The following is a 287235-nucleotide window of genomic DNA, read 5'->3' on the forward strand; positions in this document are numbered from 1 at the left end:
CAAGAGTATGTGAACGAAACGGATGAAACAGGGATGCAAAACTGCATTAAATTGTTATTAGGGAATGTTATAAAATGAAACATTTATAGGAACCAGTCATAGGTGCAGCTTTGTTTTTTTAAATGGATGTCATCGCATCAGTCACCTGGCTCCATTCTACTCAGGATCCCTCTTTTTTTTCCCAAAAGTGACACACTGTGGCAACACGGCTATTTTTCCCCATCTAAACGAGTTTCCTTCCAAATATGATTCCGTAAACAATTTAGAATCCTTTTATATTATTCTAGAAGTGGTCAACATTGCTTCACTAAATACATTCTTGAACGTCAAACCTTTGCCGACTTTGAAGATAGTAGACACTGCCATCTTGTGGCGAGATCGGAGCATAGACAAGGTATTAAGCAAAAAGAAAAAAAAAAAACAAAAGAGGCTATTTTGTTGTCACAACATTTATTTCCAAGAATCAGTTTTGTTTATTCAACATGTATAAGTTGGCATAGATAAACCATACGGGCAGCCTCACATTAAGCAAAAAAAAAATAGAGTGTCAAACACAGCGGTCCACGAGGCAGATCAGTCCTGAAATGAGACAATAATGTTATAGAAGAAGCTTTAAAAAAATAAAATGAATAAAAAGAAAGGAAGAGAAAAGAAAGATCTGAGCTTCATAGCTGCCATCTTTATTTTAACGATCTATTCCAGTTGAGTCTGTTCAGGCCGACTAACAGAGTGGCTTGTTCCACAACCTCCCTTTTATGACTCCTGTTAAACTCTTTATCTCTCACCATCTCCCACTCAGGGCTGGGTTTTATTTTTTCCTCAAGCATGGGAGAAAAAAAAAAAAAAAAAACAAAAAAAAAAAAAAAGTATTTTGCAACGACTATCCAACAGTGTGACCGCTAGAGGTCCAAAGCCCATATATTGACAAAGAATCCTGAAACATAAAGTAGCTCTTACATCATTTTAGGAAGAAAAAAATAAAATCTTACAATTTCCCATATTCTAAGTTTTACCTCGGTAAGCTAAAAGGTTATTCACAAATCATCCTAGCCCTTAGAGCCGAGGAGGACTTTTAGCGAGCCTGAGAGTGTCTTAAGCAGGAAATATGGAGGAAACAGAGAGAGCTGATTGGCTGATCCACCGCCTAAACAATGGAGGAAATGAGGACAAACTGTTTTTAATAATCACACAATTATAATGTGTAGGTAAGAAACTTTATCATCCCCATGGAGGGAAATTAGTTTCAGAGGCCTGACGGGTAAAAGGTGCAGCTGTAGTAATGTCATTTTATTGAGGATAAATAAAGATTAGGAAAAATCTTGAATAATCATGGATAAAAAGTGGAGAAATATAAAAATATATTTAAAAAAAAAAAAAAAAGGAAAGGATTTTCTGCATTGCATAATGATGTCAGCGGCCTAAATGGTCATCTAGAAGTTTACTTGTGTGGCGCCATCTCCTCGCTTTTGATTCACATCCCAGGCCGGTGCGTAAAAGCACCAAGATGCGCAGACAATATTGATCTCTGGCAATACGCTTCAAAATCAGTTTATCTGATCCAGGGACCAATGTACCCTTCAACACTTCTCTATTCTCCCAGAAGTGTGTGGACATGCTGCTGTTCGTTTCTTTTTTTTTCCCCACATTATTTTGCTCCATTTTAAGTCAGCCGTTTTGCCAAATATGCTGATGCTGACAGGGGAGTGTCAGTGCGCATTGATATCAGATAAGGTAGTAAAATGACTGGTGAGGGAACACAACAATAAGCACAGCAAAAATAATATGCAAACATTTTGATGCTGTGTGACAATTCTGCTGAGTTTCATCATCGGGATACAGGCCTGTTAATCCAGTCTGATCAGTTAATTTGTCTCCTAGGAGCGCATTTGTGTGTTTGTATTATCAACCAATCACAGGGTCACACCTAGCCACGGCATCAACCACACCTGCTCACAAAGATAAAAAAATAATAATTCTGTCATCTCCTTTCTCAGCTGCTTTGAGTCACTTTTAACATAAGACTCCAAGGAAGGAATTTTTAGGCTAATATGGGCGCTCTGAGAGGACAGAGAGAGACTGAAATATAGATTCTGATCTATGAACAGAGCTAGCAACATAGACGACGGGGGCGTGGCCATGAGAAAACTTGCAGTGCTAGTAAGACCTGCTGTGGATGCTGTACAAACACACACCCTTACAAAAAGGCCATGATTCTGCAGTCAACCCTTGAACCGAGGCGTGACCGGTATGTTTCCCCGTTTGGCTGCATTTCATCGGCTTTTCTAGGTTTTCTACAAACGCCAGATATGAACAAGGAAACACAGAGATTAACCTGATAATCTGCCAGGGTTCTCTGTCAAAGCCAACAGAAATAGATGGTTATTAAAAATGGTGGATACTGTACCTCATTGCTGCTAGATGATGATGACGATGATGATGAACCGCTGTCTTTACCTTCGTCCCCTTCTTTCTTTTCCTTCTTTTCCTTCTTCTTTTTGCTACTGCCATCCTTGGACTTCTCTTTGTCCTTGTGGTCAGACTTGGACTTGTGGTCAGACTTGTTCTTGTCTTTGTCTTTTTCCTTGTGGTCAGACTTGTTCTTGTCTTTGTCTTTTTCCTTGTGGTCAGACTTGTCCTTGTCTTTGCTATCAGACTTGTCACCCTGAGAACAGGAAGAGTTTGGGCAGAATGAAACTCTGATGAGTGATGCCTGATAGGACAACTCGTACATCTAATGTAGAACCAGAACTGCACTGGCTCTTTGTTTTAAAATAAAAAAAATAAATAAAAAGCCTCTGGCAACATGCAACAGAGGTAGTATTTTCACATGAGCAACTCCCACAAGCCTTACACAAGCTTACACACATCAGCACCAAATCAGCATAGTTTATGTCTGACTTGCCTCCACTAAAAACGTCTTACAAAAGACCAAATGGTCTCCTACCTTCTTGTCTTTATCCTTGTTTTTGCTCCAAGGCCAGCTCAGCTCGTCCTTCTGTGCCTCCGTCTTCTTCACCTCCTCATCTTTTCCACCCAAAGCTGCAAACGGACAGTGGTTGAAGTGTTTGGGGGTTTAAAAAAAACAAAGAAGAATCACAAACTGATTCGTAAGGGAAAGCTTTTTTATTAATATTATTGCCCCCATTTCACAATCTGCTGCCAGGCGCTTTACTTAATAAATTCTCCTGCAACCACAGACGGATCCCTGTCAGGGTCAGTGTATGTTTTGGTCATTGGATTTTCGTTTCAGAAACAGGAATTGAAAAAACAAAAACAAATGGCCATTTGATTTTTGTTTTAAAATACAAAAAAGAAAATCGAAATACAAAGCTTTTATCTTTTTCATTGTCCATAAGCGAAAAGTGAAATTTGAAAAATTATTTGAAATTCATTTTCCATTTCGGGTAAGAAAAAACAAAAATGGTTTAAAACGTAAACGAAAAAGAGGCTCGTTTGTTCATATTCCGAGACCGGAAGTGGTCACTTCTGCATTGCAAAAGCACCACATTTTTCAGAATAAAATGTCTTAAGAACCTTACGCAGATTTGATTTTAGACACGACAAAACAAGGCTTGTCATCCATACAAATCTCAGCGCAGATATCCCAGGTGAGAGGGGGAGTAAGACGATATTTTCTAAGAAAAGTGAGGCGATTTTCCAATGAACATGGTTGAGTTTACTGCGGTCAAGCCAGCCGCCACTGTGGACACGGCAGTCATGCCAGCCCTCCCTTCATTTTGAAGGTCATGCGAACACCATGCATTACGGTAGCAATGCCTGAGACTACTTTCCAAAATAAAAGCAATGTGTTTGACGTGTATCAACCTATTCTATTCTTTGTTTTGTTACACATGTGGACTTCAGTTAGTTGAAATAATTTCTCACAGCTTTATGTAATACTTCTTTATTATTCAAGCCTGCTGGTGAATATGGAAATATATATTTTGGTCATAGTCACTGTTTAGCCTGAATAATTACTAAAAAAAAATAGCCAACAGCCTTAAACAGGCTTGCTGTTGCAATGACTCAGAAAAGTGAAAATTTGCACAGGGATATTAAAACAATTGGTTTTTCTAAGTGACTACTTTCACTTACAGATAACAGATTAGGATCTTGACATGTTACTCATCAAAATCCATATACATGATGTGGAATTTCTAAATTAAACCCCTCCAAAATCTCTACATTAAGTCAATTTCACATAAGTTTCTGGCAATGTTGTTACTAAACGGTACATTTTCAGGGGATACTGTCACTTCAGCCTGACAGTAGAACACCTCCAGATGTTGCGCAACAAATTTCATCCACATCTGATGTGGAATTTCAAAGTGAAAGCCCTTCAAAATCTCGCTATATATTCACTTTGACCTAAGTTACTGATAATGTTGCTACTAACCCTTATGTTTTAAGTGAAAATTTTTGAGTCAGAGTGACAGTAGAACATCTCCAGAGGCTGCTCAACAAAGCTCATTAAGATTTGATATGATGTTCCAACATGACTATATACACTATATTGCAAAAGTATTCGCTCCGCCATCCAAATTATTAGAATCAGGTGTTCCAATCACTTCCATGGTCACAGGTGTATAAAAACTACGCATGCAGACTGTTTTCACAAACATTTGTGAAAGAATGGGTTGCTCTCAGGAGCTCAGTGAATTCCAGCATGAAGCTGTGATAGGATGCCAGCAGGCAAAAAATCCAGTTGTCAACTTTCCTCGCTCCTAAATATTCTTGAGTCAACTGCTGTATCATGAGAAAATGGAAATGTTTGGGAACGACAGCAACTCAGCCACGAAGTGTTAGTCCACGTAAACTGTCGGAGCGGGTTCAGTGGATACTGAAGTGCATAGAGCGTAGAGGTTGCCAACTTTCTGCAAAGTCAATCACTACATGATTCCAAACTTCATGTGGCCTTAAGATTAGCTCAAGAACAGTGCAGAGAGCTTCATGGAATGGGTTTCCATGGCTGATCAGCTGCATCCAAGCCATACATCACCAAGTGCAATGCAAGGCATTGGAGACACGTTCTTCTGAGTGACAAATCACGCTTCTTCATCTGCAAATCTGATGGACGAGTCTGGGTTTGGCGGTTGCCAGGAGAATGGTGATTGTCTGACTTCATTGTGCCAAGTGTAAAGTTTGGCAGAGGGGGGATTATGGTGTGGGTTTGTTTTTCAGGAGCTGGGCTTGGCCCCTTAGTTCCAGTGAACGGAGCTCTGAGTGTTTCCACAGACTAGACATCTTGGACAATTCCATTTTCTCAACTTTGTGGGAACAGTTTGGAGCTGGCCCCTGCCTCCTCCAACATGACTGAGCACCAGAGCACAAAGCAAGGTCCATAAGGACATGGATGGAAGAGTTTGATGTGGATGAACTTCACTGGCCTATACAGAGCCCTGACCTCAACCCAACAGAACACCTTTGAGATTAAATATAGTGGAGACTGAGAGCCATGTCTTGTTGTACACCATCAGTATGTGACCTCACAAATGCATTTCTGTAAGAATGGTCAGAAATTCCCATAAACACACTCAACCTTGTGGACAGCCTTTCCAGAAGAGTCAAAGGCAGGTGAGTGAATACTTATACAATACAATATAGTAGGGCTGTGCATAAAAATCGATATAAAGATTAATATCGATATTTTTAAAAACGATTTAATATCGATATTCTGGCTTTCAATATCGATATACCTCCCAACCTCTAGGGGGCGTAATTTTTTTTTTTTTTTTTTTTTTTTTTTTTTTTTTCCAGTGTCCTGTCCAGCAATATGGCAATAGGAATTGATGTCTCAATGCCAAATAGAGCTCGACAGATTTTGCTTTTACAAGTGGAGCAAACGGCTTTCGCCATAGTGCTCCACTTGATTTATGCTTGTAAATAGCTTTATTATGATTCCTGCAAGGAGAATTTCAAATTATATGGACATAACAATGGGAGAGTAAAGGAAGAACAAAAAGTGAAAGAAAAGAAAAAAAAGAGTAGAGGTGAAAGAAAGAGGAGATAAAAGGGAGAGAATGATAAAACCTTCTTTGTCTGCTCCATCACCTGGAGACACAAAAAGAACAGCACAACCAACAGACATAAAGCAACAGATACACTCGAATAACACCTAGATGCCATTGCTAAATCATATATATTATTATGTAAGCTGACATGTGTAATGTGATATTTGAAAAAAGAAAGTGAAAGAACATAAATAAATAAATTACAAGATTACTGTATATAAGTGAACACTTAATACCTGGGACCCAGCACCTGTGGGAGATGTGAAAGTGCACTAGTTTAGGTGAACATTATCCAGAAATAGCTTGATAGTGATTGTGGAGAACCGAAGACCCTAGGGGGCGTTATTACAGCGCAACCATTACAGTTCACAGCGAAGGAGAGCGAGTGAGACGAATTTGTGGAACGGCCGACAGGATTTTAGAAGCTCCTTTGACCCTAAAATCAGATGTTTGGGCACATTTTTGGTTTCTGTGACACGTTAAATGCATTGAAGCAAATGCACTTTATTTTCCTGTTAATATGTCTGTGATCAATAAATAGAACATAAACATAATATTTGGCTGATTTTGGTGATTGAATCACTGAGCATTAATTCAAAGTAATAAATATCGATATTGGAATCAAATCAAGCTGAGCTATGTATCGAGAATCGTATCGTATCGTGAGCTGTGTATCGAGAATCGTATCGAATCGGCTCATCCTAGATGATACCCAGCCCTACAATATAGTGTATATTAGGTTTCTCAATGTATTGAAAACTAAATATTTTTTGTCATACACAGATAAAAATAATCATTAATATGAATTAAAAAAAATTACTAGCCAGTCTAAGAAGAAAGCACACAGAACATTTTTGTTGTGATCTTTCTATAATTTGGACAAAAGAGACTCTCAGTGGAACTTTGTCTTATTTGTTATTGGCTGAATGAATGTATCGCATAAAGCCTTGTTTTTCCGGGAAAGAAGGATGTCCAAGAATCAGCGAGAGTAAGTAGGCCTATGACTCTAAGATACAACAGTTAGATTCTGTCTCTTATTTTCAATATGAGAAGCCATATCACAAAGGATGACCAAAGTTTTATGAATATCGGGCTTGTTGAATTACAACATAAGAGCATCGTCCAGCTTTTTTGGACACACACACAAACACACATAATTTTGATAAACTTTACAGTTGTTTTATGTTTTTAATCCACTTTCACATTTTTAAAAGTAACAAATCTGTTATCAAAAGAAAAGTATTAATTGAACCTGAATGTTAAGGTGTGTTTTACATTGATCACATTCTTGTTCAACAATAGCTGCATGCTACCCTTTCAGAATATTAACAATGACAACATCAGATGTGGATGCAATTTGTTGAGCAACATCTGGAGGTGTTCTACTGTCATGTTGAAGTGACAGTATACACTAAAAACCATTCAATATTGACAGCAACTTAGGTCAAACTGACTTAACATAGAGATTTTGGAGGGCTTTTATTTTGGAATTTCACATCATGTAGATGGATTTCGATGAGTAACATCTTGAGATCTTAATCTGTCATCTGTAAGTGAAAGTAGTTACTTGGGCAAACCAATTGTTTTAATATCCCTGTGCAAATTTTCAGTTATCTGAGTCATTGCAACAGCAAGCCTGTTTAAGCTTGTATGCTATTGTTTTAGTAGTTATTTAGGCTAAACAGTGACTATGACCAGAACATATATTTCCATATTCATCAGCAGACCTCAATAATAAGGAATATTACACAAAACTGAAATAAATTATGTAAACTAACTGTAGTCGACATGTGTAAAAAAATAATAATAATAAAATACCCTGATGCACGTCAAACATATTGCTTTTATTTTGGAAAGTAGTCTCAGGCAGTAGGAACCACATCCGGTTTCCGGAGTATGAACAAACGAGCCGTTTTTCTGTTTCTGTTTAAAAGCTTTTTTGTTTTTTGTTACCCAAAATAGAAAATTAAATTCAAATAATTTTTCAAATTTTACTTTTCCCCTTTTGACAGTGAAAAAGATAAACGCTTTGTATTTCGATTTTCTTTTTTGTATTTTACAACAAAAATCAAATGGCCATTTGTTTTTGTTTTTTCAATTCCTGTTTCTGAAACGAAAATCCAATGACCAAAAGATACACGGACCCTGTCAGCGGGGGGAAACAAACCCCGCTGTCGCAGATTTAAACTTACCCGACGACAGATCAAGATCCATTCTGCTGATGCGTTTTCTTCGAGCCTGGCTGCCGCTGACAGTTCAACTCTCCCCACTTTCAGGAAGACTGACTGAGCCGCACCTAAAGCTCCTGCCCCGGTTAAGCCCCGCCCCCCGCCCAGGTGGAGCCACTGTCAGAACCATAGACATCATATACGTAGACGCGTCGTTGGGCGGAGGTTCGCACGTCAACGTCACCGCCATATTGTATGTGGCAGAAAAAAGTTAAGCTCTGTTGTAGTGAACGTGGATCAGAGAAGATTCCTGTGCTGCATGGAAATGTATTCGGGCTGATTTCACTACTTGTATCTGCCTTCTATAAACTAAGGCTGCACCATGTTGCAAAACTGACACAGTAAAGCTGCAGAGTGGTAACACTAGGAAAAAGCTGTGCAAGACCTATTCTTTTCAAGGTTTTTAGCTTGCATACAGTACAGACTAAAGTATTTAGACATAGATGTGCACATATAGATTTTCAAGTATTATAAATAAGACAAATAAATAGCTGTGGTGATTTTATATATAATATATATATATTATATATATATATATATATATATATATATAATATATATTATATATATGTATATATAATATGTATCTATATATATAGGTATATATATATATATATCTCTTATCTAATACTAGATCTATATATCTATTTAATATATATATATACTCATCCATCCTCCATCCATTTTCCAAACCGCTTAATCCCTCGTGGGGTCGCGGGGGTTGCTGGTGCCTATCTCCAGCGTTCACTGGGCGAGAGGCGGGTTACACCCTGGACAGGTTGCCAGTCTGTCGCAGGGCATATATATATATATATATATATATATATATATATATATATATATATATATATTTATATATATATATATATATATATATATCCATCCATCCATCCATCCATTTTCCAAACCGCTTAATCCCTCATGGGGTCGCGGGGGTTGCTGGTGCCTATCTCCAGCGTTCACTGGGCGAGAGGCGGGGTACACCCTGGACAGGTTGCCAGTCTGTCGCAGGGCATATATATATATATATATATATATATATATATATATATATATATATATATATATATATATATGTATGTATGTATGTATGTATGTATGTATGTATGTGTGTGTGTGTGTGTGTGTGTATGTATATATATGTATGTATATTTGTGTGTGTATGTGTTATAAATATAAGGATCAATTTGTTAAATCTAAACATTGTGGTCTTCATTATTTAATAAAACTGTGTCACATGTCAAACTTCAGGAACAGACTTTTTGGGGGAGTAAAAGACCTAGGACAATAAAGTAAAAAAAAAAAAAAACATAAAAGTGATAATGTTATGAGAAAAACGTCATATTTTTTTCATAACATTTCTCATGAGAATTAAGAGGGAACATTTCCAGAATAATCACAGTTTGCAGAAATATTTCACTCCTGGAGTAATAGGGCCAGGTTAGATTATTTTAATTATTTTTATTCTTTACGAGAATAAATTCAGGAGAATGAAATGAAAGGGATACGAAAATAAACTTGTAAAATTACAAAAACAAAAATACTACGAATACAAAGTATATTCTGAGATTAAAGTCCCTCTGATACTGTTTAAGTGACTGAGTAACTGCAGATTTGCCACGTTTAAGATGGCAGACACATAGCAGCATAGGCAGAACCCGCCCAACTACTCTTATATTATGTCTATGGTCAGAACAATGTCAGATTAGTTGTTTCAAGAAGATAAATAAACATGAAGATAAATAAAGACAATAGTGCATTTGAATCATGTAGCCTATTGAGTAATTGCAGAGCTGGAACATGTTTATATTGAAACTGAATGATTTGCAATTCATTTCGTATATGTGCATGTGTGTTTTTTTGAAGGTGAACTTTTAAACTGTTGCCAGACACACTGATGTTTCTGCAGAGTTGTGGTGCATGTTTTTTTGTGGTGTTTGTGCTGTCAAAGTACATTCAAGGTGTTGGGGGGGGGGGGGGGGTGAAAGGCAACAGCTTCCACAGTCCTCAGGGCCTTGAATTAAACTCATATTTATGGTAATGTTGTTGACCTCACACTGAAAATTTTAGGAAAGTTCAAACTTAGGTTGAAGATGAAAAGGTGGGCAAAGCCCACTGTTACTATAAGGTAGAGGAGATGTCGTGCTGTGGGTTTGTTTCTCCTCCAAAAGAGCTGGGGGGACTTTGTTGAAGTCCATGCTATCACAAACCAGGACATTTTTAATCAACACTTGATGATCCAAGAAAGCCCAGCAGAGGATGTACTTCCTGCGGCAGCTGAAGAAATTCAACCTGCCAAGGACAATGATGGTGCACTTCTAGTCCTCCAACAGTGGGTCCATCCTCACCTCCTCCATCACCATCTGGTACGCTGGTGCCACCGCTAAGGACAAAAGCAGACTGCAGCGTGTCATCAGGTCTGCAGAGAAGGTGATTGGCTGCAATCTTCCATCTCTCCAGGACTTGTATGCCTCCAGGACTTCTAATTGTGTCCATTGGATTTTGAACGGCCACTCCTGGACCGTTCAAACTACCTGTTTGAATAAAGTCTGATCAGCCCAACAAACCGTGTATCTTTTCCTTACAAGCTGTCCTTGCAACAACATGCATGTAGCAGTCAGTTTCATTGAGGTCGTATCTTATTCCATGTTCTCCTTTTGTGCCAGACTTAGACATCCTGTCTGTAAAAAGGAGCGCTACCGCAGGTCATTCATTCCTGCTGCCATCAGATTATACAATGCTGCACAATAGCTGTAACAATAACTGCAATTATAACTGTAACCACAACAGTTAATCGTAACTAATAACCTACGTGCAATGTCTAATGTGCAATTCTCTTCAAAACATTGTGCAATATTCCTGAAAGAAGTGACTTCTGCTGCTATTACACCTGAATATATGTCAATACACATGTATACACGTCACTGTGAAGGTGCATAAGATATCCTCTGCCTTATTTCTATTTTGTATTATTTATGCTTATATGAGGACACACTGTATATACCTCGCTACATATGAATCTGTTGGCCCACAGGAAGCTTCGAAGGCAACTCGTGATTTTGAGTCTTGCAATCTCTGCTGGCCCTCCAGATCCATTGAATGCTGTATGTGGAGTTTCATGAGCAGACAAGTCTCTCACTATGTGGTGGAACCACACGGTGCCACCTTTTGACTTCTCTGTGGATCTAGATGTTAAGCCCACATCAGCAACTTTTTGTTTTTTGCTACAATGGGGGGTTGATGTGTCTTCCTCATCTGATGTAGCCTCTGTTTTCGCTGATCTTTTTTGGCTGCAGCCATATATATATATATATATATATATATATATATATATATATATATATATATATATAAAAGATTGTTTTCTGCCTACAACATTTACAAAGTTTAGCAGGCCAGAGTTGCTGGCTGCTAAACTGACCTGCTAAACCAGATTATCCTGCGTGTGGGTGGGGTGGGGGTTGCTGGCACGGGCACGGCTCATTAATTCAACTTTTTACACGACAATGGGAAGCAGTTGCTCGAATGTTGGACTTATTCCAACATTCGAGCAACTCCCTTTACCTTCTAAAAAGTTTAGGAGGGCAAACGGAAATACGGAAACAGAAGTATCTGTTATGAACTAGAATCAGGCAAACCCAGTATTCAAACCAAACAAGTGAGGTGAAGGCAAAAAACAGGATTTAATAATAAAACAGGGACAGGCAAGGCTCAATGGTCAAAATGGCAGTCCAAAATCCGGTACACAAAAGGCAGTCCAAAATAGGCAGAGGTACAAACAGGGCAAAGCAAGCTCGGATAACCATGGGACAGAATCAGGTCGGTAAACCGGTAAATCAGTCAGACAGGGCAGACCGAGGCAGAACTATATAGTGGAGTACACAGGTGAAATGGAGTGAAAACTAATTACAGGGAAGGCAGGTGAAACTAATCAGGGCAAGAAAGCTGACAGATTGCTGATAAAGTGACAGGTGGAAAACAGGATACCTAAACAGAACAACATGTCTAAATCAAAACCAAACAAGACCCCAAAAGCAGAAACTTAACTAATAAATCTGATAACATAAACCAAGACAAAACCCAAATTGTGACAGTATCAGTGCAGGCCCATTTATACGGAAGAGGATTAGGGCCACTCAAAAAAAAAAAGTTTACTCAATTCTGACTTTTTTCTCAGAATTCTGACTTTTTTTCTCAGAATTCTGAGATTAAAGTCAGAATTCTGACTTTTTTTTAGAAAAAAGTCAGAATTCTGAGAAAAAAGTCAGAATTCTGACTTTAATCTCAGAAATCTGAGAAAAAAAGTCAGAATTCTGAAAAAAAAGTCAGAATTCTGAGAAAAAAGTTAGAATTCTGAGAAAAAAGTTAGAATTCTGAGAAAAAAAGTCAGAATTGAGTAGACTTTTTTTTTTTTTTTGAGTGGCCCTAATCCTCTTCCGTACATTTAGGTGGTGCAGTGCAATGTAATTTTTTTAGTAATCCAGACTATAAAATAAAACAAAAAGATGAGTGCTTGCTGCGTTATCAACACCCACAATCGTTCTCATCACCGGACGAGAAAATGTTTTGCAAATGTAGTGTGCGTTTTTTTTTTTTTTTCTTCAGCTTTCCAGCACGTGAGCAAGGCAATGGAGCAGTTAGCCAATCTAACAAGGAGGCGTCAGATGGCACCGGTAGCATCTGTGAGAGGAAAAACCTCCTCCTTCTCTAATATTTATCAGATTTTTATCAGATGTTCTAACCGTTTTCATGTCCTGATGTTTGTCTCTGCAAACTTCTGTGACACAAAAGGGAAAATCCCCATGTTTAATTTTCTGAATTTTGAACCAGACAAGTTCTGTAGGGAATATTTTAATTTGCTTGGTGTTTGGGTTTTATAAAAAAAATGTTATTTATGATATATTTTTCATTTTGAAGTTTGGTAAATAAGTGTTAACTTCACACAACTCTCATTATTTGTGGTTCAGACAAAAGGTAGATTCATGAAGTCCAAAGAATTCAAATTTATCAGTGAAGAATATTTAATGGGCTTAATGGCATGGATGATGAGTTGCTAGACAAATCAAATGTTTGATAATAGGAAACAAAATGTTCTTGGGTTGTTCTGTAATACAGAAAGAACCCAGAGCGCTATATCTAGTCTGAAATACAAAGTGTTACACTTTAATAAAAAGATCATCCACTATACCTTTACTGACAGAAGCCAGCAGTGTCACGAATAACTGAGCCACTAGTGACTTTGTAAAGATCGACAGTTTTTCTTCAATTAATTAATAGGAACTGGGGAGAAAAAAGTAGTTTTTCCAAAGTGAACACACAATGACGAATGATCAAAGTTTTATTACCCATAGCAAACATTTGCAATTTATCTTATGCAGTTGAAAATTTGTTCCAGAATTAGACATTTACTCCCATTTTAATGTTAAAAAAAAAACAACAGAAATTTCTGTATCAACTTCCGAGAAGCCAACAGAACAAAAGATGTGTTTTATCTGCCTGTGTTTTCAATGAATCCAGAACATAAAAAGCACCCAGAAGCATCCTTAGCGCTGACCTAATTTAATTCAATTGGCCGTGTTTATTTCCTCAACATTATTATCCGCGACGTCTTCTTCCCGTCATTTCATGGTGGGTATGGCTTGGGGCCCCTCAGGAGGTCGCTTGAGGACAGGGGGGTAGAGGTTCTGGTGGTTCCCTCTCCATACCTCCTGGGGCTCCCCATCAAGGACTCCATGGGGCTGACGGGCCTATGAGATGAAGGCCTGTCTCCGGCGCGCAGGTGGGAGTTGGTGTAGATCGACTTGTAGGTGGACGAAGGATTCGGAGGATCCGTCTTCACAGTGGAGGAGAGAGACACAATGGAGGAGGATCCGGTGTCGCTCTGAGCGGAGCCGCCACCGCCGGAGGTAGAAGACAACTTGTAGGTGGACGAAGGATTCGGAGGATCCGTCTTCACAGCGGAGGAGAGAGACACAACGAAGGAGGATCCGGTGCCGCTCTGAGCGGAGCCGCCACCGCTGGAGGCAGAAGGTGAGCCGACGCCTGAGCCTGAATCCTCTGGTTTAGGCTCGCCGCTTTGGTCGCGTTCAGGGCTTTCCTGGAATTCAAACGACACCACCTTCATGAAAAAGAACAGCGTGCACAGAAACACTTAGCGGAAAAGCAGAGCGTCATCCGTTGTTTCTTTGAAATGCTGAGACAAAACGATGACGCTTCCATTTTAGGACTCCATTTACCTTCTTGGCCTTCTCCTTATTCTCCTTGTCGCTGTCACTGGAGCGGTCGGATGACTTGGACGAGTTGGAACCGGAGTCCTGCTCAGACACAAAGCGACCAACACTCCATCATCTGGTCTTCAAATAAACTACAGCCATATATTTTTTCCCAATAGAATACCTCCTTCTTTTTCTTCTTTTTGTCTTTCTTCTTCTTCTTCTTCTTGTCATCATCACTGCTAGAGGAGTCTGAGTCCTTGAATGAGAACACATCATTTAAAAACTGCCCTTCAGCTTCCAATTTGTCTCACAGGCTTGGCTCTTAATTAACCTTTTTCTTGTCTTTCTTTTTCTTCTTCTTCTTGTCCTTTTTCTTCTTCTTTTTCTTCTTCTCGTCACCGCTAGAAGAATCACCGGACGAAGACGAGGAGGAGGATGAAGAATCCTGGATGGACGGAAAAAGATGTCACATTTTTAGGTATTTTAATGAAAGAAAAGAAAATGACACACATGCTTAAAACAAACAATCAACAACCTTCTTTTTCTTCTTCTTGTCCTTTTTCTTCTTCTTTTTCTTCTTCTACAACGAGAAATATTGTGGTTTAAAGGTCTTGTTTCACAGTTTGAGCAACCATGCAGCCGCAGCATCGTACCTTGCCGTCATCGCTGTCGGAGGAGGAAGATGAACTTTCATCAGAGGAGCTGGAGCCCTGAGGAGGATATCAGTCACATGGTTAGATTTACCAAACCTCTGCATGATGGACACAACGGGACTAAAAATAATTACTAATGAGAACAGGATCCAGAACATGTAAATATTATTGCTCCAACCGTTCCTGCATAGTGGTCATTACAGTATGTGTGTTGGTATATTTGCCTGTAGGCCACACTACTGCGTTGCCTAAAAATGTTCTGTCTGGCCTGTCCTTCTGTAGGACGAGACCTTTGCAGGTAAAAAGTGATCAAAGAAGAATTAAAAAATGAAATATTGCAATTAGTTCACCTGTTCATTAAAGTAGACCTCTTTGGACTATTACTCTGGCTGTACTCTTTCTGAACTGACATCAGTGAACATTTCCCCAGTGACCAAATACATTTGTTATTAGACAAACTTGTCGTTTTTGCAATAAAATCAATGTTTCTGGCGGATTAGTTCAATTTCAGCCACAGTTGGTGTCATTTTTTTTGGTTTTATAATGCTCGAGTAGGGCAGTGGAGCGAATAGAGAAGTCAAGTGAGGATGTTGACAGCGACGGTGTCTATCAAACGTATGAGGATAGACTAGATGTAGTGACGCCGGAGCTGAGGATGCAGAGGCAGGAGCAGAAGATTTGTCACCTGACAGAGCTCGAGGACAATGGAGATCTTCTTTTTCTTTGTTTGCTTCTTTTTCTTCTTTTCGTCCTCGCTATCCGAAGAAGATGACGACGAAGAGGATGAGCTTGAATCCTGCAGAAGCAAAGAAGTGATTATTTGAGCCTATTTTAAAAAGAACTAGCAACATCGTTCACGGAGGCTTTCCCAACCTTATCCTTCTTCTTTTTTCCCTTCTTATTTTTCTTTTTCTTCTTCTTCTTTTTCTTGTCATCCTCACTGTCAGAAGATGAGGAAGAGCTGGAATCCTGTGAAGGAAAAACTCCAGGAAATTAAATGTGGACCGGAACCTCTAAAGCATTAAACAACAGTGTTTCGATCACAAACCTTGTCCTTCTTCTTTTTTAATTTTTTCTTCTTCTTCTTCTTCTTTTTGTCATCTTCACTATCAGAGGAGGAAGAGGAGCTTGAATCCTGTAAAATAGGAAATCCAATGATATAAACACCAAACCCAGGACGGCTCCCCATGAAAAGCAAACAGAAGGTGCAACAGTGCAAACCTTATCTTTCTTTTTCTTCTTCTCATCCTCACTGTCTGAACAACTATCAGAAGACGAGGAGCCCTATGAGAAAAATAAATAAACAAATAAATAAAAAAATAAAATATATATATATATATATTAGGGCTGGGCAAGTTAACACGTTAATTTCGCGTTACCGCATTAGACTACTAGTACTTATACTACTAACACACACATATACATATATATATATATATATATATATATATATATATACATATATATATATATATATATATATATATATATATATATATATATATATATATATATATATATATATATATATATATATATATATACACACACACACATATATACACACACACACACATATATACACACACACACACATATATATATATATATATATATATATATATATATATATATATATATATATATATATATATATTCTATTGTAAATCCTAGTATATGTATTAGAAATTGTGAGTTTCTTGTAGTTTCTGAGTTTCTGGGTGTTATAAATACTATGCAGCTGGAAGAAAGGTTCTTCGCTTTGTACTGTTTTGCTGACAGCTAACTCACCTTTTTCTTCTTTAACTTCTTCTTTTTATCCTTCCCCTTCTCTTCTTCCCCCTCATCATCACTCAGGTGACCATCGTCAATGCCATCCGGGAACCGCTGTGCTCCCCCTGTTGGAAATAAATCGTCACAGCAAGCCCCAACGCCAACGCTTCTTAACGAAGCAGGTTAATACCCAGAGAGATAGACACTCACCGGTTAGTGTAGGGAAGTCTTTGCTTTCTGCTGTTGTTGTTGTAAGCTCTTTAGTCTGTCAGAAGAAGACAAAAATAGCGATGATCTTCACTGAATGAGCATTTGTAATATTTGGGATGTGGTGTGCAGGTGTGAGCTGGATTTCTCACCTTGTCAGCATCTTCACCTCCATCAGCGCTCGCTCCCGTCTCACCACCTGCAGCACGAAGCATAAGCTGGTTGAACACGCTGATGCTCTTAAATCAGTTTGGTTATTTTTTTCTTTGTTCTCGGTGTGTACATTTCTCACCTTCAGCTGAAAGAGGGTCCTTTTTCTCTTCATCCTGAGAAAAACACACAGTCGAGCTTCAGGACGGTTGCTTAACCTTAATTAAACTTCATCAGAATACAAGATTAGGCACTAAAAGAGCTCACTAAGGCATGTAAGGTACACATATAAAGACTGCTTCAGAGCTATTTGCTCAAATCACCTGTCAGTACCGAAAGAAGAACCACAAATTCGGTTGTTGCATCAACTTAGAGTTTTCAAGGATGTTGAACATGTTTTCTCTGTAGTCATTTCAAAAGCTGTTGGACAGATTCCTGGGTACAAATTAATTTTAATGAAGGTCAACAGCAGCTGTTCTTTAAATTTATGAAGTTGTTGATCTCTGTTTAAAATGAAACCAAACATTGTATTTTGTGGTTCTTAAACTTTCATTGTAAACTAAGGAAATGCTATAATGCTGTCATTTTGTTTCCTATCTTCCATGTATACTGGTACTGTATATTGAAAACCAAGTGTTATGTGGGTCTAAATGTGAGGAAGTAAAGCAGATTTTGTGCGCTCTGGTTCTGAATAGGACATGTGTACTAGGATCTGGAGAGTGGCATTTACAGGGTTCTCCTCTGTTGGGACCGGCTGGGCATGTTAAATTTCCCGTGACGCCATCAAATACTTGAATATATTTATTATTTTTTTATTATTATTTAAACAAAATACTGAAGATCTGCGGTTGAAATGTCAATTATCTGTTAGTGCTCCCAACTGGTCAGATGCAAATGAATCATAAAATATGTCAAGCTGTCACTTGCTGTTTCAAGCATCCTGCATCCTGAGGTGAGTCAGTCTTCAACAGGATTAAGTAATGCTATTAATGGGTCATTGCTACAATATCTGACACAGTTGTGTCAATCTTGTATGGTTTTACATTATAGTGTAAGTGGCACATAGGAGCTGCAAAGAACATCTGATGGATTTCTTTAGCAAACAAATCTAAGGCAGCAGGGCTCATTTGGTAATCAAATCGTGTACTAGGTGATGTAAAATATGTGTGGCAGTGACAGCGTATCATTTGCTCATGGCATTATTTTATCCAATGGCATTGAAATGAAAAGCAGACACACGCGGGACGGGTGTTCAACTGCAACTAAGCCGGATCTTAACCTTTTCAGTTTGTTGGGTTTTGTCATAAAAGTACAACAGCATTCTCATCCATTGTCACTGCTTCCCTGGTTGAAGGACAAATTGTGAATGTGCAGAAGAAAAAATAATCTATGTTTGAAGAGGAAAATAAACAGAAGGTGTAACCTAGATTTCCATGTGGGAAAGTGAGAGCTTTGCTAATAACCCTGACCTCAAAATCCAATATGGCTGCTGTGCATTTGAAACGTAGTAAAAGCTGCAGCAAAAGTGCATTTATTGGAACTTCTGACAATTTTTCTTTCAATATTGTAAATCAGTCCCATATACAACTCCTCTGTTGGTAACCGATGAAAACGGGACCCCTGACCGCATGAACAAACCACCTTTTATTTGGATGCTCAAGGGCGGTTCTAGAAAGGGGTCAATGAGCTCTAGTGCCCCTGTAGAACTGGTCCTGGCCCCTGTTATGGACTCTGTACTAAAGAGATAATATTAAAATAATTTCTTACTATGATATGCGCTGGCAAAAAAAAAAAAAAAAATTAAATACCCGATAGATCATTTTTGGTCATTTTTTTACCTTTACAGTTTTACCCGAACAATGATTTAAAAATTAAGCTGTTTAATTTTCGCTCCATGTCACGGTATTGAGATAGGATCACAGTTTTTATCTGCTAGATCAGGGGCCTGCAACCTCCAGTTCCAGAGCCACAAGTGGCTCTTTGGCTCTGTGACTCACTTAATATGTTAAGCAATGACATATTGCCCTGTTTTTGTTTCATTTGTTCTGTTCTGGGCCCCATGAGAAAACACTGGCCCCACCCTGGCTGCCCTGGTAAATTTGGTCTAGAACCGCCACTGTGGATGCTTGTTTGAAACTTACTCCAATGATAGATGCCACCTTAAAGATGGATACATATACCTGAATTTCTAAAAGACAAGCCTGTAAGTGTGTCATTAGGGACGGGTTAAAAAATACAATCTTGAGTGTTTGTGCTGTTGGAATTGCTAACGCTAATTTGCCGTGGTACTGCTCAGCAAACAAATCCCCAGAACAAAACTGATCACTTTCTTAAAGAGGCTAACATATGTGAACTGTTGTGGCATTCAGTTTCCCATTTACTCCAAAGAGAACTTCAACCTTTTGCATTATAAAAAGAGTCTTGCCTTTTTCTTATCCTTTTTCTTCTTCTTTTTCTTCTTGTCTTTCTCACTATCAGAAGAGGAAGAGGAAGAGCTGGAATCCTGCATGAATTACAAAAAAACAAAAACATACTTTACTCATTTGTTTAAAAAAGCAAAAAAAAAATCAAGAAACTTTCATATATTTGTCAAGTTGGAAAAGTGGCATCAACTTGTACAGATACGATTTGATCAGGCACGACATAAACGTAAAGAAGTCCATCGATTAGAGAGCAAAGAATTGTTGGTTGAACGAAAGCTGCAGGTTTGTAAAATGCTCAGCCGCAGGAACAAATCACAAAAAAGGGCTTCAACCGTTAAGTCATCTATTTGGCAATATGACGTGCTCAGAGGCTCGCCAGATTATTAAAAACAATGATCCACCCAGAAGTGCGTCACTGTTTTCAGAGAATATCCAGATCCTAAAAGCAAATAACTAGCAAAAAAGTCTCAGGTTCTGCTTTTCAAAAGTTAAGTTATTAACAACTAATTACCTTTTTGTCCTTCTTTTTCTTCTTCTTCTTGTTCTTTTTTTTCTTCTTCTTCTTTTTCTTGTCATCCTCACTATCAGAGGAAGAAGATGATGATGAAGAAGATGAGCTATCAGAAGAAGAACTGGAGTCCTATAAGAAAGGAGAGGCGAATTAATCCTGATTACACCTTTACATGAAGAATAAAATGACAAGATCTGACATCTTTCTACACTAAACCTTCTTCTTTTTCTTCTTCTTTTTCTTCTTCTTCTTTTTGTCTTCCTCACTGTCAGATGAAGAAGAGGAGGAGCTAGTTGTAGAAGATGAACTCGAATCCTGTAAAAATGTAAAAAAAAAAAAAATTACTAATTCGAATGTATTTTTCTACTGTAGAAAAAGACAAATTCAGGTTTAACAAGTCATGCCTTCTTCTTCTTCTTTTTCTTTTTCTTCTGCTTTTTTTTCTTTTTCTTCTTTTCATCTTCGCTGTCCGATGAGCTGTCCGATGAGGAGGAAGAGGAATCCTGGCACAGAAAAGGATTTTATTTGTTCTTATTTAATTAAGATGTAGGTTAGGAATTTGTTAAAGTTGAAAAACCAACTAGTTTTTTTGTGGACTATAATCAGAGCAATATTAGCTTTCTGACAGTACATACCTTCTTTTTCTTCTTCTTCTTCTTGTCCTTCTTCTTCTTTTTCTTCTTGTCGTCTGATGAGCTGTAATCCTGAATACATGATACGTACAGCATTACAGATAGCATTTTAAAATAAAACGTGTCAGATATTGAAGATTTCTTTTTTCTCACCAGCTTTACCTTCAGGTGTTCCTCAAGGCCCTCGGGACCTGAAAACACCCAGTGTATCAAATAGTGAGGACGTTTTTTCATAATGCGTATGTTGAATGCGTATGAACCGATCAGAGCCCACAGGTAGAAAATGGGGAACAGTTACCTTCCTGGCAGATGATAACGCTATGCCAGACATCTTTCTCCTTTTCCTTCTTCTTCTTCTTCTTTTTCTTCTTTTCATCCTGTAGCAAAAAGGTGAAACACGGTATTCTTTTTTTTTTACAATTATCTCGTTATTGTATGATTCATAAATAGATAAATAAAAATCAACACTTTTGAAGTTTGAGAGTAATGGTGCCATTGAACTATAAACATTGATGTATTTTATTTGGACTTTATGTGATTGACAAATCAAAGTAGAATTTTTATTTATTTTTTTACAAGCAAAACTGAGAAAACTGTGGAGTCCAGCCCTTTTCACTGTGATACCCCAAGGTATGATGTAGTGCAACAGTTTCGCCTTCAGAAGTCACCTACTGTTTTTATTTTTTTTAAATTGTAGTGTGTAGTTTAATGTCACAATAAATACAGATGTTCTGTGAAGGCCTCAGAAGTTTGCTAGAGATAATCAGCAAACAAACCAAGGAACACTGACAGAACAGGGATAAAGAGGTGAAGTTTCAAGCTGCGTCAGGATTACAAACAATATCCCAGCTTTGAGAAATTCACAGAGTCCTGCTCAATCCGTCATCCAGCTATGAGAACGAGTATGAGTGAACTGCTGATATACTAAGCCATGGCTCTTTACCTACACTGACTGACAGGCCAAGCAAGCATTATTCACCAAAACAGCTACAAGGCCTGCAGTAACGCTAAAGAAAAAGTAAAGATCCGCAGCTCAGGTAGGAAAACTGTTAGTTGTGCTCTCCATTAATTTGGCTTTAAGCTAAAGTGCTGACAATATTTGTTAACGGTCAAAAGGAAGTCCTGTTCGCAGTTTGCCACGAGCCATTGAGGAGGCAAAGCAAACATGTGGAAGGAGGAGCTCTGATCTGATGAGATCAAGCTCATCAGGCTTTTTGGACTATAGGCCTAACATCATGTGTCGTTTCATGCATGCTCAGTATGAGGGATTGCTGCAAAGCCATGGACGATGCAGACGACTCTCCCCTGTGGCTCTACGCTCTTTCAGGAGGAGTGAATGCTGCTTGTCAAGACTTTGATGCAATCTACTGGGTTTCCTTAGATAGGAATGTTTCACCAATCTGTATAACCTGATCCAATCTGTATAATCTGATCCAATCTGTATAATCTGATTGAATTTGACTTTGGAAAGTGCCTTGAGATGACATTCCAAAGAAAGTTAAAAAACAAAACAACTGGACTTTTTTTCGAAGTTTGAAGATGTTTCGCTTCCTATCCAGAAAGCTGCAGCAGTTTGAGATGACATGTATCATTGGCGCTATATAAATAAAATTGAATTGAAGAAAGCTGTAACAGTATGTCACCGTGAACACACAGTCCACAAGGTGAAACATGGCGGTGGCAGCATTATGCTGTGGGCATGCTTCTCTTCAGCAGGAAGTGGGTAGCTGCACAGAATACTTGGAAAGATGGATGGAACTAAATGCATGGAAGTCCAAGATGACAAGCTGCTGGAAGCCTGCAGAAGAATCAAGACTTGGACAGTGGTTTCGCTTCCAGCGGAGAAATGACCCTGACTCAAAAGCCTGAGCCACAATGGATTGGTTTAGATGAAAGAACATGAATGCATTAGAATGGTCAAAGCCCTGACCAACATCTACTTGGAAATCAGTGTCTATAGATGCTTTCTGTCTAATCTAACTGAGGCTGTTTTTTTTTTGTTGCAAAGCTGGATGGTCAACAATGTCTCAACGTTTGCCTCTAGATGTACAAAAGTGCATCTACAACTACAGACTTGCAGCTGTAGTTGTAGAGAAAGCTGGTTCTGCAAGTCAGAGATTCATCAGGTTTGAAGACATTTGCACACTTTATTTTGCCTAAAAAGAATAAAAAAAACTGTATTTTTCTTCCTTCCACACACAAACATGCACGACTTTATGTTAGCCTGACATAAAATCACAATAAAACAAATATGTGGTTGTGGCGCGACAAACCGTGACAAAGTTCAAGGTGTATGAATACTTTTGGACGCCTGTAAATGTACGCTTTTATGGCAGTCTGATATCTCCTGCCTCCGTGAGCAGGCTGCCAAATGGTTGCACATAACATAACAGGGCTTACATTTACAAATATAAATATTTTATGGTATCCGGGTCATGATCATCGCAATTAAAGCAGCAGAATCTCACTGTCCGGCCCCAAATGGCTGTGTTGGACACCGAAAGTGTTTCAAAACCCTGTGGCTGGGTGTGGTCCTGCCCTGGCTGATCCTGTGTAGGATATTAGACAGAAGACAAAAGGCCACTGCCTCGTTACGCAGGGTGGATCACACTGAAAGGCTTTCCACACCTTAAAACCAGAATGTCTTTTCCAACGTGAACTGAGGTGTGAACTTGATCTTATCTTATGAGCATCTTATCACGAGATAAGATGTTGCTAATGTAGACGGAAAAAATAAATAGTCCAGATGCGCTCTCTGTTGAGGAGTTAATTAAAGAGCAGAAACAGACGACTGAGATGTTGCCATGTGGACATAATAAATATAATCATTTTGAGGTTTCTGCATTCCACATAAGTATTCTTTCTCCTAATGCCTCTAAGGGGATTTGACAACCCCTCTGAGCAGCTGTTAAATTGTTTTCATGGCCAGAAGTCTTAATTGGACTTTTCTGATTGAATTTTGGTCAAAACAACTGGATTAAAGCAGAAATAGATTGTTTCTCTTCAAACATAAATGTTCCATCAACTGTAACCCTCGTTTGCAGAGCTGGCAGGAGAAAGAAACATTTATGTTTGAAGAGAATCGGATCATTTTAAGGTATCCAAAAGCCTATGTTCAGGCTAAAATTCACAGGTGTTTAGAGGCTAAAGATGTCGACTCGTGCTCCGTGGAACCACTGCTGTTAGAACTTAGCCTAAGGTATTGACAGGTATGTGGAAAAAATGCGTGGTTATGACATGTCAGAACATGACACAAATTACAAGGAGGGGGTTCTGTTAAGTTATGCAAGAACAATCCGACGGCCTCATCGCATTTATTTCCTGTTCTTTTCACCCATGGAGATGTTTGATCTTTTTTTTTTTAAACGGCCTTTGTAACAAATGTGTAACAGCAACTTTTGACACTCGGTTTGTTTGGGTTTTCCACAACCAGAACAGACAAAGATCGCTCGCGTAGATGTCCCAGCCGTTGTCAGGACCTTGGTAAGGAGAGACACGGGGTCTTTTTTTTGTCAATAAACCTGCTGAGTCAGGTGTTCTGTGGATGTCATCTATGTCTATGTGTCAGAATTAAAGGGGCTCTTCAAAGGACTACAGAAAAATAAATGAACAGGAACATTTTTATACCCTCCAAGTGATTCTGAATGAAATGTTCCACCACAGAGCCCATAATCGTCAATCAGTGTAGAACTCAACCACAGGTTAGCCCAGGAGATGGACCTTTGATGTGAAAGAAATTCACCTTTCAAAGTGCGTGCATCTTTGTTGAAAAGGCAGGATTTGATCTAAACAGGAGTTGCAGGTGTTGTGCCAGTTCAGACGTGACAGAAAGCGGTAACGGACTACGTTACCCATGATGCAATGTGGTCAAAATGGCCACCAACTCATGTGGTCAAAATGGCCACCAACTCCCATCACACAACACGGCAAAATGGCCGCCGATCAAGGAAACGGCATCAATTCGGGACGTAACGGACTGCGTTACCCATGATGCAATGTGGTCAAAATGGCCACCAACTCCCATCACGCAACACGGCAAAATGGCCGCCGATCAAGATAAGGTTGCTATAGTGATGGCTATAAAAGCCGATCACACACGATGAGCTTCCTTCTTCCCTGGCTTTTAGCCAACCCGAGAAGACACGCACAGCTGATTCCCACGCCACGTGTTCGATTGCTCGCTGGACCGAGATTTTTCGACGCAACGGTTATTCCCTGCTTTATAACAGGAGGTCGACTTAAATAAGTACTTTTAAATTCCCTCTGATCAAAAGACTGAGAGACGCCGCATCTCCCACTGATCGAAGAGGACCCCGCTTTTGTCTGGCCAACAAAGCGACTGTTGAACCCGGAGGAAGAAACGAAGCAGCTTCTCCCCCGTGCCGCTGCAGCCTGTGGACAACTGCGCTCGACGAAGCGCGTCCAGAAAGCCACACTCGGAGCGTTCCGGACCAGCCCGAGGCAACTCAAAGTAACGGGGTTTTTCCCCTTTCATTTCTGTTTCACCAACAGGGTGTTTAGAAGTGCCTGGGCAGGCGGTAGAACTTTGTAGGTGTTGGTTAATGCTTTTATTCCACAACGAAGTTGGAATTACTTTGCTGAACATTTTTTTTGTATGTGCATGTACTTTACAATTGATTCTGCTGTGTTGATTTGTGATCCATCAAGAACCCCGCCGTGGGTTACCGATTTATCTCTTTTCATCTTCTTCCCTGCTTCCCCCCTCTCTCTCTTTTCGCTCCTTATCAGTTTAATTTCTTTGTCCGAGCTCAAGTCGCGGGCTTTGCTTTAAACTCCTAGTTAGCCCCCCCCTCTCGAAACGAGGCATTGTCCCATCAGCGTAAGCGTGGTTACGTTATTAGGACCTCCCCTCATACGTCATCGTAGCAGCCATCTTGGGAGGGTCACGTGTATCAGGACTGTAGGTAGCTTAGCTGAACTAGCTTTGTGTAAGACATCAAAGCGTCCAGTGAGATTCCCGAAGCTGTTCTGTCTGTCAATGCTGATACGTGAAATGCCGATGTTTCGAGGGCGGTGTTAAACAACTTTGAGTTAAGTTAAGATCTGCTAACCGCTCATTTTAATCCATTGTTTATTTTTGTTTTGTTCTTTATTTCCACATATATATTTTGCATGTTTTAGTTTAGTAATGAGTAAGAATTCCAAAGTTGTTTGAATCAGAGAATTACTGTAACAGGGAATTGCTTTTGGTTCAATAAAACCAACCACTGCGGAATAGACATTGTTTTGTGTTCAGTCCAATTCACAGTTGCCTGGGTATTCAGAAATCAGAGCTAACCTCCTTTGGAGTTAACATCTGACATTAATACAGAGACAATATCATTGGATGGTGATAAGGAATAAGGATTTAAACTCTAATTGCAGTTACATTGGGGTTCTCACAGCCTGCTGGATAAACCTGGTCGGTTAACAGTCCGACCTGATCATTTATTCCAGCATAAATGAGTTCATAACAGAAAGTTAACTAATGCATTAGTGGTATAAATACTTATAAGCTTATAGCTAACATCACCACCATTTGAACTATATTTGTTATAGCGGAATTTTGAGTTGAATGATTTATTATTCAAATTATAATACCAAATTATAATTAATAATAATAATAAGCATATTCAACCAGCTTATGGCATAGCATAAATTGGCGTTTCCCTGTGTGGGCGAGTCTACTTATTGGCGTTCCTTTAGACTAAATCGAATAACCAGCAACTTATGAATTGAATGAACACAATCCATATTCCAGCATTTTGACTGCTCACCTTGCCAAAAGGACTATTCAGTCATAATTGATTAAGGAGGTATCATTACTAAATATATACGTGTTTGTGGTGGTTTGAGGTTGTTAACCTGAGGTTTGAATATTGATTTCTGGACTGGAAGTCAGCTAGATTGAAATATACAGCAGCCAGCGTCTGCTACTTGTCAATCAGAGTCTGTGTCGTGTTCTGCTTTGAAAAGAGAGACCTTGCCTCCATCTGGTGGCCAGGATAGGTAGTTGCAGTCACGGTTTTAAAGACAGCTTAGATCGCTCAGTGTCCCGGAGGGACAGTTTTGAAAGTCAGTTTCTTTAAACTTACCTTACGGTTACGCCCCTTTGTCTTTTTAATTTTATTTTATTCATTTTTTTTTCTTTCCTCCCTTATCCCCCTTCTGCTCATCATAAGTGGTCAAAATTGAGCTGTGATTTTGAAACTAAGGTTGCAATTTAGCGGTTTTTAACTGTCATTCTTTGCCACCTCTGAAGCTCCAAGACACTGCTATTTTCCACACATGTGTAGAGCACCTGTTCTGAAATAACTTACATCACAAACAAAGCCACAGCTTTATCACTTAATTACTGGCCGAAAGGTTAGTGGTCCATGTCACTCAAAGTTAATTTTCTCAAAGTTAAACAAGCATATTAACCGTTCCTAAAACTAAGGAGTTGTAAGTCGCAGGGTTGATTCTCCCCTGCGCAGCCTAATTAAACGCACGTATTTGAACCCACTTACTGCAGTTAAAGTGCCAGTCATAGTGCGTGTTTGCTGTTAACAGTTAAAGTGAAGCCACTTAACAGTTGTTGTTAGCAGTTGTTGTTTAGCGCTGAGCTAAATTAAAGTGTATGCGTTGTTACCTAGTGCTAAGCTAGAATACAGCGTTGTTATTTGTTGTCTGTTGTTTAGCGCTGAGCTAAACTACAGGTTGTTACCTGTTGTGTTGTTATCCATAGCTGACAAAGAATGGATAGTAGCGGTTCTTCAGTCAAAGGAGCTGAAGGTCCAAACCATTCCATTGGAATGGAGGCCCAGGATGTCATTAACTCACTGCTTAAAATGACACCGGACGAACAAACCCGTCTGAATCAGTTTAGCATAGAAGACTGTGAGAGGAGAATTCAGGAATTGGTGGAGGAGGTCCAGAGCAAGCCAAAGGGTAGGTTGGTAGCAGATGTTTTGGGTGAATTAACTGCGTTATACCACCGAAGGTTAACGCTAGAGACCGATCTGCGTAACAGAGAGGTTGAGAGGCGTGCTTTAGCTGAGGAAAGAATCAGGGAGCTAGAACAGAGAAGTGTTCAGGGCAGCTGTCATCTCACAGAGGAGCGAGAGGAGGATCGCATTAGCTTGCAGACAGAAGGATCTGAGTGTGAGAACTCCAAAGGAAAACATGGAGATCACACCTGGAGGACATTGGATGAACTGGGCCCTCAGACACCTTCTGAGCGAAGGGTAAGCGAAGGTCAGGACAGATATAGCAGTGTGATACGGAAAGAAATGCCTAAACAACTTAGGGTGGCAATCAGGACTGATCCACATGATGTAAATCATGGGAAAACACCTGCTTCCCACCTGACCCCTGACACGGCTCGCTATGATCTTTTCCCCCCACCAGGGCGACGAGAGCACCGTTCCTGGAACACAGGTGAACCCCACTCCTCTGAACTGCGTCCACAGACAAGAGTTCATGACAGGGGGGGTCCCCCTGCGTCCCACGAACGGCCGCCGATGCCAGGTAGGTGGTCAGAACTGGAGCCTCCCTCCCACCGTGGTTACCACAGGCAAGAGTCGTCAGGAGAGGACTCAGATGGACCAGCTCCGATCCCTGAACAGGGACTGCGGATGCGTCAACTTGAGTCCCTGGCCCGAGACATAGAGCGTTTTGATCCTAGCAATACAGAATCCACCATTGATGACTATCTCAGAGAGGTAGAGCGCTGTCTGCTAGACTTATATAGCCCCTCAGCTCGAGAAAAGTTGAAGCTTATCTGGAAAACCACGTCCAGAAGTGTCCATGTTTTCATAGAAAGCCTCCCTCCAGCTACACGTGACCGTTATTCAGCTCTTTGTCAGGCTTTAAGAGAAGAATATTCGGCGTTTACAGACCCAGCTTCGGCCACTCTTGGAGCTTTTGCAATTCAGCAAAAGAGAACTGAAGCACCAAAAGAGTACTACCGTCGCTTGCGGGCTGCTTACTTTCAGGGACGAAATGCTCCCGGCTTGGAGGAAGACCACACTTTCAAATCTTTGTTCCTCCATAATCTTCATGAAAGCGTGCGTTATGAGGTTACCATGCATTGTAGAACCAAGAAACTTACCATGCAGGAAATCAGGAAATACGCGCAGGTGGCATGGGAAACACGTGTCCGGCCCAACAAAGGAGCCGATAGTGATAAAAAGGTTCTGCAGATTCAAGCCGAACCAGAAAAGAGTTTAGGTCTGGAGGGACATGAGATGCCTCCCTTCAAACCTAAAACTAGATTTGGTCCTAAGAAGCAACATGGTTTTGAGCCGCAGCAGAAGAAAGCTTCCCAGGATAGGAGAGGTCAGCATGGCAGCATGGAAGGTGAGAGGTTTCAAAAATGGCACAGGCCGGATCCAGCCCGAGACGGTAAGCAAACTGACTGGCCAGAAAGGTCGAAAAGCACACATGACAACAAAGGCTGGAACCTGCGCATGGAGGAGTCAATGAGAAAGGAGATAGAGGAGACTTTTTGCAGGTTGCTAGCCGAAACAGTGCATCAGATCGCGCCGCAGCCGTCCCAGCCATCATCCAATCCTGCCGACCCTCCAGGTAAGCCAGGCCCAAAACCCCAGCCAGCATGACTAGGCGTGGAACAGGCTTCCCCTTCTAACAGAGTTTATCTGATTAAGGGGGGGGACCAACCGAAAAATCACCAACAACCTTCTAAGATCCCATCAGCAGGTGATCAGAAAGCCCCTTTTCTAAGGTTTCTAGGTGAGCTAAACCATCATGAAAATGCACACCGCTTATACTGCTCGACAGTTATCGGAGGATGTGTAACTGCAAATGCTCTTTTAGACACGGGTTCCGAGATCAGTCTAATGTGCTCAGATTTGTTTGATGAGGTGACCAGGGCTATGGTGTCTCTTGGGAAACCGTTCCAGGTGGAGACCTGTGACGTGGGCATCACCAGCTACACTCAGGATCAGTCATGCATCACCAAACGGGCGTGGTTAGACATCACTTTCCGTGACATGACCCTGGTGCACCCCATCTACATATGTACTTTGGACACAGAACCTTTTCTTGTGGGTCAGGACCTGTTGAACAGGTTAGCCCCACTCATTGACTGCTATCATGGTCATCTTTGGGCCCAAGTGGGGACTCCCAAGCCCCTCACTTCTGGAAGTGGACTGTCCGTCCCTATCAACCAGGTGACATGCTCTGAGGAGCCCAAAGAACTTTTAGCACCATTTCTGCCTTCCACAGAGCCGATTTCCAAATCCTCTGACACACCCCTGCTTGAGCTGAACAACCGCTCAGCTTACCTTTTAGTGGAGAATCCAACTCGCATGCCGATCCAAGTGGTGGCGAAGAAACCTCTTGGGGTGCTCATCGAAAGCTCTTTCCACGACTTTGAGCTGAGCATTCCCGTCATCGGAGACCTGCCCTTATCCTTGACCGGCAGACAGGACTCTCCAGACACCGTGTTTACTTTTCCTTCCAGCATGATCCAAATCAGGCGACATGAAGCTCGGCCTGCTGGATCCATTTGTGGTGCAACGCTTGAAGCTGAAGGAAATCTGTTGGTGTATGCGATAGCAACCAACCCAACAGAACCAGCACCAAATCAACCAGAGAATTGGGACTCACCCACTGAGCCCTGCCCTGGCTTCGAAACAGAAATCATGCAACAGCTGGAAAAAGCTGATGCACTGACCACTGAAACAGAGGAAACAGCACTTAAGGAGCTGTTTTATGAGTTTCAGCCCATTCAGCCCAAAGATTCAAACGAACTTGGGATCCCACTGACACACATCCATGACTCACCAGTAGGAGAACACAGAAGCTGCAAAGCTAATCTGAAAACTCTCCAACAGGTGGCGTCCCGGCCCTTAACGGCCCAGGACACCCAGGAGTATGTACAAGGCTGCTTAACCTGCAGCCAGTTACAACCCACACGGCCACTAGACCGAGCCCTGCTTCAGCAAAGGGGGGTTACATTTCCGTGGTCACATTTGCAGACTGACTGGATCGGTCCAGTCCCCAAATCGTCAAGAGGTAACAGATATCTTTTGACAATAACAGGCAGTTTCACAGAATGGGTCGAATGTCTGCCGGCACCGAATGACACCGCTGTCACCACAGCAGCCCTGCTGCTAAATCACGTTTTCAGCCGGTGGGGCCTTCCCCTGTCCATCGACTCGGACAGAGGAACGCATTTCACGTCAAACATCTTGACCGTGCTTTCTGACATGTTGAGCGTGGAAGTTAAATTCCACATCACCTACCGCCCACAGTCATCCGGACAGGTGGAGCGAATGAACTGCACCGTGGTCAGCATGTCAAAGGAACATGCCAGCAGCCATGGTAGGAACTGGGATACAAAGCTTCCCCTGGTCCTAATGCTAATCCGCTCTACCTCACCATGCTCCACAGGGATGACACTTTTCCAGATGATGACAGGAAGACAAAGGACACTTCCCCTGAATCTCATCTACCAGCCCGTAGACGTCAGTGTGACAACCGTCTACACTGCACACCAGTGCGTCACTGACTTAAAAGACCGTCTCCGAACGACTTTCGCGTGGCCTCGAAAGAACCTAGAAGCCAGCGTGCAAAGTCCAGAGTACACATGGGTTCATGCGAACCAAATTAAACCGTCCACCAAACTCTCCTCACAGGGAACGGAGCCTAACTCCGCCCCCGCCGAAGAGAACAATGCATAGCATTAAATAGGACAAGTGCATGTTCAATCAGGACACTTTAAACATGCACTAATAAAGCAAGTGTCCATACATAACTTCACGTCCATAATTTCACACTCAGCCATAACACCATGCATTGCTTTGGAAACGCTCACAGAAGTGGTAAAGAATGACATGATGTATACTCAGGTTGTTAGAGATTTAATGCAGGACCTCACTCGAGAGGTTAGCTCATCCATAAATAGCCTTGCTGAAGGACGGATTCCTCCGTACCTGGTACCAATAGATTTGGTCGAAAAGGTTCTCAAATCTGCCTCTAGTGAAACACTGCAACCACCACAAATACACCTGGCGTACAGCCTAGGTAGTGCAATTCCAATATTTGTAAATCCTGACAACTTGGAGATAGGATTTATGCTAAACCTTCCCATCATTGAAAGGGCTAATGTGTATAGGCTTAAATCAGTATTGAATGTCGGTTTTTGGCAAGGTGAGACCCACGTACACCTACAAACTCCCTCAATATTGGCCTATCATGATGCTGACCCCAAACTTTATTTAGTCCCTAATTTGGATTTGTGTACCAAAACCAAAGACATCCACTGGGTATGCCCAAGCAACCCATTTATCAGAGATTGAAATAATAGATGTCTTTAAGGGATACAATTTCAGCATTGATGTCTGCATTGAAAGACAGCTTTTACTCGCAGGCACGCAGCTGATTAAATTCAGTCTCACTCCATCAGAGTTGAGCTCGGTCCCTCTGCTTCGCTTCCCCAGAGCTACAGAGTCGACCGACACTCACATTATGACCATTATTGTGGTTCTCCTTGTATTTGGATGGGCCATCACTACTGCGATGGCGTATGCAGCATACAAGCAGATCAAACAGTTGCAAACCAGGGTTGACGCCCTCACCTTTGTCGCTCCCAGGTTCGTAGCACCAGCTCCTTGAAGGCCATAAGCTGATTAGACTACGAACCGCTGTCTCTTTCCTTTCCCCTTTTCCCTCTCTCCTTTTTTTGGTTCAAAGTTCAAACCTGATGACCAATGAATGTATTGACGATGGTGATTGTGAAGTTTGCATTTCTTTTTTTTTTATTACTTTATTGTTGCCTTATTAGCCAATAGAAATGACTAGCTATAGCTTAGTCCTGCCCAGGCTAGGTCACTGACCCAGGCACAATGAATGCTTCGTTTTTCCTCCTCTTGGATGATGAACTGAACTGCATGAATCCCAATGGACTACTAGAAAGACTATTAGGTTGTTCCACTCATGCACAACGGATTTTCGTCACGCCAGAATGGACTTGGTTGTAGCTTTAAAGACTGTGACCAGCATCCCACTCTTCAAAGCTAAAGGGGGGTATGTTGTGCCAGTTCAGACGTGACAGAAAGCGGTAACGGACTACGTTACCCATGATGCAATGTGGTCAAAATGGCCACCAACTCATGTGGTCAAAATGGCCACCAACTCCCATCACACAACACGGCAAAATGGCCGCCGATCAAGGAAACGGCATCAATTCGGGACGTAACGGACTGCGTTACCCATGATGCAATGTGGTCAAAATGGCCACCAACTCCCATCACGCAACACGGCAAAATGGCCGCCGATCAAGATAAGGTTGCTATAGTGATGGCTATAAAAGCCGATCACACACGATGAGCTTCCTTCTTCCCTGGCTTTTAGCCAACCCGAGAAGACACGCACAGCTGATTCCCACGCCACGTGTTCGATTGCTCGCTGGACCGAGATTTTTCGACGCAACGGTTATTCCCTGCTTTATAACAGGAGGTCGACTTAAATAAGTACTTTTAAATTCCCTCTGATCAAAAGACTGAGAGACGCCGCATCTCCCACTGATCGAAGAGGACCCCGCTTTTGTCTGGCCAACAAAGCGACTGTTGAACCCGGAGGAAGAAACGAAGCAGCTTCTCCCCCGTGCCGCTGCAGCCTGTGGACAACTGCGCTCGACGAAGCGCGTCCAGAAAGCCACACTCGGAGCGTTCCGGACCAGCCCGAGGCAACTCAAAGTAACGGGGTTTTTCCCCTTTCATTTCTGTTTCACCAACAGGGTGTTTAGAAGTGCCTGGGCAGGCGGTAGAACTTTGTAGGTGTTGGTTAATGCTTTTATTCCACAACGAAGTTGGAATTACTTTGCTGAACATTTTTTTTGTATGTGCATGTACTTTACAATTGATTCTGCTGTGTTGATTTGTGATCCATCAAGAACCCCGCCGTGGGTTACCGATTTATCTCTTTTCATCTTCTTCCCTGCTTCCCCCCTCTCTCTCTTTTCGCTCCTTATCAGTTTAATTTCTTTGTCCGAGCTCAAGTCGCGGGCTTTGCTTTAAACTCCTAGTTAGCCCCCCCCTCTCGAAACGAGGCATTGTCCCATCAGCGTAAGCGTGGTTACGTTATTAGGACCTCCCCTCATACGTCATCGTAGCAGCCATCTTGGGAGGGTCACGTGTATCAGGACTGTAGGTAGCTTAGCTGAACTAGCTTTGTGTAAGACATCAAAGCGTCCAGTGAGATTCCCGAAGCTGTTCTGTCTGTCAATGCTGATACGTGAAATGCCGATGTTTCGAGGGCGGTGTTAAACAACTTTGAGTTAAGTTAAGATCTGCTAACCGCTCATTTTAATCCATTGTTTATTTTTGTTTTGTTCTTTATTTCCACATATATATTTTGCATGTTTTAGTTTAGTAATGAGTAAGAATTCCAAAGTTGTTTGAATCAGAGAATTACTGTAACAGGGAATTGCTTTTGGTTCAATAAAACCAACCACTGCGGAATAGACATTGTTTTGTGTTCAGTCCAATTCACAGTTGCCTGGGTATTCAGAAATCAGAGCTAACCTCCTTTGGAGTTAACATCTGACATTAATACAGAGACAATATCATTGGATGGTGATAAGGAATAAGGATTTAAACTCTAATTGCAGTTACATTGGGGTTCTCACAGCCTGCTGGATAAACCTGGTCGGTTAACAGTCCGACCTGATCATTTATTCCAGCATAAATGAGTTCATAACAGAAAGTTAACTAATGCATTAGTGGTATAAATACTTATAAGCTTATAGCTAACATCACCACCATTTGAACTATATTTGTTATAGCGAAATTTTGAGTTGAATGATTTATTATTTAAATTATAATACCAAATTATAATTAATAATAATAATAAGCATATTCAACCAGCTTATGGCATAGCACAGGGAATCTCCATTAAACCAAAACTACTCTTCTGAACCAGCGTACTAAAAAATAAGGAGCTGGATGTTTGAGAAGGAGGTCCTAAAAAGGTTCATAGGCTGAGGAGGTCTGGGCTACAGTCAGCATTTTGCCCTCACTAAACACACTCTGAGCTGTGTAGCAGCGGTGAAGCATGGGGGTGGAGTTGTTATGGTTCAGGTTTCCCTGCCCAGAAGATCAGGCATGAATCAGCATCATGCAAGGGCGTGTATGAAGGCAATGAACCCAGAACTAAAATCTGTGGGCTCTGATCAAGAGGAGTCCTCACAGGCGGAGGGGACGGTGCTCGTCAAGATCTGGGTAAAAACACCCAGGTCACCGCAGGTGTTGTTTTGTTTTCTCCAAACACCCACATTAACTAAAAATGTCCTTTTCAGCTTAACTGTACAAGAGACACGTCACGCTAAAAGTAGAAACAAACTCACGTTTTTTCCTGATCTTGTCCGTTTAGATCACAGAAAACAGGTATTTCACTAAGGGTGTGTCCGTCCTCTGAGAGACGCTGTATTTGCGTGACAAATCTATCGTTTCTTATTTGAAGTTGCACAACAGAGACGCTGAGGCGACTGCGAGGGCTGCCTTCACCTGTCTAAGCAGAAGGGCCATCACTGGGGGAGGGTGTGGAGATGTGTGTGTGTGCGGTGTGCAGAAGAAAGATGCTTTAAAAAGTACGTTTTCTGTTTCGGCGTTGCCGTTGAGGTTTGCCCTTTCTTTCTTTTTAATGGGCCATCAAAAGCATCGCTCGTCTTCTTTTTACACAAACAGTAACCAAATGCTTGAGCGGCTTAAACCAGTGTGCAACTTACCTCACTGTCACTGTCTGAGGAGCTACTGGAGCAGCAGGAAGAGGAAGAGGATGAAGAGGAGGAAGACGAAGACGAGGATGAGCCTGAGTCCTGTTGAGAAAGGCGCAAGGAAGTTACTCCTTTTAATGTTTGGTTTTAAAAAAAAATACTCAAAACTTAGTAAAGAGACTGGAATGAGGCTGAGGCTGAGGCGGAGCAGGAATGTGAGGGTGTAGCTGCCGGCAGGCGGGTGGAGGCTCTACAAACACTCAGCTACACACAAAGGAAAGTTACACACACACACTGCTGCCACGCTGTGATCCAACCTGGCAGCTGATACACGGCGTGAGCTAAAACTTTCCACCAGCGTTCTCCCACAGATGGCTGAGTCTACATGGAGCTCCAAGCACAGGCCTACTTCCCCTTCTCTGTCAATGAATGATTCACACGTGTGGCTTCAGGTCGAGGCCACGCCCGAAACTGACCACAGGACCAGCTCTCGTGATTTCATCGTATTGGACACGAGCGGATTGGAAAACTTTGTGAGCGTCCACGGTGTTGGCTTCCTGGGATTCACGCCTACCTTCTTCTTCTTCTTCAGCTTCTTTTTCTTCTTTGCTTTCTTGTCGCTGTCCTCATCTTCACTGTCTGGAGAGCTGTCCATTGAGCATATATCCTGGAAAAACAAAAAGGCAAAAGTCCTTACCCTACTAGAAGTCCTGGACATTCAGGAAAAAAGGGGTGATACTAACACCCGGCTCCGCTCTGATTGAATAAAATGAATTCATCAATAGATGCACAACGCTTAGTTTAAAGGTGAATTTGTCCTTCCCACTTACCAGATCATCTTCAGTTACTGCCAGCCGTCCGGGCGGAAGCTCGCTCTGCTGCTTGCCGCTCAGGTCTGCGTCTCCTGTCGCCTGCAGACCACCCGAGGTGACCACTGCTGGCTGGTCGCCCCCGGGCTTTGCTCCACCTGGTTGACAGCAATAGAAATGTGTGAGCAGGTTCTGGAAAAAATCACTCTTTTTTTTTTTTTTTTACCCGGCTGCAAAAAAATAAAAAGGACGATCTAAGTCAAGTGGCATGCACAGACATAAAGAGGATGAGTGTTTTCAAAAAAAGTACTCTTCCCCTCGGTGTTTGAATGTAAGCCAGTGGGAGCTGTGTGTGGCTGCACTTCCCAACAACCCTACTTCCTGTAAAATTCACGACCAGGTAAGACAGAGCAAGTTCATTCAATCAAGGTTAGAATCTCTGCCACCTAACTCCTTAACCTCAACCCTGCGGATTATCTAGCAGTTACAGAAAGAAAAGTGCCACACTCACAATGGTAAAATAAAAGAATAGAGATTGCAACAAAGTTTTTGTACTTTTAACAAATCACAGCAGTCATGCACAGGCCTTGGTAATGCAGGGAAGTCGGAAACAACTTTTAGCAACATGTGTCAACTATAAGCACAAACCTTTGGAGAGGGAGGAATCCATCTCAGTCCAAGCTTCTGCTCATTCTCGAAGGACCAGGTTTCCTCTGACAGACTCACCTGTGAGGCAAGGTGCGCCTTTGTGAGGAGCTGTTGTGGGTGGGGAGGTGAAGTGGGTGTGTACTGAAAAAAAAAAAAAAATCTAGGAAGCTCTGCCAACAGGTTTCAAAGTAGAACAGTATAAAACAGGAAGCACCTGCCTTTAAAGGAGCCGGTGAGCTCTAGCAGTCAAGATCAGGTGGTTTTGAGAGAAATTTCCGCTCAGTTTCTCATGTTTTCCATACAGTACACACCTTACAATGTCTGTTTAGGCTACATTCTGAAAGAAACACACATACATTATATATACATACATAATTAAAAACATTTTTTACACTGTGTTTATCTTGTGGGCCGGGCACGGGTAGACAGGCTTATTGGGTTTGTGTCAACAGGTAATACAGGTTCCTCTGCTGCGCTCCACACTGACAGCATATGTCGCCACCGTTTGTGTCTAAATGGAGAAAGTCTGCTGAAAACGTTGTTACACTATTCAATTATTGTTTAACAAACACAAACCCAGAGTAACAAATCTGGTTTCTATTTAGAGCACAAATCAGAGCTTTAAGACAACACATGCCATATGTTTCACGGTATTACAATGTTATTTAACGCTATGTATGAATTTATAATGTCATTTATTAACAGCAGAAGGTACAAATCTATTTAAATTATGGAATATGTTGCTTCCGAGAGGATGATTGATCAATAGTAAACGCTTTTTACCCCCTTTTTACCCCTTGCGGCTTCCATAAATCAAGGAGATTAAAAAAAAATGTGTAAAGCTACCAGAAATGTAATTACCGGAAGTGGAGTCCTAAACCCCAAAAATAAGGATGCGTCTACTTTTGGGTTGGCAATATTCACAGTCACATTATTATATGTTATATTATATCATTATATTTCAGATGTCATTATAAAAGAAACAACTTTAGGTTTTATCTTTAGATTACGCTACTATAGATTAATTTAGCTCGTTTTTGGTTAAACAAGGTAAAAATAAATGTTCAACCACAGCAATGGGACTAGACCGGTAAAAGTTTGAATTTACATCAGCAGTGATGCGTCTAAAATGTCTGCAATGCTTTTACTCGATTTCAGTGCTGTGGAAGATACAGTTTATCACAACCTACCGAGTGATAAACTGACTCGAACAAGATTATGCAGTGTGCAGATTATGGAGTGTTACAACATATCTTACCAAGTGTATACTAATAATAACACGTTGCTTTATATTTCTGTGTCACCACGTGATTATTGTCCCTTACAGTTATTGACCATGTGTTGCCCATAATACTAGTGAGTGGGCTGACCAACATTTCCTCATTCTAAATGTAGATGAAACAGAAGTCATTGTTTTCCTTATCTTAAAAAATCAGAGATATTAGCTCTCTTCCAGGCTCACTGAGAGTAAAGACTGCAGGGAAGGCAAGAAAACTAGTTATTGACTCAGGCCTAACCTTTACTACTCACTAATATTCTATCACTAGATCAACTTTTCAACACCTTAACAAAATTATTATCGGGGAGCTGGAGCTCTGTCAAGATGCTACTGAGAACTGACCACATAACACTTAAATCACTTCTCTGGCTTCCTGATATAAAAGGAATTGTTTTTGTTTATAAAGCCCTGAATGTCTAGGCCTAAATATGTCAGATTAAAACCATGTAGAACCCTCAGGACGTAGCCTGTTTACTCTGTGTTTTTCCAGGACCAGAATTATAGGGAGGAAGCATTTTGAACCCACTACCTGGAAACCTAAAATATGCTGGAACATTTGGATCCTTTAAACCAGGAATGAAAACAATATCATTCTCTACACCAGCCCTGCACAAACCCAAGACTGATTTTATTAGTACATCTTAAGTCTACGTTATATGAGATAATCTTTATATGTATTTCTCACCTCGTCATTTCATTTCCCATAGTTTCTTTGTTTTACTGCTAACTGCCCTCTGTATGGATTTTGCTACTATTATTTATCTTGCATTTGTTCTTAACTTCTGTTAAGCAGTTTACATTTCACTAGATGAAAAGTGCTTTACAAGTAAAACGAGCCGGATTCCTGACAATCTCGTTCAAAATCCATCCAGAACGCCACGAGTGGATGAGTGACGCCTTTATTTTGAAAGGCAGGCGGAAGTAGCAGCTTTCAGCGACCGCGCGAGCTTCACTGAACACTGTGGTGGCCGTGTGGCGTTGTTATGGAGGAGGCAACGCTTTCCCTTTAAGCGCTCGCGAGGGTTTTATTTCACTTTGTCACTTTTTAAAAGTTTTACTCCGTGAAGGAAAACGACTTCAGACCAGCAGAGCCACCGGGAGGACGCGTTCCCTTTCCCTTCATCCGACCTTTACTCGTCCCAACAGCCGCCTTTTCTTGCGGTGTTTTATGCCTTTATATTACGGAAGGTCGAAGGTTTTCTCATTTATTCGCTCTTTTTTTCCCCTCCCTGCTGTCTCCTGTTAGAGGACAACGCGGACGCTATGGCCACCAGCTAAACGCGGGCTTTTTGTTGTTATTGTTGTTGTTGCCTAACATGAACGACTGAGTGGACGTCGCCATGCCGAGCCAAGCGAGCTCCCCGCCCCTAACAGCGGCTCTGCTGGCGGCGCTGTGGCTCGCCTTGGGTCGGTGCGGTGGCTCCGAGCCTCTGGGACCGGCATGTGACAACGGGAAGGTACGACTGGGCTTTTTTATTGGTTGGTTATTGAGCAGGGGTTACATTCAGCCATTGTTAACTCTCTCTCCCTCTCTCTGTCAGGCTCACTTGGACAGAGATCTGCCCTCAGCTGCAGCTCATTGGGGATGTTCAGACCGATCCCGGCCGGAGTCTGCCCAGGTAACCATGCTACTACACACGTCCCCGCCCTCATCTATTCCTCCTCATCCTCTGCTGATCATCAATAAAGATCATCAAATCGCCCCATGAATCTACGTGATGGCGCTCAGGTTGCCCTGTCTGCAGTCTAACATGCCTCTCTTGCTCCTCTCTGCAGAGACTTCCGGGCATCGACACCGTGCATGACCCCCAGGTGAGTGAATACTTCCCCTCTGATGCGTTTATTGACATCTTTTAAACGTGGATGCCCCTAAAAACCCAAAAGCTGGTTGGGCAGGGGAACACAGCTTAACAAGACGGGCTCCCAGACCTGAGCCTCTTAGTTGCTCCCTTCTTTTTTTCAGTCTATTACACTAGAAACAGGTGAGCTACAGATGTTGTTGGAGTTGTCTGATGGTGTATAACAGCTCCTTTGTTTCCTGCTGTGTCACAGCCAGCGAGGCGCGTGTGCATGGATCAGCCGATCGCCTACAACCACGCCATTCCCAACAGGTAGGTGTTCACACATGCAGCTTTTTCTGTTTTCAAAATGTTGTTCTCGCTGCGATTAGGCGGTGGACCGGTCAGCGCTGGATGATGAAGCGTGAGGAATCGGACGCATTGGTTTTAATATTTCCTGATGAAAATGTGGATTGTGCGGCGTGCTTCTGGAACCGACCCCGTTCACGTGGATGCCCGTAAATACAATCCACGCCGGCCAGTCGATGCGAAGGCAGCCGTGAGATCGCTCCGCCCACGCTGAGGCGACCCCTGACAGCAGAGAAGTTGTAATAACGGCGATAGTGAAGATCACAGCGTTACCAGAGGCATCCTACCAACATTAAGGCAAAGAAGACGGGGAAAAAATGTTAAGACCAGTTGTAAATGGCGCCTGTTAATTTATTTCTAGGACAAAGCGACGTTAAAGCCCAAGTTCAAATGTGTGTATATCTGGAGCATGTAACAAAAGTAATTTTCCTCTGGGATTATTAAAGTATGTCTGATTCTGATTCAAATACCCAGCTTAAACTATACATTAGTGGCTTAAAATAGTTCTTGCAGACTGCAGTAGATGTTTTTGTGCTGCCACGACAACATCTACAGTGAAAATCTGCATGCAGAAGAAAAAAAAGGAAAAAAAAAAGAAGAAAATTTGCATGCAGAGTGCAAATCTCATTTAACACTACCTATTAAGTGCTTTGTGCAAAGTCATAATCCTGCTAACCGATCATCACTGACAGAGACTTGACTTGTGCAACCACACATCCAACGTACGGAAAACGCAGCAGAACCAGCGATGAGCATTATTAGCCCTTAATTTATGCATCAAGCATACGGCGTCTGTGGACCAAAAACCTGCGTTACCTTCACAGACCGGCGTGCAGCGGTTCCCCGTCCATCACCGCTGTGTTCAGCCGCTCATGGCCGCATCCCTTTATCCAGCTTCCATGTTTTCCTAGTCTCTGTTGGGTTTTAGGAAAGGTATAAACCGTGTTCCTCCCTCTGAATGTTCGATAACGCGCGTCTGAAATGCACTTTTGCCGCTGACAACGTTGAGCCACTTTTACCAATGTTTTTTTTTTTTTTTTTTTTTTTTTTTTTTAACGAAATCCCTCTGGCCGCAATGTGTTTGTAAACGCAAACCGGAATATTGTCGCGGGGAAAGGGCGTTTCACTTTGGGACAAACCCCGATCAATGACTGGTCGGGTTCTGACGAGCCTCCAGGATAGACGGACAGCCGGCGTCACGTCGGTTTCCTTCAGAGGTCGCCTGACTTGGAAATCTAAAGTATCTGTGTGTAATTCAGCCTCGGCACAGATCCAGCTGTCCTGTTAACAGCGTAGAGGTTTGTTCCAAGAAGCTGATGAGAGGTTTAAAGCGGGGTGAGGTTAGAAAATGGCTTTGGACATCTCAGAGCTCTTTTCAGCTGATCGACCAAAGATAGAAACAAGAGGCGACCGCAAAATGTCCAAGGAGAGGGTTAATCAGAGCAAAGATGCTTACGGTGCCCTTGGAGGAGCTGCAGAAATCAACACCTCAGGTGAAAGAATCTATGGGCAGGACAACAAATAGTCATGGACCCTACAAATTTAGCCTTCTTAATAGGTGAACAGCTGGCAGAAAACGAGAAGATGTCTCATTTGCATTGCAGCAAAACGCGGTAAGGAAGGCGCTTTGCTCAGATCACACCGAGATGGAACCCCTTGCCCTGCATGTGTGGGTAAAACCTGTCCATGTGCATCCCGCTGAACACACCGTCCATCCTTTCATCAGCCGGGACAGGGGAGCTGCTAAGGAATCATAGGAAGATGGGCTCAGCTGAAGACAGGAGGATCCTGGAGGGAAACCTGTTAGAGACGGGGAAAGACTCACCGTCCAGCAGGACCATGACCCTGAACCCAGAGCTCAGCTACGTAGAACAGTTTCCATCAAGGCATGGTCTGCTGTCAGAGTGGCCTAAATCTAGTTGATCATTTCTAGCAAGACTTGGACATGGATGTTCAGAGATCAACGTTTCTCCTAGGAATTTTGTTGGGGAGGGGGGCATCAATCGCTAATAATTGAATCCAAGCCAGTCTGACTTAACCTGAGCTACTTTAAAATAAACAACGATGAAGGCCGTCTGTCTGTACATTTGCAAAGCTGGTAGAGACATTCTCCAAAATGCTCACAGTAAAAGGTAGGCTCACTAAATTCTGACTCAGTGGAGCTTAATAAAAACACATGCCGCACTTTTCAGATTTTCTTTAAAGACTGAATTTTCCTTCCACTTGGCAGCTCCTTGCTGCTTTGTTGTGATCTGCCACATAAAGTCTTAGTTAAATACAGCTGTGGGTTTTTTTTATGGGGGGGGGGGGTAACAGGAAAAAATGTGGAATAGGTCAAGGGGTGTGAATACTTTTGCAATGAATTGTTTAGAATTCAGAGTTGTTTAAATGCAGGGACCAGAATCACTGTCTCCTCTCTGTTTCCCTTTTAGCGGTGCATTCAGGCCGGTAATGGCGGAGAGCGGAGAGTACCGGTACTGTCCTCCTCAGCGGTGGCTCAACAACCTGCAGGTAAGTGTCCACATCTGGCATCTCCAAGTGCAGCTTCTGTCCCTGTCGCTCCTCCGTCACCTCGCAGGAGCCTCCAGCCGAGTGCTTTGAACGCGATCCTATAAAAAACTCCAGTAAGCTTTCTGTATATGTAGATGCATTAGAGCAGCTGTGGTAGGAGAAGTGTGGCTTATTGTCGTGTTTTATTCTAGATTGTAATGGAACTACAGATTTTAGGATGTATGAAGGAGGAATTTACAAATAAATCAGTATAATTGGAGGAAAAGTAAAAAAAAATTAATTGGTTATACTCTTGTTTTTCCAAATCACAACATTAATCACGGCAATATGTAACGCAAAGTAGACAATAATACCTAAGCGATATCTTGCTATGCGGTCTTGGCTCTCAGGCTGCTTCAGCACTACAAACACACTCAGATCTTAAGTTACAAAACGAGCCCTCAGACCCTTTGGGAACGTCTTCCCAGAGAAGTGGAAATAAGATCCAGCCAGAGTGTTGATGCTTAAGCTCCATATATTACCTTATACCCAGCTGGACGCTTTCTGCTGCCGAGGACAGATTTCCCTGGAAATCAGGAACTTAACAGGTAGTGACGGGATGTTTATGACCCAGTTTAGCTAAAAGGAAAACCAGTAATACGATAACATGGACCTGACCTGTAAGTTCAGCGTAGCCTGGAGGTCTTTGTGCTTCTGGACTAAAATTGTCCCTTAATGTTTTGGCAAGATAACATTTTGAACATCAGTTGCTGAAAAGTTAGTAATATCGTCTGTGCTGGAAGGCAAATTACTGAGACGGACACTAAGTTAAAACACCTCAGAGTTCATGTCAGTGGGTTATAGCTGCATGCTACCGAATATTAACACCCGCAGGAGAATTTCACCAACAACCTCTGTGTTTCTGTGTCTGTACGTCTGAGCTGATCTTTAGCTGGAGGCTCTCTGATGAGTCCAGGTATTGGATTGGATAAAACTGGATCGGTGCATCTCTAGTGTCCATAATGGCAGAGGTCAGAGCAGCTGGCCCGCGGTTACTTTTAGACAAATCGCCTCTGAAAACGTGCTGTAATGCATCCCAGGGTTGCTTTTCTGCATCAAATCCGAGGGAACCCTTAGGAGAACGTGAGGAATAACGGTCACACGTGTGTCTTTCCAGCAGGGCGCCACTGTTCTGCTCTACCATCCCTGTGCAGCGCTCCCCGAGCGTCGCCTCCTCTCCCGATTGGCTCGCTCCTGCCTGCCGGGCCACATCATCACTCCACACCCACAGCTCAGCAGAGACATGGTAGCTAAACCACGGCTTTGCCTTATGGTGTCGAACTGGACCTGCTGTTCTGTTTAATCCTCCGGTTGGGTTGGGTTGTAACGGGATGTTGGTTCTCCTCAGCCCATAGCCTTGGTGTCCTGGGGTCGCACTTTGGAACTGCCCACCATAGCCTCTTCTGACGTCTGCGATTGGCTGCAGACGACACGGACCGCCACAAATAAGGCTGATGGCAGGACTCGAACCCAGAGGTACAACTTCCTGTTGACCCGGCCAGCAGGCCTGCAGCATCTGGAACAATCAGCGGGGACCGAGGTCAGCAGATTTAATGGGGAAATTTCTACCTTTTCTCTTCATTTACATAAAACATTGTGACTAAAACGATCAAAAATGGCTGTTTTAGGCTTTGGTGTGGCACACGTACTACCAAGTAAATATTATGTTAAACCCATAGGATTCTGTGAGGCAGTGCTGTGAGGAGACCATTTCCTCTCTGCTGAGAGGACCCACTGGGGCGCTGCCTCGTGTGAAGGATGATTTGAAGCAGATTAAAGAGGGAAGGAAAATTAGGGCGATTCGAGCTGCAGTTGGAGAAAACCGGTACGCGCCTATGAGAGCTGAAAAAATGACGAACGACTCCAGTCACATCAACAAAAGCATCCCCCAAAGACCAGCAGATTCCCAGAATCACAGCAGCTCGCTTGGACCCGCTGTGGATCCACTTCCTGGACAGGGACCCCCCCTGGATCCCTCTCTGCCAACACAGACTCCTCAGTCTGAGGTGCAGAAGCAGCATCAGGCTTTTACATCACCGCCCACCCCTCAGGTGGCCTCACACAACCCAGAGAGTCCGCGTGACGTCAATTCCTCTCTACACGGAGGCGGAGACTCCGTCAGCGACGGCACGAAGGGGGGAGACGCCGGTACGAGTCCCGTGGCTCAGGGCAGCGTGAAGGATGGCGACGTGGTTGAGGTCCAGGAAAGGGAAGCGGGGCAGAACCAAAAGCACAGGGACAGGCCCCTTCCTGACAAAGCTGAGAACGCCAAGCTCAGGACGGCTTCCAGCTCGCCGGCACAGATCCACACGCAGCCCGGCCACAACTGCTCCGACTGCACCAAGTCCTCCGGAGCAGAGAGCCGCACCGCTGCGCTGAAAACGGGCCTGCCGAGGACCCCCAGGACGGACGAGGCGGCGTGGGCCGCCGCGGCGCTGGGCTTCCTGCTGGTGCTGCTCACGCTGTCCGTTCTTCACACTCGCCTGTACCGCCACTGGAGGACCACGCCCAGCCTGTACTGGCGCGACCCGCACGAGGACTACGACAGCGTGGCGGGTAGGTGGGCCGCACGCGAGCCCGAGTCCAGAGTCCGATGGGTGTGATGAGCTGCTGCACGGAGCGAGCGCTTACTGTGACGTGCTTGTCTTCCAGATGTGATACGCAGGAGGCTGAGGATCGCCAAGAGGAGGCGGAAACGAGGCCGGAGGAAGGAGTGCGCTCTCCTGCCGAGCTCCTCCAGCTCTGAAGAAAATCCGTAAAGCTCCATGACTTCCGTCAAGAACTCCTCCTGTCTGCATGCGGGTGAAGCTAAGACTGGACCCCACGTTATAGATCGGACCCGTCTCCTAATTCTCCCCGGTGTGGTTTACAGGTTCTGGGCCACAGGGGTGTGCTATAGAGCGGGGATGGTGCTGAATAAAACTGGTATTTGGGTGAGAGAGGAGCATTTTAAATGTTCAACCAGTTTGACCATCTCACCAGAATCACACAAGACGTAGTTACAGAATAAATCAGTGACGTTGGCTGCAGCATGTTTTCCACACGGACGGTTTGGGTTTAACAACATCCATGCAGTCAATATCAAACGCAGATCAAAAAACTTGATTAGTTGAAGGCGTTAGGTTAGTTAAATGGGACAGACTGTCAACTGCATCATCACTAGATACATGTCCACTTACTTCTCCTTGCAGGGTGGGGGCTGGATCCTTTCTCCAGCAGTGATTGGGCGAGGGGCGAGGTACCCTGTGTCCCTCACAGGATGCTGTGGGAGGAGTACCTGGTGAGAAACCATGCATGCACTAGGAGAACGTGCAAACTCCATGCAGAACGCTGTGATGCAGCATTAAGGATGTTAGAAACTGATGTTTAGCTGGCTTTGTTGCACACCCCTGAGCCTTGAAAACAGACCTACTGACCTGAGTGAAGTTGCCCCCCCCCCACCTTCAAATCAGACAAAATTGGTGTCAAACGTTTGTGCAGCAAAAATTTTCATTTGTGCCGCTATCATTTTTTTTCCCAGGCTAAAATTAAATTATTCATATTGGAGATAGGCACCAGCAACCCCATGAAGGGATTAAGCGGGTCAGAAAATGGATGGATGGATATTCATAGGTTAGCAACTTATAATTTATATGAAATTCACAGTTTCAGCATGAACAGATGTTCACTGACCTTTGATGACCTCTACAAATCATTAAAATGATAGCACAAAAATATATATTAAATATATTTATTTTAAATATTCTATATTTAAAATGTATACAATTATCTAAAATATTTTATATTTTAAATAAATATATATTTTAAAATGCATATTTTAAAATATATAACATTTTTGTACTGCTGTCATTTTAATGATAGTTTGTAGAGGTCATCAAAGGTCAGTGAACATCTGTTCATGCTGAAACTGTGAATTTCATATAAATTATAAGTTGCTAGAACTTAGTTTTAACCTGGGAAAAAAATGATAGCGGCACAAATGAAAATTTTTGTTTGACACCAATTTTGTTTGATTTGAAGGTGGGGTGCCAACTTCACTCAGGTGACCTACTCGGGTAGTTTGTCTAAAATGAGTGGGCAGTGAATGATTTAACGTAGAGACCACCACTCTACTGAAAGAGGAACTTTAAAGTAAGAAAACGGTGGCTGAAGGTTGTTGTTTTTTTTGTACTCTTAAATTCCTTTAGTTTTTTAAGTGGTTTGGTTTAATCTTTGCTTTGACCTGTAAGGCCTTGAAACGTACGTTGCTGTTGTAGGCAACGCTTCCGTAGTGTAATGTTTACAGCTGAATTTCTCTTGTTCTAGACAGGATGTAGTAGAACCTAGGCGGTGGGAATGGTACTCTGGCTCTGTTCGTAGCCACAGAATGTCCTTCTGGCAAAAATAAGAGGCTGAAGTCCTTTGAATCGTCTTGCTACTGAAAAGTGCTTTATAAATAAACGTACCTTTGTGGGTATTCGTGCCCCTTGAACTTGTTTCTGTTCTGTTGCTTTACAAGAACAAAAATTTGGTTTGTCTTATTGCCGTTCTTGTGGTAGACGAAGGACAACGGAGCAGCAATCGGGCTAAAATCGAAGGCAGTCGGCCTTCTTTTCTGAAGATGTTCTAGCATTCAAACACCCCTGAGTAAATACTTAAAAAGTTTCTTGCTCATCAAGACTGAAATAGTTATTCTTTGCAAAGTAACCACTGCTGTCAGATTGGATAAAGATCGTCTGTAAAAAAAATTTTTTAAGTCTTGCCACCGTTTCTTAGTTGGATTTAGGTCTGAACTTTGACTAGGCCACTCAAACCCATGAATATGTTCTTATTGTAGTTCTGGTTATTACGTTTAATCTTGTTTTTCTACTGGAAGCTTTTCTGTCCACGTCACAATGCTTCGTCCTCGCCTTTTTTAAAGTCGTGACTGAAACTAAACATTCAGCGCTAAAAGAAACAGCTACACATTAGGAAGGGCAATTAAATTGTTTTATTTTATTACAAATGTACAGCTTATGAGTTTCATTTATGATTGACCTTTTTTTCTCGTATTTCTCCATAAATCACCGTGTTTCCTCTACTTTATACAGTTTACGCCTTCAGTTAAAACAAAGCTCTCCCCCATCTGTGAAAGCCGGGTGCAGTCGAAAGAAAAAAAAAGTCGGGAACGAAAACAGTACAAACCGCAGCGCACCGGCGTGCTTCGGGAAACGAAAAACCTGCAAATCGAAAGTCTCTGTGCGTGGATTGGTCCACGCACAGAGGGCGTGGACCAATCCACGCCCTCTTTGGGGGCGTGTCTGAAATAGGAAATTAACAATACAGAAACACGTGTTGTATAAAGTCAAGCGACATCATGAGCTAATGGAAGCGTTGGACATTCAAACTAGAGGCACCCTAAAGTAGTGTCTACCAAGCGCGGGAAGGACTGGGGGGGCCGCGTGCAGTTCAGACCCCCTGCCCCGCCCTGTTGAGATGACGGTAGTGAGTTTTGGCCAAAAGTGCTCCTCGGACGAAACGAGCCCCGCGTGCCGAGACCTTTGGGAGAGTGCGGCGCGTAGCTCCAACTTCAACCAGCTGGTGTTTGAAAATAGTGCAACTCACGCTGAGCATCTCGCCCCCCCCACGCCCCCCTGCAGCTCCCAGCTGGACCGTGGGTCACGTGTCTGCGGTCTGAGGGGCGCCAGACACGTGCGTCAGGTGGAGCCGACTGAAGATATGGAGAGCGCGCGCAGCCCTTTAGGCCAACAACATAAATATCCCACAAAACAGAACCCTGACATGGAGCTTAATAGAAAATAGCATGAAAATATATGTTTATTTTTATATTTATATATTTATATATATATGGCTCTAGTCTAAAACATGGGCACTGATGATTGAAGGGGCACGTTTTTTTCTTCTTCTTCTTCTTCTGGCCCCCATTTTTGCTTGTCAGTCAAGTCAAAAACAACAACAACAAACATAAAAATTAAAAAAAATCACTAAAACTCAGTCAGTCGAACAGGAGATGATGAAGACGATGTGCAAAGGCGTTCGCTATCCAACCGTAGCTTGAGAAGAGATTCAGGTGGATGAGATTCAACTTTCCCTAAACAGTGTTCAGTCATGCGGGGGTTGGGTTGGGGGGGGCTGAGGGAGGGTCCGCCGCATCACAGGACAAATGGGGGGAATCAGGCAGACAAAGCGGCGCAGCTAAACGCGCTGTCCTGCTAAAAGGCAGCGGTGCCGTTTAACCTACAGGCAGGATGGAGAAAGGATCTCATCAGCATCCGTCCTTACGGAAACGAGCGAATTTGTTCGGCACAGTACGACGAGCTGGGACCGCTCAGTAGGGAAAGTGCACTAAATAAACATTAAAAAAACAAAACAAAAAGAGAGAAAAACACATTTGTTCCCAACGCTGTCTCCTGTTGGCAGAGTTCAGGAACGAAGACAACATCTGTGGCCCAGACCGGCAGGCCATCTGAGCTGGGAAACAGATCGTGTGCCTGATTGTGCTTGCCAGACAGTCCTGCTAGTGAAAAACAACACATGGCAAAGCGAATCAAGCCCCCCCATAAACGCAGGACATAAAATAAGGTTTTTTGCGCTGCAGGTGGCCACGTGTAGTGCTTTCTGCGGCTCTAGTAAAATCCCAATCATTACGTAGTGTTGAGTTTGCTAGCATGCATGCAGGTTAATGGCTGCCAGCTTCTCCCTCGTAAACAAACCGGACCAAATGTTGTTTTTTTATCATCATTATCTCACTTGGCACTGCGAATGATTCTGAGATGATTCCACTGGCTCTCTATAAATGAGATGGAGCCTTTTTCAGGACAAGTCGAGCACAAAAAAAAAAAAAAATCCAGTTGTGTGGACGATGCGGCGAAGGGGGGCCCCCTGCTTTGAAGGAAAATTAACTACGCTCTCCTTTGGCAACTGTTTTAACCCCTTGGCCACAAGACATAGTATGGAAAAAAAAAAAAGTGTTCATCTCCCTGTGGGGGGGCATGCTCCCAGCTGTCTCCCTGCTAAAATCACAATTTATTTTAACAATAAAATAAACTCAAAGTAGTTAAATCAAAATAACAGTAAAATTAGCAATAGAAAAAACAAAAAAACAACAGGCATGATAAATCATAATTATTCCAGTGTTTCTTAAGTCAGTCGACGAAGAAATAAAACAGTCTTTAGAGATGCAAATCGAGCTGATCTGCGGATTCAGAAAGAAAAAGAAAGAAAAGAAAAGAAAGAAAAACATGCCACATCATGCGGTGCACCACCAAGAACAAGACATCGATGGGTTGGAAGAAAAGCTCCTCGACGTGAGGAGGCGCGTCCTCCCCGGCACCTCCGGCTCGTCCTGCCCTGTCGGCGTGGCGACGCAGAAGGGGGGGGGAAGGAGGAGCGGGGAAAGGAGAGGACGAATGCCCTGACTCCTGGTGGGACGACGACGACGTCGTGCCGGAGGCGTGGCTCCGTCCGCTTTTATCTCTCTGTGGCAGGATTTCCTCCCTGCCTCCCTCCCAAGGTGGCTGAGCGCCAGAGGGACGGACAACGTGGGACAAAAAAATAAATAAAGCAGTATGGTCTCAGGATCCAGTTCACTGTACATCTCCCAACATCAGATTTAACGGACGCTCCCTCCTTGTCCTCCCCTACTTTCACTTCCACCCTTGTGGCGTTTCACCTTCTGCCGTTTGAGAACAACTTTGCTTCCTCCCGTCCGTCACGCCACCGGCCCCCTCCGTCTGCAGTCTCGTGTCGTTGCTCTCTCTCTCCTTTCCCCCTGAAAGCCCCCTCCCAATGCGGCCGTCTCTCTTGTCTCGGTCCCGTCCCTGCGTTCGCTCGGTCACTGTTTCTTCTCGCGCGTCGTGATGGTGACCAGTTGCTTGGCGGCCTTGGCGATGTCATAGGCGCACTGGATGACCTGCTGGGTGAGCAGCTGGTAGTCCACCGCCGGGGCGCCGGGCTCCGAGGGCGCCGCCTTGCGACACTCCACCTGCAGCCGCGAGGCGCTGGAGGCCAGCAGGCGCAGCGAGCAGTGGACCGCGTCCAGAGCCGGCCGCTGTGGAGAGACATTCAGGTGAAAGGTCAACTCGTGCTGTGGAGGCAAAGGCCGGCTGAAATCAGAGCGGGGAGCCTTACTTTGGGGAAGAGCGAGGCCATCTCAGTGACAGCCGAGTGGATCTTCTCCGAACATGGAACGAAGCTAATGGAAAGTGTCAGAGAGGAAACGTTCAGTTATTCGGTCGCTTTAAAAGGTACGTTCACAGCGAACGGGAGCAAGGCGAATTTGATCGACCCCCTGATCGACCCAAGCAATTCACGATGACAATACAGCCAATTTACCCCCAGCGCGCTGCACCACGTCATCAAATGGGAGGAGCGTCTGTCTGCTTGCCGGTTCCTCCTGTCTGTTTTTTTACTGACTGAGTCATGGTGCCGTATTTAATGTGGAAAGGCCCACCAGATCCTCCAAAAATGCTCCCGGTTTGGCAAATACCACCACCTGGAGCTAAGCCTGGAGGACGGTCTCTTCTAGCCGTACTTCCATTGGTCCAGGACCCACAGTATCGCGTCTGGGGTCGGACTTCCTCTAGGACATGAACTACAAGCGTCTTTGATCAGTAAATCTATCACTACTCAACAGAAATATAGCCTAACTGTACTTTCTTTGTAACAATGCTCAAATAAATGGACGAGGAGGACCCTTAATGCGACGCAAATTGACAGAAAATTCAGATTCTTGAACTCAGGTGAGATTCCTCTTCACTCTAGATGCGCGCCCACCGTGCCTGTTCGCAGTTTGGCTTCACTCTATTCGACCATTCGTGAAGCACGCGTCGCTCAAAACACGTAATTCGCATCACGGACCGTTTCCTTCGCTCCTGAACGCGCCTTTACATCGGGATAGCTTGGAAATCACTCGCTCCATTCGGCTTGTCGGCGTTCGTTGTAAACTTACATTAAGATTTATCTGAATAATTGCGTGTTCCTTTAAATACTTAAGCAGATGCTTCAATCATTTCATTTTATTAGATCAGGAATAAAGCAACACCCAGCAGGGGGAGTTTATACTTCACCTCTCGTGTTTGAACTCCTGAGCGGCCCTCAGCAGCTCCTGGATGTTCTTGGTCACCTGCTCCGTCTTCAAGATTACATCCTCTGTGCACGGTAGGGTGGGGTCCGGCTCGCCGGCCTCCCCGCCCCCTCCCTCCTCAGAGTCGCCACGGCCCTCTTCTTCGCTGCTCCGGCCGATGCTGGAGAAAAGAAACGGGACTGAGATTAACTCGTGCGTTTTAGGGAGGCGTCACGGTTTGCTTGACCTCGCTGACCTTTGTAAATGGTCGTGTGTGTTGTCATAGTCGCTGTCCGTGCCACTGCCGTGCTTCTCCGGTTTGGACACCTGGACAAAGTCACAGAGACGAGACTGAAAAGTCTTGGGAAAGAACTCACATGTACACATAGATAGATATAGGGGAGCAGCGAGGCCTTAATTCAATGCATAAGACATTAAACACAACCAATAGAGGGAATATTCCTACATTGAGCCAGCAAATAAATGTATTTCTGATTGATTAAATGTTTTTATGAATCAAAGTGTTGAAATTTTCATTGTATATTGAAAGTATGCAATTGTTTTACTGCTTTTTAGGTCACTTTGTAAATTTGCTTGCATCGTGTTTTTTATTTAACTAGCTATAGGTACATTTCAGATTATTTTATGATCCTCTGAGATATAAAATCATGATACAATCAGCTATGAATCAAAGACACGCAGGCGTCAGTGTAAAGATGTTGTTACTCTGGTGTCCTTTATTCACCAGTAGATCGACAGGAATGGGGGCAGCGCAGTAAATGGGTCAGGAACTGAACCTGGCACAGCTGCCTGCAGGACTATAGTCTCCATATGAGTTTTATTAAAACTATCACATGTATAAATACACCACAAGCTATTTGCTTTCAACTTTTGAGTCACTTTTATTTATTATTAATATATTCCTCTACAGAACAGACACCTGGGGTGTTTAAAACTTAAAATTGGAACCACCAAAACTACTGGCTGTCATAATCAGAAGGCGGAGCTAGAAAACCAACGGTGGCAGGTGTTTATGTATGGAAAGCTGTTTAGGACATAATATGTGTGCTTTACAGCACCAACCGGGGTATAATAAATGCTTTTAGAAGCGTTGGCTGTAGTTTATCTAGCTCTGCGACATGCTTAATAAATGCCGGCAGATGACTAACAGCGCCACCTGGAGCTCATAAAGTATAGTGCCACCAGGCATTGATCGAACCGGCTATTCTGGCTTGTTACAGTTTCTAAAGAAAACTCAAAGGACCAAAATCCATAGCTGCAGGTTATGGATTTACAAAAAGCTGACATGGGAAATCTATGGCAAATTTCTAAGTTATCTTCACCTCTTTAGTTCAAATGAGGAAACAAAATGTCTCTTTTTCATTTTTGTATCAGTTGAGTGCCGACCGGGGGGATCAGAGATCAGAGAAAAAAAGCACTGGCTCACCATGTATCTGCCCATCTCTGTGGATCCAGACACATGCTGGACTCCATACGGTGCTGGACCACTGATGCCACCCTTCCTTACCTGAAAGGACAGAGCGACACACGCACGGAGAGCAGGAGAGGGAAGGAGAAGCAGTTAAGACCAGAGTAAACCAGAGATCCACAGGTTAGCAGACGACAAGGAAAAGCAGACGGCAAGGAGAGAAATATAAACAGCAGAGAAACGAGACGTAAAAGAGCTTAAGCTTCATCCCATCGCAGCTACTGTATGCACTGTGTTCTCTTGTATTTCTAGAAAACCTGTACACTAGCAGGTTGAAAACTTCAAAATCACACCGGCCATATAAAACACAAACGATCGCTAGGAACACAGGGGTCGACTCCAGAAGGTATTCTAGGAGGTAAGTGAGAAACTCCTACAGTGAGGATGAGATGACATCGCAGTGACAGACAGAATGCTTACATCCGGAGGATGCTCGGCTGCACCGCAGTGAGCCAGGGGCAGGCGGTGAAGAGACAGACGGAAAGAAAAACACAGACAGGTCAAACTTGGTGGAAGGAGCTGGAGAACTGGACACCAACCCATCATTGGGAGGGGGGGGTTGTGCCGAGGCCGGGTGCAGAGCTGACTGCTGAACTGGTCACAGTTATCAGCGAGATCCGAATCCGAACCCGTATAATGCCTCAGTGAGAGACGCTTCCTTTTTGAAGTGTGTGTGCATGCACCGGAGAGCGATCTCCAGATCTAGCAGTGGCAGCCGGGCTACCCGGCAGGTTATAAAGGGTTGAGAAGGGTGCAGGCAAATAGAGCCGAGCATCAGAGGAACCGTCAGGCAAAAGAACGGAAACATTCCCGTTTCTACATCTTTCTCCTTAAGACCGTCCTTGTGCTCCACTTTATAAGCAATTTAACAACTATATTAGGTTATGCTATTTCTAAAAAGTAAAAAATAAAGTAGTCGTGCACAGTTGATCTTTTAAGGAGAAGGATCGGTTAATAAGATGCAGGGGGTAAAGAGGTGTGAAAGAGACACATATCAGGATGGGACTGCCACCCAGCACTGGCCAGCCGGCAGAGCTCTACGGGGCTCGCTAACTTACGCTGGGTGTGTTGAGGGGCTGCAGGCGGGCTGCGAGGGAGTCCAGGGCTGGGGGGCCGTGGGCCGCGGGCCCAGGGGCCGCCCCCGGCTCATACATTGAGATGGCTTGCCGTTCCCTGCGGTAGAGGTGGGGGTGAGGGTTGGCTGCGGGGGGCGCGGAGAGCCCCGTGGGGTCCGCTCCTGAACCGAACCCGCCCAAACCCCCGCCGACAACTCCTCCGAACGTCCCGCCACTTGCCCAGTGACCTCCCCCTCCTCCACCGGGGCCCCCGACCCCGTGGCCGGCTGCCCCCCCAGCCTGCTGGCCCCCCCGTAACGCACTGTTCTCTGTCTGCATCCGGGTGATCTAGGGGGAGAGCGGGAAGGGAGTAGGATGAAAGAGGATGGAGGGTGGGATGGAGGGAGGGAGGGAGGGAGGGAGGACAATGGGAAGGTAGTAGGGGAGAAGGGGGTATAAACTGAACAGTCAAAAAAAGGCACCCATTAAGACAAGTAAAAAAAAAAGAAAAACACTTCTCACAGTAACTCACTCTAAACATGGGGGAATGAAATATGTGATAAAACATGGAGCATGCTTTAAGACATCAGTGATCGCTTTGAATGAAGCAGCTGTTTTTCAGAAAAAACCTGAATCCTGATCAAACAAAGGAAATAAAACCTCACTTTGCTTTGTGGCAATTCTTCTGGTCTGAGGACCCTTAGCCTCTCAGACGGGCCTTTTTTTAACAGGTGCACAAGTTCAACGTTTGGAAATCGTCTCTCTTTGCTTAATCCTCCTTGCATGATGTTTTCAAAAATATCTCATCCAGCCAATCTTCTTGCTTTAGTGATGTGTTATGTTGAGATTGCATGCATACTTCCTTTTTACTGAAGCCAGGTCTTCAGAGTCACCTCTTAAAAACTGCCTCTTGAAATGTTTTGACCAAGCGGGCGAAACAACAAACAGGCTTTTGGGATCCTCTTTGTTTTTGCATTCGTTTCTTGAAGGAGTTTTGGAACCCTTTCCATCTTTTGCTTAGCTTGTAAAACCTGACAGATGTTGTCTTTTAAACAGCTGAAGCAGCACCATATTAGAGATGGGCAGTGACTTAAAATGCCTTTTTTTCAATGCGCATTGCTGATGCATAATGCTTTTTTTAAATCATTTGCATAATTCAACTGAGCAGATATTTGCTGTACGATTGCCAAACCAAGGCAAAAACTTCAATCTTCTACCAATGCAACCGTGGAGTGATATGTTGCTTTAAGCGGATCAGCAGAGGAACAAGAAACCTTTGCATCTTGAAACATTTCTCAGTTACAGTGCGCGTGTGCCTCGTGTGCTCCCGATAGTGTGGGTTGCTTCATATCTTCAATAGAACCGCAATAAAGACACACAGATGAATCATGGGGAAAAGAAATTAAAGCTAGCGGCCTCCGATGAACAAAACACAATGAGGATGACTGACAGGAAATCTAAAGAAGCCGCGATTGACAGGCAGGCGTTGTCAGAAATGCTCTAAAGAGAAAAGAGGACGTGTTCGCAGCAACTCAGCCGCCTTTAAGCGGGGAAGCTGAATTACTTCCTTGGCAACTTTAGAAGAATGCTCTGACTTGAAACCTTTAACTGGACGTTGAGAGAGAGAGAGAGAAAAGGAAACATGATCCTGCCCGACTATCTAAACACCACGCCATGCGTTTAAATGCCACTTTTCTTTATTACCTCTCTTGGTTTCCAGTTTGATCAAACAACACATTAAGTTTTGGGCATGTCAGGGTTTAGGTAGGCGTCACCAAATCAAATTTAAGGCCGTTTCAGACCTTTTTGAATGAAATTTATGATCTATACCCTAACTGTAGCCGTCGTCTATCTCCCAGCAGTCACAGCAGTAACGGTACTTTCTGACTTTCTGAAGGAGACTCCACCAGTCCCAGTTTTATGTTTTTTTTTTTGCACAAGCAGCAGCAGGCCTCTAAGTGGCTGTTTGAAGTGAACTTCGACCAAGCCTTAAACTGTTTCTTTTCATGCCAAATGTTGCTAAATCAGCATTTCCCCGTGACGACGGCAGCACTATTTCTGTTTCCACACACGGACCGTCGAGTGATGACTAAGCAATAATGTGAAAGCTGATTGGCTGGCTGCGTGTTATAGTTGGTAATACAATCAGGAAAGCAGAGTTCAGTGTTAAGGGAGCTTTAAGACTTGAACACGATAATTCAGTGGATTTTAGACATTTTAAGACCTTAAATTGTGATTTTATAATTTAAGACTTTTTAAGACCTCACATAAACCCTGAATGTTATCAGTAATAGTTTATCTACCCAGTTAATACTGCACCTTAAACTAACTAACGGACAACTATCTTTGCGCTGTATTAGGGGATTCCACTCTGACTTGCTGCTAGACTTCCAGCTTTCCGAGGACTTCTTCCCTTTTCTGCAAGCTCACTGCGATATGACATCTGTCCACTACAGGAAGGCAAGACATTACTGAGAATAACCGCTCTTCAAGAAGCCGGCACAATCCCTTTAATGCCCTTATTTGTTCAGCTGATTTCTGCTCCTCCCTCCGTACCTCCTTCTGCAGCCGCCGCACCTCCTCACTCAGGTTGTTGTTGACCTTCATCAGCTGCTGCACCTTGGCTTCTGAGGAGGCCAGGGCCTTCTTTACCTCCAGGTACTCCTGCAGGGTGATGGGACCATCTGACAGGTCGGACGAGTCCATGCTCTGGGTGGTAGAGAACCGGAGAGACGGAGAAACAGACTGGTGAGGAGTTTAAAACATAAATACCATCAGTTTTCTTTGGACAAATCGGTTAAATCTTCAAGCTTAAAAGAGTCTGTGATCCTTTGCGTTTTTATAATGGGAGAATGCATAATGAATTAATGTCTCCTTAAGCCAGTGGTATCCAAAACGTTTTTGCCACAGAAGCCAAAAATGTTAAATTGAATGTAATTGGGGAGCCACAACATTTTTAACAATAATAAAAAAAATAAATTCAGCAACAAGCGCAGGATATGGCTCATTCTCGCTTTATTTAGCCAAGTTTACTAAATGGGTGCTCCCAAGTTTACTCCTCACTGAAACCTGTTGGATGTTCCTGGTCCTGTTTACTGTCAAATTAAAAGAAAAGAAAAATAACATGGTGGATAAACAATAAGTAATTTGTGCTGCACCTTATATATTCATTTTGAGACTACTTTACTTTGTAAATCATCTTTTTCCAAAGCCCTCCCATCCATAAAAATTGCAACCTAACATAACATTAGCTATCCAAATGTAGGCCACTCTTGAGTTGTGGTCATATGGCAAGCCATTTTAACATAAATTCGGTTTCGTCTGACTATCCATAATTACATTCCAGATATCTAAAAATTCATTTTGACTAGACAAAACTACATTTTGACAATCCCGAATGGTAATTTAAGATATCTGTATTTACATTCTGACTAGGGAGAATAACAATTCAAGATATCTTCAATTACATTTTGACTAGTCAAAATTCCTTTCAAGATATCTAAAATTACGTCACCGGATTCGTCATTGAAAGCGTCACACATCCGTAATTATATTTTAAGATATCTTGAACGTAATTATGACTAGTCAGAATTACAATTTTAGATATCTGAAGTAAGACATTGCGTCTAAGCCCCTTATTGGCTGTAAGCTGTCCAAATAATTGCCTGAACATTCAATGGCACTTTTCGACAAAATTGTAAGAAAATGCCACAATATAGAAAGAGCTTTTTTTAGTATGGGATATGCGAAGAGCACGAAAATAGTATACTTGAAGAACGCTTGAGAAATTTGCAAAGAATTTCGGACTTACTTTCTGCCGACACACACAATGAACTGAAAATTGCCTTACACCCTGTGTGACAAAATGCTACGTAAATCTGTGACGTATATGGCAAGACGTTTTAAAATTCAAGATATCAGTAACGTAATTTTGACTAGTCTGAATGTTAATTTAAGATATCTTAAATGGAAAAGCTGAATAATTCAAGATATCTCTAATTCATTTAGAGATATCTTAAAATATATCTTTTAAAATTACAATTCAAGATATCTTTAACTTAGTTTTGTCTAGTCATTATTCGCTTTTAAGATATCTATAATTTAGTTTTCACTAGTCAAAACTGCACTCCTATCCAAAAATACATTTAAGATATCTTGAATTATGGTGGCATTTGAGATATATTTAATTAGAATTATGACTAGTCAAAACTAAAATAGAGATATCTTGGATTTACTTTATGTCGTAATTTAATTGTAGATATCTGAAATGTGTATTTTAGATAGTCAGTAATTCATTCTAGAAATCTTGAATTGACGTCTCCATACAACTTAATGGTAAATCTGACGTCATTTCGACTAGTCAGAATGTAATTAGAGATATCTTAAATCGCTAAAACGTCTAGTCATAAAACAATTTGTGATATCTGAAATGTAAGGGCAGTACAACCGAATTTATGTTGAAATGGCTTGCCTTATGGTCAATCTGAATCATTCCAAGGGCCCCAAATGGCCCCCGAGCCACACTGTGGACCCCCTGCTTTAAGCTATGCGTAAACAGAGCGTAGAGCTGTGTGGGAGGAAGTGGGCTGGCTTGCCGTCCACATCAGACACTAGAGTCTTAGTTCTAGCTCTCTGTCCACCATCCACCCCCACTTCCTGTGACCCTGCAGCACGCTCCTATTCAGCTTTCCTCCACTGCCCACCACTGAACCAGCGACAGCTTCCAAACACCACTATCTAACGCAGCTTCATAGCCACCAGTCTACCTACCCAGCCTCCTCACTTCCACCTGTATCCCAGCGATCTTCCCTCACCGCATTGCCTCCTCCTCCCCAACCCTGAAGTTACACTCAGCTCTCACTGCATGAACAATGCCTCAGTGACAAGGAGCCAGAATAGCTGATGATGTCACCCGGGAGGTATGACCCCGGTCCCGAGGGCGGCCGCTTCCCTCGAAGAGGACGTCGTACACCAGATGCTCCAGCCAGCCTCTGGTCCTAAAGAACCAGACACCAAGCGAGCGGCTGATTCCCTGGCTTATATCTCCAACCAAGCCGTGGTTCTCTGGTGTGTAAAAATGGTCAGGTCCTAAGATGACGCCACGCATAAGACTGGAAGGTTTGAGTTGGATGAATGAGATGAGCTCAGGAGAGTAAAAGCTAGAGCACACACCCTTAAACGCTCGTGATGACGGTATCAGCTGGACAGAGCTTTATGACAGAGGCTTCTCTTCATGACTTCAGGACAGAAACGCAGCCGTCGGTCTTTTCCTGAAGACACGTGAGCAGGCGGCGGTGCTTTCCGGTGCCCTACCTTTGCTCGGTTACTGCGTTGCGTGTTGTTGTTGTTCTGGGCGGTCAGCTCGCTGTCGGTGTCCTCGTCAGAAGCTACGTTGTCGTAGTCGTGCTCGTCATCGTCTATGCCCAGGTCCAGAGGGTCTGAGGAAAAGAGAGCAGCGATCAGTTCCTGACGATTTCCCCCGAACCGTCGAAGCAGGTTTGCCTTTCTGGGCAATATTGTTAATATATCGATAATAATATTATATTATTAATATTGATGATGTGCAGCACTATAGTTCTGCACATCATCGATCTGGGTCTGCTCCTATTGAACCCGTTGGGGGAAAGGAGGGACATTCAGCAGAACTCTCTGAGCTGATTGGGCGAAACGACACCTAGTGTCCGCCTACCAGAATTAGACTATAAGCTGCATGCATCATCAGAAACCACAAGAAGGTAAGCTACACTGCAAAAACGGAACTTAAAATAAGTAAAAATTTTCTTAAAATTAGTGTTTTTGTCCTAGATTAAAGCAGGTAAATAAGATTATCTGCCAATGGAACGAGTATTTTTACCCCTAAAATAAGATCATTAGATATACTGCACTTGAAATAAGTTGATGGAGATGAATTGTTCCTATTTTAAGTGCAAAAATCCTATTCTATTGGCAGATCATCTTATTTACCTGCTCAAATCAAGGAAAATACAATCATTTCAAGAACATTTTACTTATTTTAAGTTCCGTTTTTGCAGTGCAGTCTAGGCACTTCTTGCTGTTCCTGCTTCAAAGATAAAATCGTGGATTCTGACAACACAGATGGAACAGCAGCAGCTAGGCGTGGGTCCTCCTGTGCTGCCATGTTTATGATGGTTCGGCTGTGAGCTCAGCAGCTCTCGCTTTCATCACAGCTGGTATGTCCCGCCTTAAACCTCAACACTGAAACGTGATTGGCCCGAGCCGTTTTTAGTTCGGTCACAATCGGTTGAAGCCGGATCGGGAAAAGATGAAGTCTCGCGTGTTTGTGAACGCACAAATACTGCGAGTATTCATCTTTCAGGTGAGGTTAGAATAAGGTAAATAACAACATACATGACAAACAGCGCAAAGTGAACGGTTTTCTAACAATGAACAGTGATTATTGATTTTAATAATTATTCAAAGAGAGAGTTTGTGATTCTTTGTGCTTTTTCTAATACAAAATGAGAGACTTTACGATGAATTAATGTCTCTTCAAGCCAGTGGTCAGGGCCATAAATGTCAAAGAGAACGCACTGATTATTTCCATTGCTTTAGTCACAATAATGTCTGTCTCCATCCGTCAGGCCTTCACGTGTTCAACACCCGCGTGAGCTTTCCTCCCAGGCTCACCTGTCGGGCTGCTGAGTCCTTTCCCCTGCTGTCTCCGCTTGGCGTCGCTCAGGATGTCGATGATGAGCGTGGCGAACTCCCGAGCGTTGAAACGGGCCAGCTTCTGACGACCCTGAGGGGGAAACAGTCCGAGCTGAGAGCGCTGCGCAGTCACACACCAAAAAGATGCACATACAGCTATAGCGAGCTGTGTGGACCACGATCGCAGCGGCTCTGTGTCTGAGAGGCTCCTGTGGTCAGCGACCATGTGTTGTGGAAAAACACGGTCACACAACACACACACACACGGCATCATAACCAGGCTCACAGAGAAACAATTATGTGCAAAAAAGCATATAAAGCCTACAATTAGGTAAGCTTGCTGGCATTTTCAGGAGACAACGAGGACCGTTTGAAGCAACGTGTCCGAGTAAAGCCAAGATATGAAGGAGGCTTAAAAAAAAGAAACGGCACCAGACCACACAAGAAAGGTCATTTCATTTCCACGGACTAGGAAAAAAAACTAAAATCAGTGGGTTAGCAGACAAAGAACCCAAAAAGTGTATTTTTTTTTTTTTTATCCTCCGTCTGAGCACACTGCCCACATCACCTCAGATCCTCTAAGGCAGTGCGCAGGTTTTCCCCGGGGTTTCCCTTTCCTGAAACTTCCAGCGTGCGTGGAGGTGTGAGCGAGCCCGCTCCTTACCTGGTTTCGTGTGGCGGAGTATTCCGGGTTGACCGGCAGGAACGGCACCGCGCTCCGTTCGGTTACCAGAGTGCTGTGGTTCTGTGTCGTCAACCACACTGCAGGCCATAAAAAAAAAGAAAAAAAAAAGAAAATATACAAATAAGTGTGTGTGTGTTAAAGCAGCAAGGTCGACTCAGCTGACGCATGCGCAGCCACCCACATCAGGCTTGCAGTCCTGCCACCCACACAAACATGGAGGCAGAAACAGAATTCAGGGGAAAAACTGCACAGCAGAAAACTCGCTTTAATCCTGGCGAGCGTTTGTGTCTGAGGCACCTACCTGCAGCTCTTCTGTCACAACATCTTATTTCTGACCGTCACTGGAAGAAGAAGAAGCCCAAAGACGAAAAAGAGTGGCGCAGGAGGAGGAGGAGGAGGAGGAGAGACCACTTCCATGCTCCTACTCTCCTCCTGCCTTGGCCACATTTGGCCTTCCTCTTTAACGAGCACTTCTTTTCCGTCTTCCTCAGTCCCTCCTAAAAGCTCCCTCCCTGCTGCATCGAGGCTCATTTTCATTCTCCCCCCCCCCCCTCTCTCTGAACCACATTTCCTATGGAAGTTGACAAGCTGGAGGTATTTTATGCTCTCAGCTAGGAACGGGTGGGTCACGGCCATCCAGGCATGAACAGAGATTTTAAGAAGCAAAACAAAAACACGTTTTCAGTCACACCAGTCCTAAGGTTTCACGTTTCTTAGGATCCCAGAGAAAAAAAGCTGAAGGGATCAGTTTCCTTCAACTCTAACATGGGCTTACGTATGACTGTCCCCCCCCCTCCCCCACCCACTGCTGCTGTGCACTGCCAGTTAGCCGGCTGAAAGAAGGGCGCCATGTTTTTTTTTTTTTTATCCACCTCACCTGCATCGTTTTCCCTGCGGTCCACCTCGTCGTACACGTCCATGGCTAGTTCCTCAAACAACCGGTTGTTCAGCTGCAACACAGACAAACAATCTGTCTGTAAGATGCGTGAAGTCCATCCGCACATGTCTAAAGGAGAACATCGGGGCAGGATCTACGACCGCGAGCCTTCACTGACTGACCTCGACAGAAAAAAGGTTTTTACTCGCGGGAACCTCGTGAAAAGTCACTTTTCTTTTCCTCCGAGCAGAATCCTTTCTTTAATCCCAGGGGTAACCTTTAAACCCTGAGTGGTTTACATCAAATCAGGTTAAACGATTCCCATTTCAGGGAAAGGAGGATTACTAAAGATATTTCTATCAGCTAAATACCAGAAAAACCAAAGATAAGTATAAAGCTATTTTATTTCCACGACTCCTGTTGTGATGAACCTAAAGTGAATAGTTGTGGCTTTATTGACCCTTGGTACATGTAGGGGATACATAAGGAGTTCTGCAACGCAAAAGGTACAGGCGTGGGAGTATCAGGGTGTTTTGCTGCAGGAGGAGGTGATGCATTTTAAAATAGCAACTAAAATGGATACCAGGAGGAAATAACATAACGTGGAAACATTGAAGCAACATCTCAAGACATCACCCAGGAGGTTAAAGCATAAAGTCTAATAAGTTGCCCAGTGGTTTAAAGGAAGCAAAGTCAGCGTTTTGGAGGGCTCATCTTAAGGAAAAGAAGAAAAAAACGTATAGTGCTCCTTTGGGTAAATAGAAATACTTTTGGTCTGACTGGTCTAATTAAAGGAAAACTTTAGTTTCTTTAGTGTCAATGACAAAGAAAATAGTAAGTCTTTTGATAGACTTTATGTCTATATCTATTTTCAGCTGAAAATGTTTAAATACCAACATGAAAATTGCTCGACTTACCGCTTGCAGCTTCTTCTTGGCAGCCTTGGCAAGTTCAGAGAGATCAAGACTGGAGAGAAAAACCAAACCAGGCGACAGTCAAACAGCGTTCAGGAACACACGGGAAAATGAAACGACAAAGTAGGATGGGAGGAGGCGAACATGGAGATGGAGAGCAGGAGGAAAGGAGAAGGCACCGGTGTTTTCTTCTAAAGACAGGAGAGGGAGCAGGTGCGGTTTGGACGGGACGCACCGGATCTCACATGGAAACAGTCTGAGCTGAAGGAGACTTTAACATCTCAGGAGATATTTTCATTCACCCAGAATGAGGTTCACTCTTACAGTTTTTAGTGTCTGGTGGAAGAAGCCTGGGCTGCAGGTTCTGATCAGGCTCAGTGCTGTAAGCCTGTCGCTGGGCATCTGGGTTACAGACTTCTAGTGAAGCAGGGAAGGACGCGGCTCTCTAGCTGCCCTGTCGCGTTGATAAGAGCCGACCAGCAAAGACTCGCCATCGATCTGGCCGACGAGCACCAAACCTTAAATCGTTTCTCTGGCAGCAGCTTGATTACTCTGAGCTCCGTTTGAACAGCTCAGGGTCAGAAACTTAAAACGGGTCCAGTCCGGCTGGGTAATTCTGCCCCGAGCGGTGATTCTCTATCAGCAAAAACACTGGAAAAAAAGCGCTCTAATAAAGCTTTTTGGCATCATGTTATATCCATGATCACAGCCTTTTAAAAAGTAATGAACAAATAAAAACACTATTTACATAAAAAATAAAATCCTGTTCCACAAAGAAATCAAAACGCATCTTGACTGAAACCTGATTTCAGCTAAAGGCTTTTAGGCAATGACCTCTTCCATGAGGACGGTGGCCTAGATGGTCCAGAAACGGTGTCTGCACTGGATGCAAGCCTGAAGTGGGCGTGGCTTTTAGGAGCAGGCAGGGTGAGAGGTGCCTGAGCTTAAGGAACGTCAGGGATCGGTTTTCCCCAAACATATTTCAATTAAAAACCTGTCAGGGTGCAAAACCTTCAATATTTTAACATCTAGTTTTTTCTCCAGTTCAATCCCAAAAATGTATTTGTATTCTCATAGAAAGTTTTCAACTTTGATCTTTGCAGCCCTTTTTAGAAACACAGTTTATAAACCATCTGACAATTATTCTCTTGATGAGACCAAAAATCTGTTTTCAATCTTATTCCCATCAAACCCAACTCGTCATGTGAGCTGGATGCACCATTTCACTTTCAGGAGTCATGTATCCAAACTTAAATCCTTATGGAGTATTTCATGTTGTATAAGTTAAGAACCGACTCTGGTTCTGTTGAAACCGAAAGATGTGAGGGTTTAGCTGCAGATGGTAAATCATCCAGGGGGCTTATTTTTATCTATAAAACAAGCAGAAATGGTGGCTTTGCCAAACTTTATTGCACCGGGTAGATTAAAAGAGATTCAGGTGAAGAATGCAGACACACAAAAGACAGGAGGACGAGCTGTTAAGGAAAGTAAAGATACCTCTGTGTCGGGCACTTAGGACGAGCTCTGGCTCCACCAAGCGCAGCGAAAAGGGGAAGAGAACAGGAGACGAGTGAGAAAAGAAAGAAAGAGAGAGAAAGAAGGGGAAGAGAAGCCACGTCAGAACAGCTTTAATAGTCGTAATGAAGAACCGTCCACCAGAACAGAGCAGATGCCAGAGAAGGTTAGACGGCAGCTGGGAAACGAGCTTCACGTCAGTGAGACTGGACACGATGAGGTCCGGTCGTCGGCAACAGCAGAAAACATTCAGGTATTTAGGAATTAACTGGTTTAATAAAGCATCACATTTCTAATCTAATCTGAGGCTGCACGCTCGCTGCGGGGACACCGTGTGGTGGGAGCGATGAACTGCATCACGTCTGAGCGAAACAAGTGCAGCGAGGTCAGGCAGCAGCGATTCTTCACACCAACCAAACTATTTGGGCCAACAACATGGCAAACATTAACAAAAAAATAAATAACACAGTGGTCCTTACCTGTCCGCCATTTGTGGAATGATATAATGGCCATTTTTGTGATCTAAAAAAGAAAGGAGGAAGGGTTTTATTGATGGCTTTAAAGCTACAGCAGCATGTAGACAGGATCTCTAAAGTTCACGCATTCCTGTTAAAAAGAGCTTTCTATGCGATTCAACTAAAAAATCTAAACCGTTTAAAAGAAAAAAACAGCAGATCCAAAATGTGCAATGGCTGAGCTGCATGAGTGCACACACTTGAACTAACTTTGTTAAAAGCACTTTTGATTTAACTCCAGCTGCCTTCGGTAGACTCCATCATCACCCCACAGCTGGATCCGTCAACATCTGGTCACCGTTATCTTTCCAAACATGTCCGCGTCGCTCAGATCGGGAGGACGTCTCAGATTGTTGTCCATCTCTACCCTGTCATGGTCCAGGTATAATTGCTGGGGATGTTTTTGTTTCCCCACTCTTTCCCCTGACAGACACCTTTGTCTGATGAGAACCTTTCTATCCTTCGTGGCCTCGCTGCAAACTGAGGTTTTAGCTAAAGGATGCAAATGATACCAGAAAAACCCCGCCAGGACTGCTGAATTTTACCTTATCAATAATCAGATGACCACAAGGAGACTGACTGATGAAACTAAACCAAAAAGTATCAACGTCGGCGTTTAAGCAACCAGGTTATTGCGGCTTTTTAAGATCATTTTTCTCTTGAAATAAATCTGCCGTTTACCTGAACGGTTCATGATCCACGACATCGTACGTGGGAAAAGTTTGAAACGATCTATGAAAGTGGCCTTTGGACGGGAGCGTAGCAGCCGTGAGGTCCACCGTAAGAAAGAGAAGCTCACCTGGCCGCCGGCCGCACAGGTAGAAGGCGAGTCTGTCCGTCAGCTCGTACTGACACTCTACCAGACGCTCTGCTAGCTCGACGTGGCCGGCCTGCCTGGAAACAGAACAAAAAACACACGAATCATTGCTTTAGAGAACTCAACACTTCTACTTATGCTGGTTCCCATCAAGATTTGACTGAAATGGCATTTGTGTTTCCCGCCGTACCTGGCATAGTCCATGGGCGTGCGGCGGTTGATGTCGGGAGCTCCGGGGTCGGCGCCGTACACGACCAGCAGCTCCGCCTGCAGGATCTGCCCTGCCTTCGCTGCCACGTGAAGCGGGGTGGTGCCTTTCTCCTGCAGCGACGGCGGGGGGTGGGGGGGGGGGATAAGAGCACACAAAAGTCACGTTGATGGGTCTAGCATAGCGAGGATCGGTGAACAGAGCCGCTGGCTGCTGCCGGCGGGGGGCAGATGTGCGGTTTCCTGACCGGGTGGAAGAAGTTGGCCTGGGCGCCGAGGGACAGGAGGCGAAGACACGTCTCTAAACTCCCGGTCCGCACACTCGAGTGAAGTTGCTGGCGGACAAAAGGGAGAGGAGACAGGAAGTGAGCAGACAGAGCAGAGACGGGCAGCGGCCTTTTATCAACCTGCTGGAGCGCCTCAGCAGCGGGGATCGTTACGCTTCCTGCTGTGTCATCCAGAACACACCCTGCTGGGGGGGGTAATAAGCCAGGCTGCGCGTGTTTGTGTGTGTGCTCTCGTTCTCGGCTATGTGAGGGGGGACAAAAGCGGCGTATGTGCTCGGGCATGCTGTCTCCCCGCCATGAATGGCTCCATCTTTGCTAATTGGCCTGAACTTTTCAGAATCAGCTGGAGACGAGGCGCTGCAGACAGACTCCGACGGACTGGGACAGAGACAAGCTTTGTTATTTACCCTGAAATACACCAAGGTTCAGAAAAAAAAAAGAAAGAAAAAAAAAAAACGCTTCCAGCGCCAACTCCCAGAGTTAATCTGGAGGATTTATGGCGCGTTAATGAGAAGATCCTCGTTTTTTTTAAGAGATCGATTAAAGGAAAACCCGTTAGGCCGACATGTGTGGGCAAATTCATTTTGTTTTCCTTCAGCCAAAAAGCACAAAGCAGAAGGCAGAGGAGAAAAAAAAAAAAAAGGTCTGGAGTTCACTCAAAGGGGTCCGATTTGCATCTGAAGGCCGCCCCCAGTGAAACCACTAAATAGAATCAAAGGAGCTCTCAGTGCGAGCAGAATAGGCTCCTCTTGGTTCAGAAAACCAGACAGATCCACGACTCAGCGGCTCACATAAACACCCTCAGCAGCGGCGTAGCATTTTCAAGACCGCCACTTCTCAAGTTAAATAAAACCACCGATTGAGGCTGAAAACATTTGAAATAATCCCTACCCTCCCCACCATCTCAGATGTTTGCTTCGTTCTTTCTTATTTTGTACCAAAGCTGAATCTACAGATCATGGTCACGCGTGTCCACGGACTCGCTGGTCGGAAGCAGTCCGTTCTCATAAATCTCAGGTTTTCACTCATTTAATGACAGTAAAAGCAAAGGAAACATAAATTTTGAAGTGAAGGTTATGGAGCCTAAGATGAAGCAGGCGGGAGTGTTTCCAACTTCTCTAGAATCCCACGTTACAATCTTCCTTACAGTGTGATGATGGATTAAAACATGTTGTTGTTCGTCTTCTGCTCATCAGAGACTGGGTTGCTGGGGCAACAGGTCCAGGAGACATCTCCCTCTCCAGCCTAACTCAGGGGGATCCTAAGGCGTTCCCAGGCCAGAGGAGATCTATACAGCAGTCCCTCCAGTAGGTTCTGACTCTTCCCACTCCTCACAGTGGGATGTGGCAGGAAATGTGTGTCTGAACACCTCAACAAACTCTTTTCCCGCTCATGATCATACATCATGATTATAAGTGAGGGCCGGATCGCAGACTGACCAGTAAATGGAGAGCTTTGCTTTTTGGCTCAGCTCTTTCTCCCCCGCCCGGATTACTGCAGAGGAAGAACCCAGTCGCTCTACCCATCTCCTGCTCCATCCTCTCACCTCATGAGCAAGACACCAAAAGACGGTGAAACTTCCCCGCTTGAGGCAGAGACTGACCCCCAAACCCAACATGGAAGATCTTAAGACTTGAAGGAGGGTGTGTTTACTTTGTGGCTGTAGCAGTAGTGAACAAACGTGTTGCACGAGTAAACGCGCCGTTCTAAAAAGGAAGCGGAGGCAATTTTCTGCAGTGAAGATGGTTGTCGATTAAATTTATTATATTCTAAATTACAAAAGGCCCTCCTGCAGAGGAGCTGCACTTGAAATGATTTATTCTTCCAATGTGGATGAGAATCTGTTTAAACTGAAGCCCATAACAGCAACGATAAAACGTTAAGGAGACCATCCAAAAGAAGACTACGGTAACTATTCTCAGCATAAAATATGCATGCTAAATATTTGAATTTTGAGTTTGGAAAGAAGCGAGCAGCAGTGGAACACCGAGCTTTTACCTTGCTGAGATCCTTCGTAGTGACGCCGTCATCGTCCCGACAAGGAAGCTTGTGCACGAATGCCAGCATCTGGTATTTGGCCCTGATGAACTCTGACTTAGTGGTGCTGAACAGGAGAAGAACAAGATTAGCAAAGTGGCAGTTCTACCAGAAACAAGTTCACGTGAACATCAAGAATGACCAAAAAGACTGAATAATAATTCACTAATTGATCGGCTGGTAACCAAAATTGGCTAATTTGACCTTGATTTACTCTGCCTATCGACTGGCAGGCTTATAAAATGTAATAAAACTGGAAAAAAAAAACAATTTTTACTACCAAAAAAAATGCCAGATTTCTTGATGCACTTTTGTTTTGAGTTTAGTAAAAATCAGCTAAAGTTTAAGGTGACATGATCCTATGAATAAATGCAAATGATGCGATCCCTTCCGTTTCTTGTTGGATTGAAACCTACAACTATCACCGAACATGCAGCGCATTGCTGAATTAAACAAACAGGGTTGTGTTAGACGCCTTAGAATATCCAAAGCAGCCACAATCAGTATCGGCAGGTCCGACCAGAAAGAAAACTGGAAATGGATTCGGCCACGAAAGCCTGATAAGTGAATCTTTACCACCTCTGGCCTCGTCCACACGGAGACCAACAGCAAGTTTTCATAAATGATTGAGAAAAAAAACACGGGCACCCTGGTAGGCATGCCTGCTGCAGTGTTTTCTGTGGGTATAACTCGTGAAGTAAAGGTACAAACACGGAGCGGGGGAGTTCAGCGTGGTCTGTTTGTGGGAAGGAGGGGGACACGCCGTGTAGAGAGGAAGAGTCCGAGGACGCTACTGGCAGCCAAAACCAAGCAGATATCTGTCTCAACAGAACATGACATCAAAACGCGCCATATTTGTTGCCGTTTGGATGAGAGAGGCAAAGCTACGACGTCATCGTTTCAGAAAAGATGCAGATTGTATGTTCACACGGGAAGACGAAACAGGCATTTTGAAATGTAGCTGGTCTGGGATCCGGTTTAAAAAATGATCTGCACCTAATCTCGTCTCAGCGTGGATTGGGGCTCTATACAATAAAAAAAGAACATCCTAGATTCATCTGGCAGCAAAATGTCATTGAGATCTACAAGTAGGGGCAAAGACAAAAGACTTTTGTTATATAAAGCTGCCTATAAGAATAAAATGATTGTCCTTTGACCACACCTTCCGGTTAGGTTAAGACAAGAAGTAAAGCCTGAATACTACAGATTCTCCTCCCAGAAGCAGCTAAATGGTTCCTGTAATCAACCAGAGCTGATGGGATACAACCGTTCCCCTACTTCTCCCACAGATCTCTAATGAAAGACGTCTTAGAAAGTTAAAGCAACAATACGTCTAGAGATACAAAAACTGAAAGAAATGGGAAAATACCAAGCGCTGTTGTTCTGAACCGCCCACCAACATATTTCAACATGAAGAGAACCTGAAAACGTACTGAAAGGTGTGTTTGTGAGCGGCGTAAGGAAGGAGACCCATAAATAAAAACCAAAACCACAGTTTGCAGGGTTTTCATGTCACAACTTGGTGCTCTTGGTCACTTAAAACATCACTTATGTTCACGGAGGGCCCATAACTGGAGCGTTTAACCAGGATACTTACTGGACCTTGTCCTGAGGGTTGGGTTTCCTCCGTCCGCTCTGCACCTGTGCGGGGTCCAGCAGACTGTGCTCCCATATGGAGTTGGCTCCGTTACTGGCCAAAGTCTGGACCATCTGAAACCAAAACACAAAGAGGGGATCCAATCAAAGAGTCTCCCTCACAAATCCAGGGCGGGTCCGGCTCCCTCTCGCCGTACCTGCAGTAGTGTCGGAGGCCATCCGCTGTGCCTCAGGTGCTTGACTATGGAAATGTGGCGGCCGAGGCTGCGGTGGACGGAGCAGCACTCATCGCAGATCAGGACCCCTCGGTTGATGCTGGCCCAGCCGGGGTCTGCCGGACAAACACAGAGAGATGCGCGGTACAATCACAGGATGTGCGTGACGGTCCTCCCAGCTGTCTGCGGCTGCTTCCTGGTACTAGGAGCAGCTAGTGAAGCAGTGTATGTAGTTTTTCTACAATTTGTAAATCTGCTTAATAAATTATGCAGTAACACATAAATAAATAAAAAAAAAAAAAAAAAAAGCTGTTCCTAAATCCACAAAGTAAACGTAAATGGATCCTGATGTGGAGACAACGAGCTGATTAGAGGTAAACTGCAGCGACAGTCCCCCTGGGGGCCGTTTAACCAGAACAAAACAAAAGGGATCTGGGTCGCCACGGGATGATGTCACAATAACCAAACCCTTAAAACAATGGCAGCGGGGATAAATCTGCTTTCTGACAGTTTGATCCAGCTTTTCGTTCGGGATAATTAAAACCAATGTGAGGGGGGGGAGGCAAAATGAACAATTACAAGCTTAGTCGCTCTTCCTGCAGAGCTGCAATTCAGACTCCGTTTACAGTCAAATCCAACATTTACGTTTTATTTCACCTATAAACACAAACGAAGGGCTGCAGTCAGCTCTGACCTTTCGGTGCATTTCAGAACGACTGCAGTACTGTTCACTTGCTTTTAGGCTCTGGAAGTTTCTGGTACGAGACTGACTTTTTAATTACACAAAACGGATAACAACAATAATGATGTGAATAAACCCCAACCAGCTAAATCTGACTACAAGTACGGATCGTCTAGCCCAGGGATGTCAAACTCATTTCTATATAGGGCCACTTTGGCGTCATGAAGTCATTAAAAGGGCCGGTTGCACGTGTATAGACGATACTTTTCATTTCATAATTTCATTCCAGTTCACATAGAAGTATAAAAAATGCACAGTAACATAAAAGTAGCAACCTTAGGCCCCGTTTATACAGTTTATCTGCAAAAAAAGTTGATATTGGGGTGAGTTACACTTACAGGAGGCACAGTTTTAGCCACTTTATACACTTTAAAAGGATATGTGCCTCTACTTTATGACATGATGCCATTTTTTTTTGGCTCTTGAGGGCCAGATTATTTACCTTGATGGGCTGGATTCGGCCCACGGGCCTTGAGTTTGACACCTGTGGTCTAGCCTAATCTCTTATTCATTGAAGCATAGCTGTTCCTTCTAAAAGGTATTAGTTTGCTGTCAGGACTGTTCCTATACGCAGGTGCTGCAACATAGCAGACATATAAAGTGCCTAGAAAAAGTGCTCCGGCCCTTTAAATTACACTTTTTGTTTGATTACAAGCTGATTTCTTCACTTGAACTTCATGCGACCGCAGAGCAGAGTGCCGCATTGTGAAGCTGAACCAAAGGATTCAAGGCGTATTCTGAACAGTGCGGCTTGCATTTGCGCTCATCGGTTTGTGGATATCTCTTCAAAAAGTAGTTTTAGCGGCAAGCTAATGCTGGGCAATATATTGAGATTTCTAAAAAAAAAAAAAAAAAAAAAAAAAAAAAAAAGAAATGGAGGTGGTCTATGTTGCGTTAGAATCATACTTTTCTGTATTCCAGTAGGTTATTTTTCAGTCGCTTCCCATATTTATCTACAGCTGTTATAGAAAAACATGTGTAGATAAATATAGTTCCCATGCGTACACCTTTGCATCTGGGCCAAAAAAGTTCAGCTTTAGCGTATTCTGACCAGAGTCCCAATGGAATCTCGCTTATTCTTTTCCAAATCCCACTTACACCACATTTATTAACCCCAAAAGTGTAAAATTATGCAGCGAATGAAAAATAATTCCCATTTAATAACTTCTTCCACAAACAAAGAGCTAACTATGGCTCAGCAGACCACAGAGTTCCTTTGCAACGTATCGAAAGACGTTTCATTCTTTCAAGAACAAAATGTTTATTAGGCGCAAAGAGGAAGGTCACGTATTTCACTCTTATTTTTTATTTTTTTAAATCTTCCTTTTAAAAATTCTTTAGAGTCAAACTGAAGACCAAAATATGCCTGAAAGAAACACCAACCCTCGCATTGTGAGCCGTGTTCGTTTTCAGTTCTTCCGTCGATCACAGAAGTCTCCGTCCAACACCAGGACTGCCTGTGTTAGTTTTTGTGTTTAGATCCTGAGCTCTGGCAGCACCACACCACGACCACATTATGATTTTCTCCCCACTGGTGAAAGTCAGCCAGGTGCCGTTCTGTCCAAAACTTTGCGCCGGACTTCAAGAAATTGGGGATTTCTTTTTTGGACCTCAGCGTTTCAGCGAGATTTCACAATGACTGACCTGTTTTTTTCCCCCCCTTATGCTGAGGGGAGAGCGGACCTCCCAGCCGATAACGACAGGTACGGGTGGCTGCAGCGGCCAATATGCTTCAGACGCCAGTATAGGTCTTTGCCTCCTCGGTGACATGAGCAAATACTTTTGAGATTCTGGGATTTCATGGACTCCAGTTAGTTTATCAAGTTCCCGTGTTCTCCACATGGCGGCCATCATAGCGCCCCAGCAGCCTCTGGGGATCTCACTGAGGAGCTGTATTTACGGCTTAAAACCCACAAAGGCTGAGTTTCCTACTAAGAAATGTTAAAAATCATTTAAATTCATATTTATTTGTGTAAAGAGCCTCAAAATACAGTAGCTACACCAAAGCAGGAAAGAAAAAAAAAGTGCAAAAATTGGCCATTCACAGCCAAATGACACCGAGAGACTAATTATCGAGTCTGGATCACATTCACGCCACTGGAACCCTGATGATGTGGTGAGCAGCGCGCCAACGTGCTGCATTAACTATCTGCATTAACTACTGTCAAAGTGGGATAAAAGCGTCCCTGTTTAAAGGTATCAGTGGAGCTGAAGAGGTCCATCATCTGACAAACCACCAGGCTGGGGCTGTTCATGGGGCAGAAAAAGCAGCAGCACATGCAGAACAGCTCGGAGGAATACCATTTACCTCCTTGGGAATAACAGAACTCCAGAGGGAAGCAATTTAATTACTTAATCTTTAAAATAAATATAAAAATCCCAGGCTAGCCACTCTGCACCCCCCCACCCCAATCAATGTGATGGCTACGCACCATTACGCTATTAGAGGCGCCTGGACTATTAGCGCTGCTTTATTGGCCAAAGCTGCTGAATGACACGATTTTCCCTAAACCTGCCCTGGTTTTTTCCGACGCAGAACTGACAGTTGTTTAGCAAAGAGTCGGCAAAGCCTGCCGAAGGCGGCCAAAACAACGAGGATTCCTGGTGAATAACAGGAGCGGAAAAAACAAACGCGCGTCTCTGCCACCCGATCCAAAGAAGAGGGTCTCCGTTTCAGAAACGCTCAACGTTCAAACCAAGGGGGCTTACGGCTAAAGTGTGATTCACGGCCGCTGTAAAAGGGGCATTTACAAACATGGAAGCTATGATTGAATAGATAAAAAAAAAAAAAACAGTCATGGTTAGTTCATCTATCGGCCCAGGGGTAAAGACAACTGAGCAGCAAAAGGTAAGGCAAACAAGGACAACATAATGATTGGTCAATTAGTGTCAGGTAACCGTTACTGCACTGCAGTGAGAGTCGTTACCAAGGAGTCCCGGATGAAAGATTTAGCTTCAAGAGTTTTGAGGAATGGAGTCGTAACAATAGACACATCTAAAAAACACAGCACGACACATTCTAATTAACCATGAGAGCAGCGGGCTGCATTGGGGAAAATGACACAGCAAAATGACGTTTCCCTAAACGTGAGACCATGATCCAGTCACCATATATAACGTCATTAACGTCGGTATCAACCAGTGTTTGTCGTTTTCTAACATATCGTATCAGTCCAATTAGTGAAACCGGGCCGATATTAGCAACCGATGTTCGTTCCGAGAATTGAGGCCCACTTGTCTAGACTGTAACCCACATTCAAAAATTTTACTACCATAGATAAAAGGCTGGTGTCCCCGCTGATGTGTCTTTCTGCTACTTGCGTAGTGTAGCTCAGCTGTTCATCACGCTAATAGAAACTAGGGTTAGCTCATGTGTTTCGGGAGGTTTATAGCTGCACTGGTGCACGTTCAAGAGCTCTGCTGACTTTTCTATGCCACTCTCAAACGTGTCGTAGTCACCAACACGCTCATTAAAAATGAGCGTAACGGTCTAGTTTCAGCGTAACCGAAACTAATTATATTTTTATATATATATATATATATATATATATATATATATATATATATATATATATGTATATATATTTATATATATATATATATATATGTATATATATTTATATATTATATCTATATATATATTATATATATATATATATATATATCTCTATATCTATCTATATATCTATATATATATATCTATATATATATATATATATTAGGGCTGGGCAACGATTAAAATATTTAATCGCGATTAATCGCCCTGATTAATCGCGATTAATCGCGATTAATCGCATTGTATTTACAAACTCCAAGAATGAATTCAAAAGTGTAAAGAGCACTTTTATTTTAATGTTCTGCTGCCATATGAACAAAAGTGTTGTAACATTTGTAGCACTTATTTTATACTGGATATTTTCAACCCATCTATTGAATTTAGTGCACTAGTTGATCTTTTCTTCATAAGAGAACAGCAAGCACTGCAGCCAAAATATGGCCTTTTTTGACCTGCTGTATATTAGCCAGTCCCTAAGCTTGATGTATCATGAAACTGTTGACCTTTTGGGTTTTGTGGTTTTTATTTTATTATTACAATTAAATAATAATAATAATAATAATAATAATAATGTTCAGTGTTTTTTCGCTAATCCACCTCTTATATATTTCAATCCTTATGTAATTTTGTCTGTGTTGTGTGCACCTGCCTGTTGCTTTAATCCTATAAATTTCCCCGTCGTGGGATAAAAAAAGGATTAGCTAATGTTATCTTATCTTAAATAACACTTTTTAATATATGTACTGGGTTCTTTCAAGGTCTTAATTACATGTTATGTGTGGGCTCCAGTAACATCCATCCATCCATCCACTGATCTACCTGGATGTTCCCTGGAGGACTGAAACGCCTCAGTCAGTGACGTCAGTCTGTGGGTCTGTCGGGGCAGTGAGAGAAGTTTCGTCTCCTCTCTCCGTTTCTGTGGCTCGACGTTTTCATGTTTTTTCACGTGCTTAGATAAAGTTGTTGTGTTTCCACTGAAATGAACCGGCTTTTTACAAAACATACAGCTTGATTTCATTTACGGTATTAAAATAAAGCCAAACGGTGCTACTTCCTCTGTTCATGTTTTTTCGCTGCTGCGGTCTCTCTCAGCTGTTTCTTTGCTAAGTTTGTGTGAGAGCTGAGCGGGCGGGCCAGGCTGAGCCTGCGCGCTGATTGGCTGGCGCCGCTGAGCCATGTACGAGAGGGGGGGGGGAGCGGGAGAGTGCTGCTGCAGTCAGCGCGCGTGCTGACTGACACTGACTGAAAGCATGTGAGCAACATGCGTTAATGCGCGGTAAAATAAATATCGCCGTTAATAGTCTAATGAATTAACGCGAAATTAACGCGTTAACTTGCCCAGCCCTAATATATATATATACATATATACATACATACATACATACACACACACACACACACACACGTAAATATTGGTTATCGATTATAACAACATTATTAATGTTGGATATCTATATCGGCCCAAATTTTAATATTGGTGCATCCCTAGTATAAATCCTTACATTTCTGTGGGGTTCAATGCTACTACCTCTGCCAATGGATATTTATGATTTAAAGAGATTTTAAGAGTAGAAAAGTTGGAGGGGTTTTAGGGAGGGAGAAAACCTATCATGTGTCAAAATTGAAATCAGATCAAGCAAAGAAAAATCGGTACTGGCCAGGCAGGAAACGTGTGACGTGTGATCAGTGCATCTGTTAAGATTATTTTGTATCACGGCTACCTGCTGTAATCCCGGTCCAACCTGTTTAAAAAGGACTAAGAGTGATTCATCTACCAAACGTGTCCCGTGCAACACGAATTAAAGGTTAATATTACGTGGGTTTTTTTAGGCAACTGCTTCTGGTCAGCATTGTGTCAGGTCTGATTAGGCACTGAACTTTTATTTCACGCTATGTGCTAGTGCCAACTCCTTCGACCTTCGTATGCAGTCATAAACACTTAAAAGAGACATTAAAATTTTTTTTTTTAATAACTTTGGCTAAGGGTTGCCGCAGAATGCTGTCAAATGCAGTCAAAACTCCGAGCTGGCAGCAACTTGCCATTTAGCGAAAGTTAGCAGGAGTGGCTAGCGTCCTAAGCTAAGCTAGCTGCGTTCGGTAGGCAAAATCCAAAAGCCTCAAAACAAATTCTACTAATGATGACGACACATGACCTTTTTGTAAAAAAAAAAAAATGGGGTGATTTAATAAATCGGGGCATCCATCCGGACCTAAAAGCCAGCTAACAAAAAGCGACGCCGCTAGCTCGGCTAAGCTAACGGGTAAAAGGGTCTATTCCTGTCAGGGAAATCAAAACAAACGTCCCTCCGAGCAGAAATCTGACAGCCAGACCTTCCGCTGCAATAAATAAATAAACCGGTCAGCCCCGCTTACTACCGCAGCCACACACGGCCTACTCGCTACTTTACATCATCTCTGCACAGCTGGTCGCTAAATGATTTCCCCCCCCGGTCCGACACACACGCCTATTTTTTTTTTCTGTTTATCTTGGGCCTAAGCGAAGCTCGGCAACCCAGGCCGTTTTCCTGCTCTGCGGACCCCGTGACAGTGACAGCCACGTCGGCCTCTGTAAGTCCACCATGTCGGCTCTCCGACGTATTGTTCCGACACAATGGTCCATTTTATTACGTCTACCCCCCCACCCCTACCTGGCGCACTGCAGTCAGCGCACACTTCTGTCCTGTGCAGCTTTCTTGACATCTCGAAAGTGGCCGAAATCGAGCGGTGGATGTCCGCGCCGACGTTGAACGCTCGCGCCGTCTTTCCTCCGCCTCGAGCCACCGACCGACCGACGTCTGCCGTCAACCGCTGCGGCCCCTCAATCCCCGGAAGCCGGGTGGCGTGGTCTGCTTTCCCCCCCCTGGCCGGGCTGGGAGCTGATTTTCCAGTTTTTCTTGTCTTTCCGAACTCCACGTCTAACGCCAGGTTACGTGAACATGGTTAATGTCTGTGTATGAGTCGCATCTTGCTATGGAATCGCTGCATACGCTAAATTAAATCTGGCCCCTGTATTGCCTGCGATTCACCGAGAGACGGCAGCTCTCCACCTGCCACTTAACTCTCTATGGAAAGCCGTTTGCTGTATTATTGGTTTCAAGGACCCCCATTTCGGATCTACATTGCCATTTCGTTCCTGTAAATTAACCATTTAGAACCGACGTAGCCGACGTAGTTACGTGGTATTTTGATTAATTATGTATATTAGTCATGTTCCATAAAGTAAAAAAATATATATTTATTTGTCAGATTAAAGATACCTTTTGAAGAAAAATAAAATCAGCAATCTTTAAGCCGGCATTAAACATACTTTTCATCAAGCCCCCATTTCTGCATGAGAAATGTTTATTTTTTCATTGGTCTGTTGCAATATTCTAATTTCAAATGCTGTGTTTTTATCAACTGGAAGGGGATTGGCAGGGATCACTGTGTTAACAGAAATAAAGGCTTTTAAAACATGACCGGTCTGTGTCGATCTATATAATGTGTTTTGCCTTTGTGAATTGACTTTCTGAGATAAATACATTTGTCCATTGTAGTCTAATTGATTGAATATGACTGTAAACTGTCATTAAGCTGTCATTACATTTCACTTTTCATTCTTTTGTGTTCCAACATATTGTGGTTTTGATTCTCATTTGGGTAATTTCAGTTTTATGAAACATGGCAGATTATGACCCCTCCAAACAAAAGTGCAGTAAATATTGGTTTTTTTTTTGGAGCCTCGACCATATTTTCTTCCAATGTATTATGATTAAAATTTAGCAAACAGCAAGTTACTTTTATTCAGCAGCAGTTATCAAAACAGGTATGAAAGTCAAGGGCAAGAGGACCAGAACTAGAGTGGTATGAAATGTTGTTCTTTTGTCCAGCTGGTTGAGTTTATTTCTTAGGGACGTGTTAAGTAATAACAAATAGTATTTGTTATTACTTAATGTTATTTGTCAAATACCATAATCTTCAACATTTATGGCCCAAGCTAATGTCACAGTAATCACAGGGCAGCGAAGAGACACGGTCTCTCCAGTCCTGGTCCACCCCTGAGCCACCCCCTGTGGGACCAGCCTGGACAGGCTGTTATCAGAGCCCCAAAAAACTCCTATTAGTTTACTGGTGACTTTTAAATGTGCACACAAATTTCTCTAATGCGACCTAAAAAGTTAAAATAATATATAAGTAACTATACTACTTAATGGAAGTAACTTCTTAACTACTATGAGATAGTAGTTCACTTCTTCAGTCTTGTCCTCCTTCCAGACCACTCAGATTTTCTGGTTCCGGTCTGCTCTGCACGCCCAGAACCAGAACCGAACATGGAGAAGCAGCATTCAGCTTCTATGCTCCTCAAATGTGGAACAAACTTCCAGAAAACTGCAAAACAGCCGAAACACTGAGTTCCTTTATATCAAGACTGAAAACCTGCCTGTTTAGAGTTGATTTTTACCCATAATAACAGGAGCATTGACCGACATATTTGATGTGTATGGATGTTTTTCACTTGAGGAAATTTAATCTTTGTTTACTGGTTTCACAACCGGTGACATTTTCGATGTATTTATGTTTTTATGTTTTCATAATGTAAAGGACTTTGAGCTGCCTTACTGCTGAAATTTGTGACACAAATAAACTTGACAAAAAAAAAAAAAAAAAAAACTTACTACTTGGGATTTCTGCTCTGCTATAATGGTGCACTATGGGTTATAGCAGGAATTATCTTGTGAGTTAGAGAAAAGGGGAATAGCTGGCAAACAAATGTTCAGAGTACATTGCAGCAAATCTATTTAACTGTGAATGGAGTTTGGTCGCTCTTTGGTGAAAATAATCACTCAAATTGAAGATTAATACCAACAGTTTACTATAAATGACAACCAGTCTGCACTTAGGTTCCTCTTCAATTCAATTCAATTCAATTTTATTTATATAGCGCCAAATCATGAAACATGTCATCTCAAGGCACTTTACAAAATCAAGTTCAATCATATTATACAGATTGGGTCAGATTATACAGATTGGTCAAAAATGTCCTATATAAGGAAACCAGTTGATTGCATCAAAGTCCTGACAAGCAGCATTCACTCCTGGGGAACCGTATAGCCACAGGGAGAGTTGTCTGCATTGTACATGGCTTTGCTGCAATCCCTCATACTGAGCAAGCATGAAGCGACAGTGGGAAGAAAAACTCCCCATTAACGGGAAGGAAAACCTCCGGCACTTCTATTTTTAGAGTGCTAATTTGGGGTGGCTAATAAACTTTTTGGACAGCATTTGTTTTAACTACTTAAAATGTTAGGGGTTTTCTATCAACTAATTTACTAGTTTGACACTGTCATTGATTCACTCCAGCCTACTCATGGACAAGTGTACCAAAAAGCTAGTAGGACTTGGGTGCTGCCAAGCTTTCTTTTTGGACTGCTCCCACTTTAATACCATAAAGAGTATGTTTCCAAGGAAACTGTCACTAATGTGATTTTTATTTTATGTTTTTTTTTTTTAGCGTTATAAAACACTAGTGAAACAAGTCTGAGCAAAACTGGAGAGGAACGTAACGAAAAGTAAAGGGGGGTAACGATGGCAGACCGCCAAAGAGCATTTATTATTTAGGCATATAGCTTGCCATATTAGCCTAACATCTAGAGGGGAACAGGGCGGGTCAATTCTGTCATTCCGAAGCGTGGGCTGGATGAACCCCATACCCAAAACACAATATCAGATATCAAGTAGCTCGAGATAAATATTGTAAGACATTTATCACTATTCGTGAATACGATTTGCATTGAAATATTTTATTAGCCCATATCTGTCTATGGTCCTGTCTTGTCAACGATAAATTCAAAGCGAATTCACGATTAATCCATGTAACATAATTGTCAGTAAATAAAGCATCACGGCTATAGCGCCTTTATTGTTATAAGTTATTAGATGTAGCAAATTCAGCTTAGATACGAGTATAAAATAAGAGAAGAAATTAGCTGGGCTGTTTCATTTTTCGATAAGGGGCAATTTGTGATTTTATTCTCTGGCTCTTTTCCTTCAGGCGTGTGTTTTACTCACATCCCCGACAGCGGATTGGCTGAGTGTGAGCTCTTTTTTTTTTATTATTGCGGCTTGCCAGTGCATGTTTCTCAGTCACCACCACCGGATGGGAGGAGAGGCGGAGGATAGATGTGTTGGAGAACGAAGAGAGAGAGAGAGAGAAAGAGAGAGAGAAAGAGAGAGAAAGGCAAGGAGTGGAGGAACGAGTAGACAAGAACTCAAGGTGTATTTTTTTTAATTTATTTTTTTTAATCTGCTGAGACAATCAACACAGGAGCGTTATGGTTTTGTCCTCCCCCTTTAGATATTACAGGAGATCTCACTTTATTCTGAGGCGAGAGCGAGTATAGGCTGACTCCTGACGCGTGAGGTTACACGCCTTTGGGCATCACCGTCGATGAAGGATGGTGGGCACGACCGTGTAGGGGTAATTTCAGCACAAAGTAATCCCGAGATCCGCCGTGGCGGTGGTGGAGGGGGGGGGACAAAACAAAAGAGGAGGGGGCAAACTATGATCCGAGGATGATTTCTGCAAAGAAAACTCTGGAGGAGAGTCGCTATCCTGTCCACTATCTGGTGTGGCACAACAAGCACCGGCAGCTGGAGAAGGAGCTGGCAACCAGCGAGCAGGTAAGACCGGGAAAGAGCGATCAAACCCCCCCTCCCCAACCCACCCCCCCCTTCTCAGACATGGCCCTGTTTCAACAATCTGCTCAGTGTATAGCTTTACATTGCGGTGGATGGGGGGTGGTGGTTGAAATGCATTTCATTCAAGGAACCTGGACGGTATTAGCGCAGTTAATTGTTATCCTTAGGGTGGAGGGGAGACACTTGTAGACCATGCAGTTTGTGCAACTGGGATTCGTTCCTGCAGCGTTGCACGCGTTTCATCTCAATATATTGCCACATATGCTGCCGTGTGTCTGAAAGATATCCACCCTGCCTGTCATTCTGATATGCAGAAGTTGCATCTGGACTTTTTTTTTTTTTTTTTAATCCCCACCTTGTAAATTCAGAGTGGGGCTGGATGGTCCACTGTGTAAATGAGTGTGTGGGTGTGTGTGTGTGTGTGTGTCAAAGTCAGTGGCTCTTTATTTGTGTGCACACAGGCAGCATTATTGCCGCCTCTACTCCAAACTGTGTGGGCTCCCCACCTTCCCACCAGCGTCCAGACCACTGGTGAGTGGGTGAAACAATGCAGATGCTGATGGATCATGCGTGCGAACAGTTGCCAGCCAACACGGCACCCCGTGGAGTGTGAACGTGTTTGTCAAAATCAAAATCGTCCTTGGAGATCTTAAGCAGAACATGACTTAAAAGAGTGACACAACGGTTTTTTTTTTTTTTTTTTTTTTTTTGCTTGCCAGAGACAGGTTAAGCTCATTTGCTTGGGGATTTTTTTTTATTATTACTATTTCCCTTAAATGCACAAAAGCATTTTTGTATTACATAAGAGATGTGCTGCAGATTTTAGGGCTCAGCATCATCAAGACAGGACATCACCTGTTTAGCCCACACACGTTTACGCACGCTTGCCTACGTCTGCACGCCTTTCTACCTTTTGTGCTCGCAAAAACCTATAGTCCAGGAAGCCGGTTTATTTGCGCCAGAGCTGCCCGTACAACACGACGGATTTGCTATTCTATGGCTTAAGTTTACCGCAATCCCTAGATTCATATTGACTGAGGAAAACATTTGGAATTATTAACATCTACTCCTTCAGGTTTATGGAAAAGTAGAGAATGCCTGGCAGAGAGGTGGCTATATTGTCTGATATATAAGTTAGTGTTAAAAAAAAAAAAAAAAAAAGAATAACTAGTTTAATTAAAGATGATGTGTAACAGTATTTTTTTCCCCACTGGCAAATGTACACAGAGATGAAAAACAGCTGTGTAATGAGGTGGGGATTTCCAGCAGGATTTCACGAAATACACCGCGTTTAAATAAGCACAAGGATGAAAAACCCTTCTGCTTCTGCTTTGTGCGTTGTTGTTTGGATGACATCACAAGAGGCACTAAGAAATGGGCTGATTAGCTGGTACACAGCTTTTGACTTAAGCTTTGGACCCAGAACCCAGTCTGGCCTGGTCCTGTTTTCAATCAGCTGTCATGTGATTTGTTGTTTCCATTTTTTTTTTTCTGTTTTGCTGCAGTCGTACAAAACGAAAAAAAAAAAATGCAGACCTCCGAAGGGAGTTATTTGAATGAAATATGAGAAATACACATGGACGTGCTGAAAGGAACTCTGATCAAGTCACCTTATGCCTCTCGCAAACAGGTGAGCCTGTGTTTTGGGAGGGTTTTGGGCGTTATCTTCAATTAACGATTTATAACAAAGTAGCAAAACCAACAGAAAACCTGACCAGGAAAAAGTTAGTTTGGTTGTGTTTGTAGACAAGTTTAGCCGGTTTCTGACAGAAATGTGTTTTTCACTTCCTGCACAGGACACAAAATGACTTAAAATGCAGAGAGTGAAAGATTTCTTTTTTGCTCAATATGTTCAGTTCGCCTGCAGGTGAGACAGTTTAAGTGCCGACTCACTTGGCCTAGGCGGCACTTTAGGACAAGAGTTGGATGCTCTCGCTAAAATTCTTATCTTAACTTAAAATGGGATTAACAGCAGATACACATGGACCCGAGAAGACCTTCGGTTCAAACCAACGTGTCTTTAACTCGAGAACATTATCCCCAGCGGGTCTTCATTGTGTTATACGTTTTTACGGGTGTTCGTAGTTTGATGGTCTTCCACGCATTTCTTAAAACGCACGTCACCGACAGGCCTGTGAAAATGAATTCTGCATAGTTGCTTCCTGGGAACTGATGTTGCTGAGGCAAGACCTCTTCTTTGGAAAGTAGCTCTGCCATAATGGAGGTTCGTGTAAATACTTTATGTGGTCATTAAATATGTTTATGTACACCTTAGTTGGACAACGGCTGTGCACAACAATCCAAGGTTCTTTTGTTTTTCGTTTTTTGATGTAGTGAAGGATAATCTTTGATGACGGGTCAAAGATAATAAATGGCTTGTCGTGGGGAAAGGCCCTACATGGCCAACTACTCAGAAGGCAGACAGCTGGCTGAGTTAGAACGCGCCGGGCGCTTGGGGCTTCGGAGATGGAGGCTAGGGAGCAAAGCCTTTATCAGGGCGTGGCTTAAAATTGATGCAGTGGATCCGATGTGTCGCTGTGCTCTCCTGCTTAATGTTTGTCCCCTAAGTACAAGTAAAGCTGCATTCGCACAAATCAGACTCTTTTGCCTATATGTAACGTACAATTTTGTGTTGTTACAATCTGAACAGGCACAATCCTACTTTGCTTTTTCAATTCAGACCCAGGACACTTTCACGTGTGGTCCTAAATTTAATTTTTTAGCAGATTTGCATCAAAGCAACCGCAGTCGAAAAGGCAACGTCCACATTTAATCCACCGTTCGCACTGTTGGGGTGTGACAACCTTCATATTTTGCGCCGGAGGAGTCGGGAAGCCGCATGATCGAATGCAGCCAGTGGACCAGACCAACATAGCAGAGGCTGTGACTCCTGCTCCATGTCACGACTGCACACTCACACCTTTGTTCTCAGTACTGGGTTTAAGACCTGTTTCTTTACTTACCATTCAATTCAATTCAATTCAATTCAATTTTATTTATATAGCGGCAATTCATGAAACATGTCATCTCGAGGCACTTTAAAAAGTCAAAATCAATCAGATTATACAGATTGGGTCAGATTATACAGATTGGTCAAGAATGTCCTATATAAGGGAACCAGTTGATTGCATCAAAGTCCCGACAAGCAGCATTCACTCCTGAAGAAGCGTAGAGCTACAGGGAGAGTCGTCTGCATTGTCCATGGCTTTGCAGCAATCCCTCATACTGAGCAAGCATGAAGCGACAGTGGAGAGGAAAACTCCCATCCATGATGAACAAGGCCAGTTGCATGTGCATCAGTGCTCGCCAGATCCAGACACTACTTCCCGTTTGTAGAGTTGGTGTCCTTTGAGATAAAGTCTCATCAGGACACCGTTTAAGAATATTACAGCAGACACAATTGATGGTGCTTAGTTTTCTTTAGAACTGATACACGCATGCTGACATCCCTGTTTACTTCCTCAAACACAGCTTCGTGCCTATAATGTCACATCTTCTTCTGGGCTTGCAGGTCACTTTATACTTTGTATAAAAAAATTAGAACAGACCATTAAGTTCAACAGTGTGAAGATAGTCTAAAAGACTGCGGACTCGCTCCACAGCTACATCTTTGGATCCAGTTGGACATCAGCGCTGGTGCTGATGGCTAACATCCTTCCGTCCAGGCAACAAAGCAGTTTGCCTGCCGCCCAACCTGCATTTCGATGCTGCGATCAGTATGAGCGCTGAAAGCCAATTGTAAATGGAGGACCGCCATCACTGATTTGCCAGTACAACAGTTGGTTACCATGGAGACTGAATGCAAGCTGTTACACACAGTGTTTGTGACCAAGAAGTAGCACTAAATTCGTCCCGCTGCCACTGTAAATGGTGCATTATGATCCCTGAAACTTTTTCTAAAGGGTACAGCTGCAACAATATCCACCAGGCAAGAGAAATGCAAATATGGATAATTTTAATATATTTGAAACTAGGAAAAAAAAACAGGTACTCGTAGCACGTAATTACTGTAGGTTCTACTCATCTGTTGTGACTTGGCCATCTTTGTGTGTCGCTGTAATTCTTTGCTTCAGATTTACAATAGTTTCTTAATGCTTCTCAGGATAATTGCTAATTAAAGTGAAACATGCTACCCTTGGATGAAAATTGACAGCATGGTTTTTATCAGCTTGAAAGAATTTGTCTTTTGGTCTGTTTCACCCACACACATTCTGGACTAAACAGTGTGAGTCAAATTATTTACTGATTTGTGTCTCGATTTACGTTTGTCTTTATTATTATTATTAAAATATTTTTTTAACCATTTATTTGCTTAAAAATTGCATGGTATGGTGCTTTAACAGATATAAAGATTTGTATTTGGGGACTGGAGAGTTTAGGTACTGAAGTTGGGTACACGACTGAAAAGGCAGGGGATGACCTTTGTATCCTGCCCCTTACTTAGCTTTTAAAACACTTTCTGTTTTCAGTTGCTGCTGACATACATCACTAGTTGGTTAGGGCTGGGAAAACATGATGTCTCCCATAAATAGAAACAAAAAGCTTAAACAGTAAAGTTATGGCTTTAAATTGATGTTTTTCTTTTGAAGTCACTGGGAAAACTAAATTTAAGGCTGGATGATATGGCCAAAACCTATATCACAATAATTTTTTTAATTTTGGTAGATACTATATAATTACGATATCGATATAAACAAAATAAAAGCCTCAGAAAGACTGCAAAGAATGTCTACAACAGATGCCTGTACAAACCTTTGACAATTATTTTGCCATGTTTATGAAACTGCACATACTGGAAATGTCATATCACTATCATTAAATAAATGTATATTGCGGTATATAATGATATTGAATTATTGTCCACCCCTACCTACATTGTTGTCATTCCGCAACTGATTGACTTATCGATCATTAAGGGTATCTGAGAAGCTCAGAATATGATAATTGTCACCTTTACAAATTAGATCAAATATCATATATGATCAGTGATAAATGTTACAGGATGTGGCTCTGGTTCCTCTTAAGTTACTGATACCCACAGTAGGGTGGACGGTGTGCAAACCAGCAAAGTCTCCCTCTTGTTTACGGCATTGTATTAGCATCACAGCTAACCCTTCGAATGCATCTTCAGAAATGTGCAGTTATTGTTCCACAGGTGTACTATTTTTGGGTAAAGCGTTATAAATTGAAACTATGGCCACCGGAGTCAGCTAAAAGCTGTGCCAGTCTACTCTGTCTCATAATGCGAATTTTAGGGGAGGTGCTCTTCTTCGAAAGCCGGCTACGGTATGGGGCCGTGATTTCCAAATAACTCTAATAAAGAAGTATTCATTGAATAATTCATCTGAGTTTCCATGACGAGATGCCACAACCACAGTAATGTTTTCGTTTTTTTTAAAATAAGTGTGTGGGTTATTGGTGAAGAAAAACTTGTATTGGTTAGATTATTCATTACAACTACAGGTATCCAAAGAGATTTGTTGTGGTATACTGCCTATGTAGCCTATGTTTAATAAATCACCAGGCCTACTTGGTGATTTATTAAACTGAATGGAGGAATATTAGTTTCAAGCTCCTTATGGAAACTGTAAACCTGGAGCTTATTTGTTGTTCTTAAAGCAACTTAAACAAATGTCCCACACAAGGTTATAATTTCCCATCAAAACAGAAAAAGTAAAGAGAGTCGAAAGGGATCCTAATTTATCAATGTGTCGTCGAGGGTTTTCTGGGAAATAAAATGTTTCAGTTCTCCAAAACACCAGTGGCAGAGACTTAAATCTGAGACTACTGCATATTTAATTAGAAAAAAATTGCTAATCAAATAATTTAACCAATCTGATTACTGGAGAAAATTTCAAAACTTAATATTTCATCCCACAATAAAAGTCAGTTTGAGAACCCCAAGCCTAATGACAAACTCGCTCTAGTCAATGAGGCAATAGGTTGTGCACAAAAACAGTGAATGAACGCTTTCTCTCTTTTCACCGCCCTGTTCCCTATGTTCTGCTTGCTGCACATGTTTGTGTATTCTCTCATTTGCATTACGGTTTTACCTCTGTAGTGAAATGAGTATTTTTGCATATTTAAACACCCTCCGTGTGCTTATACCACCCACTGAACACACAAAGTGTCTATGAAACGAACATCAGATCCCAGAAAGCATTGATCATGTGGGTGCTTTCTCAGTAAACTGTGAGTGCGACAGTAAACATACCATGCATCAATTTCAAGCTTTTGTCTGTAGGGGAAAAACAAATATTCAAAACCACAGAAAGATGCTGACAGATGCAACCAAGTACTCTGGATAACCGTGGTGCCTCGATGGCTCTTGTCGATTTAAAAACAGTGTAACAACAGAAGGAAGCAAATAATTGCTTCTATGAACTGATGTAGAAAAAATGTGACATTATTCATGAATCTTGAATAAATAAATAGAAATTGACAAGCTTTAATAGGAATAAGTCATGGCACCAATAGGTCATATTTCTAAGTTTAGAAGAGGCTTAGTTGGCTTTCTTGCTATATTTAACCAGAACACTGCATAAACCTCAAATCAAAGAAATTTGGTTCACCAACCTACATTTCTTCGTAGCCTACTGTTTGTTCCCAACGAGATCAACCACAAGAAACAAACAAAAAAAAACTTTAAAGCACAAGTGGAAATGGTGGATTTATCACATAAGAATAAAAGTGAGTGGTATTGGGTGGAACAAGGATTTGTTTTTATATAAAGTGTGCTCTCCATACATAAAAATGTCAGCATGTGACTAGAATGCATTAAACTGCATTAATGCTCTTTGTGTTATTGCCATATGCACCAATCTTCACATTTATTGGCAACCCTGGTAAAATTGTGTCACAACGCTTTAAATAAAGGAAAGTTTCGTTGCAGTTAAATAAGCTCATGCTGAAAACACAAAAACACATTTTAATATGTGAAGTGCAGTGTAAAATTATACAATGGCATAATTAAGGAATTGTTCATATTTCCAATACCAATTAATCAATCTGTGGATCTGACTTTCCTTAGGACTAACTGCCTTTCCACGCTCCAGCCTCTCCACTCTTCATCCTTTCCAATGCCTTGCTCACTTCATCTTTAATAATGTTGCTACTTCCTGGTCCACAATGGTCGCTTCTTCTGCTCTTCGTTGTCTCATTTTCCTCATTCATCCACTCATCAAAGTGCTCATTCCATCTATATCTCACTTGTTGCACCTGTCGGTAAATTTCCATCCTGATCCTTAATCACCCTAATCTGCTGAACATCCTTCCCATGTCTCTCTCCGCCTTGCCAATCTGTATAAGTCTCTCCCTCCTTACTGTCCAACCCGTCGTACCAGTCACTGTAAGCCCTTTTCTGGCCTTTCTTTCCAAAAGACATACAAAGTACTCCTCTACCTGTCTAACTGATAGCATTAGCTGTAGTTGTCCAATCGTCTGGAAGCCCCTCCTGGACATGGAGGCCCTGTCTCAACTCCTCCCTGAAACCACACATCTTTCTTTAACTTTCAGCTTTCAACACTTTATCCTCTGCTCTGCCTTTGTCCTCTCCATCTTCCTCATCACCAGAGTCACTCTACACACCACCATCTTGTGCTCTCTGGCAACACTCTCAACAACCACTACCTCAGAGTCACTGAGTTCCTGCTGGTTACATCATCTACGCAAGATGTAATCCACCTGTGTGCTCCTTTCTCCACTCCTGTAAGTCCCTCTGTGTTTCTGCCTGTTCTAGAAGAAACTATTCCCTACAGCTAGTTACATCTTCTTTAGAAGTCTGCCACCATCTCTTCTGCATTCCTGTTTTTGATTAACCAGACTCTCGCCATATGGATTTCGCTCCGCCTAGCTTCACTCACATCCATCTGGGACCTCTCCCATAGAGAGTGATTTCTCCAACCAATTTTATTGTCTAGCCAATCAGGACGCAGGGCTAGAGTTTCATAGATGTGACGTAGTGGAGAAGCGACCATGACGTGAGACTGTTTTGATTCAGACAGCAATGGCGGCCTGCATCGAGGAAGCAAGCGTTAACATTGATGCTGCTATTTCTTTCGTGTTGTCCAATCTACCTAATATTGTTTCATTACAATACAGAGAACGGCTCTGAAGGCTTTTGTTGGTGGAAATGATGTTTTCGCTGTTTTCCCGACTGGATTTGGCAAGTTTTGTTTTCCGGGGCGCGTCCGCTGCGGAGCGGTTAGCGCGAACCATATTAGGAGGCCTTTAGTCCTCGACGCGGTCGGAACGGGATCGACTCTGACCCGCGGCGCTTTGCCGCCTGTCTTCCCCCCTCTTCCTGTCAGCTCACTGTCAAGAAAACGCGTGCCACTAGAGCCGCAAACACATAAAAAAATAAAAAAAAAGGTTTGTTTTTTCCTGCGTCGCTCTCACAGCGTCACGGGTTAGCTTCGGTGTGAGTGGTTGATACAGATGACAGACAAGTGGCTTATCCAATCATATGCAAGGATTTTTGATAAGGCCCAGCCTTCAAAAAAGGAATTTCCTATGGAGGGGTCTCAGATGGATGTGAGTGGAGCTAGGCGGAGCGACATCCATATGGCTAGAGTCAGGTTAGTTCTGGATACCAGCCCACCCATCACTTCCTCACCTCTGTTTCCTGCTCCAACGTTACCATTGTAATCTGGACCAATCACCGCTCTCATTTCTAGCGACATTCTGCATCACTTCATCTAACTCACTCCAGAATCTCTCTTCCATATCTGTTTATATCCAGTTCCAAGTCAACAGAATAACACAGTTTTTACAACATATGTCCGAGTCCCTGTTATGATCCCTTGGCTCCTCTGTGAAGGTAGAACAGGTAACAGGCGTCTGTGCTTAAAATCTCTTTGGATTATAACTAGCACCATGTATAAATGTAACAGCAGATACATAGGATTTTCCTGAGAAACAGGCAGTGTTGACAAAAACAAAATGAAGGCTGTTGCAGCAATCTCACTGGCAAAGCTGATCAGTCAGTTTAAGGAGACAGCACAATTTGACCCTTGGTGAAGTTTGCACATCTCTTGTCGTTGAGGTGGCTAGCTTTTAAAGTTTCTCCCGATTACCACATGTTCTGGCCGTGTTGAACGTGTTGCTCCATTGAGGAGGAAACATGATATGATATGGAATAGGACATGTGGGATCAGGACACACTCATAATTAATGTGCTGGCAAATGCGGTTTGACCCTTGTGACAATCCTCCACTAAACTTTATAGTAGATGCTTTAGCTGAAAACCTTAGAAAATCATACAAGCTCCAGAACTTGTTCAAACAGCTTTAAGATACCTTAAACTTGAAAAAGACAATTGTCTTTTAATACTAATTTGTCTGTTTTTCTTCTTACTTTCTGTTTTTGGTTTTGTCATTGAATGCTCAGAGAGAGGCAGTAATAAGCACTGCCAGCATGACCAAGTCTAGTACATATCACATATACTGTGATCAAAGCATTTTAAAGCTTATTTTATATGCAGTTAGCTGACAAACAGAGAAATCATCCCCTCACTTGATATAATTTGCAAACTAAAGTAGGTTTTTCACCCACTTTTAGGACGAGCAAAGGCATATGTTATGAACAGCTCTGACACAAAAACACAGAGGCTGTAGAATAGATGCATGTCAAGTGTATCGATTTATTATTATGTCAGAGTGTGCTTTGATTGTGTCCATGACATCACATTATACTGCGTGCGTTAAGATGTCACTTTACAGCCATACTGTTGACAGCCTAATTTATAAAGGCGATAATGTGCCACTGTTTCTTCGTAGCTTTTATTCACTGATAACTTTGATGGCTCCACATTTCCGTTTAAATTTCCCTTGTCCATGGATATCAAATATTCAGCAGTGCTTCTGATTGTTTCATTTCAAGAGTTTAGTGACTGGCTGTTGAGACAGTCAGTTTATATTTTATTTAACGACATTAAAACCTATTTCAGAAAGGCCAACGAATTGAGCATTAAGCAAATCAAACAAAGAAGCTGCTGAAGATAAAACAGGGTTAATGTCAACCCTCTATTCAAACCTGAAAATATTGAAGTTAACCCTTCTCCTTAAGGTGCAAACATGATCAACATTCAAATAAGTTAAATTGTTTGCAGACTCATACAGATAATTAGTTGAACATTTGAATATGTGTAGTGCTCTGTTATGTACCACCAACCTGTCCAGGATGTACCTGGCTCATGAGAGACTCACAAGGGTCAACTATCCCATGATCTTCTGGAAATTGACAGTTGCTTTCAGTTAACATACAGGACATCATGGATTAAATTCTACTTCAGTCACAACTCACAGCAGTAGTTAGGTGAAGCTGAAAGTCAGCTAAGAGTTTTTATAAAAGGGATGCATTATACATTAACAATGGGACAACATATTACCTGGTAGTGAGGCTATCTGCAGAGGTAGGGCATGGATTCAGTTGGTTTTCAGGAAACTACACAAAATAGAAGCTTCTACCATGCCATTGTTTCAATATAGTGTTAACAGTAAAAGTTGGTGCTCTTTCATGAGCAACCACCAGTGCACTAACGTGGGGAGGGCTATGCTTCTAGTCAGCAAAAACTGATCAGTTCTTTTGGAAATCTCATTAAAAAGAATAAACTGTTGGAATGGTATGATGGGGGATACATTAATGCCAGAAAACCATGCCTCCCTGAGGTTGATGCATCCAGTAAGGGAAAGCATCAAGTTTAAGAGTGTGGCACACTGTGCAAGCTCAAAATTATAGAATCTTATCCTGACTTGTCAATACCAGACTGCTCAACTTGTTGCCATGGCAGAATCATGTCAGAGAGAACGATATTGCGCCAACAATACATTGACAAAATTAAAAGGTGTTAATGTTTTAGTTTGATAAAGACCAAACTACAGTCTTAACTCTGGTCATGTTAATGACCTAGAGCTGCCTCAGCTTTAGCATTGAACCAGTTTGCATCCAAAAGTCCTTAAAACAGTTATTTTCTCTTGCTGGATGAGAATGTTATAAAGAACGCATTTTACCTTTGCTCCAAGCTTTAAAGCTCAGACTGCATTTACAGACCACACAAGATATTTCCCATCAACAATTTTATTTAAGAATTGCTCAAGCAGAGATTGACACATTGTGGGCGGCGTCACTTGACACATTGTGGGCGGCGTCACTTGACACATTGTGGGCGGCGTCACTTGACACATTGTGGGCGGCGTCACTTGACACATTGTGGGCGGCGTCACTTGACACATTGTGGGCGGCGTCACTTGACACATTGTGGGCGGCGTCACTTGACACATTGTGGGCGGCGTCACTTGACACATTGTGGGCGGCGTCACTTGACACATTGTGGGCGGCGTCACTTGACACATTGTGGGCGGCGTCACTTGACACATTGTGGGCGGCGTCACTTGACACATTGTGGGCGGCGTCACTTGACACATTGTGGGCGGCGTCACTTGACACATTGTGGGCGGCGTCACTTGACACATTGTGGGCGGCGTCACTTGACACATTGTGGGCGGCGTCACTTGACACATTGTGGGCGGCGTCACTTGACACATTGTGGGCGGCGTCACTTGACACATTGTGGGCGGCGTCACTTGACACATTGTGGGCGGCGTCACTTGACACATTGTGGGCGGCGTCACTTGACACATTGTGGGCGGCGTCACTTGACACATTGTGGGCGGCGTCACTTGACACATTGTGGGCGGCGTCACTTGACACATTGTGGGCGGCGTCACTTGACACATTGTGGGCGGCGTCACTTGACACATTGTGGGCGGCGTCACTTGACACATTGTGGGCGGCGTCACTTGACACATTGTGGGCGGCGTCACTTGACACATTGTGGGCGGCGTCACTTGACACATTGTGGGCGGCGTCACTTGACACATTGTGGGCGGCGTCACTTGACACATTGTGGGCGGCGTCACTTGACACATTGTGGGCGGCGTCACTTGACACATTGTGGGCGGCGTCACTTGACACATTGTGGGCGGCGTCACTTGACACATTGTGGGCGGCGTCACTTGACACATTGTGGGCGGCGTCACTTGACACATTGTGGGCGGCGTCACTTGACACATTGTGGGCGGCGTCACTTGACACATTGTGGGCGGCGTCACTTGACACATTGTGGGCGGCGTCACTTGACACATTGTGGGCGGCGTCACTTGACACATTGTGGGCGGCGTCACTTGACACATTGTGGGCGGCGTCACTTGACACATTGTGGGCGGCGTCACTTGACACATTGTGGGCGGCGTCACTTGACACATTGTGGGCGGCGTCACTTGACACATTGTGGGCGGCGTCACTTGACACATTGTGGGCGGCGTCACTTGACACATTGTGGCGGCGTCACTTGACACATTGTGGGCGGCGTCACTTGACACATTGTGGGCGGCGTCACTTGACACATTGTGGGCGGCGTCACTTGACACATTGTGGGCGGCGTCACTTGACACATTGTGGGCGGCGTCACTTGACACATTGTGGGCGGCGTCACTTGACACATTGTGGGCGGCGTCACTTGACACATTGTGGGCGGCGTCACTTGACACATTGTGGGCGGCGTCACTTGACACATTGTGGGGGCGGCGTCACTTGACACATTGTGGGCGGCGTCACTTGACACATTGTGGGCGGCGTCACTTGACACATTGTGGGCGGCGTCACTTGACACATTGTGGGCGGCGTCACTTGACACATTGTGGGCGGCGTCACTTGACACATTGTGGGCGGCGTCACTTGACACATTGTGGGCGGCGTCACTTGACACATTGTGGGCGGCGTCACTTGACACATTGTGGGCGGCGTCACTTGACACATTGTGGGCGGCGTCACTTGACACATTGTGGGCGGCGTCACTTGACACATTGTGGGCGGCGTCACTTGACACATTGTGGGCGGCGTCACTTGACACATTGTGGGCGGCGTCACTTGACACATTGTGGGCGGCGTCACTTGACACATTGTGGGCGGCGTCACTTGACACATTGTGGGCGGCGTCACTTGACACATTGTGGGCGGCGTCACTTGACACATTGTGGGCGGCGTCACTTGACACATTGTGGGCGGCGTCACTTGACACATTGTGGGCGGCGTCACTTGACACATTGTGGGCGGCGTCACTTGACACATTGTGGGCGGCGTCACTTGACACATTGTGGGCGGCGTCACTTGACACATTGTGGGCGGCGTCACTTGACACATTGTGGGCGGCGTCACTTGACACATTGTGGGCGGCGTCACTTGACACATTGTGGGCGGCGTCACTTGACACATTGTGGGCGGCGTCACTTGACACATTGTGGGCGGCGTCACTTGACACATTGTGGGCGGCGTCACTTGACACATTGTGGGCGGCGTCACTTGACACATTGTGGGCGGCGTCACTTGACACATTGTGGGCGGCGTCACTTGACACATTGTGGGCGGCGTCACTTGACACATTGTGGGCGGCGTCACTTGACACATTGTGGGCGGCGTCACTTGACACATTGTGGGCGGCGTCACTTGACACATTGTGGGCGGCGTCACTTGACACATTGTGGGCGGCGTCACTTGACACATTGTGGGCGGCGTCACTTGACACATTGTGGGCGGCGTCACTTGACACATTGTGGGCGGCGTCACTTGACACATTGTGGGCGGCGTCACTTGACACATTGTGGGCGGCGTCACTTGACACATTGTGGGCGGCGTCACTTGACACATTGTGGGCGGCGTCACTTGACACATTGTGGGCGGCGTCACTTGACACATTGTGGGCGGCGTCACTTGACACATTGTGGGCGGCGTCACTTGACACATTGTGGGCGGCGTCACTTGACACATCATTGGTTTCCAGTAGGGCTTTTATACAAATAAAAAACAAAAGAGATTAGTTATGTTTCTACTTAGTCTTATTTACAGCTAAACTAAGTTTACAGAAAAAGAAAAAACACTACAGAAACTTACCTTCATTTAAAGTATGAGTCAACATGGAATCCACTGACTGGAGTTAAGCCATTTGGTTCCTCAGAGAAATTCCATTTTGGGACCAGACTGCAAAAACAGAAAGCCACAATAGTCTCATATCTCTTCTCCCTGTGATCGCTGCCCCCCCTTTATTAGGTTCTTACAGTTAATAGTCTTCAGCTTCTCCTGGTGTATTCCTCCAGTCTGGTCAAGTGGCATGCAAGATCCTGTTGACAGAATAGAATCTTGTGTTTGTTTTCCCTTAAGATTTTCATAACCTCACAAACCTGTAAAACATCACGAGCAGTTGAGAGACTAGATGAACAAACTCAAAACTCTTGGGGAAAAAAAAAAAAAATAGGTTTAGTCATGACAATGTGATTAAGTTTGATGATATACTGGTGCACAAAACTCCATGGACTGGCTCCAGCTCCTCTGCAAGAATGTAGCCAAGTTAAGAATTTGCCAGCACACGATGCCACAGCAGAGGTCTAAAGGTTTCCTTTAGAAAAAGGAGTTAGTCTCCAAGAGAGTGCCACACCGGGAACACTGAAAACTTTAATAAAAAAAAAAAAAAGTAAATTTTAACATTCCTTGTATAAATGCTGCATTTGGTCCATGCTTTATCATCAACTAGCCATAGGACTGCAAATTAAAATTAGCCTGCGGCGCTAAACTCAGCAGCTTTACATGTTGAACCTTGTTGTGACCATGTCATTGTCACATTTTAAATAAATAAACTCTAAACAATTATCAACCTTCCAAGACCACACAGACTGCTCAAATGTCACTATCTTAAGTTAACCCAATATAAAGCATTAAGGTAATCATTTTTGCAATGAACTCCCAAAGGAAAAAAAAAACCACACAAACCTTCAGGCCAAACAGCCACTGCACACAAGATCAGAATCCAAACGCCTCCCATGGTTACTGCCACAACTGCAGGTGGAGCCAACACGTGATTCTTAAATACAGCTATCTGCAGGTGCCACAGCTGCAAATCATCAACTCCTAATGAGTTCTCCTCCAAGCATATTCAGTGTTCATCGTAATCCAAGCCATTTTTCTTAATGGACGTCTTAATGGATGTAGAGAAGTTTTTCATATTTGATTGTTTCTCTTAAAAAAATATTCCCAAGCTACTCTAAATAAAAAAAAGCCTGGTGGCTTTATGGATGGTTCTCAGAATTAAGCTTCAAGTATTAATGGAAAAGAAGGGAATACTGAATGCTTAAAAGTACTTTTCTTTCAGTCAAACTTTAAAATATTGTCAGCACGTGAGACAGGAAGCTGTACAGCTTGTATCTCTCCGCATGAGAAGAAAATGATCATGTTTATGCAAGCAAGACATTTGGTTCTGACAGGAGATGAGCCAGACATATGTGCAAAGATAACAAAACTATGTAAAAAGACTGTCAATGTTGGATAAAATGTTAAGATGTCTTTATTTACTTTTTATTGGCAATTAGTTTATATAGCTGATTGTTTAGTTTTTTGCATGTTTCTTCTGGTGTTTTGATGAGTAATCTTTGTTGATAAGCTCCAACTCTGTGAGGTTGGAAGGGTTCTTGGCCATTTTAGGCAATCTTTAGCTTCCTCAACAAATTCTCTATCAGATTACACCACACTCTTAGAATTGGCCATACAATCGCAAATATGAATGAAAGTGATATTCATTTGGGAGTGCGATTTTGGTGCCTTACCTGAACATTTATTTATATTTTTGCACTGGACTTGTTTGAAAAACAGTTTAAATTGTTGGTTATTTTTAAAATTCATAATAATCCAACCATGTTAAAACACCTCACCTTATATGGATTATTAGTTTTGCATATAGTAAAATGTTTGTAAAACAGGCATTCATTTAAAGGAGATCTTTGGGGCCCCCAAAAAACATGGAGCCCTGGGCTACTGCCCCTTTAACCCCATTCTAACGTCTGGCACAGGTTGCTATAGGCCCTAAGTATTTTATAATATATGGGATGTGCAACCTGCTCATCATCAACAAAACGTCTTAACGACAAACTCATATTTTTTATTGAAACAATGTCATGACAAATACATATCATAGTCAAATATAGGTGCCCGTTATACTGTGTTGAGTGTTGGACTTTTGATTTTTGCTAAGTAAACAGTAAGACACATGGTTAATGCCTGTTTGAAACAAAAAAACCTGGCAGCAGGAGGAATGGGAGAATCAATACTACAGTGACATAGTTTAGCACAGGGAAAATATGAACTGGAGAAAAATCAGGAAGGAAGGAAAACATACTGTGGAGTGAGGGAGATGTTTTCCAAGAAGTGATGGAACACTGACAAATTGAATGAGGGAGTGATGGAAAATACTTAAAAGTACCGACAAGAGGGATAATACAGACTGGAGAAAAGACAGAAGGTGGAAAGGAAGTAACTCAGTCATGAGCAGGGCCTGCTTTTATCTAGAAATAGAACCATCTAATTGATAAAGAACAGAACCATACGAGTAGTGTCTAGGGGCAAAGGGAGGAAGTTACATGACGTCTTCTAAAGCGTTGCGTCTTGCCTGCATTTGTGTTTGACCCCATCTCTACCCTCCACTCGGTGTATGGCTTCATAATGATGTCTTCAGCGTGAAGCTGATGTTTGATCAGCGCTATAAAATCCCACCCTTGGCAGCTGGCTCAAGGGAACAGGGCCATAATTCAGCCTCGCAGGTTCATTGCCTTCACTCCAGCCCTGAATGAGCGCGCCAGCCACCTGCGTTGTGCTTGCACCTGTCTTTCAAAAAAAATCTTCACTCCTTTGTCTAACCCCAAGTCACATCCACCCACTGCATTTAGTCAAATTTCAGCGCACAACAAAAACCAGGATGCTATGAAAGCTCTAATAGAGCAGATTTACTCATCAGTAGATTTTAACATAGAAAATAAATTAAATAAATAATCATCCATTTTGATGCTGTTATTTAAAGACAGGGCTTAATATCCTGTCTCCTCCAACTGTATCTGGTGTACTCTACGGTGGAGCCTGGTTATTGTTACGTCAGACTGTAGACAGACAAAAGACTTTATATGGAGTTGCGGCTGGTGTTCAGCATAGGTGCACATGTCCTAATATTAACTGGGATCAAACCTTGAGCAGCTCTGTGGACAGAGCTCATCTACAATCTGGAACCCCATCTCTACCGGTCCGTATGGTCAAATGTCTTCCATTCATAGGTATCTGTTCATGTCGAAAGTGGCACGCTTTTTTTTGTGCATGTGTTTGCCTGGATTGCACATCAAGTTATTGAAATCCTTGTCCACTTTTAAGTTTATGAATATGAAGAAGGCTCGTTGTAGAGCCGCTGCTCCTGCGCATCGAAAGGAGTCAGCCGATGAGGTTCGGACGTCTAATCGGGTTGCCTCCTGGGCGCCTCCTTTTTCAAGTTTTTCCAGCAATGTTCTACTTAAGAGACCTTGAGGAAGGCCCAGATTATGCTGGACAGATTATAGATCAGTTTTCAACTTCAGAACCTCTAAAATAAATTGGGAGAGCATCGCCACAGGATATTGCAGTTCATTTCAGTTCCATTAGATTTCATTTATATAGTGGCAAATCAAAACACATGTAATCTCAAAGGAACTTTACAAAGTCAGATTCAATCAAATAAAACAGATTGGTCAAAAAATGTCCCATGTAAATTTGGTATGGTTCCACTTTATGTAGACCAAAACTGAATGATTTAAATGGGAATTAGAGGCATGATATGTCCCCTTTAACTCCAAAACGTATTGTGTACACACAAATATCCTTAAACTTGTTTTGTTAATCATATCTCTGCATAGAGTTAAAATGTGTCCATTTCTTTGTTCTCTACAACTGACAGTCTTTCAGTTTAGTTAGAGTCGTGGACATGTGTTACATTATTTGTGAGGCTATAGCTGGATACGACAAACACATGGTGCTTTCTTGATGTTTTTTTTGCCTGCTTGAAATCAGCCAAAGGCAATAACTGCAGCATGCGCATGCTTAAACAGCTGGGCAGTTTTCAAACATGTTATTGAAAACAGAAGCCAAATCAATACCGTGACATTTCTAGACATATGGATATGCCGAGCAGCCGCCCCGCTCGTGTTCAAGGGGAAATGCTAATTGTGTTGTTACCGCCCATTTAAGCTTCAGGAGGCTCTTGAACCTGACAAGTCGGAAGCACAATGTCCTACAAAAGGATGACCCTTTGATTTCATTATCAGCCCAGGCTCACTGCAGCTGTTCCTTGCCGGATCATTGGGTCTTTATCTAATTCATCTCCCACACATACACCAAGAAGGCACCAGCTGGAGTGTTTCCCTTAAGGAGGCTACAGATTTTTTTTTATCAAGCACATACCTGCATTGTTCAAATAAAGGGTTCAGACTATGCGAGTCAGCCTTTCCTAGTTTTATAACGAGAGGTGTTGGCTTGGTGTGTTAAACGGGTGTCAGCCCTTCAGATAGCCTTCATCTTCCTCTTCGCTCCCCCCGCCGCTCCGTCGGGTCAATCAGCATCGCAGCGTCCTCGTGCTTTTCTCCACTCCTTTTTATATCTCGCCATCTGTCTGCAGCGCTATCAGCCGAAACCCGCTCTGACGGCGAACAGAAGAAGGGCGGCGAGAAACAGAAACACTAAATATGCCGCAATGTAGGTCAGCGATTTCACTTGATGGTTCGCTCTTCGTTTTTTTTTTTTTTTCTTTCTCTTTCTTTCTTCCACTGTTTGAAATCCCAGGCCTTGAAAGCTTTTGTGCGAACAGAGATGCATTGCGGCTGTGTTAAGTTGAATGTCAGACTTTTTCGAGAGTCTCCGTTCTTCGCTGGGTGCGTCTTCGCCGTTTGTTCTGCTCTCACTCACCATTGTTTTTGGTGCGGTTCTTTTGATTTAAAAAGCAGCCGTTGGCCTTTAACGTTTGTCTACAGCCCTTCAAGATGGACACGGAGAGGTGAAAAGGAAAGCAGGAGGAAGGAAGGAAAAGTTATTTTTATAGCCCACCCCCTGACGGCCCCCCCTCTGCTCCTATGCGCACCATGCACAAACATTTTAGGAAGGCTGCTGTGTGTATAAGCACAATTTCTACATACATGTGTGTGTGTGTTGCGTTTTTATGAAAGATTGATGTCAGCCTAAGTACCTGCCAAGCTGCATCAGGCGCAGCACATGCTGAGCGAGCGATAGGAGGGAGAGAACAGAGAAGGTAGGAGGAGTGGGAGAAGGAGCAGAAGCCACAGATAGAGATGCCTATCAATAATGCAACCCCCAGCGAGCTCACAGCTGAAGGAGGCCAGGGACGAATGAGACGGCCAGAGAGCGCTGATGAACAAACAAGAGTTATTTTGGAGTTTTTAGGAAACACCGCGGGCTATGGGAAAGACTCAAAATGTGTAATTTTAGGAAAGGTAGCGACAGCATGCATGGATGAAGAGTGAATTAATGGTTTCCATAGGAATGGTGATTACAGATAAGAAGTGCAAAGGCGAAGATACACATTTTTAGAAAATAAAGAAGAAAAACCTAAAAGGAAAACAGAAGCTTTCGCATGGGTGACTTTAAAATTCATTTATATATTATATATTACTATTATTAACATAATTGATAATATTAATTCCCTCGTGCCTTTTAATAGCTTAACTAACCCTTTTATTAATGCTGCTAAATATACAGAACCCTGCACTTTTATTGGGATCTGTGGAGAAGATGTGGAAAACGCTTAGGAATAAATGGTCGTTATGAAGACTTTTTGTCTAACTGTGAGCATGGGAGGCTTTTTAGCCCCGTTGCCATCCTCCTCCTCCTGTTTATGGTGGGTTTTAAACGTTTTATTGCTCCGACAGTAGATATGAATTCATTTAGGCGAGGGGCTGTTTTCTTGAAGAGATTTCCTGACTAACAAAGATTAACACACAGCTGCTCTGTTTGTCCTCCTGTCGTTCTCATTTTAAAGAGCTGCTAGGGTTTGGCCTCTGTCATGTCCTAATTGCAGTACATTGGAAGAAGTATTAATATCCTTTGAACCTTTTTTTTATATTTTGCTCCATTAAAACCACAAACAAACACCATCGTGTGGAAAGGAAGAAGATAGGCCCTGGAAAGTGTTGGAAGAACATTTTGGATAATTTTGGAAGAAACCAAAATTGGGACGGAACCCAAGGCTGGCAGGAGAACTTCGGGACGGGACCTGAACCGGACTTAGAGCGGGATCCAAATTGAGCTTACGAAGGAGGGGTTCGGTGGAGGGAAGACTGCAGACGAACCAGCGATGAAGGGCTGGCAGTCCTTAAGTACGTTGATTGACAGGTGGGGAGATTTCCCTTGATTAGTGACAAAAGGTGGAGGTGATCGGAGGAGAGTGGAATCAGGATGTATGGGAGGAGGAAGGTGGCGGAAAATGTCCAGGGTGAGGTAGGCAAAAACTGACCATGACACATACAAAATGCTTTCCTGGAAGGTCGGACAATAAAAGTGCAAACTACAATGGCAACAACTACTAATCATTTTGGGAGATGACAACATCCCAGGAGCTTCATTTCAACCTGCTTTAATCAAGAAACCCAGCACAGAACAGCTCAAACGTTGGTTGAAATGTTGAGGCCTCAAAATGAGTGGAAAGAAAGCAGTATTGGTAATCTCCTCTCGCACAATGGATCAAATGCATGGAAGAAACCAGCTGATCACGTAGAATTACAACTAATACTAAGAAAACATATATGTATTATTACAGGCCTGTTTTTGAAATTATTATATAGTGACTTTAGAGAAACAAGACCAAAGTCACTTACAATAAGCGGACCAGACAACACTGAATCTCACATGAACACCGCTCATGGATTGAATGATGATTTTATTCTGCTGAGAAAAAGCCTTATAAACGTAGCTTACCTGCGCAGATGCTGCAGACGCTGGTATTTGGTATGGACATTCAAGTTTCGACTCCATACCACCGAGGAAATGTAGAGAGCACATAGGTTTCTTTGGTTAGATTGTATAGTAAAGTCTTCTCGGTTACAGGCTCGTATTGTACATTTTTGGCCAATCCTTGGGGTTTTTGGAAAATCAATGGAAAAAAAAGTCAATATGGTCACAATCATCATATTGAGAGTGACTCTGACAAATACCAATGCAGTTGTGTTTTGTTGTTGCCATACTATGTCTGTTGAAGTGATATTCAGGACCGATCTGTTCACTGTTTGACTCATACAAGTAAACTTTTCAAGTGTTACCGCTCTGTCTGTTTAACCACAAACAATTTCAGACACTTCCCTCTGGTGGGAGGCTGCGGTCCATCAGGACCAAAACCTCACGCCACAAGAACAGTTTCTTCCCATTCGCTACCAGCCTTATCAACAAGGCCCAGAGCCACCCTTGACACTAGACACTGTCTCTCTCCCTCTCTCCTTCAGTACCTACAAGCTACACCAACGTAGCATCTCCAGACCTTCTGTGTTACATTAACGCACAGTCTACTGTGTATATAGCTATAGATTCTGTATATATATATATCTATTTTGTCGGCACCACCAACACCAAGTCAAATTCCTTGTAAGTCCAAACCTACTTGGCAATAAATTTGTTTCTGATTCTGATTCTGAGTCTGACAAGATAGCAGCGACGCAGGCACAGTGCAATGTTCTAAATCTAGTAATTTGACTTCATTTGAGAAATGCCCTATTAGATCTGGTCGAAGTGAATGGGGCTGGGCAGGCCGACTTGTGGTTTGGTGCAGCTGTACTGTGTAGCTGCGACCATGGTAGACCCTTGCTCTATCTTGATCAGAGCTACGCGACATTTTGATGGGAAATCCATCAGTCAGTCAGAAAGAGAGACACTTTGGCGAAGTAAAAAAAAAAACACTTTGGGAAAAAGACAAAACAAAATCTCCGAACCGCAAGGTAAATGGAACGTAATTTCCAGCCAGGTTCGTCAATAACTAATCAATAAAAAGTTTCGGTAAACTCTGTACTTGCCCCTGGTAGGAGGTCAGTAGTATAGCAAACAGATAAGAAAGTGAAACAGCAGTCTATATATATATATATATATATATATATATATATATATATATATATATATACCCAAGAAAAGGGCAGTCATGGATTCCTGATTAAAATGTCATAGGTGCTGCAATTATTTGGGGAAAAGTATATATTGTTTTTAACTATGGATGCTGATAAGTGTGCCACAAGAAATTCTGCTAAAACAGTTTTTTTCTGACCCAATCAATGTACTCAAAGTAAAGGCTGGATTTTTGAAAATAAATCTGTGTGATATTATGCTACCGTGATAAGATACATAATTGTTTTTGCAAGATTTTGACACATATTTTCCAGGGTTGCCAATAAGTGTGGAAGGTGGTGTATTTATAATCTGTGTCTGAATGCGTAGCCTATGTTGTATCTTAAAAGTAACGGCGGACAGACCAGTTTGCATGTAATTAAAACATGACCCGGGTTTTAAAGTCTTGCAGTGACGTTATCAGAAGTGTTTGGACCGGACAAAATGCTCTTTATTGGACTAGTAGCCCCCTTCTCATGGCAATCCTACAAATTGCGTCAGCCGTCCTGCTCGGTGGTAGGGAGCCAAAAACACTCTTTCTGCAGCCCCATAACTCCGGTCTGGAGAGACTTTCATACTTCAGTGGTTTTAATTTGTCTAATCTAACCAGTGGAAATGCAAAAGACTCAAGGGTAAAAAAAAAACTGCTGTTGGATTTAAATCTATACTTTTGCCTCACATTGGGTTGAGTAATATGCAGATATGGAAATTAGCATTGCTTCACCTTTCTACTGCTTGATTGCACCCATCCTTTAATTACCAATGGAAAAAGGCTGCCTACATGCACCTACTGGTCCCCCCCCTCTTTGTAGGAGACAAAAGGCCAGTTAAAACTACTGAAATGTGTGTTTAGTTTTTATCTTGGATTCCTAGAAGGTTAAGAAAAAAGCCACACCACCCCAACAGAGTCCACAATTATAGTATTGTGAAAAAAATAATTGCCCCATTACTGATTTCATCTCTCTCTCTCTCTCTCTCTCTTTTTTTTTTTGTCACACTTACAGATCATATTCTCAAACAAATTTGAATGTGTGAAAAAGAAAACATGAACAAACACAAAATACAGTTTTCAAAGGAGAATTACATTTATCAAGGGAAAAGCGGCTGAAACCAACCTTGGCCTGTGCAATAAAGTAATTTCCCCAAACATAATTATTGGACTGCCATCCTCGGCTGAAAAAACTTCAATTACGCTTTTGTGATATCGGGCAAGACATTGTTTATCTTTCCCTTGTTACGTATTGTGACTGGCTCTTCTGTGCATAATGGTTTAAATTTCACCTCACTGGAGGGTTCTCAAACACAAGACCTGTTTAAAGCCACATCCTCTCAATTGGATTTAATTTCAGACTTTGACTAGGTCAGTGTAAAATTTTTATGTATTTTTATTTTTAGCCAGCCAAATGTGAACTTTTTTGATTGTGTGATTCTCATTGTTGTCTTTCATAACCCAATGCACTCATGCTTGAAGTCATGAACTGTTGTCTGGACATTCTGCTACAGCTTTTTCTAGTAGAGAAGAAGTCAGAAAAAGCTCAGCCAGTGGCTCTTTCATCCTGACCCGTCTTAAAGATTTAAAGGACTCCACATAGTGTGTGTGGGGCCAGACTTCCTCATTGAATTGTGTGAGACATATTCACAGCATTACAATGATTTAGTATACATTACAATGATCAGCATCAAGCTATAGTTGAGCTCAATACAGCAGCCAGACCGAGACATTCGAATTAAATAAACATTGCAGAACATCACGGGTCAGACAAACTTTATATTTTCAGCCAGTTTCTTTAATGAGTCACTGATGTCACTCAAGAAGCTGCCGGCTTGCTGTGATTCACTGCAAACATCCCCAGAGGCGTCTTGGGGACTGTGTGACAGCTATTTATTTGGATGTGTGGCTGGTGACTTCCGGGTATTTTTACTGATTAGCATATGTAATTAGTGGCGAGAACAGGGCGGCTCTAGGTACTCGTGCAGGTGCGTCCGATCCAACGCAAATTGGGATTTATCAAGGCAACGATGACCCGTCTACACATGGATTCGTACATCTGATTTTTTTGTGCGCTGTAAGTTCCAAGATTCCTTGCTAAAGCCAACCTTTAGTATGAGAGCTGCACACTCTTTCGTACACGAGGCTCCAGAACATGATATTACTACCATGTTTTACTACATGGTACGATGTTCTTTGTGCATAGCCTATGCCTCACACAGGAGGTAACAAGACATACACCTTCCAGAAAGTTTTTTTTTTTTTAAATGCGAGAGGCCTTTGTGTTCTTCTTAGACATGGGTGGTTTATGTCTTGAAACTCTCCCGTGGACGCCATGCCCAGTCTCTTTCTTAATGTGGAATCATTAGCAATGGCCTCATCTGGGGCAACTGAGGCCTACAGTACTATAGGTATTGATCTGGCTGTCCCAAAGTCTGGGGGATGGCTTTGTAACCCTTTATAGGTATTAATGACTTAAGAATAAATGTTAATGCCTTTTTATCTCCTTATTTTTTAAATTCCTTTAAATCGGACCATAGTATTTTGCGTTTTAAGTGATTTTAGCCTACTTCATGTAGTCAGGCGTGTTCTGTTTAAGTGATTTATTGAGTTTGTGGGTATGTCAAGCCTGGGTGTGGCTATTGACATTGAACTTTTCAAATCTCATGATTTAATAAGAGAGGAGTATTACGTTCTGATGCATCCTAAGGGATGATTACATTTTCACATATGACCTGGTTGGTTTGGATAACTTTTATCCCTTAATAAGTAGTATCATCTTTGGAAAAGTGTCTGTTGTATTTTTTTTGTTTGATCTTAAAACTAGTTAGATTTGAGAGGTCGAGCGCATGTGCATCACCTACTGGCCGGAGGGAGTTAAACTTGTCGCAATCTCATTTAAATAACATGTCCTTTTCAAAAAGGACATCAAGGGCCTTTGTTACTGGAGCCTATGAAGAACAAGTGACTGACTAAGCGGTTTGTTTTTAGGGGCTCCTGTCTCGTCTGAATTTAAAAGCAGATAGTTAAACGTCATCCACATTTTCATGTTTTCAAGACATGCCTGCAGTCTACCTAACTGATTGGATTCATTCGGATTTGTGGATAAATGTGGCTGCGTATCATCAGTATAGCAGGGTCAATTTCTCCCATGCTGTCTGATAATTTTACCAGTTGGAAGCATAGAGACACTAGAGAGAACTGGCACACTAATCAGTGGTGAGTGATGAGTGGAAGATAAGACATCATATTCCCATTGGTATTGTTTGGTGTATTATTAAAATAAAACCGTATGATAAGAGTTTTTTTAAATATTTCTTGAGAAAGATCATTTAACGTAGGTTGGAACACATTTCGTCATATTCTCTGTGAGTTACTTTACCTATTGTAACCATTTAACTGGTTCATTGTCAAGGTCTAGTACAATATTTTCCACTTTAGGTGACACTTTGATTGTGATTTACGTTTGAATTTTAATTTAAGCTAACAACATCTAATAATGACACTGTTGACTTACATATGTGCCAAAGTCAGAACCCCCTATGACTTTCTGGAAACCTAACAGAAGATTATTTAAACTCTCCCAAGCAAGCCGTAGAGAGTGCAGTAAAACGAAGCCTGCAGGGCCTGTCGTCTCGCTGCAATAACTCATTAAGGCAGAGCTGAGATAAGGTTATTTGTTCCATCTTATCTTTATGTGGCAAGTTAGAAAGTGGGACATTATTGACCAAGTGATTGATTTACTCTCTGCATGGCGTATATTAGAAACACTTCCCTGTCGGTCTGTGGGACACGCTGTGACTCCAGCTTTATATTTAACTTGGGAAACCATGAAGTGTGAAGCATTCCGCTTCACACTGCGAAAGTAGCTTCTTCTCACACACTAGCAACGATGACTGATTTTTGCTGGTGAGTGTTGAGTGGAAACTAAGTGATGACCTGGAATGACATCATGTTTCCACTTCGAAACCTGAATCACACAAGTCAAATAGGACCAGGGGAACTCTGTGTGTGTGTGAGTGTGTGTTCTTGTACTTGCAGCTGAGAGAGACCATTGTTTACTGCATTTTTCGTTTCACTTGTAAAGTGAGGACTTTGATGTGAGGTGAGGACCTTTTTTAAGTTCTGGGAGAGGTGTTAGGTTTAGCACTAAGGTGTCAACTAGGTTTAGGGTAGGGTTAGGCCTAGGTATATACTGGTAAAGGTTGGGGTGGGGGTCAGGGTTAGGCCCAGGGCCGGATTATCCATAAGGGCCAGTGGGCCAGTGCCCAGGGGCACCAACCATGGGGGGGGGGTACCACATGACACATGCTTTAAAAATATATTTTTCATAAATTGTTATATTATTTACTTGAAATTGTTGAAAGACCATGCATTATTCGTTTTGTGAACACTGATGTCACAATAATAATAAATGACAAATAAATCAAGATTTTTTTGACTTCAACATTTTAAAATGCGATATTTGAATATTGCTCACTGCTCATATGCCTACATGTAGTTGTGTAAGTTAGTAAATAGTAAATTACATTACAGAAATCCCCTTGATTATGTCTGATGTTTTTGACCGGAGGACAGCACGGGTAAGGGGGGGGGGGGGTGTTTGAGGTATAGTGCCCAGGGGCACCACATTGTCCTAATACGGGCCTGCTTAGGCCATAGAAAGTATGGAAGTCAAGGCAGGGTCCTCACTTTGTATTTTAAACAAGGATGTGTGTGCGCGGTAAAAAGAAAGAGAAACCAGTCTAGCGCACGCCCCATTAGTTGTAAACAACTGTATCGCCTCCTGAGAGTTCCTATTTTGTTAACGTGAGAGGAGGAGAGTTCTTCATCACGATATAATGAACTCTGTGTGTTTTTTTTCCCAACTTGACATTGTTCCCATCCGAATGAGTTACGATGTCAGTATGTCTGCAGGTCAGCATGTTGTGGTGGAAGGGAGTTACCTTTTACGTGTACTAAGTGATCTTTCTGAGTGTTTTTTTTTTTTTGTCTTCGGAGTTTCTCATTCAGCTGCCCGAAGAGTTGTAAAAACAAAGCCGCTGCAGAGGTGCTAAAAACTGCAGCTCCTTTAATGGCACCCCACTGGGCCATCCTGCACATGTTCCAGGGGTTTCCCTTACAGGCAGACTCCCTTTTTCCTGTTTAAATGACAGGTGAAGGCGGGGTGTTTTCAAAGGTTTACACTCTGGGACCCCCGGTTTGTCGCGGTGCCGTTTTAAGAAGGAACACTTGCCGTTGCGGCGTAAACAAAACGCAGCAAAACTTAAAACAATGCTGTCCATTCCTGCACACTGCTGAACAGCTGGCTGAAACAAAGAAGGCTTCTGCACTTTTCTCTTGCTTAGAACAAAGATGATTCGGGCTGTTTTTAAATAGTTTCCTTGCACATTCAGTCATGGCAAAGAAACTAAAGGAGCACCAGTCGTCACCCGAATGGTAAACTGCAGTAAAAGTGTATTATTCTGCATAATAGGCATCTTTATCTGAAAAGTACTACTACTTTCATCAGGCGGTTATTTAGCATTTATAACTGTACTAATAAATATGTTGGTGTTATGGCCAGTGGCCTTCGTTTGTGTTTTCTCTTTTCTCGTTTTTTAAATTCAGGTGCAGTTGTTGCTTCCTACCTGCTGGCTCCGCTATGGGGTATTGGGATCTTCTCCTGGTTCATTTCTTGTATTTCCTCCTGCATCATTTCCTGTAAAAGTTCTCCTCCCGGTTGGATACTCACCTCGATTGCTCAACCAATCCTGAACGTGACCTTATCTAAACTGGCACTTCTTCACATATGGGCCAGCTGTGTGTTGTTGTGCAGCTTGTCTGGTATACATGGTGTGTCTTCCCTTTTGTTATGGCCTTTGAGCCAGGTCGTAACAGTTGGATTGTTTGTTTGTTTTTTGCAGAAGAATGACGGATTGTTGCTTTTCTGTGTTATCAATGAGACGATTTTGTTCATTTTTATGTTTGTGGCATAAAATTATGTCATTTTAGTCTTAAGTTATACCAGACCTTGCCTTGTACAAACCACCTCCCTTTGATCTGTACAGTTTTTTAACCTATTCATGCATACAGCATGTACATTGAGGTTTGATATTTCCCAAATGTCATTGTCATTCAGGTTATTTGTTCTGGTCTTTTGTTAGTTTTTAGGGGGCAAAAGACAAAAGTCATACTGAAGGAGTGAAGAATGGGAAACTTCCCCAGGACCAAGCAAATATAGTTGGAGTGGGCATTTAAACATTACACTGGAAGTAGGTAGACAAAAACAAACTGTTCTGTTAGTTAGATCGCCTTACCCTTCATAATGTAATCAACATGTGGATGGGGAGGCAGACTAAAGCAACATTAACTGCATGCATCATGGGATTTTAAACGGCTTTAACTTTGCAATCCTTACGTTGTTCCAGTTAGAAACTGGAGGCTGGGACCATAGAACAGAGAGAACAGGTGAATGCGTTTAGCTGGTTTTCTGCCGTGACCTGTTTTTGTTCTGGTCTTGACCTCCTTTAATTTTAGTGTTACCATTGGATGCACTGTGAGCGCAACACGCGATAGCATGCACCTTTAAAGACAAGTCTTAACTTTTGACTTCATCAAGTGCAAACGAAGCAAAACGACGTTCTTCCTGCGATTGAGGGTTCGGAGAAAACAGTTTTTGCTCCTTTTTCTTTGTCTAAACAACGCCTTACCTTCAACCCATCAGGAAATAAATTGTGGTTAAAAACAAACCAACGTTGGGGGGTGGCAGAGTTGCAGGTTTGATCCAATCTGTCGACATGTTATGTTTTACCCGAAAGGTTTCCCACAGTTCAAGTTTATACGTCCCTAATAAAAATAGCTTGTCAGTTATTTTAATAGCCTTTTTAATTGCATTATTTTCTGCAACAAGCAAATTAAAAGGTCAGACATGTGATAAATTGAAAATACCACATTCCTTTTTGTGACAGAACAAGCTTATCTAATTTTGTTTTCTATGTCAGTGATATATTCAAATAATTATTATACTATACACATACCAGCGTTATTATGCTTATATTCACTACTCGCAACAAGATATAAGCTGAGTTTCTTCTCTAAAGGACTTTCTGTGTGAATACTAAGTGAAATACTGGTAGTGTTATGCACAACATTATCGGCAATGTTTTAGGATCAATAGCAGTGAACATTTAACAGTAAAAGACCACAGATCTTGTTTAAAAAAAAAAAACATATTTAATTATCAACAAATTAAAAACGCTGAGTTAGCTTTTCTTTATTGAACAGTTATATCACCGATAGTTTTTCATGGGGAGGCTATTGCATACTCACTTTCATTTAGTAGATTCACACCCGAGCTATTTATGTACAGTACTGTGGAGAAATGATCTGCAGCTCACAAGAATGCTTGTGATTGCTTAACGTGTTCACAAAGGAATGATGTATTCTCAATTTACTGGTAAGTATAACACTGCTGGCCTTCTTATTTACCTGCTTGCACATGCATTTAAAATGTATTTTAAAAACTGAAAGGGGATTTTCGGTAAGACCTTTAATTGCGGGATTTTTTATTTTTTTTCATTAAAGTGTAAGATATTGACTCGTGGGATCGCACTCGCGACTCTGCACCGTTTTCCTCGTCGGGCTTTGCCTGGATTGGCAGATTTGGTGGGCCGTCATAAGGTGGTGCGGGATGGGCTGAAGTGAGAACAAAGAGGGGCGAAGCCCATTGGAGGAGATGCCGACTAACTCGGGGCGAGGCGGCGCCAGGGACATAGTGCTTTCCTATTTCCCAGGGATCTATGGATGGAGTGTGGTGGAGGGAGTTCACAAAGTGAAAGTTTTTACATTTTAACTCCGTCATGTCAATTTCAAATAATCCACATTTCGCTTGCTTGCACCATGGGAAAGTTCTTATTTATCACCAACACGTGGCTGAACATGGCATCTTTTTTCATGGATTACATTTTCGTTAAAGTCAAGCTTGTCTTTAATGGTTTAAATTACAGCATCCCTCCCTGATAACCCTGACCTCTGGCTGCCAGTATTGCTCCTTGTGCTGTAAACCGTACGAGCCAGCGGGACAACATGAATCAACAACAAATAAGGCGGATGCCGCGGTTTAAGGCTGCCGCTGTCTGCCGCTGCTCCTCGAAGGTGTCGTTGCAGCATCCTTCTGACGCTGTGTGTAACATATACGTGGGGTATCAGAAGATAAATGGTTCGGTTTAAGGAGGTGTTGAAAGAGTAAATAATGACACAAAGGCAGATGCTTATATTTGGTGTTGGTACCATATATTATGTGAAACAAAAAAACAAACAACAAACAAACAATATCCAAAGTATTTACAATCTGCAGACTAGTTAGTTTTCACAGTGCACGTCAGATAATTCAGTTCCATAGACTCCGTAGTTCACAGAATTTAACAAAATAAAACATAATCAGGAGTACTGAAAATATTGCATCTAAATAGAGAGAATTATTTGAGAGATGCAATCAGTCCATTATCCAAGTCTTAGTAATTGGACAGATGTGTAAAGGAAAATGGAGGGGTTGAGCAAAGCTGCAGCAGCCTCCTACCAGACCCACAGGATGAGGATGTATAGGGGCAGGTTCTGTTCCAGGTAGTAGCTCGCCATCAATTGACCCACAGCTGGGCTCACCTGGCCAATTCCCGCAGATATTCAACACACCGTGGAACCGGATGGTTTCTAACCCCACGGCAGTAGACACAAGTGCAGCTGCTCCGGTGGCTTCCCCCTCACTCCTGATTGGGGAAACTCACCTCAGCTTATAAAATGTGCCTGAACTTCATGATTGGTTAGACTACAGGGGTGTGTCTTGTGGTGTGTTCAGGTACTGGGAAAAAAACGACCAAGGGATTTTAACCTGGGTTACACCCTCCCCCCTTTAAACCCATGCACGTCCCGTTGCATGTTAGAGCACTAGATGACATGAACCGGCGAAACGGTGTCAGACGCAGATGAAATATTTAAAGCATTGGACAGGCTATGGAGCAAAGACTGAACTACCGAGATTAGAGGATTACCTAGAGTTGAGTATTGTAATCGCTCTGGCGGTGCTGTCTGCCGTGTTGAACGTCTAAAAGTCAAGTCACCTACGTCATTGTTAACTGAAGGCTCAACAGGAACAGCAGGCAATGGACTGGATTCTTCAGGAGGATCTTCATTTAACTGGACTTCGGTAAATGTCTCTTCAGGTAAGGTCTCAGTTGAGTGTTCTACAACATTGTCCTCTTCCACAGCTTCCTCTTCTTCACAGAACTCAGACTGCTCACTGCTGGGTTCCAACAGAGACGACTCAACAGGAGCTGGAGGACGAACAGTAGGTGGTATAGAAGAACTGCAATCAGCAACATCACTGGGAAGAACGGCATTCGGTTCTCTGCAGTATCTTTCCACAGTGAATCGAGATACGGATGGACCAAAGGTAAGTGGCTCCATATCTTCAATTTGATCATCACTAGGAGGTGAGTCGATCAAGTTGTCTGATTTTTGGTTTTGCTGACGGGTTCTTGGCTTGACAGCATGGGCATGCTCTGGCGATGGAACATTCTCAGCTGCTGGTAGAAAACTACATGGCAGGAGGAGATCTCTATGTAATGTACGCAGTGGTCCATCTCTATTCTCAGGCTTTACAGTGTAAACTGGGAGTTCACCAGCCCTTCTGACCACAACATAGATGTCCCGTTCCCACTTATCTGAGAGCTTGTGTTTTCCTCGGAGACGTACATTTCTCACAAGCACTCGGTCTCCCGCTTCCAAAGCGGATGAAATGACCCTCTTGTCAAACCGTGTTTTGTTCCGCTCAGCTGTTTTTAGAGCATTCTTGGAAGCGATCTTGAAACTTTCTTCCAGGCGTAATTTAAGCCCTTGCACATACTGAGAATGAGTCTGGTATTGTGGTTCCCGCAGAGGTAGTCCAAATGCCAGATCTACAGGAAGACGTGGTGTTCTGCCGAACATTAGTTCATAAGGAGTGAAACCAGTTACTTCGTTTTTTGTGCAGTTATATGCATGTACTAGAGGCTTCACAAAGTCTTTCCATTTTGATTTTTGTTTGTCTTCCAACGTACCCAGCATTCCCAGCAACGTGCGATTAAATCTCTCCACCGGATTTCCTCTTGGGTGGTATGGCGTCGTCCGACACTTTTGAATACCAGCAACTTCACACAACTCTTTGATCAGTTTTGACTCAAAATCTTGACCTTGATCGGAATGCAACCGTTCCGGAATTCCATAACAAACAATGAAGTTGTCCCATAAACATTTGGCTACAGTCCTTGCTTTTTGGTTTGCCGTTGGAATGGCCACAGCGAACTTTGTGAAATGATCGGTCAAAACAAGGATATCACGGGTGTTGCTTGTGTCTGGTTCAAGACTCAGGAAATCCATGCAGATTAATTCAAGAGGACGAGATGTTTTGATGTTGAGCAATGGAGCAGCTCGTTCAGGAAGAGCTTTCCGGCGCACACAACGACCACATGTTTTAATCTTGTGCTCAACGTCCTTAGCCATTTTGGGCCAGAAAAATCTTGTGCGAACAAGGTCTAAAGTGCGTTCAATCCCCATGTGGCCCATTTCATCATGGAGACTCTTTAGCACATCTGGACGAAGACACTCTGGAAGAACAAGTTGGTAAGTTATCTCTTCATTTTCTTGACGTTTCCTATATAGGACTCCATCAATCAGCTCCAATCTTGTCCACTCCCTCAACAAGAGAGGTAATTCAGGCAGTTCTGTTCTTGCCATTGGAGGGATCTTTTCTCCTGTCTCCATCTGATGAACCAGTTCTCGGATGGTTGCGTCAGCCCTCTGTTCCTCCTTGATTTTGAGATGAGATAGGGTTGGAGATAACTGATCCTCTTCAGTGATGTAGCTGTCAGGGACTGCCTTTGCTGTGAGTGAGAGGGACTCAACCAGCGTAATGCCCTCCGGCTGAGCAGCTCGGATGCGACAACCTTGACAGATGGCATCAACAATTTCTGGAGAGATCAGGTTTGAATCGGCAAGATGATTTTCCAGGAACTGTTGTATGAGCTCATGATCTTTAGGTGATTCATCAAGACACTGGTGAGGACGTCGGGAGAGTGCGTCTGCGTCTATATTTTGTTTTCCAGCCCGGTATAGAAGCTTAAAAGAGTATGTAGAGAGTGCAGCTAACCAGCGGTGACCAGTAGCATCCAACTTGGCAGAGGTGAGTATGTAGGTCAAGGGATTGCTATCTGTCACAACGGTAAATGTGGCTCCATACAGGTAATCCTGGAACTTGTCGGTAACACTCCATTTTAATGCCAAAAATTCCAGTTTGTGGGCTGGGTAGCGGCTTTCACTCTGCGACAAGCCTCTGCTTGCATAAGCAATCACTCTCAGCTTTCCTTCCTGTTCCTGATAGAGTGCAGCTCCTAGTCCTGTCGTACTAGCGTCGGTATGAAGTATGTATGGTTTGGATGGATCTGCAAACCCAAGGACTGGTGCTGTAGTTAGTTTCTCAATCAGTGTAGTGAAAGCAACTTGGCAACTGGAACTCCAACGTTCTCCAAACGGCTGATTTGGACTTTGATGTTGAGCGTTGGATGGCTTGGTTCTAGACCTTCGTGCAGGTACGTACCCACGCGTGAGGTCGTTCAGAGGCTTGGCAATGGTGGAATAGTCTTTGATGAAACGGCGGTAATAACCCGCGAATCCCAGAAAAGAGCGTAGTTCCTTTAAGTTGGTGGGGATTGGCCAGGATTTGATGGTGTTTATCTTTTCGGGATCTGTTTCTACTCCTTTCTCTGACACAATATGACCCAAGTAGCGAACCGAAGTTTGGAAAAACTTGCACTTTTCTGGTGACAGTTTTAATCCATATTCTTTCAAACGATTTAGCACTCGCATCAGTCTCCTTTCATGTTCTTCAAGAGTATTGGAGAATATTATTAAATCATCCAAAAACACCAATACTTCACGAAGATGGAGGTCACCCATGCATCGCTCCATCAACCGCTGGAATGTACTGGGAGCATTAGTGACCCCCTGGGGCATCCTGTTGAATTCCCAGAACCCCAGGGGTGTCACAAAAGCAGTCTTGGGCTTATCTGTTTCGTGCATTTCAATCTGGTAATAGCCTGACTTCAAGTCCAGGACTGAAAACCATTTTGAACCGGTGAGTGCTGTAAAGGATTCTTCTAAATTTGGAAGAGCATAAGCGTCTTTGATGGTCTGGAGATTAAGCTTCCTATAGTCAATGCACAATCGGACATCCCCATTCTTCTTCCGTACCACGACAATAGGAGAAGAGAAGGGTGATGTGGACTCACGGATGACACCAGCCTCCAGAAGCTCACTCAGATGTCTCTGAACGGCGTCAAGGTCGTTGGGATGGATTGGTCTAGCACGATGTTTGAACGGAGTTTCATCATGGAGCGTGATGTGATGCTTTACCTTGTTCGTGCATCCAAAGTCAAGGTCATGATGTGAGAAAACTTCTGACATGTCACTTAATCTCCTTATGATTCGCTCTTTCCACTCCGATGGTATGGGAGAGTCACCAAAGTCAAAGTTGAGAGAGGTAAGTGCAAGTTTTGATGAATGACTTTTCACCTGATGCTGTGAAAGAACACAGTGGTATGTACAGAGCTCGGCGATGACACTCAGTGGTGGAATGTAGTGGTCCTGCTTCGACTCATTTGTTACAACCACTGGGACTTTGTAAGGTGCAAGAGCCGAAAGAGTGAGAAGACAGTTGCTAACACAAATACCACCAGGCAGGATGGAGGCAGGATGCTGGACGAGGACAGATTGGCTGAAGCTGGGAGAGGTGACTTTAGCAGAGCCCTCGATGATAAGTGTGCGGCCGGCCGGAACACGCACTGGGACTTTGCTGAGGAGTCTCACTACTCCAACATGGCCAATGTCTTTCTGCTGGTGTGACAACTGGAGGGTCTTTAACACGGCTCTGTAACCTTGCGAGCTAGGTTGGAATGTTGGTAAGTTGCTCTGCAGGTATTGCTCATAGAGAGGTTCAAGCGTATTCATCCCAATTAGAACTGTGGATGGAGCTTCGGGGCGAACATCAGGAACAACTAAAGCCAAGGTTGAAACATCAATCTCATTGCCCATAAAGTCTTTTGGAAATTTCACTACCATTTCCACATAACCAAGGTAAGGAACTGACTGGCCTGCAGCACCTTCGATGTCTAATAGATTATGTAGAGGGTTTATTTGTTGATCTTGTAAATGTTCATTGTAAAAAGAGACAGATACAGTAGTCACTTGCGAACCGGTATCAAGCAAGCACTGACAAGTGTGACCAGCGACAGCAACTTCAGCGGTGCATCTTGACCCCACCAGGCCCTTTGGGAGATAGACTGTAGCCTCTCGTTGGGACTGCTGGTAGTTTCCACACTGAACACGCTTCTTCACATTTGCGGGACAGGATGAGTCCAGCGCAGTTCCTGTTTGTCCCTCAACAGGAACTTTGTCTAGTTTAACTGTTCGGGTGCTGGTTGATTTCGCTTCTGCCACTTTTGTTTCCTTTCACTGAACTGTTTTTTCTTGGCACTGACAAGTTCTGGATTCGGGCGATTTTCACATTGTGGCTTGATGTGTCCATCTTCTCCACAGCGGAAACAGAACCCTGGCTTTGGATTTGCAGAGGGATTACTCACAGCAGCTGCCATGGTCTGTTTTCCACGTGACTTGGGAACTGGGTTGGGTCTCGGAATATAAGTCTGTCGTCCCTGAGACTGGTTTGCAGTTAAGACAGCCAATTGACGCTGTATTGCAGCCACCTGCTCAGTGAGTTGTTTAGTAACAGTGGTCAGTGTCTCCCATATTCTTTTTTCGTCTTCTCCATATGCAATTTGGGCTTGTGATGTTACTTTCGGTCTGGCTCCGCCTCCTCCCAGATGCTGTTTCATTCTTTGTGTCTTTGCAGCCTCGCGATCCTCTTCAGTTCTTAACAGCAGCAGTAGTTCAGCAAAAGAAGGTGGTTTTTCTTTTTTCTGTTTGAGCTGAAGTTCTGATATCAGGACATTGTCCCAGCATCCTCTGCAGAACTGATTAAGAAGATGTCTATTAACTTCAGCTTTTGATGCACCTCCCCTCTTTACTGCAAGATTTAAAACAACTTGTAATCTCTGCAGGTAAGCTGAAGGTTTTTCACCAGCATCTTGAAGTGTATCCATAAATTTTGCATACAACTCCTCACCGTCCTGCACCGTCCCATAGGCAGAATCAAGCTGTTGGATATAGATGTTAGCAGACATATCAGGACTTAGATGTTTCACTATGTCAGCAGCTGGTGGCAGGAGACTGTCGAGGATTTGTCGCGATCGTTGGATTTCAGATATGGCAGGATCATTAAGAACCAGATCCACACTGGACCTCCATGTATCATAGTCCACTTCATGTTGTGGTCGTGGCACCTTTCCAGAAAACACACGTAGTCTGTGGGAAGAGCGCAGATGCACAGCAGTGTCCTCCGACTTGACAATGTGTTCTACCACATACCTTTGTAACTCAGGAGGGTTGAGGTCTGAAGCAGTGAGATTGATGGTAGCACGTCGCTCCTCTGGTTGAGCTATGGAAGCAGTGGCAAACAATGAAGATGGAACAGCCTTTTTATGTAATGGCTGATTGGTTGTATTCACTGAAGGCTGTTCTACCTTAACACCAACATCAGCTTCAACATCAGGATGCACCTCTGAGATTGATTTGCCGATCTGGGCCATCATCTCATTCAGCACTTCAGCATAGTTTTGTCCAGTCAGTTTAGCAACCTTTTTTAAGTCAGCTAAATATGTCTCAGTCTTAGAACTCCCTACATTTGTAGCATATATTTGAGATAAATTCTTAATATGATAAAAGATACCGCTCTCGGAAGTTTGTGTATATGGTAAAAGTGGGTTCAATAGAGTTAAAGGTAAGCCAGACTCGAACTCAACAACAAGCATATTGTGAAACTCTGATTCAGGTGAATCAACAGTAATAGTACGATTGATGTTACCATACTGCTCGAGAAACCCTTTCGCTTCATCAGCTACCTCGGACTCTGTCACCAATACTGCATTTGGTATTTTAACGTCGAGTGTTTCAAAAATATTCATCGTCAAGATATTGGTGAGACTGAATGTTCAAACAAAACAATATGTGTATTAATTACCTTTTCAAGACCTCCTGGCTAGCTCGCCACTTTTATGTAACATATACGTGGGGTATCAGAAGATAAATGGTTCGGTTTAAGGAGGTGTTGAAAGAGTAAATAATGACACAAAGGCAGATGCTTATATTTGGTGTTGGTACCATATATTATGTGAAACAAAAAAACAAACAACAAACAAACAATATCCAAAGTATTTACAATCTGCAGACTAGTTAGTTTTCACAGTGCACGTCAGATAATTCAGTTCCATAGACTCCGTAGTTCACAGAATTTAACAAAATAAAACATAATCAGGAGTACTGAAAATATTGCATCTAAATAGAGAGAATTATTTGAGAGATGCAATCAGTCCATTATCCAAGTCTTAGTAATTGGACAGATGTGTAAAGGAAAATGGAGGGGTTGAGCAAAGCTGCAGCAGCCTCCTACCAGACCCACAGGATGAGGATGTATAGGGGCAGGTTCTGTTCCAGGTAGTAGCTCGCCATCAATTGACCCACAGCTGGGCTCACCTGGCCAATTCCCGCAGATATTCAACACACCGTGGAACCGGATGGTTTCTAACCCCACGGCAGTAGACACAAGTGCAGCTGCTCCGGTGGCTTCCCCCTCACTCCTGATTGGGGAAACTCACCTCAGCTTATAAAATGTGCCTGAACTTCATGATTGGTTAGACTACAGGGGTGTGTCTTGTGGTGTGTTCAGGTACTGGGAAAAAAACGACCAAGGGATTTTATCCTGGGTTACATGTGAGTGGTGTTATTTTGAAAAATTGAAAAGTGTAGGAGTTTTGTCTCCGTCTGAGTCGGTTATTGTTCATCGGGGGGCTGACGAGGGAGAGGTGGTCGGGTCAAAGACATCAGCCCAAATAAAGGCATACACAAGCGCACGCCTGACAGTGATGGAGTCGGGGGAAATGCTCGGCAGGTCTTCTGGGACGCTTTGACTTAGCTCGCTCAGCGATTGAACGAGGTACATAAAAGGACGAAGAATTTAATCTACACCGAATGACACTGGAGAGACCCGTTTATCATGGCTGCTTATACTTACCATGCCATTTAAGCTGCCGCGTACCATAATTCACCGCTGAGAAACGCTGTAGGGTAAATAATCTGACAATAGGGTTTATGACGTACTGCATAATCCCTTGCATTCCTCTTTTTATAATGAAATATTTTTAAACATGTTACATAGAGTTTTCTGGCAACTCTCTGTGCCCATATAGCCGGCCTGTCTCCTTGGAAAGCCTCTGGTTCCTCTGAAACAAGCCAGCTACCGTGACTTTCCCTCTTCTTTCCGTCTCCTTTTCACCTTGCCGTGTGTTCCTGTGCGTGTTTCCTGCTTTTACTCCATCTCTGTCCTACAGGGCTCCAAAAAAAAAACATTAAGTTAAGAAAAACAGTTAGAAGAATGACACAGAATGACACAAACGAACCATTAGGGGTTTTCCTGGATGTCTTTCCCCCCTTTTTTTGGTGTTATGTGCTTATCTTGGCCTTTTTTTCAAGCTTTAGAGACCCTCTCATTTTCCCTCTGATGTAGGTTATACAGTGGTCCCTTTAGACTTTGTTCTATCTGTAACTTGTTGTGTTGCTTGCGTTGCTACGAATCTCCATCCATTCCCCCGGTCTCCTCAGCTCCCGTGGGACTCATTACGTTGTTCCATTTATTTATTTATTTCATCCGTCTTTCCGTCCCTTAGGTACCATTTGGTACGTATTGCTGACAGGCGGGACCTTCTGCGGCGATTCTGTTTTCGATCAGCGTCTTTCCATTGTCTTGGGTTTTTATTGCTTTCAAAAGAACCAGAGCCGTTAACCAAAGATTATGAAACAGCAATGTGATAGCCGTAGCTTCACCCATTAACGTACACTGGAGCCGTGGTATTATGCTCCTGTTATTAAATTATGTTGGGTTGTTTTTTTAACTCGATGCAAGATATATTACAGTTTAAGAGCATGTGTGTGTTGTGTGTTTGCGAGCATCTTTCTGCGCTCATGCGTTCTGTTTTTTTGTATATCCCATGTGGCCCTCCTTATTTCCCTTGCAAATCAGCGAAACAGAAGGAAGCAGTTACTGATTGATGACTGCTGAGTGTTTCTGTCTCTGCTCGTCATGCACAACAGTCAGCTTCCTCATACGGACTATTTGGTCAGTTGCTTTAAAAAAAAAAAAAAAAGTCACACTTCACATTGGTATGTATCTACACTTTGCCTGATTCTTCTGCACCATTAAACATTTGGATGTAGCCTGTTCTGATTTGCTCTAGCTGGACGGATTTTTTTGCTTGAAGCCTCGGTCGCAGTGCTGATCCTGTGAGGCGCTCACCTCGAAAAGTGAACCTTAATTAGAATCCAGGCCCTTAAGACTGACAGGACCGACCTTGGATCAGCCGTTTCCCCAGGATAACGTTGACCGTCAAAATCTCCGCTTAATTGGGCAGCAGATCAAAGATCAGTGTGGCAAATGTGCCGGGTTTTAAAAAGTCTAAAAATTGCTCTTCTTCCTGGGAGTCCTGCTCAAGATGGCGGCAGGCGTGGAATCTAAAATAGGTTGGCGAGTATGAAAAAAAACACATCATCAGCAAACTAAAAAAACTCAGGAAAGAACAGAAACAAAGCAAGTTAATTCAAAAGTAAATTGCATGTAAACATAATTTTTTAAATTTATACCAACTAAAATACAACAGAGCTCCAAATATTTTTTCCGTACCTCCAGTGAAGCCATCCTCTTGATTGTTTGGGTGAGCGCCTGGACTCAGAGTGATGCTGGAAAAGCTTTAGCTTCCTAGCTGACACCTGAAGGTTTTTGGCATTGGTTCATGATTTCGTTCATCGTGCCACAAATCGCAGTTCTCGCTGGAGAAATGTCCCCCCAAGCATGATGCTGCCACCACCACGCTTCACTCTTGGCATTGTGTTGTTTTGTCGATTGGACAAACATAGCTTTGCAATTATAATAATAGTTCAACAAAGTATCAAAGCACAGGCACTCCTGTGCAAGCTTGTTTTTGCGGCTTTTTATGGTTTGTTGCCGCGTGTTTGACAGAAAACGAAAACAACTCTCCTATTTCCTGTTCTAAACACGTTTGACACACCAAGGAGTTTCACAAGCCAGTTTGTTTTCTTTCCTAAACCAAATTTAGGCTAAAAAAAAATGCAAGCTCTAGCGTTTGTTAGCAATATAGAGTGGTTTTCCACAAATCTCCCTTTGTAACTTTGTAAAGAAACAACCGTGACCTCTCGTTCACGTGTTTGGCTTGACGATGGACCAACTACCAGTAACTTCAGTCGACCGTTTTATATTTTGGAAATTTAAAATGAAGTCAAATGTGTTTTTTGAACAAGTAGAACGGTTTCCAAAATGTACCTAACAATGTTCTTTTCTGATTAATGAAAGAGTGGCTTGGTCGATAAGATAGCTTTGCATAAACGTAATATGGCTAACAGATGAGCGCTTGTGAGCATGCTTCTAAATAGAAAGCTGAGAATAATTCAAATTAAACCTCCAGTATTACTTGTGTGTGTGTTTTTTTGTGGAACAATGGGGATCAAGAAAGTGAAAACAATTTTGAAAATCTCGTTTTGTTTCAAGGGTTATAGACAGGGTGTGTGTTTGTGTGTGGGTCTCATTAGCAGCCTTGTCAGTACTGTTTTTGACTTAAAGAAGCCATACAGTTTTAAAAAGAAGTGAAACACAGGACTAAATGCCCTTGAGGCTGTGAGACGTTGGGTACCATATGTCACTGTGTCGTTCTGTGCTTTCTGCCATCCATCTCACATTTTCTCTTTGTTTTTCCCCACTTCCCGTTCTCAGAAGACCACTACAACGGTTAACTGTAACATTTCTCTGTGAAGCCTTATATGCTCGCATCTGTCTATGTCTCCTTGTCTGAAATTTTCTCTCCTCCTTCTCCCCCCCCCGCGTTTGTCCTTTCCTCCACCAAGACGGATTTAGAGGCTCTGGACCCTCGTGGCCGGACTCCTCTCCACCTGGCTGTCACTTTGGGCCACCTGGAGTGTGCCAGGGTCCTGCTGCAGCACGGAGCTGACGTTAGCAAGGAGAACCGCAATGGCTGGACCGGTGAGTGAGTGTGCATGTGTGTGTGTGTGTGTGTGTGTGGGGGGGATTTCATTTGTTTTCTGTAATGCACATGTTGTACATTATGCATAAGCTTCTGTGCACAGAGATTGGTCCGTGGGGAACAGGAAACTGTTTTAAGATAAATGTGCTGTGAGGTGCATTTTATTTAACAAAAAAATCAATGTCGATGTAATTATAAGAGTGCAGTATAATGGAGCATAATAGGGGCAAGAATAAAAGTGTCTCTCTCGAAGCAGTTGTTGTCATTTAATGTGGTTTCTATTAAAAAAATGGTGCCTCATAAGTGGCTTTGTATTAACAGGATTTAGAAAATCCTCATCGTCTCTTATAATAAAGAAAAAAATATATATACATTAAATTCATTTTAGATATTTTTTTTCAACAGGGATTAGTATGGCTGGTTTGTATTGCCACTCTTTGCACTTTCTAGGAAGGCTCCGTCAGTCGTCTCTTCTCCAACATAGCGGGACATGTAGCAATGGCACATAGTAGAAGTGTGAAATCATTAACCTTAACTTTGACATTATTGTAATTTTTTTTTTAAAATGCCTGATGGAGATTTCTGCAGCTTTGAGTGAATTACGTGTTAACGGTGGAGATAAAAGGAAAACAGCCTAAAATACGGATGGACGAAGAAGATGAGGATGAGCAGATTTCCACAAGCTACAGTTGGGGATGTTTTTAAACATCTTAGAGATATTCGGGTCTTGCTCTGTTTTAACCAGCAAATTCTTCCTGGAAAAGTGCCTGGTCATTGGGCATTTTACTTTCGCTGGGTTTGGAGGGGGATTGGAGGTGACTGGGAGGAACACGTTAAAACCTTTAGATCGCTCATTGCGGATTCTGTAGCAAGTTTAGGATCAATAAGCTTTTTTGAGCAGCCATTACTGTTTTCATCCCCAGCCAATTTTTCCCAAGAATCATCTTGTTTTCTCTTGCATTATTCCTACCCTCTGTAAAAAGGATTTTGGTGTGTCAAGGTGCAACAGAAGTCCCCCCCCCCCATCCCCCCCCCCCCCCCCCCCTATGAAGTCTCTGTTTACATCCATGGGGATGTGGGATGTAGGGCAACAGATTCATGGTCATTGAGATCTAATTGATGACATTTCTTGATTTCATTCATTTCTTAACGTCTAAACTATAGCAGGATAGCGTTCCTGGAATCTTCTTCTGGGCCAGGTTAAGGTTGAAGAGGCGATGTAGTGGGTGGGTGAAGGGCAGGAGAGGAGCACACTGTGCTTGTTCCTGAACTACAGGTACTGGAGAACGGGTTCAGTTCATTAGCACTCCCCTGACTTTTTATCTATCTAATCCTCCTCCTGCTGGAAGCCTGTGATCTTTATCCTTGACCACACCGATATTGTTATTCTGGAGCTTACACTCTAGCAGTTCCTGTGCTCCTTGTTGTTTCTTATCTTGACTTTCAGTGGTATTTAGAAACACTGCAATAATTCGGTCTCCTACCCCGAAGCAGCTTTTTCTTGTGAAGCAGGGTTTGTTTGTTTTTTTTCAGGTCGCTGATGGATCCAGGCAGGGTTCATTACCAGGATAGCGCCTAACTGTTCTCATGGGGATAGAGTTGTCCACAAAGTGGTTTAAATAGTCAGTGACACACTCTGTCGTGGCATTGACTCACCTCCATGTGGCTCACAGTGTGGGACTCGGTCTGTAAGCTAACAACATCCACGCCACGTTCCCTCAGCTTCCTGTGACCATCACAGTTCTTCTGGTGACAGGTTGCCTCTGAATACAGAGCAGAGAAAGACTTGATTATAATTAGTAAATGAATGTTCATCTTTAGTATCTTTAAATCCCCTTTTCATTAAAACAACTACCTAGGCATAGTGGTGTTCGAGTCTTTGCATCGTCTATCACTGTGGAAATTGAGCCCAGTTCCTCGGTCCTGTTCTCTAAAAGGTTTTGTGTTGTGTTCTCTGTCTCCGCTAGAGTTATGGATGCCGTTCAGTGAAGCGGAGCCTTTATTATGGACATGATTGTTTGTTATGTTGTGGTGTTAGAGCCCAGAAACGCCTCTGATTTATCTACATTTGTCCTCAGGCGCGAAACCGCGATCCCTTGTTTCACTGACAGGTTATGAGAATGAAATCCTCTGTGGACAGACGTGTGTGCGTGTGTGTGTGTGTGTGTGTGTGTGTGTGTGCGCGCGTGTGTGTGTGTGTGTGTGTGATGTGTGTATTTGACAGCGAAGCTAGAGAAGAAGAGTTCTTTAGTCCATGATCAACTATTTGTAAGATTTACAGCAAAGTGGCATTCTGATGAAAGATGGGTAAGCGGCAGTAATTGGTCCACCAGCTTCTCCTTTGGCCTACTTCACGTTCAGCAGCTCTCTCAGACCCCCCCCCCTCCCTTTAAATTGCTCACCCCCATAAATTTTCAATGAGGCCTGAGTGTTTTACTGTCTCCCCCCCCCCTTCCCCCGTCCCCCACCCCCTCTCTCAGTTCTTCAAGAGGCGGTGAGCACAAGGGACCCGGAGCTGGTGCGTCTCGTGCTGCGTTACCGTGACTACCAGAGGACTGCCAAGAGGCTGGCGGGCATCCCCGTCCTGCTGGAAAGACTTCGCCAAGTGGGATTTCACACACATGCACGCACACTCTCTCCAAGCACCGCATTCACAAACACATGGATGCAAATAAATGCGCAATCTCCTTAGATCACAATCCATCTACAGTTGCATGGAAAAAGTCCGGTTTTTACCCGGCTGTCATTCGAAACGCAGATACGTCTTCATTTTAGGGATAAGAGCGTCTTTTTGAAGGTATTTATAACTTTGTTTACTATTCAGCAAGGGAGACCCAAATGATGATGTCTCCGTGTTACACGGCAGTGTGTCTCGAGGGTGATCTGACTCATCCCAGGCCCCCTGCAGGAGTGAGCGCCGGCATGATTAAAGGCACGGAGGCTTTGCTGACAAAGCTCTCCGACGGTCGGGGCGGGGAGATGATAGGCTGATGGTTGTGCTGGGGCAGCAGCAGATCATCTTGTTGCTCGCCGCGCAAAGCGCTGGCAGAGATGCAGGGGAACTGCCTTCACAAAGTCTATCTCTCTGTATGTGCTCCAGCTGCACTGCAAAAAGGGAACAAAAAATAAGTACAATTTTCTTGAAATTAATGTATTTCTCCTTGATTTGAGCAGGTAAATAGGATTATGTGCCAATGGAATGAGTATTTTTACCCCTAAAATAAGACAATTAGATATACTGCACTTGAAATAAGATGATGGAGATAAATTGTTCCTCTTTTAAGTGTAAAAAAAAACTTATTCCATTGGCAAATAATCTTGTTTACCTGCTCAAATGAAAGAAAAATACTCTCATTTCAAGAAATATTTTCTTATTTTTAGTTCTATTTTTGCAGTGTGGCTCCCAATCAGACACACACACACACACATTGATGCTTGCACCCAGGCATCCTCACACCGCAGACAAAACACCCTCACACTTTTAAAATGGCTCCTCTGGACGCACCCATCACAGCGGTTCTTCACCTGCTGCTCTCACCCACATCGTCGCCCTCTCCATCATCCATCAGTTCTAATATTAACCTTCTCCACAAACACACGCTCAACTGTGCCAGTCCTCCTCGACCATCTTTGGCTCAGACGCCGAAGCAGCCTGTCTGCATTTTCTCATTTTCTTTCTTCACGTGTCTCTCCTCCTCTGCTTCCTGTCCAGGCGCAGGACTTCTACGTGGAGATGAAATGGGAGTTCACGAGCTGGGGTGAGTTTCAGCCTTCCCATCAGTGAATGCGGTAAAAAGCCGGCTGTTTCTGACCGATCTCAGCTAATCACCTTATCTTATTCCCCTGACGCCGAGCGCGCCCGCTCCTTCCTGTTGTGCCGAGCGACGCGGCCCCGAGGCTAATTGCGTTCCTTTATTTGTACGCTGTGTTATTGCTCTATATACGTTAAAAGGATTTAATGGAGGACGGAGGCCAATAATTACCCGAACGGCAACTTTACAAAGAGAGCCAAAGAGAAGCGTTGTCTGAAATGTCGGACCTAGCCGTCAAAGAGAGCGGCGTCTGATCACGGTGTTGTCCACAGTGCCCCTGGTCTCCCGTATCTGCCCCAGCGACACCTACAGAGTGTGGAAGAGTGGACAGTGTCTCCGTGTGGACACCACCCTCATGGGCTTCGAGCAGATGACCTGGCAGAGAGGCAACCGCAGCTTCATTTTGAAGGGGCAAGGTGAGCAAGCCTTCCAGTCCAACCAGCCGGCAGGTTGCTAGTTTGAATACTGGGCTTGGGGTTTACAGGTCCATGCGCGCTTGGGTTCGCGGCGCTGTCTTTTTTTGGGCAGAGTGAGATCATTTCCCTCTAGGAAGCAATTCTTATCCAGTTGTCAGATCCAACGCTTTTATGAAGGTGCTGATTTTTGTGCGCGTTACAACCTTCTGTGATTTCAGTGTAATTAAGGGGAATTGTATGTGATGGACCAGCATAAAGTAGATCCACGTGAAGTAAGCTTTGAGGCCTCATCACAACAGCTGTAATTATACTGAGGCATAAAATTGGCTGGTTGCAATAAATCTACATTGCAGAATCCGAGCAAAGAACAAATGCAATTGACAGGTTTTAGACTAAATCTTATCGTGTTGTTTTCCTCCCGCTTGCTCTACTTTGTGTTGGTCTGTTGCATAAGATCCCTTTAAAGCACTCTGAAGTTTGTGTTCGTAAGTGGACAACGTGTAAAAAGTTCTAGGAGGATGAATGCTTTTCCATGGCAGCTTATGTTTCACTAGAACAACACATGTCACAGTCAGACCTGCTTTACATGGTTTCCAGGAAAGCATGAAGGACTTTTATAGAGGACACATCATGCTTAACATTACCTTCCTTTTCACACTAAAATTAGGACTACACACTGTAGTAGGGAAAGCAATTCAAACTCAACCCTTTATTCAACTAACTTTTTACCAAAACTGCAAGTTTTTAAAAACAGAACATGTGCTCTCTGACTCTTTAAAGGGGGTGGAGCTTGGTGACGTGTGCATTTGTAGTTTTTTTTTTGGAGGATGTAGTGACTGTAGCATTAACCTACGTGATTGGCTAGAATGCAAAAGGAATGAAAACTGTTCTTCTGTTGAACTTTTTATCATCCCTTTTTTTCCTTTCACACCACACGTCTATCGATTTATATGTATTGTTATTGAATTATCGTGCAGCTCTGATTGAAATCATTCAGTCTATGTAAAGCGGAACTGCGATGATTAGGTCTGAATTCTTAATTATTGTTGTCTTGCAGGTCCCTAAAAATCGATGCTAATTTTCAAGAGCAGATTAAGCTCTTATGTGAGGCTTTTTTCAAAAAGCCGTGGACAAATTAAAGTCTTCAGGAAAGTTAAAAGCCACACAAAATACTTGCTTTTCTTAAACAAAGTTTTGCTTTTTGGCAGGGCCTATTTATTAGAGCTAAATAGAGCAGGCGTTTTTAAAGAAAAAGAAACCCATCTTCTGTTCTTGTTGCTCAGAACAGATTAAACACATTCTAGACCAAAGAAACATATTGATCCCCAAAGGTTTTGGAACTCCAACGTCTTTCTTTTAATGAGTAAACATTTCATTTTTGTCTTTTCATGACGCACAGCGCTTCGGTCCTGCGTGGCGTTTTGAATCGCGACCTAAATAAAGCTGAACAGACCTATTAGATCACAGGTCACATTTCTGTTTAAAAGTTTCACCACTTTGCTCATTTTAGTAGGCTAAATATTGCTATGCAGGGAAAATGTAAAGATTCAATAAATACATTTTAGTTTGGTGCTTGTTTTCTTTCTTGTTTTTGTTTTTCTATTAAAAAAAAAAAACGAAATTGAATGTCTGTGGCCCATCAGCACTTTTAACTTGATTGTGGCTCACATGGCCCTGTTTGTGTCAGCAGGTTTTTACCTAATCCTTTGTTAGCAATTCTGTTAGATTTTAGATGACTGTGTGAGTCTCTGGATGTTTTTCCCCCTCTGTTCTACGTGTCTTTGTTGCACAAGTTGCCCATATGGATGTTTATGCTTTTCTATCCCATCTGCGTAAGTCTGGTCTGTTGACATCAGCCCTCATCCCTTTAACCATCCTTGTGACTCTCAGCGCCAGCGCACATTTCGAATCACAGTTGGTTTCTGTCTTTAAATCCCTCCTGTTTTTTTTTTCTCCTCTCGTCTCCAGCAGACTCCAGCGCGGAGGTGATGGAGGTGGACCACGACAGGCAGCAGGTGTTCTGCGAGACCTTGTGCGTCCCGTCTCTCACGGCGCTCTCTCCTGGCGGGGGGAAACCCGGCGCCTGCAAGGGCACCTGCGCCGGACTGGGCCTCCTGGGGGCGACGCAGCCCAGCGACGAGCAGGTCGCAGCCAGGCTGTCCGCACCGGTGGTCACCACGCAGCTCGACACCCGCAACATCGCCTTCGAGAGGTCAGTGACGGGGTATATGCACAGAAAAGGAATGTAAAAGGCGTGTCACGGTATGACAGTGCGAACGTGGCCGAAGCTAACCTCAAAACCCGCAAGGGATGAGAGTCACAAGCGTCTTGCGCTGATGAATTGCTCATAAAACAGCGGCCTCGGTGTAGCGTGTTTTTCTTTGTTGTTCCAATTGAATTTCCTTCAGTGCTTCTGGGTTTTCTGGGTTGCCTTCTGCTCCGCTGCCGGCAGCAGCCGAGGCAAAAAGGTTCTCTGGTGGCTGTCAAAGTGCGTTTGGCAAAGTGCAGGACAGACACAAACAGAAGCGGCAACACTGGCAGGAAGCGGAGACAACAAAAACACGCAGAGAGCTTAAAAAAGAACGGTTCATCATAAATGATTAGTTTAGGAAGGGACTATTACATCGTCTCTGGCAAAACTGGGAGGAGCCGCGTGATTCAGGGGGTTTGCTGCGATCCCTTCATCACTGAGCTATATAATACACTGGAGTGCTGATTTTGCCGAAAAACTGAAGTCACTGGCCGCCATCTTGCTACTCCCTACTCTCACAGAATCCCACAGGATTTGCTTGCAACAGCAAGCAGTTTTCTGGCTGAGTGAAAACGTTTCACAGGTAATTCTACAGTCAGTGGATGTACTAACACTATCACTACTAGGAAATTAGGTGCTGAAATATTTTACATGTTATTCATATTATATATATATATATATATATATGTTAGGGCTGGGCAAGTTAACGCGTTAATTTCGCGTTAATTCATTAGACTATTAACGGCGATATTTATTTTATCGCGCATTAACGCATGTTGCTCACATCATGCTTTCAGTCAGTGTCAGTCAGCACGCGCGCTGACTGCAGCGCGCTGTCACGGCAGCACTCTCCCCCTCCCCTCTCGTACATGGCTCAGCGGCGCCAGCCAATCAGCACGCAGGCTCAGCCTGGCCCGCGCACTCAGCTCTCACACAAACTTAATACACAAACAGCTGAGAGAGAACGCAGCAGCGAAAAAACATGAACAGAGGAAGTAGCACCGTTTGGCTTTATTTTAATACCGTAAATGAAATCAAGCTGTATGTTTTGTAAAAAGCCGGTTCATTTAAGTGGAAACACAACAAATTTATCTAAGCACGTGAAAAAACATGAAAACGTCGAACCCCAGAAACGGAGAGAGGAGACGAAACTTCTCTCACTGCCCCGACAGACCCACAGACAGACGTCTCTGACTGAGGCGTTTCAGTCCTCCAGGGAACATCCAGGTAGATCAGTGGATGGATGGATGGATGGATGGATGGATGGATGGATGGATGGATGGATGGATGGATGGATGGATGGATGGATGGATGGATGGATGTTACTGGAGCCCACACATAACATGTAATTAAGACCTTGAAAGAACCTAGTACATATATTAAAAAGTGTTATTTAAGATAAGATAACATTAGCTAATCCTTTTTTTATCCCACGACGGGGAAATTTATAGGATTAAAGCAACAGGCAGGTGCACACAACACAGACAAAATTACATAAGGATTGAAATATATAAGAGGTGGATTAGCGAAAAAACACTGAACATAACATTATTATTATTATTATTATTATTATTATTATTATTATTATTATTATTATTATTATTATTATTAAATTGTAATAATAAAATAAAAACCACAAAACCCAAAAGGTCAACAGTTTCATGATACATCAAGCTTAGGGACTGGCTAATATACAGCAGGTCAAAAAAGGCCATATTTTGGCTGCAGTGCTTGTTCTCTTATGAAGAAAAGATCAACTAGTGCACTAAATTCAATAGATGGGTTGAAAATATCCAGTATAAAATAAGTGCTACAAATGTTACAACACTTTTGTTCATATGGCAGCAGAACATTAAAATAAAAGTGCTCTTTACACTACTTTTGAATTCATTCTTGGAGTTTGTAAATACAATGCGATTAATCGCGATTAATCGCGATTAATCAGGGCGATTAATCGCGATTAAATATTTTAATCGTTGCCCAGCCCTAATATATGTATATATATATGTATATATAAGTATGTGTATATGTATATATGTATATATATGTATACACATATGTAAATATATGTTTTTGTACATTGTTATTTATATATTTATAAATGTTAAACATATATATTTAAATGAATAAAATGCAAAATATTTCAGCACATGACTTTCTCAGTACTTGATATTTTTAGAACATAACATAAAAGTATATGGCATTTGACATTTGAAAAGTCTTAAGCCCCCCCTGAACATGAGAAAATCCTCGTTATTCGATGCTGTAGCGCACATATTCCCTAGTTACTGGGGGGAAATAGGGAGTACCAATATGGCGGCTGGTGGCTTCAAAGCGACTCGTTCAAACAGACGGTGATTAGCACTCCAGTGTATTATATAGCTCTGTGCCCTTCATCCAGATGTCTTTGGGTTGGGCCAGCTGATGCATTTAATGTAACCAAGCTTTTTATACCAAGATTTAAACTTCACCAAAAAACTTTAAGCTGTAACTCAGCAAGTTGCAAGTCAAAATGAGTCAAACTCTTCGAAGTAAGGACATTTTAAGGGCTGACTGGACATGCTGTAGCTTCCAAAACCCGCAAACGTCCTTTAATTTATCCACAGTTTGACACTTTCTAATCCCAAGCTTTAGGTTACGTCATTGGGATTTGTATGTGATACTCCCCAAAACAAGGCAGGGCCTACTTGTGATGTGGAGTCAGAATAATACATTCTGTTCATTACATTTTACATTTAGAAAGTCTGAAAAGTGTGGCGTGAATGTGTAATCAACCCCCGCTGGGTCAAGACTTTACAGAATCAGCTGTATTTTACTAACCTGACACTAGCCAGATTGATTTCGCTCTGCCTAGCTCCACTCACATCCATCTGGGACCTCTCCCATAGAGAGTCATTTCTCCAACCAATTTTATTGTCCAGCCAATCAGGACGCAGGGCTGGAGTTTCATAGATGTGACGTAGTGGAGAAGCGACTGTGATGTGAGACTGTTTTGATTCAGACAGCAATGGCGACTCGTCGAGGAAGCAAGCGTTAACATTGATGCTGCTATTTCTTCCGTGTTGTCCAATCTACCTAATATTGTTTCATCAAAAGAACATCAGAGAACGCCTCTGAAGGCTTTTGTTGGTGGAAACCATGTTTTCGCCCTTCTCCCGACCGGATTTGGCAAGTTTTGTTTTCCGGGGTGCGCCCGTGGCGGATGCGGCGGAGCGGTTAGCGGTTAGCGCGAACCATATTAGGAGGCCTTTAGTCCTCGACGCGGTCGGCCCGGGATCGACTCCGACCCACGGCGCTTTGCCGCCTGTCTTCCCCCCTCTTCCTGTCAGCTCACTGTCAATAAAACGCGTGTCACTAGAGCCGCAAACACATAAAAAAAAAATTTTGTTTTTTCATGCGTCGCTCTCATCAGCGTCACGGATTAGCTTCGGTGTGAGTGGTTGAAATAGCACGTCGATAAAGATGACAGACAAGTGGCTTATCCAATCATATACAAGGATTTTTGATAAGGCCCAGCCTTCAATAAAGGCAATTCCTATGGAGAGATCCCAGATGGATGTGAGTGGAGCTAGGCGGAGCGAAATACATCTGGCTAGGGTCAGGTTAGTATTTTACCAGATGTTACCATCAAAAGATTGGCTTTTTTTTTTTTTTTTTTTTTTTGCAAAATAGAAGGTCAGATTGGAAGAAAAGTACCTGTGGACACCATGATTCTTATTTGGATTGAGGTCTGGACATTGACTGGGCCTTGCTGACACATGAGGATGCTTTGATCTACACTATCACATTGTAGCTCTGGCTGTAGGTTTATCCTGCTGCTACTTTGAGATGTCTTATGGGTCATCCTTCCATCATCCCCATATTTTTTTTGCTCCATCCATTTTCTATCACCTCTGACCGCCCTCCCTGTCCCCAATGAAGGGAAACATTCCCACAGCATGATGCTGCCACCACCATGTTTCACTGTGGAGGTTTCCAAGGCAATGTGCACCGCTCTATTTTCATCAAATAACATATTGCAGGTGGGCCAAATGTCACATGTTGTTTTCACCTGACTGTCTTCTTTCACATGTGAGCTAAGTCCTAAAATCTGTGTATCCTGTTGACTTTAAAATATAAGAAGTACTCTAAGTTGGTCTTTACCAAAAAAAAAAAAAAAACTCACTTCAATTAAGTGTGCAACATTGCAAAAATGTTGAAGAAAAAAACTAGTTGTATGAAGACTTTTGCAAGAAACTGTTGGGTACCACAGTAATTATTCTGGACTCAACAAGAGGAATGGCGGGGACAATGAAACATTCAGACATAGAAGATTTGATAGGAAATATAAAGCAGGTGGTGAAATACATTTTTAAAGAAAAGCAACAAAAACTAGGTGATAAGATGAGACGAAGAAGGATGGGAGCAAAGAAGTGTGCTGGGAAACTGAGAGAAAGACGAATGGGATACAAGAACGTATAAATTCCCAACATGTAGACACAAAGAAAGATTGTTTTGGAGGCAGGAGGGGACCAAAGGAGACATGTTATGTGAATCAAGGAAAGGGAGGAAGAGTGATTGCTAAGAGATAAGCAGTGAGTGAGCAGGAGGACAGAGAGTACGGCTCAGCTCAGTGAGCAGACAGAGGGTAATCGTCTCCCTGTCCAACTTCAACCTCAGTGTCACCTCTCTGCATTTCCCCCCCCCGTCAGCACTCCTGTCTACATGCCAATAATCTGTTTATGATGCTTCAGAGCAAACCACTTTGTCAAAGCAGCCCAGACAGGGCATCTGCCTCTGGATTTTATTTATCTTCATCGGTCACGCACAAAAAACTACGGCGCTGCAGTTTTCTGGTTTCCCGGTTGAAGGAAATTTACGGAACTTCATAGAAGTCGAGTCGTGCCTTCTTCAGCTTTAGCTTTCGCTCGTCCAAAAAGGGTATTTGGAGATATGCAAGATATGTTCTTTTATACCCTTAACTGACCAATCCAGATTTCAGGAGACTTGGGAGGTAAATAAAGTCCAGAACAGAGGAGCCCAATCAGAATTGTAAAACGTTTTCAAAACCACTTGGGATCCTTGAAGAGAGTCAACAATCTGTACTCTTTTGTTATGTATGTACTATGTCCACAATGCAGGAATGACCCAATTAGGATTTCTTACCACCATGGAGACATTTTGAATATGAATTATTTAAAAGAACTCCAGAGAACAGCTTTGAAGGCTTTTTTGTCAGTGAAAACGATGGTTTCGGTTTTGATGTGAGTGGTTGAAGTTGCGGTTGAAGTGGCATGTCAGTAAAGATGACGCAAAAGGGCTTTGTCCAATCATGTGCAAGGATTCTTGATAAGGCCCCGCCTTCTGAAATACATCTCCAATGGAACAATCCCAGATGGATGTGTGGAGCTCTGCGGAACGAAATCCATCTGGTAAGAGTCAGGTTATATTATACCCCCAAAACCTCAGAAAAATTTAATTTGTTGTGATGGCCCCTTTAAGCCTATAGGCTTAGAACTTTACTTTTTGACAAAGCTTATAGTTCGAGTGGCTTAGGTTACCCTGACCTATCTCTATAGTTATGCTGCTATAGGCTTTGGCTGCTGGAGGACATCAATATCTATGCCTCTCACTCTGCTGAGTTCTCCTACTGTTCTCCAGTTTGCATTGTTTGTTGTTATTTCAACTTTTAACTTTTTGTTCTCTGTCATTTTTCTCTTCACAGTAGGTACACCTGGTCTGACATGCTGTTAGCTGTGGCATCATCCAGGGGAGGCGGACCATCCGCTATTACCATATAACATAGAAAGGATTCCTGAGTCAATGTGTGTTTCTGAGCTTGTTGTGTCTCTACTCTGTCTTCTGTAACTCCCAGTCGGTCGTGGCAGATGACCGTTCACACTGAGCCTGGTTCTGCTGGAGGTTTTCCTCCCTGTTAAAGGGAAGTTTTCCTCTCCACTGTCGCTTCATGCTTGCTCAGTATGAGGGATTGCTGCAAAGCCATGGACAATGCAGACGACTCTCCCTGTGGCTCTACGCTCTTTCATGAGGAGTTAATGCTGCTTGTAAAGACTTGATGCAATCTGCTGGGTTTCCTTAGATTGGAAACAATCTGTCCGTATGATTTGATTGAATTTGACTTTGTAAAATGCCTCGAGATGACATGTGTTTCGAATCGGTGCTTTATAAATAAATTAAATTGAAATAAAAGCACATTAAAACTGTGATGAGCATAAAACATTTATTTGTGGAGCATAATGATGGATTGTTTTGACGCCAGTCTCTGTTTGAGTGCTGCTAAACCGTATGAAATTCCAAGTTTAGCGTCCGTAACTTGTTGTTATGACCTCACCAGCAACCAAAGTGACTTCAGGTTTGTAGTGTAATGTCATGGGATGTGAGTCTTTAAAATCACATGGGAGAAAACATAACCCTTTGAACAATAACACATTTCCCGTGGGGGGGGATTGCATACTAAGTGGGCCGGTAGTACGGTGCTGCTAATGGGGAAGCTTTAAATAGGTTAGGACCACAGCAGCTGGCTAACCGACACAGTAACGTTTCTATTCTCGTGATTGACCCCGCAGAGCTACTGTTTTTAATAACATCTACATTTGATTGCGCTGACGCCGCTGCTGTAGACACGAAGAGCCAGATGAAGGAGAATAAAGCATCCTCGTAAACTCTGCTTGGGTTCCAGGGGGACTGAGCAGATGAAGATGAGAAACGCCTCACTAATTTCTCGGCAGGTTTCCTAATTGCACACCGAGCTGCTGAACTTCCCTGATGGCAAACAGGCACAATGGAGGCAATGTTTCCAGGCTGCGTATATCACCAACGGGGTAGAAGTTGACTTTTCAGCCCAGTGTACTTTAGGTACAATGGATGGTGTATTTGTTACGCTCGTGGCTTGCCTGGAACATTTAGTCATCGTGAAAATGTTTCCTCCACGGTTCCTTACATTGCTTTAGTCTCTTAAATGATTTGTTGGGATAGCTTTGTAGTCTAGCTTGTTTGCCGTTCACCACCTTCAAGGATGTACGTCATTTTCCAACAACAATGATCTATCTCCCTACCAATGGTAAGGAAACTATTATTACCCATAATAATCTCACTCCAGAAAATCTGAATGAACCCTTTAACGTTTGCAGGTGGACTCATAGTTCCCCCATGATTCTGTCCGAGCCGTTCCCATCTATCAGACAAGTGGCCTCACGTTTTGCTCTACAGCACAGTGGCACAGGGAGGAGTTCTCTGTTGAACGATGGATCTGAAATCCTACAGAAATGACCTCATAGGCCTCCATAGGTTCATGGGCAGCAACAACGGCTCCTGTAAGGTCCCTGCTGACGTCTTGGCCTCGTCTCAACATGCAGGGGAACTGACAAATGTCCTGCTTCTATAGGTGCGGCCATTGTTACTGATGTTCAGGGGATCGAGAGCATTTGATCAGCAAATGCTAGAATCGAATAGTTGATTTACTTTATTTATTTTTTTTAATACCAGGTGTGCATGTAGCTATGGACTTCCAGAACTTTAAGGTCACTGCAAACTGACTTTGATTCTGTTGCAGGAACAAGACTGGCATCCTGGGCTGGAGGAGCGAGAAGACGGAGACAGTGAACGGATACGAGGCCAAGGTATGAGTGACGGCTGCTCCGATAGCTCAGTGCCATGCCATCAAAGTCCACACGAGGAGTTTCCTACCCGGAGCGAAGATTGCCAAAAGTTACGTGACCCTCTCGGTATTTAAGACTGAGAGATCCGTCGCCCCTTTAAATGAAGTTGAAGAATCCACACGATCATTTATGGGCACATAAAAACTCCAGATGGCCTCGGAAATGGGGTTACGAAAAGAGAAAGGCATTACCTTGAGCCCATTTGTTTTTTGACCTCCCTGGAGGGACTGATAGTCCCATCAGATGCCAAGGACCATCTGCCTCTAGTGCTTAAAAGCACTTTAAAATGCTTTCCTTTTCAGCATCCTTGATATAAAGTCCCAGATATAAAAAGGCAACATCTGCTTAACTGCGCTACTGTTTTGTTTTTTGCTTTAATGCGGGTCATAGTCAGGATCTTCTCAAGTCTTAATTTAGTTCTTTATTAATCGCTATAGATGGAATCCTGTAGGTGCACGGCTACACCAGATCCACAAAGCGATGCCTGGTTTATTTCTCTAAAGTTGCAAATCTCTCCTCAGGTCTACGCAGCGTCAAACGTTGAGCTGGTCACAAGGACCCGGACTGACCACCTGTCGGATCAGAACAAGAACAAGACGAAAGGTAAGTCGCTGTGAGGCCTGCTAGACAGTCAGGCCCCAGCGTCGTTGAACCAGCATGACCCGGCAAGCCGTAGCTGAGGCGACATCTCTGATGAGAGGCCCGCCGACGAGCCGTTGAGCTCAATAAGATCACCGAGAGACGCAGGGCTAACAGGCCGTTAACGTTCTCTCTGAGGCCGCATCTCGTTTTCTGGTTCAGATCGTTAATCAAACAGGATTAGCAGGCTTCCCTCCCAGGAGGGAGGCTGTCAGGCAGGATCAGCCCCATCGTGCTCCTCTGAAAGGAGAGGACGTGATGGTTGATCCTGGCTCTCAGGTCACATCGCTGCCTGCAGTCTGCTGCTATGCAGGAGGAGGAGAGTCTCTTTGGCACCACTCCTGACCTCCTCCGCCTTTCCCAACAGCACGGCAAACCTAGAACACGTCACCTGGGATTTGCTTTTTTACTTTTACAAGTTTTGCAGATCTTCCTAACCCTAAAACTAGCATTTCTATATGAGTGTTAGAAAATGTTAGATACATGTTTTTTGGGGAAACTTGTCTTTTCCTGTGTCCAGCTAAATTTTAAGCGAATACCTCTGGCCTAAAATGCATTTATTTTGTGAAAGTGGTTCATTTTTCAGGGTTACAGTGTCCATGTTTCTTATGTTTCTCCACAAATGTTGTTTCTGTTTTCTTCACTTGAGGATTGAGGGTAATTCAATTATAAGTTATGTAAACCAACAACTTGTTGCCCAATTTCAAATTTCAAATGAAATGAGCTGCTTGTGCTAATGATTCCTGGAATCACTAGCACAAACAAGAATGGAATAGAAATAAGATTTAAAAAGAAATATCAGGTGGATTATTAATATCGAGAGAGATGGAATACTGTCTTTCCTGTTTTTGTCTTAATGAAACCAACATGCTGACTTAGATTGCTAAAGTTTCTTAACACCAATCCTAAACTGACCTAGATTTGTTTTTTTTCTTTTAAACTACACATGTTTTGTAACATTTACTGCAATTAATCTTAAGACTGGACATTTTTGTTTTGAGAGAAGCAATAAGCTGAGAAATAGAGAGCCCAAATATCCTACTCTTTGTTAGTGAAGAAAAATAAGTCTCTTCTTTTTTCTTCTTCTATTCAAATAGACAGATTATGTCGATTTTCTGCATTAACCTATGCTATTTTGCCCAGACTGTCTTTATCGTATAGGGAACCTGCGCTGGGGAACATTTAATTCAGTGGGTGCCATTAAATCTTAATTAAAAAAGCCTGCCCTAAATGTTAACTGATTATCACGTCTTATCAGTATGATAGCGTTAATGTTTCTCCCGCTAATAACGGGAACAGTCTCCATTAAAGATGCTTTCTCTCTGTTTAATGAGGGGATTATGGGTCATGTATTATATCCCTTTTCAAAACAGACAGACATGCCTAGAATGTGTCAGAGCGTCCCGCGTGTGTTCAGACCTGGCTGCAAACCTCCCAGTTTTGGAAGGGTCTGCCGCTTTAAATCAGTCAGAAGACTAAAAGACACTTAGGTATGAAGTTACACTTGTGTCACACTTGCAACCTTGCAAGTGTGACACAAACTTACAAAACTGACTGCTTTTTCTATTTTATTTTTTAACGCCGCTTGGAAATAATGAGCTGAATAAATTTTTCCGTAAATTTTTTTTTTCCAAATCTTTTTTTTTAACTCCACATAAAGCGCGGCCTGCTTTTTGATCATAAGGGCCACTCGGTGAGCGGCGGTGTCTTTCATCCTGCAGGCGTCTATTATATAACAGGACAGGATCAGCTTGAGACGATGACTTGTAAACGGAGCAGATAGAAAGCCTTCCTCCGCTTTCTCCTCACAATCGGACGTGTTGAGTTCAGCTGGAAGTCTGAGTTGGACTGACGACAGCTCTTTAAATGAACCCTTCCTTCAGCGTGCTGCTTTAAAGCCTCCTCTTGCTGGCTATTAGACGCTGAAAGTAGCTTCTTCTGAGCCAAGCGGTGTGGAAGGAAATATCTCTGTGGGCAGCTGCAGTGGCGATAATGAGGCACACTTGAAACTCAGGCTAACACAGGCCGTTATTTCTACACTGCTCATGTGCTTGTGCTTGTGTTTGAACTGTTGTCTGTCCCCCGAGCAGGCGGCAAGACTCCGCTGCAGAACTTCCTCGGGATCGCAGAGCAACACATGGGCTCCAACAACACGGTGAGTGGGTGCGTGTCGGGCGGCGGTGCTTGCTATGGTCTTGTGTTTCCTGCGTTTGACTGGATCCCGCTCTGCACTGGGAATGTCTGGACTGAATTATCCCCCCCGCCGTCCCGCCGTCCTCCCCATCCATCTCTCTGCTGACGGACGGGCAGCGTGTAAAATCCCAGCTGCGCGGACGGGGGAGCCGTCTTTCGGCCGCACACTCCAAGCTGCAGCCTGCTTTGTAATATTGATCGCGCTTTTTAATTTGTTTCGCCTTCAGAGCATCTATGACTCACTCCTCCCTCCTCACTCCCTCTGTATCCTCCCACTCCCACTCGTTTTTTTTTTGTTTTTTTTGTCGTTGCTCCTTTCCACTCTCCTCCCTTTCCCCTGACGCCACTCAAAAAGCTTTTTTTTTTCTCCACTTTGATGTTTGTTTTGCAGATATTTTGAGCAGCTTTAAATCTCTTACGCAGATGCATTTTTGACTTTTGCTAATCCTACATTTTAAAGAGGCAATAAAGCCACTCTGCACACTGAAAAAATCGTAGACTTGTTAGAGCTCTGAATTATCCAGTGTTCTTTCCTGGGAAGCTTTCATTGAGCTGCTGAGAATGTCACATCGATGCCTTGCAAACTGTTTTTCTCCAAATTATTGTTGACCGGGGTGGGGAGAGGATGATATCCTGACTCCCTAAAAGGCAACGTTTTAAGCCAGATTGATGCATTTCTATTTTCATCAGCCTTAACATTACTGAAAAAAACGAGACACGAGGAAGTGGACACAGAGCACCAGTTTTACCTTAACCTCAGGCTTTGACAAGCTTTTATTTGTATGGCTCATTCAAGTCAACTAATAGCAAAAGGACAAACACGGATTATTAAAGTTTAATAGAGCTGTGACTCATCTAACTACCGTTGGAACATCTGGGTGGTTCAGACTGTCATCTGACGCCAAACAACCTTAAAAACCAAAACCGCCTCAGGAGAGGTTCTCCATGACCCACACAAACCCCTGACCTTATAAAAGAGGTTTAAAGATAAACATCTTTGAATCATAAATGTCTCCATATAATGATCAACAGCAAATCAAAACCTCTTTTTGTCTGGGTGGGCATATGTAGTGATTACATTATTTTACAGTATTTATTTTCTAAAAACAACATCATTCTCCACAAATACTGGCACTCTTGGGTAAAGATGCATAAAAAACCCTAAAAAATAAATGCCCTAATTGCTGTAGAATGGTGTTTGAGTGCGTTTATTTACTGAGCAAATATGCTATGTTATGACAAACTTATCGGCTCACCTAACAATTACTAGAAATTAACTCTAACTGCAGCATCTTTGTAATTTGTACGTTCAAACTAGGCAAGTCAACACATCCTGGTCATGTTTGTGGCCAGATGGACCCAGATGGAGCATGGTGGTGATGGAGTTTAGTGATAAAAAACGAACATGCAGGTGTAGGACAGGAACCTAACATATAGGCACAGATCCAGGGAGAATCCGAAATGAGAGCAGATGAGCCCGCACTGGGTAGAGGAAACAGGGAGTGTATATACAGAGTTAGGGTGGAGAGATGAGGCGGAAGACAGGTGGAAGTAATTCGATTAAATTAGGAGCAGCTGAGAGGTCTGATGGCTGAGGAAGAAGGAGAGTAATAAACAGGGAGGAAGCACGGGGAGAAATCTAATGGAATATAATACCAAAATGATTACAGAATGAACTAACAGAATCTCCTAACTGGAACCACAAAGGAAGAAATGAACAAACACTAAAGGATGACAGAACCAACGAAGGCACGATCCAGGAACTTAGAAGTCCAAAATCGAGATCGTGACAAGCTAAACCTAAACATGTATTTCTGAACATATCTGTGTTCAGAAATATAATCCAAAAACGCAACAATGACAAACAACGCTGAATGAAGTTCATGTTGCTGTTACGGGTAGTGGAAAGAAGAAGAAAAAACAATCTCCAACGCTCACTGGTTGCGAATGGCAACAAAGAGGGGCTTTCTGAAATAAGTCTGTTCAAAATGACATTTTATCCTGAATTACAAAGATCACATAGGACTAAACCCCTCTCAGATCGTCCTTTCCTTCTGGGATCTGAACCTTCTTGATGACCCGCAAGCAACCTGGAGGCGCTGACACAGAACAGATGGATTAAGTTGACCATCAACAGCGCTATGAGTTGTTAGCCACGCCCCTTTAGTTCCTTGACCCCAGCTGCATGCTTTGGAAACACATGAGACTCTTGATTTTGGCAGATTGACTTGTTGGCAAAGGGACAAAATTGTACAAAAATAAGGGGGGGGGTCTTATGGTAGGGTGTTTGAACTGAGCTTTTTCTGCAACAATCACTTGTGTTGAATTTGACATATATCAAGGATGAATATGTGAAAAATGACCTCATGATCCAGGGTTACGGGGATGATGCTGTTGGCCTGTTTCTCGTCCACAAACCCACAGAACCTTGTTAAAGCAATTCATAGACTGCTTGAAATAGAGCTGAAGATTTTAGAGAGAGCATGGGAGCAAAACAACAGAAACACATGGGAGTCAACACAGAAACGGTCGCCCAGACACAAAACTGGACTCCCACACCCATCTTTGTCCTCAGACCTCAATCCTATCGGAAACCCTGTGGGGTGAACTGAAAAAAATGAAAGCAGAAGAGAGAATGCAGGATTCTGGGGACTGTCACAGAGACTGTGCAAAAGGGTCAAAGATCCCTCCCTCTGTAGGCTCCAGTCTTGTTAAATGAGAGAAAAAAAGAGGATCCATTTAACTCGCTAAAAGGATATAAAAAGTATTAACAGAAACTGGTGAGTTTGTTAGAGCTGAATATTTCTCAATTAGGTTTTTTTTACCGACTGAATAGATGTGCCTAGATTAAAGGTTGGACTCTCCATTTTTCTCAGTCAGAGATAATGCTACTGCAATAACAGATGTATTTATATTAAGGCTTGCTAGGAATTCCGTTAAATATAGATAGCACAATATCATTCTTTTTTGACTACAAACCTATCACTCAAGTGTTAAACAAATAATAATAGAAATACAAGCTTTACCACTGTTAAAGGAGCATAGCGCAAGTTCCAGAGGTTTTGCACAAGTCTGCCCCCGCTGGCGACAAGTTGAAATGACACCGGTGTTGTGCAAACGCATGGGAGAAGACCTGTGCTGCTGCGTCTGCACAGGTCTTTTGTGTAGAGGTGTAATGTCTTCTGAGGTAAGAAAGTTTTAGACATTGGACTTAGCCCGTGTTCTCTCGGCAATGTGTCAATGGCGGTGGCGACTCAGGAGAGTGGCCAGGTAAACGAGAGCGCCGGGTGCATCACATCCACCCGCATGGCCAAATTTTGAGGATTTGGCCCCAATCACTCTCTCAAGAACTGACTAATCCAGCCTATAGAGGCAACTGCGGTAAATAGAGAGTACAGTAACTCATTTTGCACATTGGCCATTCATAATGGCATGTATAGGAAAGAAAACAAAAATTACCTTTAAACTTGCTCAATGCTCCTTTAAATAAGGCATGATATCACCTTTTGCTCTGTCACCTTCTGAGTCATGTCCAACCTTTTTCTTGTGCTGCTGCAGGGGAACAAACATCAGGAACAAAAAGCAAACGAAGTAAGTTTTAAAAACACCGATACGGCTGTGAACTTTTTTTGAGCCATCGCCATTGATTTCTAAACGCTCTCCCTCATTGCTCATTCCTCCTTCACGCTCTCCAGGCTCTGGTGACGCAGATGTCATCCCCCGCGATGACGAACCCTGCGGCTCTGACGGCCGAGGAGTACTTCAACCCCGGCCCGACGCAGCCGACGCCGAGAGACATCGGCCAGCCGTGCCAGCTCACCACCAAGACCCAGAGGTGAACCCGGGACTGACGGGAACACAAACAGGCCGAGCCGAGCCGAGCCGCGCCGCGCCTCGCCGCGCTCTCCGCACAGGGCCGGAGCTGACAGAATGACGGCCGGCATGAAACGAGCCGCTCATGGCAGCTGACCACAACAATCCTGAGGTGGATGACAGATAACAGGGAAGACCAAACAGGCATATTTATAGATATACCGCCGCGGTTGTGCTTCACAGAGCCGGTGCAGTCAAGCGGCTCGGCGCTCTGTCTCCGGCAGCTCTAGACGGATGACTCATAGCACCTTGTTGTCACTCCGCTATATTAAAAAACACAAAATAATACATGAAGTGAGAGAATCTTGCAGCGTCTCTAGGGGTAAAAAAAATAAATAAATAAATAAATCTAAGGGAAATATGCAAACAGGAAGAAGAACAGTTTGCGTTAGTTGCTTGTTAAGCGGATGTCTGTCTTCCTCGGCCTGCCGGTCCTCTCCGGTTGTCGTTCACATGCTTCGTCGCCGTTAAATAAAAAGCGACAGGACATGACGGGATTAATTCTTTGAGGAGGCAGAGCTGCCTCTCGGTTCTGTGTTCATTATCGCACAAATTAGAGTCTCACCGATTGATTGGCCCCGGCTTTGAACATGACTCAGCAGCTCGCGGACAAGCCCCTGTTAGCGGACGTGATCAATGTCTTTCTGTGTCTCTGGCCAAACAATGCTCTGGTCCCAGGGTCTAAATTGCTTTAATTATACACAAGTCAGACTCTGACGGCTTCCTTTGTTTCGTTTCTGCCGGGGGTTTTGTGTTTTTTTAGGTTTAAAGCCAAGCTGTGGCTGTGCGAGTCCCATCCCCTGTCCCTGGCGGAGCAAGTGGTGCCCATCATCGATCTCATGGCCATCTCCAACGCCCTGTTCGCCAAGCTGCGTGACTTCATCACTCTGCGGCTGCCGCCTGGTTTCCCAGTCAAGATCGGTGAGCGGCGGGAGGAGTGAGACGGATGGATGAGGGAATAGGAGGAGGTTAAAATGTTGGCTGCTTAACTGAGGGGGCGAGACAGGAGGATGAATATTTGATGAGCGGATGAGATGGAATGGACAAAATGATCTGAGAGACGGGGGGGGCTGACAGGTTAAAAACGTTCTCACCCCTTTAGAAATCCCCCTGTACCACATCCTAAACGCCAGGATCACCTTCAGCAACCTGAACGGCTGCGAAGACGGAGGCGGCCTCCGCTGCGACAACGACATCGGGGTGGAGGGGGACGCCCGGCGGGACGCCCCGAGGACAGACACTCCCTCTCCGGGCAGCGACTCGTCCAGCGTCTCCAGCTCCAGCTCCACAAGTAAGCGCTGCCGTGCCTTGCAGGAATATTCACACTTTATTTAAAATGTTCACATTTGGCAATGACACAGCAACAACTTCAAGGTGTTTCATCAGGATTTCCCGTAAGAGAACAACACAGTGTATAAGGCAGAGGCTGCGTGGCTTTCAGTTCTCTTTACAGATACCAATCTGAAAAGTGTGGCCTGCATTTGCATTCAGACCTGCTGAAATTGCAGCTGCGAGTCTTTCAGTGTATGCCCTACCAGTTTTGGATATCTGGACACATAGTTAACACACAGCTTCAGTCGCTTCAGCTAAAAACCACTAATCAGGCCTGAAATCTGGGAGTAGTGATGGACTCAGACCTGAACCTCCAAAAGCATCTAAAGACAGTTACAAGGTCAGCTTTCTATCACCTGAAGAACATTTCTAGGATTAAAGGACTGATGTCTCAGCAGGATCTAGAAAAACTAATCCATGCGTTTATATTTAGTAGAATTGATTACTGCAACGGTGTTTTCACAGGTCTGCCTAAAAAGTGGATCAGACAGCTGCAGCTGATCCAGAACGCTGCTGCCTGCGTCCTCACCAAGACTAAGAAAGTAGAGCACATAACCCCAGTTCTAAAGTCCTTACACTGGCTCCCTATAACTCAGAGAATAGACTTTAAAATACTTCTGTTAGTCTATAAATCCCTGAATGGCTTAGCTCCTAAATACATCACAGACTTGTTATCAGTGCACCAACCCTCCAGACCACTAAGGTCTTCTGACTCCAGCCTACTCTGCATACCTAGAACCAGAACCAAACACAGAGAAGCAGCATTTAGTTCCTATGCTCCAATTATCTGGAACAAACTTCCAGAAAACTGTAAAGATGTGGAAAACCTTAGTTCCTTTAAATCAAGATTAAAAACACATTTGTTTAAAATTGCCTTCAACTGTCCTAGTTAACTGAATCACCACTTTTTTGTTCTATTTTCTATCTATATTTTATTCCTACTTGCTTTTATTCTGTTTTATTTTGCTATATTTTAATCATGTAAAGCACTTTGCATTGTCTTTGTACTGAATTGTGCTATATAAATAAATTTGCCTTGCCTTGCCTAGTTTCCATTTGTAGGGGGGAAGTAGCTCAAGCTCAGTGAGATTGGATTTAGGGTTAGGGATTTTCCAGGGCTCTGCTTGGCCCGGCTGTACTCAGCTCCGCCCACTTTGCAAGCATTTGGATTACAGTTTTATGTCGCTACTCGGCTGGCTTTTTTCATCCTTCCTCAGGAGGTAGAACAACCGCAGCTGAGTAGAACTGAAATGTGACGTGAATAGGCTGCTGTTCACTGATTGGCCACGGGACGGGGAGAAACAGGAAGGTTTTCACAGAGAAGTTGCATGGTGTAGGTTAAACCAGCGTTAATATTAAGGAGTGGGTCAAACCGAAATATAATCTCACTATTTACAAACCATGAACCACGCCTGCCGGAAACAAAGGAAACTTTATTTCATACCCTAAATCAGATCCCTGGTTCAGCGAGGCTTTCTCTCATTGTACACACACTGAAAGCTGTTAAGTTTAGTCTCTAAAGGGTTTATTATTAGTTCAGGCTGATCTGTGATCTTGTATGAAACATAATACAAACTGTTTTTATCTATATCTTATTTTGCCGTTTCTTGCAGACTTCTTAAAAGCGTTAATGTCACACAGTAATGCCTAATAGTGCCAGAGCGCACAACATTGACACCTGTAGGTGGGGCTAATGCCACCACCGGCAGGCTTTGGCCCCATTTACTGTTTGGCAACAAAGAAAACTGCGAGGCGCCTGAACGATGGCGGCTAGCCCAGTGTTATCAAGGTACATCAGTGCATTATCTGCAAAAGATCGTGAAGCTTACTTTAACAAAAATAACTTTAACAAACAGACAGGCTTCCAGATCCGTGTACGGTTAAGGAATGGGAGCCTGACATTAGCAAGTGGTCCAATAATTAGATCATGACGTCATTAGTTATTTTGTTTCATTGTTTCTACATGTTATTCCAACTTACTTTTATTCTGTTTTTATTTTCCTATATTTTAATCATATAACGCACTTTGCGTCGTCTTTGTACTGAAATGTGCTATACAAATAATTTGCCTTGACCTAATAGTTCTACATATTTATCAGAAAACCTAGCGTGTACGCGAGACAGAAGCTACGAGCACACAAAGCCCTTGATGCGTATCACTACATCATATGTGGACATGTACAGGAGGTGACAGGCCATCACTTTGACTCCGGGTTTTGTGTCCCAGAGTCTGAAGTCCTCCCCAGCCAAAGGCAAGGGCAGATGACTGCGACGAATAAGGTCGATTACACCTTTATATGCGGTAAAACTGCAATCGTTTCTCAGAATATCGGTTTGTACAACCATAAGCGCGACAACCTAACATACTGACGGCAGAGGTTGTAATTGGTGCCGTTTGATTTAGTCCCGCTTCCAAGATTCACTATCCATAGGCTAGACCTCCGTTACCTTATTACATCCGCATGTTGCTGATGACGTAGGCTGTAAATGGGTCTGTTACTTCGGGTCTGTGGGAATCCATCTTTCCATCAACTCTGACCACATTCCCAATCAGCAGGATTCTGCTGAGCATCTTAACATGCACAAATACCATTCTGCATGTTGGCCCCATCTTCATCTTTTCTGCATCTATCACATGGCTTGTGGCAAACTGCAAACGGGTCTTCTGGTTTCTTATTCGGATCTGTGGACTGCACCACCAACAGTTGTCCTGTTGACAGATTCCCCCCAGGGTGAGATCCCCCCGCGGATCATTCTTTAATGGAAACTCTCCTTGCCAGTCACTTTTAGGTGACAGCACCAGGGCAGTCTTTGTAGCTTTGCAGTCGCTGTTTTATAACCTAAGGCTGCTTTAAGTTTGACCAAATGAATCTCTAACCTGTGTTTAAAGATTAAGTCATTAACCTGCTGTGCTCCTTGGTCTTCGCGGTGCTGTTTGTTCTCTAATGGTCTCTGACAAACCTCTGAGGCCAGAGACTAGAACACCTGGATTTATCATCAGATTCATTTACACACAGGTGGACTGGGTTTACGGATCAGGTGGCCTATGAATGTAATTTAATTCGAGGAGTAAAAGTGGCCAGAATACAAGCGCACGGCACACATTTTCCAGATTTGACATTTTAATGTATTCTTCTCCTTTTTCCCCTTCACAAATTATGCCCTACTATGTGCGGCTTAACCACATAAAATTCCAATAAAAAAACCCTGAGTGACAAACTGGGCCAAAAGAAAATGTACAGCTATGAAGTAGTTCAGTATTCCATCTCGCTTGCATCCTCCTCTGCAGCTGCCTGGTTATATGCTGAATTGATGAGGAAGATGCACGCTGTTTTCATCGCCACATCTTGCTGGACAGATTCGTTCTTTGTGTTATTGGATCATGTCCTGCCCTGATTTAATCACCAGCTCATCAGCGCTGTTTAAATCTACGTCTGTGCTCGGCAGCGGTGTAATTAATTTGACGACGGCTCTGAAGGAACCTCTTTGAGAAACCCCCCGATGTTATCGTGCCGCTCGGCTCCGCCCATGAACGCGCTCGTTTGTGTCGAAAGGACATGAGCGAGAAAATAAACGCTCTCGCCTCTATTAACCTTTGATCTCCCCCTGTTTGGCTCAGAAATGTATTCCTCTGTTTTTCCTTTACTCGCTCTTCTTCTTCTTCTTCTTCTTCTTCAGTGTCCTTTAATGTCAGATAACGCTCCCTCCCATCTCTTGGCCTTTGTCTCCCCCCCCCCCCCCCCCACCTGTGTGAAACAGCGTCGTGCAGAGCAGGAGAGATTCCCCCGTGTGTGTTCGAGCCCCCGCCTGGATACACCATGCTAGGCGGCAAACAGAGAGACAGCATGAGGGAGGAGGAAGAGGACTTACTGCAGTTTGCCATACAGCAGAGTCTGCTGGAGGCCGGATCCGAATATGATCAGGTGATCGAGTGTTAGATCGCTTTTACTCCATGTTTAATGTATGTGCAGTTTCTTTATTTGTCACTGCAATCAACACTGGCTGAAATGGGTCTGACTCACGAAATTGATGATTTTTACCACCTCATTAAAAAAATGTCCCTGCTGTAGCACCTCCATATGAGCTATAAGATGGAAAACTACTTCCAAATACTGCCAGATTTCCACAACTGATTGTGATAAATCAAAGAATGTAGTAGCTTGGTGGTTCTGGATAGTATGGCATCATTTTATAGAAATAGAACAGAAATGCCTTTGTTGTCCCACAATGGGGACGTTCGGGCATAACAGTGACAAAAACACATAAACAGGTTACACTAGATGAAGTAATTGAATAAAAGTAATAGAATAAAAAAGCTAATTTAAAGGAGCAATACGTGTTTTTACCACTAGGTGGAGCTTGAGCACTCTCTGTAGACCAAAACAAGATGCGTATCAAGCCACGCCTGTCTCGCCCCAGCATTCGGCTCCCGTTTCCCCTCATCATCTACCTGCAGTGAACTCATGGAAAGCTCCGGTCAAGTACCGCTGCTCGACCGCAAGAAAGGGTTTTATTTTCATATTATCTTCATTAGCTTATACAGCTAATGATTGTAGTGACATGGAGCTAAACTGGTGAGATGACAAGGAGTACGGGAAAAACGGAAGGCCCATGAAGGGGTCTTCAATTTAGCCCCGCCCCCGAAGGCAAAACTGTGCCATCTTGGAGTGACATCGTAGCTGAAGGAATCTGCAGTGTCACTGAAAATATATTAAATATATTAAAATGTAAAAGTTGGAGAATAAAAAGAGAATATCATCCTAACTTTTTACTTTCTAACAATGTTTGACTTTTCAATGTCTAATTTTTCAATGCCAAACCTCCTTTTCGGTGTCATCGCAAGTGATTTTTCAAGGTTTTATTTTTCAGTGTTTGATTCTACAATGCTAAATGTCTTTTCAATGTCGCTGCAACCTTGTTTTAGCTCCATAGTGGGAGATTTTATCCATCAGGACTGACCGACACCTTTATACAATGTAGAGATAGCACGCCCCCCAGACACCGATTACATTCTTTCACGGCTGTGCCTATCTCAGAAAGCAAAACCTTGGAATTAAATTGTCAGACTGAAGAAAGGACATTTTAATATTTCAGAAACGTCTGTTAACAAATGATCCTTTTGAAAATGATGTTCGGCATTATTTGGGTAAAATGTACAATGTTTGTTAAAGTGTAACTAACGATGTAAAGGTATAACCCTGCCTAAGAGATGCAGATGAGCGGTGGGAGTTTTAAGGGATGCTAGTTGCTGTGGCAGTCAGGATGAGGGAGAGTGACCTGCTGAAACATGGAGTAACCAGGGCGACACCTGGTGGTTTGGCCATGAAACTGATTTTTTAAAGTAGCACCCTTATGCCCAATGTATACAGTTTATCTGCAAAATAACAAACAAAATAAAATGTTTATTTTGGGGTGTTACCCTTTAAGAATCCCATGTTTAACGGTAATGACTTGTAAGGTTAGCCTCCTCTGCTGTCAGACTGCTGCAAGGCTTAGTGATAGGCCTGATTTCAACATTAAGGCTGCAAGTAGACCTTGTCCTGTCCTGGGTTAATGTTAGGTCCATAAGTAACCACTGTTTTTCATCTGGTGTTATAAAATGCCACTTTCAGATGTTCAGCATGAATCTTCATTTCTAAGCAGAACAGCTTCCCTCTCATACACCAGCAGCTCCTGGGCGCTGAGTTTAATTTGTGTTTTTTTTTAATCATTTATGTTATTACAACATCTATAAAACAATGTTGTATAGTGCAATAGTGATAGATGTTGATATGTTTTTCATCTAGCAAAGACTTCTTGCATTTGACGTCTTTCCTTTTTTTACACGCAAGTTAATCCCAGCTAAACATTTACATTCAGACTTCTTATAAACGTGGATGGATGGATGGATGGATGGATGGATGGATGGATGGATGGATGGATGGATGGAGGGACGGACGGACGGATGGATGGATGGAGGGACGGATGGATGGTTGGATGGCTGGATGGATGGATGGATGGATGGATGGATGGATGGATGGATGGATGGATGTGTGGGTGGGTGGATGGATGGTGGGTGGGTGGGTGGATGGATGGATGGATGATGGATGGATGTGGATGGATGGATGGGTGGGTGGTGGGTGGCTGGGTGGGTGGAGGGTGGGATGGCTGGCTTGATGATGGATGGATGGGTGGGTGGCTGGTGGCATGGATGGATGGATGGTGGATGGAGTGGGTGGGGTGGGCGGCGTGGATGGATGGATGAGTGTACGGAGGATGGATGGGATGGCTGGAGGATGGATGGAGGATGGATGGATGGATGGGATGTATGGACGGACGGGACGGATGGATGGGAGGGACGGACGGACGGTCGGGATGGATGGATGGATGGAGGGGAGGATGGATGGTTTTTTTGGATGGATTGGATGGATGGAACTGGCTGGAGATGGATGGGTGGGTGGGTGGATGGATGGATGGATGATGGATGGGTGGATGGATGGATGGATGGGTGGGTGGGTGGGTGGGTGGATGGATGGATGGATGGATGGATGGATGGATGGGTGGGTGGGTGGGTGGGTGGATGGATGGATGGATGGATGGATGGATGGATGGATGGGTGGGTGGGAGGGTGGGTGGATGGATGGATGAGTGGATAGTTGGATGGATGGATGGATGGATGGATGGGTGGATGGATGGATGGATGGATGGATGGATGGATGGCTGGCTGGCTGGCTGGGTGGGGGGGCGGTGGGTGGCTGGATGGATGCGTGGATAGTTGGCTGGCTGGCTGGCTGGCTGTGGTGGCTTGCTGGCTGGCTGGCTGGCTGGCTGGGTGGGTGGCTGGCTGGCTGGCTGGCTGCGTGGTCGTTGGCTTGCTGGCTGGCTGGGTGGCTGGCTGCTGGTGGCTGTGCTGGCTGGCTGGGTGGCTGGATGGGCTGGATGCATGCTGGCTGGACTGGATGGATGAATGGCTGGATGGATGGATGGATGAATGGCTGGATGGATGGATGGGTGGATCTGGAAAACTGGAGAGAGGAATGTGAGTTTTACACAGAAGCAGAAGTCTTGGCTCAGCTTGAGGGGCTGAACATTAGGTTTGACTTTCAGTTTTTGCTACATTTAAAAGAAAATGAAACGGTGCTAGCATCGTGTCTGAAAAAGGACTTCACATCAAAAACTCAATAAAACTAATTTGTTATGTTAACAGCGTGATCCTTGCTGTATGCTTGGGGGAAAAATACCTGGGTTGAGGCATTTTTATGTATCTGACAGCATCTAATCGATTGTGATGGCCACTGTTCCCCCTTCTTAGAATTACAGTTATAAATTCAGCAGTAGGTCAATGAAGACCCCAACACTTGGGTGTGCTGGAGTACGCAAATAGACGTCAGTTTCAAAATAAAAAACAATCTCAGTGACGTAAAATCAATAGGTAACATAAATTGCTTGTGATGTAAGGAAACGAGAGGCTTTAAGTCTCCAGCTGCCTCGGGACAGGCCTCTGTTTAAATCCCAGAGATCCTGCTCCTGATAGTCCTCGGCTTTCTTCTGGGGTGCAGCCTGGGATATAAATAGTCTCAGGGAGACAGGTCAGGGAACATCCTCAGATGTGTTTCTGTAGGTGAGAAACAAAAAGAGAATTACTGGGAGGAGGAGAGGAGGCTTGAAAAGCGGATATTTTTGGACCGTGCATTCTGGGAGCTCACCGTTCCTTAAGACACTGTTGACGAATATGATAAATCCTGTGATTACAGCTGGGATATTAAAACGGGACATTACTTACTTGCTTCATGTATGGTTTGCATCATTTTTGCTGTAGTAGGAAAATGTGCTTATAGTGCTGTGCGTACTTTAAGATAAGATAAGATAAGATAGGCTTTATTGCTCTCACATTGGAGAAATTCACATCACATTGGCTCAGTAGTCAATAATCAGAAGAAGTTGCCAAAATTAGGACAAGGTGCATCGGTTATATACAGTGTGTCTTCGTTTATACAGTGGATCAAACAAAAGAAGTAAATAAGAAAAATAAGAATAAAAATCTTATTTAATGGGATGAAGATGAGGACGTGTTTTGATTTACAACAGTAAGCTTTGTAGCTTTCAGCCACGGGTTACATCTGCATGTCCTGGAGTTCATTAATGAAGTGTGTGTAGCAAAGAACCAGAGGCAGGAGTAATGCAGTTCACTGTCGGTTTATGAGTCGTAATAAAGCCAGCTGGCTGCCCTTATCCTGTGTGTGTGTGTGTGTGTGTGTGTGTGTGTGTGTGTGTGTGTGTGTGTGTGTGTGTGTGTGTGTGTGTGTGTGTGTGTGTGTGTGTGTGTGTGTGTGTGTGTGTGTTCCTTTAGCGGAGATTGACGGGAAAAATGCCCAGAGGAAGGATTCAGCCTTTCCAGAAACCCCTCCATCTCTTCATCGACTTCTGGGACCTGCTCTCTGACTTTCTGTTCTGCCTCCGCTTTGTTTCTAGGTGACTATCTGGGAAGCACTGACCAATAGCAAGCCAGGAGCACACCCTCTGTCTAGTGACCCAAGTCGTGTGGAGAGGTGAGAAAAAAGACTTTTATATCAAAAGTTTCGCTTGACTTTTCATTGTATTAATAGTGTTCAGGCTTGTAGTTCCCATCGGCTACCAACTGTTTATTTAGTATTCAGGGTTTAGTGTCCAGCTCCAAAGTGAGTATAGAAGGCAAACATTTATTGGCAGTTCCATCAAGTCATCAGGAGGAAGTAAGGAGAAATGTTTCTGAGGTGCAGTAGTTTGGAGACCTATAAAAAAAAAACAGCACCCTAGGCAAGGATCTAACAGCGCTCTATGGCAAGCCATGGTTGGTCTACCTGTAAAAGAAAAAAACCAAAAGAACGGAAATTCTGCCGGCATTCAGGATGAAGGTTGCAACTTTTGCTCCCCTTCTGACCAGCATTGCCTCTAGTGCTGCCAGGCAAGGGTCAGCACTTCCATGTCTTGCTACAACCATGACACCAGAATACGTAATAAGTGTGCAAAACGTAAAATCTGCGAAGGAAAGCAGATGAGAATCTCAGTCTTTTATAACTGTTTCATTCACAAGGGTTTGACACCACTTATAATCATTTTGTAATGTAGCAGTCGGGACGTTATCCCAAAAACAGGCATAAACCCTTAAGTGTCTTCACAGTTCTATTTCTCCCAAAAACATGTTAGCCCTACAGACTAACTTCAATTTAATTTCATAAATGGGGTGATTAGGGAGGGAAGTCAAAAAGATGATGCACAATCTGTCATTTGGCTCAAACACTAAAAAGAGTCATAGCTGCAATTACCCACCGTAGGAACGCTTGAAGAAAGCTTTTCATCGTATATTTAATAGCTTAGATGTGTGGACGTCAGCTTATGTGTTGTTCTGACTGTGCCCGCACAAAACAATGCATTTTAGTAGCTTATAATTTCAGAATCCTTGCACATCATTTTGAACATGGATTTTTGAGGAATCTGTGCTTGTCTCCCATTCTCTTTCACAAACGTTCTGTGTAGAGAAGGGGTGTCAAACATACGGCCCGCGGGCCGATTCCGGCCCGCCGAACAATTTAGTCCGGCCCGGTAGCTAAATGCATTATCATTATTCAACAATTTGTTATTTTTTTTATCCAGTGTCCTGTCTGGCAATGTGGCAATAAGAATTGTTGTCTTAATGCCAAAAAGACCTCATCAGATTTGACTTTCACAAGTGAAGCAGTACTGCTTTTGCCATAGTACTCCGCTTGATTTATGAACGTGAATAGTTTTATTATGATTCATGCGGGGAATATCTCAAATGATATGGTAAAAAAAATGGTAAAATGGCTTGTACTTGTATAGCAATTTAACTAGTCTTGACGACCTCCAAAGCGCTTTACACTACAGTCAGTCATTCACCCATTCACACACACATTCACACCCTGACGGTGGTGAGCTATGTTAGTAGCCACAGCTGCCCTGGGGCAGACTGAGAACACCACCATTATGGTGCTGTCCTCTAGGAAACTGGCCTGGTCCCACTTGGCCAACTCTGTAAACCTCGCCCTCCCTCTCTGGGCCTCCTGCTACAGCTGTGGAATGTTGCTTCTGTCTTTTTCTTCTCTCTTTTTGGACACTACTATGGGAAAAGTAGGAGAGGAAAGGAAGAACAAGAAGAAAAAAATAAAAGGTGAAAGCAAGAGGAGACAAAAGGAAGAGGTTGATAAAACAATTATTGAAAAAACATGTACTTCGTTTAATTGAAAATCTGCAGTTCCTATATTGTCCACACGGGGCGCTGTGTTTTGATCAGCTGATGGTAGCACTGAGCTTCAGATGTGGAAAATTGATTTTAAATCATTTTCTTAATTTTCATCTGATGTATTTTGTCATGCAGGACAGTGTTTTTAAGTTCCAAAAAATGTGAATAAATGTTTTTCAACATTGTGCAATCACTGTGATCAGTTCTTATGCATAATGCACAAGTAAATGTTTAACTGAGTAAAAGTATTGTTGAAATTGCTCATACTTTTCTTAAAAACACTGAGGTTATTCATAATATATTGTGTAAAAGTGAAATTAATTTAATATAAAAATCAACATCAAGTCCACATTTATTAGTTATATTTAATCTTGCAATGAGTTAACTCGTGTGGCCCTCTTGATTTCATATTAAGCTGAATGCGACCCTTAAACTAAAATGAGTTTGACACCTCTGGTGTAGAGGATCTTTGGGAATAAGTGCTCACTCTGCACATTTCTGTGTTGCCGCCACGTGGCCACACGTCGCTCTGACATCACCATCAGCGGTTTCTGTTTAAATCACCTGACGGCCACTCTCCGCTGTACACCCGCTTTCGTCCATGTGCCGTTTCCCTGTAAGTGGAAGAGCCTGCGTGTGGCATCATAGGATCTCTTTGGGACACAAACAGACTAACAAAACAACAGCCATGAAGTTCTTTTTCTTTATTTTATTTCATGTTTTCAACAGTTTGTATGATTTTCTTGCTCTAAAATATGATCCAAGTCCCCACCATCGGCACGTACATCTTTCAGTTCAACATCCCGCCCGTCTTCTAGCAGGAGTGGCAGGAGCTGAATCAACGACTCACTGAATAATGATGAATGAATGCTAATAAAAACCAGGACAGGATCTGTCTTTATCAAAACGGCTGAAATCCTTTCAACAAAAACAAGGTGAATCTCCATGACTGTCAGCTTGAAGGTGAAATGCCCCGCCGTTCCCCCCTGCCTCTCACACACTCTCTTCTGTCGGGTTTTGTTTTTCTTCGCTATCTTCCGCGCCACCATTGTGTGTTTTCTTCCCTTCCGCAGCTCCTTCCTTCCATCTTTGACTCACATCCTGTATCCATGTGCTACCCCCCCCCCCCCACCCCTTCTCTATTATCTTATCCATCCTGCTATTCTTCTCTCATCCCCTATCTACCCTGGGCTGCTGGGAGAGTGTGTTTGTGAGAGAAGGATGAGAGTTTCCTGCAGTTGACTCCAGCCGGTTCTCCTTATCTGACGCGGCTGCTTGAGGACGAGCAGCTGAATGCACAGGCTGCTACGCCTTTACTCTCACCCCTTTGACTGGCTTCTTACTCCGTTTTTACATATTAGCAGTTGGGAGTCTAACCTTTAGATTCTGGTGATGCTGAAAGGGAAAGAATTTAACAAAAACAAACTTATATCCCATATTACATCAGTGTTATTGTGTATATTAGGGATATGTGGAACTGTACTACCCCACGGTTAATAAGTTAATCGGTCTCATGATTTAGGTAACCTGACGCCGCCAGATAGATTTGCTCCGCATATCCATCTGGAAACCTTCCGTTGAAGTAATTTTGGGAAGGGGCGAAAATACTGGTTAGCTGATTGGCCTATGTTGATGATAGACGGGCCAAATAAACCAATCAGATCAACGAAGCATATGACGTACTCGTCAACATGCTTCCTCGTCGCTCGCAACAGAGCGACGACGAAAACACAACCACAAGCCAAGCTACTCTTGCTGCTGCAGGTAAAGGCTCGTTAGCTCAGCAGAGAAATACTCTGTAATTCCGATAAAACTTGCTCGATAGCCACGCTAACGCTAGTTTCATCGGCTGAAGCCGCCATGTTCTTTAGACTGAACTATCGCGTTTCTCGTTGCGTCACACCTCAACCCGCCTCAAAGCCAACGCTGATTGGACGTTCGTTTGGTGAACGGCTCCAAATTTTCTTTAACGGAAAGTAGCCAGACTGATCTGCGAGTGAAACCTTGAAAGCTCGCGAGATCAGGATGGTCTCACGAGGCTATGATTTAGGCAAATATTTATATAATCTATTTACCGATCTGACGCAAATTGTTTTTCTTTCCCATTCCCGGACGATCAGATTGTAATTTATTTTGTTGGTGGGATTTACTTTCAAATTAGAGAAAGGACAGTTAATCCGAAGTCTGCGACAAAAATCCATAAATCGAAGAGTAAATTTATGATTCATCTAATTACGGCGGATCGTTAATGTGCAACACTCTCCGTTCTGCACCGAATCCATCTGGGTCTGCTCCCATTAAACCCGTTGGGGGAAAGGAGGGACATTCAGCAGAACTCTCCGAGCTGATTGGGCGAAGCCACACCTAGTGCCCGCCTACCAGAATTAGACTATAAGCTGCACGCATCATCAGAAACCATAAGAAGGTAAGCCAGTCTAGGCACTTCTTGCTGTTCTTCCTTCAAAGATAAAATCGTGGATTCTGAGAACACAGATGGAACAGCAGCAGCAGGCGTGGGTCTTCCTGCGCTGCCATGTTTTTAATGTATGGCTCTGAGCTCAGCTGCTCTCGCTTTTGTTGCACCGCTATGTCCCGCCTTAAACCTCTATACCGCAACGTGATTGGCCCGACTCGTTATGATCTCCATATGTGCTTTTGACTTGACAATATGATCCATATGATCTGATGTCTATCTCATCTTTTCCGTTCCGAAATGGAGAGGAAGTAAAAGGGACTGAAGTTCTATCTTTTATACATATTTTCTGATCCAGCTTGACCGGCAGAATAACACGATTTTCCCACCTTATTTCCATGGAATAGCCAGCTCGGTATTTACGCATCACAGGCTCTCAGCCAGGAGGTAGGGTAGCAGTCCAGCTCTTTACCTCCCTCCCACTCACTGCTAAAGGAGTCCAAGCCTGCCGTCTCCACAACTGGCCTAGTTTGCTCCGACTTTATCTGTCCAACCCACTTGGTTGTTTGGATGGAATGAGTCATCCGGATCCCAGCTGGGACCTCGTGGAAATATAATAGCTGATAAATACAAAGTTGCCTGTCTGACTATCACTTTCACTTCCCCCTGTTGCCGATAAGGGAATACAGCCTCTTTTAAAGAGTCGCACAGAAAAAAGTCTCATCTCTCTCAATAAGGCCTGTAGAAAGAGGGTTTCACCAAATGTGCTGAGAGAAGTCCGCGGAAGGCAGGGGCAGACCTGGCCTATAACCAGGAAATAATACGAATCATATTTCTGGGGAAAACCAGAATATTTTTTTCAGTGAATATTGCTGAAGTAAAACCGCAAATGAATGAATGTCCCCTCGCATAATACAGCGAACAATCTGATAAGGCTGTGCTACAAAAGTTGAAACCAGCGTTCAGTTTAGTATTTGTAAATGCAGTGAAGTAAGGATGCATGGAACAGATGCAGGACAGCGGCTCCTGACGGCTGGAGTTGGCGACCCCTGACTGTGACTGGTTCTGTGATCATCAGAATAATGTGGACCACCCATTAAGGAGGTTTTTTGCAGAGCGTGCACAAAGAGTTAAAATCAGCACAATGGAAACACAAATCTGAGACTCAGGAGTTTGGACCTTAAGTGACTTTATACATAATTATTATTAAATGATAAAATGGAATGATGGACTAAAAAAGCACAAGACTTAATGTATGAAAAATAAAAACAATATTAAATAGATAAATAAGTATGCAAAAAATATAAGAATAAATGTCAGTAATAAACATTAAAGGAGTAGACTGATTTAATGTTTATTAAACAGGGAGGGCAAAAGTGGAAATAAGAAAATACTTAAAAATAAGTATGAATGAATAATTTATGTCAGACAATCCAGAGAAATTATAAATTTAACACATAAAAACATTCCGCATGAATAACCTATATATAAATAAATAATTATATTATATGTATAATTCAGTAATTATACATATATCTTCTTGATTTCTGCTTTACTTATGAGTCCATACTCCTCTACAGTCCATTAAGTAAGCAAATAAATAAATAAATGAATATACTGTACATGTAAACATAAATATATACACATTCACATGTGCCTACGCACATCTACATTCAGACATTTGTTACCTACAGCCCATACCCCACTTGACCACAACCATTGCAAAAGTATGCCTACACCCATATGCATGGGGCTAAGAGCACTGCATGTGTGTTCACTGTTCCAAAAAAAGTAAAAAACAAAGCAACTGGACTTCTTTTTTGTAGTTGAAGACGTTTCACTTCCTCTCCAGGAACCTTTCTCAATTCAAAAAGTTTGGAGTAATGTGGAGTAACAAGCTTTATACCACTGCCCAAACAAAGGCCTTGTAATGGCTTAGGTAACATGCAAATTCAACCGAATTTTACTTTTACTTTCTTTGGAATGACCATGACCTGGATGACTGAGAATCTTCACCATCATGTGTTTATTGTTCTACCGCCTCCTGTCTTTTTAAGAAAAACCAGTTTGAGCCTTTTTCCTAATCAGACTCATGCTTGGACGTTGCTTTAATTCAACGCTGAGTTTGTTCCACACCTTCACTCCACGTACAGAGATGCACATTCTCTCAATGTTTGTTCAAGCACATAAGATTGTGAAATGTAGGTTTATCCCTGTAATACCTTCCCTCTCTCTCTCGCTCTCCATAAAACGTTTTTGTCTGCTGTCTGGTAGCTGTTTATTTCTGGCTTTATACATGAGGTTGGATATTTTACCAGATCTGAGGATTTTAGCAAGCAAGCACGAATGAATAATGCCTTAGTGTGGTCGTCGTAAATTAATGTAACGTAAATACTAATTTAAAATATATTAAACTACTCAATAACTCGCAAATAACCTATTTTTCCTCACTTCTTGTCTAATACTGCCATGTTGCCAAATGTTTAATTCTTGAATCACCGTTTTTGTCAGAAGAGGTAGCCTGGGTTTGCTATAGTGTGCTTTTAAATTTCTTGGTAGGGTGCTAGTTTGCTATTTCTTTTATTTCCTCTTTCCAAGAAGTAAAGATGGTATTTTTTTTTCGACTACATTTTGATGGCTGTAATTTTAAGTTGATCTAAAACTGAGTGGCGGGTGTCGCTGTTGCTAAGGTTTTCATTCGCTGAACCTCTTCTCCCTCCGTGTGTCTCCTCTCGCTCAGGACGCCCCTGCACAAGCCCCGCCCCCCTGCAGGCTTCTGCTCCACCCCCTCCAAGAAGCAGCCGCCCGCCTGCACCTACGACGAGCAGCTGCGCATCGCCATGGAGATATCAGCCCGGGAGCAGGAGGAGGCGGACCTCCGGCGGCGGCAGGAGGAGGAGGAGCTTCAGCGGATCATCCGGCTGTCCCTGATGGAGAAGTGAGAGCCAAGGCGCCTCGTTTCTGGCCGTGCCTGCGGGGAAGGGTCTGCACCGAGGACACGTCGGGATAAGATGGAGGAGACGGCTGCTCTGGAAACTTGAAGCACACTACTGACTGCCTGAATCGTCGTGGGGGAAACAATAAAGCCTCCTTCTCTTTCCTCCCATCGTCTTCGTCAGACCTTTCCCTCGAAGCCATGAGGTGACGGAGGCCGGTAGCCGGAGAGGGACGCATCAGCGGCACCACAGCGGTACCTTGTCGAGCAAGTGCCAGTTTACAAGCGACAACAACACTCCCAATACCAGTTTTATCTGCAGCGGGGGTCATCAGTTCTCCGTCTGCAGTGTTTCTGCTCCAGCGTTACAAACACACACACAAACACACACTCCGAGCCTTTCCTCCTGCTGAACGCTCAGACTCTAAAAGATGTAACACAAGCTGTGACGAGCAAGGCTCTGTGTGGTTAGAGCTGCGACCAGCGTCAACTAAGCCGTGGGAAGGTTCGGTTTTGAAATGACATTTTGGCAAAACAACATGCAGGCTCCTAACCTGACAACAGCCAGATGCATGTCTCGCTCCGCCTAGCTCCACTCACATACATCTGGGACACCGCTCATTGAAAGTGATTTCCCCAACCAAATTTATGGTCTGGCCAATCAGGACGCAGGGCGGGTGTTTCCTGGATGTGACGTAGCGGAGAAGCGACCGTGAGATTCCAACAACAATGGCGGCTCGCATCGAGGAAGCAAGCGTTAGCATTGATGCTGCTATTTCTTCTGTGTTGTCCAATCTACCTGATATTGTTTCATTAAAAGAACATCAGAGAACGGCTCTGAAGGCTTTTGTTGGTGGAAACGATGTTTTCGCCCTTCTCCCGAAGGGCGAAAACGGTTAGCAAGCGGTTAGCCGCTAACGAGCGGTTAGCCGCTAACCGTTAGCTGTTAGCGCGAACCATATTAGGAGGCCTTTAGTCCTCAACGCGGTCCGCCTGGGATCGACTCCGACCCGCGGTGCTTTGCCGCCTGTATCCCCCCCCCCCCTTTCCTCCTGTCAGCTCACTGTCAATAAAGCGCGTGCCACTAGAGCCGCAAACACATAACCCGTGACGCTCTCATCAGCGTCACGGGTTAGCTTCGGTGTGACTGGTTGAAATAGCACATGGATAAAGATGACAGACAAGTGGCATATCCAATCATATGCAAGAATTTTTGATAAGCCCCAGCCTTCAGTAAAGGCAATTCCTATGGCGGTGTCCCAGATGTATGTGAGTGAGCTAGGCGGAGCGAGACATGCATCTGGCTGTTGTCAGGTTAGCAGGCTCCCGTCCTTACTTGCTTTTTTCATTTCCACCAGATTGACATGTACTGTACTTAGCTTCGCAGGCGGATCACATATAAGACTGTTAGTAGTGGTGATTTTTGATGAGTTTGAGCACACACAAAAAAAAGAAAAGCCAGGTCTGTTTAAGGCCTTGTGCGCACGTAGCCGTGTCCCCGTGCAAAAAAAAATTCTCCCCCACGTAGTTTTAAAACATAATATCCTGCGGAAGGTTTCATCCACACAAACCCGCACAAAAACGCCTCTGGGCGTCGTACTAAACACGCCAAACGCACAGGGGGCAGGGCCCTTCAAAAGCTAAAACCCGTGTCGGCCAATCAGAATCCTGCAGAACAACCACATGGTCCCTGCGTACTGGGAGGGAGGACGAAATTGTCAAGTCAAAAGCACTTGAATGCCAAAAAAAATTATGAAAAAACAAACAATTATGGTGTAAAAAATGTTTACCTCCTCTACAAAATGTGATCATTTTAAGTAAACAAAAGAGTCGGATTTTCTGTAGGAAAGGGTTTGTGTAAATCATTGTAGATCTGAGGGTCATATGCATTATTAAAAGATGGTCATCCAGCTTGCAAATTATTTGGCTCAGTTGAAAAAATAATAATTTTGGCCTAGCTATATAAGAAAAGGACTTGGGTCAGCGCGGCACTATCTGTCGCAGACTGCGTTGCGTCGGATTCCTAAAACTTGGTTTTGCCATGAAGCTACACATGCGCAGACACACAAAACACGGGGTCTTCTCAAATTCAGTGGCAGCTCCTGATGAATTTCTCAGGGGGACAAATGTTAAAATGGCTAAGATGACCCCATTTAATTGGTAAAAAATACCAATGAATCAAAGTCAGATAGCTAACTTCACGCTTGCATTGCGATGTTTAATGTGGTTTCTTGCTCAACCACTAGATGGCAACAGAACAAATAAATTGCACATACTGTGCAGTATTTAGGCACAGCTAATAAGTTAAATTCTCCAAAACAATAAATTTGGTCCCACTATAGAAGAGTTACACTCTGAACATAAAACATACAATAGTTATCTACTATTTTGGCCTTGAAATGACTGTTAGCGCCGTCTGCAATATATTGCTATCATGGAAACCGTAGCGATATTCGATATCCATCTCTGCGCGTGGTATGCATCGGCAAAGCATGCGACAACGCATCTGGCGCATTCACGTCGGGGCGAGCCCTTCCAGAGCCCATAGAAATGAATTAGTGTCAAATTTTGAAAAAAAAAAAAAAGACTCTTACCATGATTGTGTATGTGAGCGCCAGGGCCGGGTTTCAACTTGACTGAAATTGCTGCTGAACATCACAGCGATATGCAGGCTTCTGATTGGACAATTTTATTAAGACTTAGAAGGACAAAATAAAGTTTCCCTCTCTTTTTTTCATGTGGTTTAGGGAGGGCGGTGCACCGTCTCCCACTATGTGCCGGCGGCCCCGGCTCAAATCTCCGCTTTGGCCGGGTTTTTTTTTTTTTTTTAGAAATAACCGTTTTCGGTGACGTAAAACGGGAGTTTTCGTGAGGATGGAAAGCTAAAAACGCATAAAAGATATCCGGCTATGTGTGGACAAGGCCTACGCTTCAGCCTGCGGGAGGCGCAGCGGGTGCACTAAATATACTGTATGAGAGTGAGTGCATTGAAACTAATAAAGCACTAAAGCTCGTGTTCTGTATGCTGTCTGTGGAATAGATATGTTATTGGAAGAAATTTGTACTCACCTTACGAGAGCTGTTTTTTTTTCTTCTTTTTTTTTACTTTCTTTTCTTTTTTTTGGTCTGTATCTGTTAGATCACTGATATAAATAATATTTCAGCATGATGCGCACCCATGAGGGGGTCCCTTTTTGTCTGACCCGATCCCGAGCTGGAGCATGCTCCCTGAGCAACACAACAACCGAGGTTAAAAAAGAAAAGAAAAGGCTCCGAAAATAATAATGAATGTTTGTGAATAATTGTAAGTGACTTAATGTTGCAGGGCTCAGGCTGATGCGGTGCTGCACAAGCAGACCAAAAGCAGGAGAAGACAGAGGACGTTTCTCCCTTTCTTTGTTTTTCAATCATTTATTTCTCTGAAGCAAGTGTTTACCGCTACAATGTCAGCACAAACCGAGGAGATTTCCTTCTGTCTCCTCTCTGATTACAGTAAATCTGGGCTGGTTGATAGGATTCTTTATTTTTTTTTTTTTTTTACTTTGTACAAAAAAGAAACAAGCCGTTGCAGAACACCGTCGCATCGAAAGGTTTTCAAGATGTACCCTGCAAAGTGAATTCTGATGATTCAAATAATAATAATAATGATATTAATAATAAAAAACATCTTTTGGATGCGCAGCCTACGAGTGATTTGTTTGAAAAAGCCTTTCAGCCTGATAGGCAGGCCTGCTCCAAATCCCTCCGGCCCCTTCCCCAACGTTTCCAGGTTTCTCTGAGCAGAGAGACGCTTCGTTTCTCACGAGACGAGAAACGCTGCAAGTCAGTCAGCAGAAGACGGGGCTGATCTGTTTTTAGCAGCTGCCACCTCCATCATCTTCCCCGTGACATGGATTCCCGGCGCCTCAGCCGGATCCGAGGGGGGGCTTCGACTGTGGTTATTTTAGGCTTCACAAGAAGAAGAAGAAGAAAGGGGAAAAAAGAAAACGGACGGGAGAATTAGAGACTGTAAACCCCTCTAAGAAATGCTGCTCAGCGCAGGAGAAATGCAGCGACATGCAGTGAATCACCAGCGTGCAGCAACCATTCCCCCCCCTCTCGCCCTACTTTCTGGATAACCTCATGCTGTGGGGGTGGAAGAGAAGGGAGGGGATTGAATTTGAAAAAGCCAGAAGAGTAAAGCAAGGTGCCTGTCCGTCAGACGGAGAAGCTGCGAGCATCGCTATGCCGAGACAGGATGAGAGTCTGAGGCGTCTCATCCTCCTCTGCTCCGGTGACCTCCATCCTCGGCGCTTTGCCGACACCTTCCACATCCCCTGACGCTTTCCGCCATTTGTCGTGTCAAAAGCAGCCGTGTTTCCCACCGTATGCGTGTAGCCGTAGGTACAGGTCAGGTTGGGCAGTTTTCCCATTGCTTAAAAGTGACGACATCCTGCGTTTGTCAAAGATCAAATCTAAAAAGCTTTCTTAACTTCACTGGAATTCAGTTGTATCTAAAATTAATTCATCATAGTGATTTTCCCAAAAAAAAAAAACATAAACACCAAGAAAAGGCTCTTAACTGGGGTAAAAAAAAGGCTAGTTTCTCCCCTCCAAGTCAGGCGGGGAGTTGTTGTTGTTCACAAGAAGCGAGGGCGGAATGGAGCGAGAGGAGGACTGATGGATTGGGGCCTCTGTCCGCGGTAATGTGGGCCCTGCTCCAGTCTGCTCAGGTGAAGGAGCCGAGCTAAAAGCAAAGCTCTAAATGTACAGGTCTGTCTACGTTCAAACCCCCTCCTATGGTCACGAGGTATATGGATCGTGACTGAAAGACCACGATCCCAGACACAGGCGACCGAAATAAGCTCCTTCCAAAGCGGGCTGAGGCTCAGAGATGAGGGCGAGGAGCTCTGTCCTCTTGAGTGGAGCTCAGGGTAGAGCCGCTGCTTCTCCGCATCGAGAGGAGTCAGCTGGTTAGACGTCCGATCAGGATGCCCTCCTTTAGAGGTGTTCTGGGAGGAGACCCCCCGAGGAAGACCCAGAACACACTGGAGGGACCTGGCCTGTGAGCACTTTCTCTATTGAACCTCTTTTATTACACAGATGTAATCATTCAGAGGGGAACCAAGGAAGCGACTTCTAAAGGCAACGCTTTGTTTTGGCTCATCAGATCAAAGAGGGCGACGCAGCAATAAACACTCCACAGATTTACAACTAATATCTACTAAACCACGGGTCACCAACCTTTTTGAAACAGAGAGCTACTTCATCGGTACTGTGTCATACAAAGAGCCACCTGTACTGACCGTTAAACTACAAGGGCTTAACTTTACGTAATATAAATAGGTTTTTAATGCTTTTATCATTTTTAAATCTATCTAAATACAAATTGGATTAAATAGAAGAGCAATTGAATAAAATAGCATTTTAAATGCAGCTCACTGGAGGGTTTTTTGCTTTTTGTTTGAACAGGCTTGAGGGCACCACACATGGTCCCGGGGGCTACCTGGTGCCCCCAAGGACCATGTGTGGTTGGTCACCCATGCTCTAAATCGTGTTGTTTTTCTTCCACTTTACAATTATGTGCAATTTGTGCTGGTGTGTCACATACAACCGGAGGGAGAAAAAAAAAAAAAAACGAAGTTTGACGTAACATCACAAAAATGCATAAGACCACTTTTGTTTTTTTTTACCTCCCTGGCTGCTCAGTCATATCTGGTTATTGTGAATAAAGTCCCTTAAGCAGAGCTACGACATGCAACGTGTCTTTATTATCAAGATCCTCCAGATTCAGTGAAATGCATGCAGGTAAACGGTCACCAATAAGGCCTTTGTGGTACAGAGGGTCTACCGCTCCGACTAGACAAGATGGTCCCAAAGGACTTCAAGTCACAGCTTCTGTCCTCTGATGACGTTTAGTGAAACAGGCCATGATTATCCCTGCATCGATGCACGGTGGAGACACCATCACCATATGGGTGTTTTCTAAAAGCAAAATACAGAGCGATCCTGAATGAATGGTTAATTACAACCCAGCATGCCTTGCACGAGCTTTTAATGTTTCTGATCGCTCCTCAAGGTTAAAGTTTTCTATATAAATATTTCAAGATTAATAAAAAGATGAAGGGTCTTGTGTTCGGATTCTGAATGTAGAGCAGAGGGATCCCAGGGAGAAATCCCTTCATGTTTTTTTTTTAGGGGTTTTGGGGCTAAAACACACCAGACTTTTTAAATGCAAGGGTTTTTTTTAGGAGTTGGTGACAGGTCGTTTACAGGACAGCTTATTATTTTAAACAACCCTGTCAGCTCAGGGATGCATAAAGCATGACTGGTGCAGAGCACTGTATGTAGGGTGAGACAAATCCAAGTTATTCAGAACATATGGAGGACAAAAAAAATAAAATAAAGATATGCAATCTTCCAGCGAAGGTGGATTTGATTATAAAAGCATGAATCTTGACCTTCATCCTGATTGTTTTCCTCCAACTTTCCAGCATTTTTTGCTAGTCAGCCTTTAAAGGGAAAGGCCAGTTTGGATGCCAGTTATCTGATTTTAATGACTTTTTGAATCTTTTCATGTTACACCTTGGTCTGTGTGCCAGAGCGTCTCTCAGCGGCGCCCCGACGGCCTACATCTGAGTGTTTAATTACCCACATGAAGCAGTGGGTAAAATGTCAGCCCGAAATAAGCTGCGCTCATCAATTCCCAGTGGAGACGCTTGCGGTGCGTTCAAAGACATGGATATCTGTGGGTAAAAATAACGAGCCGAGTATATCGGCTATGATAAAACCGCTCCAAGTCTGCGTTAAATGTCAAAATGATAACTACAAATAACCTGTACTGTCATGTTTCATTTCATTTCTTGCGTAATAAAAACAGTGCACCCCCTTGACCAGCAGGTGGCGCTGATGCACTTCCTGTTCATCGAATTTATTTTACTCCAAGATTGTGTGTTCAGACAGGACCAAAAAAAAAACAAAAAAAAAAAAAACGTCGTCGCTGCAGCCAAGACTTACTTCCCATGTTTATTCACAGCTAATCTAAAAAAAAAAAAAGAAAAGAAGAAGAAACAAACGACAACATATCAGCTTTGTCCTGGTTTAATTAAAAATCTGAGTAAAGACAAGTCCAAATCCACAGAGACGAGTCTCCTGAGAACAGTGCAAAACAGGCTTTCCCAGCGTAAGAAACGGATTTCAAATAAAAAACACAAATTGTCTACATTGTAAAGTGCATGTTGTGAAAAACAAAAAAAAAAAAAGACGCTCTGGTTGCAGTTTTTTATCAGCTTTGAACAGGCGGCGATGGCCTCACACTGAAAACAGACGCTCGTTTTAAAAAAAAGGAAAAAAAAGACAATAAAAAAACAAACAAACCCAACATCTGAGTGCAGAGATGCACCGCTTCTGTCTTAGTTTGCACATTCATATAATATTACTGTCGTCCAGTCCAACATCCAGTGGTTCACATGCAAACACGCGCTCATCGTCTCTCATGGGAGCGTCCACGCTTCATCTGCTCCTCGCTCCACGCCACTGAGGTCACATGGTGTTGTACAGCAGAGCGACGGCTCGTCTCCTCTCTGACGACGCCTTCCGAGGACGCCTCGGCGGGTATCCCCTGCCCTGCTGAGTTGGCGCCGGCACGCCACCGTCTGTTTGGTCGGCCTCGCTTTTGTCTTCTTTGGAGGACGAGAGGGACGGGGGCGGGGCGTCGGGGGAGAGATGGGGAGTTTCACAAGTGTTCAGAGACAGAACTTTCTGCTTCTTCCAGGTGTCGTCCAGGTGAGACTGTGTCACGGAGGAAGGGTGCCGGGGGTGCGAAGGCGACGACGGGGGGTGCGGCCTCAGGTCCAGGTCGCAGAGGTCGTTGGCGGACAGCTCCAGGCAGTCCAGCTTGGCCAGAGACGCCGACCTCTTCATGAGGGACGGCGGCGTGAGGCCCGCCTGCCGCAGACGGGCCTCCAGCTCCATGGTTCTGAGCCACGCGGGGGGCTCGCCCCTCCTCTCTGCTTTCTCTGTCCGCCTGACCGCCAGGCCCGGACCTTTATACTGTCCCGACTCGGTGTCCATTGGGTCCGTCGGCGCCTGGGGCCGCTCCGGTTCTTGTGCTCGACTGTTTGGGTCCTCCGGCCCGACGCCCTCCTGGAGAAAAGCCTGCAGCTCTCGCAGCGTCTGCTGGATGGCCTCCAGCTCCCGGCTGCTGCGCGCCAGCCTGCCCTGGGCCTCACAGCCGGGCCCACAACCCGCCCGCCCCCCCGGAGGACCGCAGTCCGTCTCCGACTCCTCCGCCGTCGCTCCGTCCAGAGTCAAGGTAGCTGGAGCCTGCGGGCTTTGGCTGTGCTGCTGGCCCGGTCTGTGGCACCGGGCTGAGGTATCTAGAGAGGGTTCTGCTGACTGAAGAGGAGAGGTATGTGGCGATGTTGGCATCATGTCAGGTCCAGCACCAGGAAGCTGGCCGCTAGGCGGCTCCGGGCTGCATCGCCCGTCTGTGAGGTCGTCTGTGGCTGAGGAACCAAGTCTTTGGGAGCCTTTGGGCTCGGCTACGTCTTTGGATTCGGCAGAAACAGCTTTGATCTCTTCCTGAGTGGGGGTCTGCCCCGCGGGGGGCAGGGCCGACAGGGGCGGCGACAGCTCGGGGCTTTGGGAGCTCAGCGGCAGCCTGGCAGGAGGCTGCTCGGCACCGGGGGAGTGCAGCGGGGACCGCGGGGCCGCTGCCAGCTCCAGCTCCAGCTTCAGCTTCTGCTCCAGCTGCTCGGTGGCCCGGCGGACCGAACCCGCCAGCCGGTCACACGGCAGCCTGGAGGGAGACGAAGGCTGCGAAGACGGAGGCGAAGAGCTGCGGAGGACCCGGGGGGGCTCCGGTACCTCCAGGGGCTCGGAGTGGACAGGCTGGGAGCAGAGAGAGGGTGAGGAGGATGAGGGTGAGGAGGAGGGACTGGAGGGAGGGAGGGCCGAGTGTGATATGGCTTCGATCTCGATGACAATGTGGCGGACGGATATGCCGTTGTCCTGGTGAGGGGGACACGCTCGGTCAGAGCGGTCCTCAGGCTGCAGGGAGACGAGGAGAGAGAAGGAGAAGATGTTAGAGCAGTGAAACGTTTTCATTAACTAGCAGCTTGCCCTGTTTTTCAGTCTCAAATAAATAAATCAAACTTTATATCTCTACTTCACAAACTTTGTTCCGATCCATCACATTAAACCCAATAAACTACATTTCGTTTTGTGATTACGTCAGGACAAAATGTCGTTCATCAGGTATGAAGACGCAGCAACAAGCACCTGTTCTGGTCCCGTTAAGACAAACAGGTAAAACCAGCAACGCTCCACAATATGACTCCAACCTAACAGAGTCCAGGAAGCATCGTCCTGACTGTTCTCGTGTCGGCCAGCAGGTGTCGCTGTAAGAAACTCCTGAGTCATGACTGCCTTAACGGAGCAGGAAAGCTGAACCGGAGCAACCAGCTGGACGGCAGCTGCTGAGGCCGGTTAACAGGACCGGCAGCCTGCGGACCTCACCGGGGGCAGACGGGTGGGGGGGTTGGGGGGGGCAGACAGGTCTAGTCATTTTACTGCAGCTTAGGCAGCACGCAGTCCTAGTTTAAACACACACGCTCTATAAATAAACTGGTTGATTCTCAGGAAACAATAACATTTATTTCCTCTGGAACATTTTGAGCCGCCCCTACCTGACTGGTCCCGTTCTCTTGCTCCTCCTCGTCTTCCACCTCCGGCGACGCTCTCTGCTCCGACTGCGGCCGCGCTGGAGCGTCCTGCGCCAAACCCAGGAACCTTTCCCTGGCGCTGAAGAAGTCGATGCTGTCGGAGCCGAGGCGGGCCTCGCCGCCGTCCGGGGGGGCGCCTGTCTGCGGCTCGGTCGGGTTGTTGTTGTCGTCGCTCGGGGCGAGGTTGAGAAGCGGGGGCAGAGGGCTGGTGGTCGCAGGGCTGAGTGGGCCTTGCTCGTCGCCGCTGTCCAGTACGTCGGAGTCGCTGGACCCCGGAGTGAGAGGGGAGGTTTCCTCCGAGCTGCACGCCTCTGGTGGGTCGAGGGGCGGCTCCACTGGTTTGCATGGTGCTGAAATGGACAGGTGCGAGGGAGGCGGCGGGCGGTGCCGCTGGAGTTCAGGGGTAGGAGGCAAGACGTGGAGCGACGGCGGGGGGTGCGGCAGAGCCACGGGCACGGTGACGGCCACGGCCGCCCAGCTGTCCAGCTTTTCTTCTGGAATGACCGTGGCGGCTCGCGGCCTGGGGAGAGGAAGCCGGGGCCCGACCTCCTCCGCCACGCCGTTGGAGAGCAGGTGCGAAGCGGAGTCGCCCGACTTGGCAGAGCGTGCGGGTTCAGCGCCCAAGGCCTGCAGGACGGCCACGCCCAGGAAGTGATGCAAGGAGGGCGAGGAGGGGGCGTTGTTGTTGTGGGAGTCGGAGCGGCCCAGCGTGGGATACGAAGGCTTGTACATGGACTCGGGGCGGTCCGATAGGTCGCCGTCCGAGTGGGAGCGCCACAACTTGTTGTGCCGTTGTTTGCTTGGGAGGGAAACAAAAAAAAAAAAAAAACAGGCCGGTTGGTATTTAAAGCAAAAACTGGGGCGGTGCCATTTGGCCAAAAATCTACATTGTGATTTATTTCAATTATAACTGCGATTTAATTTTAACAACACTGGCCTGTGGATAAAGATGTTCGTAAACGGGGACTATTTAAAACAAGAAATGAAACTAGTTTTATTATTAATCAGAATATTCTTACTCAAGAGTTTAGTTTGTTGAGTTGGACGTCAATCCTCGTTGAACATAAAGTGCAACAAACAAGTCTTTGTGTTAAACCGTTTGACCGCTACTTCATCCTATGGTGAGATTTCTGAAAGTTTCTGGTAAAAAAATATGATTACATAAACTCTAAAACAGCTCAAATTAGATTATCTCACTCCTGCAGCCCTCTTCCCCCTTGCATGTGGAGACAAACCCACTTTACACACCACTGACGCCTAAAGGACACGCCTTATCCATTAATTGTTACATAGCCAAAAATTGCAGACCTCTAAATTGCGATTATACTGCAAATGCGATCAATTGTCCATCCCTATCAGGAAGCCTGACGTTTAAGGGGAGTGTGTGGCATTTATTTTCTAGGTCAGGCTTTAGCTATGAGACCTGCAGAAAGGACGACAGCATAGCGAGCAGCATCCTGCGCTCCCTCTACCTGGCCAGCAGGATGCCCTGGTACTCCTCCAGCTGCTTCATGAAGGACGGGTTGGGCTTGGTGACGGTGCGGCGCTCCTTCACGTAGTCGAAGGCGGTGTCCAGGTCCCAGCCGTACTCCTTCATGGCGTAGGCGATCACCGTGGAGGCGGAGCGACTCACGCCCATCTTGCAGTGGACCAGACACTTGGCTCCAGCTTTCCTGAGGGACACAAGCGGCTTTAAGAGACGCTCCCTACGGCATAGGTGGGGGGGCTGAGCCGACACCTACTTGGCTTTGGTGATGAACTTGTACGTGTCGTTCCAGTACTCCAGCAGGTTGGTGGCCTCCTCGTCGTACACTCTGATGTTGTGGTATTCAAACATCCCCGGGAAAAAGTTGTCTATCTCTCGGGTCACATTCAGGATGTAGCGCACGCTGCAGGAGAGAGCGAGAGAGAGAGAGAGAGAGAGGAGGCGTCAGTTGCCACGTTTCAACCCAAAAAACTGAAAAGCTCAGAGGCGATCCGTTTAATATGGGAACAGAACGTTTAAACCTAAGCACTGCAAAGAGACGCTCTGAGGATTTTGTGCTCTCAGTTTTAATTACTATGATGGATCTGCTCATTTACTCCAGAAAACGTACTCTCGTCATTCATTAGAACCGAGTGCGTGTTTCTCCGTGACTAATTACGGCTGTAGGACGCCCTAATTAGGTTAAGAGGACCGAAGGGGACCGGCTTCCTACCCGCTGTTCTGCAGCTCCTCCAGGTTGGAGGCGTTCCACTCCGAGCCCTGCGAGAAAGCACAGGATTGGTCAGTATGAAGGCAGGTCCTACACACTGCAGTGGCGTTTCAGTCCCTGAGTTCTCACGCAGAGCGGCGGGGATTTCTGGAGACGCCGAGGCTGCTGGGAACTCACCAGGAAGACGTGATCAAAGATTTCCGTAGGACTGTCCATCTGCCCCAGGATGACGATCATCTCGTTGTCTATGAACTCCTTGAACTCCCTCAGGTTGCACACCATCTGCATCTCCAGCTCTGTTCGGATCTGCAGAGGAAAAAGACGTTGAGAAGAGACACTTGATCATCAAACGTGTTTTCTTTTAGGACAAAGTAGAGCAGAAGAGTGAGGCATTTTCTTTCCGGCCCCAAATTCTCCCGATGCCCTTAAATAAAATCTGGTACAAACAGCTGATATCAGAAAACACCTAATTATTATAAGTAAAGGCATTACTTTTGCCATGTACTATAATAAAACAGTGTTTTTTGCAGCTCAGACCCAGATGTGAAGCGGCGGCGATGCTCTCTCACCTCTTTGCTGGTGACATTCTCCAGGTCCTTCTGCATCATGATCTCCCTGAGGCGCATCTTGATCAGCCTCTCTGTGCGCTCCCTCTCTGTAGGCCTGCACACACAGTAAGGCATCTTCAAGCAAACCGCACGCACACACACAAAAGATAAAAACCACCTTCGGATTCCCCAGCCGTGACCCTCTGGCTCCTGCTTGTTCATTCATTTACTCTCGCGGCTCTCAATGAGCTCGGTTGTTCCTGAAGAGAATCGCCACTTTGTCCGATTCCCAGAAGCCGCGGAGGGAACAGAAAATCTGGGAGCGCGAGCCGTCGGCGGATCCAAAAGCACAAAGTCGTCTTGTTGAAGACGCCTCTTGTTGTCCCTGGCCTCCGTCTCTAGCCGCTCTGTCAGGAGACGCGTTTAGCCTCTGGACGTCAGGCTGATGATACCAACAAGTGGCCTAATTACGTCTCGGGAGAGCGACCGCTCAGCTCAGAGCTCTTCTCTCCATGTCTTCCTTTTTAGTTTTGACTTCTTACGCAAGTTATTATTTAAGAAAACAGGTCGGTGCGGTTGTGTGTGTAAATAAATGATGCCGACGTCAGGCTGCAGCCACATGAAAAGCAGAGGATCAGAAGGACTGATGAAACTTCCTCTTCCCTTAACCAATAAAGCCGACGACGAGCCTCGGCGCCCGCAGAGGTTATTAACGGTGTGACTATTACCTCAGCATGGAAACGGTCGGGGAGGAGCAAAAAAAAAAAAACAATCAAAACAACACGGCAGGAGAGGAGGCGCAGGTCCAGTAAGTGACGACATGAGGGCCGGTTCTACCAAAGGCTGGAAATTCATACCACTTCCTTGAAGCGCGGCCAGATAAAGGCGCCTGCGGGTATTGACAGTAAAAGACGCAAACACACCTCAGAGCGTTTTACAGGGCAACGAGCTGATGTGTCAACAAACGCCGGCGGCCGCTCCCTAGCGGGAAATCAGAAAGTGAGCGTGCGATCTGAACGATAAGACGACCCAAGGGCACACACCTTTGGGAGAGTCGGCCATTTCTGCTCAGGCAGCCGGTAAACACCAGGGGTTAATTAATGGGCAGATTTTAGGAGCCACGGCGGCCTCTTCTTCCCGTCAGGTGCGCGGCTCACCGCCCTCCTCCTCCTCCTCCTCTCCTCCCGCCACCTGCTCCCGCCCGTCTGCATTTCCTTTTCTTCCAAAAGTAAACGGAGCCCCGGCTATTTTCAAGAGCCGAGGACCTGTGGAGTGTGTGCGAGCCAGATTGAGAGGCGGCGGGCCATGTGACCATGTGACCGGGCCAGAGCGCTGGGGAAATTCCCCCGCTATTAACGCAGGGCATGAGTCGTCGCTCCTTTACTTTCTAAGGTTTCTTCAGAGAACGCCTTACAGGTCAGGGTCACGCAGGAACACTGGCTTCTCTGAATGCTAATATAATCGTTTGTTGCAGGGAGCCTGTTAGAACACGTTGGGCCCAAAATACATTCAGCTACCGTGAAACACCTCTGGCTCTCATCGACTGTGATGCAAGCATGTTTTTTTTTCACCAGAAGTTGCCTCTGAAACACTTTTACACGTGTCGGGTACAGAGTTCACGCTGCTGCTCTATTGACGGCTCCAAGACGCTTCACCGATACCTCGCACTTTTGTAAAAGCGGGATAAAAAAAAAAAAAAAAAAGAAGGAACCGAGGAAAAAAATCCAACGCCTACATCACACTGAGGCCCAGAACGTTGACATTTGGGCACATAATAACCACCGTTTATTTGACTAGGATGTTATGTGACAAACCAAGACACATCAGCTTACAGATATCTGAAAAGTGTGGCAGGCCTTTTCATTTGGCCCCTCTGACTGGATACTTTGCAGAACCTCCTTGTGGCTGTGTGGGCTCATGGTTCTGGTTATCGGGCCTGGGGATGGGAAGTTCAGGCTGTAAACCTAAATGCACAACATCTAGATTTACATTTAGGCTAAGGGCCAGGCAATATATCAGGATTTTAAAAAAATATTACGATTTTTTCAAACGACATAAAATCAGACTACATCTCATGCCATTGTAATTATACTTTTATGTGTTCCAGCAGGTTATTGACCGGTCGTATCTCATATTTATCTACAGTAGCTTGTTAGACTGTGAGACATTTGGGATAAAGCTTTGATTCAGAGACGCCTTTTTATAGTTAGTTGTGTGTATAAACATCGTATATCGGCATTCAGCCTAGAAATATTAAAATATTATTTTTGGTCCTCATCGCCCTGCCCTACAATAGACATAAAAACATGTTTTAGTCAAATCTTCACTGCTTAAAACTTAAAAACTTAATGTATTTTTTTGCCACTTTTGCATCAGGACCAGATTTGCAGAGCGTATGACCAACATGTACGTTTCTCGTGTAAAAACAAAGCTGCGTCGTCGACCTGTAAACCCGCTTCAGATTTCAGAGGCGGCTTCTCCTCCACTTACAGGTCTGTGAAGAGGACGGGGGAGTTGGCGCGGTGCGACTCCACGTCCTGCATGGCGTTCCACTCGTTGACACAGAACTGGCTGGACGACACGCTGCTCTGGTAGTAGCTGACCCAGGTCAGGAACAGGCTCCCCGGGTAATAGTTGTGGCAGCGAGCCACCTCGCAGGCTTTGTGCAGCGACTGCAGGGCCGACCTGGAGGTGAACAGAAGAAAACTCTTAACGTTCTCGCAGCAGAAGGATGAGCGAGGCTTTGCAGCGAGACGTGGCTGAACGAGGGGATGTTAAAGTAAGAGGGAAGGGATAACAGAAGGAGGAAATGAGGCTGCGATGGCATGTGAGCGGAAAACAGCCACGGCGAAAAGAAGACAGGGAGAAAAAAAAAAAGCAGAAGATAAGAAGGCAGGAGGTCAAAGTCAAAAGGCCGGCACGGCGTGTGCATCAGGCGTCGTGTATTTACACAAAGAGGATCCTCACCACATGGCTTGGACGGACACCGGCTTGAACACGTGAACCCTGTTCACCGTGGAGACGCTGAAGCCCCTGCAGAGACACAGAGCGTAGCGGATCATTAACAAGACGTCTGCTGGGAACTGACGCAGTCAGTCGGCCAGCTGAGGGGGGGGAAGGAAGTACATGGGTGTGGTCGCTTACCCGTCTCCATCCAAGTGAATCAGGGTGTCGCTCCACAGAGGTAAAACCAGCCCCACGGTGCAGCAGCTGCAGGGCGAGATCAATAAACAGATCAGCGGTCAGGCCGACAGACAGGAGCGCGCCGCTTAGGGTGCGGGGCAGCGGGGGCTTTACGGGTGCACCGCCGCCGCTTCACTGACCTGTCCGAGGAGACGAAGTCCATGCCGAGCACGATGCTCTCCTCCGTGTCCTGCCTGCCGTTGGTGGAGACCACCACCATGTAGCGGGTCACCTGGGGATAGGCGCTCTCCAGACGCACCGCCTGAGACGACACAGAGACACGACATGAGAAACGGCTCCACCGGCTCTTTGCTCCTGTTGATCGGACACGTCAGGCCGCCTTAGAGGCGTTTTAGACCACTGTAAACTTAGCCCCGCCACGTTTGGAACAGATACGGTACGAGAGAGGAGGAAAAAATGACTACTCTGCTCTGAGCACTGCGTGTTCGTACGTTTGAGTTTCGGTTCTTTATTCTGGCAAACAAAGAAGCGAAAGCTGACACTGACGTGCCCTGTGACTGAGGTTGTTTTTGTGCGGTGTGTTACTGACCAGCCGGATGGTGTCCTCAGGCCGCAGCACGGTGAACATCGTCTGCAGATGTTTCTGGAGGTCGCCTGGAGGAGGGGGGGGGAGAAAGACTTTAGACTTTTAGCTTTGGTTTCAGTTGATTTTGGATGATAATCCAAGGGATTAGAAGAGAAAGGTCGACATAAAACCCACGACGGTGTGTCGCTTCCCCCTCAGGTATGGATTCACAATAGAGACTTCCACATTGCTGTTTATCTAGCTCGCCTGTATCCAGGTAGATCAAAGGTTTTACCGTTTCAAAACCTCCCAATTCTCCGTCATAAAGCCCCTACTAAGGTTTAAAGCCCTTCAATGTGAAGCCAAAGCGCAGCAGCAGGCCAGCGGTTTTTCCAGCTCTATAGAGCACAGAAAAAGCCCTTTCCTGCCTTTCCCCACTCGTTGCTGCACACTGCTGGTCAGCTGGCTGAAAGGACGGCCGCTACACGCCTGCATCCTCAGTGGTTTTGGGAATATTTCCAGCGGTGTCTGTGGTCCACAGACCAGAACTGAATAATAAACGTCCCAGATGGGATTAACAAAGCTGCTGTAATAAATGCTGGAATATTTTAGCAGCGCTTTGATGAAACGTGTCCTGCTGGTGTAAATGAAACAATCACGTCGCGTTGTTCTTTTTCTGATTTAAACGTACCGACCAACACCTAACTAAAAATATTTGTAGATATTGTAGTATATGCTCAGGTATGAATCATCTAAAGTGTCGAAATAATGCACCTTCCACTCAGTTAATCTGGGGCTTCTGCACCAATTAATCAACTTTTGAAGGGGATCAGTTGTCTGAAGAAACTGCAGCTGCTCCTGTGTGTGTGTGTGTGTGTGTGTGTGTGTGTGTGTGTGTGTGCAGGTCTGTACCCGTGTGCTTGTTCCTGCGCTGGCTGATCCGAGGTGCAGAGCTGGACGTGGGGCTTTTCCCCCGGGGGAGGAAGAGGGCTGCACCTTTCACGGTGAGGAAGCTCTCGCTGATGCTGGAAGGAGGACAAAACGAGGCAAAGTGAGACACGAACAGGAAGCTGAAGCGTCACACCGTCCAGTCTGTGATTCCCTGCTCTGCACACGCGGCCCCCGACTCGACAAAAACAAAAGCCTGGGCCGGGGCCCAGTGACGGGGCCGCTTCTGTCGTGGGTCACAATGCACCATTCAGCCCTGTGGGCCGTCAGATCCGAGCCCCGACGTGAACTCAGAACACAATGTTCCCAGCTCCTCCGCACAGCTGGATCGCACCGACAGACCAGCAGCGCTAACAGCTGCCAGCAGGGAGGGACGGGAGGAAGGCTGGGAGGAGAGAGCAGGAGGGGGGTGGGGGGCCTGGAGGGAAGGCGGCGCCGGAGCCCTCCACCACGACGGCTGAGAAACGCCGTCTGGCTCTCCTGACACACTCCTGTCTTATTAAGTGGGGGGCTGGGGTCACGTCATAAAGTGAGGTCAGCGTTTTACACTAAATGTGAAACAGGCCCACGGGAACGCATGAGTCAGCCATCACACCTAGGAAGCAGGTTGGAAGGCCTTCTTGCTCTTACGGCAGATGTACGGGGCAGAGGAAGACGCTGCGGCGTGGACAGCAGGCTCAGCGCTCCTGGCTCCTCAGAGGAGGAGATTCTGGCGGACCCCGCGACGAATCGACAAAAACACGCCGACTCTGCGGGTTCAGCACACGGGTCATCCAGGTTCATCTAAAACTATCTGACAACAACCAGCTAAACAGTCCTCTTCTCCACAGAGACGTTCATTCAGTACAGTCGTTGACGGGTTATTCTACCACAGGCTGCCTCCAACACCAGCGGGAGTTTAACCCCCCACCACCGCCGTCTCTCTGATTCATGGAGCAGGACCGACCGGTTCCCCTCGGGGTCCTAGGAAGGCGGGTTTCTCAGCTACAGAGAGGAGCACGCGTGCACAGGAGGTGTCATCAGGGGGCTGGTGATGACATCAGAGCAACATATCCAGGCACGCTTCCCGTGGCGCATTTAAAACCACCACTGCTGCTGCGTTTAGCCTTCGGCGGCGCAGGTTCCCGTCGATGAACCCAAACGCGGGTCGTCAGGTTCGTATCGCCGTATTCCCCCAAAGAAGCCAAAGCCGCCTGTCACTGCGGCTTCCTGCCGTCCACTTCCCCCTCTGCTCCGTCCCGTGGGCCTTCCTGGGTTTTACAATCAGGAGACAACAGGCCGACGGGAGCGAAAACAAAACCCCGGCTTTGTGCTTCGCTCATTTCCCACAACCCACCCACCCTTGACCCAGCTGCTTCCTCTCTCTCTCTCTCTCTCTCTCTGCTGTGAGCTTTTGCTTTTTCTCCTGCATTTTTCACACTCTTTATCTTCAGTCCTCTTCCTGTCTCTACTGTATCATCTCCCGCTGTGGTCACACTCCTGACTAATGTACTGTACTTGGCGTTGACCGCGTATAAACCGGGCCGGGGCGCGCGAGGAGGGGGGGGGGGTAGGGAGGGGGTTGAGGGGGTCGTAGGTAACGCGACACTCCCGCTCTGCCTTGAAAATCTCCCACGGAGGGCCGTGCCGCCGCAGACACGGGTTTTCACACCTTGAAAAAACCCGACCACAGAGAGCGAAACGTAAGCCCCGCGCTGGGAGAAGCCAAGGCCGGGTCAGACTCTCGAATGCAGCGGCTAAAAATACAGGAGCCCTCTAAAAGTCTCCGCTATTGATAGACGGCATTCAGCAGAGGACAGTGGACTTACAGTAGAGCGGAGCCTCTGCGCGCCCGCAGCCGACGCCGGCCGAGCCGCTCCGGCCTCTCCGCGCTGCAGACGGAGGGGCACGCGTGAATTTGGCTGTGTGGACACGCGTGGGGACGGCACGGGGATGCTGGTTTAACCCTCTGCCCACGCCGTCCCACTGAATCGCTCATCTAAACCCGGCACTGTCCCGGACCAAAAATCAGTCCGCCAAGCGGGCTCATGCCTGGTAGAGGTCTGCAGCCAGTCGTCTGGAGGATGGAGGGAGGGCGTGGAGTTCACTGAGAACGGTAAACCCGCGGTGAGCTGCCAAAGCCGAGGGAAGCGAGGCAGAGGAGCAGTCAGCCAGCGGGGGGGTGTGGGAAAGTGGGCGGGTCGTCCTCTTGGCTTTGGACTGAAGTGAGGCGGCAGGCCTGTCAGGGCAACAGACACAATCCTCGCTATGTACGGACCGCACCACATAGTGGGCAGATAACTGGGTGACCCCCCTCCTCCTCCAGCTCGTGCCCATATTAGTCAGTGTGGAGAGGAGAGAGCGGGATATATATAGGGCCTGGCTCTATACGGGGGCAGGCCTTCTGGGTTTGAACCCGTGGAGAAGACGCAGGGACTTTAACCATATGGAGACAAGACGGAGAAATAAAGATGTATCTATTGTTCAACCAAGTATAAGAACAACAGAGTAGTCAACGGTCAGAAAACGAGGCCAGATGAAGCAGAGGAGGACAGGAGTGATAAAGGAGCAGCGGTCAAACCAGGTCAAACTTAAAATAGCCTCCATTAACCGCCAATGGTGCCGGTCAACCTGCTGCACAAAAAACACACCGACGCATCTCTGGGTTATGACGGCGAAGAAAACCAGGGAACCGTGCAGCTGGAGGAGCCGGCCGCGGCCTTAGAACCAGCGGCCAGGCCGACCTCTGCGCTGCCTGGCCTGCATACCGCCGCCGCCCCGCAGGTGGAGCGGAAGAAAGCGTCCCTGGGCCTTTCTGAAATTGGCAGGATGAGAGCGACGCTCCTCCGGTCCGGATGCAAAGATTACTCGCAGGTAGCACTTAACTCCGGCGGTACAGACCCCGGGGCGGTAATTACGGGTGCCGCCGAGACGCTATTGCACCTCCACAGGTACAACGCTTAAAGGGACAGGAGCATCAAATAAGCTGATTGAGATTTTTTTTTTATTATTTAAAAAAGACGAAACAAAAAACAGCCTAACTTCTAAGCAGGGTTAACCGTAACGTCGTCAACCTCTGTTGGTTTCTTAGGTGCTTTTACACCTGCAGGTAAACCAGGAAGACGGATCAGACGTGCTGCATAGACCCAACTATGTGGGTTATAATAACCAAACTAATAAAGCAGCCATTTGTAAAGCATTATGCAAAACTGATGAATTTCCCCCTCAAGCGTTTCACATTCACCTACAAAATGTTTCCCAATGACAAGTCGCACTCACATCAGCATTTTTTACTTATTTCTAGCCTCCTTCCAGCAACTTCCAAACAAAAACACACACCAACGCATGAGGAAGTTGTAAATCTTGAGTGAAATACTGAAATCTACCTAGGCTGTCCCATCAGCCGCTGCGTGCTGACAGTGGCACCACTGCCAGCACGCAGCGGCTATTGCGACAGTGTCTTCCCATAAACTGCCCTTAAGCAAACTCGCATTGAGAGAAAAAAAAAAACAAAAAAAGGGGACTTCTCTGAAAGCTGGTTGCAGCCCTAATAAACAGTAAATGCCCAATTTTCCCAAGCGCCATGTGGTAAACGGCTGAAAAACAATGCGATCGTCACACGGGCCGCCCTCCTCTCCCCACGAAAACAACAACAACATGAGCCCCAGTTCTAGTGAAACGCCTGAAAAAAAAAAAAAATCAACTTTCGATCCTGCTGCAGTGATATCTTTTATTGATTGAGGGTCTTTTTTTTTTTGTAGCAGTCCCAACTTTGCAGAGCTTATCAGAGCCAGCTGTGTTTGGAAATGTTAGACCGGGCTGGCCTTTGATCTGCCCCTGAAGGGCAGCCCACACCTACAAAGCAACTAAACCCTTTCTTGCAGATCTCAAAACAAAAACACCAAACTCTGCAGACACGACTACAGCGGCTCTACGCGGACCTCCACGTTTCTCGGGCCTGTGACCTCTACGGGTCCGGCATACAAGCGACTCGTCTCCAGGTGACTCACGACTAATCCCAATTTAAACAACTGGGGGCCGGTTTCTAGATCAAACGCCGTCCTCCACCCACAACCAAACAAAGAGATCAGGAGCAGAGACTTCCACTGTAATCTCTTGATGTGGCAACCAGATGATGCTGTAAAAAGCACATTATTAGGCAAAAGGCATCCCTTTATCACGGTCGCTTGAATCCCTAGAACCGGTTGGATGATTCATCAGAAGTGTAGAGCAGCAACATGTCTTTGTTAGGTCAAAAGGAAGCACATGGGTGAGTAAAGCCTGTGGCATCAATCTGCCCTCATGTTGCACAACTCTCTGTCAGAAAATATTCCCCCCACAGCTGATCGGCTGACAGACATGGCAACCCTTTTCTTTTGACTACAGCAGCTAAATACGTGTTTAATGGGAGCTGGATGGACGTACTACTGGTTGAGCTGATTCTTGGACGCCACCGCGTCGTCGCTGGAGTAGGGCACCATCTTCGCCCCGCAGCACGAGCAGAAGCTGACCGCCGGCGAGCCGTCAGAGCCGGACAGCGCTCCCAGGGTCATGCCGGTGGCCGGAGGGTGGCGGGGCCGCTGGAGGAGAGGAGGGGCGGCGTCAAGCGCTCTGGGTCGGAGGGAAAGCTTCTGCTCCTCTTTCACGGTCATGGGCTCCGACAAACCCAGAGGGGGGGGGTCAAGTTGTCAAAGTTTTGTTGTCAAAGCGATAAAATCTCCCCCCAGGAAAAAAAAAGAAGAAAAAAAAGAGTGGTAACTCTGCGGTAAGAAATTAAACAGGGAGACTATAAGTCGCGCTGCGTCTCCCTGCCGCCGACAGCCGAGTCTGGTTGTCCATAATTGCTCAAAGAAGCGACCAAAGGTCCGACATTAAACTGGTTTCCGTCCCTGTCGGCGTAGACATCCTTCCCCGAGCAGCGCACCGAGACGTGTGGCTTGGTTGGGTCAACTCTCGCCGGGGGAAGTCAGAGAGGGGCGGGACGAGGAGCAGCCCACGCGCTGTTTGGGGAACGCGGCCAGCCAATAAGGACGCGGAGCAGCAAGGCCCCGCCCACACCCAGCAGGAAGTCAGCGCGGTGAGGCGCGCCAGCTCCTCGCATCAGGTTGCTGTTTACACCTGGGATTTATCGCCCTGTCCGGTTCCTCCACTTTGACTCGCTGCGTCCTTATCAGGAATATTTTCTCCAGGAAGTAAACAGACTTTAGTGTTTGAGAAAAGCCGAGTGTTTTTTTCTCTCTCCAGTTTTCTACCTGTGGCATGGTCACTAATTATATTGCATTAAAGTGCCATCCAGAAATGACTGGGGACGTTTGGGTTATGGCTCTAGCAGCTATCCTCGTCTAGGCAAGGCACATTTATTTGTATATTTATAATTTATTTATAATTCTGTACAGAGACAATGCAAAGTGCTTTACATGATTAAAATATAGGAAAAATAAAACTGAATAAAAGCAAGTAGGGATAAAATGTAGAAACAAAAATAGAACATTAAAAACAGTTGGACTAAAAAAAGTTGAACAGTCAAAGGCAATTTTAAACAAATGTGTTTTTAATCTCGATTTAAAGGAACTCAGGCTTTCCGCACTTTTACAGTTTTCTGGAAGTTTGTTCCAGATAAGCGGAGCATAGGAACTAAATGCTGCTTCTCCGTGTTTGGTTCTGGTTCTAGGTATGCAGAGAAGGCTGGAGCCAGAAGACCTTAGTGGTCTGGAGGGTTGATACACTGATAACAAGTCTGTGATGTATTTAGGTGCCAAGCCATTCAAGGATTTATAGACTAACAGAAGGATTTTAAAGTCTATTCTCTGTAAGGACTTTAGAACTGGGGTTATGTGCTCTACTTTCTTAAGTCTTAGTGAGGACGCGGGCAGCAGCGTTCTGGATCAGCTGCAGCTGTCTGATCCACTTTTTAGGCAGACCTGTGAAAACACCGTTGCAGTAATCAATTCTACTAAAAATAAACGCATGGATTAGTTTTCCCAGATCCTTCTGAGACATCAGTCCTTTAATCCTAGAAATGTTCCTCAGGTGATAGAAAGCCGACCTTGTAACTGTCTTTAGGTGCTTTTGGAGGTTCAGGTCTGAGTCCATCACTACTCCCAGGTTTCGGGCCTGATCAGTGGTTTTTAGCTGAAGCGACTGAAGCTGTGTGCTAACTTTTGATCTCTCCTCTATTGGTCCAAAGATTATTACTTCAGTTTTGTTTTTATTCAATTGAAGAAAATTTTGGCACATCCAGGCATTGATTTCTTCTAGGCATTTACTCAGTGCTTGAACTGGTTTATAGTCACCTGGTGACATGGTGATGTAGAGCTGTGTGTCGTCTGCATAGTTATGATAGCTGATGTTGTTGTTTTTTATTATCTGAGCAAGAGGGAGCATGTAGATATTGAAGAGGAGGGGACCCAGGATGGACCCTTGGGGAACCCCATATGTAATTTTTGTCGTCTGGGATGTAAAGTTACCTACTGACACAAAAAAGTCCCTGTCCTTTAAGTAGGATTTAAACCAGTTGAGAGCTGTAGCAGAGAGGCCGACCCAGTTCTCCAGGCGCTCTAACAGGATGGAGTGATCAACAGTATCAAATGCTGCACTAAGGTCCAATAGAACCAGCACGATGGTTCTTCCACAGTCTGTATTTATATGGATGTCATTAAACACCTTGATAAGGGCGGTTTCTGTACTGTGGTGAGCACGGAAACCTGACTGGAAAACATCAAAGCGGCTGGTCGTTGTTAAGAAGGTGTTAACTTGTTCAAACAGCTTTTTCAATAATCTTGGTGATGAGGGGGAGGTTTGAGATGAGAAACTGACACGTGGCCATTCTAAAACAAACAAACAAACAAACAAACATGTTTTGATCCATACCATTTTCTTATATTTTAGTAGTCCACACAAGTCTCATATCTTGTGTGGCTTCCAGCAGATTTTCTTCCCAGATTGCCCCGTGTTCTGCTCCTGCCCGTCTCCCTGTCCCCGCTACAGAAAAGCCTCCTGGAGCCTGATCCTGCCCTCACCCATGTTTCACCAGGGGGATGGTGTGTTCCAGGTTATCTGCAGTCTTGGTTTTCCACCATAAAGCATTTTTCATTTTGGTCTGAAACTGCAAAAGGGACTTATCTTTCTTTCTTTTCAACAATTGTTTTATTCCTGCCGGTCTTCCACAAAGGCTAGATATGTAAAGTGTGAGACCAATTGTCCTGTTGATAGACTTTCCCACATGAGCTGTGGCTCTCTGCAGCTCCTCCAGAGGTACAAATGGGCCTCTTTGCTTGGGCTGTCAGTTTAGATGGATGCCCATGTCTAGGTAAGCAGTCTGCAGCCCCACAGCGTGTCTCTTTACTTTACGCTACTGTGGATATTCATGACTTGAAACAGAAATTACTTCAATGTTTTTAAATTACAAAGCTTTTTTTAAAATGGGTTTAACCCTCTTAGTTTTTTGTACTAAAATAAGATAATTGAATTACATTTGATTCTTCAGCTTTACAATATAACTAGATTTTATATTGTATATTTATACCATGGTCTGGATGAATACTCGATTCTGATTGGCTGCAGGGGGTCCATTAAAAACTGTAATAGCACACCTATAAAAAAAAGTTCTGGTCAAATAGCCTGATTGCTCTAAATTATTGTGCTTTAGCTGGTATCGGCAAGAGAGTTGACGCTGGTTACCTTGCCAACATGTCATAATGTGATATTAAATAGTTCTCTCAGCCTCCGAGGTTTTTAACAATGAAAAAAACATTAAAGTATTTATAATTGATTTAATATTTATTTATTTCATAAGTGAACATGGTATGAGCGAATAATGCCCTTTAAGGTGTCCATTATCAGAAATGGGACAAGTGTGTTTTGCAGTTCTGCATAATTATTATATCATATTATAGCAGTAGGGGCAAGAATGGCTCAGAAATGGACTGTAGTGGTTGCTAACCATGTGTTTATGCTTTTATTTTCTGATGGACTGAAAATTGCTCTGTGAAATGTACAAAGCTTAGCATAAAGCTTTTAAACGCAACCCCTGATAGACTTCTTATTAATTGGGTGAGTTGAATTAGTAGCTCTGTATTTTACTTATGGGATATCAGGGTAAAGGGGGATAAATACGGGTGCACACCACACTTTTCAGATTTGTATTGGTAAAAAGATTTGAAACCACTTTGCTCTTAAAGAAAATCAGTGCTTCTCACAACATGGAAAAAAACAAAAAATAAAATAAATAAAAAATAGGGTATGAATACCTTTACAAGTCACAGTTGCCTGTTAAGTAATGACGGTACAAATCCTTTATGCGATGATGTCACTGACAACCATACAGCTGATCCAGTGCCTTGGTAATAGAGTCAATTGGGGATGTAACTATAATTATGATAATGTAATATGGAGAATTAAATCCACATGGGCTTTTGGGGTTGCAGTCAGACTTCAATCGTCCCTCCGCCCATTTCTCATAACACACGAACCTTGTGGCTCGGTTACATAAGGAGAGAGAACAAATGAGAAACAGGCTGAACTTATTGAGACGGAGCTGCTGCAGCAGAGAACATTTGCCATCCTGGATGACGAGAAGCGCCGCAGTCGGAGGAAGTCTGCTGGACCAATAGCCCCCGACGATACGGTGGTCTAAACTCAGACACTCCAAGAGATACAATGTTTTCGACTCCTTTTATGGCCCATTTAGCATTTTATATACAACAGGCGTGCCAATATGTGGTTTTATGTAGGCTGACAGCAATCTGAAAACACAGTAAAAGCCCAGCCTTCCTTCTCCTCACACCAGCGTGCGCCAAGCGTCCTAAAACTGCAAACTAAAACCATCTGCATCAGATGACCTGTCGACTACGTGGTGGAGCAAGGCCTCAGAACGTCCGAGGAGCTCATGCGTGAAAATAACCCACCAGAGACGCCATCTTTAAAAAGCCTGACCCGATAAAACGGACCACTATTAGGATTTCTGATCTGCGGATACAACAACTGTGGCTCGGCAATCCGGTGCTTTCCAGGCTGCTGTTGCTGTTTTCTGTGAGGTCTAGGTCTATAAAAAAAAAGAAAAGAAAAAAAATCAAAACAATCAGGAGCTGTGAGACAAACATTTTGATCAGCTCCAGGCGGCTTCAGTCCGCCTTTTGCTTTTGTCTTCTTCAATCGATGTTAGATTTTATTGCACCTACTGTGGCTTATCCAGCAGCTGGTATCTGGCCATTGTGTGGATTACCCGTAACCAAAGAAGGAAATCACACCTCCAGATATATGATAGTTGATAAAAAATTGAGGTCACCGAATAGCAGTTTTGTCATAACCAGGAATAGACTTTACAACACAGAACAAATAAATGACAGACTCTGTCAATATAAAATGGCACGTGAGAGCAATGTTCCCTCTAAGCTGCGCGCCTTCGCAATCGAGCACGGCTTCTGGGTTCAGCGCGCAGAAAATAAAATCCAAGCTGAACTGTAATAATAAACCATTTTGCAACTCTGATGAGACGTTGTTCACCGCTAATTAATGGGTGGGGCAGACGCCTTTATAGTCGGGCAGGTTGTCTTTGTTCAGGGCTCCGTTTCAGAAAGAATGGCCGATCAACCCTGATTAGAAAACTGCTGCTCTGAGTAGCTCCGCCTCACAATGTCATACTCTGCGTTTCCGGTTTCAGAACAGGTGATATCAGTCAATCGGATAACTAAACACAGCGTCCGATCAACCCTGAGTTGAACGCGAGCAACGGCAGGAAATATGAAGCCTTAGAGTGGCATGTCCCGCGAGTGGAATTAGAAATCTTTAATGAAGGCGTACAGAGAATATTAAACCATAAGAAGTGACGCTGTTGCTGTGGAAAAAGTGAATTAGAGGCAGAGAATGGCTGAAAAAGTCAATGCATGAGTGATAAGAGAGTTATTTGACAGAGAATTAAAGATGTTTTCTCACATTTCACTCATTCAACACAAGGGGGTTGTGGTGGGGGGAGCTGGGGTTATGTTTAACGGTACGCAACTAGACCATTAATATATGCAATTAATGATGGGATGGTGTGAGTTATGGAAATAACTGATATGTTCATCTTTTTGCCAGCATTGTTCACCCATCCTTCTAAAAATGAGTTGATTGTCTTGTAGGTGTTTAATTTGTGCCAACCTCACTTTATATTAATCATATAGGCTATGTTTACATTTTCAGCTGAAGTAAAGATAGGGCTACGGCACATTTCTTCACTTAAATAGCACTAACAGTGTTGGAGGGAAAATATATGAACGGAAACTAAAATATATGAATGGAAAATTAGAGCTGGAAGTGCCAAAATTTGATACAAAATAAAGTATTGCTTTCATTCTGTGTAGTCATTTTATTAATCTTGTGGGTCTCTGACTATGGAGCACCTTTAATCTATAACAGAGAGCAACAGTAACATTCTTCACAGCGCCACCTACAGCTGCCTCTGAAAGATTTCCTGCGTCTCCCACGTCATTAAAAAGCTGCTGTTGGCATAAAAACGAAGAGCAGCACAAAGATATTGTTCAGAACTGAGAGCGTTCCCTCGTGTTACAAAAGCGATGTCCGAGCTGAGAATATTGAAATAAATCATCTGACGACCCCAAAGTGCTTTACACCAGTCAGTCATTCACCCATTTATGCACACGTTCACACCCTGACGGTGGTGAGCTACATTGTAGCCACAGCTGCCCTGGAGCAGACTGACAGAAGAGAGGCTGCACGCAGAACTACATGCTGGTGCCAAATCTCACAGCAGAAAATGTAAATAATTTAATGCCAATAAAATTCAAACCCTGAAAGATGTGCACGTCTCTCAGTCCTTCCATAGCAGGACCCCTACTCTGAAATAAAAATATGCTATACAGCTATGCAGCTCTTTAAAAATATCCAATACTTTTGTCTTTTTCGTGTGATGAGACTAAATCAGGCTAGGTAATCTAAAATAAATTATTGCTGTAACTTGATTCTTTTAGTGAGCCATGTAGCTCGTTATAATCTCAGGTTTTGGACAGGCTAATGTAGCCTCTGTGCACGCCTCATGTTGCTCACAGAGGTCAAGTGAACGCTCAGAGAGTTTGTGTGTTTGCTCAGACACATGAAAAATGATGGGAAACATTGCGTTAGAGTTTCAATTGCAGGATCACTCCCTTTATCTGACTTCCACTGAAATCAGATAAAGTGGCAACTCCAGTTGATAAGCATGTTTCTATGATGCACTGGAAACTTTTTTTTTTTTTTTTTTTAAAAGGTAATCAATCTGCAAAGGCTCACATTCACAGATAAAACAAAGCGAACCCTCACCTGCCCGGTTATAAGAAAACTCCCATCATGCACTGGGAGACTTCGAGGAGCGGGCTCAACACACAAATAAACACCGTGTCCTTGTCACGTTGCTGACTTGTTTAGTGTCATCAACTTCACCGGCTCAGTGGAAACGGGTTTTTTTCCGAGGTGAGGGCTGGTAACGTGACGTTTCTTCGGATGGCCAGAAGCAGTCGGGCCAGCGGCGCTCTGCGGCCTGATGGGTCAGCGGCTGAAGCCAGCTGGTCGGCGCAACCCGGAGCTGGAGATAAGCTACTGTCTGCGCCGTGTTAGACCATAATAAACACGCTAGCCTTTCATTCAGACCGAACCGTAATCTGAACTGCAAAGAAAAAAAAAAAAAAAAAGAATATGCGGAGACAGCACTTATGAATATAAATGCTCATAAAACGAGTCCTAAAGGTGGAAAAGAAAAGCAAAGAGCGGCTCGGGCAGAAAAACCTTTGGTTTAATTATTTACCACTCATCCCACTCACTGGTGATATGCACTCTTCACCTTGGAGAGCTTCAGCAACCACATGAAAAAGACAAAGACTTGCCAGTTAAAGATGAATAAAAATACTTATTTAAAAAACTAAAACAAAAGGAAGGTTCACCTTGTTCAAACTCCGTTTCTTCGTATATATATATTCGGTATCGGAGTCGCCGATGCTTGAGGTGGAGTTTGTAGATGTATCAGACATTTTTTTTTATACATTTTTTGTACGTAGAGTAAGAGTTATTAATTAAATTTAATAAATTGATAGCGAAAGTCGTGGTGTTAGCAGCCGGATGCACGGTACTAGTTCTGTTTGTGACGTCACCTTCCGAAACAGCGCGATTGAAGAATGTTCGGGCTTTTTCGCTTATACAGCAAGTTTTATCGAAATTACTTCCAAACGGCGCACATAATTCACATATAATATACATTTCTTTACTCTGGTGACTATTTGAATGCATCTGCGTAAAAATACATTCAGTCCAAGAGTTAGACTTTAAGCTTTTCCTAGCTGTCTTTTTTGAGTTTCTCCATTAGTACAGTGGGTATCAATTTTTGCAAAGGCGATCGCGCCTCTTGAACTCTTCCACTTTTCATCAGGAAGAGGAAGCTAAAGGTTTTAAATCCTTCAAAAACAGGACAGCTGACAGAAAAGTGTGGCGTGCAAATGTTTCCAGTCTCCTTCACTCCGACACCATCCATCCACCCATTGTTGTCCAGGGTTAGGGTAGCGGGGCAGCGGGGCTGGTGGTTGGAGAGCTTGGGTACATCGCAGGGCAGCACCAAGACACACAGGACAAAGAACCGCGCCTCTAGTCACTCCTGGAGGCAACTCAGAGGCCGGTTAACCAAAGGCGCATGTTTTTGGACCGTGGGACAAACGCATCCATGAGAACCACTCTGCTATCAATGAATGCAATTAAACTGGCCTCAGAGTCTCCCAGTCACTGAATGAGATCCACCTGTGTGTGATTTTATCTCGGTGCAAACTACAGCAAGGCCCCAGAGGCCTGTCAGAACGGGGATTCCCAGAGCGCGGGTCGCAAGACGACTTGATGCTGACGTGCTAAAAAGATTTAACGTTTCCTTATTGGTGAAACCAACGTAAAAGCATAACTGCACAGGATGCTCCACACTCCTCGGTTTACTGCAGGGGAAAGGCAGCAAAAAAAAAAAAATCTTCAGAGCACGGTGGAGGCAGCATCATGCTGTGGGGGTTCACCTTCTAGCAGCACCAACCAGACAGACAGAGCTAATGCGGAGTGGCTTACATCAACGTGTTAGTTTGGGCAGTAATGGAGGGCGGCCTCCGTTTTAACGTGACAGGTGTAGCAGAGGAAGACAGAGAGCTGCGGCCCTGCCCTCCCCTGCCTGCAAACGACAGAGGAGAACCTTTAAACGCACGCAGGCACGTCAGCACACGATGAGCTGCTGCTTGAGGAGCTTCCCTCTGCCGGGGCGTCCGTTGCTGCGGCTCGCTCTTCCCGTTCCGGCAGCAGACTCTTTTAGACTCCCCGGCCCGACCAACCTGCTCTGCGTGTGTGCACCTGGGGCTGGGGCCGCTGGGAGACTCCCATGACATGAATACAGGACAACACAAAAGACTTGTCGGGCAGGTTCCTATGACTAAGTGCTGTCATAACGCGTCGGCTTTGTTCGCTGTATGTAACGTAAAGGCCTGTTGATGCCGCAGGCTAAATATCTCAAACCGAGCCATGATTACTGCTGCGGACGCGCAGCAAAGATCGAACAATGCCGTGACGTGCGATGCATGCGCACGGGGAAAGCTGCGTGGCGCGGACACAGTGGGTGGTGAAGGCGGCTCGACGGGGACCCTCCTGCTTCAGACGGCCTTCCACCTTCAGCCCGTTTCAGAAAAGTGGCTTTAGCAGCTGCTCAGAAGACGAGTTAGAAGGCAATTTAAACGGGACTCTGCCGCAGTAGACGACAACAGCAACACTAAAGGGCCTTTGAGCGAGTGAATCACAATAAACGCTGTAATTACTGTACTTCACTTGAACCTTAAACATCTAAAACACGGGCCTGCTGCAAACCTAGAGGCCCATAAATATGGACATGCCTTAAAAAGGAGGAGGTATATCCAGGAAACCCCGGCGTCTAACCAGAGACGGACAAGCTGACGCGCTCTGGGCGCATTTCTGCAGCGGTCTGCGCTGCTAAGGGGGGGGAGCAACTGCTTTGAGCTGCAGGTTCAGAAAATACTTTTCACCCTTCGCCCAAACATTTTGGAGATTTACTCAGAGAGAGAAAAAAAAAAAAAAAGGTTCGGTACTCTGGATAGAAAACACATTTCCACCCCCGGCTGTGTCCTTGACGGTTAGTGTCAGCCCTGAGGCGGCAGTAGCTCTGAGTGTGTGTGTGTGTGTGTGTGTGTGTGTGTGTGTGTGTGTGTGTGTGTCAGAGATTCATTATTGCACTGCAGCAATGTTCTACTTCAGTGGTGTGGTGCAAGCGGCTACAGACAGCAGTCTGAGGGCGTCTGTGTGCAGAGGAGACTGACACAAGGAGAGGCAGCCCGCTATAGCGGCCCGGGTAATCTGCACTGCGGGGGGAGGTCCTCCCGCATCTCAGCGGCCCCTCCTGGCACCTGGTACCGACCGCGAGGTGGGTCCCGGACGGCTAATTGGACCTACGTTCTCATGTACTACGCAGCAGAGGTCACGCAGCGAGACCTCTGGCTGCACTCTGCTCCTCGCCGAAGTGGATCTGAAATGTGGAGTGGGGTAACTGAGCCAAATTGTAAAACACTTAACAGTACAAAGCGGGGGGGGGGGGGGGGGGGTAGGGGGGGCTATGTGTGAGTGCGCTTGAACGCGCTCTTCCAAGGGAATGACTTCAACCGATAATTGGGAGCACATGTGGTTCCAATATCTATCGGGGCGCGTTGAAGGCACGAGTTAAACCCTTTAAAGCCCCATACGGGTAATTGTGAGGAAACTTTACATTTAAAAAAAAAAAATAGAAAATCTTTCTGGTTGCTTTAAAAAGATAAATACGTCAAATTTCCATAATTGATACGTCAGACCAAAAAATACATTTTCCTCATGTTTTCTGCACTTTTAAATAGGTTGTATAAAATATATTCGTTTGTTTTTTTGTGAATTGTGTGTTCAGAAAAATACTGACTTTGAAGAGGTCTCAGAAATATTGTATCAGAAATTACGTCAACAACAACCCCACGTTGAGTTCTGCAGCACACATACTTAACAAGTAAAGGACAGCTTTGTTCTACCTAATAACAAACCCAAACCTATTTTTATATCAAGTCTCGCCCTAATAAGAAGACTGCTACCAAACAAAAACTACAAAATAAGACAAAAATGATGAAACAATTCCCTGAATTTGCAGTAAAATTGATCAAGTCCAGCGGAAGCTGGATTGATAGAGACATTTATTGGGACGCACTGATGTAAACATGTGGGCCTATTTCAACATTAATGCTGTTGTAATAGGCAATAACCGATATTATATATTTAAACACCGGCCCAATGCTGCGCTGGATCACCGTCACACGCCCAGATAAATATACCACCTGCAGTTTTCATATAAAGACCTAAGCAAAATATAAAACCCACACCAAAATAAGTCGTTTTTTCCCCAGAATATCGCAACTTTTTCCAGCTCTGTTTTGGTACAGAGCAAAGATGCACTAAGCTGATAACGCGCTGATCGCAGCTTGTGAACTCAACGCTGAAAGCGTCGCCTTGCTAAATGTAATGACCGGGCCTCCAACGTCACCGTCTGACCTTTAGCCACCAGAAATACTTCCAAACTGCTATATGAGTCTTTCTCGTGCTGCAGTGTTTTGGTCTTCTGCCAGCTGACCTGCAGTGTGCAGCACCAGGTTGGGGGGGGAGGGGGGGGCTGCACATTCGCCCGTGCTTCCTGCTAAGGGCCAAACATAACACTTCTGTCATACGTCTCAGCACGGCTCCAGGAGTGAAGTCACACGCGCATCGTTGCTTCCTCGGCCCGACGCTCGTCTGCAGGACGAACCCTTCCCTGGTCTGCATGCTGCTGTACATTAACTCTGAGGTATGACTGAGCGTGTGACTGAACGCCCTCCTTCCTGCACGCAGGGCCCCGAAGCATTTCACAATCGCAGGTAGATTCTTGTCGGGGTCCTGGAGGTTGAAGGAGTCTGAGTGAAAACTGAAATACGTTTCCCTGCACCGTGCTGCATTTTCAGAATAGAGCTGCTGCAGTTTGTTTAGCTGTGTTTTGTTATCTGCAACACGCTGATAGGACAGAAACTTTGCCCCAAAAACCAGCGTTTTGATCTGAAGGCCCCCCCCAGGCCGAGACGTTAAGCTGAGCTCAGCATTTACGGTCACAGCACGCCATCCTCTACGGCGATAAATACGTTTATTAATCATAAACGCACGAGACAATCAAATGACAGATCCTGGTTGTTAAGACTGCACTCCGAACATTAGCTCGGTCTACAAAAGCCTCTTACAAAGTCCAGGATAGGTTGCACAGGCTTTGATGTTCCACTCCCTCTTTAATGGCCGTCTTTCCCATGGCGCTGACTCCGGGGCCATCGGTCGCCATGAGAAACGTGTGCAGTCCTGTGAAAATATCTCATCTGCACGATTAACGGTGAACGGACGTCGAGCTGACGCAACAAAAACGAACTAAAATCTTTCCAACGCAGCGGCCATAACCACTGTGAAGAGGGCGGCGGGCCCCTGGCACATCAGGGCCACCCGGGGCAACCGAACAAAAGCGCAGCGACGACAGTGTTGACATCCTGGGTTTTTTTTGTTGTCGTTTTATTTTTTACGACCATCCGGCTACGCACGTCAAAAAGCAAATCATCTGCGCCGCAAACAGTCGGCTTGTAAATATGCAAATCAACTGCGGGCGTGCAGCGTCAGCGGGCCAAACAAATATTTACCAAACGGTGGCACAAAAGGCGGCCCTGTCTTCGTGCAGGAGAAACAGAAAGCTCTCCTGAAGGCTTCTCTCACAGTTCCTCTGGCACACGTCTCTCGTTTAAACGATGCCCGGCTATCATGAAACTGATGCAGACGACTTAAAACAGCTGCTGCTGAAATTAGGTCAAAACAAAGACGCTGGGTTCCGTTTTATTGGAGAAAAAAATAAAAAGGTTGTTTTCCCCTATAATTAAACCAAGATCAAAAATAGCATCATAGCAACATGGGAAGAGAACAACAATGATTATCTCTTCATCAGGGCACCTGTTAGTGGGGGGGGGGGGGGGGTGTAACAGAGAGCAAGGGAACATCTTGTTCTCAAAGTAGACGTGTCAGAAGCAGGGATAATGGACATGGTGAAGACTTTAGTGCGTTTACAAGGTTCTAGTAGCGATGGCTCCATAAGTGGGTCAGAACGTCTCCTGTGGGCCGTTTCCGACCTGCCGCGGTCGGGGATGACTGACGCAGAGGGCGGGTGAAGGCCGGCCGGTGTGGTCCGACCCAACAGACAGAGACACGCGGGGTCCGACAGAGAGCTGTCCCCAGGGTGTAGTCTAGATGCTGCAGATCCGCAGACCGTGGGACGGCCAGCCAGCAGAAACGCATCTGATCCGAGCAGGACCCGCCTGGCAACTTACAGGATTTAAAGGATCTGCTGCAAACCTCCTGCTGCTGGATGCAACAGCAGGGATTCTACGGCCCGACGGGTCAGGACGCAAAGACGGGGTGTCAGGGGGACCAGCGTGTGTCGTGGTGGGCCGCTCGTTCTTTTCTGAAGTGTGGCGGAGCAGTGAATAACGAAGCTACGGTTAAATAACAACAGGAATGACTCTCGCCGACACCCTTTTTAAAAAGGAAAAACCCCACAGTAATCCTGGTGGGCTGTCTCCCCCTAGTGGCTCCAGCATGCGCTTACAGCTTCTTGGCAGGATGTTAGTGCAGGACAACACGAGAGAAGTTCTCACCTCCTGGGCTGGGAGCGGCGCTCATCCTCAGCACTCCCCGACTCCTGAGGAGGAAGAAGCACACAGCAATGTTTATTGGGGGGGTTTCCATCGCCTCTCCGTTACCAGCAGTTTGTTTTTGCTTCGTTGCTTTCATGAATGAACAAACAGCACTAGAGTAAATAAACACATTTTCGGCTCGATCACCGTTGGATACACAGACGCTGGAGTGGAGTGTCAGCATGGGGCTTTTCATCAGATAGGACGGGGCTGGGGTTTGGGGGGGGGGGGGGGGGGGGGCGTGGTAAGTGACACATGGAGAATAAGGCCCAAACAGGCCGAGGCTCCCTGCACGCCTCGCTCTGCCTCTTTCTCCAAAACGCAATCAGCTCCACTGCAACCAGCCACGCACGCGCACTTTTAATCCCAGCCTGCTCTGGTAATCCCTCCAAAAAAAAAAACAACAACTGACAACTTTCTCCTTCTGGCATCAATTTTTTGCCGCAGGCCATCGCAGCTCAGGCCAAAGCGAACGTCATGAACGGAGACATTTCGCTGCAAAGGGTCAGACTCTGTCTCAGGGGCAGAGAGGGAAAACTAAATAAAAGACGCTAAAGATGGGGATAAGGCGACGGAGGGTTGCGCCAGGGGGACGCTGAAGCTTGGGCTGCAGACGTGATGTTGGAGGCCGCTGGCTGAGCGACGATCCCCGGAGCTCGGGGCAGAATACACAGCAGCTACAGGGGCCCCTGGAGAAGCTGCTTCCTGTGCAAACACACCTGAGGAAATGCCTTCTCAGCAGATTTCTGCGCCACATGAACACCAGCTCGGGCTGACAAGCACGCCCATGATGCGTGCGTAAAGCACGTTTCTAACAATATCCCATTAGCTGCTAAGTGGGAGCAGATCGCCGTAGTCACCATAACACCACATGCACGTGCAGGGAGTGGTCCAACAGCCAATAGGAAGTGGGAATCGGGCTGCTGCCGGGCAGATAGTGCCTGCATGCACTGAAGGAAAGCCGCTCCTCACTAGCAGGACATAGGCGCATAGGTGCATTAAATTGATCTCTTTATTCGATTAACTTATTACCAAAACTGCATTTTTTTTTTTTTAAAAGAACGCATGCTCTCTGAACTCTGAAGGGGGCGGAGCTTAGTGACGGAGCAATCCTGGGCCTGTGTTTGTGATTGGTTGGGAGGATGTAACGACTGTAGTATTAACCTACATGAAACCAAAAGGAAGGAAAACTGTTATTCTATTGAACTTTTTAATTATATTTCGATATACCGATATATATCGATCGATATATATTGTTATTGTATTATCGTCCGGCACCAATACATAGTCAGCCGGAACAGGAAACCTCGCCTGGCGAACGCCGCGAAGCTAGAGACGCATAACATCACCGAACATCTCGGTCTTCCAGGGCTGCACGACACCACGCATTATGGTTTTAAAACCAGGAATTTTCAACGCTAACGCATGCAGGCACGTTGACCCGGGGTGTTCACACGATGAGAAACAGGGAGCTTCTTCAAGGGCCGTCCCCGCTCCTCAGTGGGGTCCTTCATCTAAATCGAGCCCCGAGGGGACAGGGTGAGGTGTAGAGGGGAGGGCAGCGCTCTGGGGGTTGATGTGATGAGAGCTGAACCGCTCAGCAGAGCGCCAACGATGATGACCTGATGATTACCTGATGATGACCGTCTTTGTCACCCGACTAATGAAGACTCTCCAGAAGGCTGCCTGAAAAACCTCCAGATAGGCCCCAATAATAAAAAAGTATGGAATAATAATAATATTTGTAACTATAAGTAAATATGCAATGTGTTACCCTTCTTCTGCTCTACATTTGTATTTTTCTGCATGTGATGTCCCCTTCCATTTGTTTTTTTATTTTAATTGTTACTATTTGTCAAGTCCTGGGTGCCAGCATCTTCACCAGCACTCTGTGCATGTTGGCAGTTTGTCCACATGGTGAGTGAACTTTGCTCTGTCGCCTTTGCTTTATCTCCGGCAGTCAGAGCAGCTCGGTGTGTTCCTCGGCGTGTGTCACGGAGGCCTGGCCGCCTGCGGAGTGTGTCAGAGCGGATAACGGGACGGGCCCCACAGCCTCCCAGCAGGGACGGACCAGCCTGCACCGGTAACCCGCTTTCCGGGGCGGCGACCCCTCCCTCTCTGCCACTCCACTCAACATTAGTCGGTAAAGCCAGTATGGAGGAGGTCCCTGGACTAAAAACACTATTATTATTATTATTATTATTATTTTATTTTATTTACAGCAAACCGCTGTTAATAAGGCAGACCACCTCCTTCTGAAGGAAGTGAGTCAGCTGCATACTGCTAGTGTTCAATAGCTAAGTTTGAGGGAAAAAACAACTTTTCTTTTTTTTTACTCAATGTTTGTGTAAACCCCAAGTCTGCCTCCCGTCTTAAAGCTAAAACATAAAGCACAAACTTCTAGTCTTAGAACGACTGCTACCCTTTCGTCTCGTGTCTCAGCGGAAAGCCGGCGGCTATAAAAGTTAGCCTCCCCTGTGCGACACCGGCCGGCCGGCAACGAGCAGAGGAGAGCGGGGCTAGCAGCGACGGGGGCTCCGCCGCGACTGGCCGACACCAGCCAGCTGACATGTACTCACAGAGGCACACGGGCTGGAGGTGGTGCTCGGTGTCGGAGACCGCTGGACGGTGACCAGCGCCATCCCGGCGGCTGCTGCTACTGCTGCTGATCCCGGTCACCTCGGAGACCGGAAACCCGGGACACAAGACATCATTTCAGGGAGGAACTACAGTAAGCGAGCGGGGCTCCTCCTGAGGTTATTTCTCCCGAGGTTGCTCAGCTGCCTTGTCACTATCAAGTAGGTGGGTGCAATTGTCATCTTCCGGCGCGAACTCTTTCAAAGTAAAAGAGGTACGCGCCTTACAAACTAGCCAATAATAAGTAAACGACGTACCCTTAAGATAAGGAGATTATGCAGTAATATTTATTATTTTTGTAGGTTTAAAAGAAGTTGTTAGATTCCAATCATATATCAAAACGAATTAAATCTATCTATCTATCTATCTATCTATCTATCTATCTATCTATCTATCTATCTATCTATCTATCTATCTATCTATCTATATAGATATATAGATATATAGATATATATAGATAGATATTACAAGTTAATCAATTTGGTTTAACTCAAATTGTCAGATTCTATATATTCAGTTTCATCAAAGTTACCACAAAACTTAAAATAAAATAAAAAACAAGTAATTATTTATCAATCAGCTGATAACCAACTGGACAAAAGCGTGTAACCCTAACCCTAAGTCTTTCATTTGTAGCCTTAACTCTAACTAACCCCTGGAGGCTGGAATAGAACCCACAACTTTCTGATGTCAGGAGACAGTCTCCTCAGAGGAGTGTCCCTGCAGACACCTCAGCTAGATGCTCCTTGGCAACAAAATCATGACCAACACTTCCCATGTTTTGGTCAGGATATCATCTGGTGTGGTCTCTATGTTAAAGAGAAAATGGTTTCAGATAAAGACATAACAGTGCATTATTGAAATACTCGCAAACATAAAATGCATTGTAATAATATGGTAAATCGACAATATGTGTGCGCATCTAGATTAGATAGATAGATAGATAGATAGATAGATAGATAGATAGATAGATAGATAGATAGATAGATAGATAGATAGATAGATAGATAGATAGATAGATAGATAGATAGATAGATAGATAGATAGATAGATAGATAGATAGATAGATAGATATTGACAGAACCAACATGTTCAGTTTAATCCAAGAGGCAGGATTTGTGGCTAGAACTGAATGGCTTAAATGTAACACCTTTCAAATGCCCCTTTTCAGTTTAAAAGGCTTAGCTGAAGAAAGACAATATGATTAAGTTCTTTTGGAAAGCTAAAATTTAAATTTCTTATATTTAGACGGTTCAAAAAGTAGCCTGACTTTCATCACCATGACAACCTTCGAGGAGGACGACCGATGCCGTCATCGTAGCAAAAGATAAATCAAAGCTTTTATTTTTAATAGAAGTCGGTGCCTGGTGTTCCCTGCTTACAGCCCGCTTAACTAAATAGACCGGCATTTAGCGCATGCGCATAAAGCACCGAGCGTCGCGCGTGTTCAGTTTTATGACTGCTGCTTACACACCCATTCATCACCAAGTGATAGGCAACCTAACTTCAATTACTATCTATCTATCTATCTATCTATCTATCTATCTATCTATCTATCTATCTATCTATCTATCTATCTATCTATCTATCTATCTATCTATCTATCTATCTATCTATCTATCTATCTATCTATCTATCTATCTATCTATCTATCTATCTATCTATACATATATATATATATCTATATATATATATATATATATACATAAACAAAGATAATTATTGTAGTTAAATGAAAACTGATCTTATAGTGTGTGTGTGTGTGTGTGTGTGTGTATGTGTGTTTATGTGTAATTATCAGACAAGTGACATGAAGCGTCACAAGTAATCCGTCTGCTTTTCTTTTCCCATAGGATCTACTGCAGAAGAATAACTGACCTCAGATCATGGTGTGTTGCATCTGACCAGCTCTCCTTTGGGAGATGAGAGGAGGTGGAGGGGAAGTGGGTGTGAATTTAAGAGGGGGAGGGGGTAACAGTCAGATGATGGGGGATAGTAGAGTCAGGAGAGGGTCAGAGCGAGGAAAGGAGGTTAAAGAAATGAGGAGATGTGTCTCAGAGAGCCTTAATGTATGATGGAAAATCTAAAGAACAGCTGTTTCTTTAAAGGGAGAACACGCATATTTTCATCTGACTGACTTATTCACAAAAACATTCAGAGAATGGGAGCGGTCGTCTCAGCAGACAGAAGGAGGGCCTGACTGGGTGTGGCACCGAGGTCTGTAGTGAGGCCAGGAGGCTCTTTCTGATACTCTTCATTGCATTTATCTGGGTCACTGCCTCCTACTTCTCCTCCCTCCTCCTCCTCCTCATCCTGTTCGAGGCACTCCCGTCTCCTCCTCCCCATTTGTGTTTATTATTTTCCTTGCATTTCCATCAATCCTCCGATGAGCCACGCCGTTAAAGGCGCAGGAGACGAGAAAGAATAAAAGAAAATCGGATCGCATGGTTCATGGGCAGCGGGGGCTTTATTGCACCCAGAAGTACAAAAGGTAAACGAGCAAGAAATTGGGAGAAAAATAAAAGCAGGGGAAGCCAATGATAAGAAATAATTGCCAAGGAATGGAATGACAACGTGATGGATTGGCATGTTGTTCCTACATCCATCCCTGCAGTGCGGCCTGTTCAATATGTGTGAAAGCCAGCAGATGTGTCTGTAACCCCTGCTTTAGATGTTTTGGATTGCATGGTAATAATATCAAAGTAAAAGTAGAGACGCGCTTTTGGTTCTGTGTTGTCTATAAAAGCCACTGACCTAGTCAACAGGGCATGGGGCAAAACAAAAGAAAACAAAAACACATCTAAGTCAAGAAAGTAGCCTAATCTTTGAGATGGGATGAAAGAGAGAATAGATTACCTGCCACAACAGATACAGGGGCTGAAAAGAGAGAGCGTGATGGAGAAAACAAGATTAGGATTAGCGCGGAGGATGATTCTGCTTCATGGACTCTGTCAAGGTAAAGACAATGGGGCTAAAGACAATCCTCTTGGTAATTAAAGCTCTGCTCTCCTCCTGAGATTTGGATCACTGTGTGTGTGTGTGTGTGTGTGTGTGTGTGTGTGTGTGTGTGTGTGTGTGTGTGTGTGTGTGTGTGTGTGTGTGTGTGTGTGTGTGTTGTACTTGCAGCAGAGCGAAAACATTTTTTGCTCGTTTTACTTGTAAAGTGAGTACTTTGATGTAAAGTGAGGACCTTTTGTTGGTTCTCACGTTTTTCTGGGCTAGAGGGTTAGGTTTAGCACAATGGTGTCATTTAGGTTTACGGCTGGGGTTAGGTATATACTGGTAAAGGTTAACATAGAGGAAGTTCTCCCTCCTGGAGGGGAAGGAGGGGGCACAGTCGATCCGATCCTTGGCCCTCCCGTAACCCCAGTCCCTGGTATGATGATGATGATGATGGGCACGCTGGCTGTGTCTCCCATAGTGGACGTCAATCCCCCCGTCCTTGAAAAAAAGCATTTTTTCAAAAAATATGTTTTAAAAATCAAAAAAATCTAAATAATAATAATAATAATCACCCCCCAAAAGAAGACAGTCTCTTGATTAAAGAGATAGTTAGTTCTTTTTTCAAAAGTAAAAATACAATCTTTCAACCTCTCTTCTTCATGGTAGTAAAATAAAAATAAAAATCAAATGTCTCCTCTCTTTGACAGATGTTGTCTATCTGATGGTCAAGGGAGAAATGAGTAGTCCCTCTCACCTCTGCCTTATATGTTCACCCAGGCTCCGCCCACCTCAGCTTTGCTCTGGTTTGTAAAAAATCTTATTTTTAACATATTTTTAACCATTTACAATGAATTTAACATTACATAACATTATATTTACTGTACTGAAAACATATAATCAATCAAAAACTTAGATTTAAATGCACAATGAACAACATCCATAAATTTCAAAGTTTTAAGTAAATTAAATGATTGTAACACATACAATAAACCATGAAATCATTTTTAAATGTACAGACCCCCCCCCCCCCCCCCAAAAACAAATCTGTTCTTATTAACATTATTTTTCCCATTTAACATTCCCACGGCAACAGGTAAGTAATTAAGATTAGGGGTTTAGATTAAAACTACAGGTAAATAACTATTAGGGTTAGGGCAACAGGTAACTATTGGTTAAGGTAAGGGTCAAAGGTCGAGGTAGATTATTAGAATTAGACATCTAAGTATCTGGTTAGGGTTAGGAAAGGATGTCACTGATGTTAGGGCAATAGGTAGGCAGTGGTTAGGGTAAGGGTCAAAGCTCAGGATAAGTTATTAGAAGTTAAATTACTTATTTAATATTTAAACCAAATGTTTTTGTCCTTAACTAAATCCAGTCTGACCGCATTTTTGCTCTCCCCATCTGACCAATTAACATTTTGTTGTATTCCCGCCACTTTCATTGCCAATGACCCATGGTGTAAAAAGGCTTAACCAACAATGTATGTTTTTCCTTCCTATTTCTTATCTTACATTTATGTTGGGCCATGTGTGTGGACAAGGAATTTTTAGTTTCACCACATATTGAACGGAACAAATCCTACAAAAAAATAACATAAACACAATTTTCTCAACGTCTGCTGAATTCTTGAGAAATTCGGAAAATGGTCTTATTCCTATTATTTTTAATGAATTTTAATTTAACAAAATCGAAATCTGATATCAATGTTTTTTCTCCTATTAACGGTGGCAATTTTGCATTAACTAAAATGTCTTTAAGATTTCTGTTTCACCTATATGCTGAAATGACTCTTTAATTAATAAAACCATTTGACAGTCCCAAAGCATCCTCGACGTTATTCTTAAATTTACCATTGAAAATATTTCCAACAGAAGAAAACGTTGTGATGAGAGGAATTGAATTCCCCAGATTTCTCTCTCTTGTGTCCTGAAAAGTTTTAAAACAATTCCTCAAAAAGGGTCTACAATATCCTCTTTTTCGTTTGCTTCCCGAAAATCCTCCTGTCTGCTGCAAAATGCGCTTAAATATTAGAATTTGAGATTTGACTATGCCTTTAAATGTAGGTTTTGGATGGAAACTATTTCTATGAAGCAGTGTGTGTGTGTCAGTGGGTTTAAAAAATACTTTGATATCCAATTTAGAGTTAGAATTAAAATCTGGGGCTTTAGAAACATTAGTGTCTAAACAATAATTGACTCATAATTTATTTCTGCTGTCAGCAGGAAAGAGGGGCCGTGAGAATATATACTGGTAAAGTGTAGGGTCAGGGTCAGGGTCAGGACACAGGAAGTCTGTGGAAGTCAAGTCTCATTTCAATTCTAGATAGGAATGTCTAAATGGCGCCCTCTGGTGGTTAAATGGGATTAGAAATAGCAATTTTTTTGTACAAATCACGGACTTCATACTTATTAGCAAGCCAAACAATTCAAAATACATACAACCGAGGGACTTTAAACTTGTTTTATTTTTTTTTAAAAGCTGATCACAGTGTCAAGGACCTACTGTTACCCTGGGGTATAAAAATAATGCTGTGAAAAAGTATTTGCCCTCTTACAGATTTCTTTTGCTTTGCCACGCTTAAATGTGTTCGAACATGAAACAGATTTTGACACTGTAGAAAAATAACCAGAGTAAATACAAAATGTGATGTTCAAATGATTATTTAATTTCTTCATGGGAAAAGCTATCCAAAGCAACCTGGAGAAAGCACCCCAGATTGTGTCAAAACGGGCCGAAACAACTGCCCCAAAATGTTTGTGACAACCGGGGATTTGTCTTTTATTTTGCTGTATAGGAATCAGGGCTCCCGTTTCTTAGCTTTTTAAGGTTTTTGACAATGCCACAGCATGTCAACTAAATTCAAAATACAGGGTTTATGCTGCACAAGTCCAGAAAAGGTTTCAGATGCATTGCCACAGATCCAACCTAACTGGGCAAGGCACTGTTTGACCCACTTCCATCCGGTTAAACGCTTCAGAAACATTAAAAAAAAGACTCAAATAGACTCAAAAACAGCTTCTTTCTAAAAGCTGTAAGGGCTAACGGCCTGCTGAGAAGTTTGTGGTCTTTTACATGTTAAAAACCCACTACTGGTAATGCCAATTTGCACACTCTGATTTCTCAGGGAATGTCTGGCTGGGTATCCATCCATGAAGATTGCACAGTTTGGTAAATGAAGGTTTAAGATTATTGCACTTCATTTACTGCGTGAATAATTCACGCAACAACACAGTAATTCATATTGTTCGCAAAGGGACCGATATCTGTCTTTTTTTTGACTCGGATATAGGTCTGCCAGACCCTGAAGACTATTTTCACGCTTTAAGCTTCTTGGTCAGTGCAATCAACTGATTTCATTCATGAAAAATTAACAAAAAAATACGACAAAAAACTATGCAAATATTATGTCATGTTGTGTTTGCATGTTATATGCAATCTGTGTGCATCCTGAGCCGGTGTCCGCCTCAAAAAGATTTCACTATGGTAACACACGGTGACAATAAATGAAGAGGAGTGAGAGAGAGAGACATGCCTATAATTGTGAGCCTGACTGTTTTGTCTTCACAATATCGCCACTCTCCAGAACTAAGTCCTTTGGTAAATGCTGAAGGTGGCGCCAGTTCACCTCCACCCTGTGAAGAGATGAAGAAAATCCACTAAGGGCCCAGTTCTCCTTAAAACCAGCAGGGGGAGATGTGAGCTCATGAAAAGCCAGAGGACCTGGTAGACAGCGCAATAGTATCCATTTATTCATCCTTCAGATTCAAAGATATAGCGCCTTGAAAAGGTTTTCTCAACTCTTTAACATTTTCTCATTTCACAACTTCAAGATTTTATGCATTTTATTTAGATACTAGCTGTTTAACCAACATTTATTATTGTAGAATAGGAAAGAAAAACAGGAAATGTGAATTACATTTGTACTCATCCCCTACTCTGGTGTCTTGTGAAAACTTGTGCGACCATGAGCCTTCAGAAGTCACCCACTTAGTACCCACTGAGGGTCCACCTTTGATTTATTCTAAGTATAACGTCATCATATCTGTCAGTGAAGGGTTTGGAGGTTTGGAAATATGTGTGAACAAACAGCATCACATAGACCAAGGAACACAGTAGACAGGTCAGGAGTAGTTTATATCAGGTTATAAAACAATGTTCCCAAGGGAAGCATTCATCACAGAAGCAGCCAACACGCCCATGTGGACTCTGGAGGAGCTGCAGGAATCCACAGCTCTGGTGGTCAGAGGTATTCTAAAAAACCTGACCTTTTCTGGAAAAGTGCCCATTGTTGAATGAAATCCAGTGCTTTGTGTGGGGGGATACAGGAAACAGGGGGAAGAAGGCGCTGTCGTTAGATCAGACCAAATTTGAAATGCTTATCCCACATGCAAATCTCCACGTGTGGCCTAAGACTAAAACTAAGCCCTCTCAACACACCACACCTAGGGTAAAACATGGTGGTGGCAGCATCATGCTGTGGGCATATATCTCTCCAGCAGGGACAGGGAACCTAATCAGGCCAGCCAGATTGATAATGCGCAGCACTCTCCGTTCTGCACATTATCAATCCGGGCCTGATCCTATTGAATCTGGGTGGGGAAAGGAGGGACATTCAGCAGAACTCTCCGAAAGGATTGGGGCGAAGCGAGACCTAGTGCCCGCCTACCAAAGGTTGGTTTTAGACAATTAAAACGGAAGCAGCAGGCATTAGGAGATACCACAGGAAGGTAAGCCAGTCAAGGCACTCCTTGCTCTTCTTCTTTCAAAGATGAATTTGTAGATTCTCAGATGCGATGGCAGCAGCTACACGTGCGTCCTCCTGCGCCGTGGGCTCGCCAGCTCTGGCTTTCGTCGCACCGGCATGTCCCGCCTTAGACCACGATACTGCAACGTGATTGGCCCGAACCGTTTTTTTTTGGTCCGAACGCAAACAGTTGAAGCCGGAGCGGCACAAGACGGATCCTCGTGTGTTTGTGAATTGACAAATACCGCGAGAACTCAGCTCGCAGGTACGGTTAAGAAGTTTGCAGTTGTGGCGCAACAAAACGTACTTAGAGGACAAGGGAACACGGCCGAATCGAATGTTTTTATCATGTGTTTTTATCATGTCTCTCACAGTGAAAATAATGGCACAATCAAATGAAATATTGTTTTTGATGGCCATGCTTTCTTTCTTTCCTCCCAAGTCTATCAACAACAAACCCAAATGCTGGTCAGAATCACCGTTCAGCATGCTTTCCCTTTCTCTCTTCATCTTTCTAATCACATCACTTCCAATATAAAGAAAGCAGATGAAGGAGTTCTCAGTGTACCTTGGCAGCACCTTTATGAATTAAGAAGATCTGCAAGCAATAGAGGAGGGAGTGAGCGTCTCACAGCAAATAGGAGGGCCTAGTCTACTGAGATAAGACGGTATTCTCCCTTCGTGCAAAATGAGTTCATTAGGGGAGGGAGCAGTCTTTGCAGGGAATCAAGGTTTCTGTGATAAAGGCTTAGGAGCGGCTGTGGGGGGGGGGGGGGGGGAAGAGTTTCATTTCCTGTTCTTCAGAGGCAGCAACGGTATCGGGGAATCAGCAGCGGAGCATGGTGCAGGGGGAAAATGGAGACGGCGTAAAGACAGACAGACTAAGTCAGAGAGGCAAATGTCAGGATTTTTTTCCCGCAGAATGAAAAGGCTGACCCCCGTGTATCGTTGTCCAGAATATTTGCCGGGATTTTTTATGAAGGACGGCAGCAAAAAAAAGGGAGTTGAAAGATATGTCAAACTCAGAGACTGTCTAAGAAGTGGAAAGTCAATGCCCGCTCTTGCGAGTGGAAAGGTTATCTCTCCTGAAATGATCCTATGAGGAAATTGCCAACCTAAAAGCAACCGCAGATGCGTGCCCAAATGTGAGCAAGAGAGAGGCTCCATAGATGGGGGGGGCCCCCCACGTGCGGAGAGCTCCGAGGCCTGCACGGATGACCGAATGAATATGAGAAAGAGGAAAATAAGAAGATATGAGAGCGGGGGGAAAAAAAAGAGACGAAATGAGCTGGAGGTCCTGATAGACAGCTGATAGTGAGCGGGAAGCTGGCAGACAGGCAGCTGGGCAGATGCTGAGATGACAGGTACAACAGGGCTACGCAGCCCGCGCTGTCGCTGTTTAATATAGATCCGCATTGATAAGGCAAGGCGGAGAACACAGAACATGTCCATCAGTCAGGGAGAGGGAGTTCAGAGGAAATTGCCACAATAAAGAGCACACACACACACACACACACACACACACACACACACACACACACACACACACACACACACACACACACACACAGGTCTCCCAAAAAACACACGACTCCGTGGGGTGCAACTGAATTACAAAATGTACACAGAGTTTCATTTCAGTCCGAACACAGCAAGCCGCGGGTGTGTGGGAAATAAACAACGAATACTTTGCAAGCTTAGGTTTACAAGGCCCTGCAAAAAAAGCATAGGACCATTTCACACTGTGATCATGTCACAGCTAAACATTTCAACGTGTTTTATTTAAATTTTATGTGATAGACCAACACAAGGAAGCAGGAGATTGTATGTTTGGGGTCGTCTCTTACACACAGGCTAAGGCAGTATAACCCATTCTTTATTGTAAAGTAGCTCAAGCTCAGGTTGGATGGAGAGCGTCTGTGAAAACTTATTTTCAAGTCACAGATTTGCAGCCATATTTAAGTCTGGACTTTGACTGGACCAATTTATCTGCCCTGTATTTAGTGCCATTCACCTTCCCATCGACTCTGGCCAGCTTTGCTGTCCCCACTGAAGAAAAACACCCCCCCTGCTGTTTCATATAGCATTTCCCATGCAGGCAATGAAGCCTCATTTTGTTCTATCTTACAAGAGGAGTTTCTTCCACTTATTGCTTGTGGCAAATTGCAAGTGCGACGCTCTTCTGGCCTCCTTTAACACTGGTTTACTTCTTGCCTCTAATCCTTAAAGCTAGAGGTGGTAAACCTGATTAGAAACACTTTTTGTTATACTTGGTGAAATGGTCCTTCCATCCTGACATTTTTCAACACAGTATGCATTCAGAAAAAGGAGGATAAAAAATGAGATCTCTGTGAAAGCTGAAGGCCTGTAAAAACTCTGACCAATCCCTGCCATTCGGTCTGAATGGAATGAACCAATCAGATGCCTCCTCCAGAGTTACCATGAACCTCTTGTCTGCTTCTTTAATGAAGAGTCTCCTTGCTTAGGTGGACAACCGTGTCTTGGTGGGTTTGCGGTTGTACCATTCTCTTTCTATTTCTGCATGATGGGTTTAACAGTGCTTTTTGACATATTCAGGACTTGGCATATTTTGTTTATATCCTAATGTCCTTTTAAATGTCTCCATGACATTATCCCTGACCTGTCGGATGTGTTCCTTGGTCTTCATGATGCTGTTTGTTCAGTGGGGCTTTCTACCAAACCTTTGAGGCTTTTCAACAAACAGCTGGATTTATAATGGCATTAAGTAACAGATACAGTAACTCATTAGGCAATATGCTGCACAGAACTCTGTTAAGGGGTATCAGAGCTATCAGGGCTGAATTATTCTCAGTAATGTTTTGTGGCAAAAATAAATCCCAATGAGATAAGTTAAAGTTTGCGGGTGTAACGTGACAAAATATAAAGACCTGTCTCAACCACGTCTCATTTCCCTTCGTTTTTTTACATGACCTTGTTTAGGTTGCATTGTGCCTGTCAGCAGCGACGTCCATCATTAGAGCAGAACCCATCGCTGTCTGTCCTTGCAGCAATGTAATCTTACATGCTGTCTTTTCTGCTTTCTATTTGTTGTGGGTCTGTCTGTATGTGGACATAAGGCTGCTTGCCGGAGCTGCTGATTGCAGACTTCAGTAACTGGATTAATCAGTGTTGACAAGGAACCGTCATGTTTTGTGCAGATGCACGATGCAGCGCGCAGGTTTTGGCGGAGGATCCTTGATTGTCCTGGCGAGCTGGGACAACCAGGGTTTAAAGGGGCTCAGAGCAACAGATGAGTTTTGAGCCGCCGGGGCCTTTGAACGGGACGGCGCTCACTCCACACGGCTGCATCGCTCTCTTTATGTAAATTAGATGAGTCATAACAGACTATGCTGGATTTTTGATCGATTGTTGTGCTGTAATCATTTTCAGATGCTCATCTCGGTAGTTGCGCATCAGATCTGGGCCGTTAACAGCTAAGAGCTTCTGGCCCTTCATAAACTCAGTACAGCTTCTTCTTAGAGTTAAACATTCATCCATTTTCTGGTCTCCTTTTCGTTGTGGTTCTCTTCTAATTCCACCAGTTTTCCTTTAGGTGCAGAGAAATGCAACGAGGCAACGGAGAGGACAGGGATTTCAACATGCAACCACGTGAGCTGAGCTGACGGTGTTATTTCTATTATTTGAGATTCCTAACACAATCAGAATGAATGACTGAATCAATCAATCAATCAATCAATCAATCAATCAATCAAACCTTTAAAATACTGTTCAACATGGATGTGTTGCATCTATTACACGTGTTGCATTGTTGACGCCATTTCAGCTCGCTAAAACGGTGTTATTTCCCCTGAAAAAGGGATTCAGTTCAAAGCATCTCTTTGCTCTATTCCTGCATGACTTCAACATGTGATTGGGCCAAGAAAAAGGAACATAAGATTTAAAGATTGCTAAAAAGTCCAGGCAAATTTGCCTAAAGAGACGACTGATCTCTGCATTGTAGCAGTGTAGTTAATTAATTAATTGACCTTTTCTTCAACAATCCACCGTATTTCCATGGACCAAACACCCGTTCTAGTGTCGCTTTGTGGACCACACTGAACTTGGACCAGAGAGAGCGAGAGTGAAAGCTGTCTGAGAAGCTCAGTTAGCAGACGTTAATGGTGGGGGCTACAAGACCATCTCCAAGTAGTTTTATGTTCCTCTGACCATGGCTGCCATTCTTGTTCCTGAGTAAAAGGTTCATGGGACTGTTGGTAACCTTCCAGGACGTGGACAACAGAGAAGGAACCAAGGAAACTGTCCCAAAATCTTTCAAGTTGAACCCTAGCTTGTCCCTACTGGAAATTTAACTACACCCATGCGCTGTTGTCAGACGAGACTAAAAGTGAGCTAACAGTAAAAACCACTTCAATCTGAAACCAAAGATGAATATATGGGAAAGCGCTTCATACCTAATGTTTGGTATGGTCTGGGAACTCTTGGGACTGTTTGCTGGTGAAGATTCTCAATCATCCAGGTCATGGGCGACGTGGCACAGAGGTTAGGGAGTTTGTCTTGCAATTGGAGGGTTGCTGGTTCGATCCCCTGCACTGACTGTCTCTGTCGTTGTGTCCTTGGGCAAGACACTTCACCCACATTGCCTGCTGTAGTGTAAAGCGCTTTGGAGGTTGTCAAGACTAGTTAAAGTGCTATACAAGTAGAAGCCATTTACCATGGTCATTCCAAAAAAGGTAAAAAACAAAGTAACTGGACTTGTTTTCCATAGTTGAAGACGCTTCGCTTCCTCTCCAGGAAGCTTTCTCAATTCAAAAAGTCTGGAGTAATGTGGAGTAACAAGCTTTATACAATTGGCAAACAAAGGCCTTGTAATGGCTTAGATAACATGCAAATTCAACAGAAACAGGTCCACCCCTTAGTAATGGGCGGTCGTTAAAGCCATTACGCCAGCAGATTGGACCGAAACTGGTCCACTCCTCTGTAACGAGGGGTTGTTATTGGCTTGGCTTAAAGGAACAATGTTTTGATCACCCGAATGAGGGTGAGAGTTAAGGTGATGGTTGGCCGGAATTAATCCTATAGCTGTGTTGTAAGTTCTTGGGACCGTTTCTTTTCTAAAGGCCCCAGGGTTCTTACTGTAGTGCTCGTATTCATTGAATCTTGTTGGTCTCCTCCAAGAAAACTGGACATATGTTATCTTTGGGTCTTATAAGCGGATAATGATCCAAAACATATATTAAATCAGCCCATAAATAATTTGCCAAGCACAAAACAGAACCTATCCCCTGGTTATCTCTGTCCCATGACCCGAGTCCTATAGAAAAGCCACTTTTAGACGCATCCCTGGCCCAACACGCCTTAATTAAAAATGGCTGCATTACCTCCTCAGTCTGCAGTCATGTTCTCCAGAGTCCTTCTACTGGCCTGATTATTTGATGATACAATGATACATGTGAGTATGTAAATGGTTGTGTTTCTCTCTGATGGACTAACGATCTGTCCAGGGAGTATCCCTTCTCTCACCCCACTCCCTGCACAGATAAGTGGGTATAGACAGCCGAGGGACATCAGTTCCTCAATATCTGTACACAATAATAAAAAGCTTACATTTTGTCCAGACTGAACTAGCACCTGTAAAAGGTAACAGACTTGCAGGCGACAAAGGTTAACTTCCATATATCTTTATTATTATTATTATTTCTTATTTCCCATATATTTATATATCTTCTTTCTATACAGATGTTTCTCAGTACAGCCGTGGATTGACATACAGAGATCTTACATATGCTCGAGCGAGAGAAAGAGGCGAGGAGGGGGGAGGTTGACGCTCTTCGTGGGGATATTTTGGCATTTAACAATACAACATGAGTTTACATCATGGACACTAACGCACACGCTCTCTCTCTTTCCCTCTCTCTCGCGCACACACACACACACACACACACACGTACACGCACCTTGACAGGCACACATAAAGGTGCTTCTGACAATCACGCAAGCACTGAACGCACATGCAGTTCCACACCCATCGAAGGAGGAAGCAGGTGTTCACGATAAGTTACATCAATACCAAGAAGGACTAGTAATTACAAATGTAGATGTACAGTGCTCCCACAGATTTTATGTCCTGTTCCTGCACACACACACATGCACACACACTCTCAAAAACACACACGCAGGCAGGCACACCTTTTTTTCTCTTTTGGTAGAAAGGAAAGAGCTTTAATGCTGATTTGTTTATTTGTTTTTTTTTTTTGTTTTTTTTTTCAGAAGGTGATAATGGAAATGGTATTAGCTCTGATCCGTATTTGGCTTCCATCGTTGGGATCTAACGAGGACCATCCGCACAGTTTCCCATGATGGTGCAAGAGCGTCCGAGGCGAGACAAAGTGACAGCACTGACGCATTCGGAAATAAATACATTTATCTCACATTGCCGTCTCAGAGCGAAACACACTGGTTTTCCTGTCTGTGATTCATTTTCCTCTGGATGCTGCAACAGTCCGTCACATACACACACACACACACACACACACACACACACACACACACACACACACACACACACACACACACACACACACATTCCAGTGCTTCACAGTGTTGGGACCTCTTTGCAAAAGTCTGCCGGTCGCTCCAGATTCCATCAGGCGAACACAGGCAGACAGTACCAACAGCGTGACAGCGACGACAGGTTTAGGAAACAGCAACAGAACAAGTCTGGCATATTTGGCTTCAGTAACAGATGTAAAAATACCTGAATTTTGCTACGTATTAGAATGGATAGCTAAACGGCATTGTATGAGTCTAGGCTCATCGACTGTGATGATGGAGAGTAGTGTTTCCGTGTGACCTGCTCTGACCGAGCTGCATGAGCAGCATCTCCTGTTTGAGTGTGTGTTTTTAACGTCTACATGAACACATGACTGTATCATACTTAAAGGTTTAAAAAAAAAAATCTGTTCCTCTATCACTTCTGGAGTTTTAAAGAAAGGGAGATGAAGCTACAGTATGCCCTGAACTTAGCGAAGGGTTTTAAAGTAAAACGTGCGTTCTTGCAAACTGAATCCGCACAGAGAACCAAAGCAAGCCCCGGGGTTCTGGATCTCGACGGGAGAGTGAAGATGAGAGAAGGAGATGTTTTGAACAGATGACAGAAAGGTGGAATACAGCCCCCTTGCCCTGTAGTCTTGCGGCATGTGCAGAAGCGGGCGCTCCAGGATCGCCGGGTCTCGCGCCCTCTTCTGACGGCGCGGGTTCGGTCAGATTGCGTTGGTCACGAATAAATCTCTGTGGTGGTCGTTGCTGGGCTGAGGAGTGATGCTTTTCAACAGGCGCTGGGAGGAAGGAAAGACAAATGACAAGAATAAATAAGAACAGCATTCTGAGGCAACTGGACTCTCGCTCACGATTCTTCGGAAGACGTTCGGACACCTATCCAGAAGTCTTTGTCAGTCAGCACCCTGCAGTTGGAGCACTGCTGTTTTTAGGCACATGGAGGCCCATCCTCCTGGGCGCAGTCAGATGCAAATCAACAGCACACCCGTCCCTCTCCTGAGTCGTTAGAGGCTATTGCTTTGTGTGAGTGGAGCACTTGGTCACCTGAATCATGATGAGACTGCTGATGTAATCTCTTTGGAACGAGTTGGAAGACCGAGTTGGGTTAATTAAGACGAACACCTTCTGCAGCCATTACACTGTGACTATGGCTGGAGTAAAGCATCCAGGTCTTCAGATGATTTGATCCACAATATTAGATTCAAAGGAAATGAGACCATTTCCTAACCATATTTTTCCAAGAAGCAAACAAAGAATTAGTTTTCTGGTTTGACATTAAGAGTAGAGTTTTTATTTAACCAAATGTTGTTCAAATCCTTCAAAAAGATATAAAAGCTTTCTTTTTTATGCTGGAAGAATACACTTATCTGGAAAAAAGCCTGAGACTTTTCTGGGCTGACTTATTTCAAAGACCACGGGTTCTTTAAAGCTAAATTTGGGGTTTAGGAAAAAACTTCTTTTCTGAAGCCGACTGGAGGGGACGTCGAGTCTTCTCCCACATAAAGTCAAAACCTTGCAGAAAATGTGAAAGCTGCACGGTCGGACTCGTCCGTCCTCCTGATCTGCACGGTCGCCGCTTCCTTTCCCCTCCGACTCGTTCGTACACAAACGCGGGACTCCTGTTTGTTGACGTGTGTTGATCCCTTTGTGTGAGCTCACGGCGTTGGACAGCAGCCAGAGAAAGTCTGCTGGCGAGTCTCTTTGATGTCCCTCTCCCTCCTGTCGACTCTCGCTCAGCTCTAAACAAGGTGTTGATATTAGTGACGATAATATTCATCAAGACTTTACTGCTAGTTTCCTGTGTAGCAGGCAAACAAATCGCAAAAAGCCCTGCTTTCAGTGTTGTTACAAATAAAACTCAGAATATTTGTGTAATGAATTAATAATAACTTGACAGGACTGAGGATGGTGCGAGTCCTGCCTCAGTTATCGGCCTTTTTGATTATGTCATCGGCGACGTGACAGGCTGCGCATCCATAAAATAATGTGAACGTGCCCATGAGGGCATGGTGCGTGTGTCTGATCTACACGCTGCTTTTTCTCTCTAATCCCTGCTCTGCGCTTCCTCCTTTGATCTTGATCCCAAGTCGTGTGTTCGCAGCAGAGGGGAGACCCCGGCAGTGCGCGGAAAGCAACAATCCAGAGGCAAGACATGTTGCTTGAGCCTTACCGGTTAGTGGACAGACATTAGCAGACGAGCCATGATGGGATGAGGCAATAAGTAAATAGAGACATGTGAAAACAACAAAAAACTATCATTTAGTACCTGTTTGAATGGACCTTTAGCATTAAGTAAGTGGTAGACCATATAAGCAGGGACGCAGATGAACGAGGACACCCCGATGCAGTAACCCAAGACAGTGGTCCACGGTGGGTAGTTGTAGTGGAACAGCTTGACCTCTGGGGGGAACGCCAGGAAACTGATGATGATGAACTGTGTAGAAGGGAAACAAAGGGAAAGACACCATATTAAAGCATTCCCATTCCCCAAGGCTCGGCAAGGCTGAATGGATGCGACTGACCAATAGGAAGCAGGGACAGATGGCCACCCAGCAGACCCTCCAGAACCCACCCGGATAGAAGCCGAGCATGAGATGGATGTCGTTGCAGAAACGGTTGGTGCCTGCAAACACACACACACACACGGGCACACCCAAAGGGCGGGTGTACGTTTTTCATGCAATCATGTAAAAACCCAAACGTTTGGGAAAGACTTGCTAATCTCGTCGATGCCGGTATTGCTGCGGACCGCTGCCGTAGCTGTGACGGTAAACACGCAAAGACAAGTCACTCGTGCGCAGCAGCCGGCAGTATTACTGACCGTAGAACCAGGACACAGCGATGACTTCGAGCAGCACCACAGTGATGACGGCGGGGCCCGTGGCGTACTCCTCAAAGAGCTTCACCACAAACGCTCCTCCCTGGACACAAAGACACAGGGCAATGTCGGCGCAGAAAGCCATGTTCGTCATTGCTGCTGTAAAAGTAGCGCAAGGGATGAAGACGCCGCTGACACCGCTGTCGTCTAAATTCAGCTCATTTCAAAGGCTTTCAGTTTAGGAAGCCATGGAGTATAAATACTACTATTTTTTCACTGTTGTAATAAGCCAATGGAAATGATCAAATATGCAGCTAGGACTATGTCAGAAACGTCATGAAGGGAACAAAAGGTCGAGGTGCCGTTTTCTCAGTGATAAAAAACAAAACAAAAGACAAAACAAAAGAAAACATTTATGCTATGCACCAGAACTATTGGTGGCAAAACATCCCTGCAACGTGATGCGATCTCTACCATGGTCGAGGGAGTAAATTCTAACTTGTGGGTCCGATTGTTGTTTTTAAAATGCACTAAAGTTTTAAATTTTGCGTGATGATTTCAAGGTGAGAATAAAGGTTCCAATGTATGATTAAAATCCAGAATGAATGAGACATTCCTGCCCACGATAATCCCACCTGAAGCCCTGCTTTAAAGGAGACATATCAAGCGAAATCTACTTTTTTAGCCCTTGAATACATTTCTTTGTGTACTTGGAGTCTCTAGGAATGCAGAAAAGTTGAATTTAATTACTTTTATTTTATCGTGTTGCATTGAATTTGCACAGGAGCAAAAAGAGGGCCTGTGGGGTGACAATGATGAGGAATTCAGACCAAAGCATTGCAGTTCCGCTTTATATAAACCTCAACAGCATGATTTCGTTGTGAAAAGGAAGAGCTGAGAAGTATGATTGGGCCCTTTAACCAAAATAATCAAAACATCGAAGGATTAAAGTAATATTACACATGCAGGTAGGAAGAGATGAGGCTCTGAATATTCTGAACAGAAACAATGAACGCTTTGATTTTAAAACTGTGGGAACTGCAGGTGAACAACTTACATATGTGAGGGTGGACAGAGCCCCGAGGTAGCACACGCAGACAAGGCCAAGGACAAACCACTCCCGTCTCTTTGCGAGGAGATGAGGGAACTCGTCTAGCATGGCTGTAATTACCCCCTCCAGGCCTGCGAACTGGAGGACAACATGGGGGAGAACATCAACGGGAGGAAACAAGGAGGGCGGGGACAAGAAAACAAGAAATTAAAAGAGCAAGCCACATTTCTAGAGCAGCATTGGGGTGAAGAACAGTCACAGTCGCTGTTTTACAGCAGCTCTGGGTGAACGTTTAGCTTGATTTTCTTGCTGGAAGGCAAACCTCCTCTCCGTTCCAAATGTTTCGCAGCCTTTAACAGGTTTTCTTCCCCGTGTTTAGCTCTAGCTTCAAAGAAACTCATCAGCCTTTCTGTCCCTGCTGAAAAAAAAAATCATTCCCACAGCATTACGCTGCCCCTCCCACGTTTCAAGGTGATAATGAAGCGGTCAGGGTGGTGTACGGTGTTCCTCCACTCATTCTGCACGGCACAACAATCAAAGTTTAGTCTTATCTGACTAGAGCACAACCTTCTTCCATATTGGCTCCTCCACATGGCTTGTGGCAAACTTTAAAAAGAACTTCTGACCGTTTCTCGCCTCTCGCCCTGTGGATTTCTAGGGCGCCAGACTAGTAGCTTTCCTGTCAACAGATTCCTGAGCTGTGGATCTCTGCAGCTCCTCCAGAGTTTCCCTTGGCCCTCTTGGTTGCTTCTCCTGATACATTTTCGCTGTGTCTTGGTAGGTTTGTAGTTGCACTCTTTCTACCATCAGATGTTTTTTTGACCATTGCTCTGAGAGATGTGCATAGTGTCATCTACCCTTCTTTGGACGCTTCCCCAACTTTATTCCTGTTCTGTCTACTCTCTTCCTTGGTCTCCATGATGCTTTTTGTTCACCAATATTTACTGAGAAACGTCTGAGGGCTGTTACAGAATACCTGGATTTACATTGAGATTAAACCCCACGCGGATGGACTTTGCTTTATGCGAAGGCAACTGGTTGCAGCCGATTTTATTTGGCACGAGAGAAGCTGAATACAAATGCATTTCGCACTTTACCTGAAAATAGTTTTTAATTTTCTTTCCGCTTCTCATTGATGTGCTGCTCTTTTGATCCGTCACATAAGGTGCCCGTTGAGGTTTGTGGTTGTAGGGTTTAAAATGTTCAAGTGGGTCAAACGTTGACCTTTGCAAGGCACCGCATCCAACCTAGGGAGTGGCTGAATGAGATGAAACTTTAAGCCAGTCCGATGCCGATGTGTATGCTCCGACACGCTCTGCAGTAATATCCTCCATCATAAAACTGAGGCGTAACAACAACCTCGCCGCTGATTCCCAAATGATTATCGGGCCACGATAAGAGCGCGGCAGGTCTGCGGCTGGCCGCTTCAGAGCCGACAGACAAAGGCTCATGGAGACGGCGGCAGAAAACGGTGATAGGAAACTCATATTCCATTGTTTTCATTGCCTATCATTCAGGAGGGAGAAGAGGACAAAGATTACCTGAACGACCCCTCAAATGCAAGTCAAAGGCAACAAGGCAAACGTGAAATCTCGGTTTGGATGGAGCATACAGGAGCCGGGACGAGGGCACCAACAGATTTGGTTAAAAACACACACTCACACACACACACACACACACACACACACACACACACACACACACACACACACACACACACACACACACACACACACACACACACACAAAGGAGGGAGGACTGCTTAGAGTAATGAGCAGACTGACCGTGCTGTCCAGACCCAACATGATGATCATGAGGAAGAAGATGATGGCAAAGAACGTGGCAGCAGGCATGTTGGCTATGGCTTCAGCATAAATGATGAACAACAGACTGGGGCCTGAAAGGAAACAGAGAGGAGGTTAAATGAGTAAACGTGAGCGAGCACAAGTGCAGAACACCTCTGTGTGGGACGTGATCCGACCTGCGTCCTTCGCCACGTCGTCCACATCCTGCTTTCTCATCTCTGCCATGTAGCCCAGCACGGTGAAGATGACAAAGCCGGACAGAAAGCTGGTCAGGCAGTTCACCGAGCTGGTGACCAACGCGTCTCTAGTGGGAAAACAGTCATACAATGAGGTATATATAAAAAACCCAACACATCTGGCTTTCTCTGCAGGTTTAAAAAGAGTTCCTATTGGTAAACAGCTGTAGTTTTGGAGGGACGCTGACAATACTTGTCTAGCACTAGTCTGACATTTAGTTTCTGTAGGTAATTTAACTGGGGAAAATACTATTTAAAAAACAAATTAAATAGTAAAAGGATTATCAGAAGAGGTCACCCTAGACTGCACACCCTTAAACCTTGACTTTGTTGAAGCACATTTTGATGCTGTTGCAGCATTGAGTCTCCCTGAATTCCAGCCTGAAATCAGCTATAAAGGATCTGATTAGCCCAAAATTAAACGTTGGCAACCCTAACAGAAATGTCCTGATTTTTACTTGCTTGTATCATTTAACTAAAGCAATAGTTTTCAGAAAGGTTGCCAAGGATCAACACATCTGAGTGTATAAAGGTGAGGTAGGAGAAGATTACAAAGGATTTCAGTTATATACACATTTATCACCGTCAACAAGAAAATGGAGAGACTCAGATGGAAAGAGAAGAAAGAAACTGACTGGAGAGGCTGCCAAAAGGCTGACAGCAACACTGAAGGTGCTGCAGGGATATCTGCCCAGGTACTGGATATGCTCTACAGTACACACAGTTTTCCTCATAACAAAATAAAAACATAATAATAATAATAATAATAATAATAATAATAATAATAATAATTATTATTATTATTATTATTATTATTATTATTATTAATAATAATAATAATAATAATACCTAGACCTGGCACACATCTCCCAAAACCTTGTGGGGAAAACGTTTATATGGTCTGAAAGTAAACCAGAACCTTTGAGCCACCATTACAGGTATGGTGACGGCAGCGTCATGCTGTGGGACTACTTATCTTCAGACCGAGTGCGGTCAAGGTGGATGAAATTATGAATGGTTCTAAACACCGGCTAGCTTTGCAAGTCAAAGATTTGGATGTGGACAGGCTCCTGCCATGGAAGACTGAATGCTGGGACTAAAAGTGCATCAACAAGCTTAGTTAAGGGCTTTGGCATACGTATGCAACCGGTTCACTGGAGCACTTGTAATTTCTCTGATTTCTTTTCCCAAAACAGAACAGTTTGCCTTTCAGTGGTAAAAAAATAAAAATTAAAGTAATAGTAGTCTTAGTTTTTATTTGAAGTTAAGCTCACATTTGAACAGGGGTAGGAACATTTGGAGAGCCAGTGTAAACCCTGTCCTTACTTGTAGCAGTTGTTGTGAAAAGGGTTGTAGCTGGCGAAGGCCAGCAGCACCCCGAAGCCAGGACCCAAGGAGAAGAAGATCTGAGCTGCTGCGTCGATCCACACCTGTGACAGAGTTAAAAGGTTCGTCATGCAGGTGTAGGGGAGTTGGAAAAAGGGCAAAGCTCTGAGATGGCAATGTTTGAAGACAACACTGAGGAGAAGGTCCCGCTGACCGTAGTGCTAAGCAGTTTCTCCCAACTAGGTCTGAGATAGTAAACGACGCCCCTCCAGGCCCCCGGCAGCGTGGCCCCTCGGATGAGGAGGATCAGGAGAACCAGATAGGGAAATGTTGCCGTCACCCATACCACCTAACATGTAAAGGAAACAACAAAGCAGGCGGGTCAATTTTCATCTGGTCCTACTCTTGAATCACTTGTATAGCCACATGAATGCTGAAAACCTACAATTATTTCTTTTTACATCTCTATAAAGCTGCTGTTATACATTTGTAGGCTGTGATCACTTGCGATGTGATAAATTGCAAATGTCATAAATGATCAACTAGATTAAACTTCTTCCAGAAAAAAGTAACAAAACCAAAAACAAAACTATATGCAAATAAATAATAAAAAGGTTTAAATGGAAATTAGAGTGACAAATACAAGCGAAAACAAGTGAACAGAACTCCAGATGACTCTTATTTTAAGGCCAATGCTTATTTATTTATTCTTTCATTTCGCGAAATTTCAGACTGAAACCACAATGTTTTAGGCTAGTTTTCAACAGGCCGACGATGAAGGATGACAAAGGTAACACGATAACATGGGCTTCTACGTTCTCCCTGTCCTCTTCGTCCATCCACACATCCATTCATCGACTGTAACTGACAATCCAATCAGCCGCGCAGGCGCCCCCAGCCGTTACCTTCCCAGACGTCTTGACTCCCTTCCAGATGCTGAAGTAGACGATGGTGAAGATGAAGAGCAAACAGAGGGCCAGCTGCCAGCTGATGGATCCCAGCTGGTGCAGACCCGGGGACAGGTGGACCTGCAGCACGTGGCGCCTAGTGAGAGGGTGGCAAGAGAGATGGGAGAACTTGTGAGCAAGGAGGAAGGAGGCTGAGACGGGATAGGCTTGTGAGGAAAGCGATGTTGGATCTCTCAGAACAAGTCTGAAGTAAAGAAATGCAATAGAAAAAGTGAAAGAAGAGTATATAAAAGGGCATCGTTTTGGGCAGAAAGTGCATAGAAATACATTTAATCAAACGTGGATGGAAAGAAAAAGTAGCTCAGCGAGCAGGAATTAAATTAACAACAATGAAAGTTCATCTGAGTGCACAACATACTTCCTTGGCAGTCTCAAAACACTTCATGTCATGAAGCCAAAGAGAGAGAGAGAGAGAGAGAGAGAGAGAGAGAGAGAGAGAGAGAGAGAGAGAGAGAGGGAGAAAAAAGTATCTTGAGGAAAAAGGAGTCTGAAATTAACTGTAAGGTTGACATCCGGTCACAGGTTAAGCACACAGAACTTGGATGATAATGCGGCTCCGGGATTTACGTCGACAAACAGGAAAGCCTGGCGCCAGACGGAGTGGTGGAATTTGTTACTTTGAAAACCCGCACCAGGAAAAGTCAACCAGAAACGGACCCAGAATCTGAGCCGATGGGGTGTGGGGGGGGGGCCTCAGAGAGCCTGATAAGACCGAGGAGAGCCACGGCAGAGACGAGACATTAACAAAACCGTTTATGGATAAAACATGACTCGAGGCAATCATCATTAGACCACTGAAATGCTGTTAGCATCTTCCTGCAGGGTACCACAGCTGGCGAGGGAATTGGATTTTTTTCTTAGATGCTCGTAATTTTATCAGAGCTCCTAAACACCGGAGCAGACCTCAGCCATCGCTTTTCTGGACGCCATCCATCGATGCTTGCCTCTCTCTCTCTCTCTCTTTCTTTGCGCGTCTCAACATCCGACTTCCACGCACTTACTTATAGAACTCCTCGGCGGGGGACGTGGACGAGTTGGACCAGGACACGTTGTGGTCCGAGGACAAGTAGCGGTTGCAGTTGGCCGTGTTCCAGCTGTTGGTGCAGGTGGTCCAGGGCAGGGTGGGTCGAAAAGAGGACAGCAGGTAGTAGAGGGCCCAGGCCATGATGGTGTTGTAGTAGAAGGCGACGTAAAGGGCTATGATGCAGATGGCGAAGCCGATTCCTGAGTGGGTTGGGGGGGGGGGAGAAAAATGATGTTAGAGGAGATCATAGGGATCTGGGACGTCAATCAGAGTCAATGCAGAGAGATGAGTGTGTGAACGCTTAGTCAAGTCCCTGCTTTGGTAATAGGATGGCATTTCCAAACAACTAACATTTACATACCGTCCAATTTCTGAGAGCGTGGCATTTGGCCGGAAAATGCGACAATTTCCATAACAGAGAGACGGTACATCTCACAAGATGTACAAAGAACCAACGGACCAAAGCGAACGGGGGGGTGGGGGGGGGGCAAAGAGGCTAAGCCAGCTGTCCGTCAGAGCCTCGCGGTGACTTTGGTTCTCTCTCTGAGCCCTTCGAGTCTGCGCGGTTCTTACCTTTAAAGATGGGGCAGATGTGTTTCCAGATGGAGATGCAGCCGCTGCGGTGGAACTGGCCCAGAGCTAGCTCCATGTAGAACAGAGGCACTCCTCCAAACACGGCCATCAACAGGTAGGGCAGCAAAAAGGCACCTGGGGAGGAGAACAGATGGCGGAGACGAAGACGCAGAGAACGTATTGAGGTCGCAGATGAAATAAACAAATATGAGAAAAAGAGAATCTCACACACCAACTCTACTTAGAAATAGGGCCACGATGTTTTCAGAGAATACGTAACCACTATCCTTACTCTACTGTTTATTTATTTTTTTTATATCATTCCAGTGTCTGTCTTTTAGCTTCCCTGTTAGCTAAATCTACATCATGTTTACTGATAATCGATGGGCTGTACTGTGCGACAGCTGTCAGCACCGTTACCTTGCAGCAAACAAGAACTGTATGTCCAAGCCAGGGGTTCTTCTGCTGGGGATTTGTATGATCTCCCACTGCATGTGTGGGTTACCTCTGAGTACCCCAGATTAATTGGCCACTTTAAAATGCCCTCATGTCTGAGTCTGTGTGCCCCTCAATGATTGTCTCTGCATTGCCCTGTGACCTATGAAGGCAGCACCATGCCTTTCGACCAATGATCGCTGGAGATAGGCTCCACATCAAAGATCAGTTTGGAATAACCAAGTTTATTTCTATTTGGAAAAGGCCAAAAACAGAGAGAGGATTTCTTAGTAAACCTCTTTTAACTTTCTTCAAACTCGGATGTTTATGTAGAGTCACTTAGTGTTTGCGAGAATTTCCTTTATGCTTAATGAAAGGCAACCCAAGTTTCCTTGCGTCCCCAAGCTGCTCACAATAGTTTTTGGGAGTTTTTGGCCGATTCTTCTTGACAGAACAGGTTTGTGGCCTGACTTGCTTCACGCTTCCACACATTTTCAGCTCTGACCACAATTTGTTTCTACGGGATTGACAGGACACGTCTGAGAGGGCCACTCCAGAACATTAACCTTGTTGTCCTTTACTATGGACTATGACTCCTCGTGACCAGTGTAAGACAGCATCGTCATAAAGTTTTTCCCCTTTGTTCCGGGGCTGATGTGCGCATTGTGCACTAGGACATGGAACCCGACCGCTCCCTGAACAGTATGATGGCTGGACGTTCCCGTGCTGATTATACCTGCTTGTAATCCTTTGAACAGTTACTGCGGCAACTGCAGGCACCTCATGTCCTAGCCAAGGATGAACCAGACTCGTGGAGCTCCAAAGTTCTCTTCATTACATCTGGACGGATATTTTTTAAATGCATCGATGTTGTCATACAATCAAGCAGTGTGTTTGAGGTGTTGCCTTGAAACACATGCACATGTGTTCCCTTCATTTAAGTCAGATGTTATGAATTACCCTATCAGAGGCCTATGAAGCCATTAGATCATCATCTAGGTTTGCCCAGTCCCAGTGAAGAAAAACGTCTGACTTTGAGGAAAAAAGTCATAAAACCGTCTATCTAATTGTTCTGGCATTTTACAATGGTTAATAATACGTAATATTAGTATTCCTAGCTGGCTGAAATCAGGAAAGTCTGATTTCATGCCAGACAATTAGAAAAAAAGCTGTCATGTCTTCTTTATAGGGTATATATAGTGTGTGTAAATATATGGTTTCAACTGTATCGATAGTTCTTATTGATTATGAGGACGTTAATGTGGCGTTTGGTCACGAAATTAAGGTACAAAAGTTAAAACAGAAAGAGAATTAGGGGCCAAAGACAGTGGAGGCTGGAGGCCCCTGGATGGATGTCAGATCTTTTGGACACATCTAACTCCTCCTTCCCTTCTATCTCATCATAAACTATGCGTGCACGCGTGCGGACAGAGCAATGCGTACCTGCGTGCTCGGTGCCTCTTTGTGACATGAAAGAGAAGATAAGGGGTTGATTGAGCAGCTGCCTGGAAGACAGGTTATTAAGCACAGAGAGGGGCTGAGACTGAGGGCGCGCTCATAAAAAGCACAATTAATACTGTTGCCTCTATCAGGTGTCTCCCAGTCTCGATCTCTTACCTCGGCCGTGAGACGCGCACACGTGCATGGAACACCGGAAATTGCAAAGATTTTATTATTGCAGATTCAATATAAAGGGAGGCCTTGTTTGGTGCTAAGTGAAGATGCTGAAGCAGGAGAGCAAGTCAGGTAGCTCGGCCTTTGCGGAAGCACAAACTTACCTTTGCTGTTCCTGAGATTCGTCACAACACGTATTCTAGCCAAGCTTTACTCGTAAACAACTAAAAACATGCTGCTCTTTTTCTCTCGTGGCCTGTTTCTGTTCAAATCTTTTCAGAAATATTGACAAGAGGTCATCCTTCTCCTTTGTTACCACGCATTGAACTGGCCCAGAGGCTGCCCGTGGTGCTGCCTACGCTCCAACCTGAGAGATCGCTTGGCTAAACGCCTCCTCCTTCATTTCACTTTACCACTAACGCCCCTTGTGACACTGTACACCGCTTCCAAACATCTCTCGGTTCCTCACCTCCTCCATTCTGGTAGCAGATGTATGGGAATCGCCAGACGTTGCCCAGATCCACGGCATAGCCGATCACAGACAACAGGAAGTCCATCTTCTTGCTCCAGGTCTCTCTGGGCCTCTCTAAGCTAGTCTGGACCACCAGAGTTCTCAGGCCCCCCACCGGGCCCGCTGACCCGGTTCCCCCTGCGGGTCCGGAGGCTGCCCCTGGCGCTGTCCTCTGTTCAGATCCCTCCCTGGGGCTCTGAGGGGTGGATGTTGTGTAGCCATTGGACACCTGCTGACCGGAGCCAGAGGTCAGGCTCTTTGGTCCTCTGTCGCCAAGTCCATCAGCCAGAACCAAACTAACGTTTTCCTGCTGTGTCTCCTCCTCTTGCCCTTCTACCCCTTCTCCTCCTTTGCCACTCTCTACCCCGTTCTCCCCTTTATCCGCTGTTGGCATGCTCGTCATCATCATATCTTTTGTCTCCATTGGATTAAGTCGGTGTTTGCGTTGGCAAAGCAGTTAGGGGTGACGAGAGGTTCTCAGTGGCGACGAAGGGAATGTGGCGCTGTTGTGTGATACGGTGCCCATGAGGGGGCCAGAGAAGATAGGGACTTAGGGAAGGGCGTGGAGATCAGTGTGGGGACTGTTTTGGGGGAAACTAAATCTGTCCTTCTTGGACTGATGAGAGAAAAACGGAAGAGAAGAAGGTAGCGCGACAATGACAACGACGGGAGGCGAGTGTGTACAGGAGACGACTGAATGTTAGAGCGTCTGTTGAGCAAGAGAGGCAAAGGTGGGCGTTCAAGACAAGAGAGGGGCTTGGGCAGAACTTTGGGGATGCAAAAGTTGCAACAGTCTTGGTTCTTCTCCACAAATAGCCCGTCGCTGGAGACCCTCGGCGACAGGACAAACTGTAACACACAGACGAAAAGCAAAGTCAGTCAAGGAGGAAGGTTTATCTGTCTTTTTCCATTCTTTGCACTGCAACTTTTGTAATGAAGCTTTCTGTATGATAGAAATACTTTTATTATGAGAATGAGACATTCAGGTAAAATACACCCATCCATCCATGCTTATTCCTTGTCAGGTCGCTGGTCGCTCGGTGCGTATGTCCAGTGGACATAGTGCAAGAGGCTGCGTGCACCCTGGGAAGGGTGCCAGCCTATCCGAGCTGTCAGATACGGTATAAAGTTTTTGTCCCACAGTTTTTAAAAAAAGCTTAATCCTAAAAATAAAACCACACACATTGAGGGGGTATTTTGTCTGAACAAGTCAATTTACCCACCGTTCTGGTGTCTTTGTGTTTTTATTGCAAGCTGTCAGCTGCACAAGAATTTTAGTCTAATCAAATTTATATCATCAAAAACATAGACAAATGCAACCATCTTTGGCATTTTAAAAAAAAAAGATAAAACTTGGGGAAATGTTTGGATATTGCAACTCTTGGAACATATTTCACGTCAGGCAAATTTCTAAACCCTGCTGCGGATTGGATTCCCAGAAAAACAATAATAAATGTTCAATCAAAATGGGCAGAATGATGGACTCTTATCTGTCTTAGCCCCAAATGTTATTGATAGATTTATATATATATATAACATCTTTTATTTGCTAAATAGCTAATTATAAGGGTGCTTGGGAGATTATAATATACACCTAAATGACAAAAACCTAAATACGACTGTTGAAATAAAAACAGAAAATTGCTTGAGTGCAAAAATGTCTTCAGACAAAGCGATATTTTTTACCCAAATAAAGTGATCATTGTAACTCTGTAACTTTTATTTACATGTTGACACCAGGTGGGCTGTTCAGCTCTCACAGAGTTCACTCAGTTGGTAATGAAACACCGCGGTTTAGGAAGACTTGCTTCCTACTATATGCCGTTATTCTAAGAGCCCAGCAGTTTTCCAAGGGAAGACAAGCACATAGTTAAGATCCCGTCAGGTACCCGCAATTTAACGCAAAAAAGGGAAAAAAGTGTGGTGAACTTTTAGTTTGTTCCTGTTTTTTTAAAATAGTGCTACTTTTTTCTGAACTAAAATACAAAACAACTACAACACAATTTCAACAAGAATTGAAGTATTTGTAGTATGTGTTTATATTTAAGCAATTAGAAGTTAGAAAGTAAAACAAAATGGATGTTTTTTTTAGATGAATGTGCAAAGGGTAATTGTAAAAATAGCTAAACATTTTTAGCCGACACACAATTTGTAAACCGTCATGCTTCTGCAGAAGAGAAGATTTAAGAAACCAAATATGGAGAAGGCTGGAACTGTCATTGCTGATCTGCAAACTAAGCAACACGTATCCCATATCCCATGAATCATTACATAAAGACGCAGCATGCATAAAAATGCATAAAAACATGTTTTTTTTTCAGGTTTAATAACATACAACTCCCACCTGCACACTGTAGGTAAAGCAACAAGAACATCTGATTAATATTCAAAGACAACATTTTTTTTTTAAAAAAAGATCATAAGAAATCAAAGTGAATTCTACAAATTTCTCTGGAGCATCTAACATCTAAATGTTTCATCTTAAAAAAAAAAAAAAAAAAAAAGTTTCAGTCGCCAAAACTGTTTCATCCTGACTGAGATGGCATACCTTACCTTAAAGATGGAAAAAAAGAAGAAGAGGAGGAAAAGAACCTGTAGAAAAAAAATAAATAAAGTGCAAAGAGCGGCAGGAACAACTTCTACTTAAAACTTAAAGGATCCTGAGGTACGGCAAAAACTTGCCAGAGCAGCAGCCTCACTTGCTCATCAGGACGTCGTATTTGGCCATTGAGCTCTCAAGCCTCTCTCATTTCTCCCTCCCTCTCCCTCCCTTGCCCCTCTCTCACTGGCTTGCAAAAAAACACACACACAACACACACACACACACACACAGACAGAGCAGCACAGACATATATGCAGAGGGATGCATGGATGCACCCACTCAGACGGTAGACAATGCAGGAGCGGGGTGCAGGCACAGACCTGCACATCGCAGTATCACATGTTTGGATGGATGGGGTAACAACACAAACAGAAACCATGAAGGGTGGCGTGGCTCCGACACGGTACGGTCATGGCAGAGCTCACATTAAAGCACAGAGTCTCACAATGCAGACAGGGGAAGTCCGGACCTCATGGAGATGTTTGGCAATGTTCGGGGTGCTGCAGACTGGGAGACACCAGATACCAACCCTGCTCTAGTCTGGAGACCCTATAGCCTCTGTTTTTCCCCTTCATGTCCCCCCCCCCCCTTTCTTCCTTGCTCTCACCTGTTGTGCTTTGATCTCTTTTCTCACTTTTTTTACTCACGCACACCTGTTCATCAGAGATAAAACTTTTTTTTTCTTCTTTTGAACCTTGCAGGCCAGTTGTTTGTCACGTTACTAGATTTTTCTAATGATAATTTTTTTATCCTAAAGTGTACAAAACAGTGACTCCAATTACAAAAGCATACAAATCATGACTTACATCGTATCAGCGTCTGCGTCTTCCAACCAACTTGACTCAATTCAGTACCTATAAAAGATAGTTGGAGCTTTTCTTCCAGGAATCATGCTGCGCGCCGCATGCGGTGCAAGGCGGTGGGAAGACTCACCTCGAGGGGCTGACGCCCCCCCTTGTTCTCCATAACTGCACTCCTCCAGGTTACTGCTGCAAATGGAGGATTTGGGTCGGATTAAGCAACAGCTCAGAAATTATGACGGCGATTCCCTGAAAGTGTGGAATGCCTTCTGCATGAGATCAGCCAACGGTGGAAAGTAAGGCACCTTGCAAAAGTACTGAGAAATTTTTTTCATTACATCGCAACCGCAAACATAAAGTGAAGAATCGTCACGTGGAAGGAAATGAACTATATTACAAATAGAAATCTAAAATGTGTGGCCTGCATTTCTGTTCAGCCTGTCTGAGTCATTACATTGTAAAGCTATCTTTTGCAGTAATTACTGCTGCTAGGTCTTTTGAAGCAGTGTGTGTCACAACCAGCTTTACACATCTAGGTGTTTCTTTTTAAAATGAAACGGACGGAGAGTTTGTGTGAAAAGCAGCATTTAAGTTTTGCCACCGATACCCAACTAGATTTAGGTCTAGGCTTTGAATAGGCTATTCCAAGACAGGAATATGTGTTGGCCTAAACCATCTTGTTGTACCTCTGGCTGTATGTTTAGGTCCTACGTCCTGCTGGAAGGAGAAGCTCCGCCCCTTTCTTCAGGCTCTAATGTCTGGATTGTCTTGTAGATTTAGTTGCATCCAACATCACATCAATTCTATAAACATATTTCAAGACCCTGCTGAAGAAAAGCATTGACAGAGCATAATACAGCCACTACCGTGCTTCGTTGTGGAGATGTTGGATTCCAGGTAATACCGGTTGTGTTCCTTCATCTTTAGGATGCTGTTTGTCCTCTGATGTCAACCAACACATAATTTGTGTTTGGGTTTCTCCTGAAGCTAGCTGGTTGCACTGGATTTTTACTCAGGGCTTTCTGAGTAAATGGCATTTGAAATACAACCAATTTGTGTTAACCCCTTACACATTTCTTTGCTACCTTTGTGTTAAACTATCTCCGTAAAATACTTTTACATGACGCTGTATTTAAGGTTGCTTGCTTTAAAAGTTGAACTACTGTTTCTTGTAGCGCCTCCAATGATATTTACGTATCACACCAAGTGGCAATATGACTCTTTCGGGTCCTCAGTTTCAAAAAAGGGTAACCCCCTCCTCCCCCATCCCCCTTCGAGAAGGTGACTACAAAAATCTGAGGTCATACCATGATTAATGAGAGAGGAAAGAAATAAAAGGCTGATTTATTTTTATCTTTGTGAACTGTTCATGGCGTCTCTCTTCTGAGCCTCGGTTCTTTAAGTAAAACCATGTGAGAGCTCCATCTTGGGATTGTATTTTTAATAAAAAGGTTTCCCACTCCTGGGCATGTGAAACACGGCGAGGCCCTCCAGTTATATCTGAACGTCAGTTGAACCCAATGCTTTACCTTTTCTTTTTTCTTTTTTTTTTTAACAATGTCGTTTTTTAGAATCTATTTAGAAATCTGAATCAGTGTCATGAAGGTAAAAGCACAATGTTTCCATCTGGACTGTGATGAAATCTACGCAAAGCACGGGGCGCATGAAAGCTGACTCTTGATTAAACACAGCTTCCACTGTCAGCGTCTGCGCTGTCACGCATATCCACGTTGCATAAACGACTGCAGGTCTGCAATTACACAGTTGGGTTGAAGTACTTGTCACTGCTCAAATGTTTAATGAATGCGGGAGTAGAAAGCATTTCCTCTGAAAAACCTGATCTCGGCGGGTGCCTGCTCCGTGCATCTGTAACGGGGGAAACAAATCAAAGCTTTATTAAACACATGACGCCCTGCAGGACGGACTGCAGACGTAAGGGGTGGGTGTGGAGAGAAAATGTTCTTATCACACTCTGCTTCGACAACTCCCAGGGGCTTTCCTGAAACAATTTTTGGACATCGGACAAATGTACTCTTTCGACACTATTAGCCAACTTTTCTTAGAAGAACTTCTTTTCTTTGATTAGGCTCTAATGATGAGGGCATGACATGAAAGCTTGAATCCAGTCAAGACATTTATCTTAAACAGGATTTTTCCTTTAATTTGAGTATATTAAGTTTTGGGTGAAGAAAACAATCTATTGGTGCATTTATTGGTCCCATGAAAAATTCCTATGACGTAAATGGAACCAAAAGTGGTTTTATGAACTTTAACTTTCCTTTTTCTTGGTTGATCAGAACTTTTCATCAGTACCTAACATATGATTTCCCATTTGCCCCATGTTGGAAATATGACATGACGTAGTGGCCAATGTCTTTTGCCTGTGCTGTTAAATCTGGAAAGACGAGAGAATATGCCGTTCAAATGAGGCAGAGGTGTGTTAATCTTCACTAGTTTGTACAAGACTGAAAAGAAAATAGACACACACATAACAGGTTTTGCTTATCAACAGTTGGTGAAACATTTAAAAAGTTTCAAATAAATGGAAGAGAGAAAATCTGGCCAGGACAGAAATAACTATTAGAGAAGAGGAGCATCTTGGAGTCACCAAGTCCGTGCCTAAACCGTTAGATCCTGTGTACATGGAGACTGTTTTTACTGTTGTTGGAAGCATCCCAGGAAAAAGATTTCTCTGTCCTTCTATCACAAATTAAACACGTGGAGTTTGATAAACACAACTGGGATTTTACCTGGAACTGTAGCCTGCGGTCGGATGAGACCAAGACTGAGCTTTATCGACAACACCCAGGATCAATATCTGTAAAAAACACCTAATGCCCAAAGTATGGTGGAGAAAATATAATGGTGTGGGCCTGTTTGCCTTCCAAAGACCCTGGAAGTCATGTCAGAGTGAACGGCTTCATGAGCAGTGGTGAGCACAGTCCAACTAGTCCCATTAGCATTAGCATTAGCATCCTCACTAAGTTTGGTAACTATTAGACCAGTTAGCTTCCACTATATTGGGTTCTGATAACTGTAAGTCCGCTAACAACATTCACAATACGTAGCAGCAGCTAGATGAAGTTGCGTTATGGATTTACTTTTTGTGTACACATGTCACGACTTCATTGTCGACGCCATCGTCATGATAGAAACAGAAGAAGATGCCACTGGCACAGAGGGATACAATATTCTCAAATGCTTCCACTGCTGAACAAATGTTGAATTTTAAAGTCGTTTATCCTGAGCTAAAACAGCTATCTGCTCAAACATGTAGTGTTGTACACAGTTGTCATGCGCCCTGTGTGTGGATGCAGCATCGTTTGTCCGATGACGTGTGACATTGGTTAGCAGTTAGCATTAGCTTTGCTGCTTTCCTTATTGATTCAGCGGTTTAGTGATAGTGAAGCTAATATTTTTGGTGGTAGAAAATGAGTTATTTAAGTTAACTTTTTGGTTAGCTGTGGACACCATTGTTCATTAGGTATTTGAACTACCAGGACATTTTTTTTTATGTAAAAATCAATTTGTTTACTCTCTTATACTGAAAATGGGATTCATTCAATGTTTCAACACAGACACCAAAATCAACCTTCTTCCATCGCGATCTCAGACTATATCCTAAAGAAAAGGTGAGGAGAATTCAACAAAAAAAGAAACCCAGCACTCTGGATGAATGGTCAAAGATCTCTAGGTCTGTATGTATCTATTTTGGGGGAAACTAATTGCTTTTCTATTGGAAAATGGGGATTGTACAACCACACTTTGTGTGGCAATGGGGATTTACTAAAAAATAAATTCCTAATATGGATTTCCACTCTGAATAAATGCATGTAAACCAAAGGTTGGACTTAAAACAAAAAGTTTAATTGGAGGTTTACCCCACTTAAGTAAAGGATGAAGTAGATTTAAGCCATTTTACACATCTTTAATATGGAAATTAATAAGTGTGGAAGGCATTGAATATATCACAGCCTGGTACCTTGTCTTCTCAGCTTCTGGCCTTATAGAGGAATGATAAGTTAATCTATGTCTGTACAAAATTTCTACCAGGAAAGTCTATCTGGTATAACTAAAATTATTTCAGGGATTTTCTTTGTCTGAGAAGCTTTGTTTACTTGTGACATAGCACCTAAAATGCTAAATGTTTTAGCACACACACTAACCACACTGCACTCAGCGAGTGCACAAATACAACCAAACGTCTTCTGAGCCCTAATTAATAAAATCCTTGTTTTCTTCTATATCTTCCTGTGCCTTCCTGACATCATACCAGTTCCAAGCTCAGGCTGATTGTAAAATAAACAGCGAACCAAGAGATGGGGAGAAGAAACCTGTTTCGTTTTGAGCTTAAAAGGCAACGCTGCCACTACATCTGCACAAACATCACTTAACAAGCCAGAGGAACGTGTAGTACTTTATGAGGAAACTACTCCCAGAGGAAAAGAAAAACAGTTTTTTTGTATGTTCTGTATTGAAAAGGCCTGATAAGCAGATGTGAAAACACATTTTTTGGTGGCAAACGGAGTTCACAGCATCCTGCCCTGAAGCAGAGATTAATTCCCTTGACTGTGCCGTTGCACGAGAAGTTAGGTAACATGGGAAAAGCACATTATGGCCTTTGGCCTTTATCATAAGAAAATTGTCTAAAATATGTCTCCTTTTCATTATCAATTCTTGCACAGCTTGCAAAAGCCTTCCTGTTAGACATGAAGCCATGTGTACCCCTGACCTCTTCCAGGTTGGAGCTCAAATTGAAATCCAAATCATGTAATAAAGCTACAAGTAGCAATCTAGAGGCTCAGGAATGATACAGAAGATTGACCAGAATAAATCTCCATCAAGCACAATGAAATTATGCATCCAGACAGCAATTTTAGTGATCCGATTCTGTCTTGTGTCCCCAGCTTCACCTTCTAGTCAAAACAGGGCAGAAAAGTGTTATTGAAAAAAGTCGAGGAAGCAGCAGAACAAGGAAACAGTTTCCCGGACAATCTCTTAAAGATGGAAATCAGGCGTTACGTCTCGGTCAACAATCACACTCCTGAATTCACATTTTGTGCTGCTGGATCACAACCTGGTTGTAGTAGAGCTTCAAACCCCTCACTTGTTGTGTTCTGGAAAGTTCACTGTCTCCTAATTGAACATTTTCATGACTCGGGTAAACACAACACCAGAGAGGGTGACCATCTTCAACCAGCAGGAATGCGTCTGCACAGTAGAGTAAGCCATTTTGTTCCCCTGAAGACACCATCCTCATCCAAGAGGTCATCAGACGAATGGGACTGGACGCCTCCCAGAGAAGACAGAGGCTGCAATAAATGGTACGCAGCTATTCCAGAAAGGAATATGGGCTGGTACTGAGTTCTGATCAGAAGAGATCATCCTCACATGATGAAGGGGCGCCAAGACAAAAGCTCATATGAACAAAGAGCATTACAAATGTAGTAGTTCTGTAAAAAACATGCTGGAGTTTAAATTATTTTTCCTTCAGATATGAGAATTATTTCATTATTATTCATCATATAAATACTGTCATGGGCCCAAGAAAAAAACATAGCTTATGAATCTGTGAATATTCTTTATTTTTGTTCAGGCAGTGTGAGGACAAACAGAAGTCCTGCTTTCAGCAACAGGCAAATAGCTGCAGCTTTGAGCCGCTGAAAGTCCACCGCACTGCAGCAAACCCGTAGGTCTTCTCATCATTCTTTCACTGCTCAGCTGCTTACACAGCGCCCTGCAGAAGCACTCATTTCCTTTGAACGTGTTCATATTTCGGGCATTTTTCAACCACAAACCCCAATGCATCTTGGTATTGTAACTTTGAAATGAAAGTTCAAGGTTTTCACCAAATGAAGCTCTTAATAGGGGGCTTTGCATTTATGTCCAACCCCTCTAAGTCAATGCCAGATATTTAGGGTGTTTTGCAGCCTCTAACATGTTTTCTACCGGGACTGTCCCACGTTTAGCTCTGTTCATCTTCCTAACAGCTTCGGACAACATTCACTGTCCCTGCTAGAATAAAACCCTCACAGCCTGATGCTGCCACCAGATCCACATAGAGCATAACCAGCGGTCAGACCGCCAACAGATCACCTGAGCTGTGGATCTGTGCAGCTCTGAAGGACTTACCGAGGACCTCTAGGCTGCAAACCTCTGAAGCCGTCACACAACGGCTTGATTCGTACTGAGATCAAAATTACTGGAGTCTTTACTAATGACGTGGCTCCTAAAGACGCTGGTGAGCTCGATATTTTTTACGCTAGGGGTATCAGAGTATATTGTGGCGAATAAAAATAGATTTTTCAGATCTTTGCTGTAAAACAACATTTTGAAAGCCATAGGGGTCCCCCTCCCCCCAACCCACTTCACAGTTAAGTTCTACTTTGTGTTGTGGTCAACATCAAATGGTGAGAAAATGTATTACAAAATCTGAAAACATGGGTGAGAACACTTTTGCAAGTCAATGCATCTTAAGTTGAAACTGGGACATCCGAAGAAACGTAGAAAACACCGTTAGATATGAGGTAAGCTTGAAAACTGTTAATCAGTAACGTTGTTGTTGTTATTTTGGGTCAAAAATGGACTTAGATTCAATTTTCCGTGCGGTGCAAAGACTAATGAACTTAGAGCAGTGATGTGACCGATAGGAGGGGGTGACGCCGTAACTCCTCACCATTCACACGAGACACGCTTATTTGCCTGCAGATTGCCGACACACGCTTTCCCGCTCTAACAAGATCACAACACCCCGGCGACCCCGTGTTGACATTTTCCATTCCCGCAAGATTCCTGAGGTTAAAATCTCCAAGCGTTCTCAAGCTTACGGAGAACTCCCTTTGAAAAGTGGCAGAGGCCCAACCTGGAGGCGGGAAGAGGTCACGACCGGCGTTGTGTCAGCTATGATGGGAGTTCCTCAAAATGTGAACAGCTTAATGGCCGCAAATTACATGTTGAAGTCAACATCAGGACCTGACCCCCCCCCCCCCAACTGGGACAGAGCCCGAATCTTTGCGCTGTAACCTTGCATGAATCTATCAGATTAGCAAAAAACAACAGCCAATGTACAGTTTGCCTCAACACTGAGAGTTTTAAAACCTACAAACCCTGAACATTCAACTTTTTTAAAATGCAAAACAAGAAATCCAGTTAAAAATCTGCTGTTTTAAAGCAAATGGATGTAAGAACCACACAATATAGCAGGCCCCACAATAAATTTCCAGCCTCTAAGCGATAGCGGCGACCGTGCCTGCAATGAGCCCAGCCAGGGTGACTGTGAGGTCTTACCTTGGTATTTTTAGCTGGGCCGTCTGCGTTGTCCATGGACTGTCTGGTCATCCAGAGCCCAAGACGTCGCCTATCAGCGTTGACTAAACCCAATCACACAAATCCCACATGCCTGGGCTTACAGCAGGCCGTATATTCTGCTCGGTCGAGCTTAGGGCGCAAACACACATACTCAAGCGTGTGTGTGTGGGCGCTGCCCTCTCGCACATATGCACACTCCCACACGGAGCTTTAAAACAAGATCCTTGCCCCTAATCCAGGACGCCTTGATGCGCACTCACAAAACTGTGCAAAAGGTGTACGCAAGACGTTAAGTGTGGACAAAACAGGGGGGGGGGGAGCAACGTCTTGGAGAAAAAAACTGATAAAACTGGAAACATGCAAACTTCAGAGAGATTATTGAAATCTGAGAGTCTGCGCCCTGGTCTGACTAACCCATTTCCAGCCACCTGAAACGCTCGGTGCCAGGTGGCGCCCTGCCAGGTACAGTAGTACACTGGGTCGGCTTGGCCTTCATTTTGTGTGTGTGAGTGTGTGTGTGTGAGTGAATGAGAAGCAGAGAGTAGGGGAGAAAGATACCATCTGGGGCTGAAACAGAAAACACAGTCACCATGATGATGACGTTAAAAATCACCATGTCCTTCTTCTTTGTCTCCCCAGGCGTTGACCGCCGTTCCAATCAGCATCAGCCGAGGCACTAGGTTAATCCTCGTTGCTTCAGACACACGCAAACAACAGAGAAGGGAGAGAGAGAGAGAGAGAGAGAGAGAGAGAGAGAGAGAGAGAGAGACCATTATGAGGCCTGTTGAGTGTTGACTGCTCCTGTGTGGTTCCGTGATGGGCTAATTCTCCCTGTCAGATGCAAAGAAGCTGCTACTTGGAGACTATTGTGAGACTGATTTTTGACGTCAGAGCCCGTAAAGCTCGGGTTCATGAGTTCACAGCGACAGTTTGATCTGCTTCCTGCACCTGAGAAGGTCACGAGCGGCCACCTTGAGCTGCATTCAAGGGAGGCAACGTTCGGAAACATCGCCGTTTAGAAGATAAAAAGGTTAACACGCACACAGTCCCTGTTTAAGGAGACAGCACTAGGAGTGCAACTAAGGATAGGAATGGACTCAGGTAATAATTACAAGGACAATTAATAAGTCTAAAAGTGTACACATCCCTACCGATTTGCCGGTATTTTTGTGAAATAATAAAAATAAGGTGACAAATGATTTCAAAATGTTTTCCGTTCTGTCATGAGACATGTTTCTTGTTCAGTTTACCCGAAAAACAAATTGCTTAGAGGAAAAACGTAAAACAGATTAAAAAAAAAAAAGCAGCTACGACGTGGTTGTACCTTTTTTATTTGTCAGTGTGCACACCCATGTAGAAAAACTTTATGTGCTCCGTTTGATCAATTTAGTCTTCTTGGTTCATGCCCTAGATAGTTCATAAGTGTTGGTCAGGAGAAGTAAAAAAAAAAAAAAAAAAAAAGATAAAAATACCTGTAACCTTACACTCACTAGGGATGCGTGATTTTACAGAAAATCAAAATAGCAATGTTCTTTCAACCAAAATTGGGACTGGGATTTTTATTTTATATTCCTGTGCATTAATTGCAAGCAACAATTATTTCCTATGGACATACATATACAAAACTGCAAATAAAAGCTAAATAAAATGAACAAATAGCGTTTTTATTTCTTTTGCCGAATACTTGACATGTGTAAAACATAATATCTAAGTAACTAAGAAGCACACAGACTGAAGTTGCATTGTTTTGTCATACAGTCATTGTGAAGGGCCCTGTTGTGGTTTTTTTGTAAGTGTTGAAACAGGTTAGATGTGTGTCCCCTCGTTGTTTTATCTTCAGCTCGTCATGTTCGACAGAAAACCTCAGACCGCACACAGTTACCATTCATTAAACCAAAGTGTTCCCAGTGTCATTTTCATGGCCTCCAATGCTCTCTTATCCAGAGTCTATTGTCGCAGTTGGGTGGAAAAGCGCTTCCTTCTAGCTTGCTTGAATCGATCTGCCTGCAAGCTGCAACTCTCTCTTCCCTTCAGTCGTAGCAAACCCAGTTTAAGTGTATTACCACCATGCAAAAAGCTGGTGTGAGACAGGACGTGTCTTGTTAAATGTTACGTGACCAAAAGTTGCATGCCTCTGTGATTTGGAAATTGCAGTTTTTTGTTGTTTATTTTTGAGACTATACTGCAAATGCAATTAATTATACAGCCCTGATATTGAGAAATCTGACAGTTACCACACCTCTGCCTACAACACAAGGTACAGCTACCAGAATGTGAATCCAGCAGGTACAAAAGGCCTTCATCATGGAATCACACAGACCTGATCTTTCATACTGCAGCGGTGATCTGTGTGACCACACGGGTCAATTAATGCTTTTCAGATAAAAGATTGTATTCTGCCCCTAATGAGAAAATCTAAATTCCTAATGGTGGTGTATGAACCACATGCAACAAACCAGGGCTAACTTTCATACCTCATTTGAAGTCATGAGTTTAGGTCTAGCAGTTGCTAATTCAATGACCGTGTGAGACACAGGAAATTTAAGGCTTTATGTGTTTTGGTAACTTAGACTTTTTGCTCTGTCCAGTGTTACGCAGTATGAAAGTACCCCTAGATGAATCCAGAACTAAATTAGAATAAGGGCACGCATGAATAGGGGTGACATCAAAATCCAATAGGTTTGGAGAACATTTGCGAGGCACTCCTACCAAAGAGAAGCTGAAATTAAATCAAAAGCTGCACGTTTGAGAAACGTGAAGACTTATGTCATTAGGTTATGTTGTTTTTATTTCATATATTTTCCCCTGAGAAAATGCCTTTAATTGGAGGTTGTATACAGTTAAGGGGGGAAAACATTTATTTCATACTCATACGTTTGAAGAGATGGCTTTTCTTTTGAGCCATTTTATATTGATTGTAGTTAAAAATGTTCAAAGTAAAATAAGTATATAAAATGCATGTTTTCTACTAGATCCTGAGATAATTTAGGGGTTCCAAGGCTGCAACTAAAAGGAAAACCATCTGAAATTGTTTGAAGGTTCTTAAGGAGGGAAGCCGCCTCACCGCAAGACGGTCCTGGGTTCAAATCCAGGCTGGGGCCTTTCTGCTTGGAGTTTGTGTGTTTTCCCAGTTTCTCCCAGGTTCTTTGGTTTCGTCTTACAGTACAAAACATGTCAGCTGGACTAACTGGAGGTTCTCTTGTGCTCTTTCTTGTGCAGTTGCATGGCTGTTTGACTGCGTATTACAGAGGAACAAGGTGTTCCAGCTTTCATCTAGAACAATAACTTGGTCATTGTGATCCTGACCTCATTTCAAACAAAATCTACATTCCTGATTATGATGAATGTTCAACATGTGACAAACTTATCCCTCATTTGAAGCCATGGGTAGAAGGTTGTTAATTTAATGACTGTGAGACACTGAGAAATTTCAGTCCAATGCAATAAAGTTACTGACTTTTTTGCTGATATTTGCTTTCCAGGCAAGTTGATTTCAGTCTTGAAACATAAACAGTGAAGACTTAAGTTCTACTTGTCATGCAGACAAAAGACACAGGAAGACGAGTAAAAAAGAAAAGTTTTTATTTTTTCCTATAAGAACAAGCTCTTTTTGGGGGGATTGGGTGTGAAGGAAATTTTGGAGATAAAAGCAGCTGAGGAATAGGGCGGAGTCGATTAGACCAAGGACTGGGGCTAAAACCTGGATTTATGCTAATGCTCCCATTGGGTCCCATGCAGGAAGTACGACGGGCGCCTGTTGCATCACTTCCAGGACATCAGGAGAGAGGAACCGCTTGTCCACCACCACCTCGTAGACGTACTCTGAGAACCAGTCGTCGGTCATGATGAGGTAACCTACGGAGAATGAGGGGAAGCTCTTTAGTCTGAAGAAAAACAAGTTTCCAAAATAAAAAAAAAGACAAACCAAACCCGAGTCCAACTCAGGTTGAACAATAACACTACGGAAACTCAAAAATCAGATCCTCTGATCAGTGAAACTAAACCCAAAAAGCTACCAGGGGGTACCAGCCACCGTCATCTTTGGAAGTTGTGACAGAAGCAAGAAGACAAAACGTCATTATTGGTAAGGTATCTACAAAAAATATATAAAAAATAGAAGCAAAAAAGCTTTTAAAGCTTAGGCTACGTTCACACTCCGTGGAAATGTGACCCAAATTCGGCTTTTTCATGGCAGCGTGAACGGCCCAATTCCGATCTTCTCACCCCCTCCAAAAAAAGAAATTTGATTTGTGCCACTTCCACATGTGGAACTAATTCGGATACATATTCAGATATTTTTCCAGAGAGTCCGCAATCTGGACGGTCATGTCGTATTTCATCTGTCTTTTACGTCACTGTGCGGGATCTCACTGTAGAGCCACACACAGTAGTAGCCGTTAGCGCTCCATAAAAAAAAACATTATTAGCTGTGCTGCTTTCTTCATCTTGCTGTGATGTGGTCTTTTCGGCTTGTTGGCTCCTGTAACTCAACAGCTTTTTAATAAGTAGAAGAGATGCTGGCCGGTATCAGTGTTTTTTTTTTTAACCTTTATTGAGCACTTCTAGAAACAATCACATTCACCATTACTTCTGTAAACGGCGCACTGCTGTGTGACGTCTCCTCCTGTTATCTGTGGTTGCGGGTCACTTTGCGGTCTTGAACCGTTCAGACAAAAGTCTGATGGCGGTCACATTTAATAGTAGTATGAACGGCCACCTCAAATAAAAAAAATAAATAAATCTGATTTCAGCAAAAGAAATAAAAAAAAGTCGGAAGTGAGCATCATAAACAGTTTGAACGTAGCCTTAGTCTGGTCAGTCTGTAATCTCTTTTTAGACATTTTATCCAACACTGTGTAAAAACCTTTTTAAAGCTACCCGTCCTGTCAAGGGTGGCCAAGTCAGCTATTCCTTTAGGCTGCTACAACAGAGGGCTAGACTTGTCTCCTCCTGATTTCACTTGTTCTCCATTTCATATTTTTTGCAGTACTGGCTGTTTTGTTTTTCATATTATACCAAAAGATGTCAGTTCATACAGTCTTTAGGGACGTTTCGTTGAACTGACCCAGAGATGACTTCAACAGACACCAGGAAGACTGACGGCCGTAGAGCAAAGTGCTGCGTTTTAGTCTTTTCAGCTTTCAACCTCTGACGGTCACGGAACAGACTGGATTTGGAAATGCTGGCAGCCTTTTGGAGATCTCAGTGTAGTGTCTAGATTCTTTAAGACAGAGGTTCTCAACCTCTTTTACTGAGAGGCCCCCCTTTCTTATACCAACAGCAATCCAGCTCACACCATTGTATGTGAGACACGAGAGCTCATGCTTGGCCATATAGTCGTCCCGCCAACGCCAAAGAGAAAACTCTTGAAAAGCAACAAATACTCTATTGGATTATTTAAAAAAAAAAAAAAAAAAAAAAAAATAGCTGCCTTATTCTTTTAGATTTTTACTTCTAACATACTTAATTTCCATCAAGACGGGAAAGCGAGGAATAGAGTAAGAATAGGATGGAAATCCAGCCAAATGATCTCATTAGTGCATTCCTCAAGACTTCCTGCATATGCCTGTACTCCTCCCAAACTATGTCCCCGTGTTTTCTTATGTAAAGCTACCAACACGAGATCCACGATAAACTCTTGTATTAGCTCTGTTTAAACTTCTGTTATGGTAGTAGGTGCTTAAGTCTAAACAAAAGACCATAATCGCTGTGTTTTTTTAAATTAAACATATTAAAAGATCTCGGCCAAGCAAACCTGCAACAAGCAGATTTGACTGAATGTTTTTCCTGGTTATGTTTTGATCTCCATCTGCATGGACGAGTTGACCCATTATCTCGTTCATGAGCTTCTCATTAGAGCACAGCTCAGTTAGCATGGGTATGCCGAATCATGGGAACGTTACGCAACACTTCTTAACATAGTCCTGCACAGACAGATTCATCTTTCGCCTCGAAGCAAGTGAACCAAAGTTACACCTATTCTAAAAGAAGAAATGACATTAATTAAGCCATTTATCATTTTCTTTCTTTCAGTGCATGCGGGAGGCTTAAAGAGGCAAAGCAGTTCAGGGTAACATATTTATGACTTGTGCATGCCAATTTTATTTTTTATAGCTACACTGTTGTTTCAACAGACACGAGGGACCAGCACCCTCATGAGCCAACACTGCCTCCCCCTTCAGTGCAGTGTGCTCTCAGCACTCCTGGTATCAAACCCTTCACTCTGTCAAGTTACTACAATCAGCGGTTTGGTGAGCTGCTCCATATTCCATGTTATTCACATTTGGACATTAAATATACTAAGAAAAACAGATAACATAAAAGCCCTGAAACTGTATGATGTGATTGATGGTTTTCTTTTTATTAAAGGCTCAAGCACTGATGTACTGAATGAACGAAATAAAGTAGGAATGATTGTTTTTAATAAAGTACATGTGTTGGACAGGCTGAAAAGAAGAAGTATGTTTTGAACGTGTTCAGTAAAGGCTGTGGGGCAATCTTGGGTTTGACCAGTAAAAGTTGAAAGAAGGGTGAAGGATGACTCGAAGAGGAAGAAACCCGCTGGTTGTCACAAAGCTGTCCGAAAAAAGACAAAGTAGCCGGTTTGTCACAAACCAGGCTGAAAAAGGGGAAGGGCCTGTTGGCTGTGCTGATCGCTCCCTGTGACAACGATAACGGGGACTTTTTGGAGCTTTACAAATTCCTAACGGTTCTCAAAAGACAATGTGAGATGATTTGGATGTTCAGTGCTCAGTTCTCATCACAGAAGACACGTTACACGGAGCAGAAGAAAAGAAGAAAGAAGACCCAAGACAGAAGTAAGAAGATCAACAGGCTAAAGGATGACCACGGAAACCCTAGTCTCTGAGAACCGTTGAGTCCAATGCCCTTTCTCCGCGTTTCCTCCACAATTCGGGGCCAATGATCTACAAACTGTTAAGAATTGCCGCTGTGGTTTTGAACTGGTCGATGAAAACAACCTGAATGTTCCAGAGATGGGAGTCTCACCCACCGGATGTCAGAGCTGATGCTGAAACAAGTTGTCGAGCCAAAAAGGATGAACCTCAGCCCATGGTGTCGGGACGGTGACTCAAGCTGTGAGCCTTTGTGGGCAGGACATCATCTGGACATCGGAGTGTTGCAATTAAGAGGAGAAAAGTTCATCTCATCAACTCCTTCACCCAGAAATCAGAGACACTTTGAGATTCAATCTGCAGTTTGGGTCAGTCTGCTCCTCTGAATAAAAAAAGCCTCTCCTGAACATATTAGTAATCAGCCTTAGATAAGAATTAGGAAGTTGGTTTAATTTTAATTTGTGATTTCTGTAGTTGATTAATAATGCTGTTACTAATTCCCTTCTAAAGCGCACCAATTAAAGAAGCATATAAAATTCTATTAGAAGTTGTGGACATTCAATTATTGAGTAAACATTTAATGAGTCCTTTAATGACTGTAAAACAGACATGGTGCATGGTTTTCAAATCGTTTAGGAGGTCATAAAAGGTTGCCTGTAGTAGAAGTTTAATAAACACCCCCATTAGGGACTTTTGAGTCACTAAAAATTAACCAATCCAGTAACAAGTGCTGTTGTGTAAAAGTAGGAGCCACTGTTAACTAGGGAGGTGGACAGGAAATAGGTGGCCTCAGGCTACTAGGTTGCCCAACTTGTCTACTGAAAGGGTGGGGCCCTAGGAGGGAGGTGGTTAGTAGATTGGTCGGTCATGTCCTACTTATCTAGCTAAAAAGGTCTCACAGGAACTCTAAGCAGGGTAATACTCGTTAGATTCAGAGGTCTATGGAAACCTAGCTAGTATGAGCTTAAACCCAAAATAGAGAAGCATGGCGGAGGGGGTTTAGTTCAAGTCTGACAACAGCAGCTCTCACTGAGAAGAAAGCTTAACAAAAGCTCAGCTTTATTTCTAAATATACCTTTATTGGAATAGGGGAACACAACCTGGAAACTGCTGCATTCGTGTTAAAAAAAAACTCAATTCAACTGGCTTTTCCTCTCCTGCTTTGTAACAGTCTCTTCCCATGTGCTCTGAGTTGAGTAAACACTCCCACTGTCAAGTACACTTATCAAGGACGTCAGGGCAACTGCAAGAATGTGGCACAGTTCAAAACAATGCATCAAGATCGCATGTGTTGCGTATTGACGTTCTTCCAAGTGCGCACGTCTTCGTATGGCGTGTTGCCTGGTTCCCGCTGCGGTATTCCCGTGAGCTGGGGGGAGCTTCCTGGAACCCACATGTTGGGTGGCATGATGTGTGTGGAAATGTTGGGTGTTATTTGCCTTTAGGCTGACAGAGCAAAGGACAGATTGATGCAGCAGAAGCTGAAAGAGTGTAAAACAGCTGTCTCAAATTTCACATGAAAGAAAAGCCATCAGAGTCACAGGAATACACTTTCCATCGTTGGGTTTTAAAAGGACAGTAACAATACTTAATATCTGGGTAGCAGCCCCAGCAACTAACACCACATGATACATAAAGTCTGACTTTTTACACTCCTGTTTGCTTGGCAAAGAGTGTAGCACAGAAACAAAACATCTGGGTGTATTTCATTTCTAACAGCCCAATATCTGGGATACTAAGATACTTAGAGATGTAGCGTCCCATTGGTTCTAAATAAAGATAAATAAAAGGTTGAGGTCAAATTATTCCACATTGAAATGGGACACCCCTTTCAAATGTTTTAAGTCCATCAATTGTCACTGCCTGCTTCAACATTAAAGTGTGTTTTGCCCAAAGCATTGACATTGGTGCACAATGCCACAGTTGCAATCATGCAGCCCTCTCGCTGCGTAATATAAAGTATACAAGCAGCTGTCAGCACAAAGAAACAGAAATATACCTCAAGCAAAAAAACACCTCAACATGGATATTACGAGCAATTTTTCAAGATTCAACACAAAATGTGGCTTTGAAGAATTGTTCAAGCCTTCCCTGATCTTCTGCAAATGTGATTCAGAGTCAAACACCGGCTTCTGGCAGAGTTTCTGAGCACCACAACTCATGTGCAAAGGGCTGGAGGTCCTTTTTTAAATCTCACCAGAGGTTTTCAGTAGAGCTAAAGTCAGGTGGCTAAGATGACCTCTCTAGTATCTTCCAGAACAAAGCCTTCAGAGAGCTCAAGATGCCGACGTGAACCATTGTCCTGTTTGAGGATCCAATGAGAGCCAAGATTTGGTTTTCTCACACATTGACATATGCTCCAAAATTTCCTGCTACATCTTGTCAGATGCAGCAAAATAGCCATCGGAGTATCACTGAGACAGCGGCTTGCTTCATTGTTGGCATGGTGTTATTTTTGGCGGATATTTCTACTTTTGTTTTAATGTAGCCAATAAACTTAAATTGCTTTTAGGGTCAAACAATTTTAGGTGTAATTGTGTTTTTTTTTTAATCTTAATGACCCAATCTAATTGAAAGGTTAATGCAATAGAAAAACTGGCTGTTCGGATATTAAAAACATTTTTACCCAAGAATATATCAAATAATAAATGCTTGAGTGGTCAGTAAAGTAGAGAGGATCCATGAAAATGCAGTCCAGCAGTTTGCAGTAATGAAAGTCATTTATATAGAGAATGGGAATCCACTTCTACAGACTTTTGTTGTCAAAACATAAACCCCCCATTGCATTTTAAAGATATATTATTATCACATATTAATAGCAAGAAGTAATTTATAATTTTCACTGAAGAAAAAGTACATTTTCTTCTTAATTTAAAATGTCTTTCTTGTTGCCTTAAAAGAAAGTGATCATTCAAAAGCATTTGACTTCTGAAAGTTAAGTATAAAACATTTGATAACGGAGCAGTTTTCTGCTGGGAAACCTCAGTTCTTCCCATCCATGAAGATGCTCCGTTAAAGAGGTCAATTTAAACAAACATAAGTTTAGACCAGGGCTGCACAATAACAAAGAAATTATGCAATGGCGGTAAATATTGTGATGATGCTCTAAAAGCATATTTGGGTCCCTCCTCTCCTTTCCTTTATAGCATCAGTCCTTCCAGCTTGTTCTGTGACCTTCAGCATCGTAAGCTGTGTCGTCTGTGACACCGCGGAGACTCTGTCCATCAGACTGAATTTTAAAATGACATGCAGAGTGAAGACTCTTGATACTTGGGATATTTTAGCCAACAACTGCTGCACTGCAGCCCTTTGTGACAGTAACACCGAGCACACTGATACTTTAATGCTGAAATATTCACAATATCTTGTTAGGCCCTTGTCCAGAACATACATCCATGCCCTGTCCAATAGGAATCCAGATGGGCCCACTGTCTGAGGTAACAGACTGGGATTGAGCTCAGACCATAGAGGTTCTGGCCCCAAACCCAAAGGAGGCATGGGACCTGCTGCCAGCAGCACAGAGCTGAACACAAAGGGACGTCCACAGAGGTTCTGAGCCCACTCACCCATGACTCATGGCCTGCTTTGGGGAAATGAGGGGGGACTTGCACGGCAGGTGGTGCTAAGGTCCCAGTGTTGTAGCTGTAATGACAACAGCACAACGTGAAAGTTAAAATAAAGGAGTCGACACCTCCTTGCCTACTTAAAAGGAAATGATGGCAGGCCTTCAAATTAGGTGCAGGGACAGATAACTGGGGGAGAATAACGGCGACGGATTGGAAACATACTTGAAGGCAAATGAAGCCTCTCTGTCGAAAGCCTTCATCCCGCATTAACATCATCTTCTTGTGTTTACTTATCAACAGAGTAGGACCGGAGGACCGGGAGGAAATTAAGCCACCCTCCTTATCTGTCAGGATAATTTCAGGCTCAGATACAAGATATATTTAATGTTTGAGGCTGGTGCTCGGCCAAATGTTCTCTTTAACACGTAAAATAAAACCCAGGGGCGGGTGTAGCCAAGTATCTGTCTAAAGCTGTGCAGAAATGAGTTGTGGAGAGAGGAGCCATTATAGCACCTGACAGTTTAAAGAAGGGGGAACAGAAAGTTAAATCTCCCATGAGAGACCCCCCTTCTCCCTGTAACCTCTCCCTCCTTCCCCTCTACCACTAAAAATCTGACTTCTACCCCTCCCTTGTTCCTAAATCACCACCAAATCTGCACGCTTTTGTTTTCGCTTCAGTCTCAGCCTGGACTACTTGTTATTTGGCCCCTTCTTTCCAGGAAAACCATATTTCCCCACATGAATTCCACTTCTCAAAGTTTCTTTCTCAATAACTTCATTAATTTAGCGGCAGATGGGTGTGTGTGTGTGTGTTTGTGTTTGGCAGTCTCTCAGCTGCTGGTGTTTATGGATAAGATCTGTGTGATATAAATCTGATTTGATGGAGGGGCTTTCGCATGTTTTCTCAATAGCCGCCAAGGTTTGTGGGGTCGACCAAATGCTGTGGGTGCAGTTTTGTGCCTAGAGGTGTTAGACATTTAATGTGTGCCTTAGCCATCCATGTATAGCTGACCTGATGTACTTTATACGTCCTGAGGCTTGTTGAGACCGTAGATGGAGCTAAGAGCTATTGGGGGTTGACAAAAACCTCAGGAACAGGTATGAACATTAGATGGACTGGTACCAGAGCTCTGGGCTGCTGGGTGGAGAACCTGCTGCTTTTGTGAGAGCTGCTGCATTAAAAAAAAAAAAAAAAAAAGTTCAACTTGTCTTATTTGTTCTCACACTCCTCTACTTAGAAAGACTAAATCATTTAGTTTGTGTCTTTTCTAGTATTGTATTGATTTACTGCCACCAGTAAGGTCTCTTTTTTTTTTTTTACAAACAAGAAAATTGCTTTAAAGACATTTAAGAGACCGAATTATATTAAGCAATTATATAATTATAATTACTATAATTATAATCCGGTCTTAAAATAAAGCTTCGGTTCACCGTTTGTGTTGACTTAAGGATTAACTAGATAATTGTGCTGTGTAACTAGACTGAGACAAATTGACTTGAAAAACAAACATGCACCATAAAACGTCAGACTGACTCTCAGTGCGAGCCGACACAGTTGATTACAGATGTATAAAGAAGCATCAACACGGGGGAATTAAGGCACAAAGGCGCACTGAACAAAAAAAAGAAAGGAACTAAGCCAGTGCACAAATTCTGATATATATTGGTTAAAGGTACCTCAAGTTGTACATAAAAACAGGTTTTCTATATCTCCTTTTTAAAGAACCACATCACCTTCAGTTTTGCAAAAGCTGGTTTAAAACTTAAATCTAGATGCATATTAAAAAGGAGGCCTGGCAATGAGTTTGGATTTGTTGAATCGCTTCCTGCTTTGACCACAAATTACTCCTGAATTACCCGTAGATGGGGGTAATTATCAGAATGGTGGTGTGTATGCTTCCAGCGGTCTCCTTTCCCACAGAAAAAAAAAACTGTTTATCTTTGGCTCCATGCACAAAGATGCAAAAAAAAAAAAAAAAAAAAAAAAGAGTTTTGACATATTCTTGGTCAACCTTGGATGATGCATCAAAGATGCAAACATGCTAGTTATGGAGGAGGAGCTGCATGAGCAGCTGCTGACTGAATGAGGAATCACGGACGTGCTTAGAACCGGACACAGAGCTGCAGAAAAATTAGCCGAGCAGGCCTAGAACCCACCTGTAGTCATCAACCACACCACCGCGGTCTTTGGACATTAAGGTGGGTCATTTACATCTGCAAGTACATATGCAGCATGCACCACAACACATAACACACTGCTGTGTGTTTGTTTATGGCAGTCTCCAAAGCAACATCTCTAAATCTAACTGTAGCAGGGTGCTGGCAGCGGACATCGTTCCATGCAGGCAACAACCTTCTGCGTAACCCGCCTGTCTGGCATCTGAGGTGCATGTCTGAGATTGAGCTGCTACTTACATTTTTTAGGATTTTTATATGAATTAAATGGGTTTTTTTTCCACATAAATGATTATTCTAAACAATATTTTTTTTCTTTCAGAGGTAAAAAATACTTATAAAAAAAACAGCACAGTGTAACTTTTAGCCACTAGGGGCGCTAGACCTGTAACTTCCTAGTTTAGTGCCCCTAAGGGCCACTGGCAACACGGCACTGTCGCAAAATGAGACCGTCTCCCTCCGTGTTTTGGAATCTGATAGCAGACCACTCTGGACCAGCAGATTACTTGAAAGTAAGGCATCCCGGACGGAGCATCAATATGCTAGCCTCGTGAGACCATCCTGACCTCGCGAGCTTTCAAGGTTTCACTCGCAGATCAGTCTGGCCACTTTCCGTTAAAGAAAGTTTGGAGCCGTTCACCAAACGAACGTCCAATCAGCATTGGCTTTGAGGCGGGTTGAGGTGTGACGCAACGAGAAGCGACAGTTCAGTCTAAAGAACATGGCGGCTTCAGCCGATGAAACTAGCGTTAGCGTGGCTATTGCACAAGTTTTATCGGAATTACAGAGTATTTCTTTGCTGAGCTAACGAGCCTTTACCTGCAGCAGCAAGAGTAGCTTAGCTTGTGGTTGTGTTTTCGTCTTCGCTCTGTTAGTACGTCATATGCTTCGCTCATCTGATGATCTGTTTATTTGGCCCGTCTATCACCAACATAGGCCAATCAGCTAACCAGTATTTTCGCCCCTTCCCAAAATTACTTCAACGGAAGGTTTCCAGATGGATATGCGAAGCAAATCTATCTGGCGGCGTCAGGTTATCAATATGCGGCAAGAGACTGTTTTTGTCTGGACAGCGTTTTTCCCTTAAATGAAATACCCATTTGAAAACTGCTTTTTGCATTTCCTGACCTTATTTTTTCCAATGTTAGAATTTGTTGGATGAGACGAAAGATTCCAGCAGAAACCCGCTAGGGTGCAAATACTTTTCTACAGCCCTGTTAGGTTTCTTGTTGCACCTTTGCTCCTGGAGATCGTGAAGAAACATCAAGTGAGTTTCTACGTTTCAAGAGGTGTCCTACGCCTAGGTCAGCACATGAATTGTGGATTTTTAGATTTCCTGTTCCTAAATACAACTTCCAAAGCAACATTAAACAATCCTTCATCTGTGGCATAATGCGCGTGCCTCTTGTGTAATGTAGCTGATCCAACTTGCCGTGATTTCTTTACAAAATAAATCCAACACAACTTAGCATTTGTTGGTTTGTTTGTTATTACCTAAAGTGGTCCAAATGCACCGGAACAGAAACGGCTCCTTCTAATCCCGTTTTTAATTGAATTCATATAAACAACAGAGGTATGAGTCACCGTCGGACCGGACGGCTTTGCTGGAAAATGTGATCCCCAGACCGCGTCCAGGTGAAAGGAGGCGTTTCCGTTTCCAACAGCCAACAAGTCAGCATCACAATTTGCTGAGGGTCCATCAAGAGTTTTGGGGTTTTACCTTTGTTCCCACGGTCGTCGCCCCAGGAGTTTTCCACCCGCCATTTTTCATAACCTTCTTTCCCGTCCTGAGGGGAGAGAGAGGACAGGAGACAGACAGGGGGGTAGGGGGGGGAGATAAGAGTCAGAAGTGGAGACACAAGGAAAGAGAATGACCTGACAGCTGGGGTTACTTACAATGGAGGAAATTGACAGAATTATGAAAAACTGCAGCAGATTAGAGGAGAGTAAACAAACAGCAGAGCCCTGGGAAATTCTTGAATGTGTGTATCCCTTGTGGTTAGTCAGTGCTGTGCGTATGATTTTGTCACGTTCCTGTAGTGTAGGTTTGTGGGTGTGCACCTTGTCCGTAACTGCAGTGAGGATCATGGCGTGCGTCATGAGGGAGTCGCCGTAGATCAGTCTCTCCGCCTTGGAAAGGTTCTTTACAGACACCCCGAACACCAGCTCGTGGTTGAACCTGCAGAGGAACCAGGAGCACTTAGGGGTTTGAACTACGCTAATATTATCCTTTCATAAGATCATCTTAAAAGTAATCCTAGAAACTATTTTCGTAGGATTAAAAGGAAAGGCTAAAAGCACAAGCCTGGGTCCTCAGATTAGCTAGCTCATAGTTGTTTCTCCTCATCTTCAGCATGTCTGACGAAATTGAGCAACGTCGGGCATCGTGTCCAGGCACAGAAACAGATCTGTCTGACAGAGGAACTTCAGCAGAGATCAGGCCAGACGTTCGGCACCACGCAGGTTTAGTGCAGCGGGGAAATTTAAGCCTGGCGCCAGCGACTCAGACAGATGAGCGGTTTCCTCAGAGGAGGGATCGACACCTTATAGTCTTGCAAATTCATTCATACCCTAATTTGTCCCCTTACAACTACAAAACTAAGTATTTTTTATTTGGATTCTGTGTGCCAATGCAGATTTGTTAAATTATGCTAGAAATACACATGATAATCAACATATTAACCTACTGATAGGTGGCGTTCACTTATTCTCAGCCCCCTTTGATACGATACCCCCAAAATAAAACCCAGTGCAACCAGTTATATACTTAAACTTAAATGCAGCTTTTCTGTGAAGATCTTTGAGGATTTGTTCAAAAAACAACCAACTTCATGAAGACTAAGAAACCCACCATCAGATCAGGGATGAGGTTGTGGAGAAGTGCGATGATCCAAACACAGAGGAAGTACGGCAAGCCTGCAAACCTACCAGGACATGGCCATTCAGCTAAAGTGATATTCAGATTCATAAGAGCAGCAAGGAGGCTATGGTAACTCTGGAGGAGCTGCAGAGATCCGCAGCTCAGATGAAAGAATCTGTGGGCAGGAAAACTATCAGTCCTGTACTCCATGAATCTGGTCTTCTTGGAAAGGTAGGAAGAAGAAAACCGTCGTTAGGAGAAAGCCATAGGAAGGCCTGTTTGCTCCAAAAATAAAACACCTGGGGAAACATGCTTTGTGTGGCAGAAGACTACGACTGAACATCGCCCTAAACACACAAAGTTCATGGTGAAACGTGGCGGCTGCAGCATCAAGCTGATTCGAGTTTTGCTCCACTCACATGAACACGAAGAACAAACCAGTTTGGGATCCAACAAAGTTTTCTGGTAGCATAAAGCTAAACCATGAGGTTCTTATATTGGAAAACAAAGGCATCTCCTAATGCCCTCGCTAAACCTCTCTGGACTGATTTTAACTGGACTGAAGGGAACTTTATTTTAATCTGAAAGGTCAACTGTGATCGAGAGACAAACCTGGATTACATCTTTAAGCTACCATCTTAACCACTTAATTGTAAATGAACAAAAACCCCTGAAAAATACTCACACATTCATGTCATTAATGCCCAGCTTGCTGTGGAAATGTTTTCCGACGTCACACCCAAACCACACGGCCTGAGAGAAGTGGAAAGACATATTTTACAATTTCCACAGTCCAAAGTTTACAAACATCTGTGGCTGCAGTCGGGTCCGTTCGTTCCCACGGACCTCTCCGTCCTTGATGGAGTCGGCCGCGGCCTTCTTCAGCAGCTGGATGGGCTGGTTGTTGTACAGAGTGCTGCGGCCTCCGACCATGTTCCCCAGGAACTCCACACTGTACAGCTTCCCGTAAGGGTTCTGTGGTCGGGGGTCATTTACGAGGCAGACCTGAGGAACCGCACGAGTTTAGAGACTCAACAAGTTCGCTTTGCAAGAATGTAACCCGTGTTTGTGTGGTCTGTCTGATGTGGTGCGTACTTTGTCCTGGATGTTGTAAAGGGGTTTCACGTGTTCCCTGTAGAACTCCTGGGGGGTGAGGGGTCCCATGCGGTGGAAGTTCTTGTCCTTGTCCCTGTACTCCCAGCAGATGGTGTCAGGTGGGCTGCCTAGACAAACGCTGGCCACACGAAACACCTGCACAGACAGCGGGAACATCAACCCCCAACCATACAACTTCGTCATGTCCGTTTGCTAACAGCTAGCGTTTAGCTCGGGCTAATTACGTAACAGGATTATGTGGAAATTAGGGCTGCACAATTAATCGCATTTTCAATATAATCACAATTTTAAAAAAAAAACGCAATTTCCAAATCGCAGAGGTCTGCAATTTTTGGCTATGTAACAATTAGTGAATCAGACGCGTCCTTTAGGTGTGGGTAACATGTTTAAACTGGGTTTGTCTCCACATGGAAGGGAAGAGAGATGCAGCAGTGAGATAATTTTATTACTTGTATTAAAGTTTATATATTCATACTGTTTTACCAGAAACTTTCAGGGAGCTCTCTATAGCATTAAGTACGGGTCTATCAGTTTAATACATAGACTTGTTTGTTGGTTGCACTTTGCACTTTATGTTCAACAAGGATTGATGTCCAAATCAATTAAAAGCTGTTCTCTTGAATAATATTCTGATTAATAAAAACATTAAAGTTCTTGTTTTAAATAGTCCTTGTTTACAAACATCTTTATCTAGAGGCCATATTTGTTGCTTGTGGTTAATGCAGAGAAATGTCAGAATCAATTCGCAATTTTTGGTTGAAATACATCGTTGGCAGAACGCAATCATTTCTGCTCCGAGTTGAGACGCAGTGGCTCTTTTAGCCCCTAATCTGCACAGCGATGAAACAGATTGATTTGCTGTTTGTATATGTTTAAAGGACATAATAAATTAAACTAAAAAACAAAAAAAAAAACGCATTAAATTGCAATATCAAGATAAAAAAAATTAGATTTTCCAAAATCGTCCAGCCCTAGTGGAAATATTTAGCAGGCGTCAAGTCAGAATGAATATTTTTGCCGGTAAAAAACCCCCCCAAAACAAACAAAAAAAAAAAAAAACATGCTTGGCCGGTTGATTTTTACATCTACATCATTTCGGACACTGCAAACACCGCTTGACAAAATTTCCCGTTGCAATTTAAATTGCAAATCCAATTTATTCCCCACCAAGATGGTTATCCGCTCGGTGGCACTAAAATTAAATATACTAAAATTAAAAGCAAAGCTTAAATATTTCAAGTTTGTTTTTCCTTTTTGTCCGAATGTTTCAGGTGCTTCAGCCATGGTTTTTCACCCAGAACCCACCATCCTGACAGTTATTGCCCCTTTTGTCCACTTTTCCCACTCTACATTTTCCCTCCCATTAATCTCTTCACCCCTCGCCCTCCCTCCCATGTGTTTGCCTGCGGAGGAGAAGTACAGACAGAGTTCCTGTGGGCTAAATAGAGCTGTTTGGACTGGGTCGTCTGTCAATCTGGCCCTTCTATCCTCTGATATAGTTATCTCTGGAATTTCCCCCTTTTTGCTTTTCCCCTTCCCCGGTCTTCTGCTCGCCTCTCTCTGAACCCAACACATGACTTTTCCAGCTAGATACCGTAAAGAATGAAGAGGAAGACTGAGATGCATAGCGGTAGCCTAATGAGAAGCCAATTGACCTTGGAGTGTTGATTCCACACAAAAAACAAACAAAAACACAACAGATGCATATTTGCGCTGCAGCACAACCTAATACTATAATGCGTTTTCTAATTGTGCAAGTTAAATAATGACGAGATTAGCGTTTTTAAAAAGCGGACTCTTTTTAAATTCCTAACTAAGTAATCCTCCCAAAAATGCACAAAGGAGTAGTGAAATTTAGCCCCGGCTTACTCAAACAAACACTTGCCTTTTTCAGCACTGCAAAGCGTGAAGTCACTAAAAGAACAGACACGAACCAAAATACACAGATGTACTGAGTCAACAAAGGCCTCTCCACCGCCTTGATGTCGGTTCAGAACCGTTGTTTATATTGCCTTATGGGCCAGACTGAAGCCAAAGTGTCCGTCTTCTTGCCTGTCCCTTGACCTCTGCCTTTATTCCTACGCCATCTTTCATTGCCAGTACTTTCTTCTTGGAAATGGTCAACCTTCTCATTAATTTAAATCTCTTTAGCTGAAATTACTTCTGCGGCTGTTTTGGGATTATTATCTACCAGCTTTGAACTTTCATCTCTCCAAAAGAGCTCCAGTTCAGTCCAACTGGATTTTGATTATTTGTGAATATTGGTGATCATCAATTAGATTTAAGGGAGTTTGACACCCTTGATTTAGACCAGAGCATCTTCACAAATGTCCCAGTAAAACTTCAGTCTTCGAGCGCCAACCTCCAGCAAGTTTTGGATGTGTCCCAAGTCCAACACACCTGCTTGTCTGAATGATGCCTTCTTTGGCCAACATTTTACTTTAGGTGGATGGCCGTGTCTTGGTAGGTATAAAATCTTGCAATGCTCTTAATTTTCAGAGGATGGATTCTGCCATGGGATTTTTTTTTTAAAGCTTGGGTTAATGTTTAATGGAGTACAGCATAAGTTCCAGGATTTTTGCAAATGTCTGCCCCCTCTGGCGACAAGTTGAAACTACACCAGTGTTGTGCACGCGCACAGACGAGGCGTAATGTCTACTGAGGTAAGAAAGCAATAAATATAAAATTTAGCCTGTGTTCTCTCACTAAAGCATTGATTACGACAGAGACTCAACAGAGTAGCCATGTGAACGAGAACGCGCAGCGCGTCACACCCAACATGCACGGCTTGAGGAGTTGTCCCAAATTACTCACTAATGAATTGACAAATCCAGCCTATAGAGGCAACTAAGGTATAAAAGAGGATGACTAATTTTACACATTGGGCAACTGTAAGGGTATGTATGGGAATGAAAAATTAATAATATTTAACTTCAAAACTTGGACTATGCACCTTTAATAACCTGACACGACTAAACCTCTGGGTGCTTCACAGAACAGCTGGATTTAATATTGATGTCAAACTATACACAGGGGAACCCTTTTAACCAAATACGTGAAAGCAATCGGTGGAGTTGGACTTCTTTATTTTATTTTTTTGGCCATCAGTATACAGGTATAAAGAACTATATACAAACGCAGGCCACACTTTTGAGATTTTTATTTGTTATAAAAAAGGTACAAGACCATGAGTAGTTCTCTCTCGTCTCCACTATTATGAACTACTTTGTGTCGATCTAAAACGGTTAGAGGTGAAAACACAATAAAGCGTAATGTGGTGTCGATCAAGTACTTTGGCTGGGCGCCCTATTTAAGGTCAGCCTTGTGGCCACTCATCACACCTAGTAAGGTAAATAGAGGGGGTGTGAGTGCGAGGCAGGGCTGACAGAGAGAGACCTTAGAAAATAAACAGCCATGGTGACATGTGAGCAGGACCAATATTGGACCACCTGTCGCATCACTGACAGACAGATATGAGTGACACCAGAAAAAAAAAAAAAAGAAAAGACAGAAGAGGGAGAGACAGGTATCGAAAAAGCAGTAACAACAACTTGTTTCTATTTGGCTTTTGGTTTGTTTCCATCGTGGCTGCGCTGTTAGCCGATGTTAGGTAAAATTAAACGATTCAAGAGTCAAAGATGTCAGGCAGAATGAATAAATATCCTGAATCAGCAACATTATTCACAATGACTCAAGTCAAAGTCATGTACTCCATTTATTCCACATTATTTATCAAACGTGTACTCATTAAAATCTTAATGTTCTTAGCATCTGAACTGAGAACAGAGCAAGACCACCCATTTCATGCTTATTGTGAGGAGATTTGTTAATGTGCGACCTTTTGTTTTAATTCAGCATTTCAATGAAAATCCACCCCAGGTCTGTCACAGTTACCTTGCATGTCTAGCTCTAAACAATGACCGCTGACTGCACGCCATTGACGCCAACTGTGGCCAAAGTCTGATAAGATCTGTTTCCAGTGTTTACTGGCTGGCTGACACCCGCCTTACATATTTATATGCCGTGTGTGACCAAAACAAACAGGTCATCTGAAGTTAGGAGTGAAACCACCCATAAACACCAGACAAGGAATGAGTGACACGGTGCAGTGACACACCCCACAACCACAACCACAACCACGCACACACTTACTGGCACTAATGAAAACCAACATCGTTTTAAAGCCTTGAAAAGAAATGTATCTTTTATTGTGGTAGCATATTCTTGCAGAGATATTTTAGAAGCGACCCAAACCTTCAGCCTGGTTACGGACATTTAGTTGGAGAGAAACAAAAAACTATTTCAAGAAATAAAGATTTAACAAAATTACTGGAGGCACATAATTGGCGCTAGAGCTGTTAATACAGCCGCTTTGCACCAGCATAGCAGCTCTTAGTCGTTTTTCTCCTAGATTTCGCAACGTCGGGGCATTCAGAGATTTATTTATGTATTTCTCTGATCTCTATCTTGTCCAGAGTCACTGGTCTGGGTCTAACCACACAGGTTTCCCTTAGGATCCTTTTGTGTCTGATGAATCATTTCTGTGCTCATATGGTCATATTGTTTGAAACAACCAATGATAATTCAGTTCATTTTCCTGGCAGAGTCTACCACATTATTATTATTATTATTATTGCATGTAACCCAACGGGGTTTCCAGGGCTTGTCAAAGCTAAACAGGTCCACAGTATCATAGATCCTCCACTGTACCTAAAAATGTGAAAGGAGGTGCTTTCCCACAGAATCTTCCTGTATTTTACACCAAACCCACCTGAAGTGTTTGTTTCTAAAAAGCTCAATCTCACGGAAAGCAGACATCAAGAACAACATGGCACAACTTGTCACAGAACCTGAGTCACTTGGCACCATTGAAAGCTACCATATTTTCCGGACTACAAGTTGCTCTGCAATATATAGATATATAATAAAGAGGAGAAAAACGCAAGTCGCACCGGACTGTCTGCATTTATTTAGACATTTATTTCACACAATCCAAGAATAAAAACTGACATTTAATCTGGTAAACCAACTTGTTAAATTACATAGCTCGATCCACAGCCGGCTAAATAACATGGAACATGCCTGGGAGGTTGGATGGAAATTAGCAACTCCAACCATCAAGGTTTTATGCGGCGCATTTCAGCAACGGCCCGTTACGCTGAAAGTTGTAAAAATTACGTCTAAATTAGACGTAAGCGTAACGGTCCTACGTGCTAACCTAACAGCACGACACAGATGTTTCAGAGCAACATAAAGCTCACGTGCATCAGCAAAATTGTAACCCGGCTAGACAACAGACCTGTAAGCTAGCGCTAGCTGTTAGTTTTACAGGCATCCCAATAAGGTTCTGTCACTGTCTGGGCCCTTTGAGCTGCACCACGTAACGCTCCCCTTCGTGAATGTATACTGAAACAGCAAAACAACATACAAACATGTTCAGTCTTGTTGTCTATATGTTAATGTTTCAATAAATTTTTAAGTGGTACAGGAGCAGGATAGTATAGCAAGCCCTCTTGTGGCTATAGATGGTACTCCTTGGTTCATACTGGTTAATATGATATATAAGTCGCACCTGAATGTCATTTGCAGGATCGGCCAAGCTACGAAAAAATAAATAAATAAACTACGACTTATAGTCCGAAAAATACGGTAAAGGACACATCAAGCTGATGTGTGCAGAACAGATTTCTGGGCTGTTTTAGCTAAGTACATTTTGTCATGTGACTCCACTCCTATTGCAGCTTCATTGGCTCCTGGTTTATTATAGAGTTAATTTCAGCATCTTAGTTTTGACTTAGAGAGCTCTGCATGGACAGACACTGATGTACATCTTTGAACAATTATAACCCTACACCCCTATTAGGGCTCTGAGGTCAGTGATCAAGATCTGCTGACCGTCCCCCACACCTAATTGAAGACTAAGAGAGACAGGGCTTTCTCTTCTGTGGCTCCCAGACTGAGATCAGCAGACTCAGTGGTTTCTTTTAAACAGGAGCTAAAAATATACATTTTTAAATCTGCTTTTGTTTAATTTTTGTCTGCATGTTCTTTAGCATGGTGCTTTTGGAGGCTCTTATTTAAGTTTGTGGTGTTGAATTTACCAACCTTATCACCCCCTAGCAACTTACGCATTGCAGGTGCTGCATGTCGCAGTCGGACTTGTTGGCGTATCAAGTCTGAAATGTCTCCAAATAGCAGACTTGGCTCGGTCCGGCACCTGCTCCATGTTGCTCTGTTTGCTTATGACTAGCTGCTGTTTGTGTTCTGCATAACCACCGTTGCAAACATAGAATAGAAGTGACTAGATCGCCGTGATTGTATCGCTGTGTATGATATTAAAATAAGAAAAATTACTGGATCGGAATGAATCATCCGATTCAGCTAATTAGTCAATATTGGAGCCGATATCCAATCCCGGTATCGGATCGGTGCATTTCTAATTAATCATTTAACATTAAAACCTTACCTTTAAAGGTTATTAAACCTTTAGTTAATTAATTAAAGGTCATATTCAACTTTTTTCACGGAAACTCCAACTCAAACATTTTATTACCAATCCCCTCCTCCTTAGGATGGACACCCACAGAGGGAGCAGTCGGGAGGGGCTAACGTTGTGCCGTCACTTGTTCGCCTCGCTATCTCATCCAACATAAGGAAAACTGATAAAGGCACAATGGTAGAGCGAACAAGAAGGTCCAAAGCTTGGCTTTACTTTTCAAAAGATAGTAGTCAACAACACACGCTGCCATTACAGCTTTGCTAGCAAAGACGGGAACATAAATAAATACAAAAAGATGCAGAGTGTTCGACCGGCTGAGTGCAACAAGCTCTGCCTCTGAGTCAGATACAGCAGGTATACATGTACGCAGCAAACACATGAAGAATTGACATAAGTTTGCATTCATTCTTGCAATTAATATGTTTTAATCATGATGTTTAAAACAAACAAGAAATATGTATATGTGTAGGCTATAAATTCTTCGCACATTTAATATGGGGCTTCTAAACGGTTCAAAAGGGCAATGTCTGGTATTTTGGACAGAGCAGCTTCTTTAGTAATATATACAATTATACAACAGACTTTTTATTTAAGTTCATTTTAAACGTCTTGTCTGTCATTTGTTTTTTCACCCTTTTGTTTGATAAAAAAAAAAAGGAATCAACAAGGATATTGATAAAGTACCAGATCGATAAAGGAGTATCATTAAGAGTAGTAGTACCGATAAATCCTCAACCATACCCATCCCTTCTGCTGCAGATCGCCAACGTTGAGCTTTGCTAGTTCTTTGTCTGATTTATTTTAAAAAGCATTAAGTTAATAAATTCTGAGTCAGATGTATTTTATTGGAATTGTTATGGGGACCAATTAACTGTGCCTGCAATATTAAGAACAACTGGATTGCTTTTTTTTTTTAGATTATGTTATTGCGATAAAATGAATTGATAAAAACTGTTTAGGGCTTTAGACATCTTTACCAATAAATGTAGCTTGACTGTGTACATGTCCCTTTTTTCAGTATTTCTTTGTGCTCAGCTTTAAAGTAAAACTTTACCCAAAAAGTCACATTTTTATTAATAACCAACAAAAAAATACAACAACCACAAAAGCAAGCCTGTTGAGTGACGTCTGAAGCTTCTTAGAAAAAAAAAAAAAAAAAGGGAGGTAATTTGTTGTTGTACACATGGTGGGCAGCAAACTTCAGGGTTAAAAAGCATTCTCCCAAAACTGGATGTCAAAATGAGGTAAACCGTGCTCCTAATTGCTCCTCTGAAATCAACGTATAACCATTGTCTAGAAGCTGGACTTGTGAGTATAAGCAAATGACACCATGCAAACAGTTTGGGTAAAACTGAAAGAGCTTTTGATTAAACTTCCATGTTTTGTAAACATTCAACACATGTGGTCATTGTTAAATCCCAGCCACGGTGCGGAGAAAGTCGTAAAAAAAACCCAGAGCCGACCGCTGGGGCTCCGGCGGCCTGAAACACACGCAGGAACCCACCCACATGCAACAACAAATGAACGGGGGTCGACGGGCCGCGGCACCGGGGCCTCTGAGCAACAGAGGGCGGCTGCTCTGTGGGCTGATGGCCGTCCCATAAATTAAGACCCGTCTCGGGAATCGTACTCTGCACCTTCAGAGCCGATTCCATGACGCAATGGAGCACAGCGAGGCTACGATGCTGGCGTGAGGAACATCATCTGTGTATTTCTTTACATGTGTGAAGTACAGCCTCCATGTATAGTTTCCAGTGATCCCCTCCCCCCCACCCTTTTCAGCATATGTTGACTCTTTGTAAAGGGATTGAAGTTAGACTCTGAGACCATCAGTCACCATCTGAGCCTCAACGATACCGTCATCATTTCTACACAGGAGCGTTGCCATAATTCAGATCCAGAGTCTTTTGCCGAGGTTCTTTGATTGAGGACGCCCCGACCGGCCGCGACAATAAGAGCAGGTTCTCGACACGCAGATATATTCATTATGGTCCGGCGAGCAGCGAGTCTGCTAAGTGGAAGCAGAGACGGCGGCCCCCCGTCGGCTGTCACGGCGGTGTGCGCGGGGCCGGCGTGACGAAGGCCAGGGCACCATCACAGCCGCCGCATAGGCCAGTTGGACAGCATCACTTCCACGCACATCAAAGTAGCTCTGACAAGACGCTTTGATCCTCGGTAAAACACATGTGAGCAAGCAGAGGTAAAACCAGCAACCCCCCCCCCCCATCCGACTTGCAGGAGAAAATTAAGGCCAGCGGATTGAGGAATACAAAAGGGAGCAGGTGGTGCGCACAGATTAGGACTGCAGGGCAGGAATTTCATCCAGTGTAAGAATCATGAGTTAGTTTGTAAACCTAATTAACGAGCAACTGACAGATGTGTTTTTACTAAGGAGGCAGAGGAGAGAAAGTTTCTCCCTTACCTACGGAGATCCAGAGGTTTGTGCTGAATGTTGGTTGAAAGCTGATTATAACTGGCTGAGCTGATGCGGAAAACACGCTGCTGCTGCTGCTGCTGCTGAAAGCAAAACTAAACGCTACTGCAACAATCACTTTTCAAATCTCTTCGGGGCTTTTAATTACTTAATTTTACTAGCCCCGTTATCCTTTTTTTTTTTAAATGAACAATTTTATAAGATGAAAAACAATTCATTTGCTTTGAGAAAATGCAAAAGCAAAAATGACCTTTGTGATTTCATTAAATCTGCATTTACTCTTATCAGGTGACATTCAATTTAAAAAAGCTTTTTCAAAAAAAGTGAAAAGACATGTTATAATTCAGATTGTAATCTAAATACCCTTAAATAAGAAAGAGGAATAAAAAAGTGGTTTGCGTTTTCAGTACCTTTAAATCTATACCACTTTATCTCATCTCCAGGGAGGTTCCACTCATTTGGTTCTAACTGTATAGTAAAAGTAGATTAAAGCGACGCACTGCAATCATCACAGCATCACTTTGACGGATATTGCCGCCGCTTGGATACCATTCCTGGTGGGCTGTGAGAGTTTCTGTGTCATAGCTTTAAATCTCTGCTTGCAAATAATCTGTTTGGCACCTTAGAAGCTGCTACACATTTGGATCAGACAGAAACACGGCGGCAGTGAGGGAACTGTGGGTTACCTGCCAATCCTATCGCCAGAGCAATATTTAATGATACCGTGCAGCTTTAAACAAACCCAACAGAAACGTGCAGTTTTTTCCTCCACCTGGGCTACTTTGTGGCAGCGCCTGTGCTCGGTTCGTTCTTCCAACGGCGGCGAATCCCGCGTGGCCATCAGCCGCGGCCGGGCTGCGTTTCTCCCTAAACAAACCGGCCGCAGGTGGACAAACAGCCGCCGCGGCGCCCGGGGGACCCGTCTGTTGCGCAACACGCGCAGCCCACGCGCGCATCTGTGTATGCGGTGATGAAGAGGGCACCGATGAAGGTGCGGGTGGGTGCAAACAACTGTTTAAACAAGCGAGCGGTCAGCAGCACAATGCAAGCTAACAGCTGACGACAAAAGGCTGTTGAGCCAGGCCTCCGCACTGCGTCGACGGACCGGCTTCACACACACACACACACACACACACACACACACACACACACACACGGGAAGAGGGAATTAGGCGCTAAACGGACGGCGTACACGCTGCGGGGCACCTGACACGTGTGACGCTCGTGGCACATGTGTTTGTTTACACACACACACACACACACACACACACACAGATGAATTGTGTTGCACTGGGCTTTGCTGTGCGGCGACACATCACTGACTGTTCCATAAACAAGATCCCTATCGTCCCCAGTTACTCGCTTAGGACATGACGTATGCACTTTAAGGCTCAAAGCTCAAGGCATGCATCTGCACAGAGAAAAGCAGCTGCCACCGTTCAACCAAATGCTAATAAACTCACTAAATATTGACTCTGTTACAGCAGCGGAGAAAAGTGACACACGGAGGTGTTCATCTAGATCATTCTTGATGAAACTTGGTCAACTTTTCCTCTCCCGTTTAGATTGTATAGCTTAAAAGGTTTTTGGGTCTCAAACAGTTTTCAGGTCTATTTTAACCCAACCTCTCGCACTAACCTCGCCCTGCAGTCACAGAGGAACTCAACTACACGAGTTAAAGCTTTGCGTTGTTTGACGGCTCCCTCTGCTGGTTAAAATGGAACAATTCAGTCTAAAATCTATTCCCCGTTTCAAGCAGGAAAAATCTGAATAGCCCGATTTGCAACAAATTGATTGCGTTTTCTGAATTCTTCCTCTTTTCCGTTCCCAGCAAACTGCTACCAATAAATGAAGGATAAGCTGGAACCAAGGAGCTCAACTCACTGGCCTTGAATTGTTTTCTGTCCGTCTAGTTTCCAGAGGTTTGGCAATCAAACCGTCACGCTCTACACGAAGCCTTGCGTGGTAAAAAAAAAAATAAAAAAAAATTAAACACCATTAAAATCACTTACAGAATCAATCAGCCGCTTCATAGTGAATTCTGAACTTTGAGCTGCAATTTCAATGCCTGTAAAACTATGTGGCGTCTCACTGAAGGCAGCGAGGCTTCATTGATCCACATGGACCATCATGCACTGCGGCCTGTCTCTGCTTTGACAAAGACACAAGTACGTGTTTTAGGGCCGAGGCCTTCTAACTCCTCTCTAAGGGTTATGGGAACATTTGGCTCTCAGGCGGACCGTTTACAGCCAGTATAAACGCCACTTCTGTTTCCTTTCACCCGGCCAGCGTTCTACTGCACTTAGGTAGCTCAGGTAGATTAGCTGCAGCTAACGAGTATTTTAGTAATCCAGAATTGCGTCGACTATTCCGACTGTTAATCGAGCAATTGATAAAAATAAATAACTAACTAAATTGGCACAACTAGTTCATTTTCTGAGTAATAAAAGATACAGCAAAAAGAAAATGCACATTAACAAATAATTAAATTCCTTTTTTTAATCAGCATTTTATTGATGGAAATGCAAAAACAGCATGACTAGTGTACACGTATTGAGGATAATCATTAGGATTATCATTTGTTTCATTATTGAGATTATTCTTAATAAACCTTTATCTTTACAGGTAGCCTCATTGGGTCACGAGTTCTCATTCACAAGAGAGCTATATAAAATTAGTGAGATGCTAAACCTAATCACGTTTTTTAGTTTTTGCAGCAATGACTGAATTCATCCCAGTCTCTGGGCCTTGCAGATGCCACCAAGTAGAGTTTTGTTACTCGTTACCACTTCACCACCAGCATTACCGCAGCATCCACACCCCCATCCTACATTAAACCAATGGTTCCCCATCTGGGGAGCAGTGACAGCCTCCAGTGGGATTTGTAGGATAGAGATTATATATATATATATATATATATATATATATATATATATATATATATATATATATATATATATATATATATATATATATATATCCAGTGAGAAATAGATACTGAGCGGCAGAGGCCAAAAAGTCGTTCCAGCAGACTGAACTTTGATTCACCAGAAGCTCCTTCAAAGAGAAGAGCATTAGAGAAACGTTGCAGGTATTGCTGCGTACCACAACACGGCGCCATTTGCCATACTTTTGGCTCTGAACGCACACTAGTGATCGCTGGAGCTTTAATAAAAAACACATTTTTAAAAACTGCTTATGGTCTGGAGAAAAGTTTTAGCACATCTGCATTATGTTAATACAATAATCACTGATATCTGTCAGTGTGTCACTTCGGCTCGTTTGAAGAGTTTTAAATACCATGTTGCATTTCTTCAGCTCCATAAAGCCAATTGTCTGCTTCAGGTTGTTTCTGTTTCAGTCAGTAAATGAGAGAAAATCATCGACATCAGCATAAACAGCGTTCCAGAAGACGCGTTCTTGTCGAGTCATTCACTTAGTTCGACCAAAACGTCTTACGATCGTGACTAAACTACACAGTAGGGACGGGAACTGAAACCCGGTATCAACACGGCCCCGGGGCCACAGCCTGACAAGCTGCAGCCTTATTGGTCCTCTTAACGTTGTTTTTAAGGCTGTACTCACTTTTTCAGGTAGACGCCAGCCTGTTGCCAACTGTTTAGCAACGTTTCAGACTGTTCTAGTGACTTTTTTATTCAAACGCGACAAGCAGCAGATATAGTGACTTTTTTTCTGTGCTGTTTGAGAGTTTGGCAACAAGTAAAAGCACCGATCGCTCTGAGTTTACCGTCTCTTCAGCAAACCATCAGTTGTTTCCCCGTTCACAAAAAGTCACCCATGAGCAAAGCTTCCACTAGATTACAAAGTGGGATTTAAATATATTATAAACATAATCTTTAATGGGTAATGATTTGTTTCTCTCTAAAACTGTTGCACTGTGAGTGTCTGTTATGTTTTGGTTAAAATTAATATAAAACATGTAAAAATGTAGTTTGGATTTAAGTAAAAAATATTTAATACTTGAAATTATTTTATAGAGTCCTATTTTGGTATTGAGCATATTTAGAGTGTTTTTAATAATTTTCTGTTTTGTCTATGTTGATATTCCTCTCCAACAGCATACTTTTTATTCAAGATAGTGTTTTAGCCTTTTGTTTATACATAAAGTTATTTAGGTTTGTATTGCTCCATTTCTATTAAAAATATTTATTTTGCACTTTTATTTTGTTTACTTTTGTTCCAAATGTAAAAAAAATTAAATAAAAAATAAATAAAAAAAAGTCAGTGATAATTTTTTTTCTTCTAAAAAAAAAAAAAAAAAAGTATTGATAATGGTACGGATAAAATAGCGGATCAATATGGAGTATCATTAAGAGTAGTAGTATTGATAAAGCCTTAACCATACCCATCCCTAGTGATATGGCTTAAAAATAAAATCTGATTTTATTTGACCAAATCTGGTTACTGTAATTGATTAGTTTTCTTCCTTTTCATTTCACAATAAACAAACACATAAATAAATTATTTTTAAGAACTTTTATGTCAAGCATTTCATCTAAAATCTGAAAGCCACTCGAAAGCACTGTCTGACGCTTTGGTTCCAAAGTGAAGACGCTCTTTATTACGTTCCTTACAGAACCGGACCGTGCTGTACAGGAGCGATTACGACCAGCAGATAATTGAATAAGTGAATAAATAAGCGGGTAACCCAACAAACCTACAACTCTGACCTGACTACTCACTATATATGTTTTTTTATTACATTACACAAAGAAAGATACTAGCGCCATGTCCATGTGTTGACGCTAAAGATAAATGATGTCCTTATAAATCCCAGCTTCTCTTTTTTGGGCATTTTGAGTTTGATTTCCTTTTTTTAATCTGAACTTCCTGCAACTATACGCTGGAACATAATCACATAAATGATGTAATACATGACAGAAAACATCATTTGTAAGCCGTAAACAGCAGGTACGCACATTTAGTTTTCCGTTTTGATCAAACATCGACGTTAAGGGCGCGTGAGGGTAGCGGGTCGGCCCGGTTCTTTCACTACCGTAATGCTCTGCTCTCAGAGTGGATACTGCAACTATTTTACTGAAACAGCATTCAGTCAGTACTTCCTCCCACATTCCCAGGTCCCTCAAAGGAAACCGACAGATCAGCATGAAACGGAGGGGAAGACACGAGTGGGTGTTGCCTCTCAGCCTCACCTCTTCTATCATGGAGTCAATGGCTCCCGACAGTTCGGCCTTCGTGGCGTCGCTGGCCACCATGTTCCTCAGTCTCAAGCAGTACTCTCTCAGCTGGAACAAAGCGGGACACGTCTTCTGAATACCAAATTTCCCAGCGATTTTACCCAGAAACGGAGCTAAATGTGCATTTGGTACCTTATGATTGAGGATGTCATTCATTCTGCGTGAGGCCTCTGAGCTGTGGGACTCTGGGAAGCATTTCTTTGGAATGACTCCGTACTTCTCTAAACAAAAAAAAGGAGATGACAACGCCTCAGGAGGGTAAAGCAGAGACAGCGTATAGCCACCTTAGTTAGGAAGCATTAGCTTTGATTTACTCCGATAGCAGTAAAGGAGAACTGACCAATGAGGTTGACCAGCATGTCCCACTGTCCTCCATCATTGGTTGGGTTGGAGAGCAGGAACTGGACCAGGCGCCCATCTACCGGCTCGTTTCTCTGTGCCGTATCCACGCACGCATGGAGGAAGTAGTAGCAGCGCTCGATCTGCAGAAAAGAAAAAGGAAAAAAAAATCCCAACAACTCCCATTAATTAACAATTCTTTCAGTCCATCGGGCAGATTTAGCCGTCGAGGCTGTTGTCCATGTGCAGCTACATCCAGGCTGATGGCGTACAGAACCTAATCACATGCAACACATCCACTCAAAGGAGAACTTGCAATTGCAGGAGCGGTATTTCCCCCACAGACCACCAGGGCGGCCGAGAAAACCTTTGTTCGACCTGAAATGACTCATTTAATCATCCAAAACGGTATGAAGCACATTAATTAACTGAAAAATGTTGCATAGTATGTCTTTAAAGAAAGCCAAACTTAATGACGCCGTTTTTTTTTTTTTTTTCAACTTGAACTGAGCACATGGGGCTGCAAGGTGGAGCAGCAGGAAGCGGCAAGAAGAAAATGACGGTTAATTCGTCTGTAAGTTGGCATTAGGCTTGAGTGTGTGCATTTACCCTGCCTCTCGCCCGATGACCGCTGGAGGCCGCTGGAGACAGCCTATCCCTGTAACCCAGCAGGGATAAGCGGGTATAGATAAAGCACTGAACTGATAGCAGCTCTCACTCGCACAATTAAATGATTATCTCAAAAGGCAGGGAACACTAAGAACTGGGAAATCTTTCACCTTTCATTTATCATTAACCTTTGAAGGCATGAACTCGGTGAGCTGTGTGGGTGGAGGCCTCAGGTAGCGAAACGCTTCTCTCCTCTTTATACCCGATATAAAGTGAAGGCTCCTGCCACGATGAAACTTACAGACACGCCAACCCGTGTCCGTTAGTGCCGAGGAGCCTGCAGGTCAGACAGAAATGAGCAGAACCAACAAATGAAGCTGGACCTGTCCCCTCTAACACCGGGTTCACGGCTGCCACTTCTCCCCCCCGCGAGGGAAGCTTTTTACCCTGAGCTGGGACATGACTAAAAATTACGTTTCACGTATTTCGCTGATTGTTGGAGCAGGCGAATGTATAAATGAGCACTGCCTTATTGGGAATTGTTCAATTCAATTCAATTTTATTTATATAGTGCCAATTCGTGAAACATGTCATCTCAAGGGACTTTACAAAGTCAAGTTCAATCATATTATACAGATTGGGTCAGATTATACAGATTGGTCAAAAAATGTCCTATATAGGGAAACCAGTTGATTGCATCAAAGTCCCGACAAGCAGCATTCACTCCTGGGGAACCGTAGAGCAACAGGGAGAGTCGTCTGCATTGTCCATGGCTTTGCTGCAATCCCTCATACTGAGCAAGCATGAAGCGACAGTGGGAAGAAAAACTCCCCATTAATGGGAAGGAAAAACCTCTGTCAGAACCGGGCTCAGTATGAACGGTCATCTGCCTCGACCGACTGGGGGTTAGAGAAAACAGAGCAGAGACACAACAAGAGAGACAAAAAAGCACAGAAGCACACATTGATCTAGTAATCTGTTCTACATTAGATGGTAGTAGCGGGTGAGCCGTCTTCTCTGGATGATGTCACAGTTAACAGAACGAATTGTTCAGGGTAGCAATGACGCAAAAAGCTAAATAAGCTGACAAAGGCCAGATTATATGAAATGATATTACTCATAACTCTCCATTTATATATTTAACACGTTTCCTTCTTAAAAGAAATTGATGAATGAACGACAAGTAGCTCATTGTGTGTGTGTGTGTGTGTGTGTACATGTATGTCTATCGCCGTGTGGACCAAAACTTGACAGTAGACCGACGTTGTGTGGACAATCGGCATTGTGAGGACATTTTTGCAAGGTAGACACAATGCAAATTGGACTAATGCTTAGCTTTAGGGCTAAGGTGTGAATTGAGTTTAGGTTATGGTTTGGTATGTACCTGTGACCTCAGGGTTAGGTTCAGGGCACAGAAAGCAATAGAAAATGAATGGAAGGTCCACACAATGATGCACATACCAACGTGTGTGTGTGCCTAGTCCTTTGAATGGATCAACTGGTTGGGGAAAACATCAGCATGGATGCTCGACCACGTTCCTTAGGTGCCAGCCTCACCAACGCGGGTTGAGCAGCAGGTTATCGGCCCCATTACAGGGTGGAAGAACGCATCAGTTGTGTTATTCTTCCTCATCAATGAGTTTCCATCAATTTAAAATCCTCAAAAGAACACGTGTGAAAAATGGCTCTGTCTACACAGATGCTGCGTTAACACCGGTGTTGTTAGAGATAATAAAAACGACTGAAGACTTCACGGCCGTTTGTTAGCGACCTAAGATTAAATCTAACGCCTTTCCCATTAAAGACAAAGGAAAGCTGTCTGCAGGTATTAAATATTTTACACACACCAAAAACATGAGGTATAACCTCCAAACATAGTCTCTGGTATTCGACTCGTATCTAAATTTGAACTGCGTCAACCAGGAACTTTTTAACTTTTCATGTGCGTAAATAAAAACCCTAACCATCACTGTCAAATCCAGACTTTATTTGCAGTGACAGCCCTCCACCAGTCGCTAATTAAAGTTGCATTCCTGACTGGGGGGGAAAAAAAAAAATCTACTCTGCCCAAACACACTGGTGAAAGGAAAACCACGTGAAAACAAAGCAGAGGCTAAAACTTGCGGGGGAGCGTCACTGTGACATCAGTCCAGAAAAAGGACACACAAAAGAGGGTTTTGGGAACAATGACATGGCGACAGAGTGCAGCGTAATAACATTGCATCGGTGCAAATGGAGGCAAAAACAGCATCCAAACAGAAGAAACTGTTCCCTGCGGTGTGAATAATAACAACAACAATAATAATAATTACAATAATAATAATAATAATAATAATAATAATAATAATAATAATAATAATAATAATACCAATAATAATAAAATAAAAATAATAATTACAACAACAATAATAAAAAATAATTACAATAATACCAATAATTATAACAATAAAAATATAATAATAATAATAATAATAATAATAATAATAATAATAATACCAATAATACCAACAATAATAATAATAATGATAAATAATAATAATAAATAATACCAACAATAATTATAACAATAATATTAGAATAATACCAACAATAATTATAACAATAAAAATATAATAATACCAAAAATAATTATAATTATAATAATAAGAAGAAGAAGAATACCAACAATAATTATAACAATAAAAATATAATAATAATAATAATAATAATAATAATAATAATAATAATAATAATAATAATAATAATAATAATAAGCTGGTTACCTTGTCCCAGAAAAAGAGATAGGACTGACTAAACTCAAACTCCTCTACATTAAACTTCTTCATGAAGGGAAGCCGCATGACGTTGAGGCACGAGAAGATCCAACATCTCCCTGTAGAGAATGAAGAGACAACGGCAAACATGTTAGTGAGGACCGTTTCGTTTCCTCCGAGCACTCGGCCATCTTGTTCAGTCATCCTGTGAGCCGTCGGGAGCTACCTGGGAACGCATTTGTGCTGGTTGGCTGCATAACTACGTAAAGGATCATGTAAACTTGTATGACGACTTGAGATTAAATGTGGAAGCTGGATATACGGCAACCATCTTAAGCACAGCTGGACCACATACGACGCTGCTGATCCAACACGCCATCTTTTCTCTCAAAGATCACACTTGGCTAACCTGAAAAACCAAGATCACGCTACAACTGTAAAATTTTTTTAGCTGGTTATCACTTTGGATGGCGGCGTTTACAAAGAATAATACCAAAACAGCTATAATCGTAACAATATAATAGGGCTGGGCGATATGGATTAAAAAATAAATCTCCGATTTTATCATACCAAATCCGATTAATCGATTTTTTTTTCCTCCTTTTTGTTTCATAAAAAGAAATTATTTTAAAGCCTTGCTTTTATGTCAAGCATTTTGTCAGGGAGTTGACCTGAATTCAAAGTGCAACTAAAAACAAGCTGTGAAACATGCTTGTAAAACAAGATGGCAGCCGTGCCATTATAAACAATGAAAATATAACAAAACATTTGCTGCTAGTGGTATTACACATTGAGCTAAGAACAGGCTTCACTGCACTTGTGAACTTCAAACTAAGTAAAAAAAAAAAGTAAATAAGTAAATTAAGTACTTCGTATTATGGTAAAAAAAAAGTTTCCACTTAACAATATTTTGACAATACATTTGCCTAAACATATATTCAGCATCACGTGCTGTTCTCTTCGTGGAAACCCAATGAGTGTATTAGCAAAATAAAATCCAGATTTTCCAAAAATGAAATCTTAAAGAATTGTAAATTCAAATTAATCGATTAAATCGATTTATCGCCCAGCCCTACAATATACATTGACGTTTGTGGCTGACTGCGACATTATGCTGAAAGAAATTAATGGGCTTTGACCCACCTGAGTTTTTCTGGTTGGTGATGGGCTTGCCTTCCGTGGGAATGGAGTGCTGAAAGATGTGCACCGTGTCCTGGACAGTCTGCCGGTGCAGGCAGACCTCCAGCGGGTCGATGCAGGTGGACACGTTCTGGGCCAACAGGTAACGCGGCTCGGACCGCAGCCGCTTTATGAAGCTGGTCACCTTCTCTGGACTCAAACCTGGACGGGAAAACCAAAAAAGGAGGAGGTCAGAGGTGGAGGAGGACACGGGTCAGAAGCAGGGCTGCACACTCGAGCAGAGACGGCACGGCTGCCGCTCGCAACTCGTCGACGCACTTTAGGTCTAAACACACTTCCCATTTGCCATTTGACTTAAGAGCACCCCCCACCTCCTCCCACGGCAGCGCAATCGTTCCTGGAAAACAGCGGGTCGATAGCTGTAAACCAACACGCCCTCTGTTGCTGAATACTTCAACAGTCTCTTTTTCCACCCTCCAAGCTGAGGTAACGACAAAGAGCAGCCTGCTTGGGCAAACCTATTAAAAAAAGTTCAGCTCTGATAAAAGATGGCGGACGAATACAGGCCCAGCTGGAGCACATGACGACAAATAAATAGAAAAAAAACGCAGAATGTGTCCAGGATCTCCAATAGTACTGGCGGCCTGCAGGCGCCCCCAACACTTATTAGGCTCCATCTGTAAGAGGGACACACTGGAAAGCTTGTCTGGTCCTGCTGAATGAGGAAGTAAGGGCAACACACACACACACACACACACACACACACACACACACCATGACAGAATCCAACTGGCCCCCGTCTGTAATTCTGTCAAATAATAGCGCAGAGCAATTAAACATCGAGCGGGACATTGCCCAGTCATGTGTGCCGCCGACGCTTCGACCCTCCTTGCCTGGCAAGGATGCCGTTTTCTACGGGGGCCCCGAAGCTGGACGGCAGCACCCGCCAGGACAGGGACGGCGTCGAACTTCATCATCGGCGTCCGTGCGTGCTTTATCGAAAATAATCAAGAGGCCCTTAAGGGCAGGAAACATGATCCTGATGCGCACGGACAGACAACGTGGGGAGGACACAGCTTTAAAGTGACAGCCTTGGGGGGGGGGGGGGGGGGGGGGGGGGGAGATCTAATAGTTGGGTGGCGGGTGAGGTTGGCTAGCCTCTGCTATCCAACAGATGAAGGCGTGAACGGTGGAAGCCGACAGCACAATGGCTTTTCTATGGAGCGGGGGCCAAGCGCCAGCAGCCAGGGGTCACTTGTTGGGAAATTCAGCCAGCTGCCTTTGGATTGGCTGAGCACCTTTATGATGCCCCAACACCAGCAGGGGCACAGCTCCACAGCTGGAAAAACAAAAAAAAACAAAAAAACAATGGAGATCAACGTGAACTTAAAAGAAGACAACATTGCCGCCCCATTACCAAGTGTCAAACAAATAAGTCAGTACAGATGTGGGATCCATCACTGCCCAAGGATCCAGGATCTTAAAAAACAGTCGCCTGTATACATAAAGCAAAGAGGGAGTGGATCTCAGCCATGTAGGGTAGTTCTCATAAAATAAAATAAAAACATTCACAAAACACCAATAAGCCCATTCTCTGATGGGGAAAAGCCCGCCGCTATAAATCAGAAGTTTAAGGAGTTTTTGACAGGTCCGTTTCGGAGCTGAGGTTCAGGTAGCATCGCGCTTCCCGTAGCTGACAACTTCACCCACGGGAGAAAAAGTCCCACTAGCTGCTTATAGAACCGCGGTCCGGACGTCCGCGCCTTGCTCGGCGTTTGTTTGCCTAAGCTGGCAACTTTATGCAGACAGACAGCACGGCACCCGGTCCCGCTAGCTCTCAGCGCCCCCGGCGTGCGGCTAGCAGGACCGGATGCTAACCTAGCCTGTTAGCTCGATCGCTTGTCACCGTTAAAGATGCCGGGGAAGCGCTCGTTTCAGCGCGTCGGCGACCGAGAACCGGCGGCACTGAAGCGGGAGACGGCGACGCTCGACCTACCGGCGTCCATGTTCCCGGGAAGCTTGACGAGCGGTCACCGTAGTCCCAAAAAGTCGCCGGCTCTTTGTTTATCTCATTCACCGACAGCGAGTCGCCGTGTTCACGGGGTGCGCTCGTTTGTGCGCCCTCCTGGTGCCGATCTTTGACGTGGCGTTTTGGGCGGAGTTTAACAACCCCAGATTCTGTCCCTCGAAAGTCCCCGGTCCCCTAATAATGCAATTTACTTTTATTTTTCATTCATTTACCTTTTTCCCGCCTAGATCCCTATTGAAAAATAAATGTTTTCCTCAAATAGGTCTTACCTGTTAAAGACATTTATTTTTAATTCGTTATTTTCAATAAATACCATAACTATTCAGATAGGAGGCTCCAGTCATTTTATAGAGAGTGAACTAATTTGACCTCCAGTTTGAGAGCATTCAGCTTCATAACTGGCGAAGATGATGTCCTAAATAATATCTGAACCTAGATAGAAGATTTCAGTTTTGATCTTAATCAAAACAGTTGTTTTTAATGCTTTTATCTATGCTTTAAAGAAGCCCATACAGCCTACTGTTCAACAGTAGAATAGAACAGTTCATCAATGGCGGGGTGGTCAACTCTCTTTTTATTAAAATTGAAAACCATGCATTGTTCGGCCTTTATTTGTGTTGGTGAAGATTCTCAGTCATCCAGGTCACGATCAATCCAAAAAAGGTTAATAAAATAAAACCTCTTTGTGCTGCCTTTGTAGGGTTGAGTACAGTGAGTATTGCAGTGGAATTTTCCTATTGGTTCAAATGGCAGATGCTTTAGTCACTGGTAGCTACATGCTGTTGTTATCTGGTTCGGGTCTAAAAGCCTCTCAGTCAGACAGGCCCCTGGAGTGGTATGGAGCCCCTAAAGGGACATTGAAGGGAAAAATATTTTCTGGTTCGCACCTGATACTTTCTGGTGCTTGTTGCAAGTAGGTTCCATGCAGAAATGAGACATGCAGCATTTATGCTCCATGCGGCTCTTCCTCCGAAGCAGCATTATTCTCCTAGACCTGGCCAACCCGCGGCTCGCGAGCCTCATGTGGCTCTTTAACTAGTTTCATGCGGCTCTTCAGGAGCTGTCACATGACATGCGTCAAAAAATGCTTGGCTGGCGCTGTCATTCACTCCCCCTACAGCTAGATGGCACACTGACCATGTAAGCCTGTTTGAGTGACGTCAAACGAGCGACGACAGAATCTTTGGTGTGACATCATTTGTGTTGTAAACAATTTCCGTCAAGTTACCTCTTGAAATGGCCGGGGGGAAAAAAGCACAGCCAAACGAAAATATGAAGAAGAACACAGGACGTTTTCACCAGAGTGGGAGAGTTTATATTTTTTTGTTAAACGTAATGGCAAGCCGATCTGCCTCATACGTCACGCAGCATTAGCGCATTTCAAAGCTTCAAATCTTCAGCGTCACTTCAGCTCACTCCACCCTATCATCGAACAGGAATTTCCAAAAGGGACTGAACTTCGCAAGAACAAGTTGGTCGCTTTGAAAAGCCAGGCAGAAAAGCAGGTGCAGTTTTTCCAAAAATGTACGAAACACTCGGAGACCGTAACACTTGCATCATATCAGCTGGCTTGGAACATAGCACGGGCTAAAAAGCCATACAACGAAGGGGACTTCATTAAAAAATGCCTCATTGACGCCGTTGAAATCTTGGCTCCTGGAGACGACAAACTAAAACGGAGCGTATCAGACGTTCAACTGTCCTGCCACAGTGTTAAACGCAGAATATCGGATATTAATACAGCTGTTGAATCACAGTTGCACTCTGACCTTCAAGCATGTGAGTATTTTAGTGTGGCATTGGATGAGAGTTGTGACATACAAGACAAGCCTCAGTTGGCAATATTGGCACGGTCTGTGTCAAATGAATGAATGATCAAAGAAGAACTCCTTGATATTGTGACATTAAAAGACAGAACCCGTGGCATAGATGTGAAAGAAGCAATGATGGCTGCGTTTGCAAAAGCAAATCTCCCCATACAGAAACTAACTGCAATAGCCACGGATGGAGCGCCAGCCATGATCGGATCCGTGGACGGGCTTGTGGGGTTTGTGCAAAGCTGGTCAAACATTTCCTGACTTTTGGAATTTCCACTGCATCATCCACAGGGAGCAACTCGTGTCTAAATCATTGAATTTAAACAACGTCATGAAGCCTGTGATGGAAATCGTCAACTACGTCATCCGCACACATGCGCTTAACCACAGGCAATTCAGGAATCTCATCGCTGAGCTGGACCAAGGGCTTCCAGGTGACCAGTGCACTGCACTGTGAGGTGGCTGTCAAAAAGCAAGGTATTCTCTCGCTTCTTCAAGCTTTTGGAGGCTGTGAAACTGTTCATGGAGGAGAAGGACAAGGACTATCCCGAGCTCTCAGACCTCGAGTGGATTATGGATCTGGCATTTTCAGTCGACATGCTGTGTCACTTGGACAGACTGAACCTGACCCTGCAGGGTAAGTTAAAAATGCCGCCTGACCTGGTGCAAAGTGTGTTTGCGTTTGTCAACAAACTAAAGCTGTTCGAGGCGCATATTCAAAAGGGAGATTTAACCCTAAAAGCCAGTGAGCAAGTCACCAGCGCTGCCCTAAAAAAGAAAAGAGACAGATATGCAACACTGGTTGCAAACCTACGCGAAAGCTTTGTGACCCGGTTCCGTGGTCTACAACCGAAAAGACCACAGATTACGTTTCTTGTCGACCCATTTTAATGCGGAGACAGACTGTTTGAAAGCCCCGCTCGTCACAGATGAGGCTGCGGCTGAGTTGGAGATGATCGACCTTTGTGAGGAGAAAAGTGTGCCAATTGAAAAATACCCCAACATCAAACGAGCTGCGCTTAAGATACTGTCCATGTTTGGGTCAACGTACGTCTGCGAGTCTGTGTTTTCTACCCTGAAACATGTGAAATCAAAGCATCGATCTGTTCTGACTGACACTCATTTGAAAGAATTGCTTAGAGTGGCAACAACAGAATACAAGCCAGATTTGAAGAGGATAGTTCAAGATAAGGAATGCCAGAAGTCTCACTAAGCAGCATAGTAAGAGAAAGATGTTATTGAAAATTATTCTATTATTGTTTGTGGACTTGCTTGAACTGAGAGTTTGTGTGTGTGTGTGTGTGAGACAGTGCACACAATGTTAACTGTGGAAAATTACTGATATTATCATGTTGGTGTGGTTATTTTCATTAGATCTGGCTGAGCAGAGGTCTGTGTATGCGTGCATACATGATTAAAAGATGATGTTCATGTGTACCCATGTGTATGATGAGGCTCTTCGCAGTAACACAGAAAAGAAAGTGGCTCTTAGTCTCTGACTTGTTGGCGACCCCTGTCCTAGACTCTGGGCAGTGTTACGCTCCTACGCTACGCGTACTATACCCCACAACACGTGGAAGTAGAAAACACAGTTGTTTCCTACATTGAAGCATCTTACCTTCTTCCAAGAGTAACAACGATTTCTGTCCAGGAATTGTTAACAATTTGCTAAACATGGTGATGTTTTTTTGGTCTATATTCACCAACCTCCAGCCAGAAGGAGCACTTCCTTGTCCGCCATGTCTTGGAGATGGGTATTGATGTTTTCCCCGCGGTACTGTCCGCGTAGTTAGAAATTTTCCGAGGTGCGCGGAATGGAAACTTTCAGCCGCTCAGTGGGGCGTGGAAGCCAAAAATGGCGTCATTTGGCCACGCAGACATCGCAGAAGCATCAAGGAAATTAAGCAACCTTTAGGCTGTCTGCAGGTATTAAATATTTTACACACACCAAAAACATGAGGTATAACCTCCAAACATAGTCTCTGGTATTCGACTCGTATCTAAATTTGAACTGCGCCAAACAGGAACTTTTTAACTTTTTATGTGCATAAATAAAAACCCTAACCATCACTGTCCAATCCAGACATGATGTTCCTTATCAGCTAAAAAAGATTCGCCTAAAAGACAGGAGAAGCTTGCTGGCAACTTACGTTGGTTGATTCACTCACAGAGAGAAGCAGGGTGTGTTGCTGCAGCGGTCAGGACAAGGGAAAGTGACTTTCGTGACTATGGCTATTGTGACGAAAGCATGTACCATTTGAACCAATAGGAAAATTCAACCGCAATCGCCACCATTCAACCCTAAGACGGCAGCACTGGGACGGTTTTAAGATAAATATTGCATAACTAAACAATTTCAAATAACAATTTTAAAACAAATGCATGATTACAGTAAAGTAGCACCATTACAGTATATCTGCAAAGAAAAAGTGGATTTTGAGGTGAGTTACACTTTAAAAAGAATTATGTTTCCACTAGCTCACAGACAAGGTACCGCCATTTTTGCTTTCTCGAATGGGATGAAGTGGGAGCCCGAAAAACCATCACTGCCAAAATGTGACAGAATGAAAGTGCATTTGTTTTTCTACAACAAAAACGCTTAGTTTATTTTCCAGTTCTGCTGAATCATCGATATTTAACATATAAAAAGACCTTTGATTCACAAATCCCTTTCTTCACAAATATAATACATAAAGTAGAACCAAGTAGGATCAAGGGCCTTAATTTGAACAAAAATAAAGAAATAAATACAGACAAATAAACAACGGCAGAATTTAGAGAAAACAATGAACATTTTTATATGCCTTGTGACGCTTACAAAATCCCATCTAGAAAATAACAACCCGACATACGACACAAGTTAGGGCTCACCAAGCACAGACAGCAGAATGTGGAACTGAAACTCATTGGGTTTTAAAATGACACTGAGTACAGAAACCACACTGACTGTGAATAGCCCCGCATCAGTGACGTGCAGTCAGGGGAGACAAGAGAGGTCAGGCCTCCCTTGTCATCATGGAAATAAAGAAAATATATAATGATAACATAATATAAATTGTGATTCACTCAGTCATTTGTAATAAGTAATTTTTTATCTAATTTCCTCACTTTTGATCATACTCTCTTTAAAATCGCAGACTTTTCACTATTTTTCATGTAAATCCTTGGTGGCGCTTCATAGTGAAGCCGGTGAGGCCGCAGCGAGCTTGGCCTCCCCTGGGATTGCGCAATCCCATGTTAACTGCTCTGGCTTCCATTCTGTGAATGCATCTTCCTGTCTCTAGATCATAGATTCAATTGTTCAAACAGTTATGAACTGATTTTCCACAATTTAATGTATGTGGATTTACGAATTGTGTTTTGGTCATCATACTGTGTGCAGGTAACATGTTTTCATGCTGCTGGGCGATCATACAGCAAAGAACTGGTTGTAGGCGAGGCCGGCAGTTCCTTGGCCTCTAGACAGGGGGCGCTCAGGGGGAACCGCTCCTGATCCCATAACAGTAGAGTCGCAGCAAGTTATGGATGTATTATTAGTGAGTTATGCTGAACAAACATACAGCCGGAACAGGACTGATCAAGGAAGGCTTTCCTCCCTGGCAGTGAGCTCCACTGAGACTGAGAGACTTTGAAAACTAAAGAAGATAAAAAGGACTTTTACTGGAAAATGACCGATATTTTATGTGCAGAAACAGCACCGCAAGAGTTACCCACTGTAGCTTTAATTGGTCCCTCCAGATATCCCTTAGGTGTGTGTGTGTGTGTGTGTGTGTGTGTGTGTGTGTGTGTGTGTGTGTGTGTGTGTGCATGGTTGTTTGCCCTGTGTGTCTCTGGTTGATGGACTGGCAACCTGTCCAGGGTGTATTACCCCCCATGACCGTTGGAGATAGGCACCAGACCCCCTGTGACCCTGCATGGATAAGTGGATATAGATGTTGGATGTATAGTTTTTACCAGTTTTACTTCAACCCAGTGAATTAGTGACTGGTTGGTTCATAAAGCTGTATCTAACTCGGATTTAAACCCCTCTACATCTTCATTCTTGACCTGTCTGCTATGTTTTTGATGCTTTGTGTTCCCTCAAGTACTTTTACAAACCTCTGAAGCCTTCAGAGAACAGCTGGATTCGCACTGAGGTTAAATTTAACACAGATTTGACACAATTTTATTTACTGATTAGGTGGCTTCTGAAGGCAATTTACTGCATTGCATTTAGGGTAATCAGAGTAAGAAGGGCTGAAAACAAGTGCACACCACATTCCTAAGAACTTTATTTGTAAAAAAAAAAAAAAATTAGTTAATTGCCTAATTCTAAGGCTAACCAAAGTGGATTGCTTTGTGTCGGTCCATTGCTTAAAAATCCCAACAATTTACATTGATGTTTGTGGTTGCAATGTAACAAAATGTGTCAAAGTTTGAGGAATTTTAATACTTTTGCAAGGTGATGTATTTCAAGAGAAAACCTGGAAACCTTCACAAAGATCTTTTGGCATTTAAGACCTGCAAACATGAATCTGCAGTTGTAAGGTGCCAAAGCTAAACTTTCTTTTAAAAAACAGTAATTAAATTTAAATAAAGAATTAGGAGAACAAATCCACTTAAATATGCCACATGAGCACACGAGTAAATGCAAAGAAGAACAAATGGGTTTTCCAAGGTCTTTTATATGGTCGTAACGTTTCCTTGAAATTGGTCCCATTCCTGTTTCAAAGGTACTCCTTCTGATGAAGTCAGTGCTTTCCTGTAAATTAACATCCTGCCGTGTGTGAATAGCGTTAGGGAAAGCGTGATGGGGCTGGATTAGTGGGTCACTTCCTTCCTCTAACTCTCCCCCAACCAACCAAAAAAAAAAAAAAAAAAAGAGCAGCAGGAAAACCGAAAGCTGAAATGCAGTCTGAGTGAAAGCAGAGCAAGAGAAAGACCGAAAACAGTTTGAACAAACAGGGTCAGTTTGCTCAAACGGGTGCCAGAAAGAGCTTATATCGGCGAGCCAAAAACATGGAGACCTAACCTTTCCGCTGGAACTGTGATCTTGCTCCGACCGGACAGCAGCATTGTTTTCACCAGACATGTATGCGTTTCTCTTGAGTGCGATCAGCTGTCTCTGTTTCCTTCAAGGAGGTAAGAACATGTTTTGACACGTCCAAATCTGAAAAACCTGCTCACCATCTTGTCACATTTCAGGCTATGTTTTGTATTTGAAAAGATTTTGTTGAAGAAGGAATACATCCATGTGACTTTGATATCAGCTTTTTTTTTTTATTGTTGTACCATTTGACTCCGAATAATACATACAGTTCATGAGTTAAGTCTGGGTCAAATTTTAATGTATGTCACTTAGACTTCTACTATTTTTTGTAATCTACTGTAACATGGGTGTCGTCTTTCGGAAGAAAAAAAATTGCATTTAAAAAGTTAAATGTAGATTGTACTTTATTGAATAATGAATTATAGTAGGCCTTTTTAACCTGTTGCCACGTGTGACACTAAGAGTCGAGGGCCCTGTACATGTTGTATTGTTTTTGGTTATGTTTATTAATGCCCAAAATGCTTAATTAGGTTTTAATTAAGCATTTTAGGTTAATTGACAGAGGTGGCACCTGCATGAATGGTGCCCTGGGTGAACAACTCATTCTTAACTCTTGACAACTAAAACTTTTTGATCTGATATTAAATAGGAAAGGTAAACAGAAATGGATCCAAATCTTAAGCTATGACTCAGATCCCAGCTTCAATGTCACTCCTACCGACCAGGCGTGCCGATACGCACTAGGAAACTTGTTCAGGGCCCAACTGTCAGCAACGGCTTTTCTTGGTAGTGCTGCCCTGGGCAAAAAGCCATAGCTGGCAAATCGATAGCTGGCACTGATATAGAACAACAGCACCGGTGCAGGTAAAATGAGGGATCATTGTCAATGCAATTAAGCTTTCTCCAACAAATAATCCATGTGAATCTTCTGTCACTCAGGTGTTCTTTCGGAAGAATGCAGTCAGAGCGTTCTTGGGAAACGTGAAACTTTCCCGGTGGCTTCGGGGAGCAGTTTGTCTCTGTCTTGTGTGGTTCAACACTGTGGACACAGCTGGAGCGGCAAATGGGCGTGGGAGAACACGACAGGGTACAGTACCGATGTTAAAGACAGCGCGAGGCACCTTCTCTCCAACTTCACACTCGACGCCAACAAAACCAAGCTGAATTTAAAGATTGCGGGTGTAATCCAGTCAGATGAAGGCTCCTACAGATGCAATGTGCAATGGAGTGACAGAAGCTCTGATGTGAGCCACTGGATGCAAGTGAACGTGACGAAAGGTATAAATGCTCAGTTAAATGTGTTAACCAAATGCGCATCATGCATATTTTAGTCACCCGTGTTATTTTCTTTTTTTTTTTTCTGCATTGCTGTTTTTCTCTGACATCCCCAACCTGCAGGTGTTGCCTCTCAGAGAAAAATACTACACAGGGTTTTGGTCTGCACCGGTGCCTTCCTTTGTCTTCCTGCCATTCTGGGATTGGCTCGCTGCCTCAGTTCAGAGGTCAAGCCGCAGCCACATCCCAGGATAGAGGTCCTATATGCAGCTGTGAACAATGATAGATCACAACAGCCTCCGCAGCCTCTGCCCCGGCGCCCGGTACCAAAGAAACGCACCGCTCCTCCTCACAGAGGTATCCAAAAATGTTTCATTCAGTAGTCTAAAGTACAGAGTGGGTGAGAAGCTAATGCTGTCAGAGCTAAACTTTTGTCTTGGTTTAAATTTCGCAGCTCCACCGACGCCCCAGAAAAAGCCCGAGGTGGGTGAAAGTCCTGCCTCTGTGCTGTGCAGCGTCAGAGTTTTGTCTAAAGCGCTAACGTTTCATCCTACATGTTACAGCTGCTGTATGCAGACATTTCTCAGGACGCCCTGAGGAAGCACGAGGCCGAGAGAGAGCCGGTTCAGCCCACCGTCTACTCATCCGTCAGGTTTTCCCCCTGATAACAGCAGAAAGAAGATGGAAAATATGGAGCAGCCAAGTTCAACGATCTATTTCAATAGTTTTGGTTCCAGGGTGGGAATTGTTTCTGTAGCACACAGCTTCAGTGATTCGATGTCTTTGAGCCCCCGGTAAGGTCCTGGCATGATACTGGCTGGATAGAAAACCCTCTCATTAGAAATGGTAGGTCGTTTAACTGGATGGTTTACTTGCGGTGACCCAGCTTAGTCCAAGCATTTTCAAATAAAAGTTAGTTTTAGGGCCATTGGAGAAGCTTAATTTTATGCATTTCAAAAGCAGTTTGATTGTGTATTTAAGATCATTCCCCTACTGGAACACCTTATTGTGTAGACATTTCATCGGCTGATCTGAGGTAAAGCTGTAGACCTTGGAGTTAGTCCTTCGCTTTTACTCTTTCACCCACTTTGTGCAACCTCCTTTGTGAGAAAACCAGATCCTCAGCTCCACACCGCTCCCTCCATGCTTGACACCTGGTGCAGTTTTATTGGGTTTAAAACCATCTCCTTGACTTTTCTTATTTTGACTTGTTTTTCTGTGGACACTGATGTTTCAACATCTTCTTGATCTCCATCTTCATGGTAGATTCTTGCTGGATCCTGGGTTGCTGCCCAACCTCCCAACCAATTTCTCTTCGTCTGAGGGTGTAACTTTGGCTTAGATCGGGGTTCTTCAACCCTGGCTCTCAGGATCCTCTACCCTGCATGTTTTAGTTGTGTCTGCTCCACCACATCTAAATCATATGATTGGGCCCATCCAAATACCTCTGGTGGGTAAGGACTCTTTAGCCAAAGCGGAAGTGCACCAGCGGCCCTGACGCACCATGTGTGCTGTCTGTATAGTGCAGTCTGTGAGGAAGGAGGCAGGAAAAGTAGCCTGCGTGCTTCCTCACATGGCTAATTTAGTATGGGAACCACGCAGAGTCTTTTGCTGGTGCCAAGGAGCTGTAAAGAATCCCACAATCCTTTGTGCGACATGACGTACCAGCACAGCCCACCACACAGGAATCAATGAAAATGTCACTTTGTAGTTCATTTTCACAAGCTGTAGGTCCGTATTTGACTCATATCATCCATGTATGTTTCTGTCAGGTAATGACGTCAGAGTTAAAGGCTGTCCGAAATCAACACAGCAGTCCGAAGCTCCTTTCTTACCCACAATAGAGGTCATACTGGTGAAGGAGCAGGAGGTAGGAACAGGAGCTAGAAGCTATTATTATTGGTAGTCAGATGGAGCCATTGCATCACCTCCTCAGCAGCCATAAAGGGCTGCAGAGGCCTGTTAATCACCCATTTATTTAGGTCAGGTATGTGGAAGCAGGGAAACACCTAAAACATGTAAGATAGTGGATCCTGAGGACCAGGGTTGAAAACCACTGGGTTAGATAGTTTTATATTTTAACACACCTTGGTTTTTCCAACAGAACCAGGATCCCAAACTCGCATCAAAGTTGGCTTTAATATGAATAAAACTGGCTGGTACTATGCTTCCTTTAGTGGCCCGCCCAAGGTCATAAGGTCAAGTCCATTGAAAAATGTATAGAAAGTCTGATCTATGGCAGGAAACTAACTCTATCCGTTCTAAAAAGAAAAGTGAGGTGCAAGTTCCCGAGGAACGTTTTAGCTAATATTGGTTGAAATGAGAAAACCACAATATGTTCGATGCAAAAACCGTTACAGTTTTTCATCAGAGGTCAGCTTATTGAACAGGGTTGGTCTATACAACCCTAGCCATACCAGATACATGTTTTTTTTTATGTCCTGTCTTTTATTGATTAAACCTTTTTAAAGCAGAAAAGCCCTAAGGTTGTTGTTGCGCAATCATTCTTCCCTGGAAAAAGTGCAGTTGATTGAAATAATTGAAATCCCAAAGAATAACATGACAAATGTGCTGATAATGACCAGATACAAACAAATGTTTTGACGGTGCATCTAGGACAAAAAAAAAAAAAGAACTTTTAATTTCCAATGACAGTGAGATTCAGGGAGACATTTCATACCAGCTGTTTGTAATATTTTGCCTGGCCGACTTCTGTATGTGTCAAGCAACATACTAATCTCAACAAAATAAACTGATTTAGTGTCACTTGCTGTTAACTTTCCTTTTCCTATTATTAAAGTGGGGTTTATAAAAAGGAGAGCTTGAATAAAGTAAAAATACACATCTGGCACAAAATACAACATTTTATTGTAGAATAAATTCTCAGTGGCACATTACATAACCAAATATACATATACGTTATTTAGACATCTCTTAAATTAATATATTTTCCTTCAATAATTTTACTTTAAGTAATCAGCATATTATTTTATTTTTACATGACATCAATGCAAAAGAAGTTAATATAATAAATTAAGCATGTCAGCAGAGGAAGAAGGCGGCAGGGCGTTTTTGGGCAACACCGCTACAAACTAAACGATAAACAGAACTTCTTGCTTCTTCTGTCCCTTCTCTCCTTACACGAGGTAATCAGTGGCCCATCCTGTGCCAAGATTTTGTGCTAGTCTAGGCATTTTAAAAAGGTACTTTTCAAGTAACTGTGTTAAGCACAACTTCCCAGGATGTTAAATATCAGCGACAGATGACGTTTACAACGTGGGGAAAACGACTTTTATCCACTAAGTCATCTTCAACTTCAACAATGATTTCCTTCGCGGTAAATTATGATGTTCCAGCAAAGGCCTTCGAGTTTGCTCACGCTAAAAACACAGATGTGAATGTTGAAGTCTTTGCCCCTAATGCTAACGAGTGTGTTGCTAGCTGAAGATCACAGAAGGCTTATGGCCTCCGTTGTGCTTGTGAGAAACTAGCTGTTGGCTTCGAAACCATAGCTATCATGGCATAAAAACACCAGAAGACAAGACTGAAATTCACATTCAAAGTGTTTCTTCAAAAGGTGATTCAAAGGTCCGGTGGAACACCGTTTTTAAGTCAGCTATCGCGTCGGGAAACGTCTCGGCTCCAAAGAGCTGTCTATGCTAAAAAACCCAAAAAAGAAAGCACCACTGAACATGTGTGCTGATACGCTGAGCCAGCGAGCTTCAATAGGAGGTACATGGAGGTGAAATGTCTTAAAGTAAGTGCAATGTCTTTTTCCCCCTAAGCCAGGGGGATCCGAAGTGTGTCCCTCAGTGCCACATGTGGGCCCTGATTTGGTTTCTGTCCCTGACTGCAACTTAAGAATGTCAGTCAAGGCAGATGGAGATCTTGTTCTAAATTTGGGGCAAGATTATTTTGGGCAAAATGAAATCTAGTTACGTCGGAAAATGTTAGGTACGACAAAAAGTATTCGTCCTTTAACTACCGGGTTTTTGGGGAATCGTTAGTTTCATGGTATATAAGGCCATATCTATCCAGTGACTTTTCTATCCAGTGAAAAACTTTTGTTGAACCCAAATCTGCTTTTGATAAATTAGTTTTAACTTGGCTGAATACAGCGAGCATTTCTTTTTTTAAAAGGAGCAATAAGCGAAATGTCATTATTTTAGATAGAACTAAAAAATAGGGATGTGAAGAACTAAAGGTATCTTTTTAGATGGAATAAGGTACGAAGTCACACACCATCTCTCTGTATTTTTCTCCAGTCTCTTGTTTACAAAGCTGAGCTGGCCGCGCGTGCATAGCCCTCCCTCTCCATAAAATGCCACCGCTGCAATCACCTCAAGACCACCAGGGCCCAATATTACCACAAAAAACAACGGCCTTTGGCAAAGAAGTTATCAGATATGGAAAGTGGTAAAACAAGGATTGACGTTGACTTTGTGTTCCAAGGTGGAGAGCATTTTGAGTGCAGAAGCAGCTCCAGATTGACTCGGAGCTAGCTTTTCTCCTCCGGACAGGTGAGTAACAGCATGAAGTCAGATGTATGTTTTTGTCGGTGTTACAGTATTCATAGACTTGTGTTGCTGTGGGGATTTGATTCAATGTAATGCTACATGTGGGTTAATTGTTGGAATTTGATCAGCAATGGGCCAGGCGTTACTGTTTTGTGAGGTGAATAGCCGGTAGCCCAGCTAACTGTTAGCTGCTAACACAGTTAGCGTAGCTTAATAGAGCCGGATGGGCCAGTGAGCTAACCACTGTGATCTTCTTGTACATTCAGGGCATTCTCTTTTTGACAAAAAAATTAAAACAGATAACTGGTCTGGTGCTTTGATTTCGGAGGTAGGGAGGGGCGTGGCTTGCCACACATCTTGTTTTGGTCTACAGACGGTGCTCAACAGCGCACCTAGTGGTGAAACTTCGCTTATTGGTCCTTTAAAGAAATCTTTTTGCTGAGAGGACACGTCTTTCAATCAAGCCCAAAAGGATTTGCAAACAAGCTGCCTTTCTTTTTACAAGGCAAACATGCAAAACCCTTTTTAATGTTTTGTACGATTTACCCATCCCTTTCGTTTAAAAAAAATAAAAAATCGGACTCCTTTTGACTTGATTATGGCCCACATGACAAAACGTTTGGACACCACTGGCCTAAGCATATATGGGTATGGTTTGGCCTCCCACCTGCTGTGATGTAACAAGATCCAGGGACCTCTCATCCTCTCACACGGTGAGAGACTGAACGCACGAGCAGAGAGAAAAAAAAAAAAGGCTTCGGAGAGATTGTAAGGCGCAGCTTTGGCTAAAATAAGCTTGTGGCTAAAATGTGCTGGCAGTGTCTCCTACTGTGTCTAAACCGGGCTTCAGGGGTCGCCCCTACAGATATAGAAATGCTCTGCTGGGAGACATCTTTATAGTGCTGAGGACACAATGCGGCAGCGAACAAGGTTACAAAAAGCGTCTCCAAAAATCACAGCCGTTGCCTCAAAAAAAAGAAAAAAAAAAAGAAATAATATTTATAAAGAAGAAGTTCAGGCCCCACAACTCCAGTGCTGCCGCCTGCAAGGCTATGCTACCGTAAGTGGACTGTACATTAGGTGTTTGCGTGGTTCTTTTCCCTAAGCAAATGAGGAACTGTTTTGCAGACGTACCATTGAAGGGTAAAGGTAAAAGGAACATCCCGCTGTCTGTAGTTCTTTCCACAAAGTGCTTGACAATTGGCTGGGTGAGGACTAACAGTTCGGCCATAAACTTGTACATTTGTATGAAAAGATGGTGTCTAAGAAAAAGCTGAGGCGCAGTCTGCAGCCCGGGCCTACAATCACAGTTTGACAGCCATGCCGAGACCTTCAAGTGATAGGAACGGTAAAGAGTTACGCTGCAGCTAGATGGGAGCGGCTAAAAGCTGCCGCTTCTCTTCACTGCCACTCACAGTT

The 287235-nt window shown here is 43.8% G+C and overlaps 10 protein-coding genes and 2 long non-coding RNA genes across 24 annotated transcripts; 3 read left to right on the forward strand and 9 right to left on the reverse strand.

Moving 5' to 3' along the window:
• Positions 1-430: 430 nt before the first annotated feature.
• LOC118566742 (TRAF3-interacting protein 1-like) lies at positions 431-8345 on the reverse strand. 2 transcript variants are annotated; one of them, XM_036150032.1, is made up of 4 exons: positions 8204-8345; positions 2945-3039; positions 2405-2662; positions 431-579 (listed from the first exon to the last, which is right to left on the reverse strand). In XM_036150032.1, the coding sequence occupies exons 1-4, from the start codon at positions 8223-8225 to the stop codon at positions 574-576; spliced, it is 381 nt and encodes a 126-aa protein (XP_036005925.1). In that variant the 5' UTR covers positions 8226-8345; the 3' UTR covers positions 431-573. The 2 variants fall into 2 exon arrangements, with proteins under 2 accessions (XP_036005925.1, XP_036005924.1); XM_036150031.1 differs by lacking the exon at positions 431-579 and having other exon boundaries at positions 1642-2662.
• Positions 8346-13561: 5216 nt separating this feature from the next.
• LOC118566755 (cylicin-1-like) lies at positions 13562-15958 on the reverse strand. Its single transcript, XM_036150124.1, has 8 exons — positions 15950-15958; positions 15793-15903; positions 15108-15164; positions 14990-15034; positions 14786-14899; positions 14636-14710; positions 14476-14553; positions 13562-14357 (listed from the first exon to the last, which is right to left on the reverse strand). The coding sequence occupies exons 1-8, from the start codon at positions 15956-15958 to the stop codon at positions 13863-13865; spliced, it is 984 nt and encodes a 327-aa protein (XP_036006017.1). The 3' UTR covers positions 13562-13862.
• Positions 15959-16335: 377 nt separating this feature from the next.
• LOC110367886 lies at positions 16336-17418 on the reverse strand. The gene is made up of 5 exons (XR_004933247.1): positions 17380-17418; positions 17240-17286; positions 17091-17145; positions 16899-17005; positions 16336-16391 (listed from the first exon to the last, which is right to left on the reverse strand). It is a non-coding gene; the product is annotated as an uncharacterized LOC110367886 (long non-coding RNA).
• A 2723-nt stretch (positions 17419-20141) lies between these two features.
• On the reverse strand, positions 20142-37103 carry LOC110367887 (protein FAM133-like). 3 transcript variants are annotated; one of them, XM_036149959.1, is made up of 10 exons: positions 36983-37103; positions 36356-36492; positions 36100-36192; positions 35538-35630; positions 21102-21180; positions 20966-20994; positions 20807-20875; positions 20576-20674; positions 20388-20486; positions 20142-20300 (listed from the first exon to the last, which is right to left on the reverse strand). In XM_036149959.1, the coding sequence occupies exons 1-10, from the start codon at positions 37002-37004 to the stop codon at positions 20157-20159; spliced, it is 864 nt and encodes a 287-aa protein (XP_036005852.1). In that variant the 5' UTR covers positions 37005-37103; the 3' UTR covers positions 20142-20156. The 3 variants fall into 3 exon arrangements, with proteins under 3 accessions (XP_036005852.1, XP_036005850.1, XP_036005851.1); XM_036149957.1 differs by having other exon boundaries at positions 20957-20994; positions 36983-37102; XM_036149958.1 differs by having other exon boundaries at positions 20957-20994; positions 35538-35627; positions 36983-37101.
• Positions 37104-39224: 2121 nt separating this feature from the next.
• On the forward strand, positions 39225-45897 carry tp53i13 (tumor protein p53 inducible protein 13). The gene is made up of 9 exons (XM_012859064.3): positions 39225-39718; positions 39803-39880; positions 40038-40073; positions 40314-40372; positions 42841-42919; positions 44076-44204; positions 44307-44498; positions 44638-45514; positions 45611-45897. The coding sequence occupies exons 1-9, from the start codon at positions 39602-39604 to the stop codon at positions 45715-45717; spliced, it is 1674 nt and encodes a 557-aa protein (XP_012714518.2). The 5' UTR covers positions 39225-39601; the 3' UTR covers positions 45718-45897.
• A 2940-nt stretch (positions 45898-48837) lies between these two features.
• Positions 48838-78232, reverse strand: git1 (G protein-coupled receptor kinase interacting ArfGAP 1). Of its 4 annotated transcripts, XM_012858469.3 has the most exons (21): positions 77826-78232; positions 70862-70995; positions 70666-70778; positions 69030-69135; positions 66993-67079; positions 66728-66858; positions 66520-66614; positions 65685-65727; positions 65188-65214; positions 63694-63742; positions 62777-62849; positions 61879-61976; positions 61194-61305; positions 59859-59983; positions 57102-57254; positions 54549-54893; positions 53449-53529; positions 52258-52328; positions 52006-52182; positions 51068-51131; positions 48838-50987 (listed from the first exon to the last, which is right to left on the reverse strand). In XM_012858469.3, the coding sequence occupies exons 1-21, from the start codon at positions 77875-77877 to the stop codon at positions 50772-50774; spliced, it is 2352 nt and encodes a 783-aa protein (XP_012713923.2). In that variant the 5' UTR covers positions 77878-78232; the 3' UTR covers positions 48838-50771. The 4 variants fall into 4 exon arrangements, with proteins under 4 accessions (XP_012713923.2, XP_012713921.2, XP_012713922.2 ...); XM_012858467.3 differs by lacking the exon at positions 65188-65214; XM_012858468.3 differs by lacking the exon at positions 54549-54893.
• A 3050-nt stretch (positions 78233-81282) lies between these two features.
• ankrd13b (ankyrin repeat domain 13B) lies at positions 81283-161352 on the forward strand. Of its 3 annotated transcripts, none has more exons than XM_036149555.1 (16): positions 81283-81837; positions 122930-123065; positions 125547-125671; positions 126779-126824; positions 127151-127294; positions 129263-129506; positions 137098-137164; positions 137725-137806; positions 139933-139997; positions 143594-143626; positions 143731-143870; positions 144672-144829; positions 145011-145199; positions 149000-149163; positions 153692-153768; positions 160613-161352. In XM_036149555.1, the coding sequence occupies exons 1-16, from the start codon at positions 81730-81732 to the stop codon at positions 160812-160814; spliced, it is 1980 nt and encodes a 659-aa protein (XP_036005448.1). In that variant the 5' UTR covers positions 81283-81729; the 3' UTR covers positions 160815-161352. The 3 variants fall into 3 exon arrangements, with proteins under 3 accessions (XP_036005448.1, XP_036005449.1, XP_036005450.1); XM_036149556.1 differs by having other exon boundaries at positions 129266-129506; XM_036149557.1 differs by lacking the exon at positions 122930-123065 and having other exon boundaries at positions 81759-81837.
• Positions 95601-96775, reverse strand: LOC118566666. The gene is made up of 4 exons (XR_004933196.1): positions 96676-96775; positions 95967-96029; positions 95803-95889; positions 95601-95697 (listed from the first exon to the last, which is right to left on the reverse strand). It is a non-coding gene; the product is annotated as an uncharacterized LOC118566666 (long non-coding RNA).
• Positions 161353-167871: 6519 nt separating the features above from the next.
• ssh2a (slingshot protein phosphatase 2a) lies at positions 167872-198444 on the reverse strand. 2 transcript variants are annotated; one of them, XM_036149630.1, is made up of 15 exons: positions 198232-198444; positions 195614-195657; positions 177876-177988; positions 176988-177052; positions 176578-176699; positions 176399-176464; positions 176222-176287; positions 175745-175939; positions 173276-173369; positions 172884-173012; positions 172710-172756; positions 172254-172400; positions 171984-172184; positions 170476-171310; positions 167872-169837 (listed from the first exon to the last, which is right to left on the reverse strand). In XM_036149630.1, the coding sequence occupies exons 1-15, from the start codon at positions 198292-198294 to the stop codon at positions 168329-168331; spliced, it is 3696 nt and encodes a 1231-aa protein (XP_036005523.1). In that variant the 5' UTR covers positions 198295-198444; the 3' UTR covers positions 167872-168328. The 2 variants fall into 2 exon arrangements, with proteins under 2 accessions (XP_036005523.1, XP_012738318.2); XM_012882864.3 differs by lacking the exons at positions 195614-195657; positions 198232-198444 and adding an exon at positions 182316-182859.
• A 13176-nt stretch (positions 198445-211620) lies between these two features.
• slc6a4a (solute carrier family 6 member 4a) lies at positions 211621-235702 on the reverse strand. 4 transcript variants are annotated; one of them, XM_036149911.1, is made up of 14 exons: positions 235565-235702; positions 224834-225724; positions 222316-222450; positions 221720-221942; positions 220656-220794; positions 219965-220099; positions 219751-219854; positions 218365-218492; positions 218168-218280; positions 216389-216520; positions 215335-215434; positions 215036-215136; positions 214780-214947; positions 211621-213292 (listed from the first exon to the last, which is right to left on the reverse strand). In XM_036149911.1, exons 2-14 carry the CDS (start codon positions 225297-225299, stop codon positions 213218-213220), a joined length of 2019 nt encoding a protein of 672 aa, XP_036005804.1. In that variant the 5' UTR covers positions 225300-225724; positions 235565-235702; the 3' UTR covers positions 211621-213217. The 4 variants fall into 4 exon arrangements, with proteins under 4 accessions (XP_036005804.1, XP_036005805.1, XP_021164450.2 ...); XM_036149912.1 differs by lacking the exon at positions 235565-235702 and adding an exon at positions 228411-228434; XM_021308775.2 differs by lacking the exon at positions 235565-235702 and adding an exon at positions 228284-228307.
• Positions 235703-239146: 3444 nt separating this feature from the next.
• Positions 239147-273286, reverse strand: blmh (bleomycin hydrolase). The gene is made up of 12 exons (XM_036149837.1): positions 273146-273286; positions 271153-271350; positions 270019-270128; positions 266649-266790; positions 266441-266529; positions 266264-266356; positions 252136-252291; positions 251887-252045; positions 251726-251793; positions 250242-250359; positions 249901-249967; positions 239147-239440 (listed from the first exon to the last, which is right to left on the reverse strand). The coding sequence occupies exons 1-12, from the start codon at positions 273153-273155 to the stop codon at positions 239292-239294; spliced, it is 1359 nt and encodes a 452-aa protein (XP_036005730.1). The 5' UTR covers positions 273156-273286; the 3' UTR covers positions 239147-239291.
• Positions 273287-279833: 6547 nt separating this feature from the next.
• si:dkey-52l18.4 (uncharacterized protein LOC560708 homolog) lies at positions 279834-283777 on the forward strand. Its single transcript, XM_012882853.3, has 5 exons — positions 279834-280116; positions 280964-281302; positions 281423-281656; positions 281754-281782; positions 281863-283777. The coding sequence occupies exons 1-5, from the start codon at positions 280065-280067 to the stop codon at positions 281962-281964; spliced, it is 756 nt and encodes a 251-aa protein (XP_012738307.2). The 5' UTR covers positions 279834-280064; the 3' UTR covers positions 281965-283777.
• Positions 283778-287235: the final 3458 nt, after the last annotated feature.

This window comes from Fundulus heteroclitus, chromosome 18 (genome assembly GCF_011125445.2).
Source record: "Fundulus heteroclitus isolate FHET01 chromosome 18, MU-UCD_Fhet_4.1, whole genome shotgun sequence".
NCBI lineage: Eukaryota > Metazoa > Chordata > Actinopteri > Cyprinodontiformes > Fundulidae > Fundulus > Fundulus heteroclitus.

Excerpts from the sequence above, each read along its gene's own strand:
- LOC118566742 (XM_036150031.1), bottom strand. The coding sequence starts at position 8,225 with ATGGATCTTGATCTGTCGTCGG. Across the intron at positions 3,040-8,203 it reads GGATCTTGATCTGTCGTCGG|CTTTGGGTGGAAAAGATGAG; the intron begins GTAAGTTTAAAT and ends GTCCGTTTGCAG. Across the intron at positions 2,663-2,944 it reads ACAAGGATAAAGACAAGAAG|GGTGACAAGTCTGATAGCAA; the intron begins GTAGGAGACCAT and ends TCCTGTTCTCAG.
- LOC118566755 (XM_036150124.1), bottom strand. Across the intron at positions 15,035-15,107 it reads CCGACAGCGATGACGGCAAG|AAGAAGAAAAAGAAGAAGAA; the intron begins GTACGATGCTGC and ends TTCTCGTTGTAG. Across the intron at positions 14,358-14,475 it reads ATAAGGAGAAGGCCAAGAAG|GTGGTGTCGTTTGAATTCCA; the intron begins GTAAATGGAGTC and ends TTTTTCATGAAG.
- LOC110367887 (XM_036149957.1), bottom strand. The coding sequence starts at position 37,004 with ATGGATTCCTCCCTCTCCAAAG. Across the intron at positions 21,181-35,537 it reads CCTCAGACAGTGACAGTGAG|GATGAAAAGAAGAAAAAGAA; the intron begins GTAAGTTGCACA and ends TTTTTGCTACAG. Across the intron at positions 20,487-20,575 it reads AGAAAAAGAAGAAGAAGAAG|GATTCGAGTTCATCTTCTAC; the intron begins GCATGACTTGTT and ends ACATTTTTACAG.
- tp53i13 (XM_012859064.3), top strand. The coding sequence starts at position 39,602 with ATGCCGAGCCAAGCGAGCTCCCCGCCCCTAACAGCGGCTCTGCTGGCG. Across the intron at positions 39,719-39,802 it reads CGGCATGTGACAACGGGAAG|GCTCACTTGGACAGAGATCT; the intron begins GTACGACTGGGC and ends TCTCTCTGTCAG. Across the intron at positions 40,373-42,840 it reads AACCACGCCATTCCCAACAG|CGGTGCATTCAGGCCGGTAA; the intron begins GTAGGTGTTCAC and ends TTTCCCTTTTAG.
- git1 (XM_012858469.3), bottom strand. The coding sequence starts at position 77,877 with ATGTCAAGAAAGCTGCACAGGACAGAAGTGTGCGCTGACTGCAGTGCG. Across the intron at positions 67,080-69,029 it reads CTACGAAGGATCTCAGCAAG|CAACTTCACTCGAGTGTGCG; the intron begins GTAAAAGCTCGG and ends TTTGTCCGCCAG. Across the intron at positions 54,894-57,101 it reads TGCGGCGGCTGCAGAAGGAG|ATCACCCGGATGCAGACAGA; the intron begins GTACGGAGGGAG and ends CTCTCCCCCTAG.
- ankrd13b (XM_036149555.1), top strand. The coding sequence starts at position 81,730 with ATGATTTCTGCAAAGAAAACTCTGGAGGAGAGTCGCTATCCTGTCCAC. Across the intron at positions 143,871-144,671 it reads CTCACCACCAAGACCCAGAG|GTTTAAAGCCAAGCTGTGGC; the intron begins GTGAACCCGGGA and ends GTGTTTTTTTAG. Across the intron at positions 149,164-153,691 it reads CCGGATCCGAATATGATCAG|GTGACTATCTGGGAAGCACT; the intron begins GTGATCGAGTGT and ends CTTTGTTTCTAG.
- ssh2a (XM_012882864.3), bottom strand. The coding sequence starts at position 182,542 with ATGACCGTGAAAGAGGAGCAGAAGCTTTCCCTCCGACCCAGAGCGCTT. Across the intron at positions 177,989-182,315 it reads AAGAATCAGCTCAACCAGTA|CATCAGCGAGAGCTTCCTCA; the intron begins GTACGTCCATCC and ends TCCTCCTTCCAG. Across the intron at positions 173,370-175,744 it reads CCCGTCCTCTTCACAGACCT|GCCTACAGAGAGGGAGCGCA; the intron begins GTAAGTGGAGGA and ends CTGTGTGTGCAG.
- slc6a4a (XM_036149911.1), bottom strand. The coding sequence starts at position 225,299 with ATGGAGACAAAAGATATGATGATGACGAGCATGCCAACAGCGGATAAA. Across the intron at positions 220,795-221,719 it reads CCCGCCGAGGAGTTCTATAA|GCGCCACGTGCTGCAGGTCC; the intron begins GTAAGTGCGTGG and ends CCCTCTCACTAG. Across the intron at positions 216,521-218,167 it reads TGTTGGGTCTGGACAGCACG|TTCGCAGGCCTGGAGGGGGT; the intron begins GTCAGTCTGCTC and ends GTTGTCCTCCAG.
- blmh (XM_036149837.1), bottom strand. Across the intron at positions 270,129-271,152 it reads CACCAACCAGAAAAACTCAG|GGAGATGTTGGATCTTCTCG; the intron begins GTGGGTCAAAGC and ends CATTCTCTACAG. Across the intron at positions 251,794-251,886 it reads ACTCCATCAAGGACGGAGAG|GCCGTGTGGTTTGGGTGTGA; the intron begins GTCCGTGGGAAC and ends CACTTCTCTCAG.
- si:dkey-52l18.4 (XM_012882853.3), top strand. The coding sequence starts at position 280,065 with ATGTATGCGTTTCTCTTGAGTGCGATCAGCTGTCTCTGTTTCCTTCAA. Across the intron at positions 280,117-280,963 it reads TCTCTGTTTCCTTCAAGGAG|GTGTTCTTTCGGAAGAATGC; the intron begins GTAAGAACATGT and ends TCTGTCACTCAG. Across the intron at positions 281,303-281,422 it reads GCAAGTGAACGTGACGAAAG|GTGTTGCCTCTCAGAGAAAA; the intron begins GTATAAATGCTC and ends CCCAACCTGCAG.